The 288,358-nt window shown below is 44.4% G+C and overlaps 1 protein-coding gene across 3 annotated transcripts; it reads right to left on the bottom strand.

The window, feature by feature from the left end:
• Positions 1-61,832: 61,832 nt before the first annotated feature.
• KANK1 (KN motif and ankyrin repeat domains 1) lies at positions 61,833-261,326 on the bottom strand. 3 transcript variants are annotated; one of them, XM_040417110.1, is made up of 13 exons: positions 261,155-261,326; positions 219,035-219,081; positions 149,631-149,729; positions 96,953-99,565; positions 77,432-77,632; positions 76,250-76,358; positions 75,924-76,118; positions 73,752-73,839; positions 66,096-66,315; positions 65,589-65,731; positions 63,799-63,999; positions 63,339-63,437; positions 61,833-62,742 (listed from the first exon to the last, which is right to left on the bottom strand). In XM_040417110.1, exons 3-13 carry the CDS (start codon positions 149,665-149,667, stop codon positions 62,677-62,679), a joined length of 3,972 nt encoding a protein of 1,323 aa, XP_040273044.1. In that variant the 5' UTR covers positions 149,668-149,729; positions 219,035-219,081; positions 261,155-261,326; the 3' UTR covers positions 61,833-62,676. The 3 variants fall into 3 exon arrangements, with proteins under 3 accessions (XP_040273044.1, XP_040273046.1, XP_040273047.1); XM_040417112.1 differs by lacking the exon at positions 261,155-261,326 and adding an exon at positions 226,850-226,941; XM_040417113.1 differs by lacking the exons at positions 149,631-149,729; positions 219,035-219,081; positions 261,155-261,326 and adding an exon at positions 100,882-101,181.
• Between the last annotated feature and the right edge of the window lie 27,032 nt (positions 261,327-288,358).

Here is a 288,358-nt window from a genome sequence, read left to right as displayed (position 1 = left end):
TTTAACATTGTATTGCAACATTGCTTTTTAATATATTTTGCCAATTAAATATTGTGTATTAATACCACTACTATTGCTCTATTTCCATGCGAGTGAGTGCCAGTCTCATAATATATATATTTTCCATTACACTTTTGTTGATTTGAGTGAATCAATTTGAGACTAGAGCACCCAATCCAGAATTGCTAGGGGAGTGAGCGGTTTGTCTATATTACTTTTTCCTCTTTAAAACATATTGACTCAAATTTACCATTAACATTACGTACAATGTGTCATGAATAAACAGTCTCAAAATGGCTTGGATAAGTAAAAGCATTCCAAAGTGACATTTGAGATTTGCTAAATTAGGCTTGGTCAGAAAGGGGATAAATGGCCTGGAGATTTGTTTTCTTGTGTGCTCATTACAAGTGGGTGCCTGTTACAAAAGGTTTTGGTTGATTTTTTTCTTTTTCTAAAATGATGACCAACATTTACTAATGTCAGTAGACCCCAGACACTGTAATAAATTGCATCAAAATTGGCTCATATTTTTGGCACAATTTTGTGCATCTAGTTGAACAATCCTCTACTTGACAAAGGGGTGTGACTTACCAGAAAATGTTTGTGGTGTAATATGTGCCATTTAGCAAAAAAAATGTGCCACAATTCCGATCTGTCTCAAACTAAGCCAAACGTTGGTATAGAGTTAGACAACAGTGTCTAACCCTGGACCACATTTATCATTCAGCCTTAGACACTCTGATAAATCTGGTGGAGGTCTAAATGCTCTTAGGGGTTTATGTATGAAGATGATACTTTTTGCTCTCTTTTTTGGAGTGTCTATTATGGGTTTTGATATTTTTTTTATCAAAGACAAATTGATAGGGAACATAGATTATGAGCCCCATTGGGGACAAAATGATGATAATGTCCGTAAAGCGCTGCAGAATATAGTAATATAAGTGGCTAATAGCTATATATACATGTATATAATACCGGCGCTGGCATACAGAGAGGGTAGGGGAGAGTGATGATTATTATATGTATATACACAGGACGCTAATTATAAGATCTCTACCTGTATCTGGTGAATAGTCGTTCCGTGATGTGGTGTGATCCCGTTGTTCCAGGAAGCGCTGTATAGATCTGATGAGACGCTTCTTGCTCTAACTCTCACCTAGCACGCTGCCCCGGCCGTTAGCTAGCGCACATGTGGAGGAGCCTGCAGGGATGAGTTCATGAGCGTCTTCGTGTGACGTCACAACTTCGCTCTGGGTGCCTCCAAAGGACAAATTTCCACCCAACGCGTTTCAGAACCTACGGGTTCCTTCGTCAGGGATAGTTCATGGTACAAGTCCTGGGGGTTAAATAGGTTTTCCATTCCCATAATCTTTCCTGCAGTATCTGGTCAGGAGCCTAGGGTCACACCACTATTCATTTTACGCCATTCCAGCCCATTGTTATATGGGGTCCATGTCTCTACTTAAATGCAAATAACTCAATTTCCTGATTTAGGCCCTTTGGTGCCAGACTATTTAATCTGAATATCCACTTACTTTCACAGCGTGACATTTGTTGGATATAATTCCCACCCCTCATATCTGTTTTAACCCTTTCAAAGATTGAACCTGTGAATGAACTGCCATGATATTCTGTATAGTGTTTGGATAATGGATGTCCATCAAATTTTTTTATTTATATTCCTGATGTGCTCCTGTATTCTAATTTTCATTTGGCGTTTGGTTCTGCCAACATAGATTTTGTGACAGGGGCATTTGATGAAATATATTACCCCTTTAGTGTCGCAGGTGATATATTTTTTTATTTTGTAGGTGGTTGGATCATCTCCTATTTCCAAAATGGGGTTATATTGTCTAGTCACCCTACAATTTCTGCACATTTTACAGGGGGAGAAACCTATTTTTGTTCTGTTTTGTGTGTTATTTTTCTTTAGAATAGTTTTGACAGATGGAGCTATTAGGTATGCTAAGTTTTGCGCTTTCCTAAAGATGAAAGTGGGTGCTTTTGGGATTCTTTCACCTATCAGTTTATCCTGTTTCAGGATATCCCAATGTCTCCCAACGATCCGTTTGAGGACCCTATCTCCTTCACTGTACTTGGTTATGATTGGGATATTGAGTAAAGTGTCTCCATTTTCGTTTATATATTTATTTTTATTTTTATTATTGTTTGTATTTGTATCCTTTCCGTTCCCAATTGTTGGTACTGGGCATTCTTGTTCCCTATTCATTGGTAGAAATTTCTTTATACCAATAAAGGCATCAAAGGGGCAGAAACTAGATGAAGGGGCGAATTTCAGGCCTTTTTCAAGTAATCTTAGTTCGTCGTTTTTCAGTATATATTTGCTCAGGTTGAAGATCCCTTCTCCTGTCTTTTTATTATTATTTTTGTTGGTTTTCTTGGTTAATCCTTTCCCACGTCTTCCTCTTTGCGTTTTTTTTTTTTTGTTGGGGATTTTACCTTGAAAAAATCCTTATTGACCGTCTTCTTAGTCCTCGTACTAGTAGCTAGATGTTTCATTCCCACATGCCTTTTTCTTGTAATGTTTCTTTTGACTATGTCACTATAACTGGTATTCATGGTTTCTTCAGTGATTATTTCTTCAGCAATATAGCACACTTTGAGGAGGAAACAGCAGAGCTCAACAGAAAATTCATCGAAAAAGGTTATAGATTAACTGATCTAGAACCAATAGTAGAGGAAGTGAAAAAATTAGACCGTAGTGAACTAATAAAAAATATACCAATGAATAGGGAACAAGAATCCCCAGTACCAACAATTGGGAACGGAAAGGATACAAATACAAACAATAATAAAAATAAATATATAAACGAAAATGGAGACACTTTACTCAAAATCCCAATCATAACCAAGTACAGTGAAGGAGATAGGGTCCTCAAACGGATCGTTGGGAGACATTGGGATATCCTGAAACAGGATAAACTGATAGGTGAAAGAATCCCAAAAGCACCCACTTTCATCTTTAGGAAAGCGCAAAACTTAGCATACCTAATAGCTCCATCTGTCAAAACTATTCTAAAGAAAAATAACACACAAAACAGAACAAAAATAGGTTTCTCCCCCTGTAAAATGTGCAGAAATTGTAGGGTGACTAGACAATATAACCCCATTTTGGAAATAGGAGATGATCCAACCACCTACAAAATAAAAAATTATATCACCTGCGACACTAAAGGGGTAATATATTTCATCAAATGCCCTGCACAAAATCTATGTTGGCAGAACTAAACGCCAAATGAAAATTAGAATACAGGAGCACATCAGGAATATAAATAAAAAATTTGATGGACATCCATTATCCAAACACTATACAGAATATCATGGCAGTTCATTCACAGGTTCAATCTTTGGCGGTATTGAAAGGGTTAAAACAGATATGAGGGGTGGGAATTATATCCAACAAATGTCACGCTGTGAAAGTAAGTGGATATTCAGATTAAATAGTCTGGCACCAAAGGGCCTAAATCAGGAAATTTAGTTATTTGCATTTAAATAGAGACATGGACCCCATATAACAATGGGCTGGGATGGCGTAAAATGAATAGTGGTGTGACCCTAGGTTCCTGACCAGATACTGCAGGAAAGATGGAAAACCTATTTAACCCCCAGGACTTGTACCATGAACTATCCCTGACGAAGGAACCCGTAGGTTCTGAAACGCATTGGGTGAAAAGTTGTCCTTTGGAGGCACCCAGAGCGAAGTTGTGACGTCACACGAAGACGCTCATGAACTCATCCCTGCAGGCTCCTCCACATGTGCGCTAGCTACCGGCCGGGGCAGCGTGCTAGGTGAGAGTTAGAGCAAGAAGCGTCTCATCAGATCTATACAGCGCTTCCTGGAACAACGGGATCACACCACATCACGGAACGACTATTCACCAGATACAGGTAGAGATCTTATAATTAGCGTCCTGTGTATATACATATAATAATCCTCACTCTCCCCTACCCTCTCTGTATGCCAGCGCCGGTATTATATACATGTATATATAGCTATTAGCCCCCTATTAAAGGTGAGAACAGGTTGGACACTCACCCCAATACTAGGCAGCGGCAAACAAGGTGATAACATCAGCCTCAGAGAGATATCTAACGGCAGCGCAAGTGTCTCTGTTCATCATAAACTTAATAGTAATATAAGTGTCTGAGATTGCTCCAAAACAAGGCAAAAGAAGGCACAGACAAAATTCTGATGCAAAAGTTCCCTAAAAAAAACATACTAATAAGCCGTTGTTACCTCATGTGACCAACAGGGGCCTCCATGCTACAGAGTTAGGTGGTCGGGGTAGTAAGAGGGTTTCCAGCATGTGCTCGGGAGAAGCTCCTCGAGATTCACAATCTATATATTATCTGCACATGTTTAGCAGATCTTCCGGTACTGTCACCACTCTGTATTTCATACTGTAACATTGTAGATTTTATTGACGCATTCCTTGGGTACAGTGATATTTTTCTTTAACCCCTTAAAGACAGGGCCTATTTTCATTTTTGCTTTTTTTATTTTTCCTCCCCACGTTTATTTTTCCGCTCACAAAGCCATATGATTGCGGGAGATGATCCATTTTTAATGCCACCATTTACCATGTCTTGTACTGGAAAACGGGAAAAAATTCCGCCAAGGTTTTGACATGACGTCCGCTAAAAATGTCATGACGTTTGCTACAAATGACATGACGTCCTTATTCTGCAGCTCAATATGATTACAACGATACCAAACGTGTATAGATTTTATTTTGTTTAATTACTTAATAAAAATAAAAAAATTGTTTGCATCACCATTTTCTGACAGCCATAACTTTTTTTAGATTTCAATCTACAGAGCTGTATAAGGGCTTTTTGTTGCATAACAAACTGTAGTTTTTATCAGTACCATTTTGAAATATGTGCGACTTTTTGATCACTCTTAGGCCCCTTGCAGACGAGCGTGTCCGGATTAGGTCCGGATGCGTTCCGGGTGCATTGCTGCAAACCCGCACGAGTAGGTACGCAATTGTAGTCAGTTTTGACTGCGATTGTGTTCCGTTGTTCAGTTTTTATCGCGCGGGTTCACTGAAGTTCAGGTTTGGGTTCAAGGTTGTGTAGATGTAATTATTTTTCCTTATAACATAGTTATAAGGGAAAATAATAGCATTCTTTAATGCAGAATGCTTAGTACAAGGTCAATGTAAGAAGAGATCGGCAACTACGCGATCAAGAGGAGGAGGTGAGTTAATTATTTTATTTTTTTTAACACTCAATTGACTTTCTACTAAGCATTCTGTATTAAAGAATGCTATTATTTTCCCTTATAACCATGTTATAAGGGAAAATAATAGAGTGAATAGACTGTCATCTTAGCAACCATGCGTGAAAATCGCACCGCATCACTTCTATGGGGCCTGCGTTGCATGATAAACGCACAATATAGAGCATGCTGCGATTTTCACGCAACGCACAAGTGATGCGTGAAAATCACCGCTCATGTGCACAGACCCATAGAAATGAATGGGTCCGGATTCAGTGCGGGTGCAATGCGTTCACCTCACGCATTGCACCCGCGCGGAAAACTCGCCTGTGTGAAAGGGGCCTTATTCAATTTTATTAGGGGGACAAGATGACAAAAAAAATGCCGAATCGCATGTTTTTCTTATTTTTTTCTGTTTCGGCGTTTATCGTACAACAATTTAAAAAATATATTTTAATAGTTTAGACATTTTCGTACGCGGCAATAACTAATATGTTTATTTTTTATATATTTTAACCCCTTCCCGACCAGCGCCGTAATAGTAAAGTGCTGGCCGGGTCTTTAAAGATGGCGCCCGCTCCTGAGCGCTGCGGGCGCCATAGCCGCGTGTGGCCACCTGCTTCTTATAGCAGACACCCGCGGCTCATGTCCGCAACCCGCAGTAATGCCAATCGCGGACATTTAACCCCTCAGATGCCGTGGTCAGGATTTGAGCGCACTGAAAACCAAAAGCGCACGCTTCCGGTTATGCTCCGGCTCCCCCGTGCGGCGATCAGAGGAGCCGGAGCATGTGTGCAGCAGCCCCTGTCTTTGTGAATGACAGGAGGCTGCTGCATAGTATTTCCTATGGAGCCCTTGCCTGTAATAGGGCTCCATAGGAAAGTAGTAAAATCATCATAGATTCCAATGCAAGTGCATTGGAGTCTATGATAATAGCAATCTAATGATTGCATGTTATAGTTCCCTATGGGAACTATAAAAAAGTGTAAACAAATAAAGAGTTTTTAAAAATAAAAAAATTAAAAGAAACATAAAAATACAAATCACCCCTGTGACGGTATCATCCGTGTCACCGTCTAGTATTCCCTTCTCCCCTTGAAATAGCACAGCCAAATAATCCACAGAGCAATAAATCGCTAGTATCGCCGGTATCGCCAAATAAGTCTATACATTAGCCCAAGCTGAATGCTAGAAATACTTTACTAGAAGGCATCACATTGAAAAAATACAATTGCTTTTATCCCCTGCTCCCATGCAAGGGAGACACCCACAACAAACATACATTAACCCATAACACAAAGGTTACAACCCACATAGACACCATGGTTAACATAATCAACACAGGCAGGAGAATACACATTGCCCTCTGTCCTGAGAGACAATCGAATTACAACTCGGTTGTCTCCAGGACAGAGGACAATCGCCAATACACACAGAGAGACAATGGAACAGACATCACTTACTCAAACATACAATGTACTACCCTTTACAATACACATAGACATTTAAACATCCCAACCTGGCACGAATTAGACCAGGGTTCAAAAGTTAGTGAAAGTCTTTTAAGCAGGGAGACGAAAACATGCGAACCACCATAGAAGGGCATCCTTTACAATGGCCCCCCTTTTTCTCCCTGCTCTGGCAGACACGGTTAGACCTTTCCTGGTCTAGTAGGGGCTGGCGGTGCTTCAGGCTCAGTCAGATAGTAAGTCAGTTTGCCTTGACAGCCCGTCTGCGTTGCCGTTTTGCTTGCCAGGGCGGTAATGGATGGTGAAATCATAGGGTTGGAGGGCCAGGCTCCACCGTAATAAACGAGCATTGTCTCCAGAGACCCGGTTGAGCCAGACCAAGGGGTTGTGGTCAGTAATGAGAGTGAAGGCACAGCCATACAGATGGGGGTGAGTTTTTTGAGGGCCCAGACCAGCGCCAGGCACTCTTTCTCAATGGCCGCATAACTGACGTCTCTTGGCAACAATTTCCGACTCGGGTAGATCACCGGGTGCTCCCCTCCATCCTCACCGACCTGGCTTAATACTGCCCCCAGTCCAAACCTTGAGGCATCTGTGTGAACCATAAACCTTTTGTTAGGATCTGGGGCAGCCAACACAGGAGCATTAATTAGAGCATTTTTCAAAGCTTGGAAAGCCACCTCACACTCCGCGGACCACAGGACTTGTCGGGGTAATTTCTTTTTTGTGAGGTCAGTCAGGGGTTTGGCTAGGGTGCTGTAGTCAGGTACGAAACGTCGGTAGTAGCCGGCTGTCCCCAGGAAGGCCATGACTTGTGTCTTGGTACGGGGAGTGGGCCAATTAGCAACGGCCTCGATTTTAGCTGGTTCCGGTCGTTGCTTACCGCAACCTACTCGATGGCCCAAGTATTGTACCTCTGCCATACCGAAGTGACACTTGTCTGGCTTCAAGGTTAAACCGGCCCCCCTAATCCTATCCAATACTTCCCCTACATGTTCTAAGTGTGCCTTCCAGGTATCGCTATGGATGGCGATATCCTCCAGGTAGGCACATGCATAATCCTGGAGACCCTCTAATAGGCGATCCACCATCCGCTGGAATGTGGCCGGGGCGTTCTTCATCCCGAACGGCATAACCCGGAATTGGTATAAGCCGAACGGGGTGATGAAAGCGGATTTAGGGATCGCATCCTCCGCGAGAGGAATCTGCCAGTATCCTTTACATAGATCGATCGTGGTCAGATACCTCCCAGTGGATATGCGGTCCAGTAATTCGTCCATCCGAGGCATGGGATAAGCGTCTGTGACCGTCTTGTCATTGAGTCACCTGTAGTCTACACAGAAGCGGGTTGTACCATCCCGCTTCGGTACTAGAACTACAGGGGAGGCCCAAGGACTTTCTGAGTGCTCTATTACCCCTAGCCGGAGCATTTCTTCTATTTCTTTCCACATCCCATCTCTGACAGCTTCAGGGATGCGGTAAGGGGGTTGCCTTAGTGGCGTCTGCCCTGGAGTTTCCACCTTGTGGACAGTCAGTGGGGTGTACCCGGGTTCTTGGGAGAATGTGGCCCTTTTGGACTCGAGTAAGCGGACTGCCTGAGCTTTCTCCTGGGGTGCTAGTTGTTCCCCTAACTGGACTAACTCTATCGTTCTTGTTTCTCGGATACCCCCTAACATGTCGGGTAATGGTAGTGCCTCTGTGTCCTCGCCGGCAGGGGCGCAGATGGCAGTTACCTCTTCCGTTCTTTCCTGATATGCTTTGATGTTGGTGTGAAACGTCCGTTTCACCTCCTCATTCTCACAGCTAGCTTACAGTATAGGTTGTATCATATACCTGTCCTATAACCTTATAAGGTCCCTGCCAGGCAGCCTGAAGCTTGTCGGTACGGACAGGTCTGCAGTGCTGACGGTGTCAAGTGGAGTGCTTGGAGTCCTCTGGAAGCACTAGGAGCATCTATCGACGGAGGTACCCGGTCGGGGTGCTAGGCGTTCCGTTACAACCCCTATTTTCCCAAAATAAAAGAACTAAAAATTTTTTAAAAAATACACATCATGGGTGTCGCGATGTGCAAAAACACCCATAGCATAAAAATATATTCCCCATATGGCAAACAGCAAAACGGAAAAAAGCTGATTCGCCGTTTTTTGTCGCTTCATTTTCTACAATTTTTTTTTTATAAAAAGTGATCAAAAAGTCATACACACCCCAGAATGGTATCAATGAAAAGTTCAAATTGCCCCGCAAAAAATGAGCCCCCATATAAAAAAGTTATAGAGGTCAAAATATGGCAACAAAGAAATAAAACTGATTTTTTTTCCACTTTTTAATTTTTTTGTCACTATAAAAAAAGCAAGAAAAACTATACATATAAGGTATCGCCGGATTCATACTGACCTGTAGAATAAAAATAACTGTTCAGTTTAATCTTACATCGAACGTCGTAAATAATTTTCTGTTTTTTGTTTCAGTAGTGTTTCTGCTTCCGTTCCGTTTTGCCGTTCTGTTTTTCCGTTTGGTTTCCATTTTGGATCCGTTTTTTGCGGATCGGAAACGGAAGCAAACAATAATGTTTAAACAGTAAGTACATTAAAAAATTGGGCTGGGCATAAAATTTTCAATAGATGGTTCCGCAAAAACGGAACAGATACGGAAGACATACTGATACATTCCGTATGCATTAGTTTTTTTTTTGCGGACCCATTGACCTAAATGGAGCCACGGATTGTTATTTGCGGGCAATAATAGGCCAAGTTCTATCCTTCAGCGGAACGTAAATACGTAAACGGAATGCATACGTAGTACATTCAGTTTTTTTTGCGGAACCATTGAACTGAATAGTTCCGCATACGGAGTGCAAACGTGTGCAAGAGGCCTAATAGAGAGAAGTGATTTCACTGCAGGGGCTCTGATCGGAAGGCAGAGGTAGCTGCCTTGCCTCACAGATGTGGTGTTGAACGTGGCATCTGAGGGGTTAAATGACGGGGTTCGGCACGATCGCCATTCCCTGTCATTGTGGCCAGGTGCCTGCTGTATGATACAGATGGCACCCTCAGCGTATGGAGCAGTCTCACAGCAGCATTCCACTCCATACAATTGCGAGAGCATAATGCTGTACTTGTCCAACATTATGCATTACGGGGTTACTGAATGACTCTTGAAATGTCCTATAATGCTGCACCTGATACTGATCACATGCTATGTTACAACTTACTTCTGATTGGCTATTGCTTATGTTATTGTATTTTGAAAATGTTACTAAGGCCTCATGCACACGACCGTATTTTTTCACGGTCCGCAAAACGGGGTTCAGTTGGTCCGTGACCCGTGACCGTTTTTTCATCCGTGGGTCTTCCTTGATTTTTGGAGGATCCACGGACATGAAAAAAAAAGTCGTTTTGGTGTCCGCCTGGCCGTGCGGAGCCAAACAGATCCGTCCTGAATTACAATGCAAGTCAATGGGGACGGATCCGTTTGACGTTGACACAATATGGTGCAATTTCAAACGGATCCGTCCCCCATTGACTTTCAATGTAAAGTCAGGAGTCCCTATTATACCATCGGATCGGAGTTTTCTCCAATCCGATGGTATATTTTAACTTGAAGCGTCCCCATCACCATGGGAACGCCTCTATGTTAGAATATACTGTCTGATATGAGTTAGATCGTGAAACTCATATCCGACAGTATATTCTAACACAGAGGCGTTCCCATAGTGATGGGGACTCTTCTAGTTAGAATATACTACGAACTGTGTACATGACTGCCCCCTGCTGCCTGGCAGCACCCGATCTCTTACAGGGGGCTGTGATCCACACAATTAACCCCTCAGGTGCTGCACCTGAGGGGTTAATTGTGCATATCATAGCCCCCTGTAAGAGATCAGGGGCAGCAGGGGGCAGACCCCCCTCCCTCCCCAGTTTGAATATCATTGGTGGCCAGTGTGCGGCCCCCACCCCCGGCCCCCCCTCCCTCTATTGTATTATCATTGGTGGCCAGTGTGCGGCCTCCCCCGGCCCCCCCCTCTCTCTATTGTAATATCATTGGTGGCCAGTGTGCGGCCTCCCCCGGCCCCCCCTCCCTCCCTCTATTGTAATATCATTGGTGGCCAGTGTGCGGCCTCCCCCGGCCCCCCCTCCCTCCCTCTATTGTAATATCATTGGTGGCCAGTGTACGGTCTCCCCCGGCCCCCCCTCCCCTGGTAAGTGACAGGTCTGTGCGGCGCATTGCTTAATGATCTGTCACTTACCAGTAGGAGGAGCTCCCGGCCGGTCACAGACAGCGCAGCAGGTAAGTATGATGCTTTTAATATTGTAATATTGCTAAGTAACCATGGCAACCAGGCCTGCAGTAGCGTCCTGGTTGCCATGGTTACCGATCGGAGCCCCAGAGCGATTAAACTGGGACTCCGATCGGAACTCTCCGCTGCCACCAATGATCGGTGGGGGAGGGGAGGCCGCACACTGGCCACCAGTGATATTAATACAATAGAGGGGGGCCGCACACTGGCCACCAATGATAATACAATAGAGGGAGGGAAGGGGGGGCCGGGGGAGGCCGCACACTGGCCACCAGTGATAATACAATGGAGGGAGGGGGGGCCGCACACTGGCCACCAATGATAATACAATAAAGGGAGAGAGGGGGGGCCGGGGGAGGCCGCACACTGGCCACCAATGATATTACAATAGAGGGGGGGGGGCCGCAATGGCCACCAATGAAATTCAAACTGGGGAGGGAGGGGGGTCTGCCCCCTGCTGCCTGGCAGCACCTGATCTCTTACAGGGGGCTATGATACGCACAATTAACCCTTTAGGTGCAGCACCTGAGGGGTTAATTGTGCAGATCACAGCCCCCTGTAAGAGATCAGGTGCTGCCAGGCAGCAGGGGGCAGTCATGTACACAGTTCGTAGTATATTCTAACTAGAAGCGTCCCCATCACTATGGGAACGCCTCTGTGTTAGAATATACTGTCGGATATGAGTTTTCAAGAAGTGAAAACTCATCTCTGAAAAAGCTTTTATGCAGACGGATCTTCGGATCCGTCTGTATGAAAGTAACCTACGGCCACGGATCACGGACGCGGATGCCAATCTTGTGTGCATCCGTGTTCTTTCACGGACCCATTGACTTGAATGGGTCCGTGAACCGTTGTCCGTCAAAAAAATAGGACAGGTCCTATTTTTTGGACAGACAGGAAACACGGATCACGGATGCGGCTGCAAAACGGTGCATTTTCCGATTTTTCCACTGACCCATTGAAAGTCAATGGGTCCGCGAAGAAAAACGGAAAACGGCACAACGGCCATGGGTGCACACAACGGTCGTGTGCAGGAGGCCTAAAACAAACAAAAAAAAATCTTTAACTTTTTTTTATTTTTTTGCCTGCATGCATTTTTTGCTTGTCATATGCTTTTGTTGTGGCACCTTTTTCTTAGCACATTTGAATTGCGTTTTTTTTTCTTTTTCAGGTGTTTTTTCTTTATAGAGAAGGGAATGTAAAAATGTCTGAAAATAAGCCATTCCTTAAACAGAGTCGCAATAAAAAACTTTTTTTTTTACAAATTATGGTGTCGCAGTCATGGTAGCTTACAAGTCGCACTGCTACCCCATTCAGTTCAATGGTTGCACTGCTACACAGTGATTTTTGGTCATGTAACCAAGATCTAAATCGCTGTCTAGCTGCAGTCTAAGGCCTCATGCACATGACCGTTGTGTGCATCCGTGGCCGTTGTTCCGTTTTCTGTGATTTTCTGCGGACCCATTGACTTTCAATGGGTCCGTTGAAAACTCGGAAAATGCACCGTTGTTCATCCGCGGCCGTGATCCGTGTTTCCTGTCCGTCAAAAAAATATGACCTGTCCTATTTTTTTGACGGACAACGGTTCACGGACCCATTCAAGTCAATGGGTCCGTGAAAAAACACGGATGCACACAAGATTGGCATCCGCGTCCGTGATCCGTGGCCATAGGCTACTTTCACACAGACGGATCGCATGTGAAACTCAGATCCGACAGTATATTCTAACACAGAGGCGTTCCCATAGTGATGGGGACGCTTCAAGTTAGAATATACTAAGAACTGTGTACATGACTGCCCCCTGCTGCCTGGCAGCACCCAATCTCTTACAGGGGGCTGTGATCCGCACAATTAACCCCTCAGGTGCCGCACCATGGTTACTTAGCAATTTTTAGAAGCATTATACTTACCTGCGATGTCTGTGACCGGCCGGGCGCTCCTCCTACTGGTAAATGACAGGTCTGTGCTATAAGCAATGCGCCGCACAGACCTTTCACTTACCAGTAGGAGGAGCGCCCGGCCGGTCACAGACAGCGAAGGTAAGTATAATGCTTCTAAAATTGCTAAGTAACCATGGCAACCAGGACTGCAGTAGCGTCCTGGTTGCCATGGTTACCGATCGGAGTCCCAGCGATTAAACTGGGACTCCGATCGGAACTCTCCGCTGCCACCAATGATGGGGGGGGGATTTTAATTAGGAGGGGGAGGGAGGGGGGGCCCACTGGCCACCAATGAATGTACAGTAATACAGGGGAGGGAGGGGGGGCCCACTGGCCACCAATGAATGTACAGTAATACAGGGGAGGGAGGGGGGACCGCACTGGCCACCAATGAATTTAAAACTGGGGAGGGAGGGGGGTGTGCCCCCTCCTGCCTGGCAGCGCCTGATCTCTTACAGGGGGCTATGATACGCACAATTAACCCCTTAGGTGCGGCACCTGAGGGGTTAATTGTGCGGATCACAACCCCCTGTAAGAGATCGGGTGCTGCCAGGCAGCAGGGGGCAGTCATGTACACAGTTCGTAGTATATTCTAACTTGAAGTGTCCCCATCACTATGGGACCGCCTCTGTGTTAGAATATACTGTCGGATATGAGTTTTCACGATCTAACTCAAATCCGATGGTATATTCTAACATAGAGGCGTTCCCATGGTGATGGGGACGCTTCAAGTTAAAATATACCATCGGATTGGAGAAAACTCCGATCCGATGGTATAATAGGGACTCCTGACTTTACATTGAAAGTCAATGGGGGACGGATCTGTTTGCAATTACACCATATTGTGTCAACGTCAAACGGATCCGTCCCCATTGACTTGCATTGTAAATCAGGACGGATCCGTTTGGCTCCGCACGGCCAGGCGGACACCAAAACGACTTTTTCTTCATGTCCGTGGATCCTCCAAAAATCAAGGAAGACCCACGGAAGAAAAAACAGACACGGATCACGGACCTGCGGACCTTAAAAAACCGGTCGTGTTCATGAGGCCTAACACCTATGCTATAAGGGTCTGTTTTGGTCAGGGGCCAATACAAGCCGCATTACAGTAGTAAACCCACTGTAGTGTTAATCAAGAAAAGGCAATACCTAGCCCCGTTCCCCCGATGAATGGAGTAAATAATTCTCTCCCTGCTGCAGGGTCAGTACAGTGACCCCATCACACCTACTGAGCTGAGCTGAGCAGTACAGCGCAGAGGCCGCAAAATGATCCTTGGCCTGTTGGTTCTCCTACTTAGGGCTCGTTCACATGAACGTGTGCTGCCCATTTCCGTATTGCGGACCGTGGCCGTTCCGCATCACGGATGCGGACCCATTCATTTCAATGGGTCCACAAATCCGGAGATACGGAACACTACAGAAGCACTGCGGAGTGCTTTCTGGGGTTCCGTGCTTCCGCACCGCAAAAAGATAGAACAAGCTCTATCTTTTTGCGGAACGGAGGGATCGCGAACCCATTCAAGTGAATGGGTCCACGATCCCCATGCGGCTGCCCCACGGACGGTACCTGTGCATTGCGGACCACTATTTGCGGTCCACAGCACGGGCACGGGCTTCATACGTTCGTGTGAACGAGCCCTTAGTCTGGGAAAAACAATGATGGCATTGCCTCACGCTTGCTGCTGGGGAGAACACTGGTCAGAGAATGGTGGAGCAGCTCCCTGCTTAGCCATTGAATTGAACAGTATCTGGGTTCTTAGGATGCAGATACCATTTGCAATCAGGACATCCGCTGAAATTTCAAACAGTCTCACCGGACCTGAGAGGTGTGGCCTGGGCCGTAATGCATGATAGGCTCAGCAGCCAGACTCGGGCCTGAATTCCGGCTGCTTTGTAGTCATTCTTTATGGCCCAGACCTCGCCTTTCAGTACTCACACACACAGTAGTCATTGTGCGCTGGCAGGAGAGGCCCGGGCCTGTGGCCTATCGTCCCTGCCACTGTGGCCCCAAAGGAGCCATAGTGGTAGTTCAATCTTTGGTCTTGGTTGTACTGTTCTGTACTGATTATGTTGACATTAGCAACCCTGGCAAACATAGTTTATTTTACCTAGAACAGGCCTAAGGGGGTGGTACATGGCACACAGATTTATGTAATGTGATCTTTGAATCCCAGTGCAGAGGTGGGCTAGCCATAGACCCTACAGGGAAATTCCCTAGTGGCCCAGTGCCCAGAGGGCCGTCTGAGCACTCCTCACTGCCATTGGCCCGGTACATAATGATCTGGCTGGTGGCTACAGGTACCCTCCTGAGTTGAACTGCATCGTTGTCCTCAGGATGATGATACAGTTGGATGCTGAGCACTAGGAAAATCCGTCAGCACAAATATGTTCTTTAATGCTTCTTTATTTTCTCATATAATACAGTCAGGATGCGTTTCGGCCCAGCTTTTATCAATCGACGGTTGAAGAAGTGACTTGAGATAGACTCCTGGTCATTTCATTTTCATCAAAAGTCAAAGTATTAGTGTTATCCAACATATGTGAATCGGTGCACGTGTCAAACTGAAAATCATCAGCACATTGGATGCTGAGGCAGGACATGGGCGCCCATAGGCCACTGACCACTATATTAGTCAGTGTACAGATGGCACAGAGATGCAGGCTTCTCAGGCCAAAGGCTGGAAGAGGCCTGTTACCTTAACCAGAGATGGCGAGTTGGAACGGGACTCAGGTATTTAACTTTTTTCTCCTTTACTTGATCACTTGGGACCATTACTATTAGGGGCACTATAGGGGTCATTACTAGGGGAAGTAAAGGCAGCTTACTGAAGGTAGGGCTGGCCTGGTGCTGTGGTCCACATCTCTCCTCCTAAACCATTGCACCTAATCTTAATTAGTGACAATTGGAGGAGGATTGCAGAAGGTGGCAGCTATTGATGGTCACCACAGGAGGACAGCATGTGCTGTACTGTGCTAACCCTATTTACTTGTGTTGCTCCGCGTTCTGTCAATTTGAACCTAACTACAATCCATACAGTGCATTTCACATGCTAATGGTTTCTTTAGTTGTATAATTTTTTTCTTGAAAAAGGAAGCACTCTCACTAGAGTCTGAGGGACATTGTATGGACTTTATTTATGTTTAACTGCCAATAAATTGAATGTATGATCTACCCTACTGTTGGGTCCATCCGTTATCCAAAGAGACACGTTCCTATTGTGGAATCACAAGATGCTGCATTGGATCTCTATGCTTTTGTAGTTTGTTGTTATCTACTTCTATAGTGAAGGAAGCAAATATACAGTGTCATCTATATTAACCCCTTAAGGTCGAGGCCTATTTTCATTTATGCATTTTGGACCCCTCCCCCACACACACACTTTCCAATAACCATAATCTTTTTATTTTTCCATTCATATGCTATATGAGGCCTTTTTTTTTTTTTTTAGGGACAAGATGAATTTTTTATTGCCACCATTTAATTTACCATATCTTGTATTGGAAAATGGGAAACAAATTATTTGTGTGGCAAAATTGAAAAAAAAATAAAACCGAATACCGCCAAGGTTTTTGGGGTTTTAACATCACATCGTTCACTGTGTGCTAAAAATGACCTGGCATCCTTATTCTGTGTCTCAATATAAATGAAGCGATACCAAACTTTTATAGTTTTTTTTTTTGTTTTACTACTTTTAAAAAAATAAAAACCCTTGAAAAAAATCTAAGTTTTCTTTGCATTGCCATATTATGACAGCCATAACTTTTTTATATTTCGGTCTACAAAGCTGTATGAGGGCTTGTTTTTTGCATAACGAACTGTATTTTTATTGGTACCATTTTTTGTGGTATATACGTCTTTTTGTGGGGACAAGAAGACAAAAAAAGTCGAATCTCGTGTTTTTCCTTTTTTTTTTCGTTACGGCATTCACTGTACAGGAATTTTTAATATATATTTTAATAGTTCAGACATTTTTGGACGCGGCGATACGAAATATGTTTATTTTTTTATTGTTTATTTATTTTTATATGTAAACGTGGGAAAGGGGGTGATTTAACCCCTTAAGGACCCTGCCATTTTTCACTTTAACCACCTCAGCCCCCCTAGCTTAAACACCCTTACACTGCGTGCAGAATTATTAGGCAAATGAGTATTTTGACCACATCATCCTCTTTATGCATGTTGTCTTACTCCAAGCTGTATAGGCTTGAAAGCCTACTACCAATTAAGCATATTAGGTGATGTGCATATCTGTAATGAGAAGGGGTGTGGTCTAATGACATCAACACCCTATATTAGGTGTGCATAATTATTAGGCAACTTCCTTTCCTTTGGCAAAATGGGTCAAAAGAAGGACTTGACAGGCTCAGAAAAGTCAAAAATAGTGAGATATCTTGCAGAGGGATGCAGCACTCTTAAAATTGCAAAGCTTCTGAAGCGTGATCATCGAACAATCAAGCGTTTCATTCAAAATAGTCAACAGGGTCGCAAGAAGCGTGTGGAAAAACCAAGGCGCAAAATAACTGCCCATGAACTGAGAAAAGTCAAGCGTGCAGCTGCCAAGATGCCACTTGCCACCAGTTTGGCCATATTTCAGAGCTGCAACATCACTGGAGTGCCCAAAAGCACAAGGTGTGCAATACTCAGAGACATGGCCAAGGTAAGAAAGGCTGAAAGACGACCACCACTGAACAAGACACACAAGCTGAAACGTCAAGACTGGGCCAAGAAATATCTCAAGACTGATTTTTCTAAGGTTTTATGGACTGATGAAATGAGAGCAAGTCTTGATGGGCCAGATGGATGGGCCCGTGGCTGGATTGGTAAAGGGCAGAGAGCTCCAGTCCGACTCAAACGCCAGCAAGGTGGAGGTGGAGTACTGGTTTGGGCTGGTATCATCAAAGATGAGCTTGTGGGGCCTTTTCGGGTTGAGGATGGAGTCAAGCTCAACTCCCAGTCCTACTGCCAGTTTCTGGAAGACACCTTCTTCAAGCAGTGGTACAGGAAGAAGTCTGCATCCTTCAAGAAAAACATGATTTTCATGCAGGACAATGCTCCATCACACGCGTCCAAGTACTCCACAGCGTGGCTGGCAAGAAAGGGTATAAAAGAAGAAAATCTAATGACATGGCCTCCTTGTTCACCTGATCTGAACCCCATTGAGAACCTGTGGTCCATCATCAAATGTGAGATTTACAAGGAGGGAAAACAGTACACCTCTCTAAACAGTGTCTGGGAGGCTGTGGTTGCTGCTGCACGCAATGTTGATGGTGAACAGATCAAAACACTGACAGAATCCATGGATGGCAGGCTTTTGAGTGTCCTTGCAAAGAAAGGTGGCTATATTGGTCACTGATTTGTTTTTGTTTTGTTTTTGAATGTCAGAAATGTATATTTGTGAATGTTGAGATGTTATATTGGTTTCACTGGTAAAAATAAATAATTGAAATGGGTATATATTTGTTTTTTGTTAAGTTGCCTAATAATTATGCACAGTAATAGTCACCTGCACACACAGATATCCCCCTAAAATAGCTAAAACTAAAAACAAACTAAAAACTACTTCCAAAAATATTCAGCTTTGATATTAATGAGTTTTTTGGGTTCATTGAGAACATGGTTTTTGTTCAATAATAAAATTAATCCTCAAAAATACAACTTGCCTAATAATTCTGCACTCCCTGTAATGACCAGGCCACTTTTTACACTTCTGCACTACACTAATTTCACCGTTTATTGCTCGGTCATGCAACTTACCACCCAAATTAATTTTACCTCCTTTTCTTCTCACTAATAGAGCTTTCATTTGGTGGTATTTCATTGCTGCTGACATTTTTACTTTTTTTGTTATTAATCGAAATTTAGCGATTTTTTTTTGCAAAAAAATGAAATTTTTCACTTTCAGTTGTAAAATTTTTCAAAAAAAACGACATCCATATATAAATTTTTCTCTAAATTTATTGTTCTACATGTCTTTGATAAAAAAAAAATGTTTGGGTAAAAAAAAATGGTTTGGGTAAAAGCTATAGCGTTTACAAACTATGGTACAAAAATGTGAATTTCCGCTTTTTGAAGCAGCTCTGACTTTCTGAGCACCTGTCATGTTTCCTGAGGTTCTACAATGCCCAGACAGTAGAAAAACCCCACAAATGACCCCATTTCGGAAAGTAGACACCCTAAGGTATTCGCTGATGGGCATAGTGAGTTCATAGAACTTTTTATTTTTTGTCACAAGTTAGCGGAAAATGATGATTTTTTAATTTTTATTTTTTTCCTTACAAAGTCTCATATTCCACTAACTTGTGACAAAAAATAAAAACTTCCATGAACTCACTATGCCCATCACGAAATACCTTGGGGTGTCTTTTTTCCAAAATGGGGTCACTTGTGGGGTAGTTATACAGCCATGACAATTTAGGGGCCCTAATGTGTGGGAAGTATTTTGAAATCAAAATGTGTAAAAAATGACCTGTGAAATCCTACAAGTGACCCCATTTTGGAAAGAAGACACCCCAAGGTATTTCGTGATGGGCATAGTGAGTTCATGGAAGTTTTTATTTTTTGTCACAAGTTAGTGGAATATGAGACTTTGTAAGGAAAAAAAAAAATCAAAATTTTCCGCTAACTTGTGACAAAAAATAAAAATTCTAGGAACTCGCCATGCCCCTCATGGAATACCTTGGGGTGTCTTCTTTCCAAAATGGGGTCACTTGTGGGGTAGTTATACAGCCATGGCAATTTAGGGGCCCTAATGTGTGGGAAGTATTTTGAAATCAAAATGTGTAAAAAATGACCTGTGAAATCCTAAAGGTGCTCTTTGGAATGTGGGCCCCTTTGCCCACCTAGGCTGCAAAAAAGTGTCATACATCTGGTATCGCCGTACTCAGGAGAAGTTGGGCAATGTGTTTTGGGGTGTCATTTTACATATACCCATGCTGGTTGAGAGAAATATCTCGGTCAAATGCCAACTTTGTATAAAAAAATGGGAAAAGTTGTCTTTTGCCGAGATATTTATCTCACCCAGCATGGGTATATGTAAAATGACACCCCAAAACACATTGCCCAACTTCTCCTGAGTACGGCGATACCAGATGTGTGACACTTTTTTGCAGCCTAGGTGGGCAAAGGGGCCCACATTCCAAAGAGCACCTTTAGGATTTCACAGGTAATTTTTTACACATTTTGATTTCAAACTACTTCCCACACATTAGGGCCCCTAAATTGCCAGGGCAGTATAACTACCCCACAAGTGACCCCATTTTGGAAAGAAGACACCCCAAGGTATTTCGTGATGGGCATAGTGAGTTCATGGAAGTTTTTATTTTTTGGCACAAGTTAGTGGAATATGAGACTTTGTAAGAAAAAAAAAAATCATCATTTTCCGCTAACTTGTGACAAAAAATAAAAAATTCTAGGAACTCACCATGCCCCTCACGGAATACCTTGGGATGTCTTCTTTCCAAAATGGGGTCACTTGTGGGGTAGTTATACAGCCATGGCAATTTAGGGGCCCTAATGTGTGGGAAGTATTTTGAAATCAAAATGTGTAAAAAATGACCTGTGAAATCCTAAAGGTGCTCTTTGGAATGTGGGCCCCTTTGCCCACCTAGGCTGCAAAAAAGTGTCACACATCTGGTATCGCCGTACTCAGGAGAAGTTGGGCAATGTGTTTTGGGGTGTCATTTTACATATACCCATGCTGGGTGAGAGAAATATCTCGGTCAAATGCCAACTTTGTATAAAAAAATGGGAAAAGTTGTCTTTTGCCGAGATATTTATCTCACCCAGCATGGGTATATGTAAAATAACACCCTAAAACACATTGCCCAACTTCTCCTGAGTACGGCGGTACCAGATGTGTGTAACATTTTTGCAGCCTGGATGCGTAAAGGGGCCCAAATTCCTTTTAGGAGGGCATTTTTAGACATTCGGATTCCAGACTTCTTCTCACGCTTTAGGGCCCCTAAATTGCCAGGGCAGTATAAATACCCCACATGTGACCCCATTTTGGAAAGAAGACACCCCAAGGTATTCAATATGGGGCATGGCGAGTTCATAGAATTTTTTTTTTTTTTTTGGCACAAGTTAGCGGAAATAGTTTTTTTTTTTTTTCTCACAAAGTCTCCCTTTCCGCTAACTTGAAACAAAATTTTCAATCTTTCATGGACTCAATATGCCCCTCAGCGAATAACTTGGGGTGTCTTCTTTCCAAAATGGGGTCATTTGTGGGGTGTTTGTACTGCCCTGGCATTTGAGGGTCTCCGCAATCATTACATGTATGGCCATCATTAGGAGTTTCTGCTATTCTCCTTATATTGCGCATACGGGTAATGCGATTTTTTTTTTCCGTTCAGCCTCTGGGCTGAAAGAAAAAATGAATGGCACAGATTTCTTCATTCGCATCGATCTATGTGGATAAAAAAATCTCTGCCAAAAAAAAAAAAGGAGGGGAAAGGCGTCTGCCAGGACATAGGAGCTCCGCCCAACATCCATACCCACTTAGCCCGTATGCCCTGGCAAACCAGATTTCTCCATTCACATCAATCGATGTGAATGAATAAATCATTGCCGGGATTTTTATATATTTTTTTATATACAAATGTTTGCCAAAGTATATGAACACCGCCGCCTCCTCAGCTCATATGCCTCGGCAAACGTATCTTTTACTGCAGAGGAGAAATCTCGTCTTGCAGCGCCGCATACACCGACTTTTGTGTAATCTGACAGCAGCGCAATGCTTCTGTCAGAATGCACATGAGTGCTGCAGCTAGTCGATCGGTTGGTCCACCTGGAAGGTAAAAAAAAAATAAAAAAAAATAACCAGGCCGCAACGCAATAAATTTATTAACTTTATAATAACATTTGAACGGAACATATAAACTTTATTTACTTTTTGAACAGAACGTTAACTTTTTTGCTTACCGGTGATTTTTTTTTTTTACCTTTATAGGACAAACCTCTCCTTCCCCATTGGACAATGTGCAAAGCGCAAATCGCCCAGAGATGTGGCGAAGTACATTATGAACTTTGTCCCAGGTGAAAGGAGAGGTTTGCAGCAGCTGTGAGTGAAAGGGCCCTAATAGCCCTGTGTGCCTGTCCTGTGAGATGCAATCCCTATGCTAAGTGTACCTGTGTGTGGTACTTCCGGAAACACTCCCCAAAGCATAGGGCAGGGTGGTCAGGGCAGTCAGGACAGAAATAGCGGGTGTCACTCCTTATTCCACTCCTGCTACAGACACAACATTTTTTTCGGGGTGGCGGTCGGTTTGAGGTACCAGCAACGACACTGGGGAAATGTCGCTCGTGTAGACGGCTCACTACACTGGTGGATGGGGCCATGGAACCTCCTGGATACAGGAGGTTCGCGATGATCTCTTCCTGAAATTTGAGGAAGGATCCTGTTCTCCCAGCCTTACTGTAGAGAACAAAACTATTATATGCAGCCAATTGAATCAAATATACAGACACCTTCTTATACCAGCGTCTGGTCCTGCGGGAAAGTAGATAAGGAGCCAACATCTGGTCATTGAAGTCCACCCCTCCCATGAGCAAATTATAGTCGTGGACACAGAGGGGCTTTTCAATGACACTGGTTGCTCGTTCAATTTGGATTGTCGTGAATGGAGGAGAGCATGTAAACGTCACGCTTGTCTCTCCATTTCACCGCGAGCAGTTCTTGGTTACACAAGGCAGCCCTCTCCCCCCTTGCAAGACGGGTGGTAACGAGCCGTTGGGGGAAGCCCCGGCGACTAGGTCGCGCGGTGCCACAGCAGCCAATCTGTTCTAGGAACAAATGCCTGAAGAGGAGCACACTTGTGTAGAAATTGTCCGAATAAAGATGGTACCCCTTGCCAAATAAGGGTGACACCAAGTTGCAGACTGTCTTCCCACTGCTCCCCAGGTAGTCAGGGCAACCGACCAGCTCCAGGGTCTGATCTTTACCCTCATAGATCCGAAATTTGTGGGTATAGCCTGTGGCCCTTTCACAGAGCTTATAAAATTTGACCACATACCGGTCGCGCTTGCTTGGGATGTATTGTTTGAAGCCAAGGCGCCCGGTAAAATGTATAAGGGACTCGTCTACGCAGATGTTTTGCTCAGGGGTATACAAATCTGCAAATTTGTTGTTGAAGTGGTCTATGAGGGGCCGAATTTTGTGGAGCCGGTCAAAAGCTGGGTGGCCTCTGGGACGGGAGGTGGTGTTGTCGCTAAAGTGCAGGAAACGCAGGATGGTCTCAAATCGTGTCCTGGACATAGCAGCAGAGAACATGGGCATGTGATGAATTGGGTTTGTGGACCAATATGACCGCAATTCATGCTTTTTGGTTACACCCATGTTGAGGGGAAGGCCCAGAAAAATGTTAAATTTGGAAACTTGGACGGGTTTCCACCGGAAAGACTGGGCATAAGAGCTTCCCGGGTTGGCGGCTATAAATTGAGTGGCATACCGATTTGTTTCTGCCAGTCCAAGAGCTCCGCAGTCAAGAACAGCTCAAAAAAATCCCAGTGCCGAACCGATCTGAGCTGTCTCAACCCGAACTCCAGACTGGGCGGTGAAAGGGGGAACTAATGGTGCGGCTGAAGTTGGGGACTCCCAATCAGGGTTTGCCAGCACGTCAGGGACTCTAGGGGCTCTACGGGCCTGTCTGTGCGGTGGCTGCGACGGGGTAACTATTGCACGTGCCACCGTAACAGCTTCAACTGCCCTTCTGGTGCTCGCCACTTCACCATGTTGTACGGCAGTGCTGGTACTAGGTCCAGGATGGGCTGCGCTGCTGGTGTATGCCTCACCACGTAATCCGCCAGCCCCACTCTGCTGCCCTTGAAACGGATCCTGCGCAACCTGTGGTCTAGCAACAAGGGGCCGGGTACGCCTAGTGCTATCAGGGACCTCAACCTCCTCGTCCGAACTTTGGGTCAGACTGCCATTGCTTTCTACAGGTTCATATTCTGACCCGCTAGATTCATCAGATGAGGGTTCCCATTCCTCATCCGACTAGGTCAGAATCCTGTAGGCCTCTTCAGAAGAATACCCCCTGTTTGAAATTTGGACTACTAAATTTAGGGGTATTCCCTGAGACTACCCAAGAAAAAAAGCAAGCCTGTCTTACAAATGGGAGGCTAGCGAAGTACCGGAGGCCGCTGCGATTGATAAAAAAAATCTGTTTTGATATTTTTTATCGCCGCAGCGCTTGTAAAGTGATTGTGCAGTGATCAAAAAATAATAATTTTTTGGTCACTGCGGCGGGGCGGGCGTGGGTGAACGCACGTGTGGGCGACTGATCGGGCAAACACTGCGTTTTGGGTGGAGGGTGAACTAAGGTGACACTAATACAATTATAGATCTGACTGTGATCAGTTCTGATCACTTACAGATACTATAAAAGTACAAATGCTGATTAGCGATACGCTAATCAGCGAATAAGTGACTGCGGTGCGGTGGGCTGGGTGCTAAACGATCGCTAACTACCTAACCAAGGGGCCTAAACTATCCTAAAACCTAACAGTCAATACCAGTGAAAAAAAAAAGTGACAGTTTACACTGATCACTTTTTTCCCTTTCACTAGGTGATTGACAGGGGCGATCAAGGGGTTAATTGGAGTGATGGAGGGTGATCTGGGGGCTAAGTGTGGTGTTGGTGGGTACTCACTGTGATGTGTGCTCCTCTGCTGGGACCAACCGACAAAAAGAACCAGCAGAGGAGCACAGAAGCCATTTAAAACACATTATATTTATAAATATAGTTAGATGGCTTCTGATTCCTTTTTTTAAAAGACGAACTTGTCTTTTAAATTTTGCCGGCCCGCGATGCGCATGCCGGCTTTGCCCGAAATCTCGCGTCTCGCGAGAGGACGCACCGGCGCGTCCACCCAGAGTAACAGGACCGCCGCAAAGACGCAATCCTGCGTACGGCGGTCCTGAGGAGGTTAAAGGGGTTGGACACTACATAAGTACTTTCCACTATATAGTAGCAGGTAGGGTAAAAAAGAGTTTACTAATATACTTTATTAAAAAAATCTGAATAGTAATGTTTTTATAATGAGCTCAGCCCTGCTCTGCGTGCAGCCAGTTCGTCCATGGCTGCAAGCGACATGGAGGAGCTTTAGAGAAAGCTCGCCCATGGCTTTATTCTAACTGCACATGCGCTGCTTTTTCCTAATAAGAGCACTGGCGCACTCCCTGCTCCGACTCTGTCTCTACAACCGGCTTATTCGTCAGAGTTCGGAGCGGGAAGAAAAGTAAGAGCGTGTCGGGGATCAGACGTGCTCTTACTTTTCTTCCCGCTCCGAACCCTGACAGGAATAAGCCAGTTGTAGAGACAGAGTCGGAGCAGGGAGCGCGCCAGTGGCAGGGGCAGACTGGGCATGCGCTGCTCCTATTAGGAAAAGCAGCGCATGTGCAGTTAGAATAAAGCCATGGACGAGCTTTCTCTAAGGCCCATTTCACACGGGCGAGTATTCCGCGCGGATGCAATGCGTGAGGTGAACGCATTGCACCCGCACTGAATACCGACCCATTCATTTCTATGGGGCTGTTCAGATGAGCGGTGATTTTCACGCATCACTTATGCGTTGCGTGAAAATCGCAGCATGCTCTATATTCTGCGTTTTTCACGCAACGCAGGCCCCATAGAAGTGAATGGGGTTGCGTGAAAATCGCAAGCATCCGCAAGCAAGTGCGGATGCGGTGCGATTTTCACGCACGGTTGCTAGGAGACGATCGGGATGGAGACCCGATCATTATTATTTTCCCTTATAACATGGTTATAAGGGAAAATAATAGCATTCTGAATACAGAATGCAAAGTAAAACAGCTCTGGAGGGGTTAAAAAAAATAAAAATAATTTAACTCACCTTAATCCACTTGATCGCGTAGCCCAGCATCTCCTTGTGTCTCCTTTGTTGAATAGGAATTGGTGAGCATTAAATACAGTTACAGGACCTATGATGACGTCACTCCGGTCATCACATGGTACGTCACATGATCTTTTACCATGATGATGGATCATGTGATGACTGGAGTGACGTCATCAAAGGTCCTGTAACTGTATTTAATGCTCACCACAGGTCCTATTCAACAAAGGAGACATAAGTAGATGCCGGGCCGCGATCAAGTGGACTAAGGCAAGTTTAAAAATTTTTTAACCCCTCCAGCGCTGTTTTACTTTGCATTCTGTATTCAGAATGCTATTATTTTCCCTTATAACCATGTTATAAGGGAAAATAATACAATCTACAGAACACTGATCCCAAGCCCGAACTTCTGTGAAGAGGTTCAGGTTTGGGTACCAAACATGCACGATTTTTCTCACGCGCGTGAAAAACGCAATACAATGTTTTGCACTCGCGTGGAAAAATCGTGGGTGTTCCCGCCCAGGCCCCCACACAAATGCCTTACCAATTAAGGAACAAAGTGTAGGGGGGCACACAGGATACACCAATCAATGTAGCAAAATGCAAATCATTAACCTGTCTTCATACAACTTATCCCCTAGTGATATATCCTTGTTGAGGAAAGGTTTGTCATTTGTCCCTACAGTCTAGTATGACACGTTTGAGTGGAGTAAGGACCTAGCATTGTTTACACGTAAACTGCTCTGGTACAAACACTTCCGCCTCCAGGATCGTAAAAAAATATGAAGATCTAAACATGAATCCCAGGGAACTTGAGGCCACACTGACCCTTGTTGGTCTAATGGAGGAAGGGGAGAAAGATAGAGCAGAGGGTCCGTTTACAGAACTCAAACTAAAAAGTACCCAAATGCCACCACCTCTACCAGACTCTAGTATATCGATATTCCACAAACTAGTATCCAGGGACCTGGAACTAATCAAAACAACTAAGGAAATCTCAAACTTGAGGAAGGAAGAATATCAAGCCCTAATAAGCCTAGAAAAAGACCGGAATTTAACAATAAGGGCTCTTTCACACCTGCGTTCTTTTCTTCCGGCATAGAGTTCCATCGTTGGGGCTCTATGCCGGAAGAATCCTGATCAGTTTTATCCTAATGCATTCTGAATGGAGAGAAATCCGTTCAGGATGCATCAGGATGTCTTCAGTTCCGGAACGGAACGTTTTTTGGTCGGAGAAAATACCGCAGCATGCTGCGCTTTTTGCTCCGGCCAAAAATCCTGAAGACTTGCCGCAAGGCCGGATCCGGAATTAATGCCCATTGAAAGGCATTGATCCGGATCCGGCCTTAAGCTAAACGTCGTTTCGGTGCATTGCCGGATCCGACGTTTAGCTTTTTCTGAATGGTTACCATGGCTGCAAGGACGCTAAAGTCCTGGCAGCCATGGTAAAGTGGAGCGGGGAGCAGCATACTTACCGTCCGTGCGGCTCCCCGGGCGCTCCAGAGTGACGTCAGGGCGCCCCAAGCGCATGGATCACGTGATCGCATGGATCACGTCATCCATGCGCATGGGGCGCTCTGACGTCATTCTGGAGCGCCCCGGGAGCCGCACGAACTGTAAGTATACCGCTCCCCCGCTCCCCGCTCCTACTATGGCAACCAGGACTTTAATAGCGTCCTGGCTGCCATAGTAACACTGAACGCATTTTGAAGACGGATCCGTCTTCAAATGCTTTCAGTTCACTTGCGTTTTTCCGGATCGGGCGTGTAATTCCGGCAAGTGGAGTACACGCCGGATCCGGACAACGCAAGTGTGAAAGAGGCCTAAAACCCTCTGACAAGGGAGGAAACCTGGTCATAATGGATCAATTTGCATATAAATCCATGTGTCTAGATATCCTGAAAGACAGGGAAACTTATGAAATTTTACTAAAAGACCCTGGCCCTATATTTGCCTTAGAGGCAAATTTTACTTAAAGGATTAAACGACAAGCTAATTGACCAGTCAGAACTAGATTTCCTCCTGCCAAAATACCCGGTCACAGCCACTTTTTACTCCACACCAAAGATCCACAAAGGGACTACACCATTAAAAGGACGCCCAATAGTATCAGGTGTGGGTAGTCTAGGACAGAACATAGGCATCTACATTGATAAAATAATCAAACCCTTCGTGGAGACACTACCGTCGTACATACGTGACACCTCTGATCTCCTATTGAGACTCAGTGGTGTAAGTATGGACGATCAAACCATGCTGTTGTCGATAGACGTCGAGGCCTTATACAGCTCGATCAAACATGATCTAGGAATGAAGGCAGTAGAAAGCTACCTTAGTATGAGGGACATAAGACAGTCTCGACACAATCAATTCATACTTGACTTATTGAACTTCAGCCTCACTAGGAACTACACTGCGTGCAGAATTATTAGGCAAATGAGTATTTTGACCACATCATCCTCTTTATGCAGGTTGTCTTACTCCAAGCTGTATAGGCTCGAAAGCCTACTACCAATTAAGCATATTAGGTGATGTGCATCTCTGTAATGAGAAGGGGTGTGGTCTAATGACATCAACACCCTATATTAGGTGTGCATAATTATTAGGCAACTTCCTTTCCTTTGGCAAAATGGGTCAAAAGAAGGACTTGACAGGCTCAGAAAAGTCTAAAATAGTGAGATATCTTGCAGAGGGATGCAGCACTCTTAAAATTGCAAAGCTTCTGAAGCGTGATCATCGAACAATCAAGCGTTTCATTCAAAATAGTCAACAGGGTCGCAAGAAGCGTGTGGAAAAACCAAGGCGCAAAATAACTGCCCATGAACTGAGAAAATTCAAGCGTGCAGCTGCCAAGATGCCACTTGCCACCAATTTGGCCATATTTCAGAGCTGCAACATCACTGGAGTGCCCAAAAGCACAAGGTGTGCAATACTCAGAGACATGGCCAAGGTAAGAAAGGCTGAAAGACGACCACCACTGAACAAGACACACAAGCTGAAACGTCAAGACTGGGCCAAGAAATATCTCAAGACTGATTTTTCTAAGGTTTTATGGACTGATGAAATGAGAGTGAGTCTTGATGGGCCAGATGGATGGGCCCGTGGCTGGATTGGTAAAGGGCAGAGAGCTCCAGTCCGACTCAGACGCCAGCAAGGTGGAGGTGGAGTACTGGTTTGGGCTGGTATCATCAAAGATGAGCTTGTGGGGCCTTTTCGGGTTGAGGATGGAGTCAAGCTCAACTCCCAGTCCTACTGCCAGTTTCTGGAAGACACCTTCTTCAAGCAGTGGTACAGGAAGAAGTCTGCATCCTTCAAGAAAAACATGATTTTCATGCAGGACAATGCTCCATCACACGCGTCCAAGTACTCCACAGCGTGGCTGGCAAGAAAGGGTATAAAAGAAGAAAATCTAATGACATGGCCTCCTTGTTCACCTGATCTGAACCCCATTGAGAACCTGTGGTCCATCATCAAATGTGAGATTTACAAGGAGGGAAAACAGTACACCTCTCTGAACAGTGTCTGGGAGGCTGTGGTTGCTGCTGCACGCAATGTTGATGGTGAACAGATCAAAACACTGACAGAATCCATGGATGGCAGGCTTTTGAGTGTCCTTGCAAAGAAAGGTGGCTATATTGGTCACTGATTTGTTTTTGTTTTGTTTTTGAATGTCAGAAATGTATATTTGTGAATGTTGAGATGTTATATTGGTTTCACTGGTAACAATAAATAATTGAAATGGGTATATATTTGTTTTTTGTTAAGTTGCCTAATAATTATGCACAGTAATAGTCACCTGCACACACAGATATCCCCCTAAAATAGCTAAAACTAAAAACAAACTAAAAACTACTTCCAAAAATATTCAGCTTTGATATTAATGAGTTTTTTGGGTTCATTGAGAACATGGTTGTTGTTCAATAATAAAATTAATCCTCAAAAATACAACTTGCCTAATAATTCTGCACTCCCTGTATTTTGTCTTTAATGACCACTTTTACCACCAGCTCAGGGGCACCGCGATGGGCAGTTCATGTGCGCCGTCGTACGCAAATCTGCTCCTGGCTGGTGGGAAGCCAATGTTATCGGCTCAGAGAAGATGGAAAAGTGGCAACACAGGATAGTTCTATGGCTGAGGTTTATTGATGATGTCTTTGTAATGTGGCGAGGGACGGCAGAGGACTTTGGGGACTTTATGGAGATGATAAATGATAATACTATGGGCCTGAGATTCACATGTGAACATAGTTATGACTCTCTACCTTTTTTAGATGTGCTCATTGAAAGAGGCCCAAACAACAATATCATTACCTCGGTGTATCGTAAAAAGACAGCGACAAATAGTCTACTCCGTTGGGAAAGTGCCCATCCCTATGCCCTACGAAAAGGCATACCAAAGGTTCAGTACCTTAGACTCCGACGCAATTGCTCCACTTTTAAAAAATTCAAAGGTGAGGCAGAGGATCTAAGGTACAGATTCAGAGATAGAGGATACCCGGATGGTATACTCCGAGTGGCCTATGAGGCAGCAGCCTCAGAGAATAGGGATGGGTTACTCATTCCAAAGAAAAAAAGGACAGACTATACAGCTCCCTCTAAGACTACTCGCATTATAGGGACTTTTGACAATGCCCACCAACAAGTTAGGCAGATACTGAAGTGGATGTTATTCTCCATCTTGGGACAAACGATCTGGCTTGCAATGAGGTTTCAAAGGTGAAAGAAGCTTTTCACACACTTGGAAAGGATATACGGGAGGTTGCATCAACTGTTTCATTCTCTGCAGTTTTGCCTGTGCATAACCTTCAGCATGACAGGAAGATGCGCATTAAGGAATTCAATATATGGCTTGGTGAATGGTGTCTGAACCAAGGGTTTGGCTTTGTGTCTCATGTTAGCTCTTGTTGGAATGGAAAAGAACTGTACAAGAAAGATGGTTTGCATCTTTCTCTCAAAGGAACGAATGTCCTCGGTGAACAGTTCCAGGTATTTGCTAAGAAGCATTTCAACTAGGAAAGGGGGGCAAAAGAGTGATAATCCAGCAGTCCAACTGCCCCCCGGAGCAATGCCAGAAGAGGCCAGTAGCACAAAGGTTAAGAAATGACAAGCTCAGAGTCTTGTCTACAAATGCTCGCAGTCTAGGGAATAAGATCAATGAACTTGAGGCTATAATGGCATCTGAGAATATAGATGTAGTGGCTGTTACTGAAACGTGGTTCAAGGAGAGTAATGACTGGGATATATCAATACCAGGGTTCTCTCTATACAGGAAAGACAGAGAAGGCAAGAAGGGGGAGGGGTGGCCCTGTATGTGAAAGATAACATAAAATCTAATTTGATACAAGTTAGCGAGAACAATTTAGAGTCAGTTTGGGTTACCGTGCAGCTTGATAATCATAAGGTAACTCGTGTAGGTGTGATATATAGACCACCTAGCCAAGTCAAAGAATTAGATGATCTACTAGTTGAGGAAATGGCTAAAATGACATTGAAGGGGGAAGTTATTATTATGGGAGACTTCAATCTTCCAGATGTAAACTGGAAAACCAAAATAGCTAGTTCTGGGATTATCTCTACAGCAAGTAGTGGAGGAGCCAACCCGGAAGGAGGCCATTTTAGATTTAGTATTCACAAATGGGAATTTGGTATCTGATATTACTGTAGGGGAAAGCTTGGGATCTAGTGATCACCAGTCAGTGTGGTTTACTATAAGTACAGTGACTGAGTCACACCACACAAAAACAAAAGTTTTAGATTTTAGAAAAACAGACTTTTCTAAAATTAGATTAGTGGTATACAAGTCCCTATCAGACTGGAACAGTTTCATTGGAGTCCAGGAGAAATGGGACTACTTGAAAGTGGCACTATTGAAGGCAACAGAAAATTGCATTAGGCTTGTCAGTAAAAGCAAAAAAAGGAAGAGACCACTGTGGTACTCAGCAGAAGTGGTCAAAATAATTAAAAACAAAAAGATAGCATTTAGGAATTATAAAAAAAAACGAGGATGACAGACAAATTTATAAGATTAGGCAGAGAGAGGCCAAACAAGTTATAAGAGCTTCCAAAGCACAGGCAGAAGAGAAATTAGCTCAGTCAGGGAAAAAAGGCGAGAAGGCATTCTTCAGATACATAAATGAAAAAAGGAAACTAAAACAAGGAATTGTCGGGGATTGGGTCAGCACAACCTGTATGTAGGTGCACATCACTATGGCGAAATACATATACAAACGGAAAATGCTAATGTGATCGCACTCTACATCCAGCATTCTGCCCTGCCTCCATGCTGGATGAGACATTGGTGTACATTTTGGCCAAAGCGTAGTAAGCCACTCACCACGTCAAGGTCGCCTCATTTGAGTGGTCCCTAACACTAGTTCCTACCTGTTCATGGGCCATGACAGCCACACAAAGTCCAGGGAATGCAGGTCAGCATGCAAGCCAAGCACATTCTGCTTTTAACCTCGTCCGGTGCCATTACAGCTTTCATCGGATACTGACTTTAAAACCAGCCTCCAGGACAGATTGACTGGTCAGGTGTGCATGACTCCAAGGAGATCGCCACGCCTCCAATATATACTACAAAAAAAAAATGTGGGGGATTGGGTTAGCACAACCTGTATGTAGGTGCACATCACTATGGCGAAATACATATACAAACGGAAAATGCTAATGTGATCGCACTAGATTTAACAAGGAATTACCAAATTAAAAACAAAAGAAGGAAGGTATATGGAAGATAAAGAACTAGCTGACTGCCTCAATGAATATTTCTGTTCAGTTTTTACAAAGGAAAATGAAGGAGAAGGACCTCAGTTAGGAAAGAAGACTAATGAATCTTTTGATGCATGTGTCTTTACAGAGGAAGAGGTTCTAAGTCAGCTGTCTAAAATTAATACAAATAAGTCACAGGGGCCTGATGGGATACACCCAAAGCTATTAAAAGAGCTCAGCGGTGAACTAGCAAAACCATTAACAGATTTATTTAACCAATCACTGGCAACAGGAGTCGTCCCAGAAGATTGGAAATGAGCAAATGTTGTGCCCATTCACAAGAAAGGTAGTAGGGAGGAATCGGGCAACTATAGGCCAGTAAGCCTGACATCAATAGTGGGGAAATTAATGGAAACCATACTTAAGGAGAGGATTGTGGAACATCTAAAATCCCATGGATTGAAAGATGAAAAACAGCATGGGTTTACTTCAGGGAGATCATGTCAAACTAATCTTATAGATTTTTTTGATTGGGTGACTAAAATAATAGATGGAGGAGGTGCAGTGGACATCGCTTATCTAGACTTTAGTAAGGCTTTTGCTACTGTCCCACATAGAAAGCTTATCAATAAAGTGCAGTCTTTGGGCTTGGACCCCCATATTGTTGAATGGATTAGGCAGTGGCTAAGGGACAGGCAACAGAGGGTTGTAGTCAATGGAGTATATTCAGACCAAGGTCTTGTTACCAGTGGGGTACCTCAGGGATCTGTTCTGGGACCCATATTGTTTAATATCTTTATCAGCGACATTGCAGAAGGCCTCGATGGTAAGGTGTGTCTTTTTGCTGATGACACAAAGATTTGTAACAGGGTTGATGTTCCTGGAGGGATACACCAAATGGAAAAGGACTTAGGAAAACTAGAGGAATGGTCAAAAATATGGCAACTAAAATCTAATGTTGATAAGTGCAAGATAATGCACCTGGGACGTAAAAATCCAAGAGCAGAATATAAAATCAGTGATACAGTCCTAACCTCAGTATCTGAGGAAAGGGATTTAGGGGTCATTATTTCAGAAGACTTAAAGGTAGGCAGACAATGTCATAGAGCAGCAGGAAATGCTAGCAGAATGCTTGGGTGTATAGGGAGAGGCATTACCAGTAGAAAGAGGGAGGTGCTCATACCGCTCTACAGAACACTAGTGAGACCTCATTTGGAGTATTGTGCTCAGTACTGGAGACCATATCTCCAGAAGTATATTGATACTTTGGAGAGAGTTCAGAGAAGAGCTACTAAACTAGTACATGGATTGCAGGATAAAACTTACCAGGAAAGATTAAAGGACCTTAACATGTATAGCTTGGAAGAAAGACGAGACAGAGGGGATATGATAGAAACTTTTAAATACATAAAGGGAATCAACAAGGTAAAAGAGATGAGAATATTTAAAAGAAGAAAAACTGCTACAAGAGGACATAGTTTTAAATTAGAGGGGCAAAGGTTTAAAAGTAATATCAGGAAGTATTACTTTACTGAGAGAGTAGTGGATGCATGGAATAGCCTTTCTGCAGAAGTGGTAGCTGCAAATACAGTGGAGGAGTTTAAGCATGCATGGGATAGGCATAAGGCCATCCTTCATATAAGATAGGGCGAGGGGCTATCCATAGTATTTAGTATATTGGGCAGACTAGATGGGCCAAATGGTTCTTATCTGCCAACACATTCTATGTTTCTATACTAACAAAGTATTGGGATATACTAAAAACTGATCCTGATCTGGAGGATATAATAGGACCATACCGGCAATAACCTATAGGAAGGGTAGAAGTCTGAAAGATAGATTGGTCAACAGCCACTATCTACCCCCTACAAATTCTGACAACTGGCTATCCAGGAAACCTACAGGTACCTTCAAATGTGGTAGGTGCTTGGCCTGTAGCCAGATAAAGAAAACAAAGACATTCACGTGCTCACATACAGGGAGAGAATATACCAACCGTGATTACGTGAACTGTCTAACCATGGGGGTAGTGTATCTAGCACAGTGCTCCTGTCCCCTAGACTATGTAGGAAAGACAAAAAGAGAATTTAGGAGACGCATCAGAGACCACTATAATGATGTTCAAAATAAAAAGGACACATCAGTGGCACGGCACATCAACCAATGCCATGGAGGAAATACGGCATGCCTTCAGTTTATGGGTATCCAACATGTCCCTAAGCCCAGGAGGGGGGGCGACTGGGATAAACTAATCCTGAAGGCAGAAGCCAGATGGATCTATAGACTGAAGTCCGTTACACCAAATGGCCTCAATGAATATCTTTCCTACAAACCCTTCCTATAAATTTACACATACAGAGGGCAGTTTTGAATGACCCGTTATATGTATATAGGTATTAAATTGATAAATAAGAATGATCCTATGTATCTATACATTAAACCATCTCTAAAAACGAAATATCATTGTGACAATGATGGTGTCAATATCAACATGACAGAAACTAAAAATCGTAATATAACATTGAAGAAGAGACAAGACTTTAAAATCCATGCCCTGTGAGAGCCGTTTTTGGCTAATTTTTAACAAATCTAACCTAACCGGCAATACTTTCCAGGCAATAGTAATTTTGCTACACAGAAAGCCGGCCGGGGACGCGGTATGAGATCCCCATGACGACTAACCACTCCCAAGCACTACGTCACTTCCGTACTACAGCGGAGCATAGCAAGGCCGCCCGATGGAAGAAGCGGAACTCTTCTGCGCATGTCTCCGCTATGAAGTTGGCAGGTGAATATACAGGGGGGAGTGACAAGAGTGCGCTTGGCCCACACCAGCTGACTGGTTAACTCCATGCAGGGGAGGAGCGAGGCGCACAAAAAGAGACGCACAGCATTACAACGCCGCCACTGCCGCATGATTAATACAGGTGAGAGCCACTGCCTTCAGCGCCTGAACATCCTCTTTATTCCCTGAAGAGCCATACCTGGCGAAACGCGTCGGATGAAAAAGGAAATCAACCGTAGAGAGGTAAGAGCATAGGGACCTATAGTACAGGCCCGAGGTTCCTGAGGCTGGGGGTCATCTTTTTAAAGACGAGTGCCCCGACTACAGCCATTTAGGCTATCACACTGACTAGACTAGGTCAAGTAGGGTAAGTGCATAGGGACTTCTAGTAAAATTAACTAGGCTCTCCCCCTATATGCAATAGGCCTTTCAGATAGGAACATCACTCTAATCCAGTACTTTTTAATTAGCCCCTCTCCTCTCTCTCTAATTAACTAGCGCAGTAGTTTCACTAAACTCAGCTGTCTCATCATAATTTAAAATGATAAGAATAAAAGTTAAATCTTAAAATAAGTATAACAAGGCATACTCAGTAAACAAGAAATAGACATTTTCCCGCAACACCCGTGTGAAACCAGCCTAAAGCTCCTCCATGTCGTGTGCAGCCATGGACGAACTGGCTGCACGCAGAGCGGGGCTGAGCTCATTATAAAAACATTACCATTCGTATTTTTTTTATAATGTATATTAGGAAACTCTTTTTTACCCTACCTCCCACTATATAGTGGAAAGTACTTATATAGTGGCCAACCCCTTTAAGGACCAGGCAATGTTTTGCAAATCTGACATGTATCACTTTATGTGGTGATAACTTTAAAACGCTTTTACTTATCCAGGCCATTCTAAGATTGTTTTCTCGTCACATATTGTACTTTATGACAGTGGTAAAATTGAGTCAAAAAATTTTATTGATAAAAAAATTCTAAATTTACCAAAAATTTGGAAAAATGAACAAATTTCCAAATTTTTATTTCTCTACTTTTATAATAGATAGTAATACCTCCAAAACGAGTTATTACTTTACATTCCCCATATGTCTACTGCATGTTTGGATCATTTTGTGAATGCTATTTTATTTTTTGGGGACGTTAGAAGGCTTAGAAGTTTAGAAGCAAATCTTGAAATTTTTCAGAAAATTTCCAAAACCCACTTTTTAAGGACCAGTTCAGGTCTGAAGTCACTTTGTGAGGCTTACATAATAGAAACCACACAAAAATTACCCCATTTTAGAAACTACACCCCTCAAGGTAATCAAAACAGATTTTACAAACTTTGTTAACCCTTTAGTTGTTCCACAAGAATTAATGGAAAATAGAGATGAAATTTCAGAATTTCACTTTTTTGGCAGATTTTCCATTTTAATCAATTTTTTCCAGTTACAAAGCAAGGGTTAACAGTCAAACAAAACTCAATATTTATTCCCCCGATTCTGTAGTTTACAGAAACACCCCATATGTGGTCGTGAACTGCTGTACGGGCACATGGCAGGGCGCTGAAGGAAAGGAACGCCATATGGTTTTTGGTTGCTCTATATTACACTTTTTGTGAGATAAGGTAATAAAAAATAGCTGTTTTGGCACCGTTTTTATTTTTTGTTATTTACAACGTTCATCTGCCAGGTTAGATCATGTGCTATTTTTATAGAGCAGTTTGTTATGGACGCGACAATACAAAAAATGAGTACTTTTTTTGGTTGTTTGTTTCAGTTTTACATAATAAAGCATTTGAAAAAAAATAAAATAATTTTTAGTGTCTCCACATTCAGAAAGCCGTATTTCTTTTTTTTTGGGCAACTGTCTTGTGTAGGGGCTCATTTTTTTCAGGAAGAGATGACGGTCTGATTGGTACTATTTTAGGGTGCATATGGCTTTTTGATTACTTGCTATTACACTTTTTGTGATGTAAGGTGACAAAAATGGCTTTTTTGACACTTATTTTTATTTTTTTATTTTTTTTAACAGTGTTCACCTGAGGGGTTAGGTCATGTGATATTTTTATAGAGCAGGTTCTTACCAATGCGGCGATACCTAATATGTCTAATCTGTTTTTTTTCATTTATGTAAGTTTTACACAATATCATTTTTAAACAAAAAAATCATGTTTTAGTGTCTCCATAGTCTGAGAGCCATATATTTTTTTATTTTTTGGGCAATTGTCTTAGGTAGGGACTTATTTTTTGCGGTATGAAGTGACGGTTAGATTGGTGCTATTTTGGGGGTATACACTTTTTTGATCGCTTAGTGTTGCACTTTTAGTGATGTAAGGTGACAAAAAAATTGTTTATTTAGCACAGATTTTATTTTATTTTTTTGATGGTGTTCATCTGAGGGGTTAGGTCATGTCATATTTTTATATAGCCTGTCGATACGGATGCGGCGATACCTAATATGTCTACTTTTCATTATTTTCCCTATTTTTTACAACTTTTTTCCCTTTATTTTTGCAAAAGGACACTTGAAACTTAAAAAAAAAATTTGGGAAAACTCTGGGACTTCAACTTTTGGAGATCTACACCCCCTTACAATGCATGACAATACTTTTGTATACTGATACACTTACAGCCTGCATGCCTGTGAGATCCAGGGGGCTGGATCTCACAGGTTCTCCGGAAGGCAGCCACAATGACTAAGGAAAGCATCGGGCTGCCTTCCCTGCCATCGAGTCCCCGTAGCAGCAGCGTGGGGACCCGATGGCCACCCCGCACATGTCTGAAGTCTGCACGTGCCGCGGTCAGTGCTGACCGCGGCCGTGCAGGGGTTAATGCGCCGGCGATTTTTTTATTTACTACTTTTTACTATTAGCCCGCATAGGGGCAAAGTACATGGGATCTTTTGATCCCCTCTCCTATTGACTCTAATAGATCTCTATTAGGGTGAAAAGGATTTTCACACTGTCCATTCTGAGATATGCCTCGTTCATAGCTCAGCATGGAGAATTGCGGCACCTGAGTGTTAAATGACTGGGGCGGTGCAATCGCCCCTTCCTGTCAGTGTGGGCCGGTGCTGGCTGTATGATACAGCCAGGATCTGCCATCATAATGGGTGAAGGGGTTAAGTAATAACAGACATATTGAATGGTTTCTGAGCGCTGTTTATTTCTGTATTCTCTACTATGCTGCAATGGCTAGGATTGGCAGTAGGTTTGAGCAAATCGTTCAAATACTTTGTTTTTAATGTTGTTATTGTACAGCATTAAAATGTTTTGGCTCCGTGTAGGCAAACTTCGTATCGCCCAAAGCGGCTCAAATAACTCCCCTCTATGTTGTGATCGGTTATGCTTATCGAGTGTCATAGCAACAAAGTCTGCAAATTTACTACACATTTTATGCCATGCCAGAGAAAGGGTCTTAAAGGTTATGGACACCTTTGGATGAAATTTTATTTATTATTGTACTCATTTTGAGCTAAAAATATTTTTTTTTCAAATGGTCTTTATTAAAATTTAGATCCCATTCTTTGTATTCTCTAGTAGCAGGCTCTGTGTGTTTACTGTGTTCAGTCAGCAAGCATAGTACACTGCAATACAGATTATGTACAGTGAAGCAAAGTGCACTGGTCCTGTGTTATTCTACGCACTGCATGATGCCACTGAATTCTTATGACTAGTGTCTGTTTGCATATAGCGCATGCTGTATTTAATGTCTTTTTGGAAAAAATGCTAAAATAAAGCATTTTCATGGTAATGAACATGAAGTCACAGGCCTAGGAAGAGGCCTATGTACTCATGGAGAACTGTGGCCTCTTCCTACAGCTGATCGGCAGGGGTGCCGGGATTCAGACCCCTGCCGATCTGATATTGATAACCTATCCTTAAGATAGGCCATCAATATGAAGATCTTAACAAATGATGACAAATGCCACTTTTTATTAACAGTCCACGCTGAAAAAGTGTTTCATCAGTTGTCACTGTCCAGCAACCTAGATCCCTGAACTGGCTGTATGCTTTGCATTGGTTTTGCAGTCTTTTGACCATGGCTTTCCCTGGAGACAACAGCAAAATTTTCTAAGTGAACAACACATTGTGAACGTATGTGTTTGGTGGAGGATTTACTTCTATATCTACACATTCTGATGACCTGTCAGGAACACATCATTCCCGTAAAAGTATAATAGTTTGACTCTCCATAAAATTCCTGCCATTCGAGAAAACATATGATTAGCAGCTTCGCTGCAGCAGAGAGAACACACTGAGAGCCTCTGGCTTCAGACCAAACCTAAATAAAAGCTTCATCGTGGCATTGCAAAAATAGCTCATGCACTGATTCCGGATGAGAGTAAATAGTATATCATCCTTCCTGTGGCTGAGATTGATGGCCCAAGACAGCGGGAACATGTGTCAGCTCCTCCAGATAGTTCCAGCACACTGTCTTATTTCTGATCACTGTTTCTTGGAACTTTTTACTTGTGATATCCACTAAGTTAAGTATAAGTGTTTTACACAAAGGCATTTTTAGATACAACTGAGGTGATACGTGTTCAATGGGTGAGGGGTGACTTCAGAACCCCAAAATAACTTTTAGGTCCCTTTCACACGAGCGAAGTTTTCCACGCGGGTGCAATGCGTGACGTGAACGCATAGCACCCGCACTGAATCCTGACCCATTCATTTCAATGGGTCTGTGTACATGAGCGTTGTTTTTCGCGCATCAGTTCTGCGTTGCGTGAAAATCGCAGCATGTTCTATATTCAGCGTTTTTCACGCAGCCCTGGCACCATAGAAGTGAATGGGGCTGCGTGAAAAACGCATTGCATCCGCAAGCAAGTGCGGGTGCGATGCGTTTTTCACTAATGGTTGCTAAGAGATATTGTTTGTAAACATTCAGTTTTTTGCTCCACATGCTTGGAGTCATTATGTTTTACCTTTCTACTTAAAAAACATTACTGAACCCCTTCCCGACATATGACGTAATAGTACGCCATTGCGGCAGGTGCGTCCCTGCATTTTGACATACTATTACGTCATGGTGATCGAGCGGGCACCGAAGTGGTGCGCGACCTATCACTGCAGGGGTCCGACAGTCCCTGATAGCCGGGCCCCTGCTGTATCCGCCGGCATCACTGTACAAGCCGATGGATTAACCCCTTCTATGCCGCGATCAGCGCTGACCGCGACATAGAAGGGATTTGAGGCGGGTGAGGGAGCCCATTGAGTCCCCGCGCTGCTGTGGCGGGGACACGATGGGTGAGAAAGTAGCCTGATGCCTTGCAGAGGCTGCCCAATGCTCTGCACGGCATTGGGACCTGCCTTCTACAGGTGCCCAGTAGATCCAGCCTCAGGCTTGGTCTCCTAGGCAACCTGTTAGTGTATTACTAAGTGTAATACACTAAGAGGCAATGCATTACAATACAGATGTATTGTAATGCATTGCAGAGGGGATCAGACCCCAAAAGTAAAGTCCAAGAGTGGGACAGAAATAAAGTTTTAAAAAAAAGTCAAAAAAAGAGTTTTTAATAAAAAAAAATAACGTTTCAAGTAAAAAAATAAATAAAAAAGCCCCTTTCCCCTGATTTTATATAAAAAAATAGAGGGAAAAAAACCAGTGCCAAAAAAAACTATTTTTTGACATCTTACATCACAAAAATTGCAACACCAAGCGATCAAAAAGGCATATGCCCCCCAAAATAGTACCAATCAAACCGTCACCTCATTCCGCAAAAAATGATACCCTACCTAGGACAATCGCCCAAAAAATAAAAATAAATATTACTCTCAGACAATGGAGACACTAAAATATGATTTTTTTTTGCTTCAAAAATGCTATTTTTGTGTTAAAGTGAAATAAATAAACAAAAAGTAGACATGTTAGATATCGCCGTGTCCGTAACAACCTTCTCTATAAAAATATCACATGACGTAACTCCTCAGGTGAACACCGTAAAAAAATTAAATAAAAACAGTGCCAAAAAAGCCATTTTTTGTCACCTAAAATCATTTAAAGTGCAACACCAAGCAATCAAGGCGATTGCCCCCCAAAATAGAACCAATCAAAGAGTCATCTCATCCCGCAAAAAATGAGCCCCTAATTAAGACAATTGGTCGAAAAAATAAAAAAGCTATGGCTCTCAGACTATGGAGACACTAAAACATCATTTATTTTTGTTTTAAAAATACTATTATTGTGTAAAACTTAAATAAATAAGAAAGTATAAGTATTAGGTATTTCCACATCCATAACGACCTGCTCTATAAAAATTTCACATGATCTAACCCCTCAGGTGAACGCTGTAAAAATAAATAAATAAAAACTGCCAAAACAACCAATTTTTTTGTCACCTTGCCTCATAAAGTACCAAAAAGGGGAAAGCAGTCGGCACTCCTTGTTAAGTACATTAACAATATATGGCCCGAGTTGTGCTTTACAGTGCAGCATGACCATGACAAAATTAATTTTTTAGATACTTTGGTGATAAAGGGTCATGATGGTTGTGTACAGACTGATTTATACATCAAAAAAACGGATAAGAACAGTTTGTTGTACTACTCCAGCAACCATTCACCGGCGGTGAAAAGGTCTTTACCCTCCTCACAATTTAAGCGTATCAAGAGGATTGTGTCAGATCCATTAGTGAGGGAGGTCAGATTCAATGAAATGGCAGAAAAATTCTTGCTAAGGGGATATCCTAAACCCCTCTTAGATTCAGAGATAGAGAAATGTAAGATTGAGACATTTAAGCCCCATGTTGAAAATAAGCGGTTACCGTTTATTGTCAAATATCACCCCTGGATAAATAAGTTTCGTCATGTGGTTAATAAACACTGGGGGATTATGCGCTCAGCTTATCCAGATGTTGCCGAATTCCACGATATCCCTATGATCTGCTATAAGAGAACCAGGAACATTAGAGACACTATTGTAAAAGCGGACATAGGTGGTACTACTAGCATGCCCCGTCAACTTTTTCTTTCCACACCAAAAAGAGGCACTTTCCCTTGTCTACAGTGTGTTCACTGTTCTGCGGTAATTAAGGGCGAATCCTTTTTTCATCCGCACACTGGTAAGAAATTTCCAGTAAAAGGTTTCTTCACTTGCGATAGCAATTTTGTTGTATATCTGCTAAAATGCCCTTGTGGCTTATTGTACATTGGTGAGACATCTGTCAGAATGAAGGACAGGTTCAGTAATCACAAATCCACCATACGTAAGAAAAATTTGCTATTGCCTGTTCCCCTTCATTTTGACAGGTGTGTCTCACAATTAAGGTTTCAAATAATTGAGCAGGTACTGCCACCGCACAGAGGTGGCAACAGGTTGCTATTACTGAAAAAACGTGAAAGTTTTTGGATTCACACCCTGCAGACCATTGAACCGAAAGGTTTAAATCGAGAATATGATTTGAGTGCATTCCTGTAAGATCCAATAGGAAATTCTACTGTAATTACATTTTTAATGTACTATATATATTCTTTATTCATTCAGTCACAGAGAAAATGAAAATAATGAAGCATCTGAAAAAAGAAAAAAGAGCAGCAAGATTTAATATGTTGATATTTTGAGACAGCCAGTGGGTTATTTAGTTCTCAAATAGATGATTATTATTATCATTACATTGAATATGTTTATTGTAATTTCTAGATTTATTGTATCCCATGTCTACTATTGATTTCTCTTTTCTGTAATACTCTTAAAGATGTAATTGTATCACATATAGCATAATACCTTGTTGCAACAATGTAGAGAATTGTTGCACCTTATGATTTGTATCTCCGTTCCCATGGTGATGTGACTTCATCACGTTCGACGCCCATGTAGGCGGCCTATTTAAATGTGTTTCATGCAATAGTTCATTATGCTTGACAAAGGCTCACACCTGAGCCGAAACACGTGTCGCATCTGTGCTATTTCCTCCTATGCTGAAATAAAAGTTTGAAGATTCCACCTGTGAAGTGCCGGTCTTCTGTTCCATATTGCCTCATAAAGTGTAATAATGAATGATCAAAAAATCACATGTACCCAAAAATGGTACCAATAAAAATTTCAACTCTTCCTGCAAAAAATGAGCCCCTGTACAAAATGATTGGCAGAAAAAAATAAAATAAATGACATTCAGAAAATGGAGACAGAAAAACATTTTATATTTCAAAAATGCTTTATTATGTAAAACTGAAACAAAGAAAGTAGACATATTTGATATCACCGCATCTGTAACAACCTGCTCTATAAAAATAGTGCATATTCTAACCTGTCACAAAAAACATAATATAGAGCGATTAAAAATCATATGTACCCCAAAATAGTACCAATAAAACTGTCACCTTATCTCCTAGTTTCCAAAATGGGGTCACTTTTGGGAGTTTTTACTGTAGGGGTGCATCAGGGGGGCTTCAGATGGGACATGGTGTCTAAAAAACAGTCCAGCAAAATCAGCTTTTCAAAAACCATGCGATAGTCCTTTCCTTCTGCGCCCTTACATCAGTTTACGACCACATGTGGGGTGTTTCTGTAAACCGCAGAATCAGGGTAATAAATGTTGAGTTTTGTTTGGCTGTAAACCCTCGATGTGTTAAAGAAAAAAATGGATTAAAATGGAAAATCTGGCAAAAAAGTGAAATTTAGACATTTTATCTCCATTTTCCTTTAATTCTTGTGGAACACCTAAAGGCTTAAAAAAGTTTGTAAAATAAGTTTTGAGTAATTTGAGGGGTGTAGTTTCTAAAATGGTGTCATTTATGGGGGGTTTCTATTATGTAAGCCCCACAAAGTGACTTCAAACCTGAACTAGTCCTTAAAAAGTGTGTTTTGCCAATTTTCTTAAATTTTTTTAGAATTGCTTCTAAAATTCTAAGCCTTCTAACGTCCCCCAAAAAATAAAATGACATTTAGGCCTCATGCACACGAGCATTGCGTGTTTTGCGGTCCGCAAATTGCGGATCCGCAAAACACGGATGGCGTCCGTGTGCGTTCCGCCATTTTCGGAATGGCATGGACAGCCATTGATATAACTGCCTATTCTTGTCCGCAAAACGGACAAGAATAGGACAGGTTATATTTTTTTTGCAGACCACGGAACGGAGCAACGGATGCGGACAGCACATGGAGGGCTGTCCACATCTTTTGCGGCCCCATTGAAGTGAATGGGTCCGCATCCAAGCCGCAAAAACTGCGGCTCGGATGCGGACAAAAACAACGGTCGTGTGCATGAGGCCTTATAGGATGATGCAAACATAAACTAGACATATGGGGAATGTTAAGTAATAAATATTTTATGAGGTATCACTTTCTGTTTTAGGCCTCCTTCACACGGGCGTCATGGATTTGGGCCGGATAAGATGCGGGTGCGTCGCGGGAAAATGCACAATTTTTCTGAGCGTGTGCAAAACATTTTAATGCGTTTTGCACACGCGGGAGAAAAATCGGCATGTTTGGTACCCAAACCCGAACTTCTTCACAGAAGTTCGGGTTTGGGTTAGGTGTTGTGTAGATTGTATTATTTTCCCTTACAACATGGTTATAAGGGAAAATAATAGCATTCTTAATACAGAATGCTTAGTAAAATAGGGCTGGAGGGGTTAAAAAAAAAAAAAAAAAAAAAAATTAACTCACCTAATCCACTTGTTCGCACAGCCCGGCTTCTCTTCTTTCTTCTTTCTTCAGGACTGGGTGAATGGTGATGGAACGTGTGACGCACCATGTGATGAGCGCAGTGACGTCACCACAGGTCCTTTTCCTCCTGCACAGCAAAGAAGAAGAAAGAAGAGAAGCCGGGCTGCGCAAACAAGTGGATTATTTTTTTAACCCCTCCATCCCTATTTTTAACCCCTCCATCCCTATTTTACTAAGCATTCTGTATTAAGAATGCTATTATTTTCCCTTATAACCATGTTATAAGGGAAAATAATAATGATCGAGTCCCCATCCCGATCATCTCCTAGCAACCATGCGTGAAAATTGCACCGCATCCGCACTTGATTGCGGATGCTTGCGATTTTCACGCAGCCCCATTCACTTCTATGGGGCCTGCTGTGTGTGAAAAATGCACAAAATAGAGCATGCTGCGATTTTCACGCAATGCACAAGTGATGCGTGAAAAATCACCGCTCATGTGCACAGCCCCATAGAAATGAATGGGTCCGGATTCAGTGGGGGTGCAATGCGTTTCACCTCACGCATTGCACCCGCGCGGAAACCTCGCCAGTGTGAAAGAGGCCTTAAGAGCAGAGAAATAGAAATTTCGAAAATTGCAAATTTTTAAAAATTTGGGTAAATTTGGGATTTTTTCATAAATAAAGGTGAACTGTATTGACTCAAATTTATGACTGTCATGAAGTACAATGTGTCACGAGAAAACAATTGGATTAGTAAAAGCGTTCCAAAGTTATTACCACATAAAGTGAAACACATGTCAGATTTGCAAAAAAAGGCCGCGGCAGAAGGGTGAAAACTGGCCTGGAGTAGAAGGGGTTAAAAAGAAATTGCTTTGTATCCCCAGAATGTTTTTTATTTGCAGGCAAGCTGTTGTTTGTTTTGGTACCATGTTTTACCATGTTTTTAATAATTTCAGTTCCAATTTTTAAGGAAGCAAGATGATCAAAAAACTGCCGCTGGCGGTGATCGGAACAAGGTGCCTGCTCAAATTCTGCAGGCACCTTGGTACAATGCCCAGGGGGGTCCTGTGACCCCCCCGTGTTGACGATCACAGCAAACCGCAGGTCAATTCAGACCTGCGGTTTGCTGCGTTTCCGTGTTATTCGGCTCTCTGGTGACCCGATAACCCTGAATAGGACGGTGATCGGTGGTGTGATAATACACCACCCATAAACGTCCTTAGATCCTGAGAGGTGGCGGTTACGCCACCTTTCAGGATCGCTTCTGATTGGCTGGGTGGGCAGGTGGGCGGGCGGAGTGGCAGATTTGAATTGCCGGAGCTCCTCTCCCCGCTCATACACGTCCGTGGAGCGGGGAGAGAGAGAGGAGCCTCTGGCTGCAGAGCCCATAAAGTAGGTTTTTTGTGCCATCAGGCACAAAACAGCATATTAGGGACAGTGAGGGAGAGGTAGAATAGGCAGAGATAGTGAGGGAGAGTTAGGGAAAAAAAAAAATATATATTTTATTGCCCCTCCTCCCCCACACACACATTTTTTGAGGCACAAGTGTTTTTTTTTTTTTTGCATGCGCTGACTGTGGCCGGCACTCTTAGTGTCCAGCCACTGTTAGCGCATCGCCCACCCCACCGCTGATCAGCTTTGTACCGCTGATCAGCGCGTTTGAATAATTTTTTTTTTTCCTGTTAGGTGTAGGGCAAAGTACGCAAACACCCGTCCCCCACACACACGCACACTGAATAAAGCTTCCCATGCACGCACACACACACTTCCCTATGGCCCGTCGGATGTTCTCGGCCGAGGAGGCATACGCCCAGCTTGCCTCCGACTCTGAGAGCCCCAGTGCGGGCGAGGATGCCCCCACTTTCCTCTTGTTATCCGTGTCCTCCTCATCATCTAACAATGATGATGAGCCCCCAAGGCGGTGGAGACGCTGCCAGGCGGAGCAAAGGGATCGCCATGCCACGGACCCTGTGGCCCACACTAGTACGAGCAGCTCTGGGGCCCACCAGATAAGTCCACCTGAGCCCCCTACCGGTGAACTTGTCTGGTGTACCCCAGAGGATTTTGAGCCCGTGATTCCTTATTCAGTGGGCTTCACTGAATATGACTATTTGTCTTTTTTTTTGACCACTTTGTGAATCTGATGGTGGAGCAAACGAACTTGTACGCCCAACAGTTCATTGCTCAACACCCGGGCTCCTTTTTGGCTAGGGCGGTGGCTAAACTCTGGTCAGTGCAGCCGAGATGAGGACGTTTTGGGGCCTCGTGCTGCACATGAGCCTAGTCAAAAAAAAAACTGTGTCAGGCATTACTGGAGTGGGGACGTCCTCTACCAGACCCCACTTTACAGTACGGCCATGACACGTACCCGGTTTGAGGCCATTCGGAAATGGCTGCATTGGCTTCGGGCCAAATTTTTGGAGGCCTGGAACGGAGGTCGTTGATGAATCTCTCATTGCTTTCAAGGGGAGACTGATTTTCCGCCAGTATGTTCCCTCTAAGCGGGCGAGGTATGGCATGAAGCTTTACAAACTTTGTGAGAGTACCTCAGGGTACACTTACAAGTTTCGTGTGTACGAAGGGGCGAGATTCCCATATTGAACCCCCAGAATGTCCCCCCACTCTGGGTGTTAGCGGGAAACTTGTGTGGGACCTTATGCACCCACTGCTAGATAAGGGTTACCACCTGTACGTGGATAACTTTTATACTAGTATCCCCTTGTTCCAGTCCCTCGCGGCCAGATCCACGTCAGCTCTTGGGACCGTGCGGAAAAATTAACGCGGCCTCCCTACCTACCCCTTCCAGGTACCTATCCCCAGGGGTGAGACCCGTGCCCTTACCAGTGGAAACCTGTTGCTGGTCAGGTATAAGGACAAGAGGGATGTCCTTGTACTGTCCACAATTCACGGTAACAGCATCACCCCTGTCCCTGTGCGAGGTACCGCGCCAACGGTCCTCAAGCCCGATTGTATCGTCGACTACAATCGGTATATGGGAAGAGTTGATCTCTCTGATTAAGTCCTCAAGCCAAATAACACCATGCACAAAACCCGGGCATGGTACAAAAAAGTTGCGGTCTACTAGGGGGAAGTTGCCTTGTACAACTCTTTTGTGCTGTCCCGGAGCGCTGGCAACACAGGGAAATTCCTCCAGTTCTATGAGGCAGTCCTCAAGGCCCTGATCTTTTCTGATCGGGAAAAAGCAGGCCGGAGTACCTCGGGAACTGGAGGCGCCCGGATCGTCCCTGGCCAACACTTTCCAGGTGTGGTCCCCCATACTGGAAAGAAGGGACGGTCTCAAAAAAAGCGCAGAGTGTGTCACAGGAGGGGGATACGGAAGGACACCACTACTCAGTGTGAAACGTGTCCCGATCATCCGGGCCTCTGCATTATTGGTTGCTTCAGGGAGTACCACACTTCCATGGAGTACTAAATTTATAATCCCCTTCCCCAATTTTAATTTCATTTAGCCACTGACAATTTTTAAAAAATATTATTTTGTAAAACTAAAATAAATATAGACATATTAGGTATCGCCTTGTCTGTAAGAATCTGCTCTATAAAAATACTCCATGACCTAACCCCTCAGATGAACACGGTCAATTTTTTCCAGTAACAAAGCAAGGGTTAACAGCCAAACAAAACTTAATATTTATTACCCTGATTCTGCAGTTTACAGAAGCACCCCATATGTGGTCATAAACTGCTGTATGGTTTCTGGAAGGCAGATTTTGATGGCCTTTTTTTTGGCACCATGTCCCATTTGAAGAACCCCTAATGGATAGGGATATGAAACACCTTGTGAGAAGGGAAGAGTTAATATGCTGTAGCCACTATGTTGAATAACAAGAAAATAGATGAATGTCGACCTTCAATGAGGATATTCCTCGCACCTGCTGGACTGTGTGCTGTCCACATCCGTATGTCGATTCCATGGCCCTAGAAAAAAAGATAGAACATGCCCTATTCTTGAACGTATTAGCAGACAAGAATAGGCTTTTTTATCATGGAGAAGGATGTTCAGTTACGCAAAATGAGGAAGGCACACGGCTGGTATCCGTGTTTTGCGGATCTGCAATTTGTGGTCCGCAAAAACGGATATTGTCGTGTGAATGAGCACTAATTCTAATGGTAATGTCAGAGCACAAGGATAATGCATATTGTGATGTTAAAATATAGGGAGACTGCACACAGTGATGTCATACCACAGGGATAACATACTCATTTAGTCATAGCATATCCATCTTTAGTACCAAGCCAGAACCTGCTTTCATCACTTAACACTATTGTTTGTCATGATGGCCACATCAGAGTTCCCAAGAGGGCTGTAGAGCACATACTGCCATCATATATAATGAGGGGAGACACACAGGATCAACACCAGGTGTTGTTGTGTGGGTTACCATGCCACTCCTGTCTAATATTCATAGAGGAGACATCAACCAGCCTTTGGTATGTTCAGGACATGGTGGAACCAGTCCTACTGCCTTTTTTGACTCAGATGTGCTGTGCCCACAAGATAACCCCCGTCCACATACAGTAACATGCTCTTCAAGGTATCCAGAAACTCCCCTGGCCAGCTCTTTCCCTTAGGGCTCATGCACATGAACGTATTTTCTTTCCGTGTCTGCTCCGATTTTTTTTGTGGACTGTATGCGGAACCTTTCATTTCAATGGGTCCGCGTGCATTCCGTTTCCATATGTCCGTGTTTTTGTTCCGCAAAAAAATAGAAGATGTCCTATTATTGTCCGCATTACGGACAAGGATAGGACTGTTCTATTACGGGCCAGCTGTTCCGTTCCGCAAAATATGGAATGCACACGGACGTCATCCGTATTTTTTGTGAAACCACAAAATACATACGGTCGTGTGCATGAGCCCTTATCCAGAATGTCTGGGACTGGATAGGGTGATGGATCTCTTCAGCCATCAACCAGCTTGGCTGAACTATGGGCCCAAGTTGAAATCACTTGGAATGACACCACAGAGCATATTTAGCATCTGTAGTTTTAAAAAAAATAAACATATTGGGTATCACAGCGTCCGAAAATGTCAGAACTATTAAAATATTTTTTTAATTTTCCTGCATGGTGAACTCTGTAACGGAAAAAAAATTAAAGGCACCCGATTCACTATTTTTTTTAGTGACCTTGTCCCCTCCAAAAAAAATTATAACAGTAATTAAAAAAGTTGTACATAACACGAAAATGGTACCAATAAAAACTACAATTTCTTTCCGCAAAAAACAAGCCCTCATGCAGCATTGTAGACTGAAATGTAAAAACGTTCCAGCTGTCAGAAAATGGCTATGCAAAGAATATTTTGATTATTGAATATTATTTATTTTTTTAAGTAATAAAACAAAATAAAAACTATACAGGTTTGGCATCGCCGTAATCATATTGAGCTGCAGAATAAAGACGGCATGTCATTTTTTAGTAGAACTTGAACGCCAATGATGTCAAAACCCCAAAAACCTTGGCTGAAAAATTATTTTTTCAATTTTACCCCACAAAGAATTTTTCCCCGTTTTCCAATACAAGACACGGTAAATTAAATGGTGCCATTAAAAAATTAAAATAGTCCAGCATTGGAACAATGGCTATTGGAACGGAAACTCAAAAATGCAAAAATGAACAGGCCCAGTCTTTAAGGGGTTAATCAGCAATCATTTCAAACAAACACTTCCTATAATTTGCGGTCAGTCTTCTATCACACTCTTCTTTACTGGGCTGTTTTGCCACTATGGCAGAGAGCAGGGATGAGCAACCTTTGGCACTCCAGCTGTTGTGAAACTACAATTCCCAGCATGCTCCATTTATTTCTATGTGAATTCTTAGAAGAGCAGAGCAAGTATGAATGCTGGGAGTTGTAGTTTCACAACAGCTGGAGTGCCGGAGGTTGCCTACCCCTGCCAGAGCGTATATAATCAATGCTTATAATGCAGGCATGCTCAACCTGCGTCCCTCCAGTTGTTGCAAAACTAAAACTCCCAGCATCAGCCTACAGCAAGGCATGGTGGGAGTGGTAGTTTTACAACAGCTGGAGGGCCGCAGGTTGAGCATCCCTATTATAGTGTGTTCATATTTTGTTGGTGTGCAAGTATCTTACATCATTATTCATGACAACATAGGGTTCCAGACCAGCCCATTAGGGTGCGTGTTTGTTAGCTTTTATTTCCAAGCCTGTCACACCCAGATATCCTTTTATCTTTTGAAAAGCGTAACGTAAAGTATAGATTGAGTTATGCGAGGCACAACAACATGGCCAGATGAATCAGGTCTTAAATTGTGAATCCACAGGTTGTTGTTTTTTTTTTTAAAGTGACTATGCCGTCACGCCTTATACTGTTTGTGTAAATCGATGACTAAAGACTTAGCTGAAATGACTCGCCAAAAACACAGGAAGCATAGTAAGAAGGCACACCTGTGGCAGGTACAAACTGTTATGGAAGCATGTGTCTAAGGGCTCATGCACACGACCGTTGTTTTGCGGTCCGTTTTTCCATATCAGAGGTTTTTTTTCTCTCTGATTTAAGTCCTCTTCCGTTCCGTTATTGCACAAAACATATCTGTTTTTTGCGGATCGTATACAGAGACAGTAACTTATTAAGCACCAAACACTTGAGCAATATGGGCTGGGCATAGCATTTCTACAGTACGTATCCGCAAAATAAGGATGTGTCCTGTATTTTTGCGGACCCATAGACTTAAATGGGGCCTCGGACCGTGATTTGCAGGCAATAATAGGACATCCACTACTTTTTTGCGGAACGGCCATGCGGACAAACAGAATGCACACGGAGTAACTCCTATATTTTCTACAGCCCTATTGAAGTGAATGGTTCCGCATACGATCCGCAAAAAACCCGGAACCGAAGCGGAAATTAAAGACGTTTGTGTGCATGAGCCCTTAGGGCAAGTTCACACTTCAGTTATTTGGTCAGTTATTTCCATCAGTTAGGGCTCATTCAGACGGCCGTATGTTTTGTTCCGCATTTTTGTGGAACGGGTGCGGACCCATTCATTTCAATGGGGCCGCAAAAGATGCGGACAGCACACCGTGTGCTGTCCTCATCCGTAGTTTTGTTGCCTCGCAAAAAATATACGGCATGTCCTATTCTTGTCCGCAATTGCGGACAAGAATAGGCATTTTCTATGAGTGAAGGCCATGTGCGATCCGCAAATTGCGGAATGCATACAGGCAATTTGCGGACCACGAAACACATGCGGACGTCTAAATGAGCCCTTGTGAGCCAAAACCAGTAGTGAAGCAGACTCTGGGGATACAGTATAATGGAAAGATCTGCACCTGTTCTGTGCCATTGACATGCACCTGGTTTTGGCTCCCAATAACTGAAGTGTGAACTTGGCCTGAGGTCCCATGCACTTAACAATATCAGTTTTGTGGTCCACAAAATACGGATGCGGTATATATTTTTTTTTTTTTGCCAACCCATTGTGGTCCACAGGCATACCTGTGGACATCTTTTTGTGTAACAGACATACGGATGCAGAAAGCACACAGACGATCTATCCGTCCTGCAGAAAACAACATTGCTTACCGGTAATCGTTTTTCTCGATACCCATGACGGCACCCTGTGCGACTCAGGACCTCCCATCAGGACAGGAAACCTGAGAAGATAAAAAGGACACACCTCCACACAACACCAGTAGAAGAAATAAATTGTTCTCCGGAGAGAAGTGACAAAGGGTTAAAAACCCCCTTTTTTTTTTTTTTTTTTTTTTTTATCTATATTACGTCATATAGACCTGGCAAAAAGCCATCAACAAATATATATATATCTGCTTGGGAAGGGAAATATCGGGTGCCGTCATGGGTATCGAGAAAAACGATTACCGGTAAGCAATGTTGTTTTCCCCTCACCCATGACGGCACCCTGTGCGAGATAAACTATAAGTAGAACCTAGGGGGGGGCCACAGCCTGAAGGACTTTCTCTCCAAAGGAAGCATCAGAATGGAGCTGTAATCTGTAATGTTTAAGAAAAGTATGCGGGGAGCTCCAGGTAGCCGCCCTGCAAATCTGGGCTAACGATACATCAGCTTTCTCAGCCCACGAAGTAGACACCGCCCTCGTAGAATGGGCCCCAAAACCTGAAGGGGGGGGGGAGACCCAGGGAAATATAAGCTCTAGCTATGGCCTTCTTCACCCATCTAGCAATAACCCCTCGGGATGCTTTTTTCCCCCTATTTCCTCCTAAAAACTGAATCAGGAGGTTCTCGTCCTTTCTCCAAGGAGCCGTAACATCTAAGTAGACTAACAAGCATCTCTTGACATCCAAGCAATGAAACTTTTCCTCCAAGCTATTGGAGGGGTTAGGAAAAAAGGAAGGCAACACAATGTCTTGGCTCCTATGAAAATCGGAGACAACCTTGGGAAGAAAAGAAGGCAAGGGCCTAATAACTATCTGGTCATCCTGGATGATCGTATAGGGCGGAAATGCCGAGAAGGCCTGGATCTCCGATATCCTCCTAGCCGAGGTAATAGCCAGGAGGAAAGCCATCTTAATGGATAAGATGTCAATGGGAACCTCTAGTAAGGGTTCAAAGGGTCTATCGGTTAGGGCCGTCAAGACCCTATTTAGGTCCCAAGGAGGGGAAAGAGGTCTAACGGAAGGACAGATTCTGGCAGCGGCAGAAAGTAAACGCTTGACCCACAGGTGGTTTGCTAATTGGAAGTCAAAAAAGTAGCTCAAGGCCGACACCTGAACTTTTAAGGTGGAGGCCTTGAGCCCTTTGTCTAACCCTGCTTGTAGAAAGTCCAAAACCTTAGGGATTTCAGGAGGACTAAATGGATCAGGGCTAGAACCCAAAAAGGAAGAAAAGACATTCCACACCCTATTATACTTCCTAGCTGTTGACGCTTTTTTGCTACCTAGAAGGGTGGAAACAACTTTGCTAGAAAGCCCTCTCTTCAACCAGATGTCCCTGTCAATCTCCATACTGCCAACTGAAGAATCCCCGGATTGGGATGCCATACAGGCCCCTGGGAGAGTAGATCCTCCCTCGGAGGGATCACCCAGGGAGGGCCCCTGGCTAGACTTAAGAGGGTGGGGTACCAGATTCTCTTGGGCCACTTTGGGGCTATCATGATTATGGTGGCTCCCTCCGTCCGTACTTTTTTCAGAACCTGCGGGATTAGGGAAATAGGTGGGAAGGCATAGCCGAGTTCCTGGCTCCAATCCTGAGCCAGACTGTCTACCGCTGTAGGATTCTCTGTGTAATCTAGGGAGAAGAACCTCTTTGTCTTCCTGTTCTTCCGGGTGGCAAAGAGATCTATAGTTGGGGTCCCAAACATTGTTACAATCTGGGAAAAAACTTCCTCGTTCAGACTCCACTCTGCCTGCCTGAGTTCTACTCGACTTAGAAAATCGGCCACCGTGTTCTCTTTCCCTTTCAAGTGTATTGCGGATAAGACCAGGTTCCTGTCTTCCGCTATTTTGAAAATTTCCTGGCAGAGGAAGATTAGGGATGGTACTTTTGTCCCGCCTTGATGATTTATATAGGCCACTGTTGTTGAATTGTCCGAGTAAAATACCAACTTTCTGTTGGAGACCTCTGGAACTGCCACCTTTAGTACTCTTTCTACCGCCTTGAGCTCCTTGTAATTTGACGTGCAGACCCGGGTTTTTAAATCCCATCTTCCCTGCCAGTATTTTCCTTCTGAATGAGCTCCCCAGCCCCACGGACTGGCGTCTGTCGTTATCAGCATGGGTTCTATGAAGGACCAAGGCATTCCTATCGAGAGGTTCTTCTCGGACGTCCACCACAGAAGGGAGTACCTTGCTCTGGAGGAAAGATGAAATTTTCTCTCTAGTGTTTGTGGAAGACCATTCCAAATCTTCAAGATATCTGACTGTAACGGTCTCGTGTGGATCTGAGCGAATGGTACGGCTGGAATTGTAGCCGTCAGGTGCCCCAGTACTGCCATCGCTTCCCTGATGGAACATTGGAAGGACCGGAAAAGGAACCAAACATGCTCTATTGTCGAGGACACTTTCTTCTGAGGGAGGAATGTCTTCTGAGCCGTAGAATCTAGCTGCATTCCTAAAAAGGTGCAAACTTGAGAAGGGGTTAGACAAGATTTTTCTTGATTCATTTTCCACCCCAGATCCTTCAACAGAGAGCACACCAGGGCGAGCTCTGCTTGTAACTGCTCCCTTGTTTGGGCTATGAACAAAAAGTCGTCCAGATATGGTACTACTACTATCCCAGATGATCGAAGGAATGCCACCATCTCCGACACGACCTTGGTGAAAATTCTCGGGGCTTGAGAGACCCCAAACGGCAGTGCCCTGTATTGTAGGTGCAGAAGTTGGCCCCGTACTTGGACAGCCGTCCTTAAATACTTTTGGGAGGAAGAGTGAATTGGGACGTGATAATAGGCATCCTCTAGGTCTATACTTGCCATCCAGCAACCCTGGTATAACAGGTCTAAAGTTGTCTTTATAGTTTCCATCCGGAATTTTTTGTATCTCAGGAATTTGTTTAGACGCTTTAGGTTCAGAATCATACGAAAGGAACCATTGGGTTTCTTTATTAAAAAGAGTGGGGAGTAAAACCCCCTGCCCTCCTCCCTCCCCGGGACCTGGCAAACCACTCCTTTGTCCAACAATAACTGAACCTCTCTCTCCAGAACTGTGGATTTTAGAGGATCCTTTGGAGTTGGAGTGTGGGTGAAAAAGACTTGGGGATAGGAGCGGAACTCCAACCTGAATCCCTCCGCTATCCCCCCCAAAACCCACTTGTTTTGGGTGACGTTCGCCCAAGCCGGGAGAAAGGCAGAGAGTCTCCCCCCAACCTGGAGTCTGGCGTCATTGCTTGTCTTTTGGTTTGTTATCCTGGGATTTAAACAGGAAACCGCTAGTTTTTCTTGGAAATCTATCCCTTTCCTTCCTATCATAGGGCTTACCCCTCTGTTTTCTAAAGCCCTGCTGGGGTTTACGAAAAAAGGGGGGTTTTTGAGGGACAGGAAACCCTTTTTTCTTGTCAGATGCCTTCTCCAAGATGTCATCCAGGGAGGATCCAAACAATCTATCACCCTCACACGGAAGGGCACACAGCCTGGCCTTAGACCGCTGGTCACCCTTCCATGACCTAAGCCAAATGGCTCTTCTAGCCGCATTTGTCATAGCTGAGGACTTGGCAGCAAAGCGCATAACATCCGTAGAAGCATCCGTTAAAAAATCTGCCGCTTTAGCAAAGGTGGGAAGAGAAGCTAAGATTTCCTCCCTGGGCTTTTTTTCCCTCAGATGTTTCTCTAGCTGTTCAATCCACAATCTTAAGGACCGGGATACCCAAGTGGCTGCCACTGCGGGTCTAAGACAAGTAGCGGAAGTTTCCCATGCCCGTTTAAGGTATATATCTGCTTTCTTATCTAATGGGTCCGACAGGCAACCCAGATCATCAAAGGGGAGGGCAGATCTCTTAGCTATCTTAGCGACTGGAGCATCTACCGTAGGAGCCCTATCCCAAATGGAGGAAACTTTCTCTTCATAAGGATATTTCCTTTTCACCGAGGAGGGTAAGAAAAACTTTCTATCAGGATTCTTCCATTCTCTATTGATGATCGCTTGCATGTTATCATGAATAGGGAAGACCCGATGTTTTTTAGGGCCTAATGCCTGAAAGGCCTGGTCCGCAACTGATCTGGTCTGCTTAACTTCTTCTAATTGCATGGTTGCTCTGACCGCTTTTAATAACGGCTGCGTGTCCTCTGGGGAAAAGAAGGATCTCCCTGAATAATCTTCATCCGAGGAGTCCGAATCACTAGACAATAGTTGTCCGGATTCTCCGCCATCTTCGGAAGAGTCCAACTCAATACTGTCGTACTCTGTATCCTTTCCTGGTTTATCTGGGGACCTGGCACGGCTCTTACTGAATGCTTTAAAGGACGCCTTAATAATAGATTTCATGGATTTAGTAAGGGTCTGGGATTGCTCTGCTACCAGATTATCTATACACGCTGAGCATAACGCCTTCTGATAAGATGCAGATAGGGGCACTTTACACTCCGCACATTCCTTGTGTCTTGTCTTAGAAGATGATTTTTTTAGGTGGTTTAGGGATCTAAAAACAATCATAAGAAACACCATATTAGAATAAAAAGGAACGCTCTCACCCTGAAGCTTTTCCTTTTTTTTCCCCCATCCTCAGACCGGTACCGGACTTGCAGGCCTCAAGGGTTCCTGGGGTTCAGCGCGTCCTTCTGTAGGCTCCGACATGATTGCCCAGGATCGCTACGTGGCACATCCAAATTGTGCCCCAGCTGGCTGCCTGAACCTGCCGCCGTATTTGTATTTTAAAGGACGCGCTCCGGCCTCTACTTCCGGGTCCTGCACGGGCTAAGCCCCGCCCCCCCCGATGTCATCTCCAGGAGACGGCCCCGCGCATGCGCATAAGCGCACGGACGCGCGGGCGCCATCTTGGAACTGGGCAGAGCGAGGAAGAGCATGGGGAGCCGCCTGGACACGGCCACAGCGGCTCCCCGCAGGGCCGGAGAGAGGGCAAGCGCAGGCAGACTTATGGGGAGCGGCTTCCGGCACGGCCACAGAACTACCGCTCCCCAGGGATAGGACTTCCCACGGCACTCAGCCACAGACCTTCCCCAGCTCCGGTGTCTTGGAGGTACGTCTTCAGCAGTGCTGCTTCTCAGGATCTCCCATCCGGAGGACAGGAAACCTGAACTGGTGTTGTGTGGAGGTGTGTCCTTTTTATCTTCTCAGGTTTCCTGTCCTGATGGGAGGTCCTGAGTCGCACAGGGTGCCGTCATGGGTGAGGGGAAAGATAGCACATGTCCTATACTTGGCTGCAAAATTCAGACCATGGACCCATTGAAGTTAATGGGTCCTCAAAAAAAGGCGGAGGCAACACAGTTTCTGTATTTTGCGGATCCACAATTTGTACACGTGTGCATGATGCCTTACTTTGAAAATCTGTGAAATAGCTTGCTGCAGTTCGAGTGCCACATACATCATACATTTCGTACATGTGAATGGTGTAGTTTCTGCAAGAAAGCTGCAGAAATGTCTGCAACAAATCTGTTAATATACCGTAAAGGTGGCCATACAGATGTATGTCCATGTTTCAAAATCTTGAATCTACCCAACCAACAAAATGTACTATACCTCTGGTTCTTTTTCTTTAGGTGGAAAACATGGTAGAATACTCTGCTTCAGGATCACACTTAAAGGCAAGTACACCTTTGGGGGCAATTTTTTTAAATTATTGCTTTGTACTCATTTTGAGCAATATTTTTTTTTAAATTGGCCTTTATTAAAAATAAGGCGTCCTTTTGTCTGTACAGAGCTGACATGCTGGGAGCAGAAGGACTCCTTATCTCTGCTCTCTGACATTATAAACACTCATTATAGCTCAGCTCTCATCTTACTGATAAGAATGTGGCTTAAATAAGTGTTTATGACCTATTAGTAGTTTAGAGATGAGGGTTATTAGATGACCATCACAAAGTGAAAGTACCAGTCACACAGCTAGAAAAACAGTTAACCCTTTGTGACACAGCAACTCAATATTTTTAATAAAGGCCAATTGAAAAAAAAACGATTTTTAGCCAAAAATGAGTAACATGCAACCATAAAAAATTGCCTCCAAAAGGTCTACATAGCTTTTAAGCATGCAGAGGTATATTTAGATAGGTAAACTTCTACAAGATAACAAAATTACCACCTTATTATGGCTCCATGACACTTCCATGTGATATGGAGCTGTAACAGGTCATCTGAAAGGGGTGTTAATTATACTCCCCAAAAGATTACTTTTTAATGCGCAGACCCCTAGATTCTCTAGTGTAGACCTGGAGACCTTTACTTACACACACTCTTCAAGATTGAAATTGCAGCATCAAGAAGTAAAAGTTGCAGAATTAAGGAAATCACAGGATTGATAGACATGTTAAAGGGGTTGTCTCATCTCGCCGTTACTAAGGCAAGATGAAACACAGTCTCGACCACCAGCCTGCTGGGAAACAGCCGAACGCACCGTTTCTGTAGCCCATAGCAGTGCTCCAGAGCCACCTAAACAAACAGTGTAGCACAGCAAGCTTCCGAGTTCCGAGAGAAACTGCATAGCTTGTTCCGGAGCTCCCATGAACTGCATACACCGTTTCCTGGTGGCTGGCGGTCAGCACTGTGTTTCATCTCGCCTTAGTAACGGCAAGATGAGACAACTCCTTTAATGATCTGGTACTGCAATTCTACAAATGGGGTGGTTTTGGTCAGGATTAATGAGGTTATCAATGTTGAGAAACGCAGGCAGATACTTGTCTATCATGCAATACCATTTATTCTGCATGAGGACAACAACTATCTTCAGCGTAAAGAAGAACAAATAGTCCAGGAAGTGATGGCCCCCACAGAGCCCTGATCTTATCATTAAATCTGTCTGGGATTACATTTAGAAACAGAAGGATTTGAGCAAGTCTACATCCACAGAAGATTGGTGGTTAGTTCTTCAAAATGTTTGGAACAACCGCCCTGCTGAGGTCCTTCAAACACTGTGTGCAAGTCTACCTAGAAGAAATGATGCTGTTGAAAGCAAAGGGTGGTCACACCATTTATTGATTAGATTTTTTTATTTTATTTGCAGCATTCGTTTCCACGCCTGCCTAAGGGTACTTTCACATTTGCGGCAGAGGATTCCGGCCGGCAGATCCGGCAAACCGGACGCAAACTGATGGCATTTGTAAGACGGATCTGGATGCGGATCAGTCTGACAAATGCATTGAAATACCGGATCTGTCTCTCTGATGTCATCCAGAAAAACGGATCCGGTATTAATTATTTTTTTGCATTTTTAAAGGTCTGCGCCTGCGCAGACGGAAAAGCCGGATCCGTTTTTCCGGAACACTTAATGCCGGATCCGGCAGTAATACACTTCAATGTAAATGAATGCCGGCATTCTGGCAAGTGATCAATATTTTTGGCCGGAGAGAAAACTGCAGCACGTAAGAGGGACTGAACTGATGCATCCTGAACGGATTGCTGTACATTCAGAATGCATTAGAATAAAACTGATACATTTTTTTTCCGGTATAGAGCCCCTAGGATGGAATCAATACTGGAAAACAAAAACGCTAGCATGTAAGTACCCTAAAAGTTTTGCACAGTACTGTATATATGGTGATATGCAGATAAATATACATCAATTACTGTGACTATTGTATTACTTATCAGTCCCACATTTGCACTATTAATGTCCACTTATTCTTGTTTTAATGGCACACAATGGCATATTCTTGAATAAAAAGGTGTTATAGGTTTATACCTAACACAGAACTGCTCCAGAGCTTACTTTACCTAGTAAAGGTCATACTAGTAAAGGTCAAACAGAATGGGGCACTTGGCTCTATAAATAGGAAAATCCTCAGGGTGTATTATGTATAACCAACATAAGGATTTTATTCTTGTTATTTTACATGAAAAAGAAAGATGACATACTCATGTGAAAAAGGTTAATCTAGTTATTCTGGTTTGTTAAGAAGCAGAATAACGCAGCATTAAAAGCTTTAGAGAACAATGCATCTATTAATTATAATGAGTGACTACTGTATAATCATATTAACGCCTGATGAAGTAACACAAGGTTATGAAAAACAATTTACTTGAGAACCATTATGTTATTCTGTTCCTTAGAAGGCACCAGTACCAGTCATCGAATATCTTTTCACAAGGGGTTTTCAGCATTCTTCTTGCCCCTGGCCTGTAAGCTTCAAGACAGCCGGGGTCAAGTGACGCTGCAGCCTAGGACTGACCTCAGCAGTGATGTGGCCCCAAGTGGCAAATCACTACTGGGTCACGTGCTGCTTGGGGACATGTCTTTACATTGGCCAAACATTGGCTGGTATATTTGAGATTTGTACACTTCAATATGTTATTTTTACATTGATGGGTAAACCTCTGCTTGGATGTGAGCTTTAGGTACAAATGCATTTTTGATGCATTTTTTAAAAAATATATCCGGTTTGTCACAAAGTTAGGGCTCAAGCACACGGCCGTTGCCCGGCTGTATTACGGTCCGCATACAGAGGGTCGGCAATACACGGGCACCGGCCGTGTGCACCCCGCATCATGGATGCGGACCCATTCACTTGAATGGATCCGCAATCCGGGAGATGCAGTGCGGAAGCTTCATGAAAGCACTACGGAGTACTTCTGTGGTGTTTCTGTCCGTGCCTCTGCACCGCAAAAAAAACAGGTTAGATTTTTTTTACGGTGCGTTTGGATCACGGACTCATTTAAGTTGAATCAGTATCGATCCGTCCCGGCCGCTGCACGGATGTTGCCCGTGCATTGGGGACCGCAAATTGCGGTCCCCAATGCATGGAACGGCAGTGTACATGAGCCCTTACCTGAAGGTGGACATGGTTATCAACAGTCAGTCAAGGGAATTGCAAACAGGTTGTCTGCTTTCAAGACGTGTAGGTTTTGACGGTGCAAATCTCTGTATTTTCTAGGTTGCTACTTTTTTTTAGAATTTCCAGCTTAAAACCAGATTTTTAGTCTTCCCAGTTCTGGTGATTTTATAAAGAAATGTGCATGTAAATGTAGGCCAAAGTGGCATGTATGAACTCTGCACATGTTGAACATTTATTTCCAAGAGGTGTGGGCCATATAACTTTCTGGTGGAGTTCTACTTATCCACTAATATCCACTTTTTATGAAAAATTACTTACACAGGTGTCTGCGTGTATAAACTTCTGACTGGCATTCTGACAATTTGCCAATTCTCTACTTTCAGAAAATGAGTATGGAGGTTGGTACTATTTTTTAATTTTGCAATTTAGTTTTTTTTTTTGTACATATGAAAACTGAAAATTTTCCAAATGCCCCTGGCAGAAAAAGAGTTAAAGACCACAGCGGGCAAAGGAGAAGATATTGTACTGAATAAAAACCACATAAGGAAAGTTTATTGAGAAAATATGGCAAGAGTCTAAGGCACTTGGAACACTTAAAAACATACACATCTAAAAGAAGAAAGACAGCTTACTGGTATATAAATATGCAGAGATGAGAAGAGCTCATTTTTCTTTACTTACCAAGAGACATACATACTGAGTGACCAAGACGTGTGATTTTTATAACATTTTACAGATATTAATACATAGTACTAGACATATTTAATATACATACATAAATATATATAGAGTACATGTCCTCAGACCATGTACCGGATTCTTCTTTTACAGGTTATAAAATATGCAGCAAATACTGAGTTTCTCAACATTTTAAGATAACATTTTCTTTCATATAAAAGTAACATAACAAATAGTCGAGACTTTTACTTAGTCCATTCAGATCTACTGAGGGCTTGTACACTTGACAGCTTATAGCCAGCGAGCCAGCTCAGGCGCCACATGTGGGGACATTCCATTACTCAGTTCATAACATAGAGCAGGGTGAGGGTGTACCCAGAACAATGCAGAAGGCACTATGGCACTCGCTAACACAGCAACCACATGTTTATTGCAAGAGATATGATGACTAACTGACTGACAATACGGTTTCCCTGGAACAGTTGTGGGCTCCAGCTTCCCCACCTAAAAAGGAGTTTAGGTAACCAAAAACTCATGCTCCACATATAGCTTTCATCCAGTTAGAAGACTCCAGGATTCCATGTAAGCAGCAATGGTCTATTGCTTTAGTCTGCTGGTATAATCAGGCACATAGACAAGTACATTCAGTATCTGTCGTCAGACATAATATTGGTTAGCAGCAGCTCCAGGGTGGCAAAAACTAACTGTCAAATGGACTTCTCTGTGTAGGACTGGGTGGAAGCTTCTTGCCCAGTCTGGGTGTCCCCTACAGAAAGAAGGAAGGAATGAGTTTTTGAAATTCTCAAGTCATAAGTATGGTATTTTCAATGTTTTACTCTTAGTTTTCATTTCAAGTATTTAAGACAATGACAAAAAATTATTAATTAATTTCACCACAGACATTAGTAAAATGAGACACATGACTGATAACACATATCGCTGTGGAAAACAAGCATTAGACAAGAAAACGCCACCATCCTAAATCCTCGTTTTCCTCCTCAGTTGAGAGTTTACTAGACCTTGCACAGACATTTGTGCTATGCATATTTTCTGTCACCTGCTTGGGGTGCAATAATATGTAGTCTGATTAGTTGTTTTTTTTAGCATTCATAAAAGGAAACATGGCTTAGGCAATGTCCACATGGTCAGTATTTGCAAGCCAAAACCAGAAGTGGAACCAACTGAGAAAAAGTATAAAAGGAAAACTGTGCAATTGGGCCCACTACTAGTTTTGGCTTACAAAGACTGATGAAAAGTACTGACCGTGTGAAAGTGCCCGTATACAGATATAACACAAATGGCCAAAGGAAGATACTATGAATTAAAATGGTGATATATACTCATTTGTAGGGCTATACTTACTTGTGATGGGGCTTTCGAAAAATTGACATGAGCATAAAGAAGGACTCCTATATCCTTATGACCGGCATCTAAGGCAATGGACAAGGCTGTGCTGCCATCCTAAGAACGAAAAGCAGACAGAAATTTACACTTCAGCTGATGAACCGCATAACCACACTTCTACTGGCACACTGCCATCTTACTAGATACATTTATAAGCTGTCTTACAAACAGTTCAACCCTAAAACTGTGTCAATACAGCGAGTCAGCAGAGGTTTACTTTTACTGCATACATTATTCACATGTATATGTTGCTATACTAGCGGTGATGTTCCCATCAGGATCACCTTCTATAAGCTAAAGCTGCTCCCGTCTCTGGATGAAAGCAAACATTTACTGGAAAAATAAGTGCTCAGTGAGTTCAGTGGGCGATTCCCCCACTCGTTATTAATGAAGAGGAGCTTTGGGTGCACTAACTTACATTGTCCTCCAGTGCAGCGTTACAGCCTGGCTGGGCTAGTAGCAGCTTGACTATCTCCACATGTCCATGTTCACTTGCACACATTAGAGCTGTGGACCCCTCATCATCCTGGATATTAACATCTGCACCACAGACCAAGAGAGCTTTGACCATATCTATTCTCCCATGGCTCACTGCAAGCATTAATGCGGTCTGGCCGGCCTGAAACAGAACACATATACATAGAAACAAAGAATGATGGCACAAAAAATATATGACATGCTCCATATAATCTGTCCTAATAAATTTCCTTTTCATTTTTCATTTATTTTTCTCTAGGGCTACCTAAGTGTGGGGGAGGGGGGGGGGCGCTAGCAGGGTCGCCCCGCCAATTAGGCAAAGTGAGGCGATCGTCCCAGGTGGCGCGGCCCTGGTGACACATGGGGGGGGGGGGCAGGACACAGGGAGATGAGCTCTTACTGGCACATTATGGGGGCACATCTTAATGGCACATTATTGGGGGCACTGTGGGGGCATTTCTTACTGGCACATTATTGGTGGCACTTTGAGGGCGTCTACTGAGGCCCACAAAGAAGGGGTATTTTTTATGGGGGGCTCTGTATAAGGGCATTTTTACTGGTACATTATGGGGGGGAACTAGGAGGAAGCGGGGAGAGGAGCACTATGGGGGCACTATATAGGGGTATTTTATACTGGCACATTATGGGAGTACTATGGGCACATTAGCTCAACTGTGGGCATTAAAAGGGGGTATTATTTTTGCACTGGCACATTATAAGGAGAATTATTACTACTGGGGGGGCATTATGATGGGCTTTTATTACTACTGGGGGTCTATGGGGAACATGATTACTAGTATGGGCACTATGGGAGCATTATTACTTCTGGGGCACAGTGGGGACATGTTGGGGGCACTGTAGGAGCATTATTACTACTACCATGTGTGCTCTAGCAGAGAATTATTCCTATTGGTGGGACTTTTGAGAGCACTATTAGTGTGGGGGCACTTTGGCACAGTATCAGCTTACCACAATTATTTTTGGGGGACGTTATGTTTACACTATTAGTGTCAGGAGCACCATTTGCTGGGCACAGTTATTTTAGGGCAGTGTGTGCCAATAATTATTGAAGAGGGCATTATCTGTGTGGCACTAGTATTATGAGGGGGTTTATACGTTTCTGCAGTATAGTATTGGGGATCACAGCGGCACAGTATTGGGGGTGGTAGGATGATTTGTCCAGAAGATGGGAGGATGATGGAAAAGTAGTAAACTAAGATTTTGTTTGTCAAAAGGCAGAGACGAGAAATGGCTGAAAACTGGTGGTCTGGTCTGAAGGTCTGAAAGGAGAAGATGAGGAAAGAGAACATCTACATCAAGGGAGACGTCACTGGCTGTAAGAGGTATGTGGAGCTGTATTACCCTGTATGTTCTGTAGTGACGGGAGGGTGGATATAGAATTTGGCCCACACTGTAGCAGCCTGGCCCCAGACTTCAGGTCACACTGTGCGTGTTCTGAATTCTGGGGGCTCACACCCATCTACTACATTATCTGTACTCAGAGTTAGCACTGTGTTATCTGTGGCGTTACGTATCTACTGCATTATCTGTGGCGTGGCCACAGGTTGGTGGGGGATAGGGGGGCCGCAATACTTGGCTTGCCCAGGGTGCTGGCAACCCAAGCTACGTTGCTGGGCTTAGATACAGCACTTCCATGGACTCTCCAGGGCAACCTTTTCTCATAAGCCCAGCCATTCTAACCCAAAGGTGTTCTCCAGTGTCTGCACATACCTGGCTGGCTTTGGCATTGACATCTCCACAGCTGAAGAGTTCCTCTACCACTTGCATGTCCTTGGCTGCTTCCACAGCTGCCAGAGCAGCAAGCATGATAGGAGTGTATCCAGCCTTGTTCTGGTGGTTTACGTTACACACATCTGTAAAGAAAGGACCCATTCTTGTATGAATGAAGCCATAAGGGACAGAGGAATAACAGAAAGCTGGAATGACACAAATCAAATGAGCTAATGTTCTCTGATTGGAACAGTTGAGGTCTTATAAATCGGACAATGCGGTTCTCACATATACAAAGCGCTACAGATCCAGATTGTAAGCGTCACAGCTGAAAAAGAATAACGTTTGTATAATTCCTATCACCAATCTCGTGTAATAGGCTTACTGTCCCCACGGGTATAAATTTTGTTGTCTAACATTCTAGGCTGCCTAAATTGCTTTCCAAGTTCTATAGGTCACCTACCAGTAAATCATGTACTGAAAACCATGTAAGGTAGCATGTCTAACCTGCATCCAGCAACAGTCTGACAATCTCAAAATTGGAATGGGATACACTGTAGTGAAGTGCTGTGTTTCCATTGCCATCGGCCATGTTGATGACATAGCGAAGAAGAGCGCGGGAAACCTCGGAAAACGCTGAAATATAATCCTCTACCATAGCTGGAACAGCAGATTTTTGACTCGACACACGGAACCATTCATTTTGTATAGTGTTCAAGCACAGCCTCTGCCAAAACAGAACACAATTCAATATAACACAATGTTATCAGTGACCTCAGTAAAATACCAGACATATTATTAGCTATTATTCAATATATAATGAAGGGCAGTGCAATCTAAGGGGAAAGGTGCAATGTCTTCCCCAGTGATGGCACACATTGTGGCCTGTAACATGTGTAAGGGTCCATTCACACAACCCTAAGGGCTCCGTGCCCATATTGCGGCCCTCAAACGGCAGGTCCGCAATATAAGGGCACCGGCATAAAACTCATTGACTTCAATGGTTTTATGATCCGCAGGATACGGAAACAGATAGGACATGTCCTATCTTTGGTGGAACTGAGGCACAGATTGGAAATGCTTCCATGGGCTTTCGGGCTCATGCCTCCGCACCGCAAAAGATAGGGCATGTGTTATCTTTTGCCATATCTTGTGGTTCGCTGACCCATTTAAGTCAATGGGTCTGCATCTGAACCATGGAGGGCACACGGCTGGTGCCCGTGCATTGTAGAACGCAATTTGCAGTCCGCAGCACAGGCATGGAGCGCTTATGTTTGTGTGAATGGATCCATAATGGAGAGATTTCCTAAATGTACTTCAATCAAGTAAAAACCACTTATAACAATTAACCAATCAGCTGCAGGCACAGAGGAAAGATGGTTCCATCTAAGCCCAAGTCATTATGCAAACTTATAGAAGTTTATTAACTATTCATTGTAAATGCAAATTTTGTCCACAGACAGACATTGCATAAAATGAGGCTGGTTTCATATCTGTGTCGGAGGTTTAATAATAAGAAATTACACAAACACTCCTGACAAAAATGCTTTAGGGTGCATTTACACCAACAGATTATATCTGACCAATTACTGTCCAATCAGACAAATAGTTGGTGTGTATAACAAAAGAACTGTGTGTGTAAACGGCCATCTTCTAACCAACGATTGGTCAGATAATCTGTTGGTGTGAATGCACCCCTAAAAATAACACATACATGTAAAAACCTGTCATAAATAAAGAACATGCAGAAGTGCAAATTACCCAAAAGACATAGGGAGTAGTGCATGTGGATTCCCATAAGCCTAAAGAAAGTCCTCTGAGATGCTTCACATATTTACAGATGAAATTTTTGCCAGGGGTACTTATGTAATTTTTCCCCATTATCGTCTATTGGGGAATTTATCGGTGTGCACGTGTTGGTTTATTTTTAGGGTGAACTGCATGTTGGACAGAGTCAGGCACCTCTGTGAGGATCCCAAATCCTACAAGATTCAGGGTCAGTTTTATGCAAGGAGATGCTTTAAGCCTTTGTCCACCTGCATTTTTAGAATAAAAAAATCAAAGATATGGATGTGCTGCCATTTTGCTTATGTGTGCCTTTCTCTTGACACATTGTTACTATGTAACATATATGTAGGCATGCACTCCGATTTATTCAATTGTGCCCACTAAATTATTTGTTCGAGTATATAAATGGTAACACCAGAGTTTTTATTCCTGGGGCATGGAGTAATCGGGCATGTAACAGGACGTGTGCTCGCTCGGCTCTGTCCTGCACTCGGCAGTTTATCCTGAAAACCCCGCTGCAGAACCTCAATAAAAGCGCCCACAGTGTGCCCAGAGCCGACCTACCTACCTCCGGTGCTGCTCGTGATCCGACCGGCGAAAATGTCCAAGAGGAGAGAGGGGAGAGCGGCCGACCGCGAGCTCCAAGATGGCGCCGGCAGTGAAACCCCATGCCGCACAGACCGCCCGGCTGACCTGCACAGGGAGACTGCAGCTAAGCTGGGTAAGTTTGCCCATTCTTCTGCCCAACTAACCGCTAAAGTGGCAAGGGAAAGACATCCTCCCTCCAGGGGATCGGCCGATAAGGCTGATGAGGACGGAAGCTGCTGCACGGCCAGAAGAAAGCTCTGCTGTCCCTGAAGCTGCACAAGCCAGCGATCCCTCAGCACAGCTCACTGACACAGAAGACATAGTGGGTGAACTCACTCTTAAAGACGTCCTACACGCTATCACTAAGTGTGGTAAATCGCTGCACACTCTTAATGTTCAAGTAGGAGCCATTAAAGAAGACGTAACTATAGTCCGCCACGATCTGCGAATACTTGCGGACCGAACGACCGACCTGGAAAACCGTGTGGGCAATGTGGAGGAGTCTATTTATCCTCTTAAACGTGATGTCGCTGAATGTACCAGGCGGATGGATGTGTTGGCAGCTAAACAAGATGACTTAGAGAACCGATCACGCCGAAACAAATGTGCGTCTGGTGGGCGTACCGGAAAAAGCAGAAGGTACTAATCCTGGCTTTGAATCCTGGATGAAAAATCAATTCGGGCCAAGCAATCTGACTCCTCTGTTAGCGGTGGAAAGGGCTCACAGGGTGCCTACTCGCCCATTACCACCGGGTGCAGCCCCCAGACCGGTGATTATGAGGATTCTACACTACAGGGATAGAGACATTATTCTCCGAAGAGCCAGAGAGCTGCCAGACATGTCTATTGATGGCCGCAGAGTGTCTCTGTTCCCTGATTATTCCATTAAAGTCCAAAAAAGGAGAGCGAAGTTCCTTGATGTAAAGAGGCGACTGAGGGCTCTTGATGTCAGATACTCTATGATCTTCCCTGCAAAACTTCGTGTGGCAGAGCTGGGATCCACCATGTTCTTTGAGGATTCTAAAGAAGCCATGAAATGGTTGGACAGACATGAACAACAGCTGGGAGAGAATAGAAGGCGGGATGATTCATGACTGTCTCTTGTGGTAGTGTACACGTAATGTAGTTATTTAAAATGCAGGGAGTTCACACCTCTCATATTTGTGTGTTCATCTCTTTTTGAATCTGCATTTACTCGCTATCGCGTGCAGTCTATGGACCCTGCTATGTTATTTTGTAAGCTGCCTACATACATCTCCTTATCTCTGTTTTTACTCGTGCAACAGTGGCCAACAGGGGTCTCATGATGTGCTTATATTAAGTATAGCCGAGAGTTGCAGGAGAGCTTACACTGTCTGTAGTACTTTGTATATTTTCTAAATGTGATACATATTGTTCTCTGTTTATTCCTACAGTTATAATTACTGTTGATACCGTCCTACGTTCGGGGTAGATAGGCTGACCACTGGTGCTTGGCCTTGACGACGGGTGCTACTTTGACCCCACGGGCCTGGTAACTCGGGTGTATTTGGTGGGAACCCGCTGTTTAGGCTACAGCGCCATCTTGGTTCTAATTTTACTTTTTAGTATAGTTTAAAGAAAGGGGAGGGGTTCTTTTCCCATTTTAATAGCTAGAGTTTGTAGTGTGACCATGCTTTTCCGAAGTTCCATAATTAGAGTCCTGGAGCAAGACAAGAGGAGTATACTGTGCTTATTAGCAGTGGATCCCCTGGGCCCCATCCGTCTCAATGATGAATAGACGACTGTCATGGCGGGAATAGTTCACTTCCTCAGCTGGAACACCAGCGGAGTAAAGGAAGGTAATAAAAGAAGGGCCATTCTAGATCGTGTCAAACAGCACCACCCTGTGATATGCTGCATCCAGGAAATACACTTACTAGAAGATCAAACGAAGTTACTCAGCCCACACTGGGCTGGACACTGCTACCATGCTACGTACTCTACATATGCAAGGGGAGTCAGCATTTTAGTACACAAATCCATAGCTTTTACCTGCATCTCGTACAAGATAGATAGGGAAGGAAGATCTATTTGTCTACACTGCACACTGTATAATTCCCTGTGTGTGATAATAGGGGTTTATATCCCACCCCCTTACTCCCCACAGGTACCCAAGTCTATTTTGGTGTATTTGGCAGACGTACCGGATGTTCCAGTCATAGTTATGGGAGACTTTAACAGTACTATTGATCCTGCATTGGACAGAATGGGAGGAGGCTCTCATTCTCCTGGCTGCGGCCTCACTCCATTCGGAAGGCTTTTGCGGGAATCCCTGCTGCTGGATTTCTGGAGATTGAAAAATCCGCTGGCGAAACAATATTCGTGTGTCTCCTCTACCTATGACTCTTTATCAAGGATTGACCTCATATTGGGGAATGCCGGTATGGGGAGTTTTCTCCGGGATATCCCATATTTACCGCGTAGACTCTCGGACCACTCTCCGGTTCTGGCAATTGCTGACTTCCAGCCTACCAGAATACGGAGAAACATGGCCTGGAAATTCAATCCGCACTGGTTGAATGTGTTACCGGATCTGGGGGGCATAGGTGAAAAACTGAAGGAATAATTTGACCTTAATCTCCCGTCCGCATCTAAACTTGTGGTGTGGGATGCCATGAAAGCATATTTACGGGGGCTGATAATAGTGGCTATCAATGCTAAAAAACCCGAAACCAAATTGACGATACAAAAATTGACCACCACGGTGGGTCTCTTATAGGCAGCACATGTTGCTGCTCCAACGGCAGACACTGAGACAATGTGAAAAGAGGCACAGGAAAAATGTAATGACAAATTATTGCAAAATGCAAAGAAAACACTTTTTCCAAAAGCAGTCCTATTATGAGGAGGGAGAAAAGACGGGGAGGTTATTGGCTTTAATTTCTAGAGCTCAGCAGTCATCATATATAGCGGCACTCAGGGATCCAGAGGGAGTAATAAGAGATGATCCTGACACGATAGCCCATATTATGCAGTCCTTCTACTCCTCACTACATGAGTCCAAGATGACAGCTTCGGAGGAGGAGATTCGGGGGTTTCTACAGCAGTTACCGCTGCGTACCCTTTCGGGGGAACACAAAGATATGTTAGATGCCCCAGTAACTCTTGAGGAGTTGGAGGAGGCTCTAGGGTCCATGTCTAGTAATAAGGCGCCAGGGAGATACAGCCTACCCGCTGAACTGTATAAATGATATGCATCCATACTTTTGCCGCAGTTACTGGAGGTTTGCAAAGAGGCGAAAGAAGCGGGACGCTTGCCTGCCTCGATGAATAAAGCTATAATTGTGCTCATTCCGAAGCCTGGTAAAGATGATAAAGAAGCGGATTCTTCTAGACCAATCTCGCTCCTGCAGACGACATTAAACTACTGGCGAAAGTGATGGCAAACAGACTAAACTGGGTTATCACGACGCTTATCCACACAGATCAGGCGGGCTTCATGCCGAATGCTTCCACTGCTGTTAATGTCAGAAGACTTTTTCTAAATATCCAGGCGAGCCAGGTCCACACCTCGAATGCAGCGGTCGCATCTCTTGATGCAGCCAAAGCATTTGACAGTGTGGAATGGCGATATCTGTGGCTAGTGCTTGAAAAGATGGCCTTTGGACACCACTATATAGAATGGGTACAGCTTCTGTATGCATTCCCGAAAGCCGTATTGCAGATTAATGGGAATTTGTCAGACTCCTTTGAACTGCATAGAGGGACGCGACAGGGGTGTCCTCTGTCACCGCTTTTGTTTGCGGTGGCGGTGGAGCCTTTGGCGGAAGCTCTGAGACGAGCAACCTCAGTGCGTGGTTTTCAATATGGTGAGCTGACTGAAAAAGTTGCGCTTTATGCAGATGATCTGCTGCTGTTCATGGATGACTGGATAAACTCCCTTACGGGAGCCATGCAGATCATTAATGACTATGGTAAACTATCTGGCCTGCGCATTAATTGGGCGAAGTCTGTGGTTATGCCGTTAACTAATTGAGGCGCCCCGACTTTGGAAGACGCCATGGGTCTCAAGATCGTATCCTCCTTTAAGTACTTGGGCGTTCAAATAACCTCTGATATAAGGGATTATGAAAGTCTAAACTTAACTCCTTTGCTAGATGGGGTTCAAAGATAAAGTAAATACATGGGTTAAACTCCGCTTTCCATGATAGGGAGGACCAACCTTATTAAAATTATATTGATGCCCCAGTTACTATACCTTCTCCACAATGCACCCTGCTGGATCCCGCTGCGCTTTTTCTATTAAGTAAATGCCCTGTTTAGGGACTTAACTTGGAAAAAGGGTATCCCTCGTATTAAACTCACAACTTTGCAACGACCCAAACGAACTATTTAGCGAGCCAGCTACAACACATAAGGGGCTGGGGGGATATAGAGAAGATAAACATGGCAGGAAAGATAGTGGGATATCTTCTGGGACGGCCCTGCTTGTTGTCTGCGCTGGAGGATGGCACCTTTCACACTAAAGGGAGTCAATACGGTGTCTTACGCACCATTCACAAGGTGTGGTGGAAGGCCAGAAGCATAACAAAGGTTTCTGGTTACACAATGTATACCCCGATATGGCCTAATTTCACGTACAAGGAGTTAGACAAAATTACAGAACTACGGGTATGGAACGCACATAATCTTAATAGGATGGCTCAGCTGTACTGGGAGGGTACATTGAAAGAATACACTCAATTACAGCAAGAATTCAATATCCCTAAAAAATTCTTTTATCTGTATCTGCAACTTAGACACGCTATAAAGGCACAGGATGCATCTGAAAAAATTTCCCCTGTACCAAAACATAGTATCATAGATCTTACAGCGACAAGTGGTACCACTAACGGGGTAATATCACTTCATTATAGTGTACTTCTTGATATGCAACTCAAGAAAACACCCCTACAATTGTATGACAAGTGGTAAACCGACATATCGGCCCTAACTGAGGAACAGTGGGAAGGAGTGTTGGGAGATTGCCCGCTGTTGGCTGTTAGAGAAGCGAATAGAGTCTCACAACTGTACCTACTACATAGGGTATATAGAATGCCAGTGGTCCTTAAAAAAAATGGGATATAGGGATAATGACCTTTGCCCAAGGTGCGATATGTCCAATGCAGACTTAATTCATCTCATGTGGAACTGTCCGAGGCTGAAACTGTATTGGACAGAGGTCATAGAACTAATAAACACAGTCTTTAATGTAAGCCTAGATATTGCACCCTTAATGTGTATACTAGGATATTTTGAGGTTTTGCCGGGCATGGCAAAAATGAAGTTGGCTATTGGGTGGATCCTATATCAAGCTAGGAAAAACATTGTGTTCCACTGGATAGACAAAGCACCACCGACGATACATGAACTAGTGGCCAGAGTACACAATTTGGTTCAAATGGAGGAGTATGTTTATCACTCCATTGAAAAATTTGAGACAGTTTGGTTTTCCTGGATGCAGCATTACAGAGATATATATGGCCCTTAGGATAAGATACAAGATGTTGTGCTATTATGGTTATTGAGTTTATGAGACATGTATATGGGATGTGTGTAAATATATATTGCGTACATTAGGTGTATGATCGTGCATGTTGATCTACTGCCGGACTCACTGCTAGATGCATGGACTTTGGACTCTATTGGTCACAGGACTATGGGAAGGGGGGTGGAGGGATGGGAGGTGGGCTTTCGGGGGTTTATTGTTCTTTACATGTTATTGAAAAAGACAAATAAAAATATCTGAAGTTTTTATTCCTTTCAAAAGAGTGAGTGAGCACTTACCACATCTTTACTCGCCAACGCCCGAGGATCATCAACTGCCTCTTTCAGAACATTGCAGGCGGACAGCATCTTTTCACTTAATTCATATCTGCATAAGAGACAATCTAGATTAATGCTTGCGGAATATTAAAGGAGTTTTCCGAGACTTTTATACTGAGGACCTATCCTCTAGATAGGTCATCAGTATCTGATCGGGGTGGCACTCTGGATCCCCGCCTATCTGCTGTTTGAGAAGGCACTGGTACTCACAGTAGCCTTCTCTCAGTTGTCCAGGCACAGAGCATTACATTGTATAGTGGCTGTGTTTGGTATTGCATCTCAGCCCCATTCTCTTCAATGAGGCTGAGCTGTGCCTAGGCCATGTGACCGATGAATGTGACATTACATGGCCTAGGCTAAGCTGTGAGGAGGCCACGATGCCGCTGTGAGTGCCAATGCATTCTCAAACAGTTGATCGTGGGGGTGCTGGGAGTCAGACTCTCACCAATCAGATACTGATGGCCAACCCTATTTGTTAAGCATGCCAGTTTGTAACACATAATTCCATGAAAGGTCCTCTTTAGCTGATGCCATGCAAGGTCTTTCATTGTTGCTGTCCTCATCGAGATGGCATAAGTCAGTGGTGGCAAACCATTTAGAGACCAAGTGCCCAAACTATCGCAAAGTGCCAACACGGCAATTTAAAGGGCTCCTGTCACCCCCCAAAAGTCATTTTTCATTTTTGGGCTAATTAAAATCCTTATAGTGCGTTATTCAATATATAGTGCTCTTACCCTTATCTGTTGTCTAGTTTCTTTAAAAACCGCACTTTTATAATATGTTAATTACCTGGCTACCAGCAAGTAGGGCGGTTACTTGCTGGTAGCCGCCGCATCCTCCTTTCAAAAAAACGCCCCCCTCCTCTTGTTGATTGACAGGGCCAGCGAGCGCTCTCCTCCTCTGGCTGGCCCTGTCTGCGTTCTAAATCTCGCGCCTGCGCCGTACCGGTCTTCAGTCGGCGCAGGCGCACTGATAGGAGGACGCTCGCACGGCCGCTCCTTCCTCAGTGCGCCTGCACCGATGACGTCACATCTACACCCGGCGCAGGCGCACTGAGGAAGGAGCGGCCGAGCGAGCGTCCTCCTATCAGTGCGCCTGCGCCGACTGAAGACCGGTACAGCGCAGGCGCGAGATTTAGAACGCAGACAGGGCCAGCCAGAGGAGGAGAGCGCTCGCTGGCCCTGTCAATCAACAAGAGGAGGGGGGCGTTTTTTTGAAAGGAGGATGCGGCGGCTACCAGCAAATAGACGCCCTACTTGCTGGTAGCCAGGTAATTAACATATTATAAAAGTGCGGTTTTTAAAGAAACTAGACAACAGATAAGGGTAAGAGCACTATATATTGAATAATCGCACTATAAGGATTTTAATTAGCCCAAAAATGAAAAATGACTTTTGGGGGGTGACAGAAGCCCTTTAACCTGAATACTACAGTCCAATATAGTATATATTCCATGTACTTTATCATTTAGCTATAATAGCCTGTCTGCATTCAATGCTGTTCATAGCATGCCCTGCGTCTAAGTCATATTGGTACACCATAAACTTTTTCCAGAGTGCGGGTGCCCAGAGAGAGGGCTCAGAGTGCCACCTCTGGCACCAGTACCATAGGTTCGTCACCACTGGCATAAGTGGACTAAGACATTATCAGGATGTTTTGCTTCATAATACTGGACTCTGTGTTTTCACTTCTGTACACTCATTTTAATATCCAGAAGTACATGGACAACTGGACTATTGAACTGGCTAAACTCTGTCTGGTTTGGTACTTTAACATTTTGAGATAATGCACTCACACCTAGCTTGTGTGTTTTTCACATTTTTTTATCAATAAAAAGTTTGAGAAAGTACAACATGTCTCACAAAAAACAAGCATTCATACAGCTATATGAATGGGGGAATTTTTTTTTTTTTTTAAGTTATGGCTCCTGTAAGTCAGGGAGTAAAAATTTTTAACAAAAACTGAAAATTGCCCTGTCCTCAAGGGGTTAAAAACAACTTTGCTACTACTGTAAAATTTGATGATTATTTGCTACCCACCAATCCATAGCAGCATATCTTCAATGCATATGTCCTGTGTGGACATACCCTTATAGAATATTAACAACCGTGCTAACGCAGGACAGCATTGTACCTTTCCCGGATTTCCACTTTCTCTGTCTCTTTCTCAGCATCCCCCACTGGCTCGGGTACTTCTGTTTGCTCACTTGCCATGCCTTGTTTTAGGACTTCAGAGTCCTCATTAAACACTTCTTCCTCACATTCATCATCTGACTCTGTGGATGAACTTTCATTGGAGCTTGATTCATCGCTAGATGTGGTTTCATACCTGAAAATTACAGATATCTTGCATTACTAATTCACAGGTTTTCTTCCAAGGTTACATCTGAGACAATGAAACGGGTTACAACGGGTTACACCAGTACAGCACACGTGTCTGTCTTTTCATAACATGCTTACCCTCCATTGATGCCAACAAACTGAAGATTTTTCTTTGTGTTTGAGGATTCTTTCTTTACATCTTTTCTCTTCATGATGGACTTAAGGGTACTGTGGTTGCTTGTACTCCCTATTACAGAGGGGGTAAGACGAAAATAATGAAGCAAATAAAATATTGTACCAAGGCTTTCAAAGGTTGATGGTAAAATACACATCATATGCATCACAAATCAACACAGTGAGAAAATGTTGCCTATGTATCAGAATAGAATTTTTTTTTATCAGACGTGTTCTGATTTACTCATTCCCCTCTAGGCAACTTAAGGTACCTTTACACGAGCTGATTATAGTGTAAATTATTGTTAAATCAGGCAAAACTGCACGATTATTGAGCAGTGTAAAAGCAATGAACGATAAAACAACAACTGAGAATTGGTAGATTTCTCGTTGGTTCGCTCGTTTGTGTGGGCACAAAAATCATTGTTGGATGTTAATGATTTCATACGTGTAAACTGTAATCGTTCACTGCGCGCATGATTACAGACGATAAATTTGTCCACAACACCATGCAACAGTATGATTTACAAACAATGGAATATGCGATTGAAATGACAATTTTGTGACTGATAAATTTGGCGCGTCCAAAGGGTCATTGTTGAAATGTTCACTACACCAAAACATGACTTGTTCGTCACTCAATCGTACCAATCATCGCCTCATGTAAAGGTTTAGTAAATGTGTATTGAAACTTGTGACGAGTGAGATAGGATGTCCAGATATGTACAGATATCAGCTGATTGCCCTGGGGCCAAAAGCTGAAGACAACACCTGTCCAAATGTTCTATTATGGCCTATGGACATCAAAGAGTGGGATCCACTTAGTATGTTCAGGCAGACTAGAGCTGTTAATACTAGAAGGGGATAGCATGGCTGTCAGTGGCTCCCAAGTCAAAAATGAGATGTTTGCTTCTCCAGAAGTGGGACCCAAAGAAATCAGGGAATTCTCCTGGGGCCATTTTCTGAAAAAGATAGTGAGGAGCTCTGCATAAAAGGGGCATTCCCAAAAACTGACATTTATATTTAAACCCTGGTGTGGCCAACACTAATAAGGGGAACAGGGCATCTGTGTCTCCAGTTACTCTCCTTGACCTGTGGCAATGGAGTAGAAAAGACACTGAAGGTCTAACGCTGGGCATAGATTACCATAAAGAGAAGATGCTATGTTTTCACAGGCGAGCTTTTTTGCATTCATAGAGTTGGTTGAAGCTGACCTCACTTCGTCACCATCTTTCTCAATGTTTAGCCTCTCTAGTTTAGAGACTCCTTCTCGGTCAACAGTTGGTGCACTAGAAGAGGAACATTCTGCAGATACTTTGGCCTGACTTGTGTCACCCTCTTTAGACCCTGCGAAAATGAAGAGACAGCACTTTACTTTGTTAATGGATAACTTAGGGTAAATTTACAGAGTTCAGGTCAACAGGTTATCAAGTAACCTAGTGTCATCTGTATACAAAGCCTGAAGAAAAATAATAAAAACGCTCACCATGGAATAGTGGTGTCCAATGTGAACGTCTTATGGAGAGAGACTGTCCAGTAAGGCCTGACTTACAAGAGAGTAAGGTGGTCACGAATGCAAACATATTTTTGGTCTGCATCCAATCTGCATTTTTTGCGGGTTGGATGCAGACTAGTGTTGGGCGAGCATGCTCGTCTGAACACCATTTTGACTCTAGCACCACGGTGTTCGGCCGAACACCGCGTGTGCTCGAGCACGATGCTAGAGTCTCCTCCCCGCACTGCTACGCAGCCAATAAACGTGCGGGGGAGTACTGGCACTCACTGTAATGCCGTAGCCATGTTGGTTACTGGCATTACAGTGATTGACACGTGGTTCGGCTCAGTATTAGTCCGGAAGAGCTGCAGCAGAAGCGACAGATCGTGTAGGGACAGAAATTTTATTTTTATTTTTAGGGAGGGTTAAGTCTTGAAAGGTGTTAAAGACCCAAAAGTCCTTTTAAGGACTATTGTTTTATCTGGCTGAAATATATATTATTTGTGTACTTTAGCACTAGCATTATTCATTTCCGGTATTAAGTTCCGTCCTAGGGGCTGAATACCGGAAAAAAACAGATCAGTTTTATCCTAATGCATTCTGAATGGAAAGCAATCCGTTCAGTATGCATCAGGATGTCTTCAGTTCAGTCACTCTTACGGTATTTGGCCGGAGAAAACAATGCAGCGTGCTGCGGTATTCTCTCCGTCCAAAAATTCCGAAACACTTGCCGGAATGCCGGATCATTATTTTCCATTGAAATGCATTAATGCCAGATCCGACACCAAGTGTTCTGGAAAAACTGATCCGGTTTCCTGGTCTGTGCATACGCAGACCTTTAAAAATGTGAAAAAAGTTCATACCGGATCAGTTTTTCCGGATGACACCAGAGAGACGGATCCGGTATTGCAATGCATTTGTGAGACGGATCTGCTTCCGGATCAGTCTACAAATGCTATCTGTTTGCATACAGATTTCCGGATCCGGCAGGCAGTTCCGGCGAAGGAACTGCCTGTCGGAATCCAACAACATAAGTGTGAAAGTACCCTTAGTGCAACCTGCGCTAAATTGCGTGCAATTGTTTGGCCGCTGCTGACAGCGACATTACCTGCGCTATATCTCCTGTATAATGTTTGCACATCCTAAATATTTGTGACAGTGTAATTTGTTTGCGCATACACTTACAAAACCTGCTACTGTACGTGTGACATACTTGCAAGCATATATACCATTTAATATGCTCAAGGCGAGCAGTAAGAAACGGGGAAGTGGCCGTGCTGCTGATGGTGCACGCAAAGGCCGTGGCCCTGGGCGCGGTGAAACTGTGCCTGCTGTCAGAGCACAAGAAACACACTTATCCACGATACCTAGCTTCATCTCCCAGTTTGCAGGGTGGTGCAGGACACCACTCTCGAAGTCACATCAGGGCGACCAGTTGGATTGCAGCAGATAATGCTTCCAGTCGGTTAAGCACCACCCTGTCTTCCACAAAGTCCAGACTGAGTAGCCAAGAGTCTGGTCAACAGAATCCTCACCTGATCCTCCTTCCTCCCACCATCGAGAGTCTTGGCAAACAAGTGATCCCATCCCACACTCGGATATTCGAAGGAGCTCTTTTCATCGCTATTCCTTGATTTGGCCCTCTTGCCAAGCTCACTTGAAGAGGGACATGAGGAGATCTTGGGCACCGATTCCTAAATTCTTCAACATCCACAGTCAGAAGATGATGACGGTGGGGAACGGCAATTAGTGTTTCACGAGGTGGATGATGATGAGACACAGTTGCCAATAAGTCAACCGCAATTAGTGTCTCAAGAGGTTCATGATGAGGATGAGACACAGTTGTCAATAAGTGAGGTTCTTGTTAGGTCAACAAATCAGGAGGATGATCAGAGTGAGGAAGTGGAAGAGGAGACTGTGGACGATGAAATCACTGCCCCAACCTGGGAAGGTGGCAAGCTGAGCGAAGACAGCAGTACAGAGGAGGAGGGATCCGCAGCACCGCAACAGGATGGAAGAGGCAGTGGGATGGCAAAAGGGAGAAGGCGGGCCACACCAAACAGGCCCACAACTGTTCTCCGGAGCACCCCCTTGCATAAATCTCCCTTGCCAGGGGGTAGGTGTTCCGCAGTCGGGCGCTTTTTGGAGGAAAGTGCGTACGATAAAAGAAACTTCATTTGCAACCTGTGCGGTACCAAAATGAGTAGGGGCGTGAACACTAGCAACCTCACCACCAGCAGCATCATCCGCCACATGGCATCAAAGCACCGGTATAGGTGGGCCGAACGCCTGGGTCCACAATCAGTGTCTGCGGGTCACACCACTGCCTCCTCTTTCCCTGTGTTACATGCTGGCCAATCCCCTTTCCAAGACGCAGTCCGGGTCCGGGATGCCTCCCGCCCTGGACCTTCACAAGCACCATCAGCTAGCACATCCACTTCTGTGTCCCAGCGCAGCGTACAGATGTCCATACCCCAGGCCTTTGAACGAAAGCGCAAATACCCAGCCACCCACCCACAGGCCATAACATTAAATGCGCACCTTTCAAAATTGCTGGCCCTGTATATGTTGCCATTTAGGTTCGTGCACACTGAGGCTTTCCGCCGCCTCATGGCAACGGCGGTCCCTCGTTACTCAGTCGTCAGCCGCCACTATTTTTGCCGGTGTGCCGTCCCCGCCTTACACCAGCATGTGTCCTGTAACATCACCCGTGCCCTGACCAACGCAGTTATTGGGAAGGTCCACTTAACGACAGACACATGGACAGGTGCTTCTGGCCAGGGACGTTTCATTTCCCTGACAGCACACTGGATGTACATTGTGGAGGCCAGGAGCGAGTCGTACTCTCGGATGGCACAGGTGCTACCGATGCCAAGGATTGCAGGCCCTACTTTCATCAGGATTCCCGCCACCACCTACATTAGTGGCTGCAACCCCCCCCTTCTTCTCCTCCACCTCCTCCTCCTCTAAATTCTCACCTTGCAGCACCAATCAGCCATCAGTCAGTAGCTGGAAGCAGTGTAGCACTGCAGTGGGGAAGCGGCAACAGGCTGTGCTGAAACTAATTTGCTTAGGTGACAAACCGCACACCGCCGCAGAGCTGTGGCAGGGTATAAGGGACAAGACTGAGCTGTGGCTCTTGCCAATCAACCTACAACCAGGCATGGTTGTGTCTGATAATGGCCGTAACTTGGTGGCGGCTTTGGAGCTCAGCAAGCTCACACACATACCATGACTAGCCCAGGTGTTCAACTTAGTGGTTCAGCGGTTTCTCAAAAATTACCCCAATTTGCCTGAGCTACTGGTAAAGGTGTGCTGCGTGTGTGCCCATTTCCGAAAGTCATCTACAGCTGCTGCGGGTCTGGCAACACTGCAGCAGCGCTTGCAATTGCCAGCTCACTGACTGTTGTGCAATGTGAGCACGTGCTGGAACTCCATGTTCCACATGTTGGCCAGGCTTTGTGAGCAGCAGAGGGCAGAAGTGGAATACCATCTTCAACATGGTCATCGGCTTTCCAGTCAGCTTCCGCTCTTTACAAGCGAGGAGTCGGCATGGATGTCTGACCTCTGTGAGGTTTTACGCAACTTTGAAGAATCAAAACAGATGGTGAGCGGCGAAGGCGCTATTATCAGCGTAACCATCCCACTTCTGTGTCTACTGAAACGCTCGCTGCTCACAATGAAGGCGGACGCTTTGCATGTGGAAGAGGGGGAAATGGTGGAAGACAGTACACAGGCTGATAGCCAGACCACCCTCCATTCGTCTTCTCAGCGCGAATTGGATGATGAGGAGGAGCAGGAGACGGTTGCCTCTGCTACAGAGGGTAGTATCCACAGCAGGTTTATTCAATTTGTTCAGCGTAGATGAACAAAGAGGATGAAGAGGTTGAGGAGTTTGAGAGTCATCCTCCTGAAGAAAACAGCGAAGTCTTGTCTGTTGGGACTCTGGCACACATGGCTCACTTTATGTTATGCTGGCTATCCCGTGACCCTCGCGTTATACACATTTTGGCCAACACCGATTACTGATTGTTCACCCTTCTCGACCCCCGCTACTAAGAGAATTTCTCATCTCTCATTCCTGTGGTGGAGAGGACTAACAAAATGATGCAATACCAGAAGGTCTTTGTGGATAAATTGCTCCAAAAATTTCCAGCTGACAACACTGGCGGCAGAGTACGTAGTTCCTTGGGCAACCGAGGAGGGGAGACAAGGGGAACACACAGCAGTTCCAACAGAGGCAGGGCAACACTCTCCAAGGCCTGGGACAGTTTTAGGATACCCCGCCAGTACCCTCACCCTGATGCGCGGCCTACTGTCACAAGGAGGGAAAAGTTTTGGAAGATGGTGAAGGAGTACATATCAGACCCTGTCAGCGTCCTCAGTGATCCCTCTGTGCCTTACAACTATTGCGTGTCCAAGCTGAACAAGTGGCACGAACTGCCGCTCTACGCCTTGGAGGTGCTGGCCTGCCTTGCCGCCAGCGTTTTGTCAGAGCGGGTATTTAGTGCTGCTCGGGGCATAATAACTGATAAGTGCATCCGCCTGTCAACTGAAAATGCTGACCAGTTGACTCTTATCAAAATGAACAAGGCCTGGATTTCGCCTGACTTCTCTACTCCACCAGAGGAAAGCGGTTGAACATAAAGGCACTTTAAATGTGGCTTTTATGGTGTATTGAATACACTGTTTTCCCATGCACCCCTTCCACCACAAAAAAGGGTATATGGTTTAATCTTCCTTTTCTCGTCCTCCTCTCCATCATATCAACATGCTTATTAGGCTGCCCTAGCTACTAATGTTTTAGAGGGTCAGCTCAGCAGCAGGCCCTCGCCCCTAATGTTTTAGAAAATCACCAGCAGGCCCTTGCGCCTAATGTTTTAGAGGGTCACCAGCAGGCCAATCAATCATAATTTTTCAAGGGTGTGTATGACGCCCTCCTTTATGTGTAATAAAGGGTGTATTGGAGTGCCAGTTCCTTGTAATTTTTGGCAGCCCTTTTTACTTAGTGCATAGGCTTTATGAGTGTAGGAGTCCCACTACCTGAACAATTGTACCACAATGTGAATGAGGCCCTCCTTTATGTTATATACAGGTTGTATCGGAGTGCCTCTTCCTTGTAATTTTTGGCAGCACTTGCACTTTATATACAAGTAAATATACAGGAAAGAATGTTTCCTAACAATTTTTCTTCTAAAATCGATTTCATCTTTGGTTTGGTGCATATTATTGTCAGTCTGGAAAAGTGGCGTACTACTCGGACAACATTGTTCCCAGCAGCGACCTGGGAGTCCAAGATGCATCCAGACATCCTCCCCATGCTGGTCCCGAACCATTTCAGTGGTGTTTCCATCAATTTCTGACCTTTTCCTATGAACCAGACACCCTCCCCTCTTCAGAGCAGGGGGTGCCTGGTTTAATGGTGGGGTTCTCCCATTGACTTCCATTGTGCTCAGGTGCTCTGTAGAAATATCACACACCCTTTACAGACATTTATGTATGTTTATGGGAAACATATGTGATATCATTATATTATGCATGAGCTGTGTAAATCTTGCCACAAGGATCCTGTCATTTAGCCAAAGTACAGGCCCAAAGGCAAGCAGGCGTGGTATGTACTGTACAGTATATGTGACTGACTATGCAGAAACAATACAAATTAGTTCATATTGTCCTAATACAAGGCGTCCAGAGCTAAACAGGAACCTGTTGAGCTCATCTTAGCCAAGAATGAAAAACATTTTTTTAAAAACCTTTCTGTAAAGGATACTTGTTCTTTACCGGCACAGCCCTAGGTTATAATAACATGTGGTGTCTACAGTAAACAGATATTGAAGGAGATGCCATACCTCACTCATGGCAAGAAAGGACTGCCAGGGTAAAGATCTATATACTGCAGTACAAAGATGTATCGATTGTAAAGCAAATGTGTAAGGCTACATTCACATGACAGCCATTTTCAGAATCATTGCAATCTATGGGTCCATTCACAAGGCCATTTGTTTAATGGCCTGTAAATAACGGCCACCAAAAAATAGAAATCCAAAGTATTTACTGGATGTTTTTCAGTATAGCATCCATTAAAAAATAACCATTAAAAATGGATCATTTTGCTGTTTTCAACAGCCATTTTTTTCATAGTCATGTGAATGTAGCCTAAGGGTCCGTTTACACATCCAGGATATCAGCACAGATTCATTGCCGAAGTCCATATACAACCAACAAGCATTCTGCCTCCCATGCCTGTGAATAGGTTTTGTGCATCATCATTCACATGCTGTGGAATTGCAAGCCACTTATTCTCGTGGATTCTGCAAAGAAAAAACAGATCAGTCTGGGATTTCTTCTGCAGATTCTGTAGTAAATTCAGATCTGAAATACATTTATTGTATTATTGTAATATTAAGAAGGCAGCAAATGCTTCAAAAAAGTATCTCAACATAAAACTGAGAAGGACAAATGGTGACAAAGTATAAGGAATAGGTAAGAAAGGACCTGTTGATAAAGGCATGCTTGCCGAAACGCGTCCTGGTTGTAGGACACAACTAATATTGGAGTAAATCATATCTTCAAAGACACAGCTGCTGGGATTTCGTTTATGCTAAAGTATAAGGAATGGTCTGCTGTATGACCCTGTGAATGTACAAGTGCCAAGATGTCTGCAAAAGTTTCCTGTTTTCTGCTCCGACAAGAAAAACAACAATGAATACATGCTGCGTATCTGTCTCATACAGACCAATATGTTAAAGTGTACATCAAGCAACTACATATAGTAGCTATTGTACCTCCGCACAACAAACCCTGTCGTCCATACTGGCTCTCATGGGGCTACTATATTTCTCCAGTCACCTAAGGCAGGGATGCCCAACCTATGGCCCTCCAGCTGTTGCAAAACTACAATTCCCAGCATTCCTGCACAGCCTACAGCTATTAGGGTTTGCTGGGAGTTGCAGTTTAGCAACAGCTGGAGGGCTGCAGGTTGAGCATCCCAGGCCTAAAGGTTCCTTCCTCTAAGACTCTCGGGTCTCTCAGGCGGCTAATCGAAGTGGGAAGACCAACTTACTCCTTGTGCTGCCATATATACCTGTAAGAATATCTGTAGATTATGTCAGATATGGTATGCCTCCCCAACCTTCTGACATAGTGGTGGACAAATAGTGACCCAGGAGCCACAAGTGGCCCGACTTCCCCAATTTAAGTAAGTAATATACAGTGTGTAAAGCTCAGTGCATTCTGCTCTTATTGTCCCCTATACATACACTGCCGTCTACCCACGTATGCAGCTCTGTCCAATTTCTGGTGACTTCTAAAAAGGTCCTTCTCACTTTGCCCATCACCAATAATCAAGGAATCGACAGGATAAGAATATGACAGCGTATAACTAGGTTACAGAAGATCGTTTTACTTCCCCCAGTCACACAAATATGGGCCACCTGATAAGCAACATTATCACTTCTGACATAATACTACTGCCGACATCTGAATATAATAATCACTTTACCTCATTTATACTCTAAAACCATAAATAAAATGCAAAAAAATATTCTGCACTCCTACATATTTTTCATGAAGCGAAAGAGAAGACCACTTCATGGCTGTAAATATTTCTTGTCCAGAAGAGGAAATGAATTGGCGGTGACCTAGGGGCAGACAAGTCTGCCAAAGCAAGATTGCATACGGTTGCTCCACAGTACGGAGATACGTGTGATAATGTTACAAAGGCAGGAAATTAGACCGGGGTGTTTAGGGACAGTGAAGGGCACTCTGCTGCTGCATGGCACCTCTTGTCAAAACCTAGTACGGAAGTGTTATGGGAGTAGGCAGAGAGGGTGTGAACTGCAGCGGTCACCAGAGGAAACACTGGGTTATTCCCAACACCTCTCACTTATCCGGTGTCCATCCCACATGGATCATGCAAAACCTGGGACTTTACTGCAATCACATATGGGAGAAACAGTACTGAGTAGTTACAGGCAAACCAGACAATCCATGGTTAAAGCAGGGCAGAACAACCCACCCAGACGCAATTAACAAGAAGAATACAGGCTACATACAATTATAGGACATCTCCATCCTTAAAGTGTGTAGAACTCCTGAAAGAGCTTTATAGGAGGACAGGCAGAAGCTCAGTATAGACATCCACCATTACACTATTAACTATTCTGAAATGGTCTTCTAGATCCTCCCATAGTCCCCGTGTTCCCATTGCATAAAATATGGAGAACTAATGTAATATTTGGTACACTAATGGAGGTCAGGCCTTATCCTGATAGAAATTGGATGAGGTAATCATCCAAACAACATTTTTCAGGGTCACTGGGAAAACACCCTCTGGCTGTCAAAGCTCATCAACCATCCACAAGACCAGTATAAAAACATCACTACTGCCTACATAAAGTAATAACTGTGGTTAATATACAATGTAATGCATTCTAATCAATTTAACTCATATTGTCCCAATATGATCATGGCAGCCAGTGTATAGTCAAGACCAATGATTCTGAATTTCTTCAGTCCAGGGAACCTCAAAACAGCTAAAGACCCCACTGAGGTACATCATTTGACTGGGGCTGCAGTCACCAGTATGAAAGGTATGTCCTCAAGGAAAGTAGACACGCGGCAGGAGTCAGCATTTCAGGAATGACAAAGAATCTGTTCTGATTTCCACCCAAAATCGTCTACTAGTAGAGGAGACCGTTTTCATTAGTGATGACAGTTTTCCCAACATTAATGACATATCCTCAGGATAGGTCATCAATTTCAGATCGGTGGGGATTCCGATTACTGGCACCTCTGCCGATCAGCTGTTGGGTAGGAACCCCCGCAGATCTGGTAATTTGGTTTTTCTTACTTTGAGGTGGCCATTTATCACCTTTAATTAGCACAATAGAAGCCGATGGTAAAATGGTCAGTGATGCTGACTGCACACATCTGTCCACCATTACTGGGAATCAATTTGCAGACCAAAAGCGGATGTCACCTTACTGTGAGAACTATAACTGTCAATCAGCGTCCAGGTCTCATTTTCCTGCACAGTTTAGAGAATAAAAGCTGAACTCTGATTCACCCACCATTAGGGCAACATGGCCACTGTTCTGAGTTTCCAGGCGCGTCTCATAGATGTAAATCCCAGCGTCAAGGTCAAATCCTTCGCTATGCTGCTGAACTTTGTGCAAGTGACAAAAGTAATTATACATGGAATGAGAACTGTAAATTCCTTTCTTGATCGCTTTATTTCAGAAATTAGATTAGGCAGCGCTGCTGGTCTTCAGGGCTCTACACACCTCAAGAAAAACCAAAGAGCCAAAATACAAGATATTCCCCACAAGCGGGCTCTGATCACTGTATGTTGGCTCATAATATATTCTTATTAATGGTTTCCTGTTACACTTCATCTCTTCTGTTTGGGATACATGGTGACTCTAGATCAGTCTGCTGACTGATGGCAGTGGTGGATGTGCAGAAATCCAGCAGGATTGTCTTTCCATTGACTGTCAAGTCGCAGTACTTTGCAATGCAACCACATTCACTCATTAGGTGTGAGGCAGTAGTGCGGCATTGTGATCTTAAGGCTGGGTTCACACTTGAGCGTTTTACAGCGCGTTTGAACGCGCTGAAAAACGCCCGACGATCAAACAAGTTCTTGAGCTTCTTTGGGGCGTTTTGACGCGCGTTTGTGGCCATAGGACACTGCAGTCAATCACACAAACGCGCGTCAAACGCGCGTTTACTACTGCAAAAACGCGCATAAAAACGCGCGACAAAAACGCGCGTTAAACGCGCATATCAAATACGCTTAGGTCTGAACCCAGCCTTAGTCTCTGTGTAACCGTGTCTTCTGATAGGGGTTTTCTAATCTATATCAGATTGGTTGGGGTCTGACACCTGGCACCCCCACAGATTTGCTGGTTGGTGTGAGAGACAACACAGTGGACAGAGTTGGAAGCAGAAGGATCAGTCTATTATGTAGTGGCCACTGGTGGAGCCTTCTGCTTCCAGGTCCATCCACTGTTGCTTCCTGCGCTGTTGGCTGAGACTAGATCATCAATATCAAGAGACTGGAAAACCCCTTTAAACCATTTTAAAAGGCAATTGTAATTAGGTACAAAACAGTCTAAAATGAATGCAGCGTGTACAGACCTGTATGGAGGTGCACAGACTTAATGTGGTGTCCCGTTGGGCATGGTATTTTCCATGAAAAGTATTGCAGGAGAATAGCTACATAATACAGCAGCAGCCATGTTACAATGGCAATGTATGAGGGGGACAAAAACCTCTATGCCATGGTTGGGATCCTGCATTATGCCAGATCTCTGGATTAGTTCATGGGGTGTATCGTGAAAGCATGTTTGGTAAGGGCTGTGGGCATTCTTGTGCACTGTTAAACTCACGCCTAAGCTGTGCATGTATGCCAATCTCCTGACCAACCCACAGACAAAAGCGCACACATTGGCCAGTATAGGTCTGGATCCCATGGCGCTGAACTGCACTGAATCTCTGCTGTGGGGGCTTTTTCACTGGAGAGCAGATTCACTTTGAGGACCACCAGTCCAACCTATTTAGATCCTTTGCCAATATATGAATGATAAACATCTAAAGCTCCAGAAACCATAGTACATACATGCTGAGTATGAAGCGTCTAAGCCCATGAGCAGTCTCCTTAAATAGGACACAATGTCTCCCACTTCTACCCTCCCTATTTATTCCCCAAACAGAAATAGAAGGACATTTATTGACGGAGCAGCCATCATGTCACAGGAACGTCCGGGTTCTGTTTTCTCTGGAGAACTCCGTCACAGGTAAATGCTACTTTGCTTGGCAAATACACTGACTGCTGTAACTAGTGCATTAACTGTTGCACCGCCAAAATGTACAGCAGCACCACAATCTCTGCCGTAACAGCCTGCGGGATCCATTTAATGGAACACATGATGTAGCAGAGCAAAGGTAGTGTCTCAAATTAACTACAGGGCACAGCCAGCATTTGCCTGCAGGTGTTCAGCCACACTTGTACAGATATCACGCAAAGAAAGGTTCCATGAATACAGCAGGTAATGTGCTAGAAATGGTGAATGACCAATCGGAGGTTAGATTTACATCTATGTAAGGGTAGGTTACGTTAACCCTTTAATGCCCGGGCAATTTTCCATTTATTTCATTTGCATTGTTTACTTCCAGCCTTCCCAAAGCCATAACTTTTTTATTTTTCCATTCACATAGCTGTATGGAGCTTGTTTTTTGTGGGAAAAGTTGTACTATCTAACGGCACTATTTACGGTTGCCTACGATGTAGTGGGAAGCGGGGGGGAAAAAATTCCAAATGGGGTGGAACTATAAAACAAAAAAACACCACAGTTTTATAGTTTCTGTTTTTACAACACTTCCTATGCTGAAAAACTGTTACTTTCATGCTGTGGGCCACTACGATTACAATGATACCACATATGAATAGTTTTTCTTGTGTTTTAATATTGAAAAAAAAATAAAAAAAACTTTCCCAAATTTTTTTTTCTTTGCATCACCATATTCTTACCCTCTTAACTTCTTTATGTGTACGGAGCTGTGTCAGTGCTCATTTTTTGCAGGGCGATCTGCACTTTTTATTGATAACATTTTGGGGTGTGTATGCCTTTTGATCAATTTTTATAAAAATTTTTGTGGGAGGTGAAGCAACCAAAAAACTGCGAATCGTCCATTTTGACTTTTTTCCCCCATTTCACCATTTGCGGTAAATATTTTTATATTTCAATAGCACGGGCATGTGACGATACCACAGACAGGATCTCCATAGGAACGAATGTGCAGCAGCACTGTACCACTCCTAAGTACTGGAGCTGCCGCACACTGCATCCGGCTTTCCCGATGCTCGCCAGGAGGAGCCGGAGCACAGCTGTGAGCGCGCGCTCCCAGTTTTTATCTTCCCAGATGCCGTGGTCACATTTGAACACTGCATCTAAAAGGGTTAAAAGTCCATGATTGGTGTCATCACCGGTCATGGACATTAGCCCCAGGTGCCTGCCGTTTAAAACAGCAGACACCCAGTGGCTATGGCACGGTTCCATAAAAAGTCCCGACTGCCGACATATATATAAATATATATGTGTAAGGCAGCCGGGAACAGGTTAAACTGATAAAGCAGGGCTGTTTCTGCAAAGAACATCCTGACGTTTACTGGATCTGGCCTAGCCGCATACTGCCGTTGATTGCAAGACTCTTGACTAAAATGGATCCTACAGGAATCCGACCACTTTCTGATATAAGTAACGCTTCAGTAATTCAAATAAATAAATATGTAGGCCTAAAAAGGGCTTGTTCACACGTTTTTGAAGGCTCCGTCAGGGCTTGTGTCGCAGATTCTGCCAAAAGGACCAGACAAAAAAGCCTTGCATGCAGGACTTTGTCTGGCAAAAAGACTGGATCCCATTATAGTCTATGGAGTCTGTTCAGCTCTGTTTGGTTCCATTATGTGTCCTATCCAGCACTTCCATTATTTATCCAACAGAGCAGAACAACAGAAATAAATAGCAGTGGTGTGAACGAGCCCTAAGAAGTTGGTATTACTAGCCTAATAACATCTCTCCCCTCAGCACCCTCCAGCATGTAAATAACATGCCCCTCCCTCCAGCCCCCTCCAACATACAGTCCAATTTAAATAACACTGCCCTTCCTTCAGCCCCTACAACATACATTCCCATGTAAATAACGTCTTTCCACTCCCATCAGCCTCTCCAACATATTATTCCATGTAAAAAACATCACTCCCCTCCCTCAAGCCACTCAACATACAGTCCCAAAAAAATAACATTGCTCGCTTCCCTCCAGGACAGGGTTAATGCACAGCAGGAAATTATAGTCAAGTGATGAAGTCCAGTCCAGTATAGTGCATCTTCCCTGTACTGTATCACTTGGCTATAATAGCCTGCTGTGCATTCACTCCAGACCCCTCGGCCAACATTCACCAATCTCCACTGCCCACCAGGAGGCGGTTTTCCTTGCCAAGCGCCACTCCGTGAAGATTGGGCGCCACTGCACCAGTCTCCCTCCAGTTTCAGAGCGGTTTGTCGAAACTGGTCCGGCAGCCCGCCCACACCAAGCAATGATCAAGCTCCTTGAGGTACAGAGCTTTGTTATTGGATATTTTAGGCATCAGCAGCATCGCTGCGCTGCCTGCGCCATTCACAGCACGAACTGTGCTCATGAATAGCAGGGAGAAGTGTATTGATACTTGAGACTTTTTTTTAGGGTACATTCACACGGCCATAATGTTTTGCAGTCTGCAAATTGCGGTTCCACAAAACATGGATACCGGTCCGTTTGCCTTCTGCAATTTGCGGACTACACATGACCACCACTATCATAGAAAATGCCTATTCATGTCCGCAATTGCGGACAAGAATAGGACATGCTCTATCTTTCTTTGCGGGGAAGCAGAACGGATGCGGACATCACACTGTGGTGCTGTCTGCACCTTTTGTGGCCCCATTGAAATAAATCAGCCGTCTGAATGACCCCCTAGGGAGTAAATGGTCTGAACAGGCATTTTTGCGACCACTGGATCCAGCCAGTCTCTGCCGAAACAGCCTGCGGGATCCATTTAATGGAAGTGTGAGCCTGCCCTAGAGAAAACCCTCTTGTAGATTTAGTAAAAAAGGAGGACAACATAGCACAGCATGCTGCACTATCTTTCCGCTAAAAAGACGGACACCCGTCAGACTCCATTATAGTCAATGGTGACTGATGCCATTGGTGAAATTTTTGCTGTTCTGCTCCTTTAACCGATTAGAACCCAAATGAAAAATGCTAAGGTGAACTCAGCCTAAGGTAGCTGGAGCCAAGAGTAAAAAGCCGTGTGTCCTCACATCACACAGCTCATCTGCGTGGCAGGCTGAATACAATCTCATTGGCTGCGTTTTCACTCATCTAAATGGAGAGGTTTGGCTTCATGACAAAAATGAACAACGTTCAAGTTTATACAAGAACACTTTACCAGCAGTTCATGCCAGGGCTGTGTATTTGGGATTATTATTTCTATGCCTCCCTCCTCCTAATGTGAGAGGGCTCACCCACTCATAGCGATGCAATATGGTATCATGTAATAGGACGGCCAAGTGTGCAGGGAAGAAATCTATAGAACTTGGCTCCTGGCATTTGTATCTATACAGTGGAAATACACACATGCCAGGATACGGGGTTCTGTAGATCGTTCCTCTCTGGCGTGTACAGTCTTGATGGGTAGAAACATGTAGGCGATAGATCTGTTACACATACATAGACAAAAGGAACCGACTACTTCCTGGAGTGGGAGCAGTCACCTTAAATAGCACGCCCCCTTCACACAGGAAGCGTCACATAGTCTCACCAATGCCAATAAGTGCCCCTGTGCCATATGTTTGACAGCAGAACAAAGTCCTCTAATCTGCAACTTCCTAACACACTCAACGTTTTTAAGATCTCTGCCTGCTGCTAGCTAATGAAAACCGACTGTAAGCAGAATTGCTTTTTTTACGTTCCCACCCAGGCCTAGTATTTGCTCATGCAGCAGTTTGTTACAATGTATCAGTGCATGTCAAAGATCTGTCCACGTTTGAGTCGGAGGCTGGGAGTCGCAGAATAGTGCTGCATGAGGCTACATTCACACTACACTGAAAAACGGACATGAGACGGATGGTTTTTTTTTTAACGCTTGTCAATGTTAGTCTACGGAGTTATTCACACAGCTGTCTTCTTGAAGGCCAGTGAATAACAGGTGTCAAAAAATAGAACATGTTCCATCTTGTCTGTTTTCACAAACCGACAGCCGCCATGCAAACTGAAGGGAACCATTTTTAACGTTTTAATTAACGTTTTCTTCACGATCGTGTGAATGTAGCCTTAGTCTTCACCACGAAAGCAAAGGACACCATGCTGGAATCTGATGTACCAGATTATAAGTCAATTGACCTCCTGACGAAGCCGCTGAGGTGAAACGCGTGTCGAGGTCCTGCGCTTAGGGTCACTATCTCTCTTTGGGCTCTGTCATGTCTTCAGGTACGTCCCATATCAGGTGTGCCTATTAAGACACTACTATATACACGGTTATATAATACATCCATATTAGGCCGTATATGTACTATCATTGTGTTGTGTTATAGACTAGGCTGTGGATAGACTTTACTATGCCTGGTATATATTTGTAGTCTATGGTTACCAAGGACGCAGGCTGTGGATCTCATTGACATCCTAGGAATTCCCTTATATAATTGTATCATGTTTCATTATCCCCCATTGGGGTGTTTACATTATACACCATCTGTGGTACATATGTGGGTGTCTGAGTCATAGCATTTGACCTGGTACCCGGTAAGTGCTTACCAGCCTTGTGGGGATACATGACAGTCCAATAGAATATATGCCCTTCGCTTCTCTCTATACTTTTTTCCATCTCGCCTTTTTCTACATCTTTTAATATACAATAAAATTGATAGGGATTTGGATATATAATCTCTACTGACCTTGGATGTTATTCCAGGTGGAATGTTGTGCTGTCAATTATAGACCTACAAAAAACCTCTGTCTATAAGTGAATGAGGTCAGGCAAGCACCACCGGCACCCATCATATGACTGATATGGCACTGCTCCATGGATTCCGTTATAAACCGCTACAGAGGTGTGAATAAAGCCTAAAGGTGCATTTGTTATAGATTTTTTTGTTTGTGGAACTCCCATATTAGCAATTAAATATCAAATACAGTACAACAACCTGAGCTACCTGCAGTGTAAAAAAAACGCAGTGGATTGTGTGCGGACTGCCACATTCATATCCTCAGCTACATCCAGGTTTGGCAGATTTTGCCGCACATTTGTAAGCTAGGTCCATTTTGTCGTTTCCATGTTCTATGTAAACTCAGGACGGCAGGTAGAGGGTGGGGCAGACTTCTGGAAGTGCCCATTGCAACCAATCACAGCGCAGCTTTCCTTTTTCAAGAGCAGGACAGGACATGAAAGCTGTGCTGTGATTGGTTAGTAGGGGCCCAGAGACCGTTTCACAAGTCTGCCCTGGGGCACCCCATTTTACCACTCCAGTTCTGCTGTACGGCTGCTGTCAGGCAGAAAAAAACTACAGATAACGTTCAACTGTTCTGTTTATCAGCTAAAGCGGAACACAAGCTGCGGAAACTTCCTCTCAGCATTACAACATCTTAAAGACACAATGGTCCCTGCGAGGAATGCTGTATGTGCAGCATATGGAGAAGGGATACTGCTGTCTACCTGCCTGAGCATATAGCATCCAATCAAAGCCTAGCTGCCATTCGTATGGGAGGCAAAAAGGCCGCCGGCAGGTTTTTAACAAAATTTTGACGCGGCTGTCAGAGTCAAAATTCCCCTAAGGTTGGCTGCACAGGGCGCAGATTTACATGCAGAAAGTCCGCAAGAAATCTCCATCAAAACCGCAGTTTTTGAAGAGGATCTGATGCAAATTTTCCAAAGATATCACCCTCCCATTGGAAAAGGGTGAAATCCGCACAAAAAAAACACAATTCGCATGCTGCAGATTTTAAAATCCGCACAGGTCAGTTTCCGCACCTAAGAAAAAAAAAAAGCAAAGTGTGCATGAGATTTCTCTAATCTCATACACTTTGCTGGTACTATATGGTTATGTGGTTTTTCTACCTGAAAATATCCGCAGCAAAACCGCATGTAATCTGCAATGTGTGCAGCCACCCTTAGATCAGTAGGGGTTCTACTGCTGGGACCCCCACCAATCAGAAGAACAGGGGCCCTGTACCCTGTGGAGTCCGCCAAAATGAACGGAGCAGCTGGTCGGTAAAAACGTCAGCTTTGGATGTTAGCGAATTGTCAATGGGAAATCTAAAACGAAAGACACATTTCTGCTCCTAGAATTTTTGTCTGACTTCTTTTCAAAAATGCAGCATGCTATAGGTGTTCTCTACAGGGTAAAAAGGCCATGGAGAAAATGCTTGTGGTAAGCCACACTGAAGACAAAAAAAAAAAAGCAGAAGAAAAAAAAGGAAAAAGTTTGCTCTTACTCTGGCGTTTAAAAGTGTTTCCTGCAATTTTTATACTGATCAGTGGGGGTCCAACACCCGGGACCCCTACCGATCATCTGTTCCTGGGAGCAACGTGGTCTTTTCCATGCTGTACATTGTATAGCAGCTGTGCTTGGTATTGCAGCTCTGCTACATTCACTTCTATGGTGCCGAGCTGCGCCTAGGCCACGTGACCAATGACCGTGACATCACTCAGTTGGAACTAGAGCAACTGAACGGACTAGCTGCTCTGGATGCATTGGACAACCCCATTTAAAGACTTCTTCAGAATATCCTTAGCAACCAGTCTGTCTATAATGACATTTCAGGGATATTTCAGGATTTTACTATTAATGGCTTATCTTCAATCAGCCATCAACAGTAAAAGCTCATCTGTGGGGGTGCAGGGTGTTGGACCCCCACCAATCAGATATTGATAGGCCATTCTGAGAATTGGCTATCAATAGTAAAATCCTGGAATACCCTAGGATTTTGTGAGCCAATGCGAGATGAAATTCCCAGGGCTGATGTGCTTACCCTTTAATGTTGCCGCCTTTTCATTTTAGAGACCACTAGAGGCCAAGTGGTTGAATGTCCAGAGCAGATATCCTGGTCATACGCACTAGTCATTTGAAGGTACCTCTAAACTGGATTGGTTCATAGCATGACCTGCTTTTCCCTATAAGTCTGTGTTATTATCCAGATTTTACTAAAAATATATTCGTGTACATGGAGAACTTAAGTAAAATGCCACCTATTGATTTAGAAGGACATTGCATAATCATTCCAGGTCTCTGAACTGTGGTCTTGTGCATTACTGGGTAAGAGAATCTACTACTAGTAGGTGGCGTTTCCTATGTCCTATTTATTTGTCCAAATGCCTTCATTATTCCGGTCAGTGCTCAGTATGCCATCATCTACGTGGAGTCCTTACCAGTAGAAGTCACACACGTTTGCTCTTGGTAATGCTGCACTAAGCCTTACGTCTCATATGCATTGTGCTAATCTGACTTGCCTTAGTATTATTTCAGAATCCACGTTAATCCACGCTGGCTTTGTTGTTCTGAATTTTGAAGTGCCGACAATAAGTTTAGGTTGGCAGATTAACCCCCACAGAGAGTTATGAGCAAACTGGATAATCACCTAAACAAACCCCCATCAGCTAGCATGGCTTACAGGTGTGTAGAGATCGTAGCAAACACAAGAGGTAGCGGAGATGCCTACTCCCTGATTACTATCAGCATCGGGTTTAGTTGTAATTACTACTATTAAGAATATGTAACAATACTAATAGTGTTCTGAGACGGGCCCATTAGCAATCACTGGGGGAACCAAAAAAAAAAAAAAATCTCATCCTGACTCCAGTTACTCCATTTTAGAGTCCTGACATTGTTTTCTTTTGGCTGGGGCATGGACATAGCAACGTGTCCTACTGGGCCAATGGCTGGCTTCAGTGGTGACTTGGTTGGTTGACAGTTGGCTAACCCTTGAAGTGTCTATATTGGCCATTACAGTTGTTCAAACTGACCAATTTGCGGAACAGCACGGGCAGCCATTGATATAACTGTCTATTCTTGACGGCAAAACGGACAAGAATAGGACAGGTTATATATTTCTTGCCGACCACGGAACGGAGCAATGGATGCGGACAGGACAGAGAGTGTTGTCCGCATCTTTTGCGACCCAATTGAAGTGAGTGGGACCGCATCCAAGCCGCAAAAACTGCGGCTCAAATGCGGACCAAAGAAACGGTCGTGTGCATGAGGCCTAAGGTTGTTCATGGATTAAGGTCATTCATGGATTATTAATTATGCTGTGGATTTGCCGCACAAAAATCTGTGGTGTATCAGAACCCACTCAGTTTATTCGGGTGTTGTGACAACTAGGACGGCTCAGCAGTGAAATGATTTTTTTTTTGTCGTCGGTATTCATTGTACAGCAAGACTTTCTTTAAATTATACCAATTGTAAGAACAGTTTACATACATTCTGAGCTTTATTCTATTTATTTAGTACTGTGCACAGTATTCTGTTGTACAAGTTGAAATTCTAGTAGAGGCTAGAATAAGAAGCAGCCTCTGTTACAACCTATCCAGTATTTACTACATTTTATATTCTCTGCCTTGATATACTGACAACTCTTACCTGAAAATAAATTCAGCTCCAAGCTTTTCTTCTGTCGTCCTACACTGTTCAGCTCTTCATTGCTGCCATACTTCATGACCGAGTTAATGGAGGAGATGGTGCTGATAAGCTGGGAGTTGAGCGTTCCAATCTGGGAATACGGCTCGCCAAAGGTTTCAGCCAGCTCGGTGTAATTTTCGGCAAGCAACATCTGCTGTTCTTGCAGCAGCTTCTGTACTTGCTCAATGTAATGGTCTATAGGTGGAGAGTCGGTACTTGATACATTCACCTTTACTGCAGCGGAGGGCTCTTCACCAACTGCTACAGAAGTGGGCTCAGGCTCACAAGGTCCACAGGCTATACTACGTGACTTCACTCCAACCAGAAAGTTATCAAAGACATTTATTTGACCTACTCCAAAATCTTTGGTTTTTGGGATGGAATTAAGATGTTTAAAATCAGAATCAGACGTGCATATTCCAATAGAACGGGTTTTTGGCATGGCATCGATTTCCTTGACTTTACCATCTCCTATAGCTACTGAGCGCATTTCCAAAATTTCTGTGTTGGTATGTTTGCTGTACATAATGCAGGCTGTATTGGTACTTCCATCAACAAGACCCGGCAGCTCTGTGCTGGTGGACTGGTTGGACACCTCAAATTCTGTGTTCGTTTGCTGGTTTGTAGTGCAAGGAGAAACGTTCATGGCAGAGTCCACTTTGATAACAAGTTCTGTATTGACACCAAGTGAAATATAATCCAATAATGGTTTAACTGTAACATCCACGGAACAATCTCCACAAGCAACAGATTTCACATCTTTAACTACAGCCTTGTCTTGAGCCAGCCCATGTACATCTTCCTCTATACACAGCCCAGTTTCGCCAACAATCTGGTCCACACCAACACATTTGTCACACATCTTAAGCTCCAGCTCCACACCCATGTCGCAAGTCTCTACGCTCTCTTTTACAATCCAGTGATTCATCGGGAAGTCAGGGCCCACAGCTGCATTCTGAATGAAAGGGCTACAAGTAACACCAATGCTGCTGGTTTGTAACCCGCCGCCAACAGAACAGTCAACTACATCTAAATAGTCTCCATGGTTTTGGTCCCTGGTTTCTACAACAGCCTCAACCATCTTGCTACAAGTTAAGGGCTGAGCCATGACTGCTTTGTCTACTCCTTTCCTTGAGGATGCTGCCCGAATCTCCAATTTCAGTTTAGTCATCTCCATCTCATAGGTGGTTTCCCTCAAGTCTGTCTCAAGTCGGTAGATTTTACCTTTAAGTGCTTCAATAGTCTGTTGTTGGAGTTCCACTTCTATTTCAGCATCAGTAGTTAGCCCAAGCATTTCCTCAGTAACCCCCACTCCAGTGTTTCTGACATCTATTTCCGTACCCACAGAGATCTCTCTGGTAGGGTTTGCAGATTTGTAATACACTACCACATCATTCATGTTTTCATCAGCACCAACAGCAATGGATCGTCCACATTTTTCTTTAGATTTCCTCTCCTTAGACTGTGAAGAACAGTTAGCATCAAAACTGCTATCCTGGATTTTCTTTTCTAATGCCTGCATCTCAGCTGTCAGTTGTCTGAACTCCTTAAGAGTGTGTGTGTTTTGTTCAGGAGTATCCAGCTCATCTTCAGAATCTATATGTAACTCTCCACCAGACTTAACTGGAGTCCGTGAGGATTCAAAGCCAGCAGCATTACCGGCACTGTAAGATCTTTTACGGAAACCTGTGGCATCGTCCTGGGTACTAACTCTTTGGTTTTTAATCTCAGATAAAAGCTGTCTTTTTTCTTCTTGTAATACTGAAATCTTTACCTGAAGTATGGGAATGGTTTTTACCTGTTCCTCGAGTTCTTTCAGGCGTTTAAGAGCCACAGCCATCTGTTCCCTGATATGATGGAGGTGCATAGGACTCACATTGGTCACTGGTGTTGCTATACCTGAACTTAGTGGGCTATGGCGAATAGAGCTTCCTAAAGATGAGGCAAAGAAGGCACCATAATCACCATTAACTTGGTGTCCATTTTGAAGCGGCTGGGTAGTGTTCCCTATTGATCCAGTGAATGATGAAAGGGAACCAGTTGAACCCATTCCCCCAAAACTTGCCAGCCTGGGCCTACGTACATCATTAAATGATGAAGCTACCTGCATGACTTTTTCTTGTTCCAGCCTGCGGCGAGTTTCCATTAGTGTTTTTGTAACATGAAAATTGTGTTTGGGCAGAAGAGGGGACGGTGGTAGTAATGGTTTGTTTTCAGGGATGGCTAAAAAGTTTGGAGAGGCTTCTTGTGAAGCAGATGATCTGGCAGAAACAGAAACTGTATGTCGCCTGGCAATTAATGGAGAGCGCTTATTTTCATCACTGTTAGAGGAGGAAAGAGACTCTGTGGAGGGCCAACCAGTTCCCTGGCAGGCTCCTGCTCGGTCTTCTGAAAACTGTGACCCCAACTTGTGCTTCTTTACAATGGTTACTTTCTTTAGGGTGTTCCCCTTCTGTATGTCTTCAACATACTTCACAAAGTCCAAGTCTATCTGGTATCCATATGGCGTTTCCACAAAATATGCAGCTTTGGGATCCTTTTCATCTTCACCATTTGAGACACTTTCCTCTTTTTCTACAAGAATAAGAAATAAGCCGATTAGCTCAACAGATATGGGATAATGAAATCAAGTACATGTCAACATAATGCAAAACGAAACCCAAGGAGATCAAATGGCTGAACATTACTTTTTCTCAGATAAATGGAGGAATTTGTCATGAGGGAACTATTTGAACTCAGTTTTGCTTGAGTCTGGGTGGTAAAATGTGCACTAAACTTATCAAACATGTTTGTTAAGTTTGGCGCATCTTTAAATGCAACACTCTGGTCTAAAAATGCCACTCCAGTTTGTCTATGCCGCCCTCCTAACTGGCGTGAGTTTGCAGTTTGAACTTTTGCAACTTTTTAAGAAAGTCGGAGGGAATCAAATTAATAAACCAACTGCATCCACTTTTAAAACTTGACAGTGGTGCGAAAGAATGCTAAAAAAAAAAAAAAAAAAAAAAAAAAAAGGCAAAAGCTCTATTTTGCACCTCTTTGAAGCCAGAATTTGGTGTGATACATTTCCCTCATTGAATACACATCAACAGATACAGTTTTCCACCTTGTGTCTTCTTACAAAAAAGAAGTATTGTATATAACCCTAAGCAGTAACCGATTTTTGTATAGTATTTTAGACTGGTACAAACAAGGAAATAAACCAATCACATCTCATCATATTTAGACAACGATAAATACATAAAAGTATAAGCAAATATATACTTATTACATCGATAAAGGTATATGGTCAGAGCATAAACATGGATTGTTTATATCGATTTACAACATTTACTAATAAGCAAAAAGAAAAAAATATATATTTACTCTTTCGCTTCCAAACAATTCACTAATGGAGAAAGTTTTCGATTCACCACCCCTGACAAAAACAACATGTCCCTAGGACTCCAACCTCTATATTGCGACATGAATATGTAAATAGTCAAATATTCCTTCTCGAGCCAAGTGTTTTTCCACCTTGCATTTATGAGGAATCTAGAGGGACTAGTCATCAGCTCGCTCCATGTTAAAACATAAGGGCGCTGGCAGAGGAATCCTTTGCTTGCAGTTACATCTTTTCTCTTCGTAGAACGCTTTGAGCCCACCATGGCACATACACAAACTAAAAATATGCAGACGGACCAGTTCTGAGCTCAGTCTGACATTCCACAGCTGAAAGAGAAACTGCCCGAGCTCACATAACAGCAAAGTTAAATCTGGGTCCCCCAAACTTATGGTGGACTATTACACAACATACTGTAGACTGGTACAGGCGCCAACCTAGAAGACGTTAGAAGTAGAAAGGCAAAGCAGAGCCTGAAGAGGAAGGAAAGGGCTGAATGAAGGTAGAAGACTTACTTGTAGACACCAGAAGCTGTGCTGCATACACCAGTCAGATCCAGCCGTTGTGTGCTCACGCTGACAGTGCCTGTCATAGCTCCGTCTCCCTCTCCACACCAAGCTACTAACCTCACAGCTGCCCTTTCAAACTTTTTTTCCCTCCTTTGCCGCATAAGGAAAAACACCACATTTGTGTAAACTTAGCAGAGTGGGGCTGCCGTTCTCCTAGCACGACTTCTCTTGGACAATCTCCTTCCACCACCCTCTGAAAGCCTCAGCTGTTCACTGCAGAGTCACACTTCAAACACAGCAAAGCCACATCCTGGCTCTTAAAGGTGCAGTCACTTGTGAAACTCCCATGAACTTTGACAGCCACATGGTTGCTGGGCAAGAGCCAAGAGTTTCACAACTTGAAAAAAAAAAAAAAAAAAAAACACACACACACACACACTATATGGCAAGGGTTCAACATTGTGGTGCTGTTAATAGTTAATGACGCTAACAGCTTTACCTTCCAGATGTTGCCCCTTGTTTATGAAGGTGTCACTTTTAGGCACTATGCACACTACTGTATCCGTTTTGTGGATCTGCAAAATACGGATGGCTATTCGCGTGCAGTCTGAATTTCACTTGCAGACCCATTGTTTTCAATGGTCCACATCTTGTGGACATAGTCTGTTTCTCAAAAAGATAGATGTGGGAATGCACACGGATGATCTGTGTGCTTTCCTCATGTGCATGTCTGTTCTGCAAAAAGATGCCCTATACTTGTCCGCAAAATGTGGACCCACTAAAGTAAATGGGATCGCAAAAATGGCAGATGCAACACAGACTGCATCTGTATTTTGCAGATCCGCGATTTGTGGACCACAAAACTGTCATATGCATGGGGCCTTAGATTTGCAAAGTGTGAACTTGGCCTAAGGGGATGGCTACACTGGGCAGGATTTCCATTGTGGACTTTGCTGCAGAAATGCAGCAAACATTTGCAAAACAATCTATAGTAAAATCCATATGAAAAACATCAGTCATGGATTTGGCTATAATATTCTTTTTTTGCAGATTTCACCCTAAGTAATGCAAAGGGTGCAATCTGCTGTGGAAATCCATAGCATAAACTGACATGCTGCAGAATTGCAAATTTTTCCAATATACTACTTCTCTTTAGGCTGCACTCCTGGTTTTGACTTACTGATGCAGAATACTGACCAAATATTGAGTGTGTGAAAGGGTCCTTAGAGTCCCGATGTGCAAGTGTGGACTGTAGATCAGCCTGCAGGTTCATCTAAATGCAAACACTCCAAGGACTCCACTACGGCATACAGAACCAATATCACATGCATACAAAGGCATACTTAGAAGTTTACAGGGAAAGCAGAATCACTTGACTTTTTACTTTGTGATTATGGAACAACAAGAGGGAATGATTATATTACAGACGGTAGAAAACAGGATGCTGGGAGTTCTAGTCTCACAACAGCAGTACATGCACATTATGATGACAAATACATGACAACTGAGGCTACTTTCACATCAGCGGCACGGAGATCCAGCCGCCTGATCCGGCAGCGAATGCCAGGAATCAGACAGACACAAAGTGTGATTGTGCGATTTGTGTCCGGCCAATTCTTGGCATTTTTGCTGGAATGCGGCCGGATCCGGAATGGGTCCGGCAGGCATTCTGTTTACATCTGACAGTGGCGGATCTGGAGAATTCCAGCAGGATGTTCTCTGCTGGAACCTCCTGCTGAAATGCACCCCACTTATGTGAAAGTACGGTAATGTTCCAATAGAAAATGTAGTTGGCTACTTTCACATATGCGTTTTCCTTTCAGGTTTTGAGATCCGGCAGAGGATCTCAAAACCGGAGGAAAACGCCTCAGTACGATTTAATACAACCAGCTGCATCCTTTTCATTCGGAGGCAGTTGTATTAAATTGAAAATGAACAAAAAGGTTTATAAAAAAAAAAAAAAAAAAAAAAAAAAGATTCGGGCCCACTGACTTGCATTGTTTTTAGTGGTTCCGTTTCACAATCCAGACACAAAGGCTACATGCAGACGACCGTATGTGTTCTGCGGTCCGCAAATTGAGGATCCGCAAAAAACAAACAAAAAAAAAAACAAAAAACGGATGGCATCCATATGCCATCTGCCTAAAACGGACAAGAATAGGACATGTTCTATTTTTTTTGTGGGGCTACGGAACGGACATATGGATGCAGATAGCACATGGTGTGCTGTTCGCTGTTTTTGCGGACCCATTGAAATGAAAGGGTCCGCATCCTATCCGCCAAAAAAACGGGACACAGAAACAAAATAAGTTTGTGTGTATGAGGCCGAAACCGTAGTTTACAGTGGTTTTGTGTTTGGTCACAGAATGCAACAAACCGGACCGGAATGCATTCTGATGGACTCCATTCTGATGCGTTCAGGGGACAAAACTGAAGAGTTTTGCTCCGGTTTTGAGATACTCTGCCGGATCTCAAAACCTGAAAGGAAACTGCAGATATGAAAGTAGCCTTAAAAAGGAATGTCATGGTGACAACCTACCTGAAAGGATGCCTTATAGGAGTTGTCTCAGGAGTTCAGCAACTAGCATTTATTATGTACAGGAAGTTAATACAAGCCACTTACTAATGTATTGGGATTGTCCATATTGCCTCCTTTGCTGGCTGAATTCATTTTTCCATCACATTATACACTGCTCGTATCCAGGGATTATGGCCACCACTGGATTGTGGTAAATGCATTGTATTAGCTTTGTCTACATGATAAATGCCATTTGCTACAATGAGACAACCCCAGCACCAGATGCTACTTCACCTGCTGAATGGCACCAAAACTGTAGGTCAGGGAATGTCTGCTCACTCTGCATGCTGCAAACATGGCATCACACAGAGAGCTGTAAGGTGAATGCAATTAAGGAAAACCTCTGAATGGGGGCAGTTGTCGGTGTTTCTGTGCATCTATTGGAGCACACTCTATATGTACCCTGCCCTGAAGCGCACACCAGCTCCTTCTCTGTGTGTATTGCCTCTTGGCTTTACTGACCACTCAGCAGACACTGGGTGCTCTGTGCAGTCACAGACAGTGCCCCTTTCATGGCACTCAGCATCTAGCAGATCACTTCTACAAGCCACAACTTACAGAAGACAGACCGCGTTCTGTATGTGCTGGCCATTCTTCAGACGCTAGGAAAATATTTTTATTCCACCGCCCAACTTTTCTTCTACTATTTTTAAACCATCTTAGTGAAAAAAAGTTCTGGAAATATCAGTGAATAAAAAGCAACTTACTGAGACAGCCCCAAATCCAGCTGGAGCCGAGGTGGGATTTTAAAGGGGTTATGCGGTGGCATGATACTGATGACCTATCAATATTATGGAACTGCACAACCCCTTTAAAGGGGATATCCCATGACTAATGTAAAAAATTAAAATCAGACATCATAGTACATGACAATCTCTTTCTAAGGCCCCATTCACAAGGCCATATTTTTGTTCCATATTCGATCCGCATTTTTTGGGTCTGCAAAAACATTGTGTGCTGTCCGCATCAGTCTGTCTGTTCTGTATCCCCGCAATAAGAATAGAACATGTCTGATTATTGTCTGTTCTGTGGACAAGAATAGGTATTGTTACAATGGATCCGTGAAGAAAAATGGATGCAGCACGGACATCATCAGTATTTTTCACAGATCAGTGTTTTGTGGACCACGAAATACATATGGTCGTGTGAATGCACAAAGCTAGAACCAGCCCTGTACCTCAGATGGATCCAGAGCTAGATTTATATCAAGCTGACAGCTCAGGGGGGAGTGTCTTCTCTGCTGCAGCTCAGGGGGCGTGTCTCAGCTCTCCCGATCACAGCTCAGGGGGAGTGTCTTCTCTGCTGCAGCTCAGGGGCGTGTCTCAGCTCTCCCTATCACAGCTCAGGAGGCAGCTGAAGGATGAAACTGAGCATGTGCGGCCTTCTCAGTGAGCAGGACAAAGAAGAAAAAATACAAAGCGAAGTGTCGCTATACAGATAGATTTCAGTGAATAACCCAGTGGCTATACAACATTTTTTAATTACATGCAATTACAAAAGTATTTATATCCAGGTGCTGGTTTGAAAACTGTAGAATATTTTTTGTGTGACAACCTCGTTAAATAAAACTTCATGGCCATGAAAAGCCCACGCATTTCTTTAGGACCAGCACATTTTTAAACAGAAGCTGTATTTTTAGTGATGAGGAAAGAGTCAGAGGCAGTCCTTGGCCCTTTATATATGAAATAAGCTTTGGATTTTCATATCTGGAACACATCCACCCTAAATCAGGATTTCCATGCCCGTGTATGGACAGTGCATTATAATTCTGCACAGTAATATGTCATATAGCGAGTGACACGCAATACAGCGGCTGTACTGGAGGTTCTGATGTGGTCACTTGTGGACAGTGTAGCTCCATTGTACGGAGCGTAGCCGTCTTATGCTTGAGAGGACATGGTATTGTAGGTCTAACATGTGATCAGCTCTGAATGGACTTGTATAAAAGATGTCAGTGCACGGCTACAAGGGCTGCATTTTAATCACTAACATAAATCGGATACACAAAAACACTCATTTATAAAAAGGATTTTATTTTCTGATGACGATTTTCTGAGTTGATGATCCTAGGCCCACATACTACAGTAACATTGCCGGCATTTGTTCATATATACAAGAAAATAAACCCACTTATGTTACTATTATATAGCATCAAAATGCTCAGTTTTGCTGACAGCTGTTAGAGATTAGCTATAGCTGAATTCTGATTCATATGGACACCATTTCCTTCCCACCCCCTAGTATGAAGATCTGCAAAGTACAAAACTATTCTGTTTGAACTGTACCTTCAAAATTATGCAATACCATTGAACCCTTCTATACATAATGTTGCTGGTTCTTTTCACGGGTGCTACCTTGTCACTGCGCCCCCTGCTGTGTGTCATCTGTTACTGCGCCTAATACAGCATTTCATTGGGGACAGCTATTGTGCACCCTTATCAAGCAGAACGTGCAAAGCACAGGTCATTCACGAACCACTACCCATCAGCCCTTTTTACAGGCACTGGCACTCACAGACAAGCAAAGGTGACTTACAGTATTATGATATATCAAAATTTTGCTGACGTAATGTATACGTCAATAGCAAAAGGGACAATAGCAGAGGTGCCCGTGGCATGCCACAGGAATTTTTTTTATTATTTTTTTTTTACACGCCATGACTCTAATCTCTCTTAATGCCTACCTATGCATGCCCAATCCCACCCAGTGCCCTTATTGCCCCCACATGGTAATTATTGCCCCTTTGTTTCCCACACATTTGTTATACCCCCCCCCTTAGTGCCCCCACATGGTAATTATAACCCCATAGTGTCCCCACATAGTAATTATACCCCCTTAGGGGCCCCACACAGTAGACAGTCCCCCTTTGTGCCCCTACACATTAGTTATAACTCTGTACTGTTAACAAAAATAAAACAGTAACACTCACCTATTCCCCTTCCCCCGATGAACACAGCAACATTATGTTCTGGAACAGTTGGGAGGTATGTGTATATTATATGGGTACTAACACAGGCACTATTAGGGTGGTTGCACACTACATTTTTTGTTAAACACTTTTGTTATTGAGCCTTTTTTTGGAGCATGAAATGCCACTGCAAGATGTTAAACACTGGCTGATAGGAAATTATAAAACATCCTATAAACACTTTCTTGGCATTTTATGTTGGTGTCCGTGTGTTTTTTGTTCTGTCCCCACATGAAGGCGATTGAAGGTGTAACTGATAATGACTTTGTGACTGGCCTACCTTCGTATCCAAGCAGTGGAGCAGACCGGACCGGCAGATGCTCAGGTTAGATGGATCCAGACGTAGACATGAGGATGCAATCAAACGTGGGTTTATTTGATCCAGAGCAGTGACATACGGTGATGCAATACAGGAATACAGTAGATGCTGTCATGTGGATGTCTTTTCTGAGGCTAACTGCTGAGGCAACTGCTGGTCAAAAACTGATGCCTTCACAAGCCGAGGTGTGTGTCTCCAGTCACAAAGGAATGCAGCACTGAAAAAGGCTACAGGAAGTGACCAGGCCCAAGGCTGCTAAAACCACGCCCAGACGTAAAACTTTATAGACAACGAACGAAGCGTGCAGCATACAAATTCCGGCCAGCAGATGGCAGCAGAGAACAATAGATTTAAACAACATAGGTAAAACAAGAAATAATACAGTGCAGAAATTCAATATGAAAGGAACAGCACACTCCCCGTCTGAAATTCACTTTGGGGATTTCACTATGACGAATGTCCATAAAATATAAACAACCTGTAAAAGAAAACATGTTAGAATGCAAACATAGATTAGTCCTGTTTTCCAACTTGGAATGGAGAAGATCTGCGAAGCTTGATACAGTCCTGTTCACCCATCAGGGACGTTCTCGATGGGTCTCATCCAACTGGAGAAACGTTCAAAGCGCTGACAACTGAAGCTGGCGGTTTGCTTTGTTCCAGTGACTAATGCACTAACTTCAGCGCGGATTTCTGGATCATTATCCGGATCCTGGATGCTGAAAACTTCCTGTACACATTCGTCCGCCTCTCCAAGCAGAAACTCTGGACGAAAGACGAATCCAACGTGATTTTGGTTGTTGGGTTCTGTGACTTTCAGATAGGCAACCGCTGCGATGGCCTCAGTGGAGGCATCCGAGAACACGTGGAGTTCTTTCTTTATGCTAGAGGAAAGTGAGGTTTTAATATAGCATCTCGGGATGTGGATCTCATCCAAGGCACACAAAGATCGCTTCCAGGCTTCCCATTTTTGCTCTTTCTCGGAGGGAAGTGGGGTATCCCAATCCTTGACTGTTTCAGAAAACTGTCTCAGTAGAGATTTACCTTGTATGGTGATGGGCGCTACAAATCCCAGCGGATCAAATAGGCTGTTTACCACTGATAGGACGCCTCGTTTTGTGAATGGCTTGTCTGCACAACTTATCTGAAAACCGAAGGAGTCAGCCGAGAGATCCCATCTGAGGCCCAAGCTCCTCTGCACAGGTGGACTGTCCAGTCCCAAGTTAATGTCCTTGAATCCTGGTGCATGATCGCCTGATTCGAAGGCCCTCATAACGGCCAGGCTGTTTGAAGCAATTTTGTGTAGTCTAAGTTTAGCTTGGTACAACATACTTTGAGTCCTTTTGAGCAGATCGATAGCCGCTTCTTCAGTGGGTAGTGATTTGAGTCCATCGTCTACGTAGAAGTCCTTTTCTACAAAGTCTCTGGCGTCTTTACCGTACTCGGATTCTCCCTCTAATGCAGTGCGCCGAAGGCCGTAAGTTGCCACGGCAGGTGAAGGGCTGTTTCCAAATACGTGTACCCTCATACGATATTCTGCCATCTCTGCGTTGGTGTCGTTATTCTTGTACCACAGAAACCTGAGGAAATTCCGGTGGTCCTCTCTGACTACGAAACAGTGGAACATCTGTTCAATGTCGGCGGTGATGGCAACGAGCTCTTTTCTGAACCTCATCAGCACTCCAACTAGGTTATTCGTCAGATTAGGACCTGTGAGAAGGACATCATTAAGAGATACACCTTGATGTTTGGCACTTGAGTCGAAAACAACCCTAATTTGATTAGGTTTCCGTGGGTGATACACTCCAAATGAAGGCAAGTACCAGCACTCGTCATTCTTCCCTAAGGATGGAGCTGGTTCTGCATGGTTGTTGCGGAATATTTTGTCGATAAAGGCAACGATGTGTTCTCTCATCTCAGGCTTACTGTTCATGGTACGCTGAAGAGAGTTAAATCTAGACAGAGCTTGTTCCCTATTGTTCGGGAGTCTCACCCTGGTAGCTCGGAAGGGTAATGGAGAAACCCATTGATTGGTTTCATCTTTAAGGAACTCATTGTCCATTATCTTGATAAATTCTCTGTCCTCTACTGACAAAGCTACTTTATCATCGTCCTTGCTTGTGTGAAAGACTAATCTTCCCAAGTTGTCAGCAAAGGGAGGAATGTCGTCAGGTGGTTGTATGAGGTCTGGAGGCTTCTCTTTCACCTCATAGTGATGAGGGCAAGGCTTAATGCAAGTCGTGCGTCCATCTCCACGCACATACGTTTTGAATGAGCGGATTTTTGGTTGATCCAAGCATACATTTCCTATGACTACCCATCCCAAGTCCAGTCTCTGGGCATATGGTGCATAGTCGGGACCATTACACTGTTGACGCACCTTGTGTACCCTTAGATTGTCTCTGCCAAGCAGGAGTAGAATCTCGGCGTTGTTGTCCATAGGTGGGATAACGTTGGCTAGGTGCCTTAGGTGTGGATGGTGAAATGCAGCTTCCGGGGTAGGAATTTCATCCCTATGGTTGGGTATTTGATCGCATTCGATCAGAGTCGGTAGAGGTATTTCCGTATTTCCACTGACGGAACAAGCGATGAATCCTTGTGCCCTCCTGCCGCTAGTCTCTATGCGGCCCGAGCAGGTGTTTAAGATGTAGGGTTCTGACGGTCCCTTTATACCAAAGGCTTCAAAGAATTTAGGTCCTGCTAGGGAGCGGTTGCTTTGGTCGTCAATGATGGCATACATTTTTACTGCCTTTTCTGGTAGCCCCTCCGGGTAGACCTTGATTAGGCATATGCGGGCACAACATTTCTCACTCTGGCCCTCCCCACATACGTCCAAGCATGAGCAGGAAACAGCAGTGGCTGTGTTAGCGTGGTTCTGGGGCTCCCCGCCATGACTTGGAGCAGGACTGGTGGTGACGGCAGCAGGTGAATCCCTTGTGAGTGGAGTTGGGTGCATAGCTGAGGCATGTCTATCACTATGACACTCCTCACACTTGATAATGGATTTGCAGTCCTTAGCCATGTGCTCCAATGAAGCGCAGCACTTGAAACATACCCCAAGCTCGGTCAGGACTTTCCTGCGCTCCTGTATTGTTTTGGATCTAAATCCTCTGCATTTGTTCAGTGAGTGTGGTTTTTTATGAATGGGACATTCACGATTGAAGGCCTTGTCTCCTGATGAGGTAGTGTACTGTCTACCAGTGGGTACTGCAGATGATGGTAGGTTAGTCTTTCTAACATTCACGCTGCTCTTAAAGTCTCTGTGTTTATGTACAATACTTTCATACCTTGATGATGGTGTCACTGAGGCTGTAGTATTGAACTCCAGGAAGTCGAGGCTGGGGTCATTCCTCATCTGGGACTGTTCATCGATGAATCTGCAGAAATGAATAAATGGGGGAAAAGTGACGTCATGCACTCTTTTGTACCTTGAGACTGATGCCGCCCACTTCTCTTGCAGGCTGTATGGTAACTTCACGACAATTGGGTTCACCCCATGGGCTGTATCCAGGTAGCACAGCCCGGACAGACGAGGGTCTCTTTTGGCAAGCTCCAGTTCCATGAGCAAATCACTTAAATCCTGAAGCTTATGGACATCCTTGAGACTGATCTTGGGGACGTTCTGCAGTCTCCTGAATAGTGCCTTCTCTATTGCTTCTGCGCTGCCAAAGGTGCGTTCGAGTCTCTGCCAGGCTGCAGCGAGACCTGCTTCTGCTTGTCCCACATAGACAGTTCTAAGGCTCTTGATGCGATTTGTGGAGCCTGGGCCCAGCCAGTTGATCAAGAGGTCGAGCTCCTGCTCTGCAGTTAGGTTGAGGTTGGCGATGGCGGCTTTGAAGGTTGCCTTCCAGGCTCTATAGCTCTCCGCACGGTCATCAAATTTTGAGAGACTGGTGTTAATTAGCTCTCTGCTCACCATAAACCTGGCAAACTCAGACATATCTGATTTCTCACTGCTTGTTGCCATGACAACTTGTGATGCCCCTGGGGCGTATAGGCTGCGTGGCGTGAAAGGGTGAGATGCTTCCGGGTAGAATGATGTTGCTGCAGGGTTGAGCTGTGGTCTAGCCTCTGTAGACTCTGATGACTGCTGCTTGAGCTGTGGAGGTAGGCCAGGAAACACCTGGTAGCCATCTTGCTGTAATAACTGTCCTTGAGAGAGCGCGTCTGGGCGACTGTTATTGGATTGCTCGGGTGCTGTGGGTGTCACTGGCACTGCAGGTAGAGCTGACTTGGAGGTTTCAGTGTTGTTGGCTTGGACAGTACTGCACGCTGGGGGTGGTGCAGGTAACTGTTTCAGTACGTAGTCGCTGGTGCGATCAGCTGGATCGTCTATCTCCTCTGGTGGTAAGCAGACTGAATCAGGGCCTTGGCTCAATGCTTGCTCAAGTAGTCTTACTCTTGCTAATGCGATTTCCTCTTCCCTCTCTGATTCAAGGATCTTTATTCGAGCCTCTGCTTCTGCTTCTGCCCTCTTGGCTTTTGCCTCCGCTTCTGCTTCTGCCCTCTTGGCTTTTGCCTCCGCTTCTGCCCTCTTGGCTTCTGCCTCCGCTTCTGCCCTCTTGGCTTCTGCCTCCGCTTCTGCCCTCTTGGCTTCTGCTTCAGCCCTCGCAAGGACTTCTTTTTCGGTGAAGGAACGCCTCACTTTGGATTGCTCTGCATTTATGCGGGCCTCTAGTAATCTGTCGCTCAGGGTGGAGCTTCTAGAGCATGATGATCTGTAGGACCGCGAGGAATGTTTGGATGAATGCGATCTGTGTGATCTAGTTTCTTGCAAATGAGAGATACGGAGTTCCACTTTATCTTTAGCGTCCAGCACCATGGCGTCTCTTTGTCTGTCTATTGATTCTGCCTTGCACAACTCTGACGGGGCTTCTTCAATATTAGAGTCTTTTAGAAAGGTTATATACCTTGTGGACAGTCTCTTGTATCTTTCATGGGCTGCGTTCAGCCGCCCGACGGCAACTTGTAAACTGGTGGCATCGCCTGAGGAGGACTTAAGTCCTGATATGAGGGAGGAAACTCGCTCCCATAGATCTTCCAGGTCGTCACATAGCTCATCTTTCCTGGTGTGATAATTTTCTGTGATCTTTATTGTTGGTTTGAGAGAGCGCCTTGGTCGCGTGACTTGGTCTGCTGGAAGTGTGGTTTCTACCTCGAGCTCTTCATAATGATCAGTATCAGGTAGCATTTGTTTTGTTTCATCACTGGGGAACTGTACGAGGTCCTTTTCGGCCATTTTTATTTAAGGTGCGCTGTCTCTTTAAGAAAATGAACTTTTGAATTGGGGGCTGAAAATTGCTGTGCGGCTCAGATGAGGCACCCCGATGAGTTTCCCAAGGTGTTTTAAGTGGATAGCAGGGTTTTGGTTTGAGGGAGGCCCCGCGTGTGTGAACAGTCCTTATATCATGCGAGCAAGGGTTAATATAGGATGTAGAAAGTGGCTTGGCGAGTAGTGGAGGACTTCCAGGCGAGAGTATATCTACTGCGGACACGCCGTGCTTCCCCTTAGGCTTATGGGACATGCACTGTTGCTGGGTAGATTTGCTGCGAGTGGGCCTGTTGCAGGGGAGGTTCCTGAGTGTGGCACTGGGCTCTGAGGGAACCTGTAGCCGGCATTGGACATTCAGACGGGTATTTACTGGGGTATAAGGCTTTAAGGCAGTTTTTGACTGTTCTGTCCCCACATGAAGGCGATTGAAGGTGTAACTGATAATGACTTTGTGACTGGCCTACCTTCGTATCCAAGCAGTGGAGCAGACCGGACCGGCAGATGCTCAGGTTAGATGGATCCAGACGTAGACATGAGGATGCAATCAAACGTGGGTTTATTTGATCCAGAGCAGTGACATACGGTGATGCAATACAGGAATACAGTAGATGCTGTCATGTGGATGTCTTTTCTGAGGCTAACTGCTGAGGCAACTGCTGGTCAAAAACTGATGCCTTCACAAGCCGAGGTGTGTGTCTCCAGTCACAAAGGAATGCAGCACTGAAAAAGGCTACAGGAAGTGACCAGGCCCAAGGCTGCTAAAACCACGCCCAGACGTAAAACTTTATAGACAACGAACGAAGCGTGCAGCATACAAATTCCGGCCAGCAGATGGCAGCAGAGAACAATAGATTTAAACAACATAGGTAAAACAAGAAATAATACAGTGCAGAAATTCAATATGAAAGGAACAGCACATTTTTTGCTCCCTCTGTTTATTTTTTAAAATCGCACCCTGCTCTGGGTGTGCTGCTGTTTTTACCATAGTCTTCTGTATAGGGGGAAAAAAAAGGTGTAAGTAAACAGCAAACAAACCACACAAAAAAAAGTGTGTAATAAAATAACATAAAAAAATGCAACCATTTAATTATTTTTTTTTTGTTTAGTTTTTTTTACAGGCAAAAAAAATAAATTAAAAAAAAACAAAAAAAAACCCGCTAAGAATAAGTAAATGCAGTGGGGCAGCATCCAAACAGGGGCACTGGTGCTAGCACTATTATAGGGGCACAGCAGCGGACACTATTTTATGTGTAATAAGGAGGGCTCTATGATATGCCAGTTTAACAGGAAACATGAAGGAGCTCAAAACTGGAGTTCCCATACTTCAGTCTAGATTCCCTGTACGCTGGAGCGAAATGCGCCTAATTTATTAAGAGGCAGACAGTTTTTTTTTGTCCCCTGATGAGCCCCAAGACTGAGCCGGGCGAAACCCGTTGGGACTGGGATATCAAATTGAGTTATCTTACCACTATACTTCTTTGATAATTGTGCCGCGTTGATATGCTCTATTTATTTATCATTTGATAAGTTACGTTTTTCTATATCATTTTGGATATTATTTTGTTATTTTTGGTACTTATGGTAGGTTACTATAAACACAGTTTGAGGCCATCTTATAATAGCTGGCCAAGTATCCCCAATCAGGGCCATCCCAGGGTATGCAGGAGGTTCCTGATACGGGATAGCCCCTATCGGGGCGACTATTCTGTTTTATAGGCAGGGTTTACAGCTTAGGGTTAGAATTAGGGATACTTTCCCATTTACTAATCCACCCATACCCATAAAACTGCCCATATACCATCATTGATTTTCTCACTATATTTATCTATCATTTTGGGTTATTTTTAATTGATATTAAAAGGCTACGTTTTAAAGGGTGGTAGTCTGAGTTATGAGTTGGTTATGTACTACCTATACTAACTGGACTCTCTGATGGGTTAGTGTCTTAGCTGTGAAATAATACAGATTTTAAAAGGCATGCTGCAGGTCAATTTCCTCGTGTACATCAGATTTAGAAAATCTCATTCACTTTGCTAGTACCAAAGTGCTGAAGATTGGTCCCACCAGAGGAAATTATACCAAGGACCACCCTCCATCTATACAGAAATTGGGCATGCTCAGTTTTGATAGCATACTAAACTGTGCTGTTACGGCTACGTGCACATACATCAGTTGTGTCCAGCCAGTTTTTTTGTTTTTTTTTGCGGAGCCACACACAACTCATACTGTATATATGCGCTTGGACAGATTCAGTGTCTATAAACTGATATCACCAGACAGAAAAATGTAGCAGTGTGTTTCTGTTCTGTCCAGCACTATTTTACATCTGGCATCATAATTTATGTGCCGGATGTATGTGAATGACCCCACAGAAAACTATGGGATCAGTTCTGGCTTCAGTTTCCCTCTGGAGTTTTCTGCACCTTGTCGTAGGGAAAGTGAACTCCATGGGCGGACTGGCCATACACCATACAGGGAAATTTCCCAGTGAGCCAATGCCCTGAAGGCCACCCAAGCCTTCCTCATGGCTGCCAGCCAGGTACATAAAGATCTGATGCTCTCAGCACTAATTAATGTAGGGGCATCATGTACTTACAGTGAGGAACAGAAGTTTTTGAACACCCTGCGATTTTGCAAGTTCTCCCACTTAGAAATCATGGAGGGGTCTGAAATTCACATTGTAGGTGCATTCCCACTCAGACAGCATAAAAATAAATTTAAAAATAAATCAGGAAATCACATTGTATGATTTTTAAATAATCTATTTGTCTTGCACTGCTAAACATAAGTATTTGAACACCTGAGAAACAGCAAGAATTCTGGCTCTTAAAGACCTGTTACTGTGCCTTTAAAAAGTCCACCTCTACTCCACTCAATCTAAATTAGTAGCACCTGTCTGAGCCCTTTAAAGACACCTGTCCACCCCACAGTCAGACGCCAACTACTACCATGGGCAAGACCAAAGGGCTGTCAAAAGACACCAGAGACAAAATTGTGGACCTCCACAAGGCTGGAAAGGGGCTAAAGATGACTGTCAGTCTCCCTCAGACTGGGGCTCCATGCAAGATCTCACCTCGTGGGGTATCACTGATGATAGGAAAGGTGAGGAATCAGCCCAGAACTACAAGGGAGGAGCTGGTCAATGATATGTAGAGAGCTAGGACCACAGTTTCTAAGGTCACTGTCGGTAGAACACTACGCCGTCATGGTTTCAAATCATGCATTGCACGGAAGGTTCCCCTGCTCAAGTCATAACATGTCCAGGCCCGTCTGAAGTTTGCCAATGACCATCTGGATGATCCAGAGGAGGCATTGGAGAAAGTCATGTGGTCAGATGAGACCAAAGTAGAACTTTTTGGTCTAAACTTCACTCGTCGTGTTTGAAGGAAAAAAAAAAAAAAAGGAGGCGTTGCATTCCAAGAACACCATCCCTACTGTGAAGCATGGGGATGGTAACATCATGCTTTGGGGGTGCTTTTCTGCAAAGGGGACAGGACAACTGCACTATATTAAGGAGAGGATAAATGGGGCCATTTATTGTGAGATTTAGAGCAACAACGTCCTTCCCTCAGTCAGAGCATTGAAGATGGGTCGTGGCTGGGTCTTCCAACATGACAATGACCCGAAGTACACAGGATAACCAAGGAGTGGCTCCGTAAGAAGCATATCAAGGTTCTGGAGTGGCCTAGCCAGTATCCAGACCTAAATCCAATAGAACATCTTTGGAGTGAGCTGAAACTCTGTTTCTCAGCGACAGCCCCGAAACCTGACAGATCTAGAGGAGATCTGTGTGGAGGAGTGGGCCAAAATCCCTGCTACAGTGTGTGCAAACCTGGTCCAGAACTACAGAAAACGTTTGACCTCTGTAATTGCAAACAAAGGCTTCTGTACCAAATATTAACACTGATTTTCTCAGGTGTTCAAATACTTATGTTCAGCAGTGCAAGACAAATAAATTCTTTAAAAATCATACAATGTGATTTCCAGATTTTTTTATTTTATTCTGTCTCTGAGTGGGAATGCACCTACAATGTGAATTTCAGACCCCTCCATGATTTCTAAGTGGGAGAACTTGCAAAATCGCAGGGTGTTCAAATACTTCTGTTCCTCACTGTAAGTACCTGATGCCCCTACAGTATGCGCCTGGTCAGTGGCCCCAGGTGCCCTCCTGAATTCAACTGTGTTGCATTCTTGACGATAATACCGTTTTTTGTGCTGCACTGTGGTATTTGCTGTTGCAGAGGCAATATTTGAGAACCCACCTACTTTTGTTGTCCTTCCTTCTGTTAATTTGGACCAGTCTACAACATGGGGCCACTTAGTTTTTTTCCAAGGCTACTTTAGGTTCCTAGTCCAACCCTGCTGAACTGTTTAACCAGATGCATGTTAAACTGGGCTAACACTGTCGCAGCACAATTCGCGTGACTTTTTGCAATTACATATTTGCACCACAATTCGTGACTTACCTCTTCTCGCCACTTTTCTAAAGGGTGGGGCTTAGTGGGAGGGGATGGGCTTCCACTGCCTACCAGATTTACTATAATTTACATGACAACTGTTACGGCAAAAAATAGTCATGTAGAGGTAGCCTTATTGTAATAGATCCTGACACCCCTGGATGATTTTCCTGGTACTCTGGTTGGCCAGTCTGACCCTAAATACCTTCTTCTGAAAACTAGACAGATTTCCATGGAAAGGTACAGAAGGTGTCATTTGGGCTGCATGTTAATACAGTATGTGCTTTATCCTCCAACATCTTGGCAGCCGCAACATACAACAAGCAAACCTCTGCTAGACTAAATTGAATATTACAGCCATGACGCCAGTTTCCATTTGGCGATATCCTATGAAAAACAGACCTACTGAATGTGTAAGCCCGAGAGACAATATACCTGGCCAAAATGATAGAAGCATAGCATCAATAAAGGGGAAATGCCATGACTGATCAGACACCATATAGTGCATGATAATCTCTTTCTAACAAAGCTAGAACCAGCCCTGTACCTCACATGTGTCCAGAGATCTCCACATTCAATGCTCTGCTAGATTTCGTTTAGCCTGGCAGCTCAGGGGCCGTGTCCTTTCTGCTGCAGCTCTCTCCCTGTGACTGTCACAGCTTCTAACAGAACATATGGCTGGTGACAGGTGAAGACTTAAACTGAGCATGTTCGACCAGCTCAGCAAGACAGAGAAAAAAAATAAGGAAAATAATAAGCAGCAGGTGGCGCTATACAGATCTATTTTTATCGAATAATTCAGTGACTATACAAAATTTTTAATTACATGCAATTATAAAAGTATTCAGACCCAAGTACTGGTTTGAAAATTGTAGTATATGATTTGTGACAACCCCTTTAACCACTACAGGACCGCCGTACGCAGGATTGCGTCTTTGCGGCGGCCCTGTTATTCTGGGTGGACGTGCCGGCGCGTCCTCTCGCGAGACGCGAGATTTCCTGTGAACGCGCGCACACAGGCGCGCGCGTTCACAGGAATCGGAGGTAAACTAGCTGATCTACAGCCTGCCAGCGGCAATCGTTCGCTGGCAGGCTGTAGATGCGATTTTTTTTAACCCCTAAAAGGTATATTAGATGCTGTTTTGATAACAGCGTCTAATATACCTGCTACCTGGTCCTCTGGTGGTCCCTTTTGCTTGGATCGACCACCAGAGGACACAGGCAGCTCTGTAATAAGTAGCACCAAACACCACTACACTACACCCCCCCTGTCACTTATTAACCCCTTATTAACCCCTGATCACCCCATATTAGACTCCCTGATCACCCCCGTCATTGATCACCCCCATGTAAGGCTGGCTCCATTCAGAGGTCCGTATGTGTTTTGCGGATCCACGGATCGGATCCGCAAAACACATACGGACGTCTGAATGGAGCCTTACAGGGGGGGTGATCACCCCATATAGACTCCCTGATCACCCCCCTGTCATTGATCACCCCCCTGTAAGGCTCCAGTCAGACATTTGGCACAAGTTAGCGGAAATTGATTTTTTTTTTTTGTTTGTTTTTTCTTACAAAGTCTCATATTCCACTAACTTGTGACAAAAAATAAAATCTCACATGAACTCACCATACCCCTCACAGAATCAAAATGCGTAAAAAAAAATTGACATTTATATTCCAGACTTCTTCTCACGCTTTATGGCCCCTAAAATGCCAGGGCAGTATAAATACCCCACATGTGACCCCATTTTGGAAAGAAGACACCTCAAGGTATTTTGTGAGGGGCATGGGGAGTTCATGTAAAACTATTTTTTGTCACAAGTTAGCGGAAAGGGAGACTTTGTGAGAAAAAATAAAATAAAAATCAATTTCCGCTAACTTGTGCCAAAAAAAAACAAAAAACTTCTAAACTCGCCATGCCCCTCACGGAATACCTTGGGGTGTCTTCTTTCCAAAATGGGGTCACATGTGGGGTATTTATACTGCCCTGGCATTTTAGGGGCCCTAAAGCGTGAGAAGTAGTCTGGAATCCAAATGCCCTCCTAAAAGATACTCATTGGAATTTGGTCCCCTTTGCGCACCTAGGCTGCAAAAAAGTGTCACACATGTGGCATCGCTGTACTCAGGAGAAGTTGGGCAATGTGTTTTGGGGTGTCTTTTTACATGCTGGGTGAGAGAAATATCTCTCTATAATGACAACTTTGTATAAGAAATTGGGAAAAGTTGACTTTTAGAGAGATATTTCACTCACCCAGCATGGGTATATGTAAAAATACACCCCAAAACACATTGCCCTACTTCTCTTGAGTATGGCGATACCACATGTGTGACACTTTTTTGCAGCCTAGGTGCACAAAGGGGCCCAAATTCCAATGAGTACTTTTAGGATTTTACAGGGCATTTTTTACACATTTGGATTCCAGACTTTTTCTCACGCATTAGGGCCCCTAAAATGCCAGGGCAGTATAACTACCCCACAAGTGACCCCATTTAACTGTGAAAGTAGTGTAGTGCAGAAGTGTAAAAAGTGGACTGGTCATTAAGGGTGTTTAAGCTAGGGGGGCTGAGGTGGTTAAAGAGTTTTACATATAATTTAGAAATCATGGATGGCACATGTACATAACTCTCTAAGGGGTGCCTAGTTGAAGGCCACTAAATCAGTCGTCGGGGAAGAAGTACATCACAAAGTTAGGCATCATTTATGTAAACATGCACGCTAGGTTTGAACCATGACATTGCTGAGGGCATCGGCTTCTGTATTACCACAGAGGTTCAGTTAACATGCCCTATGTGACACGACAGGAGAAACAAGCTCTTCATACCTCCCTATAAAATAAATATAGTAAAGCCACATGCATACAAACCATTCCTCAACATGTTCTCTTTCTGGTAACTAGCTGGGCCCATTATAGGACAGACAAGAAAAGAACAAGCAAACACACTTGTCCTGTCAAGTTGTCGTGAGGCTCCATCCTGGATCAGTGACTTGTTTACTCTACATGGGATATAGGCGCCATGACACGGAAAGCGGGTGAACACAATGCGTTTTTCTACCATAGTACATTACCTTCATCATAAGGCATTACATACCGGAAACAAATATACAGGTCCTTACTAAGGTGAAATAATGAATTAGGGAACCCCATAAAACAAACTACGATAAAATATAATGACTAACTACAGGACCATTGTAATATTAAAAACCTGCAGGAACAGCACATCGCCCTGCTGTCACCAGATACAGATTGTTTTACTACAGGCCATAGCATAGCAGGGCGTCTTCCATGTATCATCAGCAGATGACACCCATGCCAAAGGGACATACAGACAACTATCCGTGTCAGTAGCGGCTAATATGCACCCAGTATCAGCCACCGAGTCTCCAGTCACCCTTCTGCTGCAAGAAGAAATTTTCTTCCTGTTCCTGTGCCGAGCTGCATAGGAGAAGGTCTCCCTGGATCTGTGCCAAACACTGCTGCCAGGATGGAAGAGTTGTGCCCTAAGAAAGTCTGTCTTGCTGATTCTGGGATGTTTGGGAGGCATGCCACGCCGCATGAAGAGCTGGAGGGTACCTTCCATGGAGGCTCATCTTACACTGGCCTATATGGTGTAGCAATCATTAACATGCTACAAGGGGGCACAAAAGGCACAATGTAAAACTCTACTATACTGTATAGTGTAATACTATAAAATATAAACTGTCATGTATGCAGTAACCCCATTTATAAAGAGTGGCTAGCAGCCAGTGGCTCCAGAAGCATATAGAAGTGCAGTGTTGGCAGATAATATAAAAGGCTGATCACTGGTGATCTCAGTGCTGGATGGCTGTGCCTAAGGCTACTTTCACACCAGCGGTTTCCCTTTCCGCTATTGAGATCCGTCATAGGGTCTCAATAGCGGAGGAAAATCCTTCAGTTTTGTCCCCATTCATTGTCAATGGGGACAAAACTGAACTGAAGGGAACGGAATGCACCAGAATGCATTCCGTTCCATTTCATTGCGTCCCCATGACACAAACAAAAGCTCTGCAAGCAGCGTTTTTGAGTGTGTCTTAGGATGCGGAGCAAGACGGATCCATCATGACTCACAAAGTCAGTCAATAGTGACGGATCAGTTTTCTCTGACACAAAAGAAAACGGATCAGTCCCCCATTGACTTTCAATGGAGTTCATGACGGATCCGTCTTGGCAATGTTAAAGATAATACAACTGGATCCGTTCATAACTGATGCAGGCGGTTGTATTATCAGTAACGGAAGCATTTTTGCTGAACCCTGCCGGATCCAGCAAAAACGATAGTGTGAAAGTAGCCTAACATGGGTGGACTTTGTGAGAAACACCTTCGAGCTTTATAGCATTTGCATGTAATGGGATATATTCTCAGCCTTTGTTATGATTGTGAACCATCTGCCTAGAAATCACCATGTGTTGTGTACCTAGCACTAGAACAGTGTTCAGGATTGAGGATTTGTAACATGTTCTGAAAATGCACACCATGACAAAGACCCTTTCACAGCAACAGAGTCCTCCAAACAAGACCCATCGTACCATGAAAGACTCCTGAGGTCTGTGAAGAGCATTATTTTAGACAGAAGTCTACATTCTCGTGTTCTAAAACTGCATTTTTTCACGTCCCCATAGCACGGTGCCCGGTAAAGTACTGGAGAGGGAGTATATCTCACCCAGATTGCTCAGATGGACGAGGTAAAACAATCCAGGAAAGCTGGGTGGTTTCAGCAAAGTGTAGTTTGCTGAAGCACTTTTCTTTAAAGTGTTTTATGGGCTTGGATTTTTATGGAATGGAGTGTAGGTGTTGGTAGTGGGACGTGCCATTCTCTCCCCACTCCAGTACAACACTTTCCCCCAGCAAGGGGGGGGGAGGGATAAATACAGGGCTGAAATGCTCAGTGTCAGAAGCCTGAAAGCTGCATGACCTGTTGGCTGTGTAAAGCCAAAATCTCCCGTGTTAGGGCTCATGCACACAAACTTGTTTTTGGTCTGTATCCGATCCGCATTTGTTGTCTATGTTCTGTTTTAGTGCTGTGGATTCACTAAAGTTACTGTATAACTTGGATGGAAAATAAACAGTATTGAACTTTTATACTTCTGAATCCTGTGAAAATCAGTCATCGATGGCCCCCATTCACACACAGATCCCAACACCCCATATTTCAGAAACCATAGCGTAAATTCTGGAAAATACAAGGACTGCATTTACTAAACTGGCCATAGACTTACAATTTTAACTTGTTACCTGAACTTGATAAAGCTGACTACTAGCCCAAAACTTCAACAGACTAGACAACTGTCCCACTAGGGAAAGTCCTGTATTCCCATACAGTTGTCATAGCCTGGGAAATCTGCTGCTTGGAGAATTAACCAGCTGCAAAGAACAGTTCCTACTCTAGTGACCATATATATTAGAATGGGCGCCATACTAAGCTACATTTTCCCTGCAGGCGCCTCTCAAGACTCTTGGTGCCCACAAACAATAAAACCACAACATTTCTTTTAAGTGGCGTCTAAACCTATAAATATAAAATGGAAAGCGCAATGTCCTGGATATTTTTACAACTCAACCTCTGCAACCCATCTGTTCATCATTATGCAGGGACATGAAAAACCACAGATAACACACACAGCAAGTCCAAGTATATGGTGTGTAACAAAGTTGGAGAAAATTTGTGGACAAAGCAATCCACCATTTATTATATATCCAGCGAGAGCACTAAAAACCTCCTTCAGGCTCTTGTGTACTCTGCCGCAGCGTCCGGTCATGTTACCAGATGGAGCTGACTGGCAGGTTTAGACAAATACACCATACAGATTAACTAAGTAAGAAGGCCAGCGAGGGCAAATGGGACTTGTATCAGACCTCGTCAGCTGCTTTGAGGATGCAGTACACTGAAAAATTCCTGAAAGGAATTTCACAGTACTCCAGAGGAATGCAGCAGTTAACTAGAAATTTACCTAGGAAAGTGTATGCCAATAATCCCTATAGTTAATTTCCAATCTATAAGTTTTTAGTTATTCTCACTGCTTTACGGGGATAGTCACCAAATAGATCAGTTCTTGTACCAAAATGGTACTCACAATCTAACTCCCCTATACCAGACACATGCACACGACCGTATGCATTTTGCGGAAAAAAATACAGATGACGTTCGTGTGCATTCCGTATTTTGGGGAACGGAACAGCCGGCCTTTTATAGAACAGTCCTATCCTTGTCCGTAACGCGGGCAATAATAGGACTTGCTCTATTTTTTTGCGGAACCGAAATACAGACAGACATACGGAAAGCGCACAGAGTAACTTCCATTTTTTGGGGGACCCATTAAAATGAATGGTTCTGCATAATAAGTAGTCCGTAAGTAGTCTGTAAACCAACAGTATGTTTTTTGGAGTGGAGACAGCCCATAGGAAACTCACGTAAATGCATGGTTGGTGGCTTGATCCAAGCCCAAGACCCTCGCACAGCAAGACAACAGGTGCTAATCTCTCAGCCACCAGAGTGTAAAAACTTTAATAAAAAGTGGTGTGTGATTTTCGAGACTTGGCCAAATCGATCATGTTCCTAGACTCGCCTACATTGGAGAGCATTCAGGTGTCAGAAAGACTAGCTGTTGCCTTAACAGCTACGTATGTAAAGACGCTTTCTCGCAGTCAGTGTGATTGCCAGTGAGCCAAAACCAGGTGTGGAGGCTACATCGAGATAAGGTACAATGGAAAGATTTCCTCCTGTTCTGTGTTTTTTACCAAAATTACTGATGAAAAATCACTGACCAAAGGGCTCATGCACACGAATGTATTTTCTGTGTGTCCGTTAAGTTTTTTTTGCGGACCGTATGTGTAACCATTCAATTCAAAGGGTCCGCAAAAAAAACTGATGTCACTCCGTGTGCATTCCGTATGTCCGTATTTCTGTTCCACAAACAAACAGAACATGTCCTATTATTGCCCGCATTACAGACATGGATAGTACTGTTCTATTAGGGGCCAGCTGTTCCGTTCCACAAAATACGGAATGCACACAGACGTCATCCTTGTTTTTTGCAGACCGCAAGATATATACGGTCATGTGCATGAGCCCAAAAACTGCGGCCTAGTTCAGACGTCAGCGATTTTGACAGTGATGTCCACCACTGATTGCGAGTTAAAACCAGAAGTGGAGCCTCCACAGAGATAAGGTATAAGGGATATATCTGCACCTGTTCTGTGTTTTTGACCCGCACCTGGTTTTGGCTCACAATCACTGATGGAAACTCAGAAGTGTGAACTAGGCCTATGGTGTACGACCTACTTAGCTACAGCAGTGAAGTTGCTTCTGATCTCACTGTGAATCATCAATATGTGTTTTCATAAAGCCATCTATATGTACTGGTTCCCTGCACCCCAAAAAGATATTCATAAAAAGATCCATGTAAAATACTTGGCCCTAGTGCCTTACCAGGGCCTTGATTATAAAAAAAAATTCAGTGTATATTTTCATATTATATTATCCATTTTTTTGAGTGTATTTTTATATTATCCATATTTATTTTTCTCCACTGTATATTTTATTATTCATATTTTATTTTTTCCAGGATATATTTTCTCAAGCATTAGCAACAGTTGGGTGTATTCTGGACCCACAATAATACTGACAAAATGGTAGGGTGTAGGTCAGGAACACATAAAATGCTAATCCCGTCTAACAAGTTTTCATTGCGTCTGTAGCTCTAAATGGCTAATGAGCACTTTGTATGTTAATTAGATTTCAGATCTGTAAATCCATGTTTCATTCTGTGGGAAAATAACATGCAAGAAAAGCAGTGTTTTATCCTGCGCTACACAAAACAATATATAAAGCACGCCTCTCAAACAGATTTATTGCTAAATTAACAGCAACGTTGTTCAATCTTGTAAAACTCACCACCTTTTTCCTTAAAGGGGTTCTCCAAGAATTAAAAAAAATGAAAATACTTAAATATTATTTTATAATAAATATATTTACAAATACCTTTCATTACTTAGAATGGTTCGTTTTGTCTATGGAGCAACTAGGAGAAATAAAATGGCTTCCATGCTATCAGTACAGACAAAACCTCTCCTAATCACACAGAAGGACAAGTTACTTCACCACAATGAGCCATAGTGCTACCTCATCCTTCTCTCTGCTCTGCTTGTCAGGAATCATGATCCTGAATGAATACAGGTGAATCTCTGTTGGAATGGAGCTGATGAGGAGACATGAGAGGGTGAGGTGAGGCCAATGAGCAGCAGCAGCACTTGTATGCAGCCTCCATTACCACACCCTCACATTACCACGTCCTGTCCGTACTTCATGTCTCCTTATGAACTAAATTCCCCAGAGATTCAGCTAAAGTTCTTATCAGCTGTATTCAGAACCCTAATCCCTGACAAGTAGAGCAGAGAGGAGGATGAGGCGGCTCTTTACCTCAGTGTTGTAAAGTAACTTGTCCTCATGTGTGATCAGGACAGGTTTTGTGTGAGACAGCAGACATTTTGTTTCTCTTGATGATTGCTCCCCAGACAAAACAAGCCATTATAACCAATGAATGGTATTTGAGAATATATTTATAATAAAGTAATTAAGTATTTTAATTTTCTTAATTCCCGAAGAACCCCTTTAAAGTCTGCCTCCCTTTTTAACGAGTTATCTTTAAGAAACAGAGCTTAAAAGGAGTATTTCAGGATTTTACTAAATAAAAAAGTATTAATTGCTTGGTGTTCTGTTTGCTCCCCATGGAGCACAGATTTCCTGATCCCTCAATAGCAGTTACCCACAACATGCTTAACCAAAGCGAGATCCTAGCGGGCTGACCCAATAGAGCCCTAAGCCGGCCACATACATTGTCGTCCGAACCCGCTGAGAATGTCGGGTTTGGCCGACACTATAATGTGTGTGGGGAGCTTCTGACTCTCCCATGACAGATGATGGAGGAGGCAAGGATCAGGCGAAATTTATATTTTCGCTGAATCCCTTTGTTTTCCTGGGAGTAAAGCCGCTGCCAGTGGCTTTCTATATTCTCCTCATAGAATACAAGCAAGTTCGGCTGAGCTGAACATGTATGTGGAAGACAGGAGGGAGCTGGGAAAGATAGCCATCGGCCGAACAAGGGCAGCCATACACATTCAATAGCTATCGGCTGGCCGAATATGTATGTGTATTCTTTAGGGAGAGCAGAGAAAGCCACTGCCAGACACTTCTGGAGACAGCTTATCTCCCGGAAAAACAGAACGATCAAGAGAAAATATTTTTAAAAAAAATGCTTTACATGGTACAGACATAGACCAAGGCTTTGGTAGAATAGTGCAGGAAGTTTGAGAGAAACTTATTTTCCTGCCACCCAAATAATGGACATAAAACCAATAGATGGAAATTAGGAGTATAAATTCTTATTCTTGGGTGCACTTGGCAGCTGAAGGCATCTGCGTTGGTACCAATTTCATATGTGCCCGTATTGTAGAGAAAAATGAAGTTTTAATATATGCAAATGAGCCTCTAGGAGCAAAGGAGGCGTCAGCATTACACCTAGAACACTATTGCCTACTCTGCTAACTAACCACTCTTGTCCCAGACTAATAAAACATAACTTTTACTTATTCATGTTAAAAAGCAAAAAATAAATTGTGAGCTACCTATAGGGTTAAAAACACTGTACCCCATGAGGCTTACTGTATATAAAGGGTCACTTAGGTGTATGAGTTGGCGGGAGTGCACTAACACCGCTCAGTCATACATCATAATCCCAATTGTATAAAACAGATTCAAGAAAGTGCCTGATAACTGCTTGGCCCCCATGTCTGGGGAATACACACCAAGCTTAGATAGGCTTAAAAGGTACCATATATTGTGGTATCGGGCACACAGAACACTGTAAGGGCTCAGTTGGGTCAGCAAGTTAAAAACCTAAGTTCCGCCCCCCTACTGAGCCCTTACAGTGTTCTGTGTGCCCGATACCACAATATATGGTACCTTTTAAGCCTATCTAACCTTGGTGTGTATTCCCCAGACATGGGGGCCAAGCAGTTATCAGGCACTTTCTTGAATCTGTTTATACAATTGGGATTATGATGTATGACTGAGCGGTGTTAGTGCACTCCCGCCAACTCATACACCTAAGTGACCCTTTATATACAGTAATCCTCATGGGGTACAGTGTTTTTAACCCTATAGGTAGCTCACAATTTTTTTTTTGATTTTTAACATGAATAAGTAAAAGTTATGTTTTATTAGTCTGGGACAAGAGTGGTTAGTTAGCAGAGTAGGCAATAGTGTTCAAGCGATAAATAAACCCTTCCCAGATAGGGTCCTTTATAGTAAGTAGCATTACACCTAGAGGCTCTGCTCTCTCTGCATCTGCCACACCCTCTTCACTTTGACAAGACCAGGAAGTAAAAACATCATAACACCTGCCCCTGTCAAAGTAGAGAGGGGGTGCGGCAGTTGCAGAGAGAGCAGAGCCTCTAGGATCATTTGCATATATAAAAACTTCATTTTTCTCAGCAACGTGGGCACATATGAACATGGGACCAACACAGATGCCTTCAGCTGCCAAGTGCACATTGAACAGGTCAGCCAGTGTCATAGGTACAAGTCTGCTGACAGATGCCCTTTAAAGTAATTTTTTCTAGCTACTTCTGGGATATGTTAGCCTGTTATTTAGTAAAAGGCTTACTTTCCACATAGATAAATACCTGTGGGTATGTTACAGTATATGCCTTTATACTCTATCTTATTTTTTATTTTTTTTTGCAAACGTGTTGTGAACAGAACACTAGGCTGCCCGATAAACAGGCTGATACAACCAATGGACAGTCGTTCACATCTGGAATGTAGAGAACCAAATCATACATGGGCCACACGTTGGGAAAGTCGTTCTGATGTTTGGAAGACTGAATAACGGCCCATAGGTAAATAGGGAATCCATGAATAAAGTAAATAAAGAATAAACAAAATGGTTCTGGTTAAAACAGGACTTGTCTCCTCTCCTGACATGTTTGTTTTAGTAACTACTTGCATTTTCCATGTAATAAATCTGGAGCCTCTGTTCTTATGACTCTGTGTTGTGGCATTCCTTTATTATTCCTGCTAGAAGTTATGAATAAAAAAAGCCAGCAGTTTGCAATGAAGGTCCAGATGAGAGTTACAAGTTGGGGGAGGGGGGGGGGGGGGGGGGTTTGTCCCTTCACAGTCTGAGGCTATCCATTCAGTGCCATCAGTGTCACTGTGTAGGGACACTCCTCCAACTGGTAATACCCAGTTGGACTATTGGCGTGTCATTAACCTCTCGAGTGATTAATAGAGGAATGGAACAGAGTAAGGCCTCTTTCACACGACCGTATAGCTTTTTGAGTGTTTTGCGGTCCGTTTTTTGTTTCCATCGTGTTTCCGTTTCTGTTCCGTTTTTCCATATGGCATATACAATATACAGTAATTACATAGAAAAAATTGGGCTGGGCATAAAATTTTCAATAGATGGTTCCGCAAAAACGGAACGGATACGGAAGACATACAGATGCATTTCCATATGTGTTCCGTTTTTTTTGCAGACCCATTGACTTGAATGGAGCCACGGAACGTGATTTGTGGGCAATAATAGGACATGTTTATCTTTCAACGGAACGGAAAAACAGAAATACGGAAACGGAATGCATACGGAGTACATTGAATCACTTGAATTGTTCCGTATACGGAATGCAAAAAACGTCCCGCAAACGGGAAAAAACGGTCGTGTGAAAGAGGCCTTGCCCACGAACTTAAGGGCTCCGTGCCCGTGCTGTGGACTGCAAATTGCGGTCCGCAATGCACGGGCACCGACGCTGGGGCAGCCGCATGCAGATCGCGGACCCATTCACTTGAATGGGATCCGCATCCGACAGTCCACACCGCAAAAAAGTAGTGCCTTCGTGATGCGGAATGCACACGGCTGGTGACCTGTGTATTGCGGAACCGCACTGAGCCCTTACGTTCGTTGGCATGAGCTCTTAGGCTACTTTCACACCGTTGTGCTGTCCGGTTTTGAGATCAGTCACAGGCTCTCAAAACCGCAGCACAATACTTTCGTTTTGTCCCCATTCATTGTCAATGGGGACAAAACTGAACAAACCAGAATGCATTCCATTCCGGTTTGTTGCGTTCCCATGCCAGACACAAAATCGCCATAAGTAGTGTTTGTGTGCACCATGTGAAAGTGAAGAAGCCAGATCCAGTACCAAAAACCATGTAAGGCATTTTTGTTGGATCAGTCATGTCTCAGCAAAAACTCTACCGTTACTGATAATACAGCCGTCTGCATCTGTTATGAATGAATCCGGTTGTATTATCTTTAACATAGCCAAGACGGATCTGTCATGAACACCATTGAAAGTCAATGGAGGACGGATCAGTTTTCTATTGTGTCAGAGAAAACGGATCAGTCTTCATTGACTTACATTGTGAGTCAGGACGGGTCAGTCTTGCTCTGCACGACATCGCAGACAGAAAAATGCTGCTTGCAGTGTTTTTCTGTCCGCGATAGGGACGCAACCAAAAGGAACGGAATTCATTCTGGTGCATTCCGTTTCGTTCAGTTTTGTCCCCATTGACAATGAATGTGGACAAAACGGAAGCGTTTTCCCCCACTATTGAGATCCTAGGACAGATCTCAATAGCGGAAAGGGAAAGAGCAGATGTGAAAGTAGCCTAAGTCAATGATGCTGGTTTCGGACACGCGTCTGTTGACTTACAATGGTTTTAGTGCCAATCCGGTTTCTTCATTTTCAATATAATACAACAGGATCCATTCTGAACGGATGCAGCTGGTTGTATTATTAGAACAGAAGCATTTGCTGTGGTTTTGAGATTCCCTGCAAAAATGCAGACCTGAAAGTAGCCTTAGATAAAAGTAGTTACTAAAACTAAATAGACATGTCAGGAAAGGTTACAGGTCCTATTTAACATCCCCAACCCCAGGACAAGCTCTTTTAGGAGCCATCAGTAGCATTCATATTCAGCTCTACAAAACTAAACTCTGAAACATCTGTCACAGATAATAGGCCATCTTAGGTTTCAGCATGGATCGTAATCACATTTAGAACACGTGTCATACTGTATGGTCTCATTTACATTACATACATTAGAGCACAACCTGCAGCCTAGAGGCCACTCTGTACGGCCCCCAACCATCTGATAACAGACAAATTTGTCTACGTCTTGTGGCTTTTCACATATGTTCCCATTAGATGGGAGTCCTGGAAGTGTAACCAGACATTTATGGTATATACACTATATGCCATAAATACAGTATTTTAGTTGGTAACATCCCTTTAAGTTTTATTTTTGGCCCTTGGGTTTGGTTCAGGCTGACAATGTAGCTCCCAACCAGAAAAGAGGTAGAGGGCTGGATCTGTGTGATCCAGGAATTTATTCCTACGCTATATAGCCATATTTGTCATTTACTAAGGGTAAAAATTCCTCCCCAATTTCACCCACCATATAGGGCTTTGTCGTTGCTTTGCTCAACATTTTTAATAAAATAAAAGGTTTATCTTGATTTTTTTTTTTTAGATCTTTACCCAGGCTGTATTCTGGAACGTCCGAACAGCCTTTGTAATTCTCCCAACGCAGTACCAAAACTCTGAAGGGAAACTTATGCCAGAGCGGATCCCTTAGTCTTTGTTGTATGGGATTGCTCACAGCATCGGGTGCATCAGTTCTGACGCACAGGAAAGAATATTGCAGCAGGTAGCGTTAGTTTTTTAGTTTTTTTTTTCTGCCCAGCACTGTCGGGCTGTGGATGCCATATCATGCACTAAAGTGAACATACACCAGTTGTGTCTGGCTATAGCAAAAAACTGTTCGTTGGACACAACTGATTCTGTGTAATTATATATACACACATACATACAATAAGAAAAATAGGCAGCACTACTCCCAAATGAATAAAACAAGCCAAGGTGCCAGCGGAAGGAACCTTGATCCAAGCAATATATCAGGAAATCCACAGCACTCCTCAAGATAGAGAAAGCCTGAGAAAGGTCCTGTGATAAGAAATATAATTCCTAGGATAGAAATAAACTTGCAGGCTTGGAAAGCACAATCATTCCAAATATTGTATGACAATCTCTTAACCTACATGAAAACTTAGAACTTCGACCACGAGCTGTCATTGGGTCACAAATTCAAGTAGGGCTGAAATGATTACTCGATCGAATAGAGTAATTCGACAAAAAAAAAAATCTGATTTGTTTGTGTCATGTGACCACAGAGTGGGAGTGAAGTGCTTACTATTACTCACCGCTCCATGGTCACCCGCCGGCCCGCACCGCGCTGCACTATATCCCGACACATCGTTAGGTCATAGCGTGCACTATGACCCGACGCTGTGTGACGTCAGGACTACAGTGCAGCGCGCGGCGAAGACGACGGAGGAGCTGTGGAGCGGCGCCACCTACAGGAAAGTTAAGTACTGGAGCTGGGGATATGGCTAGGAGGGGGAGCTGGTGGCACTGGGAGGCAAGCTGCTGGCACCGGGTGGGAAGCTGATGGCAATGAGGGAGCAGCTGATGAGTGTTTATAAAGAAAAACTTTCTTTGAATCAGTTTTTTGTTATTAGAGCACTCTATTAATTGTTAGATTAATCGATAGAATACTCAATTACAAAAATAGTCAATAGCTTCAAGGCACAAGCCGTCCCACACCCAGTGGCAGAAAATGAGTCTTGGGAATGACCAAGGTCATGTGCAATGTCTAAGATACACAAACAAGGAGCTCATAAACTCAGCAGTAAAAAAAAATAAAAGGGGGGGGGGGGGGGGGGGAGCATTGGACAACAGACCAAAAATCTCCAGGACAGCTTGCCCAGATTCAGAAGATACTTACGCGATAAGGAATCTGTCCTGCAGACAAGGATCTTGAATCATATCCAGACCATGCAGGTTCCTTTCACCACAAAAATCGAGATATCCAGGAGGTAGAGTGGAGGAAATTACAAGGCAGACTCCATCATGCACTCACTCATTTTCTTTCTTGCTGAGCCAAGCTTAAAGCTTCTTCAAAGTATTTAAAGTATTTCTAAGCTTAGCCTCCCTCTGCAGACTGGAGCCATCCTATTTTGAAGAGTGTTGTGTTAGACTGTCTTATTCCTCTAAAATAAACCCTTTACAACCTGGCACACACCCCTATGGCTTTTCTCTTAAGTCCTCGCTTGTTGAAAGCTGTGAAATCACGTGAAAGCAGACTACAGGTACAGGGCTAAACGGTCTCCTCAGCAGCATGTCTCGTCCTGGCCAAGAAGCGCTCCTTGCTGTGCAGTAATAATAATGCAGTCAGCGGCTGCGTGTTACAACAGAGACTGCCGAGCCTGTTGAGAAGGCAAGTTCTGACACTGACAGGTGTGTGCCCGTTCTCTCCCCTACTAACTTACTGTCTGCCTATGAGGAATCAATAGCTAAAGAGTAGCCCCCCCCCCCTAAAATAGGAAACCCCTTCCAAATGAATGACAATTATGTAGGCCAGAAGTAACCCCTGTGCAAGCTGTCTTCGAACACAGGTGTCCTCCACTAAATAAGTATAGAAGCAACACGGATTTGATCATAACTGAGCCTAGATGATCATCCAGGAGAAGACAGAAGTGGCTGGAGACTGAGAAAGTCTGTGATGGATTTGACTGTGAATGCCATTCTGCAACTTGCTAGGTACTATGATACATATAAGCCGCAGGAGCCAAGCTGTTGGAAATTTTTAATAAAACCCAATTTTAAAAACAATTTGATGCCAATAATGTATGCGTTTCAGTAAAAAAAAAAAAAAAAAAAAAAAGGAATTGCGCTTGGCTATTTTCGTAATTCCCATAGAAGTGAAAGAGCTGCACAAGCCACCTCTTTGCTCCCGGCAGCGGGACAGGACTCGCACCTTTGGAACGTTTGTGGGATATCCTTGTTTGACTATTTTACACTAAATGCGTACTTTTTTTTTATTTTTTACTTTAAATAATTCTATAATGGGGTTTTAGTAAGCATTTTTAACACTCCTACTGATCCATGCATCACAATACATAGCAAGCTGTAGGATGCAGTCCAAAGAGTGCTGAAAATGTGTTGCATTACAACTGACATATACTTATGCTAATTTGGTCATTTTTATGTAAAATATAGGATATAAGAATGTACTCAAAATTTTTTAGTGGGGTTGTCTCATCCGAGACATTGGCGGCATATTGCTAGGAAATGCTACCAATGTCAGAAAAGCGCAGGTCCCAGAGGTGGGATACCCCAGAACGGGACCTCTGAAGTGAGCGTTGTTCAGATCTAGCCATACACACATCGGTGTTATTGAATTCCGTTATAGGTTGCATTATAACAGAATTATAACGGAATTCTAGGACGGAATGCAAAACAGAAGCCTTTAAGAGGCATTTCGCTTTGCCCCGTCCTAATACATGTCTATGGGGGCACATAACGGTTCCATTTGTTTCTGTTACATATGACGGAAAAAATAGTCCTGTGAACCCGCCCTAACTTCTATTTATATGAGACCAATAAACCATTTAATACCAAGCCAAAATGTTAACGTGGGCCAAGCTAGGCACCTCTGCACTAATGGGGTCAGTTATCAAACTGGTGTAAAGTAGAACTGGCTTAGTTGCCCATAGCAACCAATCAGATTCCACCTTTTATTTGCTAAAGGAGCTGCAAAAATAAAAGGAGGAATCTGATTGGTTTCCTATGAGCAACTAAGCCAGATCTACTTTACACTAGTTTGATAAATGAAACATGGAAGAATATGTTGCATTATCAATGAGTAACCAGACATCTATGTGCGCCAATGTTCTTCTACAGTACAGGTCTGTGTTGCTTAAAGGGATTGTACCGGAAGGGGGTTGGCAAACCCCCACATTTCTCCAGAAATGTAAAGAAAAAAGATGACTTAGATCTCATGCACACAACCGTTGTTCTAGTCCGCATCTGAGCCGCAGTTTTTGTGGCTCGGGTGCTGACCCATTCACTTCAATGGGGCCGCAAAAGATGCGGACAGCACTCCGTGTGCTGTTCGCATCCGTTGCTCCGTTCCGTAGCCCTGCAAAAAAAACAACAAAAAAAAAAACAAAGTCCTATTCTTGTCCGTTTTGCGGACAAGAATAGGCATTTCTACAATGGTCTGCCCATTCCGTAAATTGCGGAAGGCACATGGGCGGCTTCCGTGTTTTGCGGATCGCAAAAAACGGAACGGTCGTGTGCATGAGGCCTTAACATGACATTGTCACTTGAAAGTGATTGGCTGCAGCGATGTCAAACTGGATGTTGATATTGAGGCAGCTCATAGGAGCACTGCAGGCCTGCAAGAGAAGGAGTGGTGTGCCGGAGAGCAGGTAAGTCATCTTTTCTTTACAGGTCCATTCTTGCACAACCCCTTTAAGGCCTGGTTCATACGTCAGTCTTTTTATCAGGGATTTTGAGCCAAAACCAGGATTGGAGCCTCCACAGAGATTGTGCATAACGGAAAGATCTGCACATGTTCTGTGTTTTTGACCAGAACCTGGTTTTGATTCGCAATCACTGATGGAAATCACTGACCAAATAACTGAAGTGTAAACATACCTCCCAACTCTTGAAAATCGCAAAGAGGGACAGTTTTTGTGGAGAGTATCACAGCAGTTTTTTCATGCTAGGCCACGCCTCTAACTCCGCGCAAAGCATAATTGCTGACTCTGTCACATCTGAAGCAGCTGGGGATCGGTTAGGTCCGTTTAAGTCCCTCTATTTATTTACAGCATGTGGAGCCCCTAAAACAATTTTTTATTTTTTTTGCAATTCAATATCCATTTAAATATTAGCATATAAAATCAGATTATAGATATTTTAAGGTCGAAATTGCACCAAATAATGAAGTTCTGGTATAATTTACAGGTAGAAACCACACAGATAGTTTAGGAAGGGAGCAATTTAGTACATTTATTAATACACATTTATGGATTCATTTCCCAGGTCAGAGGGACTTGGGCCAAAAAGAGAGACTGTTTATCCAAAAGTAGAACACTTGGGAGGCATGTGTGAACTAGGCCTAAGTTAAGAAAACGCTGTACGACATCAGTTCATTGTACAGCATGGGCAGGAAGAAGCAGTGCGGTGAGTCCTAGATCTGGAGCACCATCCAGAGAAAGTGAGGAAAGTTTATTTTATTACCATCTGATCATCTTCGGTCTGATGGGGGTCCGATCTGAGGCTGATGGGAAGCTGATGGAGGCTGGGAGGTCAGATTAGGGGCTGATGAAGCTTATGTAGGCTGGGGGTGTGATCCGAATCTTATGGAGGCTGGGGAGTCTGAGCGAGGTTGGGGGTCTGATGCGGATCGATGAAGAATGGGGAATCTGCTCTAATGTCGGATAGAAAATATTTTTTTCTTATTTTCCCTCCTCCAAATCCAAGTTGCATCTTATAGTCCAAAAAATACGGTACCTGTTGAATTTTTAGATTACTTACATGTACAGTCCTGATCAAAAGTTTAAGACCACTTGAAAAATGGCAAGAAATCATATTTAGCATGGCTGGATCTTAACAAGGTTCCAAGTAGAGCTTCAACATGCAACAAGAAGAAATGGGAGGAGTGAGACAAAACATTTTTTGAGCATTCAATTTAATGAAAACAATGAATAAACTGAAACAGGCTGTTTTTCAGCTGATCAAAAGTTTAGGACCACACCTAAAAAAAAAAAACGAAACCCCCCCAAAACAGAAATCCAACTTCCAAACATGAACTCAGTAATGAGTAGCTCTGCCGTTATGGTTTATCACTTCAAAAATTTGTTTCGGCATGCTTGATGCAAGCGTTTCCATGAGGTGAGTGGGAATATTTCTCCAAGTGGTGAAGACGGCCGCACGAGGGCCATCTACTGTCTGAAACGGTTGTCCATTTTTGTAAACTTCCCTTGCCATCTATCCCCAAAGGTTCTCAATTGGATTTAGATCAGGGGAACATGCAGGATGGGCCAAAAGAGTGATGTTATTCTCCTGGAAGAAGTCCCTTGTCCTGCGGGCATTGTGTACTGTAGCGTTGTCCTGTTGAAAAACCCAGTCGTTACCACACAGACGAGGGCCCTCAGTCATGAGGAATGCTCTCTGCAACATCTGGACATAGCCAGCGGCCCTTTGACGCCCCTGCACTTCCTGAAGCTCCATTGTTCCACTGAAGGAAAAAGCACCCCAGACCATTATGGCGCCCCCTCCACTGTGGCGCGTAGAAAACATCTCAGGTGGGATCTGCTTGTCATGCCAGTAACATTGGAAACCATCAGGACCATCAAGGTAAAAAAAATTCTCATCAGAGAATAAAACTCTTTCTTCCACCTTTGAATGTCCCATGTTTGGTGCTCTCTTGCAAAGACCAAACTAGCAGTTCTGTGGCGTTCAAGGAGACGAGGTCTTTGAAGACGTTTTTTGTTTTTGAAGCCCTTCAGTCTCAGATGCCGTCAGATGGTTATGGGGCTGTAGTCAGCACCAGTAAGGGCCTTAATTTGGGTCGAGGATCGTCCTGTGTCTTGACGGACAGCCAATTAGATCCTCCGGCTCAGTGCTGATGACATTTTTTTGGGTCTTCCTCTTGACTTTTTTGTTCCATAACCCTCAGGATCATTTAAGAAATTCCAAATGACTGTCTTACTGCGTCCCACCTCAGCAGCGATGGCACGCTGTGAGAGACCCTGCTTATGCAGTTCAACAACCAGACCACGTTCAAAAAGGGAGTTTTTTTGCCTTTGCCATCACAACGTGTGACTACCTGACAGAAAATGACAATGAATCCACATCTTTGCACAGAATTTGCAAGATTTAGATCAGCTGAAAAACAGCCCGTTTCAGTTTAATAGTTATTTTCAATTAATTGAATGCTCAAAAAAATGTTTTGTCTCACTCTCATTTCTTCGTGTTGCATGTTGAAGCTCTATTTGGAACCTTGTTAAGATCCAAAAATGTAAAATATGATTTTTTGCCATTTTTCAAGTGGTCTTAAACTTTTGATCAGGACTGTATTATAAAATGATTAAGGGCTCTTTCACACTTGCGTTGTTGGGATCCGGCGTGCACTTCGGTTGCCAGAGGTGCCCGCCGGATCTGGAAAAACGCAAGTGTACTGAAAGCATTTGAAGACGGAACCGTCTTCCAAATGCTTTCAGCGTTACTATGGCACCCAGGACGCTATTAAAGTCCTGGCTGTCATAGTAGTAGTGGGGAGCGGGGGAGCAGTATACTTACAGTCCGTGCGGCTCCAGGGGCGCTCCAGAATGACGTCAGAGCGCCCCATGCGCATGGATGACGTGATCCATGTGATCACGTGATCCATGCGCTTGGGGCGCCCTGACGTCACTCTGGAGCGCCCGGGGAGCCGCACAGACGGTAAGTATACTGCTCCTCCGCTCCCCACTACACTTTACCATGGCTGCCAGGACTTTAGCGTCCCGGCAGCCATGGTAACCATTCAGAAAAAGCTAAATGTCGGCTCCGGCAATGCGCCGAAACGACGTTTAGCTTAAGGCCGGATCCGGATCAATGCCTTCCAATGGGCATTAATTCCGGATCCGGCCTTGCGGCAAGTGTTTCGGATTTTTGGCCGGAGCAAAAAGCGCAGCATGCTGCGGTATTTTCTCCGGCCAAAAAACGTTCCGTTCTGGAACTGAAGACATCCTGAACGGATTTCTCGCCATTCAGAATGCATTAGGATAATCCTGATCAGGATTCTTCCGGCATAGAGCCCCGACGACGGAACTCTATGCCGGAAGACAAGAACGCAAGTGTGAAAGAGCCCTTACACAAATCTGCAAGCAGCGTTACTGCCAGACCTCGATAAATCGTTGTGTCAATTACCATCAGCCATGACTGTTAGGAGTGTAAACAGTTTTGCTGAGGCATGTTCTGTTCTTCCCACACACACACAGATGGCATGGGACTTGTGAAACACATGCATTCCATTAACTAAAGACTCCTACATGTACAAATACAAGTATCTGGTAGCATCAACTCATGTCCTTCATGGCAGCAAATGAGAGAGAGGGGAAAAAAAAAATATATTTTTTTTGTAATTTGTTATTTCGCAATATACGGTACATTTTGCAGCGTTCACTGTGTGGCATAAATAAGTTGATACCTTTATTCAGCAGGTGAGAATAACTACAGCAATTCCAATTCTATACAGTTATTTTTAGGTTTTACTACCTCAATAAAAAAAACAAAAAAAAAAAAACACATTTGTTTTTGTGTCACCATATTCCAAGAGCTACATTTTAAATTTTCCATCGATGGAGCTGTGGGAGGGCTTGTTTTGTGCAGGACAAGCTGTAGTTTTCATTGGTACCATTTTGAGGTATAGAAGGTAGGAGGGACATACAAAATAAGCAATTCTGCATTAGCCTGCTGTATGACTGACATGTTTACAATGCAGGGCGAAATGATCATGGAGATACCAAATTTCCATAGCTTTTTCAAATGTTTTACCACTTTTGTACCAATATAATTTTTATTTCTATTCTGTAATCATTCTAAAAGCCATAACTTATTGTGAGAAAGGGACAACCTCTCTCGTAAATTGTATTATGTGTATATGGTTTTATGTCAATGTTGTGCGATTTTATATAATTTTTGTGCCTTTTAATACTTTAATACTGTTCGTACGATGCCATGTAGTCTGGACCTGTAAGGGAGAATACACCTTTTGACATGATTCAAATTAGGATCCTCCTGCTAACAAAGCAGTGGTAATGAGGTTTCCTGGACAGAACACCAGAGCCTCATGGTAATGCTCGACACGTCAGACACATTGGCACCGATGCACAGCAGACATCTAGGTGCTTTTCAACTGGAGTACCAGAAGATGAAGAAAATATGTAATAAGCGATAACTCATCTCTGGTGCAACTAACAATTATTGTAATAATTGCAGTCCGTATAAAATGTGGGCATCGTAGGGAGTCCAAACGTTCCCCCACTCCCCTGACAGCCAGCATTCCCGCGTAATGAGAATCTCTCCTCCACCGGTCATATTTGGTATTAGAATGATTGGCCTGATGAAATATACATTATTAAAACATGTTAGGGCCTGAATATCCATTAATGTGGATGGGAAACCATGTTTTTTTTTAAAATATTTTATGTTTGCCAGCCAAGGGATGGAGGCAGAGCATGTACCCATAATGAAGGCCTTCCCCTTGGCCAAGAATGGGGGGGGGGGGGGGGGGGGGAGATGAGGAGTTATAAACCTCTCATTCACACAATTTGGGGATCCGATCAACATAGGGTTGTGTTCCACGTTCTCCTGTCCCCGGAACCAGAACGGACTCTGATTACACAATTTGAGATTGCATTACCGTGTATTTGCTTTAAAGCGGTTGTAAGAGTTATGAAAAAAAATATATATATTATTATATATATATTATTATTATATATATACTTCTATACAGCATGAGTTAGGGCTGTCAGTTGTGAAATCCGCTTTGGTCAACTCTGACTTTACTACTGTGGCACAAACTTTTTTGGCTTTGCTACGCATGATTTTATACAATAATTATTTCCATTTTGGAGATGACTATTATATGCAAATCAGAGGGACGGCCATGGGGACGAATGTGGCCTCCACTTACACCAACATGGTCGTCTCCTATTTGGAGGAACAGTACGTCTATATGTCCCACAACTTCAGCCATGTGCTGAGGTGGTGGAGATACATAGACGATATTTTTGTCATTTGGACTGGTACTGCCTCAGAACTGCACTTGTTCCACCACTATCTTAATAGCCTGGTTCCTGAAATACAGTTTACTTTGGAATTTTCTACTAGCACTTTACATTTTCTGGACGTAAATGTCCGATGTATGGGAGGTGTGTTGAGCACTGAGGTCTATACTAAACCTACTGACCGCAACACCGTCCTGAGGTTTGACAGTGCTCATCCTCGGACGATGGTGCGGTCATTACCGTATAGCCAGTTTAGCAGAGCTAAACGTATAGTCAGTGATACTTCAGTATTGAATAAAACTCTGGAAACCATGACACAAAGCTTTAGACAGAGACAATACCCAGCTTCTATATTACAGCAACAACTAAAACGTATTAAATCAAAAAGAAAGGAGGGAATTGTCCCAAGGCACAAAACGGGATCAATTCCAGAGAATATCTTTTGTTTCCACTTATTGTGAAGCAAGCTCACGTTAGTAAAATTCTCAATAAGCATTGGTCAATTCTCAAAACTGAACATAAAAATATTCCCGAGTTTTGCAGTAGACCGTTAATATCTTACAAAAGAGCCCGCAATTTAAAAGATAAGTTGGTCAAAAATGATATCGGCTCACAGAAAAGTGTACGCCAATCATTTCTGGCCCCAAAAAATAGTGGGAGTTATCCGTGCCTTCACTGTGTAAATTGCAAATACATGGTGAAGGGACGTGAATTTATCCATCCAAACACAGGGATCTCCTACCCTCTCAAATTTTATTTGACTTGTGACTCGAGTTTTGTGATTTATGTTTTATGGTGCCCCTGTAAATTACTATATGTGGGCGAAACCACATGCGACTTCAAGTCCCGCTTTAACCAGCATCGTTTTCCATACGGAAAAAACTAAAAGATTTGCCTGTTTCACACCACTTCGCGAAGATGGACCATGTTGAAGGAGATCTCAAGTTTATGATCCTTGATCATGTTCCGTTACCGCGGACTGGTGGTGACCGCATAATAATGCTTAAAAAACGTGAGTCCGAATGGATCTTTAGGCTACAAACTATTAGACCAATGGGCTTGAATGTAGAATATAGGCCATGGCTTTTCATATGATTCCCCCAGTTCTGTCCCTGACGATATAAGTGTTGAAGAATTTGTTCTTTTGTTTTTAATGAATATATTTGGATAATATATTTTTTATTGTTTCACTTACAGGACCATCATTTGGAAAGGCTTTGCTCAACGGAAGGCGGGATGCTCTTTTGGACAAATGCGGCTCATCCCTTGATCACTGTGTACTCAATCACACATACTAATCACTGTTATATGCGCATTTGTATAGTTACTATGGTGAATTTCCACCCGACAAGGGTTAAATTGCGACGAGCGAAGTGGGAGGGGGATGGCCGCCGCTGTCCCCTCCCCCTTGTTGCCCGCACATGCCGGAGGACAGTGCATCATAAGATAGCACGTCATCCGACTCGATACCCTGGGTGTTCTTTCCTTAAATTACTTTTTCATTTTCAGAATTTCTGTTACGGCGCATGTACTTGTACATTCTTTCTTTGGTGACGTGTTATGCTGCGTGTCAGGTGATGCCTCACAGAGGGATCACGTGTGTCCTTTTGTGTGACGTCACGGACATGCGCAATTTGCAGTTCCGGGACGCCGTATCCATGCGGTGTAAGTCGCAACATTGTATCCTCCCACCATTGAGCAAGCCTGACTCCACGTTCGGTCCTGTTACGTCCACACATTTGCAGGTGATGATGATTCACTGTTAATTATCACTTATGTAACTTACTGTAATATCACTGAATGAATACATCTGTAAGTTTTGAATATACCGCTTTATGGTTCTGACTTTGGTCATCTTCCAGGCTTGTCACTTATATCTTTATGAGATGTATTAAGATACTGTTTTTATATGTTTGGTTAATTGTCACTTATGTATGCTGATTTGTCATGACCTCATAAATACTCACAATTTTTGTAATGCTGTATTGCTTGAGAATGGTCCCAGTAAGCGGACCGAAACGTCGCACAGGTGAATAAAGGATTCCACTCTTTCTTCACCAAACGGATGTGCCGCGGTGTTATTTCTTTATTATATATATATATATATATATATATATATATATATATATATATATATATATATATATAAATATAATCACTGTAAATCTGATGGGCAGCAATATATAACTGAGCTAAGCAAGTTTTAGGTATAAAATAATAATATTTCCTAATTTCCCTGGTTCTCTTCTGGCCCTTTGTTTACCTGCAATAACAATCTCTGCCCCTCCCCCTGCACTGCTAAGGGAGTGAATAAGTTAGTCCTGAGTGAAATGTCTGCCTGCTGGGATACTCAGCAGCATGTTGTATGTGTAGGACTACAAGCTCCAGCTGTACAATGACACTGCTGATACACACAGGATCTTCCCCCTACCTGTTCTTGTGCAATGCTCTGCAGAACTCCTGTGCTCAGCATTTGTCTCCTCACTGCCTGCAGCTAATCATAATGCCTTCAGCCGCAAGTCTGTGCAGCTGAAGGGGTTAAATGTTTTTCCTCAAAAATCCAGGGAGAGAGCAATCAGCAGCTGGCATTGCAGGGGGGTATGGCCAGCACAGTGACTTCTTGTGTACAGACACAGATCTGATCTCTCAGGCTTGTGCACAAAACATCATCAGATTAGGGAGAGAAGCTGACATTACAGGTCATGTGACCCTCAGTGAAATCTGAGAAAGCAGCAACTGTAAGCAATCAGCAGCAAGTAAGTGAATTGTAAAGTCCTTACATTTGCCTAGTTAGAAACATACAAAGAACAAAAAAATAACTCAGGCAACCCCTTTAAGGCTACTTTCACACTAGCGCTCGGGTGTCCGCTCGTGCGCACCGTTTGAAGGGGCTCACGAGCGGCCCCGAACGCATCCGTCTGGCCCCAATGCATTCTCAGTGGAGGCGGATCCACTGAGAATGCATCCGCCTGCCAGCGTTCAGCCTCCGCTCCGCTCAGTGAGCGGACACCTGAACGCTGCTTGCAGCGTTCGGGTGTCCGCCTGGCCGTGCGGAGGCGAGCGGATCCGTCCAGACTTACAATGTAAGTCAATGGGGGCGGATCCGCTTGAAGATGACACCATATGGCTCAATCTTCAAGCGGATCCGTTCCCTATTGACTTACAATGTAAAGTCTGAACGGATCCGCTCAGACAACTTTCACACTTAGAAAATTTTCTAAGTTTTAATGCAGACGCATCCGTTCTGAACGGATGCGAACGTCTGCATTATCGGAGCGGATCAGTCTGATGAAACATCAGACGGATCCGCTCCGAACGCTAGTGTGAAAGTAGCCTTAGTCTGGCTAGTGCTACTGTGAACCTGCTTGCGAGTGGGGTGCTGTGGGGTTTACTATGAGCCCCTAATTGGTATATTAATTTAAATGTCAACGATGGTGGCAGCGTGTTGGGGTGCATGAAAGGCTGTGTTGGAGTGTGATCTACAGTCAGGTCCATAAATATTGGGACATCAACACAATTCGAACATTTTTGGCTCTATACACAACCACAATGGATTTGGTTGCAAATCCTTTGCAGTCAATTACAGCCTGAAGTCTGGAATGCATAGACATCACCAGACGCTGGGTTTCATCCCTGGTGATGCTCTGCCAGGCCTCTACTGCAACTGTCTTCAGTTCCTGCTTGTTCTTGAGGTGTTTTCCCTTCAGTTTTGTCTTCAGCAAGTGAAATGCATGCTCAATCGGATTCAGGTCAGGTGATTGACTTGGCCATTGCATAACATTCCACTTCTTTCCCTTAAAAAAAACTCTTTGCTTGCTTTTGCAGTGTGCTTTGGGTCATTGTCCATCTGCACTGTGAAGCGCCGTCCAATGAGTTCTGAAGCATTTGGCTGAAAATGAGCAGATAATATTGCCAGAAACACTTCAGAATTCATCCTGCTGCTTTTGTCAGCAGTCACATCATCAATAAATACAAGAGAACCAGTTCCATTGGCAGCCATACATGCCCACGCCATGACACCACCACCACCATGCTTCACTGATGAGGTGGTATGCTTAGGATCATGAACAGTTCCTTTCCTTCTCCATACTCTTCTCTTCCCATCACTTTGGTACAAGTTGATCTTGGTCTCATCTGTCCATAGGATGTTGTTCCAGAACTGTGAAGGCTTTTTTAGATGTCGTTTGGCAAACTATAATCTGGCCTTCCTGTTTTTGAGGCTCACCAATGGTTTACATCTTGTGGTGAACCCTCTGTATTCCCTCTGGTGAAGTCTTCGCTTGATTGTTGACTTTGACACACATACACCTACCTCCTGGAGTGTGTTCTTGATCTGGCCAACTGTTGTGAAGGATATTTTCTTCACCAGGGAAAGAAGTCTTCGGTTATCCACCACAGTTGTTTTCCGTGGTCTTCCGAGTCTTTTGGTGTTGCTGAGCTCACCGATGCGTTCCTTCTTTTTAAGGATGTTCCAAACAGTTGTTTTGGCCACGTCTAATGTTTTTGCTATCTCTCTGATGGGATTGCTTTGTTTTTTCAGCCTAATGATGGCTTGCTTGACTGATAGTGACAGCTCTTTGGATCTCATCTTGAGAGTTGACAGCAACAGATTCCAAATGCAAATAGCACACTTGAAATTACCCTGGACCTTTTATCTGCTCATTGCAATTGGGATAATGAGGGAACAACACACACCTGGTCATGGAACAGCTGAGAAGCCAATTGTCCCATTACTTTTGGTCCCCTAAAAAGTGGGAGGCACATATGCAAACGGTTGTAATTCCTACACCGTTCTTCTGATTTGGATGTGAATACCCTCAAATTAAAGCAGACAGTCTGCAGTTAAAGCATATCTTGTTTGTTTCATTTCAAATCCATTGTGGTGGTGTATAGAGCCAAAAATGTTAGAATTGTGTCGACGTCCCAATATTTATGGACCTGACTGTACGTTCACGTTGCACCCGGGTTACGTGAAAAGGCAGTTCCCATATGCGATGCTTATTTTTAAACAGAGAGCTGTTTATGGGCTTGTTTTTGCATGATGACCTGTAGATTTTATTGGTGCGATTTTGGGGTATATACAACTTTTTGATCACTTTTCAGTCTATTTTTATGAGCCAGGATGACAAAAAAAATAAAAATCAATCTTTGCAAATTATTATTTTTTCAATGGAGTTCACTGTGCGGGTTAAATTACATGAAAAGTTATAGGATGGGTCACTATGGATGAGACAGCACCAAATTTGTATAGGTTGTTTTTTTCCCCCATAATAAAGACTTTTACGCTTAAAGGGGTTTTCCAGGCATTTCAGTTGTTCAGCCACAGTCTTTGTCACTGCAGTGGAGATAGCAACACTGGCGGAGTAAGGGCTCATGCACACAAACGTATTTTCTTTCCGCGTCCGTTCCTTTTTTTTTTGCGCAAAAAAACCTGAAGTTACTCCGTGTGCATTCCGTCTGTCTGCATTTCCGTTCCGCAAAAAAATAGAACATGTCCTATTATTGTCCGTATTAAGGGGCCAGCTGTTCCGTTCCACAAAATACGAAATGCACACGGAAGTCATCCATATTTTTTTCATGAGCCCTAAGGGACGGCTAAGAACTATCTACAAGTAAATGACAACATGTACAGGATTTAATGAAGCAGGCTGCTGCGCTGAGCCTGTTCCATACATGGCGGGTGCTGGCTGTATAATACAGCAGGCACCTGGCTGCAATGACGCTGAACCCGGTCATTTCACACCAGAGATGTCATGGCCAATAATAATTGTGGCATCTGTATAGTTAAGCAGAGTGAGGGGGCTACATCTGCTTTCCGGTCGGAGCCCCAGCGGTAAAATTGCGGTGCTCCGATCAGTTACCATGACAGCCTGGGATCTGCTGAAGGTTCCCAGGCCTGTCATGGTTAACTGCTTGTAAAGCAGTGTGCAAGACACGGCTCAGCAGGCAGAGCATTATAATCTCAATAGTTCTCCATTATGGTCTATGGGACAAGCGATCAGAATGTCTCAGGTTCCAAAAGTTATGTAAAAGATAAAAAAATAAAGTTTAAAAATAAATAAATCCCCTTTCCCAATTTTACATATAAAAAAAAAAAAAAAAAACTGAACTATTGAAATAATATTTTTTTTCCTGTGTGGTAAATGCCTTTACAGACAAAAAACAAACATGCGATTTGCCAGTGATCAAAAATTGTACATACCCCAATGGTGGTACCAATAAAAACTACAGTTCATTCTGCCAAAAACTACCCTCACACAGCAATGTGGACAGAAATGTAAAAAAATGTTATGGCTGTCAGAACATGGTGAAGAAAGCAAGTCCGGCTGCCTCTCGCTGTGTGCTGCCGTCGGAACTCCGCTCCTGCCCCCATTATAGTCAATGGGAACGAAGCGGCAGTCCGGGGGCAAACGTGAACTAGCGGCAGGACGGATCCGACAGGCTGGTCACCCGCAGGAACACCCTGCTGGACTCCCCTGCCGCTAATGTGAAAGTACCCTTAGCGTACAGTGAATGCTATAATATCAAAACCTCAAAAATTGTGGATTTTCCAATACTAGACATGGTAAATTAAATTGTGGCAATAAAAATACAACTTGTTCCACAAAAAATAAGCCCCATATGGCTGTGTGAATGGAAAATGTAAAAAAATTATGGCCGTTGGAATGTGGGAAGGAAAAAACTAAAATAGGCTTCGTTTTGAAGGGGTTAAAATCAGGTTACATTTTTTATAGTATTTATTAGTCCCACAAGGGGACGTTTGACTACATACATAATAGACTGTACTACATATGTCCGATTATGTCTGCTAGTCAGTATACCACTGACAGGCAGCCTATTAGACCCTGCCTCTATGGTCTAATAAGCATATGTACCTGGCAGACCTGGAAGCCATTGTTACCCTCTTGGCTGTCATAAGCACAAATTGTACCCTGCAAATGCATCATGGGGCTGAGCACAATACAAAGCACGGCTACAACACAATGTACGACGCTGCGCTTGGTAAGCTGCAAGAAGGCCGTAGCGCTCACAGGAGTGCCGATGCATTCTCAAACAGCTGATCCTGATCAGCAGGGGTCCTGGGTGTCGGTCCCCCAAGATCAGAAACTGATGATCTATCCTGAAGATAGTCCTAAGTATCAAAGTCTCGGAAAACCCCTTTAAGGCCTCTTTCACACGGGCGTTGCGGGAAAATGTGCGGGTGCGTTGCGGGAACACCCGCGATTTTTCCGCGCGAGTGCAGAACATTGTAATGCGTTTTGCACTTGCGTGAGAAAAATCACGCATGTTTGGTACCCAAACCCGAACTTCTTCACAGAAGTTCGGGCTTGGGTTAGGTGTTGTGTAGATGTTATTATTTTCCCTTATAACATAGTTATAAGGGAAAATAATAGCATTCTGAATACAGAATGCTTAGTAGGTGATCAATTGAGGGTTAAAAAAAATTAAAAAAAATTAACTCACCTTCTCCTCTTGTTCGCGTAGTTCCCGGTCTCTTTACTTCTTTAATGATGAGCTGTGGGCTAAAGGACCTTTGGTGACGTCAGATCACATGCTCCAATCACATGGTCCATCACCGTGGTGATGGACCATGTGATTGGAGCATGTGATCTGACGTCACCACAGGTCCTAGCCGGTAGTTCATCATTAAAGAAGTAAAGAAGAGACCAGGAACTACGCGAACAAGAGGAGAAGGTGAATTAATTTTTTTATTTTTTTTAACCCCTCCAGCGTTATTGTACTATGCATTCTGTATTCAGAATGCTATTATTTTCCCTTATAACCATGTTATAAAGGGAAAATAATACAGTGAATAGACAGTCACCTAGCAACCATGCGTGAAAATCGCACCGCATCCGCACTTGCTTGCGATTTTCACGCAACCCCATTCACTTCAATGGGGCCTGCGTTGCGTGAAAAACGCTGAATATAGAGCATGCTGCGATTTTCACGCAACGCACAAGTGATGCGTGAAAATCACAGCTCATGTGAACAGCCACATAGAAATGAATGGGTCGGTATTCAGTGCGGGTGCAATGCGTTCACCTCACGCATCGCATCCGCGCGGAATACTCGCCCGTGTGAAAGGGGCCTAAGAGTTTAGTAAACTTCTAGAATTGCTAGACAATTTGCTAACTAAATAAGTTATGAAGAGGTTCCATTGAACTTATGCCATAAAAATCATGTGGCTCATGTTTTGTACGTCAAGAGACATGTGATAGTTGGGCTACTTACACACTTGCGGCAGGACGGATCCGACAGGCTGTTCACCCTGCCGGATCCATCCTTCCGCTATTTCGCCGTGCCGCAGGACCGCCGCTCCATGCCCATTGACTATAATGGGGACGGGGGCGGAGCTCAGGCGCAGCACGGCGGTGCTCTGCGAAAGGCCGCCGGACTAAAAGTCCTGCATGTCCAACTTTTTAATCCGGCGGCCTCTCACCGCGAACTGCGCCGGAGCTCCGCCCCCGTCCCCATTATAGTCAATGGGGACGGAGCGGCGGTCCGGCGAAATAGCGGAAGGACGGATCCGATAGGGTGAACAGCCTGTCGAGTCCGTCCTGCCGCAAGTGTGAAAGTACCCTTACCTGTGTATAACGGCAAAGATACATTTGTATATTGTCAAATGCACCCAGCATAATGATATTCCACATTCATCAATGCCTTAACCGCCAATGACTCCCTGTATGAGCATTTTTAAGCATTAAACACAGTCTGTGTGACTGCTGTATTTTCCGACCATGGCTTGTCTGACCTGAGCTCACTGTATCAGTGATTTATTTTACTGAGAGTTCCTACTCCCCCAGGTGGACTGGAACTGATCGCATCATAAATCACTACGATGTAGTCATCTCAGGGCAGAGTCAGATGAGCAATGGTTGGTCCAGGAAATGCAGCCATCACACGGACTGTTTCATGGACTGTCTGAAAGCAGCTAAAATGGGTTGGTGACTTTGCAATGTTTGTATGTTACTCACTGCTACTGTTTGCATTATCCCCTTCAAGAACCTGCAATATCCTGTCTTTGTTTTTTACTCCCTGCCTTCTCAGAACCATAACTTTTTTAATTTTCCATTTACATAGCTGCATGAAGACAAGTTGTACTTTCTATATTGCATACAACGTGGTAGGAATTTTGAAAAAAGAATTCCAAATGGGATCAGACGCAATTTCGTCATAGTTTTATGGGTTCCGGTTTTAAGATGTTCCCTATGCGGTAAAATCGACCTGTTATCGTCATTCACCAGGTCAGTATGATTACAGCGATACCCCATTCTTATAGTTTTTTTTGTTATTTAAGAATAATAAAAACTTTGAAATTTTTTTTTTTTTCTTTGCATCGCCATAGTCTGACCCCCATAACTTTTTTATAGTTGCATTTAGGGAGCTGAGTGACGGCGCATTTTTGTGGGGCGACCTGTAGTTTTCATCGATACCATGTTTGAGTGTGTATGCCCTTTAATTATCAATTTTCATTAAAAAATAATAATCGTTACAGGATAACCATAACTACATTTATATTTTAATAGTATATGTGTTTTTGGATAAGATGGTGCAAATAATTGTAGTTTTTTATTTTTATTATGGAGAAAGGGGTGATTTCTATATATTTTTTTTGTATTTAAAAAAAATAAATAAAATGCTACACTTAAGAAAATGTTACACAAGTCCCCCTACAGAACTTGAACATGTCAATAGATTGCTTGCCCCCCATGAAATACTATTGCAGCCTATGGAAATTTCATTAGCACTATTGGTGTGGTAGTCTTGGATTACTGACCTTATTTTTTTTTTCCCCAGACATCCCCTTTAGGCCTCATGCACACGCCGGTGCCGGCCGTGGCCCGTATTGCGGCCCGCAAACAGAGGGTCCGCAGTATGCAGGCACCGGCCCAGTGGTCCCCGCATCACGGATGCGGACCCATTCACTTGAATGGATTCACAATCCGGAGTTGCGGTGCGGAATGGAGGAACGGAACCCCACGGAAGCACTACGGAGTGCTTCCGTGGTGTTTCTCTCTGTGCCCCTGCACCGCAAAAAAATAGAACTTGTTCTATTTTTTTACGGTGCGGCCGGATCACGGACCCATTCAAGTTGACGAGCAAACACATTGATTTCTGCAAGCCTTACTGCCACACTCCACCAGGTACCAACCCTAAGTTACACAGACATGGATAAAAATGGTGTTTGAAGAGGAAAAGTTAGTGTGACAAAATTTCATCTCCAATCTGAACATTCAGGTTTCATTGCCCTTGGTGATGCCAGCTGGAGAAGAGCTGCTGGCTGATGTGCCACATGGACCTCCAACCCAGCAGCATGATGGAAGAGATGAACTGTAATTTTTGTGCACTAAACCAGATTCAGATAATACAAAATCCACAAAATAAGCTACCCGTACCAAAGTAAAACCTGCAAGGTAATGTAGATGAAATAAAAAGTGGTACACTACCATAAAGATTTCCATTCACATTGTCCGTATTCTCCATGTCAGACTTCAGTATGGCGTGCAAGAAAGCGGCTATTCATTCAGTCAAAATTTACTTGCAACCTGGAAGACAAAAGAGATATGAGTACTTGATCCCCCAAAAAATATAACAGACTGATCATGAGTCTAATAATTACTACTTCATTCGCACTATACCAATAAAAATTGGCCTGATACTGCAACAAAATCAGCAATTCTGTCTAACTAGACACATGCCTATGGAATAAATCAACTATAGAACCTATAAAGACTGCATGAAAATATGACAATTTATTAAAGGGAACCTGTCACCGGGATTTTGTGTATAGAGCTGAGGACATGGGTTGCTAGATGGCCGCTAGCACATCTACAATATCCAGTCCCCATAGCTCTGTGTGCTTTTTTTGTGTCAAAAAACGATTTGATACATATGGATATTAACCTGAGATGAGTCCTGTATGTGAGACGAGTCAGGTACAGGACACATCTCAGGATAATTTCCATATGTATCATATCGTTTTTTTTTACACAATAAAAGCACACAGAGCTATGGGGACTGGGTATTGCGGATGTGCCAGCGGCCATCTAGCAACCCATGTCCTCAGCTCTATACACAAAATCCCGGTGACAGGTTCCCTTTAAGCTGGATTCAAAGGGCAATACATAATAAAACAAGCAAAACAAGTGCAGGGACAAGGCGACATCACCAGAGGAGAGCTCACTGGCAACAATTCCTACTGCTCCACATAATAATAACAAAATAAAGTGCAAATGTAATTGTGTCAATATGATAGATCATCAAGGCAGAATATATTACCCATGCTGTGCCTCCTCCGGGATGGCGCCAATCCTGACGCGCGTTTCGGCAAACCTTAGGCTGGGGGTTTTGTTGTTATTATGTGGAGCAGTAGGAATTGTTGCCAGTGAGCTCTCCTCTGGTGATGTCGCCTTGTCCCTGCACTTGTTTTATTATGTATTGCCCTTTGAATCATGCTTAATAAATTGTCATTATATTTTCATGCAGTCTGGTAGCTTCTTTATTCATTCGCACTAGTATTACATTTTTTATAATTTTCTTCTCAATAAAAAGGCACCAAAATTCTGTCTGTCCAGCATCCACACCCTCATCACCGCAGGAGATGCCAATCCAGAGCTTGCTATTTATGAATAACCCTTTTTGAGATGAAACCTTATCTCCAACAGTATGAGATGATTAATCACACCTACCAACTCCTGCATATTCGAGGAAGTAGGCAGAATCCAGTACAAAATTTTTGCTATCGCCAGCTTTTGACCCTTTGCAAGCGGCAATTCTTGCACAAGACGACCAACCAGACGGGTTCTGGTAATCACAATACCATACAATTTGTCCAGGAGCTCGTACCTAATAAACTTTAAAGGGAGTCTGTCACCTCTTTTTCACCAATATAACTAAGAATATTGCAGACATATTCCAAGCATACCTGTGTGCACTTTGTGTCTTTATTCCATGTCCAGGAAAAGCACTTTTAGGGTCCATTCACACGTCCGTAAGTGTTTTGCGGATCCGCACATCACAGACACTATAATAGAAAATGCCTTTTCTGGTCCGCAATTGCGGACAAGAATAGGACATGTTCTATTTTTTCCAGGAACAAAATTGCGGATCCTGAAAAAACAGATCCCGAAAAAACGGATGCGGATCCCGGAAATGTGGATTTGCATCCGTTCCAGCCCCATTGAAAGTGAATGGGTCCGCAAATTGCGGAATGAATGCAGACCCAAATTACGGACGTGTGAATGGACCCTTATTCTGCTGGAAAACAGCTCCAAAGTGCCCAGCTCTGCTGCTCCAAGTGCCCAAAGCAAACCAGACTGAAAGGAAAAGAAGGGGGGGGGGGGGCTGCTTTAGCTGCTCATATCTTAGGATTGGTACCAGCTAGAAATATTACCTGGCCTTGTTTAAAAGCTGGCATTCCAATCTTTCAAACTATACCAGAACCACAGCATTATATCCACTATACCAGAAGATATAGCCTTTAGAAATCAAGTCTGGAGTGAAAGCAGTTTTTACTTTCACTTTCAGCTGAGCACTTGGTAACTGTTTTCCAGCAGGATAAGGCCTCATGCACACGACCGTTGTTTTGGTCCGCATCAGAGCCGCAGTTTTTGCGGTTTGGATGCGGACCCAGCCACTTCAATGGGGCCGCAAAAGATGCGGACAGCAAAAAAATATTATATATAACCTGTTCTATTCTTGTCTGTTTTGCGGACAAGAATAGGCAGTTATATCAATGGCTGTCCGTGCTGTTCCGCAAACGGACGCCATCCGTGTTTTGCGGATCCGCAATTTGCAGACTGCAAAACACACAACGGTCAAGTGCATGAGGCCTAAAAGTTCTTTTCCTGGACATGGAATACAGACACATAGTACACACAGGCATGCTTGGAAAGCAATTGCAATCTTCTATGGGGCAGTGGCTGTTAGTTATATTGGTGAAAATTAGGTGACAGACTGCCTTTAGTAGCAGCAGACACTGGCCAGCAATAGATGTACTTACACGATCTAGAGCTGCTGGAGCTGGACACATTCCAGACTAACATTAGCTATAATGGTGGGCTACAATGTCAGAGTATACAATCCTTCAGATATCACATGCTTCTGTTACATGAGTGCCAACCATGTCAGAACCCAAACACTGACAAATTCCCATGGGAACAGTAAAGCTAAAGATGTATACTACGTGTCCCTCAAAGAATTCATGACCAGTAGTCATCTCAGTTGAAAGTATGTCCATGCAGTCCTTTCTGGGGGTTTGTCATATTCTGCTCTGGATAAATCTAAAAATCCAGAGTCCGGAAGGAACAAACAGTTTTACATGCACTTGCTCGTCTCTTCCATTATTGTTGTACAGTGACACCAAGTGGATAGCACAATAATGGGACCTTTTCAGGAGCGTTCACCTCGTCATCGGGTAAAAAGGATAACTGTATGAACACAAAGACTCCGCAAGACAGTAAACGCTGCCTGTTTGATAAACCACATAATCTGTGAAATTACTTTACAACTTTTAGGATTTAAAATTTGTATACATAATAATCTGGATAACAACCCCACCACTAAAACCAACTTTCTATAGCTATGGGATCTGCCACGGTTTGTGCGCTGATTCTATACCTTTTCCCATTTCAGTGGTCCACTGAGTGACACTGCACGATGGCTATGTTGTACCACTTTATGTTCTTTTTTTCTGTATTATTGAAAATCTGTACGTTATTTACTAATAAAAATCTACAAATGAATTGAAATACCAGATCAGTCTCTCAGTTGTCATCTGGAAAAAACGGATCTGGTATTTATTTATTTGCATTTTTAAAGGTCTGCGCATGCGCAGACCGAAAAACCGGATCCGTTTTGCCGGAACACTTAATGCCGGATCCAGTACTAATACATTTCAATGGAAATTAATGCCGGATCCGCCATTCCAGCAAGTGTTCAGGATTTTTGGCCGGAGAGAGAACTGCAGCATGCTGCAGTATTTTCTCCGGCCAAAAAACGTAAGAGGGACTGAACTGATGCGTCCTGAACAGAATGCTCTCCATTCAGAATGCATTAGGATAAGGTCGAATGCACACGGCCGTGGAACACTGACGTGAGCGGTCCGTGGTATCCCGGTATAGATCATACGAGTGTATTACTGTAGTGCAGCGGCGGCATGAAGCGCACAGCGTCATAGCAACCAATGACACCGTGCGCGCCTGATACAGATGCGGTGTGCTGTCCGCATTTTTTGCAGACCCATTGAAATGAATGGGTCTGCATCCTATCCAGAAAAAAAACGGAACGGACATGGAAACAAAATACGTTCGTGTGGATATAGCCTAAAGCACAGTTTAGACTTTAAGGGAAAAATCTGTCATTGCCAACCCTACTGAGAGTACAGATCCCGACTATATATAATGAAATATGTAGGAAAACCAGAAGAAAAAAAAAAAAGACAGGTCGTGTCGCTACATGTAATAAGGAATCATGACATTCACATCTATCAGGAGCCTGGCTTGCAAATACACACACTATGACAGAAGATATGTGCACTTGGACAGGCTGGTAATAGGATTCCTGTGTAGGGGCGGATTCCGGTATTGGGACTCATAGTCCAACTCCCTCTGCCGCTCTCTGTCATTACACGCTAGTGTCATACCTGCATGTTAATATTGCCTGGAGGCTAAATGCACAGCAAGCAGGGACTGGCTCAATATCGTCAAAGCTCCCTCCAACTATTTTACAGGTAGAAGTGCACGGGACATCTGAATGCAGCAGCACAGTACTGATATATAGGAGAAGCAGATTTAGATTTCATTCCACATTGGGCTATATAGAGGTATATAGAATGTAAATGAGCTATATAATGTAAGTTATGACTATAAGCCTCATCTAAATGCATAAGGTGCCCGTACAAAGTATGGTGCAGCCACGTGACCTGCATGAGGATTAACGCTAATTGCTGTGCTGCGCCTATATGTCAGATGGAACTGTGTACAGATACCCGAAAACAGTCAGTAGGAGGCAAATGTCCTGACGTAATGTTCAGATGATACTCATTCTGGGGTCCATTTCCAGTCTACAACTTTCTACTTTAATATGCACTAAAAAGCCATACCTCCCAATATTTGAAAAGCCCAAAAAGGGACAATAGCAGCTGTGTGCTAAGTGGAATTTTTTTAAATACTAAGCCAAGCCTTTAACTTTAGCCAATACCTATCTATACACACCCAATCCCGCCCACAGTAGTTATGCCCCCTTAGTGCCCCTACATAGTAGTTATGCCCACATTGTGCCAGCAGACACAATACAGTGACACAGAGCACCCGCTAGGCTGTGTAGGGGTAGCGCACAGGGAGATTCCCTGGCGTGCATGCTCCTCCTCCTACTTAGCCTAGCAGGCACAATGTGTCAACATATCATTCCTGCTGGGGAGCACCGGCAGTTAAAGGGGTTGTCCATGTTCAGGGCTGAACCCGGACATATCCCCATTTTCACCAAAACATTTCGTTCTCTGATGCGCTCCTTTGCCCTGTGCTGTAGCGCAGGACAAAGGCATTGCTTGGAGATATGGTGACGTATTGGGCTCTCCATGGAGAAAGCTAGGCGAAGGCTTCTGCCTAGCAGTTAGCCCGGTGATGTCACTGGCACTAATGGACAGGCTTTAGCATTTTACATAGTAACATCGTACATAAGGCCGAAAAAAGACATTTGTCCATCCAGTTCAGCCTGTCATCCTGCAAGTTTGATAAAGATGACGCACTCCTGTAAGCACTGCGGCCTCTTCAACCAGCTGACCGGTGGGTGGCCTGGAAGTCCGATCTGATATTGATGGCCTGTGCTAGGGGTAGGTCATCAATACCCTGACACTGTATAACCCCTTTAAAACATGTAAGCTTGGACACATTCCAATTATGCTGGGGTTATACATCGATCTTGGCTGCAACAACCATCGCATGACCAAAGATCATTATGTAGCTACTGAACTGAATAGGGTCGCAGTGCAACTTGTAAGTGGTCATGACAGTGACCCCAGAATCACAGAAAAACCCAGCAGTGTTAGATGTTGGAATTCTGGGATCAAAGCAACCTGCATTCAGTTCAGTGGCTGCAAAGTGGTCATTGGGTGCTCGATTTTGCAGACCGCAAAAAAACGGCACGGTCGTATGCATGAGGCCTTAAAGCGGATTTCCAGTGTAGGATTACTGAACGTTTTCTGCATTTTGCCTTCTTCAGAGAACTGGATGAGCCGCACTAGGAGATAGAAAAAGGGCTGAAGCCCAGAAGAAAAAAGTTGCAGAAGGGTGACCACCCCTTATTGCATGTTGTGTGTGGGCACTATGGTCATATATGGTTGGGCGCAGTATGCGATTTGGGCTATTACCCTATAGGAATGGCGCCATAAGGGGTGGCAAATTGCCGAAAAATGTTCAGTAATCCTAAACTGGGAATCCGCTTGATTAATAAACATAACACTTAAAGCAATCCCGTGGCGTACAGGAGATTTTGTTTTAACTATTGTTACTCGGCCTGGAGTGTCACCTAACCTTCTATAAAATGACATACAACTGAATGAGCTGCAGCACCTGTGTGAAGCTATCCACTGTATAGTTTCTAGCACTGGCAGGTGCCCAGAACAGATCAGTAGGGTTCCAGGTGTCGTCCCCCACTGATCCTAGAAAACGGCTTTAAATGGGTTGTCCCATGACAATTTATTCCCTATCCAAAGGATATGGGATAAGTGTCTGATCAGCAGGAGTCTGACCGCTGGGGTCCCCTCTGATGACTTGAACAGGAGACCATATCCCCCCATTTAAACAGAATGGAAAACACCCATGTGTACCCCACAGAGGTCAGACCCTCACCAATCAGACATCCCCTATCCTGTGGATAGGAGATAAGTTGATGACATGGGACAACCCTTTAAATTCTTTTAAATTTGGCATTTTGCTTCCTGTATAAAAGGTTCCACATATAATCCAGTTTGGTTTACTACTCAGACATGTGTATGTAAAGTGGATTTTCTCCTATAGTACATTATGGCATGTTTTAAGCAAATGTACAGTCGTTTTCCGGATCAACACAGAAATTTCAACTTCTGTATGTAGACACTCCATTCCACGACAGATGCAGTCGGGAAAGAAATCTGAAAATTACAAGATAAATTATTATCTGGTTAGGGTTGTTTGTTTCATTTCACAACAAGGCCTGCAGCAATAAAAGCGGTTACACCGACATTCCAGTAATCACGCGCTCCTGCTATGAGCGTTGCTAGGCAGTGACAAGCTAAATCACAGGTGTACGTATGGCGGGAGTGCTCTTTGCATTCCTCACCTATCCAAAGGTCACATGGGTACAGCCCGTGATCAGTGGCGGCTTGTATCTGCTGGACCTCTTCTTAAAGGGGTTCTTGGGGAATGATTAACAATGGCCGTCAGCAACCTGTCCTAGAATGAGAGCAGGACTGCTTGGCTCCATCTGCAGAGATGCCCAGGAAGGAAGGGGCCTCATACACTACACTCTGACACTTGGCCATACTACATATTGGTGAGTTTTTCTGTCACGCTGCTCAGCCATGATTGCATATCGTAGGCAGGATCACATGATAACCATCTATTGTAAAGCACTGTAGTGAGGCCTCACCGCCTAGGTAGCTCTGCAAGTGGAGGTGACCAGTCCTTCTCAGATTTTAGGGCAGGTTGCTGGCGGCCATTTTGACTAATTCCCGGACAAGCCTTTTAACTACTGAAGCTGGGACCCAAATCCTCTTCACAGCACGACCAAGCTGATGAGTTTAAAACAAGTGGTGGTCGAGTATGTGCGGTGTGTTTCAATCAATATCTATAAGACTAATGGGAAGGGCCCAACATGCATGCTGCCATTCCTTCCAAAACCAAGGGGACTGACTGAGGTAGCCGAGCACTGAACTGTTATCCCATCAGTCCCATAGACTCTGAATGCAGCAGTAGCTCGCATGCTTGACCAAAGCTCCACTCAAGAAGTAGGGGACACAGGACTCCTATTCTCATGATTGGTGGGCCCCCCAGTGATCTTGAGACAACCCCTGTAAATACAGCCCGGACTCCAGACTGACCGGCATGGATACACTGGAGTAGAAGAGAAACAAATGACCTGCCTTAAACCTCTGTTCCTAAATTAGGCTAACCCCATTGTTTGTTTTTTGGTTACGTGATGAGTGTTATGTAAAATAAGTCATACTATACTATATAAAAGGAAGGTGTGAACACACAATTACCATAGAAACATCACTGACGGAAACATGACAGGTCGTTTTATATAACTCCCAGCTAGCAGAAAAGGCAAACTAAACCAAAACAACATTTTTTACTATTTCTCTTGCGTTATTAAATTCAGCAGACCTTACAAATGCAGTCCATGTATGCTATGCTTTTTTTTCTGCCAGCAGAGGGCAGAACACCCTCACTAAAAAGTATAGCTAAAACACGGAATCCAGTTTACAGCCGAAAAGATGTAAATGCAATTGTTATACAACTGGTAACCTGCAGCAAAAAGCGGCAGTGATGCAGAAGGCCATTCTGTAGGATAGCAATATGAGAGGTAATACAATGATAGACTAATTGGTTACTTCATCTGTTATCATAGGGTCTGTCTAGGTAGGACGTGGGTGTATAGTACATTAGAGAAAACATATGCACACACCCTACATTGTATAAAATATGTACCTGTTCCACGCTGGCAGCTTAGGACTTGTAGACGGCACCTTACACTTGGTTGAGTAACGTGCGCTCTTAAGAAAGCCGGTCTTGTCCACACATCTAATATGGGATATTGTACCCAAAAGTCGGGAGTCTGACTATCATATTTGCAAATTTCATGTAAATTACTCAAAATAATAAAACCCTCCATGTAAAATCAGAGGCAGAGAAAAACTGTCCAAAGATCCTAAAAAATCTAAGGTATACCATAACACCATACTGTACTCTTAAAGGGTTTGTTTCTTGAAGAATATCCGACATATTTCAAACAAGAATCTGGATATCTTCGTGACTGGATGCAAATTAAAGTTTAGTATACCACAGAGCTACTCAGAATGTATCTATAGAGCGCCACCTGCTGTTTGTTCTCTTTCTTATTTCTCCATCCACCTTGCTTGGGTGGTTGCACATGCTGGGTTTCATCCTTCAGCTGCCACCATCCTTATCTTCTGTTAGAAGCTGTGACAGTTATGCCTCATTCACACGTTAGTGTTTTTGATCCCAAACTCTTTCCCTTATACCTTATGTCTGTGGAGGCTCAAATCCTGGTTTTGGCCCACAATCACTGATGGACATCACTGAGCAAAACACGGACGTGTGACTGAGGCATTACAGGGAGAGAGCTGCAGCAGAAAGGACATGACCCCCAAAAGGGGAGAAAAAAGAGAAAAAAAAAAAAAGGAGAGAAAAAGAGAACCAGGTCAAACCGACAAAGTCTACCTTCTCTGCCAGCAGGAGGAGTGAGGGACTCCTGCCTAGGCCCCTGGAACTGCTGGGGGATGCCCCCATCAAGTTCTCTCCCATCGGTTATGTGCTTTAAAATCGCAAGTCCCTTAACCATGGGGAGAAAGGCCGGGGGACTCCTGCCCCAGCCGCTGGAACTGTTGGCGGGATGCGCCCCTTGACTCCATACCCTGGTCCTCATGGTCCTCCCTCTCTCTCTCTCTCTCAAAAAAATGACAAAGTCCATGCTTCTCTGTGCCAGCGGGAGGAGTTGGGGACTCCTGCCCAGGCCCCTGGAACTGCTGGTGGGATGTGATCACCCAGTTCACCCCCTGGAGCCTCTCTACCTTCTTCCGCAAGGTGTGGGAAATGGGGCTCCCATGGCGTGTCACACCACCTCTGACCGGTGTGAGGCCCCTCATCCTGTCCAGCCTTTGGAACTGCCGGTGGGCTGCGACAGCCAGATTCATTTGAATTCCTGGTACTCTCTCTCAAAATAGAAACCCCCATGGAAGTCCTGTCCAGCGGCCCCCTTCGGGGCTAGGAAGCCCAGGCTTTCAGGGATTGTAGACGGGGTCTAGGGCTCCAAGAGGAGCCCTCAAGCTAGTCTGTGCCACCTTCCCTCCGGGAATGGCAGCGGGTCAAAGTCGGACTTTGTTACCCGATTTCACATCCATCACCCCTGGGTACATTTTTCACAAGGTCACTCTCCTCCATGGAAGTCGCCTCCAGCTGCTTCCCTCGGAGCTAGGAGGCCAAGACTTGCAGGGCTTGTAGAGGGGGACTTGTGCTCCAAGCTAGTCTGTGCCACCTTCCCTCCGTGAATGGCAGAGGGTCAAAGTCGGATTATGTTACCCGATTTCACATCCATAATGCCTGGGTACATTTTTTACAAAGTCCCCCTCCTTTATGGATGTCACCTCCAGCAGCTTCCCTTGGAGCTAGGAAGCCGAGACTTGCAGGGCTTGTAGAGGGGGACTTGTGCTCCAAGATGAGCCCTCAAGCTAGCCTGTGCCACCTTCCCTCCGGGAATGGCAAGGGGTGAAAGTCAGAAATTCTTCCCCGCCTATACTGCTCCTTTCCTGGGTAGAAATTTCCCAAATCGGCCCCCTCCATGGAAGTCCCCTCCAGCGGCCCCCTTCGGGGCTAGGAAGTCCTGGAACTGCTGGTGGGATAAGAACACCCAGTTCACCACCTACGGTCTCTCTACCCTCTTCCGTGAGGTGTTGGAAAGGGGGCCCCCCGTCACGTCACGCCACCTTTGTGACCGGGGTGAGGCAACCCAACCTGCCCAGGCCCTGGAACTGCTGGTCGGGTGCGAAATCCAGATACGTTCTCATTCCTGGTTCTCTATCTCAAAATGGAAACCCCCATGGAAGTCCTGTCCAGCGGCCCCCTTCGGGGCTAGGAAGCAGAGACTTGCAGGGCTTGTAGAGTGGGTCTACTCTAGGGCATCAAGATGAGCCCTCAAGCTAGTCTGTGACACCTTCCCTCCGTGAATGGCAGAGGGTCAAAGTCGGATTATGTTACCCGATTAGACTTCCATAACCCCTGGATACATTTTTTACAAAGTCCCCCTCCTCTATGGAAGTCACCTCCAACGGCTTCCCTCGGAGCTAGGAGGCCAAGACTTGCAGGGCTTGTAGTCTGGGGCACCTTCCCTCCGTGAATGGCAGAGGGTCAAAGTCGGATTATGTTACCCGATTACACTTCCATGGCACAGGGGCGTGTCACGCCAGCTTTGTGACTGGGGTGAGGCGACCCAACCTGCCTAGGCCCTGGAACTGCTGGTTGGGTGCGAAATCCAGATTCGTTCTCATTCCTGGTTCTCCATCTCAAAATGGAAACCCCCATGGAAGTCACCTCCAGCAGCTTGCCTCGGAGCTAGGAGGCAGAGACTTGCAGGGCTTGTAGAGGGGGACTTGTGCTCCAAGATGAGCCCTCAAGCTAGTCTGGGGCACCTTCCCTCCGTGAATGGCAGAGGGTCAAAGTCGGATTATGTTACCCGATTACACTTCCATGGCACAGGGGGACTTTGTGAAAAATGTACCCAGGCGTGATGGAAGTCACCTCCAACGGCTTCCCTCGGAGCTAGGAGGCCGAGACTTGCAGGGCTTGTAGAGGGGGTCTAGGGCTCCTCTTGGATTCCCCAGGACCCAGGATAGGTTATCAATATCAAATCGGTAGGGGTCTGACACCCCGCCGATCAGCTGATTGAAGAGAAGCCTACACTCTGTTCCGAGCGCTGCCTTCCCTTCATTGTTTACCCAGCATTGAGCAGGTATAATTACAAGAAGCCGTTCCATTCACTTCAATGGGGTGGTTCTGTAGCTTTCAAGTGTATAGGAACAAGCCGTCCGATTGAAGTGAATGGGAGGGCTTATAATTGGAAGGCTGGCCATATTCTACAGATTTTGGATGGCCTAAAAAGTTGGCCACTGGTTTGGCGAGCCTCTATGGAAAAGTTAGAGGTTTTCTGGGATTTTAGTATTGATGACCTATCCTCAGAATAGGTCATTGGTATCGGGTCCCCCACATATCAGCTGGTTGAAGAGAAGGCCGTGCTCCGTGCAAGCGCAGCCTTCCCTTCATTGTTTACCTGCTTGCCGTCAAAGTTGCAGCGGCGAGCAGCTGTAATTATACAATATTGTGTAAATACTAAAAATGTGCACTAAACTGCAAAGCCCGCTAGTCTGCCATCATGCCAGCCCTTTGGGTGCCAGACAGGTAGAATCCATCTATAAAGATTTTAGCAGACCCCTATAGTATCACTAGTCCGTAAAGAATGGGTTATGCTGGATCAGAAACAAACGATACTACGAACACTCATTCCCGATACTCTGTATGTTAGTATTTTGAGATTTAATATACTGCATCCTGGAAGTGACAGCTTCTCTATATGGGGGCGATATTTGTGAGCAAGAGACAATCCGCAAGACAAGTCCCCATGAGCACTCCCTCTTGTGTATCAGCCTTCTGTTAAGTCTTGGCATACAGTTCATGAACCAAAGAGACCATGATGAACAGGACTATAGCTCCAACCAAAACAGGTATGAGATGACAGATGATAACTGGAATTTAATTGGCTAAATTATTTATTTCCCACGAAGCAACTGTCACGTGTAAAGATAGCGGCATCCACTGCTGCAGTCTGCTGAGGCCTCCGGTAACATGGTATACATGTAAAAGTCAATGACCCCTTTTACAACCTCTGAGGCAAGCAAGTTGTTCATGTGTATAACACAGGGGGGAAATTAACTAATGTGCCAGATGCTGGATGATGAATCTGGCATCTCTTTAGACTGCTCAGTTATGAGTTGGCTAAAATTTATAACACAATTTTGCGCCAAAAAGCTGGCACAGTTGTGGCATAAATTAAGTCACACCCACTATGCCATACCTACTTATCCAACACAGCACAAAAAGTGTCTAAGGCACAATAAATGTGGCACAGAGCAGGTGTGCGTAAGTCTGGGAGGCTGGACGAGTTCTCTGGTCACATCTCTGTCTGGACGGGACAGAAAGGTGGGCAAGCAAGCAGGCATGAGAAATATATGCATTTTTTGAAGTTGTGACCAGTTTTATATATAAGCGGCATCATTAAGATACATTGGTTTACATCAGCAATAAAGTGGCCATCCCCTTCAAGTTGCCCATACACAAGCAGAAAATTAGCCAAACCCATGAATTGTGGGACTGTCCGACTATTATGTGCCGAGTGTCTGTGTGTGGTAGGCGGAGGGTGTCGACTCTACCCAACCAGATGATCTCAGGGAAAAGAAGGGTTGGACATGTTGAATTTAGACATGCCCACTAGACATATAAGCCACCACCAGAGGCCTCAGGCAGCGGCTTATCCCCCTCTCCCCATTGAGAACACATGCCCTCTCCGGCCAACCAAGTGAGCACGTGTATGAGGGAGTCAGGATGAATAGTGGTCGGCTGAATGAGGGTTTGGCCCACAGCTATTACCTTTAGATAGAGCGGCAGGGAGGGGGAGGAAGTGATAAACTGTAGACCACACACAGACATCACATCCCGCATGTTTTTAATTGGAGGAACATGTGCATATAGGAAAAGTCTGAAACTAGGAGCATGTTGGAAACGGAATATCAGGCGTCTGAATGGAGACTGTAACCTCAAAGTCAGTGCAAAGGTTTTTTATTTAATAACCATTAGGGAAAAGCCGGCACAAATGCCGTGGATATCCCGCAACGGAAAAGCACCCGGAAAAATCGTATATACCATGACACACGGTGCAGACATGTCACTATATTGCCGATATCTACCATAGATTTCACCCTTTGCAATGCATGTAAATCTGCAGTGTCTCTGCACTGAAATTCAAAGGATTTGGAGCAGATTTGGTCTCTGTGGATTGGGGTCCGATATGCTATGGAATTTCCATTGCAAGCTCCAAAAATCTACGCTGCGGTTTTTAGTCATGAATAGAGACTACGACACGTTGCTGGATCTGTTGCATGATGGACACCAGCAGTGACCAACGGACCTCTCTGAGCGATAATGTTGTGAAGAATAGCATTACACATGTAAAAAAATAAAAAATAAATCACCTTTTCCAGGTCAAAGGTGTCCATAAGCCTTTTAATCTACTGCTCGCTCTTATCTAGACACGTTCCCCTGAGAGATAAAGTATGAACAGGAACTTCCACGTGTGTAGAGAACGTGGTCTACAGCACATAGTGCATTCACTGAAGACACGCATCCTCTATTCCTCTGTTCTTACAGTATGAAGCAGACATCCATATCCCATCAGTCATCTACTTGTGAAATAGTATCCCCTTTTAATCTTAAAATATAAAAAAATATATCAATGCATATAAATAAAGTAAAAACATTCAGGTCTCTGCATGCAGTTTTGGAAGCCAAAACCAGGAGTGAATTAGAGGAGACACTGTATCTGCCCTCTATATTTTCCCTCCTTTTATGATCTACTCCTGAGTTTGGCTTCCAAATCTGCATCAAGAAACCTGACCGTGTGACCATAGTCTTATGTGTAGAGACATGCACAATCACTGCCAATTATCAGGAGAACATATACCTCCTCTCAATACTTTTTAAGATGTAGCAGTGCCGAGGTTGACAAATGTACTTGTTACCTGGTACCAGTTCTTCGATCGCCACGTTATTTACTCTTTTACATGGGACTGCAGGTATACCTACTCCAGTGATTCCTCTCAGCAGTGCTATATGCTTGGCAAGAGACTTTTCCTATTCCTGCATTTTTACTATAAAAGTCATACTGTTGACACCATGTTAGACATTACAAACAACCTACCCCCTCATCTACACCGTACACAAACTTATCCCAAAATTCATGCAACTCTAAACTAACTTTTCTACAGTGAATCCAACCTCTTACCTGAGAGACAGCGCTTATTGGAGATGGGTAAGAAATGGAGCATTACCAGGAAGGTGCAACATGACTCCAAGTAAGGCCACCACTGAAGATCCTAAATACACTAGCCTGCTACTAAGTTTAGCCCAGAGGCATCTCGCATCCAAAACTTTGCAGGTCTCTGCTCAGATGATGACAGACACAGGGAAGCAATGCTTACCCCTCCAGATTGACCCCCGCCAGATCTCTCAGGAGGACAGTGCGCAGGTGACTTCCTTTTTGGCTCAGGCAGCAGGGTTTAGAAAACAGCTGGTGGAAATGCAGGACATTCCTGTACAGCAGCTCCTTGCCTTTGGCGGAGAACATGCCATTACAGTGTCACAAATCAGTCACACTCCCTAGCTATTCATTAACCGCAGAGTGCGGCATGTGAGCCACAGGCAGCGATTAAACCCCTTTTACGTGCAGAGGAGCGCGCGGGACACTGACTGCATACCTACACCTTCCTGTTCTTAAGATCACTTGTCATTGACACTTGGCTTTCTGAAGCTGCTGACAAGAGCAGAGCTGGATAGGGTCACACTATCGTGTCAGTAAAGCGTGGATTAAATCTGAGAAGGATGTGATCACACACCCCTACATGAGGTACAAACACCTCCTGCCATGAGGATGGCAGGCACCCTGAAGGCTATACAGTTCAAATGTGTAAAAAGATGCCACTCATGACCATCTCCAGTGATCTGGGCATTCCAAAAACATTCTGTGTATATGACAGGGGCGCATGACTGCCTTTCCTAGGATAGAGATCAGGCAGAAGTACTCCATGTCCGATCTGGAAGCACACAGACCCATTCATTTCTATGGGTCTGCACAAATAAAACAAAAATGGACAGCACACAGGTATCATCCGCCTGTTCCCCAAATTATAGTTACTTGAAAATTATAATACTTGTTCGTATTGTGGACAAGAATAGTTATTTCCATACAGAAGACTTCATATTTTGTAGATCCGTGGTCTACAGACCGCATTACGGACACTGTTGTGTGCATGAAGCCTAATAGAGAAAAGAGGGGCTGTCCTATTTAGCAGCAAGGAAGCAGCAGGGGGCGCCGCGGCTGCTACAGTTATGTAAAAGGGGCTCTCATTTGCAGGTAAAATGTTGGGGAAAAGTTTCTACTATAGCATGCCCCCCATTGTAAGGCAATGGGATCTGTTGGGCACAGCTGGTGCTGATCACATTACTGATCCAGCGCTCCCTTATTTCTGCTCCTCTGAAATGTGAACAGGGTCTAAGGCTGTTCCCCTGCCGGACAATTCTAACGTCAGTGTGAAAGAAGCCTTAGTCACTCCCATCCCAATCAAACATCTTGCTTCAAAAGGACCAACAATGAAGTAAAAGATTAATACATTTTAGACTGTTTTTTACCCTTTGGGTGGTGACATGGGGCAGACATTGGACCTGGACAGGGTGAAGGAAGAGAAATATATGGCAAGTTAAGCCAACTATACACAGTAGCTCAATGTCCAATAATCCTGCTGATTTCAGCAGGACCAGCTGAATCTGTCAGCTCCAAAACCATCCCCCCAAACTACAGTTAGAGGTGTTTAGTGTAAATGCATTGAGAGGACTCCTGAGCTCACGCACATAATGGAGAGGACTCCTCTGAATGCATGTTACTGCTGGTTTGTGGGGGCACAGCGTCAGAATGCAACTGGGTATGAAGATATAAATTACATAATTGGACTCAGCGTCATTGACACTATACACCACTTACTGTACTTTATTTGGAGGGGTGTTTCGGAGCGGGCAGATTTCCTTTTTAGTGTGTATGGGGGCCCCCTGACTCTCCGCTGACAGAAGAGGTCAGTGGGAAGACAGATTGGACAGTAAGATTTCAACATGCCCAATCCTTTTGTCCTCATGTATGAAAAGCCACCACTCGAGGAATCTGGCAGCCGTTTATAATCTATTGCCGAATGTTCACGTATGGACAGCTCTAGTAGCCAATGTTTGGGTCGTGTACTGGAGTCTGACCTGAAGTGAATATGATGAATGTGATTCAATTTGTATGCTTCCATATCCACATTTATCTCAGGATTACCAGCACTAGCTTTTACGTGATATTTTGGAATACATAGTGTGATCGATATGATGAGTAATGCTGAGCTAGGCACCTTCTAGAAGAATGCTTTCATTTATGGATTTGCCTTTCTTGGACTTACAAAAATACTTTATGCCACAGCAAAGAAGTACAACGACAGGTTATCCAGGAGTACGTTATGAGATCTAACAAACCTATGACTAAACATACAGTACGCACCTAGCTGGCTTATACTGTATAGGGAGCAGCCAGGGGATAAAAGACGACTCTTCAAAGTTCAATCCCAATGAGCAGCTAACAGGTTGGCGAGTGCGGCCAACTGCTTGACTCCTTAGGACTCATCTCTAGACTACAGCCTCTATCTAGATCTACAGAGAAGCCTTTATATACACAACATGGGCAGATTTACTAATCCTAGATGTAAACTGGGCCATCTAGACCTGCACCAGATGTATCACAGGGGCCCAGGCTGGATGATGAATGTGGTGAAGTGATAGACACTATTGGTTGCCTTACCCAGAGACAGATTTTAATATGCCAGAACTGGGGAGTAATTTTGATTCAAAATGTAACATATTAGGCCAGGCCCTTTGACATGAAGCCACAGCCTTTCCCGGTAAGCCGGATAATTTCCCTGAGCCTAGATGTGCCAAACTGCACATTTTAGCACAATGTTCAGAAAACTCCAGGTCATGTGTGCACCACCTTTTCAGGTTGGGGACTACATTGTCAGAATGAACCAAATCTCAAGGACCGGAAATTAAACCTTAACTGGTATTACCAACGAAATACTGTATTTATGTCATATTGAACATATTGTGTATATACCATAAATATCTGGTTACACTTCCAGGACTCCCATCTAATGGCACAATACATGAAAAATACATATGATAAGCTACAAGACATGGACATACATGTTTGTTACCAGATGGTTGGGAGCCTCACAGAATGGTATCAAGGGCCACATGTGGCCCCGGGACGACAGGTGTATTAGTATATGTGGGACACTGTTCATAGTATGCTTGAGAATCATGTTGAAAAGCTCCATTCCCTTTTTAAGTCAAAAAGATCGCTGCCGCTAGTGTGCAAAAAGTCTAAGCCAATATGCGCCACATTTTAGAAAGATTCTAGGTGGACACGGACATAGTTGATTGGGAGATACATGTTGAACATACCGACAATTGTTCTAGAACTTACAAAGGCTTAATGACTACACAATTTTTCTTAGTGGAGTTTAGCAGATAATAGCAGAAGAATGGAAAGAAATTCAGTACAAAAAAAAATAAAAAATCAGGGAAAAGCAATCTCCATGCCCAAAGGACAAAACAGCCTGCCTTTATACACGACTTCAACTCTCAGCTTATTATCATTTTCCCACAGTAATCATGCTTTTCCCAACATCACTTCAGGCAAAATACAGCAATGCTAATGATGGAGACCTGTACTGAAGATGTTCACAGGCTACACAGAATGGGAACACCTGAAACCGTGCCCATCTATTTCAAGTATATGGATGCTTATACGCAGCCAACTCTCCAGCCAAGAATGCCACCCTGGAGCCCTTCACTCTCTAGAGCAATGGTGGTCTCCAGAGGTTGGACCTCTTCCTTCTACTTTGACAAGTCAGAAAATGAAAATTAAAGGGCTCTTGTGAAATTACACGATAATATTTTAACAGTGGAAAGAAGTCTTTAAGACATTTCCGGTTTTGGACAAAGCCTACTTTATAGAAGGGTCACTTGACAACAAGCTGATCACAATGAGTCCCCCTAGTGGGTTCCCCACTCTAATCTGCGGGGAAATCTGACAAAAGTGATCAGTATCCCTGCAGCACCACCAAAAGGAGAAGATGAGCATTAGGCCTCATGCACACGACCGTTGTGTGCATCCGTGGCCGTTGTGCCGTTTTCATTTTTTTTTCGCGGACCCATTGACTTTCAATGGGTCCGTGGAAAAAAAAAAAAAATAGGAAAATGCACCGTTTTGCAGCCGCAACCGTGATCCGTGTTTCCTGTCCGTCAAAAAAATAGGACCTGTCCTATTTTTTTGACGGACAACGGTTCCCGGACCCATTCAAGTCAATGGGTCCGTGAAAGAACACGGATGCACACAAGATTGGCATCCGCGTCCTTGATCCGTGGCCGTAGGTTACTTTCATACAGACGGATCCGAAGATCCGTCTGTATGAAAGCTTTTTCAGAGCTGAGTTTTCACTTCGTGAAAACTCAAATCCGACAGTATATTCTAACACAGAGGCGTTCCCATAGTGATGGGGAAGCTTCTAGTTAGAATATACTGAGAACTGTGTACATGACTGCCCCCTGCTGCCTGGCAGCACCCGATTTCTTACAGGGGGCTGTGATATGCACAATTAACCCCTCAGGTGCTGCACCTGAAGGGGTTAATTGTGCATATCATAGCCCCCTATAAGAGATCAGGGGCTGCCAGGCAGCAGACCCCCCTCCCTCCCCAATTTTAATTTCATTGGTGGCCAGTGCGGCCCCCCTCCCCCCCTCCCTTGTATTATTTTCATTGGTGGCACAGTGTGCGCCCCCCCCTCCCTCCCTCTATTGTATTATCATTGGTGGCCAGTGTGCGCCCCCCCTCTATTGTATTAATATCATTGGTGGCCAGTGTGCGCCCTCCCCTCTCTCCCCCCCCCCCCATCCCCCCGATCATTGGTGGCAGCGGAGAGTTAGAAGCATCATACTTACCTGCTGCGATGTCTGTGACCGGCCGGGAGCTCCTCCTACTGGTAAGTGACAGGTCTGTGCGGCGCATTGCTTAATGATCTGTCACTTACCAGTAGGAGGAGCTCCCGGAATTTGATTTCAAACTCCTTACCACACATTTGGGCCCCTAGAATGCCAGGGCAGTATAACTACCCCACAAGTGACACCATTTTGGAAAGAAGACACCCCAAGGTATTCGCTGATGGGCATAGTGAGTTCATGGAAGTTTTTATTTTTTGTCACAAGTTAGTGGAATATGAGACTTTGTAAGAAAAAAAAAGAAATCATCATTTTCCACTAACTTGTGACAAAAAATAAAAAATTCTAGGAACTCGCCATGTCCCTCACGGAATACCTTGGGGTGTCTTCTTTCCAAAATGGGGTCACTTGTGGGGTAGTTATACTGCCCTGGCATTCTAGGGGCCCAAATGTGTGGTAAGGAGTTTGAAATCAAATTCTGTAAAAAATGGCCAGTGAAATCCGAAAGGTGCTCTTTGGAATGTGGGCCCCTTTGCCCACCTAGGCTGCAAAAAAGTGTCACACATCTGGTATCTCCGTATTCAGGAGAAGTTGGGGAATGTGTTTTGGGGTGTCATTTTACATATACCCATGCTGGGTGAGAGAAATATCTTGGTCAAATGCCAAATTTGTATAAAAAAAAATGGGAAAAGTTGTCTTTTGCCAAGATATTTCTCTCACCCAGCATGGGTATATGTAAAATGACACCCAAAAACACATTCCCTGAGTACGGAGATACCACATGTGTGACACTTTTTTGCAGCCTAGGTGGGCAAAGGTGCCCATATTCCAAAGAGCACCTTTCGGATTTCACCGGTCATTTTTTACACATTTTGATTTCAAACTTCTTACCACACATTTGGGCCCCTAGAATGCCAGGGCAGTATAACTACCCCACAAGTGACCCCATTTTGGAAAGAAGACACCCCAAGGTATTTAATGAGGGGCATGGCGAGTTCATAGAATTTTTTTTTTTTTTGGCACAAGTTAGCGGAAATTGATTTTATTTATTTTTTTCTCACAAAGTCTCCCTTTCCGCTAACTTGGGACAAAAATTTCAATCTTTCATGGACTCAATATGCCCCTCACGGAATACCTGGGGGTGTCTTCTTTCCGAAATGGGGTCACATGTGGGGTATTTATACTGCCCTGGCATTCTAGGGGCCCTAAAGCGTGAGAAGAAGTCTGGAATATAAATGTCTAAAAAAATTTACGCATTTGGATTCCGTGAGGGGTATGAGGAGTTCATGTGAGATTTAATTTTTTGACACAAGTTAGTGGAATATGAGACTTATAATAATTTCCGCTAACTTGGGCCAAAAAAAAATGTCTGAATGGAGCCTTACAGAGGGGTGATCAATGACAGGGGGGTGATCAGGGAGTCTATATGGGGTGATCACCCCCCTGTCAGGCTCCATTCAGATGTCCGTATGTGTTTTGCGGATCCGATCCATGTATCCGTAAAAATCATACGGACATCTGAATGCAGCCTGACAGGGGGGGTGATCAATGACAGGGGGGTGATCAGGGAGTCTATATGGGGTGATCACCCCCCCGGAAGGCTCCAGGGAGACGCCTGTATGTGTTTTGCGGATCCGATCCATCTATCAGTGGATCCGTAAAAATCATGCAGACATCTGAATGGAGCTTTACAGGGGGGTGATCAATGACAGGGGGGTAATCAATGACAGGGGGGTAATCAATGACAGGGGGGTAATCAATGACAGGGGGGTAATCAATGACAGGGGGGTAATCAATGACAGGGGGGTAATCAATGACAGGGGGGTGATCAATGACAGGGGGGGTGATCAATGACAGGGGGGGTGATCAATGACAGGGGGGGTGATCAATGACAGGGGGGGTGATCAATGACAGGGGGGGTGATCAATGACAGGGGGGGTGATCAATGACAGGGGGGTGATCAATGACAGGGGGGTGATCAATGACAGGGGGGTGATCAATGACAGGGGGGTGATCAGGGAGTCTATATGGGGCAATCAATGACAGGGGGGTGATCAAGGGGTTAATAAGTGACAGGGGGGGGGGGGGGGTGTAGTGTAGTGGTGCTTGGTGCAACATATTACTGAGCTGCCTGTGTCCTCTGGTGGTCGATCCAAACAAAGGGGACCACCAGAGGACCAGGTAGCAGGTATATTAGACGCTGTTAACAAAACAGCGTCTAATATACCTGTTAGGGGTTAAAAAAAAATCACATCTCCAGCCTGCCAGCGAACGATCGCCGCTGGCAGGCTGGAGATCCACTCTCTTACCTTCCGTTCCTGTGAGCGCGCGCGCCTGTGTGCGCGCGTTCACAGGAAATCTCGGCCATCGCGAGATGACGCGTATATGCGTCGCTGAGCGCAGGGCTGCCACCTCCGGAACGCGAATCTGCGCTAGGCGGTCCGGAGGTGGTTAAGGCTATTCCCCCTTCCCCCCTCCTACTATGCTACCCTCACTGAGCATTTCTAAATGTTTATTGTGTTACCCTAAACGTATAAATTACACTTTTAATTTCATTTGCAGACGAATTCAATAAGTATTATGCATTTTTGTACTTCCCGCCTTTTATGCAAATTAACATGTGCTAGCGGTGATCTAGCAACCCATGTCCTCAGCTCTATACCCAAAATCACAGTGACAGGTTCCCTTTAAGAGCTCATTTGCATCCCTTTCTTCCCAGAATTCTAGGCGCACATATGGCCTATAAGTTTCCTCACGCTGACTAAGGCACTCTCTCCCCAAGGAGAGATATTACCCCCCAAATGCATACCCTAACTCAGAAGTCCCTAATAGGATAAAAATGGTTATTCTAAACTAGGCGACCACTTTAACCACCTCCGGACCGCCTAACGCAGGATCGCGTTCCGGAGGTGGCAGCCCTGCGCAGAGTCACGCATATATGCGTCATCTCGCGATGGGCGAGATTTCCTGTGAACGCGCGCACACAGGCGCGCGCGCTCACAGGAACGGAAGGTAAGAGAGTTGATCTCCAGCCTGCCAGCGGCGATCGTTCGCTGGCAGGCTGGAGATGTGTTTTTTTTTAACCCCTAACAGGTATATTAGACGCTGTTTTGATAACAGCGTCTAATATACCTGCTACCTGGTCCTCTGGTGGTCCCATTTGTTTGGATCGACCACCAGAGGACACAGGTAGCTCAGTAAAGTCCCACCAAGCACCACTACACTACACTACACCCCCCCCCCCCGTCACTTATTAACCCCTTATTAGCCCCTGATCACCCCATATAGACTCCCTGATCACCCCCCTGTCATTGATCACCCCCCTGTCATTGATTACCCCCCTGTAAAGCTCCATTCAGATGTCCGCATGATTTTTACGGATCCACTGATAGATGGATCGGATCCGCAAAACGCATCCGGACGTCTGAATGAAGCCTTACAGGGGCGTGATCAATGACTGTGGTGATCACCCCATATAGACTCCCTGATCACCCCCCTGTAAAGCTCCATTCAGATGTCCGCATGATTTTTACGGATGCACTGATAGATGGATCCGATCCGCAAAATGCATCCGGACGTCTGAATGAAGCCTTACAGGGGCATGATCAATGACTGTGGTGATCACCCCATATAGACTCCCTGATCACCCCCCTGTCATTGATCACCCCCCTGTAAAGCTCCATTCAGATGTCCGCATGATTTTTACGGATGCACTGATAGATGGATCCGATCCGCAAAACGCATCCGGACGTCTGAATGAAGCCTTACAGGGGCATGATCAATGACTGTGGTGATCACCCCATATAGACTCCCTGATCACCCCCCTGTCATTGATTACACCCCTGTCATTGATCACCCCCCTGTAAAGCTCCATTCAGATGTCCGCATGATTTTTACGGATCCACTGATAGATGGATCGGATCCGCAAAACGCATCCGGACGTCTGAATGAAGCCTTACAGGGGCGTGATCAATGACTGTGGTGATCACCCCATATAGACTCCCTGATCACCCCCCTGTCATTGATTACCCCCCTGTAAAGCTCCATTCAGATGTCCGCATGATTTTTACGGATCCACTGATAGATGGATCGGATCCGCAAAACGCATCCGGACGTCTGAATGAAGCCTTACAGGGGCGTGATCAATGACTGTGGTGATCACCCCATATAGACTCCCTGATCAACCCCCCTGTCATTGATCAACCCCCCTGTCATTGATCACCCCTCTGTAAGGCTCCATTCAGATATTTTTTTGGCCCAAGTTAGCAGAATTTTTTTTTTTTTTTCTTACAAAGTCTCATATTCCACTAACTTGTGTCAAAAAATAAAATCTCACATGAACTCACCATACCCCTCACGGAATCCAAATGCGTAAAATTTTTTAGACATTTATATTCCAGACTTCTTCTCACGCTTTAGGGCCCCTAGAATGCCAGGGCAGTATAAATACCCCACATGTGACCCCATTTCGGAAAGAAGACACCCCCAGGTATTCCGTGAGGGGCATATTGAGTCCATGAAAGATTGAAATTTTTGTCCCAAGTTAGCGGAACGGGAGACTTTGTGAGAAAAAAATTAAAAATATCAATTTCCGCTAACTTGTGCCAAAAAAAAAAAATTTCTATGAACTCGCCATGCCCCTCATTGAATACCTTGGGGTGTCTTCTTTCCAAAATGGGGTCACATGTGGGGTATTTATACTGCTCTGGCATTCTAGGGGCCCCAAAGCGTGAGAAGAAGTCTGGTATCCAAATGTCTAAAAATGCCCTCCTAAAAGGAATTTGGGCACCTTTGCGCATCTAGGCTGCAAAAAAGTGTCACACATCTGGTATCGCCGTACTCAGGAGAAGTTGGGGAATGTGTTTTGGGGTGTCATTTTACATATACCCATGCTGGGTGAGAGAAATATCTTGGTCAAATGCCAACTTTGTATAAAAAAATGGGAAAAGTTGTCTTTTGCCAAGATATTTCTCTCACCCAGCATGGGTATATGTAAAATGACACCCCAAAACACATTCCCCAACTTCTCCTGAATACGGCGATACCACATGTGTGACACTTTTTTGCAGCCTAGGTGGGCAAAGGGGCCCATATTCCAAAGAGCACCTTTAGGATTTCACAGGTCATTTACCTACTTACCACACATTAGGGCCCCTGGAAAATGCCAGGGCAGTATAACTACCCCACAAGTGACCCCATTTTGGAAAGAAGACACCCCAAGGTATTCCGTGAGGGGCATGGCGAGTTCCTAGAATTTTTTATTTTTTGTCACAAGTTAGTGGAAAATGATGATTTTTTTTTTTATTTTTTTTTTCATACAAAGTCTCATATTCCACTAACTTGTGACAAAAAATAAAAAGTTCCATGAACTCACTATGCCCATCAGCGAATACCTTGGGGTCTCTTCTTTCCAAAATGGGGTCACTTGTGGGGTAGTTATACTGCCCTGGCATTCTAGGGGCCCAAATGTGTGGTAAGGAGTTTGAAATCAAATTCTGTAAAAAATGACCTGTGAAATCCGAAAGGTGCTCTTTTGAATATGGGCCCCTTTGCCCACCTAGGCTGCAAAAAAGTGTCACACATCTGGTATCTCCGTAATCGGGAGAAGTTGGGGAATGTGTTTTGGGGTGTCATTTTACATATACCCATGCTGGGTGAGAGAAATATCTTGGCAAAAGACAACTTTTCCCATTTTTTTATACAAAGTTGGCATTTGACCAAGATATTTATCTCACCCAGCATGGGTATATGTAAAAAGACACCCCAAAACACATTCATCAACTTCTCCTGAATACAGAGATACCAGATGTGTGACACTTTTTTGCAGCCTAGGTGGGCAAAGGGGCCCACATTCCAAAGAGCACCTTTCGGATTTCACAGGTCATTTACCTACTTACCACACATTTGGGCCCCTAGAATGCCAGGGCAGTATAACTACCCCACAAGTGACCCCATTTTGGAAAGAAGAGACCCCAAGGTATTCGCTGATGGGCATAGTGAGTTCATGGAAGTTTTTATTTTTTGTCACAAGTTTGTGGAATATGAGACTTTGTATGAAAAAAAAAATAAAAAAAAAAATCATCATTTTCCACTAACTTGTGACAAAAAATAAAAAATTCTAGGAACTCGCCATGCCCCTCACGGAATACCTTGGGGTGTCTTCTTTCCAAAATGGGGTCACATGTGGGGTATTTATACTGCTCTGGCATTCTAGGGGCCCCAAAGCGTGAGAAGAAGTCTGGTATCCAAATGTCTAAAAATGCCCTCCTAAAAGGAATTTGGGCACCTTTGCGCATCTAGGCTGCAAAAAAGTGTCACACATCTGGTATCGCCGTACTCAGGAGAAGTTGGGGAATGTGTTTTGGGGTGTCATTTTACATATACCCATGCTGGGTGAGAGAAATATCTTGGTCAAATGCCAACTTTGTATAAAAAAATGGGAAAAGTTGTCTTTTGCCAAGATATTTCTCTCACCCAGCATGGGTATATGTAAAATGACACCCCAAAACACATTCCCCAACTTCTCCTGAATACGGCGATACCACATGTGTGACACTTTTTTGCAGCCTAGGTGGGCAAAGGGGCCCATATTCCAAAGAGCACCTTTAGGATTTCACAGGTCATTTACCTACTTACCACACATTAGGGCCCCTGGAAAATGCCAGGGCAGTATAACTACCCCACAAGTGACCCCATTTTGGAAAGAAGACACCCCAAGGTATTCCGTGAGGGGCATGGCGAGTTCCTAGAATTTTTTATTTTTTGTCACAAGTTAGTGGAAAATGATGATTTTTTTTTTTATTTTTTTTTTCATACAAAGTCTCATATTCCACTAACTTGTGACAAAAAATAAAAAGTTCCATGAACTCACTATGCCCATCAGCGAATACCTTGGGGTCTCTTCTTTCCAAAATGGGGTCACTTGTGGGGTAGTTATACTGCCCTGGCATTCTAGGGGCCCAAATGTGTGGTAAGGAGTTTGAAATCAAATTCTGTAAAAAATGACCTGTGAAATCCGAAAGGTGCTCTTTTGAATATGGGCCCCTTTGCCCACCTAGGCTGCAAAAAAGTGTCACACATCTGGTATCTCCGTAATCGGGAGAAGTTGGGGAATGTGTTTTGGGGTGTCATTTTACATATACCCATGCTGGGTGAGAGAAATATCTTGGCAAAAGACAACTTTTCCCATTTTTTTATACAAAGTTGGCATTTGACCAAGATATTTATCTCACCCAGCATGGGTATATGTAAAAAGACACCCCAAAACACATTCATCAACTTCTCCTGAATACAGAGATACCAGATGTGTGACACTTTTTTGCAGCCTAGGTGGGCAAAGGGGCCCACATTCCAAAGAGCACCTTTCGGATTTCACAGGTCATTTACCTACTTACCACACATTTGGGCCCCTAGAATGCCAGGGCAGTATAACTACCCCACAAGTGACCCCATTTTGGAAAGAAGAGACCCCAAGGTATTCGCTGATGGGCATAGTGAGTTCATGGAAGTTTTTATTTTTTGTCACAAGTTTGTGGAATATGAGACTTTGTATGAAAAAAAAAATAAAAAAAAAAATCATCATTTTCCACTAACTTGTGACAAAAAATAAAAAATTCTAGGAACTCGCCATGCCCCTCACGGAATACCTTGGGGTGTCTTCTTTCCAAAATGGGGTCACTTGTGGGGTAGTTATACTGCCCTGGTATTCTAGGGGCCCAAATGTGTGGTAAGGAGTTTGAAATCAAATTCAGGAAAAAATGAGGAGTGAAATCCGAAAGGTGCTCTTTGGAATATGGGCCCCTTTGCCCACCTAGGCTGCAAAAAAGTGTCACACATCTGGTATCCCCGTACTCAGGAGAAGTTGAGGAATGTGTTTTGGGGTGTCTTTTTACATATACCCATGCTGGGTGAGATAAATATCTTGGTCAAATGACAACTTTGTATAAAAAAATGGGAAAAGTTGTCTTTTGCCAAGATATTTCTCTCACCCAGCATGGGTATATATAAAATGACACCCCAAAACACATTCCCCACCTTCTCCTGAGTACGGAGATACCAGATGTGTGACACTTTTTTGCAGCCTAGGTGGGCAAAGGGGCCCATATTCCAAAGAGCACCTTTCGGATTTCACTGGTCATTTTTTACAGAATTTGATTTCAAACTCCTTACCACACATTTGGGCCCCTAGAATGCCAGGGCAGTATAACTTCCCCACAAGTGACCCCATTTTGGAAAGAAGAGACCCCAAGGTATTCGCTGATGGGCATAGTGAGTTCATAGAACTTTTTATTTTTTGTCACAAGTTAGTGGAATATGAGACTTTGTAAGAAAAAAAAAAAAAAAAATCATAATTTTCCGCTAACTTGTGACAAAAAATAAAAAGTTCTATGAACTCACTATGCCCATCAGCGAATACCTTAGGGTGTGTACTTTCAGAAATGGGGTCATTTGTGGGGTGTTTGTACTGTCTGGGCATTGTAGAACCTCAGGAAACATGACAGGTGCTCAGAAAGTCAGAGCTGCTTCAAAAAGCGGAAATTCACATTTTTGTACCATAGTTTGTAAACGCTATAACTTTTACCCAAACCATTTTTTTTTTTACCCAAACATTTTTTTTTTTATCAAAGACATGTAGAACTATAAATTTAGAGCAAAATTTCTATATGGATGTCGTTTTTTTTGCAAAATTTTACAACTGAAAGTGAAAAATGTCATTTTTTTGCAAAAAAATCGTTAAATTTCGATTAATAACAAAAAAAGTAAAAATGTCAGCAGCAATGAAATACCACCAAATGAAAGCTCTATTAGTGAGAAGAAAAGGAGGTAAAATTCATTTGGGTGGTAAGTTGCATGACCGAGCAATAAACGGTGAAAGTAGTGTAGGTCAGAAGTGTAAAAAGTGGCCTGGTCTTTCAGGGTGTTTAAGCACTGGGGGCTGAAGTGGTTAAAAAAGACAAAATGTTAGGGTACGACCCAAGGACGCGTTTGCGATGCAGACTTTCTGCAATAGAGTCACGCAGCTGTACGAGCCGCAGAAGGCTCTTATTAAACTACTTAGGACCATACTATTTAGTTGGTCTGCATTGTTGATGGCCAAAAAAGGCTTGGCATATAGGTAGGTATCCTCCCCTAAAAGCATTCCTCCATACAAGTGGAGTCTGGCAGAACCTGTATAGCTCTCTACTAAGGAGCTATATAGGTCTTTTACTGTGTGCAGAAACCCTTAGGCCTCTTTCACACGGGCGTTGCGGGAAAAGGTGCGGGTGCGTTGCGGGAACATGCACGATTTTTCCGCGCGAGTGCAAAACATTGTATTGCGTTTTGCACTCGCGTGAGAAAAATCACGCATGTTTGGTACCCGAACTTCTTCACAGAAGTTCGGGCTTCGGATCGGTGTTCTGTAGATTGTATTATTTTCCCTTATAACATAGTTATAAGGGAAAATAATAGCACTCTCAATACAGAATGCATGGTAAAATAGGGCTGGAGGGGATAAAAATAAAAAATTAAACTCACCTTAATCCACTTGCTCGCGCAGCCCGGCTTCTCTTCTGTCTCCTCCTTTGCTGATTGCAGGAAAAGGACCTGTGGTGACGTCACTCAGGTCATCACATGGTCCATCACATGATCCATCACCATGGTAAAAGATCAGGTGACAGACCATGTGATGACCGGAGTGACGTCACCACAGGTCCTTTTCCTGCAATCAGCAAAGAAGGAGACAGAAGAGAAGCCAGGCTGCGCAAGCAAGTGGATTAAGGTGAGTTAAATTTTTTTTTTTTTTTTTTTAACCCCTCCAGCCCTATTTTACTATGCATTCTGTATTCAGAATGCTATTATTTTCCCTTATAACCATGTTATAAAGGGAAAAAAATAATGATCGGGTCCCCATCCCGATCGTCTCCTAGCAACAGTGCGTGAAAATCGCACCACATCCACACTTGCTTGCGGATGCTTGCGATTTTCACGCAACCCCATTCATTTCTATGGGGCCTGCGTTACGTGAAAAACGCACAAAGAGGAGCATGCTGCGATTTTCACGCAACGCACAAGTTATGCGTGAAAATCACCGCTCGTGTGCACAGCCCCATAGAAATGAATGGGTCGGGATTCAGTGCGGGTGCAATGCGTTCAACTCACGCATCGCATCCGCGCGGAATACTCACCCGTGTGAAAGGGGCCTTACATCTGCAACATCTTCCTTGATCCCTTCAACAAATCAGGTGGAGATCCTAAAATTACTCCATCCTAATAAAATCACATCCAAGACAGGAAAGGGATATAAAAGGAAGATCCTGCTTAACCTGGACTAAACCAAAGATATTAGCAGTCTAGAAGTCTACGTCCCTGACCGGCTGACTGTCTGCAACCCATTTAGAGTGAACTATGAAAATAGGCCAAGTGCTGACCTGTCAGTACCACTGCTACTTCCAGAAATGTTCTGCACACGCAAGGCTCCAAATAGCTTCGCATTTACAAATCAGATTTTAAACAGATTGAGATTTCTCAAGTGTTGTAGGATGCAAAGATGCATGGAAGAGCTGGAAAACTGCTCCAGATCTGTCACAATGGAGTGTGTGACAAATTTGCATGGTAAGCATGTTACGCTATTGTCAGACCCCCCCCCCATGCCAAATTTCTTAACCTTACCCTTTGCCACAATGAAAGCGCTCATTGCCCATGGCCCTTCCGCTGCCCCCCTCTTGTCCCTACCTGGTGCTGCCTAAGGCCTCACCTGGCCTCATTGGTGGTGCACCCCTGCTTGCTCCCATTGAAAAGCAAAAAAAGGCACACATGCGCGGCCACCTATCCATTCACAGAGGTCATAAAAAACATTGGTGGTATGTCTGGATAGGTCATAAATGTCTAAGTGTAGGAAAACTCACGGTTCTCCGGAATTCAGATATTGATGGCCTATCTTTAGGCTAGATCATCAATATCAGATCAGATTACCATTTAAAGTGTAAAGTAAGTTAATAGTCAATAAATGCTTGAAATAAGCCCTCATGCACACGACCGTTGTTTTATTCCGTGTCCGTTACGCCGTTTTATCGTGATCTTCTGCAGACCCATTGATTTTCAATGGGTCCGTTGAAAACTCAGCTAATGCACAGTTTGCCATCCGCGTCCGTGATCCGTGGTTCCAGTCCGTCAAAAAATATAACCTGTCCTATTATTTTCGCGGAAAACGTTTCGCGGACCCATTCAAGTCAATGGGACCGCTAAAAAACGCGGAGGCACACAAGATTGTCATCCGCGTCAGTTTTTTTTCCTATCATTTGCATGGCAAATCTGTCTTAGACCTTTTTTTACATTCCTTTATGTCTGGTGGTCCTCCAAAAATAAAGGAAGACACACGGAAACAAAAACGGATCACGGAACAACGGAACCCCATTTTGCGGAATGGAACACAACAACGGTCATGTGCATGAGGCCTAAGAAGTAGGATATTTGGCCTAGGTAGACACACTGATAAAAGGTAAAATAACAATAAACTGGCTTTGCTCAAATGGTTCACCACCTTTCACACACTGGAGATTTTATATTCTGACACTTTGGCAGCCACACCTATACATCTATCCACACGTGTAGATACACCCAGGGTGTTATGAGCCATCCATACGGTACATGTACACAGCCACGTTACGGAATATTCTATTTCTGCTTCATTTTCCAATCACTTGGTGAAAGATCAGAGGAGTCCTCCATAACAAAGTTCTTTGGCTGTAAACATGAACTACTCCTAAAAAGAAGTTAAATTAAAAAAAAAAGTGCACATAAGGCCTCAGGCACACAACCGTATCCGTTTTGTGGTCCGCAAACTGCAGATCCACAAAACAGATACTATCTGTGTGCAATCTGCATTTTTCTCAGTTCCATTAATAGAAATGGCTATTCTTGTCCATAAAATGGGACATGTTCTATTTATGGGATGGACAGCACATGGATGATATCATTGCACTGTCCGATTTGTTGGCGGACCCCTAGGAATGAATGGGTCTGAGTGTGAGCCGCAAAAAAATGCAGATAGGGCGCAGGTCCAAAATACGGTTATGTGCAAGAGCCCTTAAAGAGTTGCTGCCTCCACTTCTGACATACCAGTTTTAGAAAATACTTGCACTCCCCCCCAATCCAGCCAAAAAAATAAAATAAATAACATTCTTATTGACCACGTCAGCACACTTCACAGTGTAAAGGTCCATGCACACGTCCGTATGAATGGGTCCGCAACCGTTTTGCAATTTTACAGAACGGGTTCGGACCTATTCATTTCAATGGGGCCGCAAAAGATGCGGACAGCACACCGTGTGCTGTCCGCATCCGTAGTTCCGTTCCACGGCCATTAACACTAGGCTGCTTATTCATACATTTCCAGTAGGAATAACAGAGGGATGGCACAATGCAGAGTTAAGAAATGACACAGATTTTTTATTTTATGGGGAATGTACGGGGTTACTAAAACAGACGTAACATGAGAGGGGACAGGTCCTCTTCAAGGCTACAGTCACACAACCGTATGCGTTTTGCGGTCAAAAAAAGGATAACGTTCCGTATGGCATCTGTTTTTTTGGCGGATCCATTGTAACAATGCCTATCCTAGACAGCAAAACAGACAAGAATAGGACACGTTCTATCTTTTTTGTGGGGCTACGGAATGGACATACGGATGCAAATAGCACACAGTGTGCTGTCCTAATTTTTTGAGGACCCATTGAAATGAATGGGTCCGCATCCTATCCGCAAAAAAAACTGAATGGAAACAAAATACGTTCGTGTGAATGTAGCCTAAGAGAGATAATCCTTCCTCCATAATGAGGAGCCCTCCGAGGCAACCGATTATTGTAGCAGCGTCAACTCAGTCCACTGCACCAAAAATTAACAGCTTAATATAAAGACCTGGTCTCATTCTTTCGCAATGGAATTATTTCCTCTGCCCGTTCGGCAGTGCGTGGCGAGAGGCCGCCGGACTAAAAAGTACTGCATGTCCGACTTTTTAGTCTGGCGGCCTCTCACCGCGCACTGCGCCGGAGCTCCACCCCCGTCCCCATTATAGTCAGGACGGATCTGGTGAACAGCCTGTCGGATCCGTCCTGCCGCTAGTGTGAAAGTACCCTTAGTAGAAAGGTAAAGATCTTAACAGGAAAGGGCAGGGCCTATGATCTACTATTTTGCATGACAAATTGCACCACAAACCTGGCGTAAAATTCTGTCCCAAAGTAAGCCAACCAATGGTTGGTACAGAGTCAGAGGTCTATCGCTGCACCAGATTTATCATCCAGCCTGAGCTCCTGTGATAAATGTGGTGCAGGTCTGGACAAGTTGTCGAACTTTATGCAATCCATAAGATTAGTAAATCTTGGCTCCTATATACAAAATCCTCTAATTTTGTCAGTCATTAGACGTCAAGAAGTAAAATGAAATGAGAAAACGAGGTGATAAAAAGATCTCTTGAACAAATGTTGAACTGTTACAGGCCATGTCAGAGAGGAACTGAAACCAACTCTTAGGCCCCTTTCACACGAGCGAGTATTCTGCACGGGTACAATGCGTGAAGTGAACGCATTGCACCCGCACTGAATCCGGACCCATTCATTTCAATGGGTCTGTGTACATGAGCGTTGGTTAGGAACATATCCGGACCTAAATCGGCTCACGCTCATCTGCAAGGGGCCTTAGCCGACATTCTAAGAGCTCCTCATAATACTTAACTGTATACCATCATCTAATAATCGTTTGGCACTGCAAATGAAAGTTTTGGCAAATTTGTGGTGCTGATTGAGAGCACATCCTCCTCCACATTTCCTGAGTTTCAAAGCAAATATAAAGTTTAAAGAGGACTTTATATTTGCTGTAGTGCTGGCCAATCGCAGCGCTCAGCTCATAGCCTGAGAGAAAAAAACAACTCACAGGCTATGAGCTGAGCGCTGCGATTGGCCAGCGCTACAACCTGGGAGAAGGAGACGCCGGCAGGCTCCACCCAGTTGAGCCGAACATATGAAGATACCGGAGGCTATACCGGGAGAACGGAGCGGCGCCCAGGGATAATAGTAAGTGCAGGGAGATCCCTGGGCCCCGCTTTCCATGTCTGTATGCTTAGTTTAGATTTTTTATTCTAGTGAAAGGTCCTCTAAGAACAGAGCCCATATAGAGTGAGACAAAGGAGTAATGTCTTGCTAGGAAGATGAAACGAGTCCCGCATGAAAAGGTCCCATAGTCTCCAAGTTCAAGTGTCCTCTGCTTGTAATTGCCCATGCCAAAGAACGTATTTTCTTTCCATGTCCGTTCCGGTTTTTTTGCAGACCATATGGAAAGCCATTCATTTCAATGGGTCGGCAAAAAACAAAAGTGAATCTGTGTGCATTCCGTGTTCGTATGTCAGTTCCGGAAAGAAATAGAACATTTCTATTATTGTCCATATTATGGACAAGTATAGGACTGGTCTATTAGGGGCCAACTGTTCAGTTCCGCAAAATACGGAATGCACACGGATGTCATCAGTTTTGTGTTTTTTTTTCTTATCCGTTTTTTGCGGATCGCAAAATACATACGGTCGTGTGCATGAGCCCTAAAGGAGACCATTCCATCAGCAGCATTAGAGTAGGGAAGCACCAGTCAGGCCGCTCTGTAACATTTTGGTATCCGGTTGATGATGTTAATTTTACATGATAACCATCTTGAAAACCATCCTGGCAAGATCATGAAAAGGCATGCCAAATGCTGCACTTAAAAACACGCGACTATTATACTGCAGCAAGTTCTTCAGAAAAGATTCAATGCAGCAGACTTACGAGCAGTCCTGTAGAAATCGTGCAGGGAACACCGGTTAATCTCCTTTTGATATCTTCCATTTTCATCTGGGAAATGGCTGAGAGGTTGTCCTACTGCAGCCAAGGCAGAGGTGGGAGGCTCTTGCTGCAGCCAGCTGTCTTACAGCTCCACACAAGACAGTGAGGAGCAGCAGTGGGAATGACTGGTTCCCAGGGACACACACAGAAGATTTCTTTAAATGTTTCAGAGTTTTTATTACAATATAAAGACAAAAACAGGATCAAAAGGAAATAAGAATAATGCATGAATTGCTTGAGTATTGCTCTATGTGCATATTCTATTTTTAGGGTTCCTTTAAAGAGGACCTTTCACTGATTCTTACCCTATGAACTAAGTATACATACATGTGGAGCGGCGCCCGGGGATCTCACTGCACTTACTATTATCCCTGGGCGCCGCTCCGTTCTCCTGCTATGCCCTCCGGTATCTCCGTTCCCTAAGTTATAGTAGGCGGAGTCTGCCCTAGCGCTGGCCAATTGCATTGCAGAGCTCACAGCCTGGGAGAAAATAACCTCCCAGGCTGTGAGCTCTGCGCTGCGATTGGCCAGCGCTAGGGCAGACTCCGCCTACCATAACTTAGGGACTGGTATCTCCGCCTACTATAACTTAGTGAGCGGAGATACCGGAGGGCATAGCAGGAGAACGGAGCGGCGCCCAGGGATAATAGTAAGTGCAGTGAGATCCCCGGGCGCCGCTCCACATGTCTGTATAGTTAGTTCATAGGGTAAGAATCGGTGAAAGGTCCTCTTTAAGTACTGAAACAAATCACTCGCCCTATTAGGGACCCTCGGGATGTAGTAATCAATGTAACATGCAGTCAAAAGACCAAAAAAATCCCTTTAGGGGTCTCTAACTAATGCTAAAATATATATATTTCTTCATTCATTACTAAAATCGTGATACATTAATTCTATAAGGAACATCTAGTGTTAAAACTTTCAGAATACAGTGAGATGTTGAACATATTTTAACTTCTCATATATTTAACTATCCACTGTTGCTTATTATTGGCAACAAGGGGTGCCATAGTGTAGCTTCATGTTTTAGGCAGAATACAGTGAGTGAACCAGCAGGAGAAATAGGACCAGCTTTAGACCAGATCGTCAAATGGCACATTGTCAATATCCAAGAAGCTGAGGCACAGCTGACTAGTAATATGAGGCATAGCTAAGAGTGAATTGAATATAAGAGATCTCTAAAGGGATTTTTTTGGTCTTTTGACCGCATGTTACCTTTAAGTACTGCCAACAAATGCTACCCAAACCCAATACTTAAAACGGGTTTTCCAGGAGTAATTAACGATCAACTGAAGGCACCTAGCCTGTATTGCCTATTGAGCGAGTCATACTTCGCTCTAGCCTCTAGGAGCACCGGGGGCGTTGCCATTACACCTAGAAACTCAGCTCTCTCTGCAAATTCTGCTCCCTTTCCACTTTGACAGAGCCAGGCATTATGAGGTTTTCGTTGCCTCGTCCTGTCAATTGAAGTGTAGACGGCGGGGAAGTTAAAGAGAGAGCTGTGCTTCTAGGAGTAACGAGAACGCCCCTATTGCTCCTAGAGGCTCATTTGCATATATTAAAACTTCATTTTTCGCAGCAATGTGGGCACATACAAACATGGGACCAATACAGGCGCCTTCAAGCGCACATGCAGCAGGTAGGCCAGTTTCATAGGTACAAATCTAACAGGTGCCCTTTAAAAGGGTTGTCTGGTGGTTTCATCAACTAAATGGGACATGGGCTGAGAAATGGCGTAAAATAAGAGTTTTTTTGTTTTTTGATTTTTTATTCTCCTTGCTAATACTGAAAACCTGGCGCATTTCAGTCCCATGTGGACATACTGTAAAGAGTTAAAGTAATAATTTGTAAGCCAGGTTACCTCTTCATGCCGAGTGGATGTTTTGATAAATGCGGATTCTATAAAGGTATCGGTGTTTCACAAGTCAACCCTTCAGAAGTTCCCGAGTTGGTAACCTTGCCGTTATCTACATGTCCCTTCTACACAAGGACCTAGCTGGAGCCAGCCTCTATTAGCACCACTTGATTGAAGGGGGTAAGAACGTGGGTCCGGAATTAATCACTAGAGATAAGGAGGGCACTGGCAACAGATAAAGTGCAGGCGAGAAGTCTGCGACACACGTCTATTAGGTCAGAGCCAACCACAATAAAGGGTTGCAGGCGCTAAAATCACTGCTTGTGTTTACTAAGGTGACAGGCTTTTCCTCTTCAAGAAGTGAAAAGTCTGTAAGGAAATGGAGTCACCCCCATCAAGAGACATGAAATACAGAGGTCAGAAACTGAATAGAAGGAAACTGAAATAAAAGCAGATATGAGCCTAAGTGCATCTGATAATGGAAGCAGGCCTCATTTTTATGGGAGTGTGTCATTGAAATGTCTACTTGACAAGTGCCTGTAAGAACGTATGGACATGCATCAAGACAGGCACATGTCTGGTACACATACTACAGAAGCGTGCCTTCTGAGGAACTAGAAGGAGGGGGGAAAGGACACACCTCAATAAATAAATGCAATTGATAAATAAATAAATAAATAAAATACAAAAAATAAATACCACCATGTGGTAGAGTAGTACACTACCAGCAAAGTGTATGGGATTACGCAAATCTCTATGTACACTTTGCAGATTTTCTTCTGTGTGGAAATTGACCTGCCGTGCAGATTTCCAAATCTGCAGCATGTCAGTTATGTTTGCGGTTTTAGCTGCGGATTTCATCCTTTTCCAATGAAGGGTGAGATCTGCGGCAAAACCACATTAAATCCGCACTGTTAAAAATTGAGGATTTTGATGTGGATATGGTGCAGAAACGCACATCAATCTGCATGGAAATTTGTGCGGATCTTATGTGTTCACCCTCACTCGCGTGCAGGTACCCTAGCGAGGACCCGTCGCATCTCCCGATATGTCTGTTTTAGCAACTACTTGCATTCCCCATGTAAAAACAATTCTGGAGCATCTATTCTTATGGCTCTGTGTTGTGTCATTCCTGTATCACTTCTGCTAGAAGTTATGAATGAGGTGCCAGCAGTTCGCAGTGAAGGTCCAAATGGGTGTCACCAGTTGGGTGGTGTCCCTGCACAGTCCGACACTGGCAGCACCGATTGGATAGTGTCATTACTTCTAGAAGTAATAATAAAGGAATGTCACAAAACAGAATCATAAGAATAGATGCCCCAGAATCGTTATTACATGGAGAATGCAAGTCCTAAAACTGATTTGTCAGGAAAGGTGACAAGTTCTCAAGGGAAGAAAGTTTTGAACACCAGAAGCTGAAAATGTTCTTGGAAGCTGGCTTACCAAGCTGTATCATCGTAGAATCATTATCAGCTCTGATTGGCAACAAGACTGCTAGGGAAAAAAAAAAAAAGAGAAGACCAGCAGGGATCTAACAGTAAACCCAAGATGTTTTCACTGAATGTGAAACATATCCCGCTATCTCTACCAGTCTCTAGTATGGTTCAAGTAAGGTGAAGACAACAGCTTACAGCAGACCTAAGGGGCGTACACAACGTGCCAGCACTTCTAGGTCGACAACGACTCTCTACTTGACTCTAGTCTGGCTAATCGAGTAGGACTTTGGTGGAGCAATGCACAACAAGGTCTATATGCGCCAAAAAGACATAGCAAAATAGACAACCCTTTTTGATGTGTTTTCAGACTGTGGGCTTTTTTTCATGAGAAGAGATCGATGATTAGGTAGTAGATCGCCACTCTTACCTTCGTTTTCAAAAAGGAATAACTAGGCGGGGGTTGAAGGAATGATCATTCATTCATTATCTCCTCTTAGAATTATAGGACATACAATGATTTTAAAGGGGTTTTCTTACTTCTACTGATGATCTATCTTCAGGGTGTGGGTCCCAGCTGTATGGGAAGGCACCAGTCTTGCAGTAGCGTTGCAGCCTTCTCTCAGCTTAGCCTAGGACATGTTCATCGGCCATGTGGTCTGACTAGGAGCAGCTCAGCCCCATTGAAGTGAAGGGACTGAGCTGCCATACCAAGCACAGCACTCTGGCTTGGTAAGCTGAGAGAAGGTCTTAGAGCTACTGCGAGCACCAATGCCTTCGCAGACAGTTGATCGGATGGGATACCAATAAGATACTTATGACCTATCCATATACAAAAAAAAAACAAAAAACAATAATGCTCACAAAAAGATTCAATTACCGAAAAACAAGCATATTTAGATGGGCCAGTGATCAGGAAAGAACTTAGTTTGGCCAATCATCAGCCTATGTAAAGAGGCCTTATGGTGGGGAGACCACAACAGAGTGTGAGCCAAGTCATGCTACACCCATTCCATTGACATAAATCCATTTCTAACATGAATTTCTCAGATATAAGGCCTCATGCGCACGACCATGATTTGGGGGCTCTTCTGAGCCACATTTTTTGCGAGTCTGATGCAAATCCATTCACCTCAAATGGGGCTGCAAATGACGCATACAGCTGCACGTCTGTTCCATGGCCCCACAAAAAAAAATAAAAAAAAAATGTCCTATTCTTGACAAGGATAGGACAGCTCTATTGAGGGCAGACGTTCCATTAGGCAAAATGCGGACCGCACACGGTCAGCATCCGTGTTTTGTGGATTCGCTATTTGCGGACCGCAAAACAGACACGGTTGTGTGCATGAGGCCTAACCCTAATACCATACACATAGACAAGCAAAATGTATATTTGTACCCCATTAACCACCAATAGAAAAGTCAAAGAAGCCAAAAATGCATTTTCTTAACGTTCTCTTGAAGGCAAGCACATTACTGTCAGCCTGGAGACAGCCGATAGGAAGCCACAACAGTGACGCAGGGAACATGATACCTCACAATAGCCGCTATTGGTATCAGGTTCAGAGAACACTCCTGTACACCACATTTCATGGAAGACGACCATCAGACAAAAGTTTCTTTCTGTAAAACCTTTAAAATAACGTAAGGCGTGCACAGCTTGGAAATGGCCTATTTTTAACTTCTGGGTCACAATAGAAAAGTGTGTTCTTTTAATGTGAAACAATAGTACTAAAGGTCTGTGTTTATGGGCTGCTAATATTATACTTTAAAACAGGGAGGGCCACCCCCCTTCCCCCCGTCCCTTGTAGATTGTAAGCCCTCGTGAGTATCACTCGTTTCATCATGCTTATTGTCTCCTGGTATGGACCGAAACCCTTCTCATATATGTTCAGTGCTTTACATTAATAATAAAAATAACCAAAAAGCCACAGATTTCAAATGATTTTCTCTATGTTGTGTACATTTGCTATATTTCACATGCAAGTCTTATTAAAATCATATCCATCTGGCATTGAGCAGTTATATAAAACTGGAGCACTAATATTTCAGCTAAACTAATGCCAAGTTTGCCCATGCCAATGAGGATCCATGGTCATGTAGGCTGTATTGAGTGGATGCGGCTCTGAGCAACATCTGCAGTAATTCCCTTGCATCTTCCTGCCCCTTGGGATCTGACCCTCCCAATTGGAGTACTCCAATGTTAATCCTATTACTGGAGGATGCAATGATGATCCCAGTGCTCTGTAGACCTTGTGGATACGTTTTGGGATCAGGTATACCCCCAATCGGTCAGTGATAACGTTTTGTGTTGTGTGCTGAGGACTGCAACTTCCTGTATGCAGCCTTCATTCGTGGTCAAGGGCCCCCTCCCCTTAGGGTCAGGTTCTCTTGGTGTTGCACACAGTAATGTAATGGGGATTGTCTCAACCTTCCCTCAAGAAGCCAACTCCCATAATAATATGGTCATGCCTACAGGGCCTATCAGTGTACAATGTATCGGCCCGACGTCCTGGATGATTAGCTCACAGAGGATTTCTGAGGCTGGATACAAGTGTATTTGCATGTATGTACAGGTTTCCAGCCATTGGATAGTACCAATAAAGTTTCCATTCACTGCCCACAAACAGAGCTCTTTAAAAGCAAATTAGAAAGCAGCATTTTCTTTACACAGTAACTTCGTTTCATGTCTGAAAATTTTTTGAAAAGTCCTTTAAGAATCAAATCAACAAACTTCTAAACGTGCTGGATATCAGATCAAGGATAGCAACCGAATCTTCACATTCAGGCAACCTAGTGACAAAGTAGTTTAGGAAGAAAACAGGAACAGGGTCAAGTAGCCAAGTTCCACTTTACGCCATGAATGTCATCAGAGATGGTAGCTGCCTGTACGGGGGAGCAGCATTACTGCGGATGACCCTCCTCCCAAACACAATACCGCACGCTACCTTATCACCCTTCCAACACTGCACACAGACTTACCTTCACATGTCTCCTAACAAGTTGAGGACATCTGAACGGTGCTACCCAGAAGTTACACTGGGCTTCAATGAATCCTATGACAAGTTAATGCAGTAAATGACTGACCAGCACAGCCTAGGGGAATGTTGGCATACTGAGCTCAAGGTCATCTCAGTTACCTAGCTATTTCTTATCAAAGACAGAACACAAAACACCAGGAACATGCACACAAGGATCTTAACCCACCATTTCTTTCAATGTACAGGACTTTGTAAAATATAGAAAATATACTGCCACTGACACCATGTAAAAATAGTAAAAAAAAAAAAGGCACTTTTCACCAGAATGCCTCCATTCACTGTCAGGAAAGAGAATGTGAAAAACGATTGGAAGTGTAACAAAACCGTGAACATCTCATGAGTGGGGGCGCGGCATGTCAGATCCTCACCGATCAGATATTGAGGAACTATCCTGAGAATAGGTCATCAACAGGAGCCTGGAAAACCCCTTTAATGTAGTCCTTACAGTATAGTACAACAGGAATCCGCTGTATCATAAATTGCTATACTATGATGCAGTCAGTTTAGGTCAGAGGAGCCGCCGCCAGTCCAGAAGGTGTGGAGGACACACAGGGTGGTTTTTACCTGACCAAGCAAGGTCTTGTGCTGGAGTCCTAAACCTCAAATAAACAGCACCACAAACCGCATGTGTCATTCTAGCCAAAGTCTCATGATATCCAACAGGAGTCTGGAAGGACACATGCAGTTTTGAAGCCAAGGTCAGGAATGGAAACATTAGACAGAAGTATCAGTCTTTCCTTTTTACTTTTCTGGATTTGGCTAAAAAAAAAATAATAAATTTTTAAAAAGTACTTGTATGATTCCAGCCTATGAAGATTTATTCTGCCTTCATTATTAGATACAAACTGGCAGCAAGAATAAACTGGACATATAAGAAACATGTCGAGGACTTTGCCAAAATCCACTGTGGAATCAGCAGAGACCCTCTGGTTTCTGCCTTTTTTTATATGAATGCGGTAGCCACGCTTGCAAGTGGACATCTGCCGTGGCTTCCAGTGGTAACTGGGCAACTTGGCGAAGTCAATAAAGTAAAACGCGGGGGGCCGCAGGAACCATAGAACCACCACACCAGTTTCTAGATTTTACAGGCAGTGACCGAACACACTGCAATACAGAAGTATCGCAGTGCGCTATATAAGCAATCAGTAGATTGCCTGTTCAAGTCCCCTTTAAAAGTGAAGAAAAAAAAAAGTTTCTTTAAGTAAAAATAAATTACGGTATACATAATTTAAGACTGTTATATACTTTATAACTTTTTTTATACTGTATGGTGATTTAGCGCTGTCTCTGTATACACAGTCAGAGGGAAGGCTGTCAATCACTGATAGGACCGCCTCCTGGACTTCAAAAGAAAATAATGAGCACAGATATAAATATATAAAGTACAATTTTTACAGAATTTTTTCCCATAAAAATATATCAATCTGCTCAGCTCCTTCTCTATAAGATGCTGCCTTCAGCTCAGACACCATGTTATACACGACAGGTTTCCTTTTAAGTACCAAAACTAAACTGCACCCTTAGGCTGGTTTCACACACATGTTGCGGGAAAAGGTGCGGGTGCGTTGCGGGAACATGCGCGATTTTTCCGTGCGAGTGCAAAACATTGTAATGCGTTTTGCACACGCGTGAGAAAAATCGGCATGTTTGGTACCCAAACCCGAACTTCTTCACAGAAGTTCGGGTTTGGGTTCGGTGTTGTGTAGATTGTATTATTTTCCCTTATAACATGGTTAGAAGGGAAAATAATAGCATTCTTAATACAGAATGCATAGTACAATAGCACTGGAGGGGTTAAAAAAATAATAATTTAACGCACCTTAATCCACTTGCTCGCGCAGCCCGGCTTCTCTTCTGTCTTCTTTGCTGTGTACAGGAAAAAGGACCTGTGGTGACGTCACGCCGGTCATCACATGGTCCATCACCATGGTAAAAGATCATGTGATGGACCATGTGATGACCGGAGTGACGTCACCACAGGTCCTTTTCCTGTACACAGCAAAGAAGAAAACAGAAGAGAAGCCGGGCTGCGCGAGCAAGTGGATTAAGGAGAGTTAAATTATTTATTTTAACCCCTCCAGCGCTATTGTACTATGCATTCTGTATTAAGAATGCTATTATTTTCCCTTATAACCAGGTTATAAGGGAAAATAAGAATGATCGGGTCTCCATCCCGATAGTCTCCTAGCAACCGTGCATGAAAATCGCACCGCATCCACACTTGCTTGCGATTTTCACGCAGCCCCATTCACTTCTATGGGGCCTGCGTTGCGTGATAAACGCACAATATAGAGCATGCTGCGATTTTCACGCAACGCATAAGTGATGCGTGAAAATCACCGCTCATGTGCACAGCCCCTCAGAAATGAATGGGTCCGGATTCAGTACGGGTGCAATGCGTTCACCTCACGCATTGCACACGCGCGGAAAACTCGCCCGTGTGAAAGGGGCCTTAGTAACGGACGGAGCTGGTAACTGCAGCACTGCTCCCATTCACTTCAATGGGAGCAGTGCTGCAGTAACCAGCTTATTTAGTCACTAAAGAAAGAAGGAGCTGTATAGTTCTTTCAAATTTATTTTTATTTAAAAAAGGCATAGATAAGTACGATATGGCTGCCCCAGAACAGCAGGCAATATAAAAGTACATTTTTGCCTCCTTATGTAATATGGGACATAGCATACGAGTAACCGAAATAGACGCTAAATTGGTAACATAACTAGTCACTTATGACCTATTTTAACAATTCTACCAAGCATAATGACAAAGTATGCAAGAATTGCAGACAATTTCAGAAGCCTTAACCAGGGGGAAAAAAAAAGGGGAAGGATTATAGGGGAAGGGGATGATAGGTAGAGGGGGGGGGGGGGGGGAGGTAGGAGAGTGGGAGTAAGGAGAGGTAGAGTGCTACCCTAATCTACTATCAAACACAGTATCCCAATTGTCTGAGTAGATCAATCACGTAAAAGGAATGTGGGTTGGTATGGTTTATACCCTTGGATGGACCACATCCAACGTATGACAGTTTCTCTCTTTTTTTTTTTTTAATAGTGTTTATTTAACATTTTTGCATTTAATACAACACTCCCTGAGGGAGAACAAAGAAGAAACAATCTTCCATGAAACATGCACTCACATCAGCAAGTCCATCATTAACATGTATCTTGACCATAAAAGACATATAAATGACTATAATACAAGGTATCACTGTTGTCACTAAGTTGCTTCTAGAGCTCACTCATACACAAACACTCACACAAACATACAATGGGTGATACATTCGCCATCGTCAATGACTTCAAGTCGTACCCTCCGCCCGGACCCAAAGGCCCCAGATATTATCAAATCGATCAGTCAATCCCCTTGCCTCGTATGTCAATTTATACATTTGCAGGTCATTATTTATAAGGATTACCCATTGGCTCACTGTAGGACACTTGGGCGGTTTCCAGTTCAAAAGTATATTCTTCCTCCCATAGAACATCAACAATCTTAACAGTATTCTATTATATTTGGAAGGAGTAACTTCAGAAACTAAACCTAGTAAGCATATTACTGGATTACAGATCCCTGGGAGCCCCAACTTAACATTAATAAAGTTACAAATTCCTTTCCAATATGTCTTCATCACCGGGCAGAGCCACACCATATGGAAGAAAGAGCCCCTCACCTCCCCACATCTATCACATCCTGGATTCGGCAACTGCCGCATCTGATAGAGACGCAGTGGGGTCAAGTACACTCTGTGCATCCATTTCGCTTGAATGAGCTGATCTCTCGCACTTATAACCGACGTCCTCCATCTCAGACGCCACTCCTCCAAATGAGAATCTTCCAACTCGGGAATATCCTCAGCCCATTTAACAAAGGATCGTCTAATAGGAGATTCTTGCATTTTAACAATTTCAGCATAAAAGGAAGAAATAGGTTTACATGGGACTTTCCTCCTGGCTACTGACTCTAGTGGGCCGCACTCTAAATTTAAGGATAGGGCTTTAAATTGTTTCTCACAGGCATGTCTCAGTTGGAGGAAGCGGTAAAAGCTCGTCTGGGGCAGCTGGAACTCCGCTCGCAGGCTCTCAAAGGAGCGGAAGCTCCCTTCATGAAACAATTGTGTCAGATATTTAAGGCCCTTCCTACGCCAGAATTCAAAATCGGAAAGGTGCAAGAGCTCTGGAAGGAGCTTGTTACGCCATAGTGGAATATAAGGGGACCAGGTATCCCCTTCCAAACCCTCCGTATGTATCTCCACAAACCTCACCCAAGCCTCGCTAACTGTCATCATAGAGTCCGTATAAATCCCAGGACCTATGGGTCTTCCCCTCCTGTATACCAGATTAGTTAAAGCTTCATATGATCCAACCAGCGCCGCCTCTAATACCACCGCGGGGTTATTGGCATCTGCCCTAATCCACCAAGATGCATACATTAGGCGCGTAGCTATGTAATAAATATACATATCTGGAAGCTGCAAACCCCCCTGTACATAGGAGGCCTTCAGCGTCTTTCTCGCCAGTCTAGGGGACCGATGGAGCCACAGGAAACGGGACAAGGTTCTATCCAAAATATCAAAGTGGGACTTAGGGATCCTTACTGGCGCCGCTCTATAAATATACAGAAGTTTGGGTAGCAACACCATCTTAACAATGTTAATTCTTCCCACCAGGGTCAGCGGAAGATTTTCCCAGGCCTCCAGCTTACGCGTGACATATTCCATGGTAGGCCTCAAGTTCAATTGACAAAACTGTCTATGGTCCCTATGAATATGTATCCCTAGGTAAAGAAAGCTATCCACTACTCTCAGGGGGGATACCGGGGAAATATCTACAGCTTCATCTACATCTATTATACATAAGCTAGACTTCGCCCAGTTTACCCGTAATCCCGAGTACCTCCCATAACCATTCACCACATCCAGCAGAGTTTCTAGGGAGGGGCCAGGGTCGGCCAAATAGACTAACAGGTCATCCGCGTATAGTGATACTTTCTCCTGAATCCCTGCCACCGTCCACCCCTCTATCAGAGAGCTGTTATTGATCAGTTGTGTCAACGGTTCCATTATCAGGGCGAACAACAATGGGGATAAAGGACACCCTTGTCTAGTGCCTCTATACAACCTGAAGGGCCGGGATATAACTCCATTCACTCTAATCCGTGCTATAGGTGTCTGATATAACAATTGGACCCACTTGATAAAGGAGGAAGGGAAGCCCAGACAGAACATTGTCTCCCAAATAAAATGCCACTCCACCGAGTCAAAGGCCTTCTCATTATCCAGGGACGCCAAGGCTCTTGAACCCGCATTATCGTGCCTGACCTGTAAATTAGTAAATAATCTCCTTAGATTTATATCGGTCGTCTTCCCGGGCATAAAACCAGATTGATCTGGGTCAATAATGGACAGTATCACCCCGTTAAGACGCCTAGCCAGGACTTTGGCTAAGATTTTCGCGTCCGTGTTTAGAAGGGAAATCGGCCTGTATGATGCACACTGATCCGGAGGCTTCCCGACTTTGTGAATTACTACGATGGTCGCCTCCCCAAAGGAAGAAGGCAACATCCCGGAATCACATGCATAGTCAAAAAGCCTGAGTAAACGTGCAGAATGCAAATTAACGTCTAACCTGTACCATTCAATCGGGAAGCCGTCCGGACCAGGTGACTTCCCAGGTGCCATGTCCTCGATTGCTGCCCTGACCTCCCCATCATCAATAGGTCTCCCTAGATATCTACTATCAGCCGCAGCCAAAGGAGTAAGTGGGATGGATTGAAGGAATGAACGGATCCCATCTGGGGAGGAGGTGGATTTAGAACTGTACAGGTCAGTATAGAACTGAACAAACTGTTCACAAATATCCGCCGGCCGATATACCTTCAAGCCATCCCCACAGGTAATGTGCGGAACTACCGTCTGCGGTGCCTCAGTCCTAGCCAGGAAAGCCAAGGCACTCCCATTTTTGTCACCATCTGCAAAGACCAGGCGCCTCTGGAACAGCAACCTCTTCTGTGTATACTCCGTGAGATGCAGGGTAAGATTCCTCTGTGCCTCATCCCATAAACCACGGTTCACATCATTGGGGTCTGAGATGAAAGCCTGTTCCTTTCCCACTACCTCATCTTCTAGTTTAGTTCTGGTGGCACTCAGCTCCTTCCTGTAAGATGCAATTGCCTGAATCAACGTACCACGCAGGACAACTTTAAAAGCCTCCCACTCCACCAGAGGGTTAGTAGAACCCTCATTAAGTTCCCAATAATCTTTCATCCCCTGTTGCGCAGCCCAAGCCACCGGTAGCACCTCAAGCCATTTACTATTTAGTCTCCATTGCCTTTCGGCAGGTGCAAGCGGTTGTCTCAGAACCACCAACAGGGGGGCATGGTCAGAAATGCCTCTCGGCAAGTATTCCGTGGCCACTAGTGAGGGCAGCAGTTCCTTACTGAGAAACACTAAATCTATCCGGGAGAGCGCTGCATATGAAGCCGAATAGCAAGAGTATTGCCGAATATCAGGGTGCATATATCTCCATCCCTCTGTAAGAGCAAATACCTCTGCCCAGGAGTTCAACGCTTCAGTATGTGACCCCCCAGGGCGAAGCCTATCCATTGACCGGTCCAACACCGCATTATAATCCCCAAGCACAATCAGAGGCGCCGGAGGCAACGTTGCAACTCGTTTCATAATTTCATCCAACACATCCCTCTGAAAAGGGGGGGGGGGGGGGGGGACATATACTCCTATCACAAGATAATCGATGCCTCTGATTGCAGCGTGTAGGATCACAAAACGTCCCATCATGTCAATCTGAACAGAGTAGGAACGGAAGGGGAGGGACCTCGCCACCAGAATTGACACACCTCTCGCTCTGGAACTATACACCGAATGATAAGCTGCTCCCACCCAAGGCTTCTTCAACGCTAGCAGCTTCCGCCCCTGCAGATGTGTCTCCTGCAATATCAACATATCAGGGTTATGCTTCTTTATAAAATTGAAGACAAGAGATCTTTTAATTTTATCATTTAGTCCCCTGACATTCCAGGAGACAAACCGACAGATAGCCATTACGGCGGAGTGTCAAAATTATACCATACGAGGAAAATGCACCACCCAAGCCATACATACACACAGTCATACCCATACATCAAGAATGCAGTAAAAACATCCCAAGCTGCCCAGAACAGCGGGCAAAACCCCCCACCCTGCCCAGATAACCCCAACCTATCCAAGCTTAAATAACCCATGAACAATCTCCTCTCTAGTAGATCAGGACGGGGAGGCCCGTGCTGCCACCCACCCCTCTAGGTAAACCCAAAAACTGAACCTAGGCAGTAGGGCAGCACAATTTTAGCACATTCAGCTCCCACATATAAAGTGACCATCCTGAACATAAAATAAGACTCTCAGTACACAAGTCCCATTATACTCAGCCCCTGCGGTCGAGCCAGTCGGACGCCTCCTCTGGGGTGGCAAAAAATTTCACCACTTCTCCATCCTGGACTCTGAGACGTGCTGGATACATCATGGCGTAGACAAGGCCTTTCTCCCTCAACCGAACTCTCACTGCTGTGAATTGCCTGCGTTGTTTCTGCACCTCTGTAGAGAAGTCCGGGTAGAAGGAAATCCGGACGTTATCAAAATGAATGTCCTTCATACGACGGGCCGTAGCCAGAATAGCGTCCCGATCCCTATAATTTAGCACTTTAAAGATAAAAGGACGTGGCGGGGCTCCAGGGGGCAAAGGACGAGTAGGGATCCTGTGCGCCCGCTCCACTGCAAAAGTCCCCAATAAGGTGATTGGGTTCAGGATTTGTTTGATAAGGCGCTCCGTAAATTCCTCAGGGGACGGACCCTCTGCCCTCTCCGGTAAGCCCATAATCCTAATATTATTTCTCCTGTTTCGATTTTCAGCGTCTTCCACTTTTGCCGCTAGGGTTTTAACTTGATTCTGCAAGGCACGGACCACCGAATCTTCACGTTGAACCGTATCTTCCACCTCTCCCAGCCTTCTCTCCACCTCAGTTGTTCTCTCACGGATCTTATCGATATCATGCCTGAGGAGAGTTAGGTCGGCCTGTACATGGTCAATTTTGACCGGGAGTGTCGTTTGGCAGTTAGTAATGGCCGCCATGACTTTTGCAAGATCCACCTCCGGACGTTCAGAAGAAGCCCCAGCATCGCGGCTATCTGTTTGGCTCATATTGTCGAGCATCAGCTTAGGAGGGATAGCAGGCCCTGAGGTGCCCGTTTTGCGGCCCATAAAATCTTCAGTACACCCCTCGCTTTGATATTATAAAAAAGGGGGGGGGGAGAAGGAAGCAGCACTCCAGCAAACAGCGCCTGTGGCCTAGTATAAAGGATGTACCTCTCAGCGCTGAGGATAGCGTAGGCCCAGTGACCCCAACCGGCGTCACACCGCCCCAGGTAAGTCTCTATGGTGGTACAGGAGCAGCGAAGATTCTCTACCTGGAACGCTGGCTACAGAGGGAGAGGTGTCGCCTTCTTCAGCGCTGCGGCCAAGATGGCGCCCGCCGCGCCAAACGTGCAGGATACGCCGTGTCACCGTCCAGCCAGGGAAGAAGCCAAGGAACCCACCAGATTAAGCCTCCCGGCTCCTCTCGACCTCCGGAGCAGATAAGTATGGCAGGGAATCCCTTTTCACCAGGTCCTCCACCGATAGATCCGGCCAGCAGGCAGGGAAGCCGTCCGGTAAGTAGGCCCGGCCCCAGGGTATTGTCCGGCAGCCGCCGCAGGTCACAGGGTCGGACAAAACTTAGGGGGGACAGTCACAGAGACTCACTGAGGGTCCTTAGATAAAAAAAACAGGGTCCACCAGAGCGGATGGTCAGGATATGAGCAGGATAAAGCCGGAGCTGAAGCGACCTGCGTCTTCACTCCATGCCGGTCAGGCCACGCCCCCGACAGTTTCTCTCTTGGTGTGTATAACATTTCTACTTAAGAAGGTCACAGGTAGTTGTTGTAGTGTTGGTCACCTCTCAAAGGTCCCTGGATCTATAGTATTTCCATTTACCCCATATTTTAAGGAATTTGTTATGGTCTCCGTTTTTCCAGCTTGCCAGTTCCTCCAGGCGGCAAATCTGATCAACTTTGTCTTTCCATTGATCTATTGTGGGAGCTTCTTGGTTTAGCCATTTCAGCAGGATTAAAATTCTCGCTGCTTGAATTAGGTAAGTGGTCAAATCTCTTTTTGATGGTTGCCAATCTGTCGTAGGCAGCCAGAGGAGAGCACTCTCAGGGTGTAAAACTATGGAACGAAATGTTATACTATTGATGACTCTTGAGATCCCATCCCAATAAGGTCTTATCTTGGGGCAGAACCAAAAGATATGACTCAGTGTGCCCACAGCGGTGTCACATCAACAACTATCCAAGCTTTGAAGACCTCTAATGTACATCTGTCTAGTGGTTTTATACCATTGTGTCATCACCTTGTAAGAGTGCTACTGTAGCCGACCGAGTGCATCATGAGAACCCATGGGAGTGAGTGGATGCGGAGTATATCAGTTTCTGTAAAGTCTCTACCTAATTCTTTGGCCCATTCATTAATACACTGCTCAAAAATATAAAGGGAACACTTAAACAACACAGTGTAACTCCAAGTCAATCACACTTCTGTGAAATCAAACTGTCCACTTGGGAAGCAACACTGAGTGACAATCAATTTCACATAATGTTGTGCAAATGGGATGGACAACAGGTGGAAATTATAGGCAATTAGCAAGAAACTCCCAATAAAGTAGTGGTTCTGCAGGTGGTGACCCTAGACCACTTCTCAGTTCCTATGCTTCCTGGCTGATGTTTTGGTCACTTTTGAATGCTGGCGGTGCTTTCACTCTAGTGGTAGCATGAGACGGAGTCTACAACCCACACAAGTGGCTCAGGTAGTGCAGCTTATCCAGGATGGCACATCAATGCGATCTGTGGCAAGAAGGTTTGCTGTGTCTGTCAGCGTAGTGTCCAGAGCATGAAGGCGCTACCAGGAGACAGGCCAGTACATCAGGAGACATGAAGGAGGCCGTAGGAGGGCAACAACCCAGCAGCAGGACCGCTACCTCCGCCTTTGTGCAAGGAGGAACAGGAGGAGCACTGCCAGAGCCCTGCAAAATGACCTCCAGCAGGCCACAAATGTGCATGTGTCTGCTCAAACGGTCAGAAACAGACTCCATGAGGGCCCGACGTCCACAGGTGGGGGTTGTGCTTACAGCCCAACACCGTGCAGGACGTTTGGCATTTGCCAGAGAACACCAAGATTGGCAAATTCGCCACTGGCGCCCTGTGCTCTTCACAGATGAAAGCAGGTTCACACTGAGCACATGTGACAGACGTGACAGAGTCTGGAGACGCCGTGGAGAAGGTTCTGCTGCCTGCAACATCCTCCAGCATGACCGGTTTGGCATTGGGTCAGTAATGGTGTGGGGTGGCATTTCTTTGGAGGGCCGCACAGCCCTCCATGTGCTCGCCCCAGGTAGCCTGACTGCCATTAGGTACCTAGATGAGATCCTCAGACCCATTGTGAGACCATATGCTGGTGCGGTTGGCCCTGGGTTCACCCTAATGCAAGACAATGCTAGACCTCATGTGGCTGGAGTGTGTCAGCAGTTCCTGCAAGACGAAGGCATTGATGCTATGGACTGGCCCGCCCGTTCCCCAGACCTGAATCCAATTGAGCACATCATGTCTCGCTCTATCCACCAACGTCACGTTGCATCACAGACTGTCCAGGAGATGGCAGATGCTTTAGTCCAGATCTGGGAGGAGATCCCTCAGGAGACCGTCCGCCACCTCATCAGGAGCATGCACAGGCGTTGTAGGGAGGTCATACAGGCACGTGGAGGCTACACACACTACTGAGCCTCATTTTGACTTGTTTTAAGGACATTACATCAAAGTTGGATCAGCCTGTAGTGTGTTTTTCCACTTTAATTTTGAGTGTGACTCCAAATCCAGACCTCCATGGGTTGAAAAATTTGATTTCCATTTTTAAATTTTTGTGTGATTGTTCTTTACATAGCTGAATGTGCTGACAACAAAGTATTTCAGAAGAATATTTAATTAACTCATATCTAGGATGTGTTATTTTTTTGGAGCAGTGTATATTGGGGTATACTTTTATCTTTAGGAGCTAGCAGAAAGAGGTAAAGTTGTGATATTAACTTTTTTGGTATGGTCTCATTAAGCATAAGCTATAGTAACTTCCTAGAGATGTCGAGTTAATCATGATCCATAAAGTTGCTTCGCTTGAGGGGGAAGTAAGTTAGCAAGCGAGCTATCTTTTGTGTTCAGAGGGTCCGCCAGAAAGGCATCTACTGCGAGCTTTCTAAAACTATCCTAAATTGGTGCTACATCAGAGAGATACCCGCTCATATCGCAAAGGGTCCTGTTTACTCAAATTTTAGCACTAGGTTCACTGTAAAGGGACATTATTGCTTGTAGGAAATTTCCAGGAATTCCAAACTTTAATAGTGCCTTCTGCATAAAATCCCATTTGACCCTGTCAAAGGCCTTCTCTGCATCAAGACCTAGTAGCACCAGGGATTGGCCTGTCCTTTTAGCTTCTTGAATTGCTGTAATGAGTCTACAGGAGTTTAGATTCCCTTCTCTACCCGGGACAAAGCTCGCCTGTTCCGGGTGAATGAGTTTGGGTAAGAGGGGGTTTAATCCTGTAGCTAATAAACTTCGCCCATATTTTTATAGCGACATTAAGAAGGGAAATGGGCCAAAAGCTCCCACATAGCGAAGAATCCTTTCCCTCTTTCGGGAGTATGGTGACTATCGCCTCCAGCGATTGCTTATGAAGGGGGTTGCCTGACATAAGGGAATTGCACCAGTTTGTCATCTGTGGTAGCAAAACATGCAAGAACTTTTTAAAATAACAGACCGGAAAACTGTCGGGTCCGGGGCTTTTCCCTAGCGGCATGGAGTTGATAATTTTCCTCACTTTCTCTTCCGAAATAGGTCTAATCAAGGTTTCTATTTCGTCTTTATGCATGGTAGGTGCAGTTTGCTTAAGAATCTATCTATCTATATCGTCTCTTATATCTAATGTCTGTGGTGGACTTGAGTCACTGAGTCCATAAAAAGATCTTTACAGAACTCCCGGAACTCTTCCGCAATCTCTTTGGTCTTTGTGACCATAGCGCCCTGTTTGGATTTGATTGTGTTGATGAATGGGCTGTCCTTCCTTTTTCTTTTTTTTTTTTATAAGTCTGGACATTAATTTGGTCCCTTTATCACCATGTGTGCAAAAACGATATTTAGAGTATTGATATGTTTTTTTTGCGTGGCATGCATTAAGGTGATCCTTCAGCTCTCTTCTCAGACGAGTTAACTCAGAGTGCGCTTGTACTGCTTTTGTCTTTTTGTGTATAGATTCTATAGTCGCTATCTGGGAGATAAGGGAGTGTAGGAGTTTCTGCCTATTCTTTTTGATTTTGCTACCTAATGCAATTAATTCTCCCCTAATTACTAACTCATGTGTTTCCCAAACGGTTATCATTGGAGGTATCTGCCGGGTCATTTTCTTAAAAGTAAAATTGTAGTTTTCCTTGCAGCGATTTCAAGTCTTGCTCCCTATCTAATAAAGTCTCATTTAATCTCCACACCCATTGTTTTTTAGGTAGATTACTGAAGGACACCGAAGCCAACACTGGGGCATGGTCTGAGACCGTGATAGAATCACTACAACAAGCTAACATTGACCCCAAGTGCTTATCCGAGATTAAGATATAATCTATTCTAGACGCTGGAAAGAGTTGTGTGGAACTGAGAAGAAAGTATAGGCACGTTCAGTAGGGTTCAGTGTCCTCCAAGCATCCACCAAGTGTGCATCAGAGAGAGCTTTATTAATGCAACCCAATGAGGCTTGTGAGAGGGCTGAATAACCCCCTGAGCTGTCCAGTGCGGGTGATAGGGCCACATTAAGGTCTGCTCCTACTAGTCTAATACCTTCCGCAAACACCTCGAGGTTCTTCAAAGTGTTCATTAACCATTTGGGTTAGTCTCTATTTGGACCGTATAAGCTGGCCAGTGTGACCGTTTCTCCCCCTATCTTCCCTTTCACAAATATATAGCGTCCTTCAGGATCTGTCTGTGTAAGCACATGTGTAAATGGCACATGCCTGGCTATGGCTATGCTCATGCCGCGTGCTGCTTTCATATATGAACCATGGTACCAGGAATGGAAGTGTGTACGAGGCATGGTAAGTATTTTACCCACTTTAAAATGCGTCTCCTGGAGAAAACAGATGTCAGCCTGGATCTTCTTCAAGAGGCACATTACCAGAGACCTTTTCTGAGGGGTATTTAAGCCCCTAACATTGAACGAAACACATCTGATTGAAGCAATCTAGGTATTCTGTGGTGGGTATTGAACTTACATGCATTCTGGAGTATGTCCCCAGAGGGTAGCTGGAAAGGGTTGTGGGGGAAGGGAGAGAAGAAACATAGGGAACAACTCAAGTACAGTAAAAACAACAACTTAAGCATTTTTACAACACTAGGATTAGCTGACCATGAGGGGTTAGGTGTCAGCTGGGTAAGATATATCCACATCTGTTGGTACTGATGTGGGACCCTCGTCTTATGGGGAGGGGTATTGTAAAAGTGAACCAAATGGCCTGACATGTAATGGCAGACTCTGCAGGTGTCTAAGCATTGACGCAAGGTGACCAGAACAATACAACGGCCCATTCAAGTCCTTGGTCAGGTTGCTAAACTCCTAGGACATATAGACGATAGTAAAAATATTCGACCTAACCAAAGAATAACTATTAGAGATACATGCATTGAACTGTAAACCAACACTAGGACTTTTCCCAGTGGAGTTCAAGACCGTGGAGACCAACCAGTGTCCGGAGTCATAGAGTCCCTCTGGCTTCAATACGGAGTTAACCATCTCTATTTAGGTATCTACTGGGAAGTTGGCGACTTATGGTGCGGTCTCTTCTTCTGCGACGCTTTGTTCCAGTGGCCAGCATCTGGTAAATCTGGGAGAGGCATATGGAGGGCCGCGATTATCATCCACGAGGGGATCTATATCGGTTTGGCCTGGAGGAGAGACCATGCAGCAGTTAAGTCTCCAGGGGTGCGGATTGTGCATCTTCTTCCTTTATGAGTAAAAGGTGAGGCCAAAGGGAAAGAGCCACTTGAAAGGAATGCGGCTTGATTTCAGAAGATCTGTTAGAGGATGAAGCGCCCTCCGCTTATTCAGGGTTATAGGCGCTAGATCCTGGAACAATAAAATGTTTGCTCCATCAAGCAGCACTTCTCCCCTCGCTCTGGCTGCTCTGAGGAGGGCTGCGGTGTCCGGGTAGCTTAAAAGACCGCATATAACGTCCCTCGGTTGTTCGCCCTCCCGGGGTTTGGGCTTGAGTGCCTACAAATCCGTTCTATTGCGATTTTAGAAGCTCTCTCCATACCCAGGAGCTCGGTGAAAATGGTGCCGGCCACTGCAGGTAAGGACTCGTGTGAGGTGCTTTCTGGTATGCCTCTTAACCTTATGTTCTTGCGCTGGCTCCAGTTCTCCTGATCTTCTATTAAAGTAAATGCTGAATTCAGCACTTCCATGTGAGCGGTGCAGTTTTCACTTAAGGCTTTACTATGCAAGAGGATGGCAGTTTGGTTGTCTTTTAGCATTTCAACTCTGTGCCCGATTTGCCTTATGTCAGTTTTAATCTCAGCAAGTTCTTGCAGCACTGGGGCAAGCGCTTTTGACAGAGAATCGGATAGGGTTCGCTGTAAAAACTGACGGGATATCAGATTTAGGTGATCTGAGGTTGACTCCAAGTCAGAGGCATGACCTTCCAAGGCAGCTGCCTCCGGTAGCAGTTCCCGCGCCAAACAGTCCCCCTGCGCCATCTTATTTCTTCCCGCCGGCGCTATGGAATTTTTCCTGTGGAGAAACTTCTCCATTTCTGCAGGGTTCCTAGAGCGTCTAGTCGAGTCGGGATTGTCTTTAGAAGAGCCTTTGCCTATTTTAACCATCGCTGTGTCGTTGTGAAGCAAAATAAACCGGCCTGCAGAGATGTGTTCCGAGGAGCTCACCGACACACGTCCACCATGCAGAGCAGTCAGGCTCCGACCCCCCCGGAGCTGTATAGTTCTGGTGCTACTTCTGACCAGCTAAATCAGCAGGGGTGCGTGTTGTTGAAACCCTGCCAGATATTGATGGCCTATCCCGAGTATAACGCCAACAATATAAAAATCCAGGGCAACCAATTTAAGGGGTTAAAAACCATTTTCAAATCTGCTGTACTTTCATCTGAATGGAACTGAGCTGCAGTACTATGCGCAGCCACAACCATATGTACAGCGCTATTCCTAGGTAAAAATACCGAAGAGAATGCAGCCATCAATACACAAGTCAAGGAAATCCGCTTTAAAGTTTGACCAAGTTGTCTACTCCCTAAAAATGATGCTTCTTCTGTTATACTCAAATATAAACATAAATATGTAGTATTTTGTCTATAATCTAGGAGTACCACACTAAAGGTCCTTTTACACAGACCGATGATCAGGCAGATTATTGGGAATGAATCCGACATCTTCAGCAGAGATGTGAGCTGCAGTCACAAGCAGCAATCGCCTGCTCTGTATGGGGACAAAAGATTGATATAGAACAGCACTTTTCCTGGGCGTCAGATCGCAGTTTGGACAGTATGACCTGCTGCATAGGAACAATGATTTTTGAGACCAGCAGAATGACACGATCCGAGAGTTTGGATGATTGCCGACACCTTTTACACAGGCCTATTATCAGGAATAAGTGTTTATAAAAACGGATTAAAGGTCCGTGTAAAAAGGACCTTTTGGCCTCATGCACACGATGTATGTATTTTGCAGTCCACAAAAAACAAAGATGATGTCCGTGTGCATTCCGTAATTTGCGGAACAGCTGGCCCCTAATAGAACAGTACTATCCTTGTCCGTAATACGGACAATAATAGCACATGTTCTATTTTTTTGCGGAATGGCATTATGGACATACAGAAACTGAGTGCACATGGAGTACCTTCTGTGGTTTTTTTTGCGGACCCATTGAAATGAATGGTTCTGCATACGGTCCACACAAAAAAAAAAAAAAAAACAACCGGACATGGAAAGAAAATACGTTTGTGTGCATGAGCCCTTCGGCTGGGTTCACATCTACACTATTCTCTGTCATTCGGTTTCATTACAGGAACAGAACGACAAAAAAATAACATGATTGTCACTTATGGCATCGGATGGACCCTACTGACTGTAACAGGGTCTGTAACAGATCATTTTAATCAGAAAATAAATAATGGGCTACACCAACACAGATGTGAGTGCAGCTTTAGTTTTTCATTTAATATCCAAATCAAAATTGTATTAGGAGCCCAATTCATTTTGTCACAACAACTTCATTCATTTGTGGTGAACATTATTGTGCCCCAGAATACCATGTAAAATATCTTCTGCTATATAAACTCATATGTCTCATACAGAAAAGCACAAGACCTAAAAATAACAAAATAAAAATCTGGTGGGAAAAGGATGCAAAATTAAAACAATACCAGGACCCAATTATGCAGCGACATTTGTTGCGGGACTTCTTGTCGTAGGAAAGTCGCGTGACATTTCTTTAGAATGATAGTCAATGGTGTCGCACTGACATGCTGCAAAAAATCCATTCAAGTTGGATGGTCGCAATGTAGTTGTACCCCTTTTTGTCAGCTTAATGGCACCCTTTATCAGATCAACCTGTGATTAGGAATTAGACTCATCGGTCCATAAGTTGTCAGTCCTCACCTTCGCCTTTGAATGGTGGCTTTGATGTTCAAAAGGACAAGTTCTATTCCCTGTTTCTTATTCACAATGGTAAAGACAAGCTATCCAAGCAGAATACAAATGCTACCACTACCAAGAACAAGCAGTCCAAGGCGGAGTTCACACGGGCGAGATTTCCGCACGGGTGCAATGCGTGAGGTGAACACATTGCACCCGCACTGAATCCGGACCTATTCACTTCTATGGGGCTGTGTACATGAGCGGGGATTTTCACGCATCACTTGTGCGTTGTGTGAAAATCGCAGCAAGCTCTATATTGTGCGTTTATCACGCAACGCAGGCCCCATAGAAGTGAATGGGGCTGCGTGAAAATCGCAAGCATTCGCAAGCAAGTGCGGATGTGGTGCGATTTTCACGCATGGTTGCTAAGATGACAGTCTATTCACTGTATTATTTTCCCTTATAACATGGTTATAACGGAAAAGAATAGCATTCTTTAATACAGAATGCTTAGTAGGAGGTCAATTGAGAGTTAAAAAATAAAAACACCTCCTCCTCTTGATCGCGTAGTTGCCGATCTCTTCTTACTTCTTTCATCATGAGCTGCTGGCTAAAGGACCTGTGGTGACATCACATGACATTGTCCAATCACATGGTCCATCACCATGGTGATTGACCATGTGATGAGCTCAGTGACGTCACCACAGTTCCTTTGACAGGTCCTAAAGAAAGAACAGGAGACCGGCGGCTATGCGATCAATTGGAGGAGGAGAGTTAATTTTTTTTTCTTTTTTAACCCTCAATTGACCTTGTACTAAGCATTTTGTATTAAAGAATGCTATTATTTTCCCTTATAACCATGTTATAAGGGAAAATAATTACATCTACACAACACCGAACCCAAACCTGAACTTCAGTGAAGAAGTTCAGGTCTGGGTACCACAGTCAGTTTTTTATCACGCGCATGCAAAACGCATTGCACCCACGCGATAAAAACTGAACGGAACGCAATCGCAGTCAAAACTGACTGCAATTGGGTACCTACTCGTGCGGGTTTGCCGCAATACACCCGGGACGCATCCTGAACAAATCAGTCACGCCCGTGTGAACCCAGCCTAAAGGGTACAAGATAATCTCCGAAAGACCTTCCAGGACATGGTGGAAAGAGGATACTTGATGAGATCCCCACAAAAGTTGGTTCAAAACGTGGCAAAGAAACCACATACAGTACAACAGCCTAAGAACTTAAGGCTAACCTGAGACATTTGGAGTGATGGTTTTAAACCAAACCAAAAAGACCAGGGCTTTTTTTTTTTAACTGCCAAAAGAAAGGCATTTAAAAAAAAAGAAAAGAAAAAAAAAAAAAAAAAAGCTAAAAAAGTTACCCAGACAAACTACAATCCTTCTGGGAAAATGTCTTAAGGACAGATGATGAAGCCAAATTGGAGCTCTCTGGCAACCAATGCATATCAGCGTTCTGTTTATAGATGACGAAGTGAAGCATATAAAGAAAAGTGCACCCTACCTACAGTGAAACATGGTGCGGGGTGCATAATATTGTGTAGCTGGTGTGCTACTTCTGAAACCTTTAACATAAAATCAGAATGTTATGAGAGTATTTTAAAGTGAAATGTGCCCCCAATGTAAGAAAACTAGGTTTAAGTTGGACAAAATGGGTCTTAAAGGGAACCTGTCACCTGGATTTTGTGTATAGAGCTGAGAACATGGGTTGCTAGATGGCCGCTAGCACATCCACAATACCCAGTCCCCATAGCTCTGTGTGCTTTTATTGTGCAAAGAAAATGATTTGATACATATGCAAATTAGCCTGAGATGAGTCCTGTATGAGATGAGCCAGGTACAGGACACATCTCAGGATAATTTGCATATGTATCAAATAGTTTTTTTTACACAATAAAAGCACACAGAGCTATGGGGACTGGGTATTGCGGATGTGCTAGCGGCCATCTAGCAACCCATGTTCTCAGCTCTATACACAAAATCCCAGTGACAGGTTCCCTTTTAGCAGGATAATGAATGAAAAAACAAATTGAAAAGTATGGTTAAGGCCTATTGCACACGACCGTATGGCTTTTTCAGTGTTTTGCGGTCCGTTTTTCACGGATCCGTTGTTCCGTTTTTTGTTTCCGTTTCTGTTCCGTTTTTCCGTATGGCATATACAGTATACAGTAATTACATAGATAAAATTGGGCTTGGCATAACATTTTCAATAGATGGTTCAGCAAAAAAACGGAACGGAAACGGAAGAAATACGGATGCATTTCCGTATGTGTTCCGTTTTTTTTGTGGACCCATTGACTTGAATGGAGTCACGGAACGTGATTTGCAGGCAATAATAGGACATGTTCTATGTTAAAACGGAACGGAAAAACGGAAATACGGAAACAGAATGCATACGGAGTACATTCCGTTTTTTTTGCGGAACCATTGAAATGAATGGTTCCGTATACAGAACGCAAAAAACGGCCAGTAAAACGGGGAAAAAAAAACGGCCGTGTGCAGGAGGCCTAAGGCTACATGCACACGACCATATGTGTTTTGCGGTCTGCAAAAAAATAAATAAACGGATGCAATTAGTTTTTTTTGCGGATCCATTGTAACAATGCGTAAAACGGACAAGAATAGGATATGTTCTATTTTTTTTGCGGGGCTACGGAACAGACATATTGATGGGGACAGCACACGGTGTGGACCCATTGAAATGAATGGGTCCGCATCCTATCCGCAAAAAAAAAAAAAAAAGGAACAGACACGGAAACAAACAACGTTCGTGTGCATGTAGCCTAAGAATGAAAAATCTGGACGGTTTTAAACTGCTCAACTATCAGACCTGATCTCAAAGCAATCATTGGAGAGAGCTGAAATCAGCTATGGGGAAAAGGAACCCTGCAGTGGATGAAGCTACCAGCAGACAGGTGCAAGAAGCTCACAGATGGCTCCAAAATTGTTTGGAGGCAGTCACCGTCACCAGGGGTTGTTCAACCAAGTATGAAGGAACACGTCCTTTAATCCTGTCCGTACTATAGTTACCCTTTATTATTTTTTTAAATGACTGCATGTACGGGGATTAGTCAAATTTTTTGTTCAATGCGTTTGTACGTTATTAAAATATTCTACTGACACAAAGTAGATATCCACTTATTTCTGAACATATTGGGTACCATGTATCAAAGATCAGCATTTTATGTCGGTCTTTGATAGCCCCTGCACTGCTGGAGGATGCGCCTTGTGACGTGGTGCAGGCCACAACTGTATAACTATTACTCACGAAGACAACTGCTTAGCCCCTTGCTTCTGCTGCCGATTGTCCACCACATACAGGTCTTCCCCTCAGCATAAACTTGAGTAGGTTTTCTTCATGTTCTTGTATGATGGCGAGTTTATAGAACATGATTCATAATTAACGTTCACTTTGTTAGATTTGTGATGAGAATAAAGCAACTACTGAACAATCAATGATCTTTCAAGGAGGACCTGACTAAGTACTCTACTCCTCTATATTATTTCCTATACCTCATAATGTGGAGCATGGACATGGCATACAAATCATATTTCTCTTACGACCCAGTCTATATTAAACATGGTTCATTGTGGCATCTCCGTGCATTCGTCTAATGTCCATGGACAGGTTCACATGAAAGGGTCTACGCAACCCATTAATCCAGTTTGCTCTTATAAAGAAGGCTCAGTATGTGAATCATTACAGACAAAGCCCTGAATGACATTTTACCATGGGGCCTGCAGAAGTGATCTTAGCACTCACCATTTCTTCACCGGACTGCATCATCCCTTTCTTAACGCTTCAATCACTCCCATGAATTTGGTAATACTTGTCACACATAGGCCAGAATAAAAGAAGACTGACCCAAGAAGGAATGAAAATCACAAGCACAACTGATTTTCGTCCAAGCCTTTTCCAATGGTCGTGTCAGAGCAGAAGGAAATAACAGATTGTGCGTGCGAACAAAAGCTTCTGAAGCTTGATGCATGGAGTCAGTAAGAGCAGCCCTCAAGCGCTTGCCCTCCAATTGTTTGCGCCCAAGTTCTTTGTGTGACATTGTTTTAACCTCTCGGCAGCGGCAAAAGTCACCATAACCGCAGAGCAAACACCCAGGTTACTTGTACAAGTGATCAACTTTCTTTCAACCAAGCAATGTACACAGTGAGAAGGGACGAGGCCATGACAACTCATTTGTAAGGCACAGACAGCCGGCTTGGTCTGAGAAGTCTCAACTGACCACAGCTTTCATGTTCTGAAGTATATTACCCTTCCAGAACTTGAGAGAAGCACCGATGACAGACATATCTAGCATGGAAAGAACTGAATCTGTGCCCGGGTTAAAGAAAGCCTCATCCCTGACCTCATGTACTAATCTTAGAAGAAACTAAGGACACAACATACTCAAAATTAAAAAGGGAAGGAAAAACCAAGAGGCTGGAGGGTTATTCCCCATTTATGGCATATCCACAGGGACCCACACCTATCTCGAGAACTGCGGCTAAGGTGAAGGAAGAGTTGGCAGCACATGCGTCCATTCCCTTCCATAGTAGTTCTAAAAACAGTCGAGTAAGTGTGCGCAGAAGAAGTCAATGGTGTGAGCTGCGCATGTGCAGCTACTTCTCCACACAGGCCACAAGATGGGGTCCATGTCTCAAGTTGAGTGAAGGTCCCAGAGGAGGGACCCACACCTACTGAAAAGTTATCACATATCCCGTGTAACCCCTCCTTTAAAGCCATGTTCATACATTCAGGATTCTGACAGCAAAGCATGTCCATTCTGCTGTGCCATGAAAACAATCAGTGTGAATAATGAACTAGCAGCATATCTTCAAATCCAAAGTCCATACTGGAAAGCCGCGGAGTAGTGAGCCAATGTGCGGCAGATGGCAGAGTTTAGTTACAGACAAAGTTTACCAAGAATTTACACATGGTCAATCTGTGCCGTGTGAACAAGCCCTCGGAATGGCGTCACACACAGGTGAAACTCGAAAAATTTGAATATTGTGCAAAGTTCATTTATTTCAGTAATGCAACTTAAAGGTGAAACTAACATATGAGATAGACTCATTACATGCAAAGCGAGATATTTCAAGCCTTTATTTGTTATAATTTGGATAATTATGGCTTACAGCTTATGAAACCCCAAAGTCACAATTTTGAGGTACCCTTTGCTCGGGGGGTATGGGTTAATTACTGACTAGAGTGTGACACTTTGAGCCTAGAATATTGGACCTTTTCACAAAATTCGAATTTTAAGCTGCATTAATGCAATTCTTTTTACTTTGCATTACTGAAATAAATGGACTTTTGCACGATATTCTAAGGCTGCTTTTACACTCGCGTTTTGTGCGGATCAGTCATGGACGGATCCGTTTAGATAATACAACCGCATGCATCCGTTCAGAGCGGATCCGTTTGTATTACCTTTAACACAGCCAAGACGGATCCGTCTTGAACACCATTGAAAGTCAATGGAGGACGGATCCGTTTTCTATTGTGCCAGATTGCGTCAGTGAAAAGGGATCCGTCCCCATTGACTTACATTGTGTGCCAGGACGTATCCGTTTGGCTCAGTTTCATCAGACGGACACCAAAACGCTGCAAGCAGAGTTTGTGTCTGTCTCCAAAGCGGAATGGAAACTGAACTGATACATTCTGAGCGGATCCTTTTCCATTCAGAATGCATTAGGGCAAAACTGATCCGTTCTGAACGGATCTCACAAACCGAAAGGCAAAAACGCCAGTGTGAAAGTAGACTAATTATTCGAGTTTCACCTGTAGCTTTATGTGACCACAGAAGTGATCCGGCAGGAAGGCAGAGTAAGGCCCCTTTCACACGGGCGCGATGCGTGAGGTGAACGCATTGCACCCGCACTGAATCCGGACCCATTCATTTCTATGGGGCTGTGCACATGAGCGGTGATTTTCACTCATCACTTGTGCGTCGCGTGAAAATCGCAGCATGCTCCTCTTTGTGCGTTTTCCACACAACGCAGGCCCCATAGAAGTGAATGGGGCTGCGTGAAAATCACAAGCATCCGCAAGCAAGTGCGGATGCGGTCCGATTTTCACGCACGGTTGCTACGAGACGATCGGGATGGGGACCCGATCATTATATTATTTTCCCTTATAACATGGTTATAAGGGAAAATAATAGCATTCTTAATACAGAATGCATAGTACAATAGGGCTGGAGGGGTTAAAAAAAAAAAAACTCACCTTAATCCACTTGATCGCGCAGCCGGCATCTCTTCTGTCTTCATCTTTGCTGTGCACAGGAAAAGGACCTGTGGTGACGTCACTGCGCTCATCACATGGTCCGTCACATGATTCATCACCATGCCATGCACCCTGTATACACTGTGCTGTACCCCATATACCTGTATACTATGACCATGCACCCTGTATACACTGTGCTGTACCCCATATACCTGTATACTATGACCCTGTATACACTGTGCTGTACCCCATATACCTGTATACTATGACCCTGTATACACTGTGCTGTATCCCATATACCTGTATACTATGACCCTGTATACACTGTGCTGTACCCCATATACCTGTATACTATGACCCTGTATACACTGTGCTGTACCCCATATACCTGTATACTATGACCCTGTATACACTGTGCTGTACCCCATATACCTGTATACTATGACCCTGTATACACTGTGCTGTATCCCATATACCTGTATACTATGACCCTGTATACACTGTGCTGTACCCCATATACCTGTATACTATGACCCTGTATACACTGTGCTGTACCCCATATACCTGTATACTATAACCCTGTATACACTGTGCTGTACCCCATATACCTGTATACTATGACCATGCACCCTGTATACACTGTGCTGTACCCCATATACCTGTATACTATGACCATGCACCCCGTATACACTGTGCTGTACCCCATATACCTGTATACACTGACCCTGCACCCCATATACCTGTATACACTGACCCTGCACCCCATATACCTGTATACACTGACCCTGCACCCCATATACACTGTGCTGTACCCCATATACCTGTATACACTGACCTGCACTCCGTATACACTGTGCTGTACCCCATATATCTGTATACACTGACCCTGCACTCCGTATACACTGTGCTGTACCCCATATATCTGTATACACTGACCCTGCACCCCATATACACTGTGCTGTACCCCATATATTTGTATACACTGACCCTGCACCCCATATACACTGTGCTGTACCCCATATATCTGTATACATTGACCCTGCACCCCATATACACTGTGCTGTACCCCATATATTTGTATACACTGACCCTGCACCCCATATACACTGTGCTGTACCCCATATATTTGTATACACTGACCCTGCACCCCATATACACTGTGCTGTACCCCATATATTTGTATACACTGACCCTGCACCCCATATACACTGTGCTGTACCCCATATATCTGTATACACTGACGCTGCACCCTGTATACAGTGTGCTAGATGCTGGTGAGTGAAAGCCCTGTTCACTGCTCATTGCCACACTTCATTACATGGTGTGGGACAGTGGGGCCACAAGGAGATATTATACTATATAAGTCACATACAGTATAACGTTTCCTTGTTGCCCCCATACTATGACATTACTGCAAACTGAATGGGGGCAAAAAGGAGACATTATACTGTATGTGGGCTACAACTTGTAGCCCCCATACAGTATATCATGTCCCTGTTGACCCCATACAGTATAATGTCTCTTTGTACCCTTTAAAAGGACAGCAAGCCTGGGCTGCCCGAGGACCAGACAGGACAGTGGATGGAGTCCATCACCAAATTCCCTGCATGTTTTTTCATCTAAATTGGCATTTATCACGCTATAATGTTATTGCGATAAATTTCGTAGTATGGTTATCGTGGGAATATTTTTTATATCGCCCAACCCTAATCAGAGGTCTATGAAGGTCATTAGCAGAGTGACAATACGCAGCTCACTAATCTTTGTTTTACTATGATGTGTCATCCCGTCAGCGCTGTCTGGACTCCGTCCAAATGAAGTCATGTGAAAGTACAAGAAAAAGCAGGGTGGTTTTGTTGGATACATTTCCATCATCACTGATGTGAAGGCAGCACTAGCTGCCCTGAACCTCAGCAGTCGTGCCTAAGAGAGCACCTCCATCCAAAAAGGCAGAACTGGACTCCTGAGGTCCTACAGTAGTTGTGCAGATAGCTCAGGTGACTAGGTCTTTTTTCTTCTGAATATTAGTACTGTGGCCTCCGGGATCCCTCTGGCAGTCATCACAGTGACCGATTACTACCCCTCCCACTGTGAAGAAGCATGCCATGGTTCTTTTCTTTCTCATTTGTATGTGTATTGGAATAGTATTTTATGTTTATTTGTATGTATAGTAGTTACTGAACTTTACAAAATGTATGCACTCCTGTAGTTACCAGACGCGGCCACTACACTTTGAATTGAGCTGGGCAACTAGTTCCATTCACAGTGTTCGTTCCTGCTGATAGGCAAGGGTCCGACACCCTACTCCCTCACCAATTGTATATTAAAGGCTAAGCCAGTTCTACTTTACACCAGTTTGGATAAATCCCCTCCAAAGTAACAATACTTTACGACACTAGGGCAGGTTTGCAGTGGAACACCCGCATTTATAGCATTGAGCTGCAGCAATCTGTATCCAAACCTGTTCAAAATAATTTGTATTCTCACCTGGCCTTAAAGGGGTTCCTCTGGATAGGTCCTCAGGATCTGATCAGTGGGGCTCCGACACTCAGGACACACACCTATATGAGAAGGGACAGGAGTTCTGAGGCTTGTCTCTGCTTACTCTAGGTCAGTGACATCAGGATCATCCATCACGTGGCCTCGGGTGCATCTCAGCGCCATTGATTCTCTGCTGCAGCCAATGACTGGCTAAAAAAGAGACATCACGGCTGAAGCCAGTTATTGGCTGCAGCGGAGCAGATGATTATGCCCATGCCAGGGACAAATTAAACAAGCCGCGGACCAGAAGATGGATACTCAGGAGCCGGCATGCAGGGCTAGAGCAGAGGGGACGAGTAGGATTCTTTCCATAGCAGAGGCAGGCTTCGGGCACTAGCTTTGACTCAAATGGATTGTTCAGCATTAATAAGGCAGTACTTTATGGCTGTCTGAACAGTGCCACTTTACTTGTAACCGCACAAAATGAGGCAAGGGTAGATTGCAGTCTGTTGCCATGGGGTATTAGGTAGAATTTAAAAATCCTAGGTGGCAAGTAGTCACCATATAACAAAGGAAGGCTCAATGAACCAACACCTGCATGTCCATATTGGCTATTCGGGCACTTGGATGCCATACATGCAATCCAGGTTTACATTGAAAATCAGGATAAGCTTCATGCAAACACTGAAATAAGGAATGTTGGGAGATTTCAGCTCTGAAGCAAGCAAATTTGTGTATGCAGCTGTGGGCTACAAAATTAGTACAAGATTAGGGTTCTCTTTCACAGGTATATTCCAATCCAATAATAAGGGGCAATCAATGATATACATGTCGATCTGCACTTGTTTAAAGTGCCTTTTGAAAGCAGATGTGCTGCCAACAAACAATTTAAGGGTACTTTCACACTAGCGTTATTCTTTTCCGGCGCTGAGTTCCGTCCTAGGGGCTCAATACCGGAAAAGAACTGATCAGTTTTATCCTAATGCATTCTGAATGGAGAGCAATCCGTTCAGGATGCATCAGGATGTCTTCAGTTCAGTCTTTTTGACTTTTCAGGACGGAGACAATACTGCATGCTGCCGTTTTATCTCCGTCCAAAATTCCGGAACACCGAGTCCAGCATTTTTTCCCATTGATATGCATTAATGCCGGATCCGGCCCCGAGTGTTCCGGCAAAACTGATCCGAATGTGAAAAAAATAAAATGTCGGATCCGTTTTTTCCGGATGACACCGGAGAGACGGATCCGGCATTTCAATGCATTTGTCAGACGGATCAGGATCCTGATCAGTCTGACAAATGCTATCAGTTTGCATACGTTTTGACGGATCCGGCAGGCAGTTCAGGCGACGGAACTGCCTGTCGGAATCCTCTGCCGCAAGTGTGAAAGAACCCTAAGGTGTTGCTTGAAGATGCGATCACCTTACAAGGAAGGCATTTCCCATAGGATATGCCATAAATGTTTGAGGTAAGACAACCCATCTGGGACAGCCCTGTATGCAGCGGTCAGGGGTGTTTGGAACTATGGAAGAGCCCTATGCCTTTTCCACAGCTCCTATACAAGTGGATGGCAGTGAGGGAAACCGTATGGGACAGAGAGCCATGTAGTTTCTTTAAGTTGTGATGTGAGCTCCTGCTGTGCTATGCCATTTCTCTAACTCCCACTCACTTTTATGGGAGCTATGAAAACTGCATGGCACAGCCTGCTCAGCTCTTTATGTAGTCCTGTCCGCCTCTGGCCACCATATCCAGCTGGGAGAAGGTTGGGGCTGCTGAAATGTCAATACCCTTTTAAAATGGGTTTTCTGGGCTTCAGATATCCTATGGAGATATGTCATTAATATCTGGTCAGCCGTTTCGGGCTTACACAGCACCAGATTCTAGAAGTGTAGAAAGTGGACGCAGAAGGCTGTATCTACTGGGCAGTTTCCACCACCAGCAGACTGAAGCTCAGCTCCCATTCGCTTGAATGGGAGCTGGGCTGCAGTACCCTGCACTGACCACTACACAGCATATGGTGCTGTCTGCCTCCAGCTCCATAAGACTATATGGTTTCCTTGCCCACAGCAGTCCATAACAGCTGATCATGGGGGTGCTGGGTGTCAGACCCTCACGATCTGATATTGATGACCTCTCTGGAGGAGAAGGCATCAATACCTGCAGCCCGGAGTGCCTCTAATTTTTATTTTTTTTTACCCGATTTTGCAGATTATATTCTACAATTAAAATACCAACTGGTGCTCATAAATGATACTTTAAAATATATACAGAAGTATATAAAAAAAAAAAAAAAAAACAATTGTCAGAAAAAATGATTTTAGTGGCCTCCATAAACATAAAAAAAACAGGCAGGGAAACAGAACTAATGATACAGCTAGCAGCTGCTGCTCACAGCATACATAACCAGATGGCCTCAGCTTATCAATAATGTATGGATGTGTAGAGATAACAGCCACAGATATGACGTGACTACGGGTGCTCAGAACAGTCCTCCCACACACTATTCATCTAGTCCAGGCATACCAAATGGCAAATGATCAGAAGTTCCCAAATACACTCCGAGATATTCTAGTATTTGCAGATTAGGGCATTAAATCGTTGCATACTGGTCTCGAATTTCCCTTCGGTGATGGTATATTAGAAATTACTGACAACGTAAACTTTTGCTTTTAAAAAGACATCATAAGGTGGGTCCACCCCTCGGGATCCCAACTCTCTGAGCCATAGTAAAGAGTTGTGAATGGTCCGGTCCTGGCAGACTGAAGCCATCCCTGTATTACACAAACAGCCATTGCTTTTAATGGCCGCCACAGAAGGCTACATTCACACAAGCGTATCCATTTTGCGGTTTGCAAATGGCTGATGCACAAAATACGGATGTGGTCTGTGGGCATTCCACACTTTTTGCGGGCCCCACTGTCAAAATGCCTATTCTTGTCCACAAAAAATGCGGATCAGATGCAGACCGAAAATACAGGAGACTTAAACACTACACTTCCCGGGAACGATGAGGAGACTATGACAACCCCTCTAGAGATAGGGGTCAAGGAGGCTAAAATAGCAAAACCTCTTATCTGATCTGGAAGGGCTGAATTCTGGACACTCACAGCGCATAGCAGTTAAACCCTTTTAATAGGAGTCTTGTTGAATGCATTTCCATTCCATTACCATGTTACGTGGCAGCTACATCACACTGACCCCTTTAATACCGAGAGTAAATCTCAGTGTCGCCCTGCTTCATAAGGGGAAGCCCCTGGGTAAAATAAGGTCTAGGTCAACTGTCAGTAAGTGGTGACTACACAATACATGCTGCAACATGACGCTAGAGGTCAAGAACATCTAAGCTGCTATTATAACATGTTAAAGCTTGTTCTAGCAATATACATTTTACAAATGTCAGACACCAGCACATACGGCCCACCATAATGATAGCGAACGTCACAATAAATACAGTCAAACCTCTCCAAAAGACCACCTCTTGAAGAGAATTTCCTTTGATTTTCAGTTCCACCAGAAGTTCCAGAATTTTACTCGGAATTAGATCAAATAATGACAATAAAAAGTAAGAGACTTACCTGATGTAATACGGGGTTATTGGTACATGAATGTAGATTTATTCATCCTGCATGAGAAAGGGGAAACCTATCACAATCCGTATTTGTGAACACGTTGATGACTCTACAGTACTGTATGTCAAGTCCTAAACATGCAAGAAGCACCACGGTTTAAAGGGGTTGTCTCATTTCCACCTTTGATGGCATATCGCTAGAATATGCCATCAAAAGACATGTGTGTTCTTGAGGTGGCACCTGCACCTATCTGTAGAACTGGCCCCTGAAGGGAAGGCGAGCACAGCGCGCATGTGCAGGTACTCTCCATTCACGGATATGGGAGTTCCAAGAAATTCTAAAGTCCCAAAACAATGAATGGAGAGCGCATCGCGCATGCATGGCCACCTCCCCATTTATCTGTATGGACTGCTGGAAATATCAGAGTCAGCTACTTTCTGAAATTCCATAGCGGTGAATAGAGTGTGGCCATGCTTGTGCAATGTGTTCTCCTTCACTTTGGGGGCCTGTTCTGGACATAGGTACTGGTCCCACCTATTGTATCCCACACTTATTTGACTAACCTAGCAATATGCCATCAAAGTCTGATATGAGACAACCCCTTTAACTAATACAGGATTATTTACATACAGTGTGTGGGAATGGAAACCGCATTATACTGTAAGCTCTGTAGTGCAGGGACCAATACATCTGCCTTATATTGTACATCCAATTATAAACAACCTTCCATAACTCAACAATACCAATGACTAAACCTGAAAAATATATAGGAGGAAAATGCTTCTTTCTCCACTTATCAGAGTCCTCTCCTACACTGTATGTTCTGCTTTCGCGAAGTACACAGGAGGCAAAGAGGAGATGGAGGTTCGGATCACTGGGGTTACAGGTGCTGCTCCAAGATGTCTATGAAGAGTGGGAGCTGCTGAAGAGACACAGGCACAGAAACTCACAAATGATGCTTCTAGTACGTTTTCTATCTCATCCATGGGCTGGATTCCCAACTACACTGCTCAGCACAGCTGTACAATGTCACTCATGCTTCTGAGGATGTGTTACAGGGGCAGGATCTCCTCTTCTCCAGGTGTGCTGTGTATAAGCCACCAGCTCAGAGAAAGCTGCAAATCCACAGCAATTTACATTACCATATTGAGAATAAATATTGCACAAAAAGCATTAGAATTTTCAGATTTTCATCACGTAATTCACCCTTTGCAATTAGGCAAGATGATATCAGTGGTAAATCCACAAGTGACACAAACAGACCTTGCTGTGGATTTGCATCTGGTGTTGGCAGTTATCCACCACGTGTGAACTTAGTCTTAGGGGTAACTTTTCCGTACTTATAAACTCCGAACTTCAGCTGTGGTATGCAGGTTCTCTCACATGGTTCTAATGCGGGTTTGTAAGGAGACTGCCATGAAATATACAGCATAATGATGGAGCGGTGACCTTCAAAAGGGCAAGGACTTAAACAAGCAAAGTCCATGGGGAAGAATGAACACAATCCAGAGGGCTGCTAAGCTGATCCTATACTTACCCCTAAAAGGTTTAACATTGAAAATTAAAGAAAAGCCTCTTTTTATAGTGTAAGGGATTACGCCTTTGCGGCACAGGAAACTCAGACTACATATTCCTTTCTTTCCCTGCTGATTTATGTGGTCTTCTTTGTGACCATGCAAACAAAGACAATTCATCTCGATTCATTAATTGCCAGGAGGACTACGCTGGCATCTCCTTGTAGTACAGTACCAGGCTTAGTGCCAAAGGTCTTTAAAGAAAAAATAATGCAGGGGGAAGGCATTGATGATTATTTAGTAGTCAACGTAAGAGCAGCATACTTTATGTGAATGGCGAGAACTGCTCACAAAAAAAGGCAAAGCACCATTCTTGAATGAAAAAGTGCTGCGAAAAAGTATTTCCAAAGAAAACCTAAATAAGTCATAGTCTTTTCTTCCTATAAAGTTTTTAAAAATCCCATTCAGCAGATTTAGTATTTGCTCAATTTGTTTCCCAATTGTAACAGAAAAGAGAAACCACCAGAGTCCATACACGGGTGGTTGTCAGTTTCTGCTAAAATCCAGAACAACTAATCTGTCAAGAAACTCAGTGGCACATGAAATTGGCGGGGTTCCAACTCCCGGCACCCTCTCTGATCGGTAGAGAAAGACGCGGCACTCACCAAAGCGCTGATGAGCACCACGGCCTGCTCACAGCTAACCAAGCACAGTGCTGTCCGTTTCATAGCTGCTGTGCTTGGTATTGCAGCTCATCCCTGTTCACTTTAATGGGACTGAACCGCACCCAGGCCAAGTTACAGATGAACGTCATGTCACATGGCCTAGGGAGAGGCTTAAAGGGGTGGTCTCACTTCAGCAAATAGCATTTATTAGGTAGAGAAAATAAATACAAGTCACTTACTAATGTATTGCGATTATCCATATTACTTCCTTTGCTGGCTGGATTCATTTTTCCATTACATTGTACACCGCTCGTTTCCATGTTTACGACCACCCTGCAATCCATCAGTGGTGGTTGTGCTTGCACACTTTAGGAAAAAGCGTAGGCCTTTCTGGAGGTCGTAAAGATAGAAAAAGAGACCCCCCTGCGCTCCTATTGTATTGGTACGTGTAAGGCTACTTTCACACTAGCGTTCTGCTGTCCGCTCGTGAGCTCCGTTTGAAGGGGCTCACGAGCGGAGCAGAACGCTTCCGTCCAGCCCTGATGCAGTCTGAATGGATGCGGATCCGCTCAGACTGCATCAGTCTGGCGGCGTTCAGCCTCCGCTCCGCTCGCCTCCGCACGGCCAGGCGGACAGCTGAACGCTGCTTGCAGCGTTCGGGTGTCCGCCTGGCCGTGCGGATCCGTCCAGACTTACAATGTAAGTCAATGGGAACGGATCCGCTTGAAGATGACACCATATGGCTCAATCTTCAAGCGGATCCGTCCCCCATTGACTTTACATTGAAAGTCTGAACGGATCCGCTCAGGCTACTTTCGCACTTAGAAATTTTTCTAAGTTATTAATGCAGACGGATCCGTACTGAACGGAGCCTCCGTCTGCATTAATATGATCGGATCCGTTCAGAACGGATCCGATCAAGCGCAAGTGTGAAAGTAGCCTAAGTCTGCCTGTGTGGGGAGATCCTGCTGCTTAGTGTCTGAAAAGGAGCTATTGTTCTCCTTGGTAAATGTATAGAGAGTAAATATATCACCCGTAGGTGATAGAGACACAAGCGCTGGTACACAGTAACAATCGGCTGGTCCTTAAAGTTTGCACTCTACCTATAGCTAGTCTGAATGACCAGGTAATGTGCTGCCAGAATAAGTGGTGTCGGAATGCAAGTCAATATCGGGATCAGACCATGTAATCAGTTGTAGGAGAAGAACACATGGTTTAATATATACAGATATTGGCACTAGGAAATAGTGTCAGGATGCAAATCAGTATCTGAATCAGACCATATAATAGATTATTGGGGAAGAGTACATGGTTAGATATATGAATATTGGCACTAGGAATAGGGTGGTAGGGGAGTGGTTAATGCTGATGTAACCACCACCCTCAGTACCTTGTTTGTTTTTTTCTCCAAAGTAATCCTTCTGTCGATGCTCCACTATGCTGGTTTCTTCTGGGTTCCTTTTGTGAGGATATTGATGTCCTTTCTGATCGCGGCATTCTTCTTGCTCTTCTAGCTCACCTGTCAGCAGCAGCAGCGTGGCCCCGGCCGGAAGCACGCGCGGCGCGAGGGAGCTTGGTCTGTTACCCGGGAAACCTGTTTGCGGTGACGTCACCTTGTACGAGTATGGTAGCCTCCGTAGGACAAAAGACTAACCTACGCGTTTCAGAGCCAAAGCGGGCTCCTTCGTCAGGGTTAGTCTACGCATTGTTCATTGGAGGTTTAAATAGCTCGTCTGGTTTCCTATGGTAACGGATAAACACTGTTCTTGAGGAGAAAAAGGTGCCGGTATGTCAGTCTTTAGTGGACATGTTAAGTGGAGGTCGTGACTGTGGGAGCGCTCATAGGCTCGTGCTTTTCCTATAGTGTGCAAGCATGGCCACCACTGAGGGATCGCAGGGTGGTCGTAACCATGGAAACAAGCCGTGTATAATGTGATGGAAAAATGAATCAAGCCAGCAAAGGAGGCAATATGGGGAATCACTATACATTAGTAAATGCCTTGTATTAACTTTTTCTACATAATAAATGCCATTTGTTGAGACAACCCCTTGAAGCATTAAGGACCACGCATTCTACACGTCTCTCCCCCTTTTGTGCATTTCATATGCAGGTAAGCCAACCATTTGCCCTGCACAGAACTACATTCGGCTGTTCAAATAAAATCCCAAACTTATCTAAAACATCTGAAGAATCTTACTCAGGTAAGAAGCACTCACTGATGCATTTCTCTCATTCACCTTGCTCTCCAATGTGGTAGTAACCCAATACAAGGCAGAGCCGCGATATGGAGTTACCGCCAGCCGTAACCATGACAATGGGGTGCCTTTAGAGAAAGGAAACTGGATACATGAGAGAGAGGAAAAAAAAATAAAAAGTTGGGTTCTTGTACCACGAAGGGGCACAAAGCATCTCCTAAGCTACAGTAAAATTTCCTAGTGAGAAATGATGGAAATCTGAGTCTAGATCTGCAAAAATATCTATTATCAGAAGAAATACATTCCTTTAAGGCTACATGCACATGAATGTTTGTTTCCGTTCCAGTTTTTTTGCAGATAGGATGCGGACCCATTTTTCCAGTTTGCGGACAAGGATAGGCATTATTACAATGGATCTACAAAAAATAAATAAAGAGACCATACGGAACGTCAAAAAACATCAATTTGCGGACCGCAAAACACATACGGTCGTGTGCATGTAGCCTAAGGCCTCATGCACACTACCATTGTTCGGGTCTGCATCCGAGCCGCAGTTTTTGCGGCTCAGGTGCGGACCCATTCACTTCAATGGCCCCGCTAAAAAAATATAACATGTCCTATTCTTGTCCGCGCTTTGCGGACAAGAATAGGCATTTATATTGCCGGCGCTGCCGTTACGTAAATTGCAGAAGTCAACACGGGCGCCTTCCGTTTTTTGCGCATCCGCGGCTTGCGGACCGCAAAAAACGGCACGGTCGTGTGCATGAGGCCTTATATTGAGCATACGGGTAATGAGAGTTTTTTTTTTCGTTCAGCCTCTGGGCACAGATTTCTTCATTCGCATCGATCAATTTTACGGTGTTTTTGCACTGATCAGAAAAAAAATTATATTCTGTCACTGCGGTGGGGCGGACTGAACGCAAGTGTGCGCACAAGATCAGGCCTGATCGAGCGAACACTGTGTTTTTGTAGAGCCTAAGGTGACCCCAATGTACTGATATAGATCTAATTTGCGATCAGTCTTGATCACTTACAGATACTATATAGTACTAGTGCTGATTAGCGACAGCGATGACGCTAATCCGCAAAAATATAGAACATGTCCTATCCTTGTCCGCAATTGCGGACAAGAAAAGGCATTTTCTATATAGCTGGCAATGTGCGGATCCGCAAAATGCAGAAAGCACATTGCCGTTGTCAGTGTTTTGCGGAACCGCAAAACACATAAAGATGTCTGAATGGAGCCTTACAGGGGGGTGATCAATGACAGGGGGGTGATCAGGGAGTCTATATGGGGTGATCAGGGGTTAATTAGTGACGGGGGGGTAGTGTAGTGTGGTGCTAATTACAGAGCTGCCTGTGTCCTCTGGTGGTCGATCCAAGCAAAAGGGACCACCAGAGGACCAGGTAGCAGGTATATCAGACGCTGTTAACAAAACAGCGTCTAATATACCTTTCTGATGTTAAAAAAAAAATGCATCTACAGCCTGCCAGAGAATGATCGCCACTGGCAGGCTGGAGATCAACTCATTTACCTTGCGATCCTGTGAATGCGCGCTCACAGGAAATCTCGTGTCTCGCGAGATGACGCACCGATGCGTTCAGGAGGAATAACCCGGCCGCCCGCAGGACGCATCCCTGCGTTAGGCGGTCGGGAGGTGGTTAAGATTATTATTTTTTATATTCTATGTTATTTTAAGTTATTTCCTAATCCACATTTGTTTGCAGGGCAATTGTTCTGCTCTTACCCCCTTTTTGCTTCCTTTCGCAGCTCTCTAGCCCACGACCATTTTACAGCACCAAAGTCCGGGTCCCCATTTACTTCTATGGGGTTTAAAGGTCGAGTTAGTGTACCTGAATCTAACTCTGAACTAAAGTTCAGCCGAACACGAACATCCACGGGTCCGCTCATCCCTACCCATAACGCCTTACAGGCATCTAAAAGCATCACACAAAATTCTTTCTTCAGTACATAAAAACATCCAGAAGATATAAAATCATCATTGTAAACCTGTCCCAATAACGGACAACATGTCGGTGGCAGTTTGTGGGATCTAAATCCAGATGACGTGCTCCCCTAGCCAAGTGATGGCATAGACCTTACATTTGCTTGACTGCAAGATACAAAGATTTATTTCGCGATGATAAACAGTGATCTTGGAGCTGGAAAACGAGAATCATGAAGGGGAGAAATGTTCCATCAGAAATGAGAAAATGCAGTACGGTGCCCAGCCCCCACTTCGATGAATGGCCTCATTGAAGACTTGTGTGCGACAGGTCTCAGTGAATCCTATTCACCAGCTCTGAACAATGCAGATCATGCAGCAGAATGCTAGGAAGTTGGCACAAAAGTACTCGGAAGCAGACCCAGCGGCAGTAGAGAGGACTCAGTGTTCACACGTATGAGGAGTACGTGCATATGCTAATTCTTCTATTTAAAGCCCCCTACAACTTGATCTTGCTGGGTGTCTTATCAATGTAAATCAGTGTGCAGGACAGCGAGTGTCTAGGTTCCCTTTTTTAAATCAGATCATTTTTATTGTATAACTGTACAACAATAAAGCATTGTTACAAAAATAAACATGTTGTATCACATAATTTGACATACATCGTCAATTCCACTGGACAATATGATACAGCAACAAATGTCTATGTGGACTATAAAACTACCGCAACATACCCTTCCCACCCAACTCCCACTTCAGCACTTTGTGGACTATCGAGTTTACTTTTCTTCTGAATTCCTCAATGACTGGAGGACATGACTGAATCCAATGTAGGGCTATAAGTTTCCTTGCCACATATAATAATCGGCCAGCTACAATCCTATCTGTCTCCTCCTTTCCAATATCTGACACATAACCCAGAACACATACTTTTGGGTCTCGAGGTATCTGCACTGCCAATACTTCCGACCAGAAGCCATCTAAATGCGAACACTGCCACAGGTTCTCCTTCTTAATGGGGTTTGTCCACTAATAAACGCCAAGGCTTCCTTCACACTTGCATTTTTGCCTCATCTGGCAAGGATCAGCAAAAACGCCGATATGAGTGGTAATAGCACCGCGGGCGGCCCGATCTGCACGGCATCATTGTAATCTATGATGCGGTGTGCTCACAATCAATGCCGGCTCTGGGACATATGGCCTGCTCACGGACTGTATATCTCGGAGGACATACGGTCGTGGGCAAGTGGCCCAAGTCATTTTCCAAGCCAAAAACTGGCGTGGAAAATGATAAATGAAACGGCCCGCCCTCTTTTCTCAGCACTCAGAAAAAAGTTGCGTGAGGGGCCGCAAAAAAACATTGTGACAAAATTAGTGACATTAATACACCAAAAAATTACGTAACATTCATAATAAATGTCTCCCATAGTTTGCAGATTAAGAACTGGATTTCTAAAAAAGGGTTATGGCCCTGTTCACATCACATATGGCTATCCTTACAAAACATCCATTTGATCTTCCTATCAGATTTGGTAACAGATCAATAAGTTTTGAACTGGACTTTCTCATGGCCCATCTGAAAAGTTTCTGCCTGGTTCAGTTTTTCCAAGAGGACACACAAAACGGAGACTGTCGAATTTTTCTGTCCAGCCAAATGTGTTTTTTTTTTGTAATGTGCAAATGTATGGCAACAAAATATTACTAGATAGAGGTTTCGTACTTACAAAAAATAAAAATAAAAAGGGGGGGAGATTAAATAAAATGTAGTCTGAGCCTAGCCTACATGTCTGCAGTTCTACCTTATCACACCAGACTAGTTAAGCCCCCATGATGACAGGGAGCAGTTACTGAGTCAATGATTGTTCTAATGGAATGGTATGTGCTACAGTCGTCCCCAATATCAGAGGCATGAAAAGCCTACGTCACAGATGTAAATATTAGCTTTAGCAAGGGGGTCAGTGCCAGAGGGCTTCTCTGGGTCAATGGAGCTCTTCAGCTGCTTACACAAAGCATTCCTTTCCATATGAGATACAAGTGAAAGGAGACTAATTGCCCTCTGTGGAGACATATCTATAAAATGGCTAGCGTCATCATAGACAAGGAAACACTGCCTAGAAGGAGCATTTAAAGGGCATCTGTCAGCAGATTATCTATGACACTGGCTGACCTGTTGGCAGCTGAAGGCATCTGTGTTGGTCCCATGATCATATGTGTCCACATTGCTGAGAAACTGGAGGTTTTAATATATGTGAATGAGCCTCTAGAAGCAAGAGGGGCGTTACCATTACACCTAGAGGCTCTGCTCTCTCTGCAACTGCTGTGCCTTCTCCACTTTGATAAACAGGACTAGGAAGTAAAAAAAACAACAACCACACCTGGCCCTGTCAAAGTGGAGAAGGCGCAGCAGTTGCAGAGAGAGCCGAGCCTCTAGGAGTAATGGCAACGCCCCTGGCCCTATATGCAAATTAGCATATATTAAAACATCATTTTTCTCAGCAATCTGTGCACATATGAACATGGGACCAACACAGATGCCTTCAGCTGCCAGGTGTACATGTAACAGGTCAGACAGTTTCATAGGTACAAATCTTTTAACCACCTCCGGACCGCTGTACGCACAGACGCGTCCTGGAGGTGGTTGATTCATTCCTCCTGGACGCGCCGGCGCGTCCTCTCGCGAGACGCGAGATTTCCTGTGAACGCGCGCACACAGGCGCGCGCGCTCACAGGAACGGAAGGTAAGAGAGTTGATCTCCAGCCTGCCAGCGGCGATCGTTCGCTGGCAGGCTGGAGATGTGTTTTTTTTAACCCCTAACAGGTATATTAGACGCTGTTTTGATAACAGCGTCTAATATACCTGCTACCTGGTCCTCTGGTGGTCCCCTTTGTTTGGATCGACCACCAGAGGACACAGGTAGCTCAGTAAAGTAGCACCAAGCACCACTACACTACACTACACCCCCCCCCCCCCGTCACTTATTAACCCCTTATTAGCCCCTGATCACCCCATATAGACTCCCTGATTACCCCCCTGTCATTGATTACCCCCCTGTCATTGATCACCCCCCTGTAAAGCTCCATTCAGACGTCCGCATGATTTTTACGGATCCACTGATAGATGGATCGGATCCGCAAAACGCATCCGGACGTCTGAATGAAGCCTTACAGGGGCGTGATCAATGACTGTGGTGATCACCCCATATAGACTCCCTGATCACCCCCCTGTCATTGATTACCCCCCTGTCAAGCTCCATTCAGACGTCCGCATGATTTTTACGGATCCACTGATAGATGGATCGGATCCGCAAAACGCATCCGGACGTCTGAATGAAGCCTTACAGGGGCATGATCAATGACTGTGGTGATCACCCCATATAGACTCCCTGATCACCCCCCTGTAAAGCTCCATTCACATGTCCGCATGATTTTTACGGATGCACTGATAGATGGATCGGATCCGCAAAACGCATCCGGACGTCTGAATGAAGCCTTACAGGGGCATGATCAATGACTGTGGTGATCACCCCATATAGACTCCCTGATCACCCCCCTGTCATTGATTACACCCCTGTCATTGATCAACCCCCTGTAAAGCTCCATTCAGATGTCCGCATGATTTTTACGGATGCACTGATAGATGGATCGGATCCGCAAAACGCATACGGACGTCTGAATGAAGCCTTACAGGGGCATGATCAATGACTGTGGTTATCACCCCATATAGACTCCCTGATCACCCCCCTGTCATTGATTACACCCCTGTCATTGATCAACCCCCTGTAAAGCTCCATTCAGATGTCCGCATGATTTTTACGGATGCACTGATAGATGGATCGGATCCGCAAAACGCATCCGGACGTCTGAATGAAGCCTTACACGGGCGTGATCAATGACTGTGGTTATCACCCCATATAGACTCCCTGATCACCCCCCTGTCATTGATTACCCCCCTGTAAAGCTCCATTCAGATGTCCGCGTGATTTTTACGGATGCACTGATAGATGGATCGGATCCGCAAAACGCATCCGGACGTCTGAATGAAGCCTTACAGGGGCATGATCAATGACTGTGGTTATCACCCCATATAGACTCCCTGATCACCCCCCCCCGTCATTGATCACCCCCCCCGTCATTGATCACCCCCCCCGTCATTGATCACCCCCCCCGTCATTGATCACCCCCCCCCGTCATTGATCACCCCCCCCGTCATTGATCACCCCCCCCGTCATTGATCACCCCCCCCCCCCGTCATTGATCACCCCCCCCCCCGTCATTGATCACCCCCCCCGTCATTGATCACCCCCCCCGTCATTGATCACCCCCCTATAAGGCTCCATTCAGACATTTTTTTGGCCCAAGTTAGCGGAATTATTTTTTTTTTTTCTTACAAAGTCTCATATTCCACTAACTTGTGTCAAAAAATAAAATCTCACATGAACTCACCATACCCCTCACGGAATCCAAATGCGTAAAATTTTTTAGACATTTATATTCCAGACTTCTTCTCACGCTTTAGGGCCCCTAGAATGCCAGGGCAGTATAAATACCCCACATGTGACCCCATTTCGGAAAGAAGACACCCCCAGGTATTCCGTGAGGGGCATATTGAGTCCATGAAAGATTGAAATTTTTGTCCCAAGTTAGCGGAACGGGAGACTTTGTGAGAAAAAAATTTAAAATATCAATTTCCGCTAACTTGTGCCAAAAAAAAAAAAAAAATTCTATGAACTCGCCATGCCCCTCATTGAATACCTTGGGGTGTCTTCTTTCCAAAATGGGGTCACATGTGGGGTATTTATACTGCCCTGGCATTCTAGGGGCCCCAAAGCGTGAGAAGAAGTCTGGTATCCAAATGTCTAAAAATGCCCTCCTAAAAGGAATTTGGGCACCTTTGCGCATCTAGGCTGCAAAAAAGTGTCACACATGTGGTATCGCCGTACTCAGGAGAAGTTGGGGAATGTGTTTTGGGGTGTCATTTTACATATACCCATGCTGGGTGAGAGAAATATCTTGGTCAAATGCCAACTTTGTATAAAAAAAATGGGAAAAGTTGTCTTTTGTCAAGATATTTCTCTCACCCAGCAAGGGTATATGTAAAATGACACCCCAAAACACATTCCCCAACTTCTCCTGAATACGGCGATACCACATGTGTGACACTTTTTTGCAGCCTAGGTGGGCAAAGGGGCCCATATTCCAAAGAGCACCTTTAGGATTTCACAGGTCATTTACCTACTTACCACACATTTGGGCCCCTAGAATGCCAGGGCAGTATAACTACCCCACAAGTGACCCCATTTTGGAAAGAAGACACCCCAAGGTATTCCGTGAGGGGCATGGCGAGTTCCTAGAATTTTTTATTTTTTGTCACAAGTTAGTGGAAAAAGCTGCTTTTTTTTTTTTTTTTTTTTTTTTTTTTTTTTCATACAAAGTCTCATATTCCACTAACTTGTGACAAAAAATAAAAACTTCTATGAACTCACTATGCCCATCAGCGAATACCTTGGGGTCTCTTCTTTCCAAAATGGGGTCACTTGTGGGGTAGTTATACTGCCCTGGCATTCTAGAGGCCGAAATGTGTGGTAAGGAGTTTGAAATCAAATTCTGTAAAAAATGACCTGTGAAATCCGAAAGGTGCTCTTTGGAATATGGGCCCCTTTGCCCACCTAGGCTGCAAAAAAGTGTCACACATCTGGTATCTCCGTACTCAGGAGAAGTTGGGGAATGTGTTTTGGGGTGTCATTTTACATATACCCATGCTGGGTGAGAGAAATATCTTGGCAAAAGACAACTTTTCCCATTTTTTTATACAAAGTTGGCATTTGACCAAGATATTTCTCTCACCCAGCATGGGTATATATAAAATGACACCCCAAAACACATTCCCCACCTTCTCCTGAGTACGGAGATACCAGATGTGTGACACTTTTTTGCAGCCTAGGTGGGCAAAGGGGCCCATATTCCAAAGAGCACCTTTCGGATTTCACAGGTCATTTTTTACAGAATTTGATTTCAAACTCCTTACCACACATTTGGGCCCCTAGAATGCCAGGGCAGTATAACCACCCCACAAGTGACCCCATTTTGGAAAGAAGAGACCCCAAGGTATTTCGTGATGGGCATAGTGAGTTCATAGAAGTTTTTATTTTTTGTCACAAGTTAGTGGAATATAAGACTTTGTAAGAAAAGAAAAAAAAAAAAAACATAATTTTCCACTAACTTGTGACAAAAAATAAAAAGTTCTATGAACTCACTATGCCCATCAGCGAATACCTTAGGGTGTGTACTTTCCAAAATGGGGTCATTTGTGGGGTGTTTGTACTGTCAGGCCATTGTAGAACCTCAGGAAACATGACAGGTGCTCAGAAAGTCAGATCTGCTTCAAAAAGCGGAAATTCACATTTTTGTACCATAGTTTGTAAACGCTATAACTTTTATCCAAACCATTTTTTTTTTTACCCAAACATTTTTTTGTTATCAAAGACATGTAGAACAATAAATTTAGAGCAAAATTTATATATGGATCTCGTTTTTTTTGCAAAATTTTACAACTGAAAGTGAAAAATGTCATTTTTTTGCAAAAAAAATCGTTAAATTTCGATTAATAACAAAAAAAGTAAAAATGTCAGCAGCAATGAAATACCACCAAATGAAAGCTCTATTAGTGAGAAGAAAAGGAGGTAAAATTCATTTGGGTGGTAAGTTGCATGACCGAGCAATAAATGGTGAAATTAGTGTAGGTCAGAAGTGTAAAAAGTGGCCTGGTCTTTCAGGGTGTTTAAGCACTGGGGGCTGAGGTGGTTAAAGTGGACCTCCTATTCCAGGGGAAAAATGCCCCTGCGTCTTATGGGGCGAATGCTGACATTTTTACATCGCAGGCTGCGATGTATGAGCGAGCGGGGAGGGACTGGGAGGAGGAGCTGGGGGCCGGCAATTGCGGCGGGGCGGTGCAGTCACTGTAGTCCGGCCCCGCCGCTCCAGTGTTGCACTATACAAATATAAAATGTCTCATTCAATTAAAAGTAGGGGTGCACCGAAATGAAAATTCTGGTCCGAAAACGAAAATTCAGGATGCCCTTGACCGAAACTGCCTTTTTGCCCAAATACTTTTAAAATACTTTTTTTTTAATGATTTTATTAATAATTCTTTTTCATGAATGAAATTCATCTGTGGGTGGCGCTGTTATGGAGAGGGGGATCTGTGGATGGCGCTGTTATGGAGAGGGGGATCTGTGGGTGGCGCTGTTATGGAGAGGGGGATCTGTGGGTGGCGCTGTTATGGAGAGGGGGATCTGTGGGTGGCGCTGTTATGGAGAGGGGGATCTGTGGGTGGCGCTGTTATGGAGAGGGGGATCTGTGGGTGGCGCTGTTATGGAGAGGGGGATCTGTGGGTGGCGCTGTTATGGAGAGGGGGATATGTGCACTGTTATGGGGAAGGGGATATGTGCACTGTTATGGGGAAGGGGATATGTGCACTGTTATGGGGAAGGGGATATGTGCACTGTTATGGGCATAACAGTGCACAGATCCCTTTCCCCATAACAGTGCACAGATCCCCCCTCCCCATAGCAGTGCCATAGACCGATCCCCCTACCCATAACAGCCCCGGCCCTGCTGCTCACAGCAGACTAATCACTCACTGAATCTTTATTTTACCTTACAATCGTGACACTCCAGTAACAACTCTGCAGGCAGAGCGGAGGGCGGCGTAACGTCACTTACTCACGTGACGCACCTGCTCCGCCCACTTTATGAATGAAGGAGGCGGAGCAGGCGCGTCACGTGAGTAAGTGACGTTACGCCACCCTCCGCTCTGCCTGCAGAGTTGTTACTGGAGCGTCACGATTGTAAGGTAAAATAAAGATGCAGTGACTTAAAGTAAACCGCCCGCCCAGCGCGGGTGACAAATCCCAAACCCCATATTTTCTGCCGATATGTACCAATATCGGCCGAAATGGATTAGGCCCATTTTCGGCCGATATTTTCGGTGCACCCCTAATTAAAAGTGATTAAACATGCCCCCGCCCCACTTTTAATATTACCGTACACCCTAACAGCTTCTGTAGAATGCAGGCAGGCAGGCTGGGCGGCAGCGTAACTCCCTGATGTCACGTGCCTGCGCCGCCTACTTTATGTATAAAGCAGGCGGCGCAGGCACGTGACGTCAGTGAGTGACGAGAAAAAGAGAGAGAAAAAAAAAAAAAAGAGAGAGTCTAAATTTGCTTTCCAAAGGGAAACATACGCTCATTTCAGAGAAAACGCTCTCTCAACAAAGCAACAAATAGGGGTACCATGAGTCGGACCCCCACTGATCTGATATTGATATAAAAAAAAGAACAGCACAAGCCGAGGTCAGGTGGAGAGATCCTTCTCCCAAACCAGCTGAACCTCTTCTGGTTACTTACACACAGAAAAAAGATGAAGCGCTGCACTCTGCTATTTTCAGGATCCCCATAGAAATTAATTGGAGCGCACCGCGCTTGCACAGCCACCGCTTCCATTCACTTCTATGGTCTGATGGAAATAGCAAGCTCGGCTATTTTGGCCAGCCCCATAGAAATGAATGGAGGGCAGCCGCGCATGTCCACTGCACCCTCTTCACTTTGTAGGCTGGGTTTACGAGATAGGTGTGAATACCGCCTTTGGGACCTGCACCCATCAGACATTGGGGGCATATCCTAGCGCTATGTCCCCATTGTCTGAGATGGGAAAACCTGTGTAAGTCCATTGGTGTGTCAGTGATAGGGGTGTGTCTATGTAAGTAGCTGGTGGGAGGAGCTATAAACTAGCTGGGTGTTAGGGGCAGTAATAATAAAATGTATTTATATAGCGCCACCATATTCTGCAGCGCTTTACAAATTCATAGGGTTCATGTACGAAACAAAAGTAACTGGCTAATATGCAACTGAAACACTAGGAGTCAGGTCCCTGCTCGCAAGAGCTTACAATCTATGAGGAATTGGGGGTGACACAAAGGTAGTTGATTGTGATAAGTAGGATTTGAGCCATTATTGAACTGACAGGAGTGGTGCCAGCCGATCTGCTTTGGGTTTGGGACTACTAGAGGATCGAGTTCAGGCCAGAGGAGTTGGTGGGGGAGAGGTTTAGTCGGGGAATAGTCAGTTTCGGTAGCTTGATAAGCCTGCCTGAAAAGATGTGTTTTTAACCGCCTCCGGACTGCCTAATGCAGGATCGCGTTCCGGAGGCGGCAGTCTCAGGCAGAGTCAAGCATATACGTGTCATCTCGTGAGACGCGAGATTTCCTGTGAACGCGCGCGTTCACAGGAACTGTAGGTAAGCGAGTGGATCTCCAGCCTGCCAGCGGCGATCGTTCGCTGGCAGGCTGTAGATGCGATTTTTTTTTAACCCCTAACAGGTATATTAGACGCTGTTTTGATAACAGCGTCTAATATACCTGCTACCTGGTCCTCTGGTGGTCCCTTTTGCTTGGATCGACCACCAGAGGACACAGGCAGCTTTGTAATAAGTAGCACCAAGCACTACACTACACTACACCCCCCCTGTCACTTATTAACCCCTTATTAACCCCTGATCACCCCATATAGACTCCCTGATCACCCCCCTGTCATTAATCACCCCCCTGTAAGGCTCCATTCAGGTGTCCGTATGTGTTTTACGGATCCACGGATCGGATCCGCAAAACACGTACGGACGTCTGAATGGAGCCTTACAGGGGGGTGATCAATGACAGGGGGGTGATCACCCCCATATAGACTCCCTGATCACCCCCCTGTAAGGCTCCATTCAGACATTTTTTTGTCACAAGTTAGTGGAAATTGATTTTTATTTTTTTTTCTTACAAAGTCTCATATTCCACTAACTTGTGACAAAAACTAAAATCTCACATGAACTCACCATACCCCTCACGGAATCCAAATGCGTAAAAATTTTTAGACATTTATATTCCAGACTTCTTCTCACGGTTTAGGGCCCCTAAAATGCCAGAGCAGTATAAATACCCCACATGTGACCCCATTTCGGAAAGAAGACACCCCAAGGTATTCGCTGAGGGGCATATTGAGTCCATGAAAGATTGAACTTTTTGTCCCAAGTTAGCGGAATACCTTGGGGTGTATTCTTTCCAAAATGGGGTCACATGTGGGGTATTTATACTGCCCTGGCATTTTAGGGGTCCTAAAGCATGAGAAGAAGTCTGGGATCCAAATGTCTAAAAATGCCCTCCTAAAAGGAATTTGGGCCCCTTTGCGCATCTAGGCTGCAAAAAAGTGTCACACATGTGGTATCGCCGTACTCAGGAGAAGTTGGGCAATGTGTTTTGGGGTGTCATTTTACATATACCCATGCTGGGTGAGATAAATATCTCGGTCAAATGCCAACTTTGTATAAAACAAATGGGAAAAGTTGTCTTTTGCCGAGATATTTCTCTCACCCAGCATGGGTATATGTAAAAAGACACCCCAAAACACATTGCCCTACTTCTTCTGAGTACGGCGATACCACGTGTGACACTTTTTTGCAGCCTAGGTGGGCAAAGAGGCCCACATTCCAAAGAGCACCTTTCGGATTTCACAGGGCATTTTTTACACATTTTGATTTCAAACTACTTCTCACGCATTAGGGCCCCTAAAATGCCAGGGCAGTATAACTACCCCACAAGTGACCCCATTTTGGAAAGAAGACACCCCAAGGTATTTCGTGATGGGCATAGTGAGTTCATGAAAGTTTTTATTTTTTGTCACAAGTTAGTGGAATATGAGACTTTGTAAGAAAAAAAAAACAAAAAAAAAAAACACATCATTTTCCGCTAACTTTAAAAAGTTCTATGAACTCACTATGCCCATCAGCGAATACCTTAGGGTGTCTACTTTCCGAAATGGGGTTATTTGTGGGGTTTTTCTACTGTCTGGGCATTGTAGAACCTCAGGAAACATGACAGGTGCTCAGAAAGTCAGAGCTGCTTCAAAAAGCGGAAATTCACATTTTTGGACCATAGTTTGTAAACGCTATAACTTTTACCCAAACCATTTTTTTTTTTACCCAAACATTTATTTTTATTTTTTTATCAAAGACATGTAGAATAAGTTTAGAGAAAAATTTATATATAGATGTTTTTTTTAAAAATAAAATTACAACTGAAAGTGAAAAAAGTCATTTTTTTGCAAAAATTTCGTTAAATTTCAATTAATAACAAAAAAAGTAAAAATGTCAGCAGCAATGAAATGGGTGGGAGAAGCTATAAACTAGCTAGTCATTGTTAGTGGCAGTGATAGGGGAGTGTCTATGTAACTAGCTGATGGGAGGAGCCATAAACCAGCTGGGTGTTAGACACTCCTTTATCACTGCCCCCAACACCCAGCTAGTTTATAGCTCCTCCCACCAGCTAGTTACATAGACACTCCCCTATCACTGCCCCTATGTAACTAGCTGGTGGGAGGAGCTATAAACTAGCTGGGTGTTAGGGGAGTGTCTATGTAACTAACTGGTGGGAGGAGCTATAAACTAGCTGGGTGTTAGGGGCAGTGATAGGGGAGTGTCTATGTAACTAGCTGGTCGGAGGAGCTATAAACTAGCTGGGTGATGTTAGGGGCAGTGATAGGGGAGTGTCTATGTAACTGGTTAGTGGGAGGAGCTATAAACTAGCTGGGTGATGTTAGGGGCAGTGATAGGGGAGTGTCTATGTAACTAGCTGGGTGTCAGGGGCAGTGATAGGGGAGTGCCTATATGTAACTAGCTGGTGGGAGGAGCTATAAACTAGCTGGGTGTTAGACACTCCCCTATCACTGCCTCTAACACCCAGCTAATTTATAACTCCCCCCACCAGCTAGTTACATAGACACTCCCCTATCACTGCCTCTATGTAACTAGCTGGGTGTCAGGGGCAGTGATAGGGGAGTGTCTATGTAACTAGCTGGTGGGGGGAGTTATAAATTAGCTGGGTGTTAGAGGCAGTGATAAGGGAGTGTCTATGTAATTAGCTGGTGGGAGGAGCTATAAACTAGCTGAGTGTTAGAGGCATTGATAAGGGAGTGTATGTAACTAGCTGGGTGTCAGGGGCAGTGATAGGGGAGTGTCTATGTAACTAGCTGGTGGGAGGAGCTATAAACTAGCTGGGTGTTGTTAGGAGCAGTGATAGGGGAGTGTATGTAACTATCTGGTGGGAGGAGCTATAAACTAGCTGGGTGTTATTAGAAGCAGTGATAGGGGAGTGTCTATGTAACTAGCTGGTGGGAGGAGCTATAAACTAGCTGGGTGTTGTTAGGAGCAGTAATAGGGGAGTGTATGTAACTAGCTGGTGGGAGGAGCTATAAACTAGCTGGGTGTTAGGGGCAGTGCTGGAGTTGTGGCAGAAAAAGAAGTTCATCATGGGTTTGGGTGGATACAGAGCAGGAAGTGCTACATACAGGATGGAAACCAACCAGAGGGATTTGTTTACATGGCGACAATGGGTCAAAAAGAGTCCAAATTTTTCTCCACATTAAATCACCATCTATATTCTGGTATGAAACAACAATACTATGCAACCAAATCCATGATGCCTCAGCATTATTATTACTGTATCTCAGTAAGCCATAGGTTTCATATGGATTTTTTTCTGTCAGACTCCTTACATGGGTACCACGAAAAATATTGTACATTTTTCAAACCAGCACCTGGATCTGAATCAGGGTTGTCACGAAATCAACATTTTTATTCGATTTCGATACCATACAAAAGTATTGCGACACTCGATAAAATAAAACACCAAAAAAGCCGCGTGCATTCTGCATTTTATGGAACATCCGGCCCATATCAGTCCTATCCTATTTTTAAAAAAACTGATCACAACTCCCTGTCAGAGGTCGGGTGAAAGCTATGCAATTCTGCAGCCGGCACCTGCCTCCTGTATTTGTATCAATAGTTTAGTTATCTTCATTGGTGGCACAGAGGCCACAGCCCCTCCCCTCTCATTGGTGGCGGTGGCAGCGGCACGGGGGGGGGGGGGGGTGGTTTGGGGTGGAAGAGACTGCTTCCCACTCCCCTGTGCTGCTGAGGGAACATGGCGCATGCTGATAGCAGCGTGCGCCATGTTCTGTGATACTAGGCTGTGCAGTAGTGTAGCCTAGTATCAGTAAAGGGCAAATCCCAGTATCGAATCGATACCGGTACAAAAGTATCGATTGGGTATCGACAATTCGATACAACCCTAATCTGAATACTATTGTAATTGCATGCAATGAAAAATTTTGTACAGCCAGTGAGTTATTCAGTGAAATATATCTGTATAGCGCCACCTGCGGTTTGCTCTCTTTCAAAATTCTTTGCCCAGCTCACTGAGATGGAAGCACATGCTCAGTTCCATCCTTTAACTGAAACCAGCTACAGCAGAGAGGACATACACCCTGAGCTGCCAGCTTGAAATAAATCTAGCAGAGCAATTGGAGCAATTAATGGAGAGATCTCTGGATTAATGTGCAGTACATGGCTGGTTCTAGCTTTCTTAGGCTACTTTCACACTAGCGTTAATATTTTCCGGTATCTAGATCCATCATAGGGTCTCAATACCGGAAAAAAAAACGCTTCAGTTTTGTCGCCATTCATTGTCAATGGGGACAAAACGTAACTGAACAGAACGCTCCAAAATGCATTCCATTCCCATACCGGAGAGCAAACCGCAGCATGCTCCAGTTTGTTTTCTATCCTGGGATGCGGAGCAAGACGGATCCGGCATGACCCACAATGCAAGTCAATGGGGACTGATCCGTTTTCTCCGACACAATAGAAAACGGATCCGTCCCCCATCGACTTTCATTGTAGTTCATGACGGATCCGTCTTGGGCATGTTAAAGATAATACAGCCGGATCCGTTCATAACGGTTGTATTATCAGTAATGGAAGTGTTTTTACTGAGCCCTGACGGATCCAGCAAAAACGCTAGTGTGAAAGTAGCCTTAGAAAGAGATTGTTATGTACTATATGAGGTCTGATTTTCAGTTTTTACATTAGTCATGGGATAACCTCTATGATTTTGACAGAAAAAAAATAATGAGGCATGCTCCTTTGGAGACATCAGCTCAGTACTTCTAACAGCTTTAACCCAATTTAGCGCTCTACTTATCTTGCCTCCCCTTTTCCCAGTAAAGAATTTTAAATATGTGCCAAGTACAGGCACCGATTGGGACTGGTTCTGGCTTTTTTAACAGGAAGGGATTTGTTGCGTGGATTAAAGTCTCAACACATAATTCACATTCTTGTGCATTACATTTAGAAGAGAGATCCAAGGGTTCTCCTGACAGATCATGCAAAAAGCCACAGAGCAGGTGCAGGAGTGACTGGACCATCTCCAGTGTCAAACTACTAAACAAACATTAAAATGCTGCATTTCAGTACGTTTTCTAGTTTCCATGAGCCTTGGATCGAAAAGGAGTCATCTGGGCTACAGATTAGGATAGATCATCAAAATCAGATCAGTGGTGGTCTGACTCCCATTACCAGTCAGTTGTTTGAATGGGCCATGCTGCTTTTGTGGGTGCTGTGTCCTCTTCAGTGTTTGCCTGTCCCTTGTAATGCGATGCAGGGTAATTACAATGTTCAACCCCTTCAAGTGAACGGAGAGGAAGCTGTAATTACCCTGCACCGCCGCTACATGGGAGACGGTGTGCAGGCAAACATTAAAGAGGACAGGGCTACAGCCTCCTTCCAACAGTTGATAGGAAGAGATGCCAGGAGTAAGACCGCCACAGATCTGATATTTTTTATTTGCTAGTTTATTAGAGCTAGGCATGTATACCTGAGTTAGTCTGTCAATGATTGCCAAAGGATCTGTAATTACCTTATAAAAATAGCTTTTATTAATGTCCTCTGTCCCTTTCAAGACCGTTGCTATAGCTCATCTGTCTCCGGCTAGGAAGACAGAGGGGCGGTCCTTCACACTGTATGCCTGGATTAGGCTTCAGAGTGAGGAGGCGTGTCTCAGTAATCCAATCTGATTGGCTGGCAGGGGAGGGAATGCAGTTTTGGCCTCAGAGAACTGGCAGAGGAGCCATCTTGAGAAGATCCTCATAATGTAGGATTTAAAACAGCCGTAACTAAGGGGAAAACTCAAGGAAAACAGTGGTATGTGAAGAAACTAAAGATTGCGTTATGCATAATGCTACTGCAGCAGTAACATATGCTAAAATGGATTTTTTTTTATGAAAATATGACAGTTATCCTTTAAACATACAAATTCAAAGCCACAAATTCAAAGACTATTTAAAGCAGACAAACATTTCTAATATGTAAAAGGCTTCCCCAGATTGTTAGGTGAGCCAAAGATTGCGGTCATCTTCCATTGCCGTCAGCTGTGAATAGGTGCTAAAGTTCATACAGGAGTTTTCCTCTGGATAGGTCATCAGTATCGGATTAGTGGGGGTGCAACAGCTGGGACCCTCGCCGATCAGCTGGTTTAGAAGGCAGTGGCAGGCGGCCTTCTGTCTGCTTTTCCTAGGCCACCAACGTCACGGTCATCGAGCACGTGGCCTAGGCACAGTTCAGCCCCAGTTCAGCATCTTGCTTGGTAAGCTGCGAGAAGGCTGCAGCGGTACTGCGAGCGCCAGTGCCTTCTCAAACAGCTGATTGGTGGGACTCTTGGGTGTCAGACCCCCACCAATCAGATACTGATGACCTATCCAGTATCTGATTGGTGGGGCAGAGATATGCGGCTTCCTCTGCCTTCTGATCAGAGCCCCCCAGAGTGAAATCGCAGGGCTCCAATCAGTTACCATGGCAGGCTGGACGCTGCTAAAGCCTTCCAGGACTGCCATGGTAAGTTCCCTGCTGCTCTGTGCACCAGGCACAGCACAGACGAGACAGTAAAAAAATCCTATTCACCCTAAAACATATCTATTAGCGTGAAGAGGACAAGGGATCTAAAGATCCTAGGTTCTAGCCCCCTTAGGGGGCTAATGGTTATTAAAAAGTTAAAAAACACTAAATATAAAAAGTTTTAAATCACCCCCTTTTCCCAATTTTACATATAAAAATATATCAATTTAAAAAATATATTATATATACACATTAGGTATCACCGTGTTCGAAATTTCCTGTGCGGTGAACGCCGTAATTATGGGAAAATAAAATAATAATGAACACACGATTAGCCATTTTTTTGTCATTTTGTTCCCCCAAAAAAATTGAACAAACAGTGATCAAAAAGTTGTACAAAAATGGTACCAAAATATAAAAAGGTTATAGCTGTCAGAATATGGCGATACAAAAGAAAATGTTGATGTTTTCAAACATTTATTTATTTTTAAACAAAATGTGAAAAGTATACAAGTTTGGTATTGCCACAATCATTTTGAGCCACACAATAAGGACATCATATTATTTTTAGCACACAGTGTCAAAACCCCAGAAACCTTGGTGGAATTTTAACCCATGATTTTTTTTTTTCCTGTTTTCTCATTCCAGACGTGATAAATTAAACGGCGGCAATAAAAAAAATGCATCTTGTCCCACAAAAAATAAGCCCCCATATGGCTATGTGAACAGGAAAAAAAAAAAAAAAGTTATGGCTATCGGAACGTGGGAAGGAAAAATAAAACATGTAAAAATTAAAATAGGCCTGGTCTTTAAAGGGTTAATGGACGATTGCCTTTCTGACAAATGGACGTTAAAAGTGTTCCCCTTCAATTGTATGGGGCTGTTGGTCAGTGCAAACGGACAAGCTAGAACATGTTTTTTTTTTTTTAGGTCCGTTATTCACTGGCCGTCCAAAAAAAAAAAAAACTTCTGTGTAAATAACCCCATAGACTACCATTGTTCTTAAAACGTCACATAACCGTTTTTCACTATTGTGTGAATGAAGCTTCATGAAGGTAGCACGCTTCCATAAACGGTCTATATTCAAAATCACAAAAAGCATATATTAGCAATGTTTCAGCCCATATGTACAGCTGAGGTCTAACTAGTTATGGGGGGGGGCGGGAACATTGCTAATATGCTGCGAGTGCTTTAGATAGAGAAGACTCTTTATGGAAAGAGCGCAGTGCCCCCATGTACTTGTGAGGTTAGGTCATCAATATTTTACTTACGAAAAAGCCCTTTAAAAGGGGTTGTTCAGTTATAATCAACATCCTTTAAAATTTTTGAAGCCATTTATGAAGGGAGCTGTATTTCTGTAATGTATTTCTTGTATCTTCCGTTCTGGGCTGTAGTGACATGTCCATGCAGCTCTTATTTCCAGTGATTTTATGTTACTGGGGGTGTCAAAGCAGCCACAGAGGAGTGTATGTAAATAGCAGGTGGGAGGAGCTATAAGTTAGTTGGGCGTTCGGGGCGGTGCTAGAGCTGTGACTGAGAAAGGAGAAGTGCATCATGGGTTTGGTTGGATAGACAGTAGTGCCATATACAGGATGCAAACCAACCAGAGTGAATGCTTTACATGATGAAAATGCATCAGAAGGGTCCAAATTGCAACTGCCTGCTTGTCAATAATGGCTACTGTTATCGCTCGTCCACATACAAATTCATTGTTTCTGGGCAGAAGATCACTGTTCACACAGCACGACCTGTGACCCAGAAACAATGATAAACGTGTCTACATGAAAGATCATTTCAAAAACACTCGTTCACTGGGTGATCTGCAGCACCATTACATAAGCAGGTTATCGGGAACGAACGGGCAGTGTACATGTGCTTTAAAGGGGTTCTGCACTTTCATTTAACTTATCTATCCAGAGGATAGATCATCAGCTTCTGATCGGCGGGGGTCCAATCACCGCCAATCAGCTGTTTGAGAAGGCAGCGGCGCTCCAGCAGCTCCGCGGCCTTCTCACTGTTTACAGCCGGCCGAGTGACGTCACGACTAGTATCAACTAGCGTGGGCGTGGCTAAGCTCTGTTCACTTGAATGGAGCTTAGCCCCGCCCACGCTAGTTGATACTAGTCGTGACGTCACTCGGCTGGCGGTAAACAGTGAGAAGGCCACGGCGCTGCTGGAGCGCCGCTGCCTTCTCAAACAGCTGATCGGCGGGGGTCCCGGGTGTCAGACCCCCGCCGATCAGAAGCTGATGCTCTATCCAGAGGATAGATCATCAGTTAAATGAAAGTGCAGAACCCCTTTAAGAGGCTGCCAGACACCTTATCTTTTGTTCCTCCTAACATATGCCAAACAATGTTAGGTCAGCTCCACATACAGTATATTAGTTTTGTCCGGCCAGATATTTTTGGCAGGGAGCAGTACACAACTAATATGGGTGCACAGCACTTCAGGGCTCAGATCCAGCCTGTATACTGATAGCGCCAGACAGAAAAACTGAGCATGCAGCGTTATTTCTGTCTGCTGCTATTTGACATCCGGCATCCCAACTGATGCGCCGAATGTGCGATAACGATCTGAGCCGGACAGCCTTAGCCCCCTATACGTTAGATGGCAAGTCTTTGTGTATGACCACTTAGGTTTTCAGAGCTTGGAAGAAAAAAAAAAAAAATTATAATAATAATAATAATTTGACTAAAGGGGGAATGACAGGTTCCAATCCTCACCTGATAAATCCTCCACCGTTGCAGTGCTGCCGTTTTGGTGGTCCATGTCAGCCTCTGTTTACTTGGCTGCAGCGATGACCTGCTCATATACAATGTACTGCTGCAGCAAAATAAAGGTCAATGGGGACCACCAGAGCTGGAACAGCAGGTGATTTACTGGTTACTGGCCATTTTTTTTGTGAACTCTGAAACTTTTCTTCCAGTCCTACAAGAGTCTGAATTATCTATGACAGTAACAAGAACTAGACTGTGCCAAATTAGAGGAATTTGCTTTCTGTATACTGTAATAGCCTCACAAAAAAAATAAAAATCACAACAAAGTATTCAGGGAGAGGAGGAATCCACACAGGGCTGTGACAGCTGGCTAATGGTCAAAGTCCTTCTCTGGTGTCCTAATTTGTATGAGGAAATGATTAGTCAGGAGATCAAAGCTCGGCTGGGGTGAATGGATATTTGGCCAGTACCCAGGCTTTGCTTTTAGGTAAATACTGGGGCTCCTTTGTATATTAGCTAACTTTCTATGACCTTTGGCGTTCCTTGATGTTGTCCAAAGCTTTTCTAAAGCACAGAGGGTTACACTTATACTCAAAAATATTGAATATTATATTACAAGATGTTTAATAAAAAAATCTAAACGCAAATAGAACATGATCGCAAAAAAAATGGTGTTACTATATTAAACTTCTAAAATTAAAGAGGTCTTAAAGAAAAAAAAAAACACTGAATTTAACTAGTGTCAAGTCTACAGTGCTTGTTTCAGGAGTTACTGATGGCACATGCTATCAGAATAGGATATACATCAGTGTGAGGGTCTGACTGCTAAGGTCACTTGCACAAAGTGACAATAGTGCTAAAAAAAAAAAAAAAAAAAAAAAAAAAAAAAAAAAACACACCACACACTGCACCACTTCATCTACACCAGGCTTTCTTGAGAGGTTGTATGGCTGGCATATTACCCTGCGACAACCCCGTCATATTCTCTTCTTGCATTGGATGCAGTTGCCTGGTGATCGGTACTATAGTGCCCACAAAAGCAGTGCCACACATCTTTGTTCTGTTCTTTTGCTCTACTTGTGATTGGAGTAGAGAACACAATACTATACATTTAGTTTTGGATGAAATAAATAAGCAATTATCACTGTACCTCTGACTATAATCTGTGGGAGAAGGACCCAGAACTAAATACTGTATTTTCTGCACTATAAGACGCATTCAAGGTACTACTTATTAAACTTTCCATGGTGGTTTAATAAAGTGGAGGGTCCAATATCAGTAAAATACACACTCTGCTGCATACACACCTGACCAACACGCCTATACTACACAACCGACCAGGCTGAAAGAAAGTTCCAGAATTGAGGCACACTGGATTGGTGACGACGTTAAACCATCACTCAATCAGCCTGGGCAGCTCCGTGATCACGATTTAAGTGTCTTCTGGCATCCTGAAGTATGGGCAGGCTTGGGGGCAGAGACCATACAGCATCTCCACCCCTTGGGCTAGAACTCTCAGCCAGGTAGACAGGAGCACTGATGCAGGCTTCAGTTCCCGTGTATGCAAACAATCAAGTAGAGGGAAGAGGTAGCACGAGTCGTTGCAGAAGCAGTCACAGGGTCTGGCACTGTTGGACCACCCTGACTGCGGATTATGAGACTCAGGCACTTTTTAGCAAGTTTTTTTCTTGCTAAAAAAGTGCGTCTTATAGTCTGCAAGAAAAATATAAATAGGTTTCTAGATTAATATTTTTTTTTCTCCCCAAATATGTGGTTAGTTAGGATGGTAATCCAGAGGAGCTTTCTACTAAATGCTTTTTCTTTAGTTACAGAAGATAAAAATACATAAGGCATTACATGATTGGTCTAGAGTGGCACACACAATTTGCCATATAGGTCTTCCTATCCTTTTAGTATGCAAACTTTATTTTACATGAGCATTTTGTTATGTCAGCATTTTCTTCTTCCAAAAACACTCTGAGAGGATAAACCAATAAGAATGGCTAGTCCAACTTTTTATTTTGTGGCAGGGGGAAAATTTAAACCCCAGCAGCCTGGCCAACAAAAATTCATGGTACGGGTCAATTACACTGTGAATAAAAGAGGTTCCCATACATACAATAGCACAGCAAACCTCAAGTATGATCTAAGCATCCTAAAGTGCCCTCCACTCTTATTCACTTACAGAGAGGTGGGCAGGACATGGAGATTACATAAACCAGTCCCATTAGGCAGCTCAAAAGCTGGTCCCTGGAAGATGAAACACTTGGGTTCATTCAGTTCTCATGAATTCATTCCACCCCGCAGTGGCATCATTTGAACCGCCAGTAACATTTGCACACATCTGACAATTCAATTCAGCTTCAGATAGTGAATCTATTGTTAGTGCTCCAGATCCTAAACATCCTGCTCTATCACCATGTTAATCAAATAATAGCCAAAACGCCTCATCCCTGACCATTAAAAGATCAATAATGCCCTCCTGGAGATACTTACATTACAGCCTTCTGATTGAGGAAATTGGATAAGACTGAAATAAAATGATATAGGAGAATGGTCTACAGCCATGGTCTTCTTAGACTTTATTAGAATTTCCTTGAACCCATTTTATGCACGAGTCCTCTGTGCTACAACACTGAAGCCTTCAACCTGGCAACGGTCCAAGGCTTTCTGTGCCCCTCCACATTCCTAGAAGAAGTGACATTATGGATGTCACGATTATCTGACAATAAAATCTGGAAAGCCCTGACCATTAACAGCAAAATCCAGAGGGGGGGTTGACAGAAAACGCATTTTTTATTCAATAGAAGTGGCTCAATTGTAAATTACTATAAGAGCAAAATCATAATTACCGTACGCCAACTCCACATCAAACATAGAAATTGATATGAATTGTACAGTATAAGGCTCCATTCACACATCCGTAATAATGGGTCCGCATCCGTTCCGTAAAAATGCGGAACAGGTGCGGACCCATTCATTCTCTATGGCGAAGGAATGGATGCGGAGAGGACACCATGTGCTCTCCGCATCCGCATTTCCGGAGCGGGCCCCCGATCTTCCGGTCCACGGCTCCCGGAAAAAAAATAGAACATGTTCTATTCTTGTCCGCAATTGCGGACAAGAATAGACATTTCTATGGGGGTGCCGGCTGAGTGTATTGCGGATCCGTAATGCACTACGGATGTGTGAATGCACCCTAAACAGAGATTGTCTGATCTATTGTTATTAGCCAAACCAGTGCCACCGATAGCCCCTGTACCAATACAGATTATTACCACCATATGATTTCCCAGTCACTTACTAAGGCCTCATGCACACGACAGTATTTTTTCACGGTCCGCAAAACGGGGTTCTGTTGTTCCGTGATCAGTGTCCGTTTTTTTTTTCCCGTGTGCGTTTGCCCTGAAAATGATAGGAAAAAAATGGACACGGATCACGGACGTGGATGACATTCTTGTGTGCCTCAGTGTTTTTTCACGGACCCATTGACTTGAATGGGTCCGCGAACAGTTGTCCGTGAAAAAAAATAGGACAGGTCATATTTTTTTGACGGACAGGAAACACGGATCACGGACGACAAACGGTACATTTCCAAAGTTTTCAACGCCGCAGAAAATCACGGAAAACGGAACAACGGACACGGAACCCAACAACGGTCGTGTGCATGAGGTCTAAGGCTACTTTCACACTAGCGTTGTTTGAATCCGGAGTTCAATTCCGACACCGTAACTGCCCGCCGGATCCGGAAAAACGTGTGAAAACGGATTACATTTGAATCCTGATCAGGATTTTGATCACAATGAAAAAATGCATTGGAAAAAACGGATCCGCCATTTATGGACTAACTTTTTTTCACATTTTTCGGGTTTAACATGCAAAAGCCGGATCTGTTTTGACGGAACACACGGCGCCGGATACGGCATTAATGCAAGTCAATGGGAAAAAGGCCGGATCCGGCGTTCAGTCAAAGTGTTCCGGATTTTTGGCCGGAGGTAAAAATACAACATGCTACGGTTTTCTAAAGAGACTGAACTGAAGACATCCTGATGCATCCTGAACGGATTACTCTTCATTCAGAATGCATGGGATAAAACTGATCAGTTCTTTTCCGGATTTGAGCCCCTAGGACGGAACTCAGCGCCGGAAAAGAAAAAACACTAGCGTGAAAGTACCCTAAGGCTCCATTCACACGTCCGCAAATGGGTCCACATCCGTTCCGCAATTTTTCGGAACGGGTGCGGACCCATTCATTTTCTATGGGGACGGAATGGATGTAGACAGCACACAGCGTACTGTCAGCATCCGCATTTGTGGAGCGCGGCCCTGATCTTCGGGTCCACAGCTCCGCAAAAGATAGAACATGTCCTATTCTTGTCCGCAGCTTGTGGACAAGAATAGGCATTTCTATAGGGATGCCTGGCGGGTGTGTTGCGGGTCCGCAACCACACCACTGACGTGTGAATGGAGCCTAAAGGTGGCCACAAGTAGCCACTTGTCTCCTGTATACTGAAACATGTATGCTTGGGCAAGTCGAACATACACTATATGGACAAAAGTAATGGGACACCTACAGGAGCTTTTATGATATCCCATTCTAAATCCATAGGCTTAATATGGAGTTTGTTCCCCGTTTGCAGCTAAAACAGCTTCCACTGTAAGAAGGCCTTCTACAAGATTGTGGACTGTGTCTGTGGAAAATTTTGCACATTCATCCAGAAGAACATTTGTGAGGTCAGACACTGATGTTGGAGGAGAGGGCCTGGCTTGTGATCCTTTTCCTAGTTCATCCCAAAGGTGTCCGATGAGGTTGAGGTCAGGACTGTGTGGGACGGTCAAGATCTTCCACACAAACTCACCCAACCATGCCTTTATGGACCTTGCTTTTACACTGGGGCACCGTCATGCTAGAAAAGGGCCTTCCCCAAACCGCTCCCAAAAATTGGAAGTGTATAATTGTCCAAAATGTCTTGGTATGCTGAACCATGAACAGTTCCCTTGGCTGGAACTACGGGGCCTAGGCCAACCCCTGAAGAACAACCCTATAGCATTAGCCCTCCTCCACCAAAGCAATGCGGTCAGACAAGTAATGTGCTCTTGGTATTCGCCAAACCAAGACTTATTCATCAGACTACAAGATAGAGAAGCGCAATTGGTCACTTCACATAAAATGTTTCCACTGCTCCACAGTCTAGCGGCGGCGGTTTTTACACCGCTTCATCTGACATCAGACTTGGCTCCAAGGCTCCTGGACTGACTTCACTGGATGTACGGTCGCAGCCCTTTAACTCCCACATGGATGCAGTCAATGACAGGCCTCAGCACCAACAAGTCAGCAAGCAGCTTGAGCCTGGACAACCCCTTTAAGATTTGTCATCACCTAACATGGCCCAAAACGTGACCATTACTAGGACAATAAGAGTCTGTTCCACATCTCCAGCTGTTGCAGTATCATTTAGCAGTGATAATTCATTATACATTGGATCCAGTTTACAAACAAGTCACTAGATTGAAGCCAACAACAAGCTCTCATGATTCATCGGCAGCAGATGCAGAAAAGGCGCCCACACCCAGTAGGTAGCAACGATTTGTACAATCGCTTGGCCAACACATGTGAAAAATAATATATAAATATATAATAAACTGGGAGTAATGCTAGACCAGGGTGAGCAACCTCCAGCTGCTGTGAAAAGACAAATTCCAGCATGTTACCTTCATTATTGCTGTTCTGAGAAATGATACCTGCTGGGAGTTGCTAACCCCAGTGCTAGACAAAGGGTACCGACCTGGAGGACATGGAGATCTACAGCTATGAGACGCAAGTTACTTGAGAACTGCAGTCATGAAAATGGTTCTGCTTATGGGTCACAAAGTGTCCGACTGCATTACTGGAAAGATATTAATGGGTTGTCCCATGAAAAATATTCTAGAGCTTTCAAACCAGCACCTGGATATGAATACTTTTGTAATTACACATACTCAATGTCAACCTTTAACTGCCTCCTGAGCGGTGATTGAAGCAGAAAAGGACACGCCCCTGAGCTGCAGTAGAAAGGGCACACCCTTGAGCTGCCAGCTTGACATAAATCTAGTCTGGGAGTCTGTCACCAAGTCTTCATGTTTTGGACTGCTTATATAGCGTTCTTGCACACACGCACATGATTATAACAGTACCTTTGTTGTTTTTGTCCCATCTAGTAAGGCTGAAAAAAGTGATAAAGTTATGTAAATGAGGGAAAACATGTGCCCAGACATTACCAGTGAGCCATGGCATTAACCAGTGCATGCGTACGCCACATGTCTGTCTCTCTGCCCATAGCAGGGAGAGCACCGCGCATGCCTGGGCCCGGCGTTGAAGTGTGCTGGCAAGACCTGAAGAGGATGACGCTAGATCATTACAGGGCGGTACAGAGGATACATTGAGGAGTGGTTAGGCTACTTTCACGCTCACGTTTTGTGCGGATCAGTCATGGACGGATCCGTTCAGATAATACAACCATCTGCATCTGTTCAGAGTGGATCCGTTTGTATCATCTTTAACATAGCCAAGACGGATCAGTCTTGAACACCATTGAAAGTCAATGGAGGACGGATCATTTTTCTATGGTGTCATATTGTGTCCGTGAAAACGGATCCGTCCCCATTGACTTACATTGTGTGTCAGAAAGGATCCATTTGGCTCAGTTTCATCAGACGGACAACAAAACGCTGCAAGCAGCGTTTTGGTGTCAGTCTCCAAAGCGGAATGGAGACTGAACTGATACATTCTGAGCGGATCCTTTTCCATTCAAAATGCATTAGGGCAAAACTGATCCGTTTTGGATCACTTGTGAGAGCCCTGAACGGATCTCACAAACGGAAAGCCAAAACGCCAGTGTGACTTAGATGTGCAGATCACTGAAGGACCTGGGCACTTGCAGCCTGAAAGCCACCCCTAGGCACATGTGTGCCCTCATTTGCATAACTTCATAAACTTTTTTTTCAACCTTACTAGATGGGACAAAAAAACAACAAGGTACTGTTATAATCGTGTGTGTGTGTGCGCAAGAACGCTACATAAGCAGTCAAAAACATGAAAACTTGGTGACAGACTCCTTTTAAGGTTAAATCAAACACTGATCGAAAAGTCTAGACAAAAAAAATAAATAATATTGCAATACATTAAAAAATATGCATTAGGCCTCCTGCACACGACCGTTGTGTGCACCCGTGGCCGTTGTGCCGTTTTCCAATGGGTCCGTGGAAAAAACGGAAAATGCACCGTTTTGCAGCCGCATCCGTGATCCGTGTTTCATGGCCGTGAAAAAAATATGACCTGTCCTATTTTTTTCACGGCCAACGGTTCACGGACCCATTCAAGTCAATGGGTCCGTGAAAGAACACGGATGCACACAAGATTGGCATCCGTGTCCGTGATCCGTGGCCGTAGGTTACTTTTTATACAGACGGATCCGAAGATCCGTCTGCATAAAGCTTATCATTGATGGCCAGTGCGGCCCCCCCCCCTCTATTGTAATTATTCGTTGGTGGCACAGTGTGCGCCCCCCCCTCCCTCCCTCTATTGTAATAATTCGTTGGTGGCACAGTGTGCGCCCCCCATCGGCCCCCCCCCCCTCCCTCTATAGCATTAACAACATTGGTGGCCAGTGTGCGGCCTCCCATCTCCCCCCCCCCCCCATCATCATTGGTGGCAGCGGAGTTCCGATCGGAGTCCCAGTTTAATCGCTGGGGCTCCGATCGGTAACCATGGCAACCAGGACGCTACTACAGTCCTGGTTGCCATGGTTACATAGCAATAGTACAGTAGTAGAAGATTCATACTTACCGGCTGCTGCGATGTTAGTGTCCGGCCGGGAGCTCCACCTACTGGTAAGTGACAGCCTCAGGTCTGTGCGGCGCATTGCTAAATAAACTGTCACTTACCAGTAGGAGGAGCTCCCGGCCGGACACGAACATCGCAGATCCCAGGTAAGTATGAATCTTTGCTAGTGACCCGCTGCCACCAATGATCGGGGGGGGAGATGGGAGGCCGCACACTGGCCACCAATGTTGTTAATGCTATAGAGGGAGGGGGGGGGGCGATGGGGGGCGCACACTGTGCCACCAACGATTTATTACAATAAAGGGAGGAAGGGGGGGGGCGCACACTGTGCCACCAACGATTTATTACAATAGAGGGAGGAAGGGGGGGGGGGGGCGGGGGGGCGCACACTGGCCACCAATGTTGTTAATGCTATAGAGGGAGGGGGGGGGGGGCGATGGGGGGCGCACACTGTGCCACCAACGATTTATTACAATAAAGGGAGGAAGGGGGGGGGGCGCACACTGTGCCACCAACGATTTATTACAATAGATATTCAAACTGGGGAGGGGGGGGGGGGGGGTCTGCCCCCTGCTGCCTGGCAGCCCTGATCTCTTACAGGGGGATATGATAGTACAATTAACCCCTTCAGGTGCGGCACTTGAGGGGTTAATTGTGCTGATCACGGCCCCCTGTAAGAGATCGGATGCTGCTAGGCAGCAGGGGGCAGTCATGTACACAGTTTGTAGTATATTCTAACTAGAAGCGTCCCCATCACCATGGGAACGCCTCTGTGTTAGAATATACTGTCGGAAATGAGGTTTCACGATCTAACTCATATCCGACAGTATATTCTAACATAGGGGCGTTCCCATGGTGATGGGGACGCTTCAAGTTAAAATATACCATCGGATTGGAGAAAACTCCGATCCGATGGTATAAAAGGGACTCCTGACTTTACATTGAAAGTCAATGGGGGACGGATCACGGAAAAACGGGACCCGTTTTTGCGGACCGCAAAAAAATACGTTCGTGTGCAGGAGGCCTTAAGAAGGTAATAAAATCCTTTAAAAAAAAAGAGGATTAAAGATCACCAGGATCAACCTTATTAAACTAGACATACTGCCTGGTAGGGCTCAACATGCAGATTAAAACTATACCTTTCTTTTGTCTGTATGCTAAATAGCTGCGTTTTAATTCATATGCAAATAAGCAATTAGAGCCGCAGGAGGCGGGGCTGAATCATCTGAGCACTGCTTTGTAACGCCCCCCGCACTGTCTAGCCCTGTCAATCAATGGGATGAGGGAGTGTGCAGTCTGAGGGCAGAGCTGTGTCCAGGCTTATACATATCTACTGTATATAGGTGTATTATACACATTGAGCAGATGGCAATCTACATATTACTGCTTTATTCACAGACACAATATAGGATTAGAAAGGCACCAATAATTTGGGATTGCTTATAAGCATAGAAAAAAAATATTATATCTATGTGGTAATACTATAGCTTAGTGGTATACAGTGGTCTACCCTGTATGTTAGAGATCCCAGGTTCAAGTTCAAGGAGAGATGTACATTTTCTGTTATTTAATTTTTAAGAATAATAAGAATAATAAGAAGGCCTTACTATATTTAGGATAGGCCATCAGTATTTAAGTCTCGGAAAATCCCTATTACTATTCCTTGTACTGCTTATATCCTAGCAAGGCACCAAAATACACTCCCTTCAAAAGAAAAAAAAAAAAAAACACCCATCTCTTTTACCACTTTCAGATGCCTCATAGTGGGCCTCCAGCTCCATGACCTGCCTTATCTCTGCGGCCCTGCTGCGTGAGGCCGGGCCCCCGATTCATCATTCCGCTTACCTCACCAGTGCATAATACAGTAAGTAGCATCACAGCAATAGTCAATTCTACTCAGTCTGTCTGAAAAACTTCTACAGCAAGAAAAACTATTGACAGCAAGAATAGAGAAACTCAGTGGAAGCACAATAGAAAGGAGTCCTTCAGTTCCACTGTACTATTAAACCACCACAGAGCCCTGGTTGCCGTTATAACTGGAAGCCATAGCACAGATTGGCCATACACAAATGTATATTGTTTGAGTTTGCTGATTCTGGGGGGGAATTTCACAACCATTTTATCTATATGGACCCCATCTACCTCTCCCCAATGGCAATTGGATTGCAACATGCCTGATCCTTTTATTCTTGGAGAGATAGCCACTGTCAGGCTCTTCTGGCTGTGGTTTTTCTCCCCTCTCCCCTCTCAGAACTGACATGTGTAAGGTGGGGTCAGGAGATCTAGCAGTGACCCAAACAAGCTTTTCTCATGTGTATGGTCAGACTTATGCTGGATTTACACGACCTCACCTGGCAAGCAATTATCTGGAGAAAATTGATCCTTCCTGATAATTGCCTGCTTGTCAGTGGAGGTGAAGAGCTGCATTTACATGCAGTGATCACCTCTGCTGCACGGGCTCAAGTGATGGCTACGGCTGTTATTCATACTGCACAATCTGCTACCCAGAAACAAATTAATGTGCTGCAAGAAAGAACACACATTCAACGATAGCACATTTACATGGGTAGATAATTGGAAACTGGTGGTCATAGTAACATTTGTTCCCAACAAGCGGCCCAAGAACGGGACGATGTAAATCGACCAGAAGTTCCCTGAAATAAGTAAAAGGTCCCTTTACATGGGACGATATTACAGCAGATTGTCTGGAAGGAAGCAGCAATCAACCCACAATGTGGTGTATCCCCATAAATAATTCCATGTATTAAGGTATACAGACCCGGATGGATGGCACCTCCACAACATGTGTTTCGCGTCAGCTTCCTCAGGAAAGACTCCCCTGAGGAAGCTGACTTGAAACACGTGTCGGGGTGTTGTGGAGGTGCCATCCATCCAGATCTGTATAGCTTAAAGGGCTTCTGTCCAAACAAACATTATTTGTGTGGGGATGCATACACCATCATATGTGGGCATTCCCTTAAGGGGTTGTCTGCAGTTTATGATTTTTGTCCTTCTGGAGAAGTAAAAAAGGCGGAAAAAGAGCCAGAAAACAAACACCACCACTTCACATCAAAGTGTAAAAGTGGAGTGGGGTTGAAAGATTTGACAACCTGTACTTAGACAGAAATGTGAAGAATCTGCATCCTGAGATGGGAAGGGTTTATGCCAAAAAAACTAGAGACTCTTGACAGATATTTCGTAGCAAGCAGACAAAGAAACTTATCTTGCAAGTTCAGATTAAATCCCATCACTCTGCCTGGTCCTTCTCTCGCACAATTCCCTTGCCCCAACAAGCTGTGAGGATGCAGAACTGGGGATTGAGATAACCCCTTTAAGACATGAACTTGATAGGTATAGGTCTTTTAAAGGATTGCTAGGTCATATTTGCCAGCCCTAAAAGGTGTATTCCAATCTGGGATTTGGACATGCCATAAATGTCCGATAGGTGCGAGTTCAACGCATCTCAAAAATAAGTGGTCCTAACCACCGTCACGTGGCTGCTTTAAATGGAGAGATGGCAGTGGATGCTTGGCTCTCTCCATTGACTTCTATGACAATTTCTAAAACAGCATTGAAAAATGGTAGCCCTTGGATTATAAATTCTACCCAGGGGATAAGTCTCTGATCAGCAGAGGTCCGAACACTGGGACCCACGGTGGTCATGAGAATGGGGACCCATACTTCCCATCTGCATGGGCAGGAGGTCACACATGTGCGCTGCCTCTCTATTTAGCTATATGGCGCTGCAAGAGATAGCCGTGCACTTGTATTCTGTCATCGGTGGCAGTCCCATAGTGAAAGATGGAACGGCACATACGCACGTGTGTCTGCTGCTCAATTCGAACGCAGAGCACGGGCCACTGTGGTCAGACCTCCGCCAATCACACACCCAATGGGATGACTTATCCCATGCTTAAAAGGCAAATGTTCAAATAATGCCACAACACTTCAAAAATCCCCCCCCCCCCCACACACACACAGAAAAATACACCACAGAATCCCCCCAAAAAAAAAAAAAAAACGCACACACACACAACTAAAACCTGAACGGACATAGGGGAACATTTATCAAGACCAGAGTTTTCATCGCCTGACTTGATTCCTCCTGTACAGCTGGAGGATGCACCAAATTTAGGCAACTTTCACATCTGCTGCACTACGATCTGGCCACCAGAGCATGCTGAGAACCAGCCAGACACAAACTGCAGCGGTTTGTGCCTGGCCGATAATCAGCATATTTTCCGGATCTCCGTCGGACCCCATTATAGTTAATGGAGCCAGACGGGCATTACGGTTGCATCGGGCAGTGTCGGATCCAGAGAGTTCTCTGCCTGCTGGAATCCATGCCTTAGGGCTCACGCGCACGAATGTGTGCCGGCTGTGCCCATATTACAGCCACAAACACTTCAATGGGTCTTCTATCCGAAAGATACGGAGCGGAGGCATGGTGCAAAACGGATGCATTGAAGCACTACGGGGCGCTCCCGCGGCATTTCGGTCTGTGCCTCAGCACCACAAAAAATAATAATAGAACATGCTCTATTTTTCTGCGGTGTGGATGGATCGCTGACCCATTCAAGTTGAATGGGTCTGCATCTGCCAGAGCAGGCCACAGGGATGGTGCCCGTGCATTAGGGACCGCATGGACGGTGAACAGAGGCTTACGCCACAGAAAAGCAAAAACAATAATTGACTTTATTCACATTTACTAGAAACTTTGCCTCTCAGGCAGAACGTGGTTAATGGAAAATCAATAAATGTCTGGAATTTGAAGCTCTGCCAAATGTATGAAGATATCAATCCATTGAATTGCAAGGGTCAACAAAGGACACAAAAGCAAAATATCTCGCATTATACGGAAAAATGGCCTGAGATGTCACCTACCTGCAGGGAATCAGTCACACAAGTTTATGCCGCCCCAGCTGCTAAGTCCTAACAGCTTAAAGGGATTTTCTGGTAAAATAATTATTTTTACTCAAGAGCTCACAGCCTGTCCCCTGAAACAGAAGATCCATACTTACCTGCTCTCTGTTGCTCCAGTCCTCTGCGCTGTTAACATCCAGCTGGCTGTGGACATGGTCACATGCACGGGTCCAGCCAATGACTGGCTTTAGAAGTGATGTGACCACAAGCAGCACGTCAGTGATGAAGCCAGTCATGTGACCATGTTCACAGCCAGCGGGATATAAACCGTGCAGGTACCGGATGATGGAGACAGCGCGGACCAGGTAAGTATGAATCTTCTGTTTCAGTGGGTCATGCTGCAGGAACACATTAAAAAATAAGGGGAGATTTATCCAACTGGTGTAAAGTATAATTGGCTTAGTTGCCCATAGCAACCAATCAGAATTCACATTTTATTTTCCAGAATTGTCAAAGATGAAAGGTGGAATCTGATTGGTTGCTATGGGCAACTAACCCAGCTCTACTTTACATCAGTTTCATAAATCTCCCCCATCATTTTTACTGGAAAAACCCTTTAAGTGCCCGCTGACGAGTCCCGGCTTTCCCTGCCCTGGTTAGGCTACTTTCACACTTGCGGCAGAGAGATCCGGCAAGCAGTTCCGTCGCCGGAACTGCCTGCCGGATCAGGCAAAATGTATGCTAACTGATGGCATTAGTAAGACTGATCAGGATCCTGATCAGTCTTAAAAATGCCTGATCAGTCGAAAAAATGCATTGAAATGCCGGATCCGTCTTTCCGGTGTCATCCGGCAAAAACGGATCCGGCATTTATTTTTTCACCTTTTTTTCAGTCTGCGCATGCGCATACCGGAAGGACGGATCCGGCATTCTGAATGCCGGATCCGGCACTAATACATTCCTATGGGAAAAAATGCCTGATCCGGCATTCAGGCAAGTCTTCAGTTTTTTTAGCCGGAGATAAAACCGTAGCATGCTACGGTTTTCTCTTTTGCCTGATCAGTCAAAACGACTGAACTGAAGACATACTGATGCAAACTGAACGGATTACTCTCCATTCAGAATGCATGGGGACATACCTGATCAGTTCTTTTCTGGTATAGAGCCCCTGTGACGGAACTCTATGCCGGAAAAGAACAACGCAAGTGTGAAAGTAGCCTTAACAGTCTTTTTTTCCAATTGACACCAGCAGCAGGGAGTGAGAAGAGCCGCAAGCTCATGAATATCAGAACTCATCGGCATGCGCTGGCGATGTTCAATACCGAATTTTAGCACAACAGTTGGAGCAATTTAAAGAAAAAAAAAAAAGAAAAAGGGGACCTGTCACTAGTTTACATGAAGCTACAGGCTGTGTTCACATGAAGTTTTTGTCCCATGCTGACATATACGTTAAACGGTTGCCTCAGACAGATGACATACTGTGGCATCCAGCACCATAGGGTTACACTGTAATAAAAATGAATCCGTTAACGTATAATTCTTTTTTTTTCTACATATGGCTTGTTTTTGCGGGACAAAATGCACTTTTTAATGGCACCATTTCTGGTTTTATAAAAGGTGGTGGGAAGCGGGCAAAAAAATATTTACACCACAGTTTTATGGGAGGGGGGGTTTGTACACCATTTCCTATGCGGTAAAACTGATCTGTTACTTTTATCCTCTAGGTCAGTACAATTACGTCGATACCACATATGTATAGTTTTTCTTGAGTTTTAAATACTGAAAAAAATTTAAATTATGAAAAAAAAAAAAAAAAAGTAGCTCAGGAAGGGGTAATGCGATACCACGAAACGCATCTAGCTTAGACAGGACCCCAAATTTTGGACCACTTGGGAAGCTGGAGGATTGCACTGGATAGTCGCAAAGAGAAACCGCCACACGAATGGTATATTCGACAAGTAACTTGTAAGACCTGATTCCAAGGTGAAGGTCTGACTACATGTGACAAACAGCTGCCAGTGTGTGAATTTAGGACGAATATGATACGTATGCTATTGGTCTACACATCCAGAGGACCATAGTACAAAACAACTTTGTCGACCTATCAAGTGAGACGGTAAGGGCTCTTTCACACCTGCGTTCTTTTCTTCCGGCATAGAGTTCCGTCGTCGGGGCTCTTTGCCGGAAGAATCCTGATCAGTTTTATCCTAATGCATTCTGAATGGAGAGAAATCAGGATGTCTTCAGTTCCGGACCGGAACGTTTTTTGGCAGGAGAAAATACCGCAGCATGCTGCGCTTTTTGCTCCGGCCAAAAATCCTGAAGACTTGCCGCAAGGCCGGATTTGGAATTAATGCCCATTGAAAGGCATTAATCCGGACTTAAGCTAAACGTCGTTTCGGCGCATTACCGGATCCGACGTTTAGCTTTTTCTGAATGGTTACCATGGCTGCCGGGACGCTAAAGTCCTGGCAGCCATGGTAAAGTGTAGTGGGGAGCGGGGGAGAAGTATACTTACCGTCCGTGCGGCTCCCGGGACGCTTCAGAGTGACGTCAGGGCGCCCCACGCGCATGGATGACATGATCACGTCATCCATGCGCATGGGGTGCTCTGACGTCACTCTGAAGCGTCCCGGGAGCCGCACGGACTGTAAGTATACTGCTCCCCCGCTCCCCACTACTACTATGGCAGCCAGGACTTTAATAGCGTCCTGGGTGCCATAGTAACACTGAACGCATTTTGAAGACGGATCCGTCTTCAAATGCTTTCAGTTCACTTGCATTTTTCCGGATCCGGCGGGCACCTCCGGCAAATGGAGTACACGACGGATCCGGACAACGCAAGTGTGAAGAGCCCTAAGACCGTTTTATTTTATCCAGCTATATTCCAAAACATTCGTTGCCAATATTCCAGTGGGACGCCGCTGGTGCATGCAAAATAGCGGGACGCCGCTTTGCTTTGTTCACTGATTGTGCATTGGGACATTAGAAACTTTCGGATACCTTTGTCAATATATCAAATTGAATGCTGTTTTTATCGCGACCTATAAATTTTAGACTTTTCCCATACGAACAGTTATACGAATATTTATACGATTTTCTTCATATTATTTATGTGAATCGATTATTCCATTTTTTTTCCTCGAAATTTTTGATATTTTACCTTATTGTATTCCATTGTTTTATGAGATTTAATACATGTTGGGAATTTTGGGTATGTTGTTTAGGTATTTATTTTAATTATATGTGAAAACTTACCGCCGTTGAATTATTGCCACCTACTATATCTATTGATACTATCTGCAAATAAAATTTCAAATAGTTCAGATATCCTGAGTGCCCAGTTATCATTGTTTACTTGGTAAAGGGTTAAAGTGGTTGTTTCATCTGGGACTGTCGCCAGGATGGGGGAATCAGCAACCTACAGCACTCCAGCTGTTCTGAAACTACAACTCCTCTTCACTTCTATTAGAGTTACAAGAACAGCCAAGTAAAGTGTGCAGTGTGCATGCTGGGAGTTGTAGTTTGGCAGCAGCTGGAGTGCCGAAGGTTGCCGATCCCTGTGCCAAGATATGCCATCAAAGTCAGATAGGTGCAGGTCCCACTTTGGGGATCTCTAAAACTCACCAGGCATGCGCATAGTGCTCTCCATTAATTTCTATGGGAGTTGACTATTTTCAGCATAGAAATGAATTGAGAGCGAAATGCGCAGGCGCCGCTCTATTCACTTCTATGGGAATCCTGGAGATAGCCAAGCAATTTTCGCCAGTCCCATAGAAATAAACGGAGGGTGGCCGCACATGCACACTTTGGGGGTGGTGTTCTGGTGATAGGACCCACACCTGACACTAGTGGCATAGCCTAGCGCTATGCCACCAAGGTCTTAAACTGGTGATGTGAACAGCCCCTAAAACCAGTGGGAGATTCCCTCTAACTACTGACATTTAGTGGTAAGGCTCTGTTCACACCTCCACTTGCGATATCTGCTGTCGGCTCAGTCATCGGAGCAGAACAATGAAATTCAGAGAAAGGTCAGATCCAGGAAAGGACAGTAACCACTGCCTAGAATCCATGTCTTGTTGGTCATTTCCAAGTTCTGCCCGGGCTTCTAACAGAATCTGACGCCTCATCTACCCCTGAGTGGAAGTGTGAACACAGCCCAACTCAGAAATGATGGATACCAGTTATGTCCACGTGACCTCGTGGTATACATACGCTATATAGACGCTCAGTCCATCCACTGGGAAAGCTGGGTGACCACCAGTATGGTGGACATGAGGGAGTGCTCCAGAGTTCCTAGACATGCATCCTCAGACCTGATATCAAGAAGAAGTGGGGTGCTCAGGGGCCCCAAATATCGCCACAGCTGTCATCGTCCACACCATCTATAGGAATACACTCATTTAATGCCTTTGACCAGACTTTTACAACCCGATTCTCATTCTCCTGTGACCAGAGTCGGGCAAATAGCGGGTAACACTGTCTGCAGGTGTCCAAACAGACAGAGGTCCGGAGCAAACAACTCCCAGCACTACCCCCCATGTGCCGGTGACCTGCTGCTGCCCCGTCCACCCGGCAATCCCAAGCTGCTCTCCAGCCTCCATCAGGTGGAGCTCCGGCCGCAGACAGACTACTCACCTCAGCTCTAGTTATCCCATACGAAGTAGAGGTAAACTCCCAGGTAAGTACTGAAAGCCACTCCGCGTGCCCAGAAATCCAACCAGCAGCAGAGAGGAGCGAGGTCAGCCGTTACCGACAGCACGGCATCCTGCTCACCGCCCGGCGCGCACCTCTCTCCGGTTATCAGTCTTTGTAGCAGGAGCCACTCACTGCACATGCGCACTGGAGAGTCAACAAGCCTCCCTGCTGGCCGCAGGTTCACACGCTGGATGTGTGGGGGAGACAAGGGGAGGAAGACTATGGATAGTGCTAAAGGGCAAAAGCAGTCCTGAACTGAGGTCAGTATAATCACATACAAAGCAGTCCTGCACTGAGGTCAGTATAGTCACAGGTAAAGCAGTCCTGCACTGAAGTCAGTATAATCACAGATAAAGCAGCACTGCACTGAGGTCAGTATAATCACATACAAAGCAGTCCTGAACTGAGGTCAGTATAATCACATACAAAGCAGTCCTGAACTGAGGTCAGTGTAGTCACATACAAAGCAGTCCTGCACTGAGGTCAGTATAGTCACAGGTAAAGCAGTCCTGCACTGAAGTCAGTATAATCACAGATAAAGCAGCACTGCACTGAGGTCAGTATAATCACATACAAAGCAGTCCTGTACTGAGGTCAGTATAGTCACAGGTAAAGCAGTCCTGCACTGAGGTCAGTATAGTCACAGGTAAAGCAGTCCTGCACCGAGGGCAGTATAGTCACAGGTAAAGCAGTCCTGCACTGAGGGCAGGATAGTCACAGATAAAGCAGTCCTGCACTGAGGGCAGTATAGTCACAGATAAAGCAGTCCTGCACTGAGGGCAGTATAGTCACAGGTAAAGCAGTCCTGCACTGAGGTCAGTATAGTCACAGATAAAGCAGTCCTGCACTGAGGTCAGTATAGTCACAGATAAAGCAGTCCTGCACTGAGGGCAGTATAGTCACAGATAAAGCAGTCCTGCACTGAGGGCAGTATAGTCCCAGATAAAGCAGTCCTGAACTGAGGTCAGTATAATCACATACAAAGCAGTCCTGTACTGAGGTCAGTATAGTCACAGGTAAAGCAGTCCTGCACTGAGGGCAGTATAGTCACAGATAAAGCAGTCCTGCACTGAGGGCAGTATAGTCACAGATAAAGCAGTCCTGCACTGAGGGCAGTATAGTCACAGATATAGCAGTCCTGCACTGAGGGCAGTATAGTCACAGATAAAGCAGTCCTGCACTGAGGGCAGTATAGTCACAGGTAAAGCAGTCCTGCACTGAGGTCAGTATAGTCACAGATAAAGCAGTCCTGCACTGAGGTCAGTATAGTCACAGATAAAGCAGTCCTGCACTGAGGGCAGTATAGTCACAGATAAAGCAGTCCTGCACTGAGGGCAGTATAGTCCCAGATAAAGCAGTCCTGAACTGAGGTCAGTATAATCACATACAAAGCAGTCCTGTACTGAGGTCAGTATAGTCACAGGTAAAGCAGTCCTGCACTGAGGGCAGTATAGTCACAGATAAAGCAGTCCTGCACTGAGGGCAGTATAGTCACAGATAAAGCAGTCCTGCACTGAGGGCAGTATTGTCACAGATAAAGCAGCACTGTACTGAGGTCAGTATAGTCACATACAAAGCAGTCCTGCACTGAGGTCAGTATAGTGACAGATAAAGCAGCACTGTACTGAGGGCAGTATAGTCACAGATAAAGCAGTCCTGCACTGAGGTCAGTATAGTCACAGGTAAAGCAGTCCTGCACTGAAGTCAGTATAGTCACAGGTAAAGCAGTCCTGAACTGAGGGCAGTATAGTCACAGATAAAGCAGCACTGTACTGAGGGCAGTATAGTCACAGATAAAGCAGTCCTGAACTGAGGGCAGTATAGTCTTAGATAAAGCAGTCCTGCACTGAGGGCAGTATAGTCACAGGTAAAGCAGTCCTGCACTGAGGGCAGTATAGTCACAGATAAAGCAGTCCTGCACTGAGGTCAGTATAGTCACAGATAAAGCAGTCCTGCACTGAGGTCAGTATAGTCACAGATAAAGCAGTCCTGCACTGAGGGCAGTATAGTCACAGATAAAGCAGTCCTGAACTGAGGTCAGTATAGTTACAGATAAAGCAGTCCTTCACTGAGGGCAGTATAGTCACAGATAAAGCAGTCCTGCACTGAGGGCAGTATAGTCACAGATAAAGCAGTCCTGAACTGAGGTCAGTATAGTCACAGATAAAGCAGTCCTGCACTGAGGTCAGTATAGTCACAGATAAAGCAGTCCTGCACTGAGGGCAGTATAGTCACAGATAAAGCAGTCCTGCACTGAGGTCAGTATAGTTACAGATAAAGCAGTCCTGCACTGAGATCAGCATAGTCACAGGTAAAGCAGTCCTGCACTGAGTTCAGTATAGTCACAGATAAAGCAGCACTGCACTGAGGTCAGTATAGTCACAGATAAAGCAGTCCTGCACTAGGTCAGTATAGTCACAGATAAAGCAGCACTGCACTGAGGTCAGTATAGTCACAGGTAAAGCAGTCCTGCACTGAGGTCAGTATAGTCACAGATAAAGCAGTCCTGCACTTGAGGTCAGTATAGTCACAGATAAAGCAGCACTGCACTGAGGTCAGTATAGTCACAGGTAAAGCAGTCCTGCACTGAGGTCAGTATAGTCACAGGTAAAGCAGTCCTGCACTGAGGTCAGTATAGTCACAGATAAAGCAGCACTGCACTGAGGTCAGTATAGTCACAGATAAAGCAGTCCTGCACTGAGGTCAGTATAGTCACAGATAAAGCAGTCCTGCACTGAGGTCAGTATAGTCACAGATAAAGCAGTCCTGCACTGAAATCAGTATAGTCACATACAAAGCAGTCCTGCACTGAGGTCAGTATAGTCACATACAAAGCAGTCATTCAACCAACAAACGTATAGGTCCCTCAGGAGGTTGCAACGCTATATTTAATATATTGTAAGGTTCAAAGGTCTCTAGGACCTAAGCGTAGCATTTGCAAACCTCTCTGACTAGTATTAAATAAAAAACAAAATTCTTTATTATGTACTCTTAAAATCACATAGAACTCTTTGGGAACTGGTTAAAATTCCTCAGGAATAGACAGGTGGGAATTTGTATCTTTATACATTGTGGTTGTATCCTTTATTCAGATACACCATATCCCGGTGGAGTGCCTGATTGTTTCTCAGGTCTCTCACCCTTAGGCCTCATGCACACGACCGTTGTGTGCATCCGTGTCCGTTGTTCCGTTTTCCGTGATTTTCTGCGGACCCATTGACTTTCAATGGGTCCGTTGAAAACTCGGGAAATGCACCGTTGTTCATCCGCGTCCGTGATCCGTGTTTCCTGTCCGTCAAAAAAATAAGACCTGTTCTATTTTTTTGACGGACAATGGTTCACGGACCCATTCAAGTCAATGGGTCCGTGAAAAAACACGGATGCACACAAGATTGTCATCCGCGTCCGTGATCCGTGTCCATAGGCTACTTTCACACAGACGGATCCGCAGATCCGTCTGCATAAAAGCTTTTTCAGATCTGAGTTTTCACTTCGTGAAAACTCAGATCCGACAGTATATTCTAACACAGAGGCGTTCCCATAGCCGGCCACAGACAGCGAAGGTAAGTATAATGCTTCTAAAATTGCTAAGTAACCATGGCAGCCAGGACTGCAGTAGCGTCCTGGTTGCCATGGTTACCGGTCGGAGCCCCAGCGATTAAACTGGGACTCCGATCGGAACTCTCCGCTGCCACCAATGATAAGGGGGGGGGGGAATTTTAATTAGATGGGGGGGGGGGAGAGGGGAGGCCGCACTGGCCACCAATGAATGTAATACAGGGGAGTGAGGGAGGGGGGGCCGCACTGGCCACCAATGAATGTAATACAGGGGAGGGAGGGAGGGAGGGGGGGCCACACTGGCCACCAATGAATGTAATACAGGGGAGGGAGGGGGTGCCGCACTGGCCACCAATGAATTTAAAACTGGGGAGGGAGGGGGGTCTCCCAGCGCCCAGCGCGTCCCTCCAGCCCGCCCATCTCCTCCGGAATACGATCCTCCCTGTGAGCGTATGTATTCGGCGCATGCGCAGTGAATGTCTGACCGCTTCCCTGCTCAGACATCTCCACTGCGCCTGTTCCTCGGAGCACTATGATGTCATCACGCAGGCGCTGTGGAGATGTCTGAGCAGGGAAGCGGTCAGACATTCACTGCGCATGCGCCGAATACATACGCTCACAGGGAGGATCGCATTCCGGAGGAGATGGGCGGGCTGGAGGGACGCGCTGGGTGGCGGCAGTTTGTGAAGGTAGACGGAGCCTCTAGGTGCTAATGACGCCCCCATAGCACCTACAGGCTCATTAGCATATCAATATAAGTTCTTTTTTTAGCAAAACGGCTGCCCCAAAAGCAATTATATTAGGATGGTTCGGTAGAGCAGACACTAGCGGATCACTAGTGTCTGAAAGCTAATTATGTGAAAACGAAGTGGTAGAAACCCTTTAACATAGAGGCGTTCCCATGGTGATGGGGACGCTTCAAGTTAAAATATACCATCGGATTGGAGAATACTCTGATCCGATGGTATATTAATAGGGGACTCCTGACTTTACATTGAAAGTCAATGGGGGACGGATCCGTTTGCAATTGCACCATATTGTGTCAACGTCAAACGGATCCGTCCCCATTGACTTGCATTGTAAGTCAGGACGGATCCGTTTGGCTCCGCACGGCCAGGCGGACTTTCCTTCATGTCTGTTGATCCTCCAAAAATCACGGAAGACACGCGGAAACAAAAATGGATCACGGAACAACGGAACCCCGTTTTGCGGACCGTGAAAAAATACTGTCGTGTGCATGAGGCCTTACTCATTTATTCTATCTAGATAGTTACAGATAGAATAAATGAGTAAGGGTGAGAGACCTGAGAAACAATCAGGCACTCCACCGGGATATGGTGTATCTGAATAAAGGATACAACCACAATGTATAAAGATACAAATTCCCACCTGTCTATTCCTGAGGAATTTTAACCAGTTCCCAAAGAGTTCTATGTGATTTTAAGAGTACATAATAAAGAATTTTGTTTTTTATTTAATACTAGTCAGAGAGGTTTGCAAATGCTACAATTAGGTCCTAGAGACCTTGGAACCTTACAATATACAAAGCAGTCCTGCACTGAAATCAATATAGTCACATACAAAGCAGCACTGCACTGAGGTCATTATAGTCACAGATAAAGCAGCACTGCACTGAGGTCAGTATAGTCACAGATAAAGCAGTCCTGCACTGAAATCAGTATAGTCACATACAAAGCAGCACTGCACTGAGGTCATTATAGTCACAGATAAAGCAGCACTGCACTGAGGTCAGTATAGTCACAGATAAAGCAGTCCTGCACTGAGGTCAGTATAGTCACAGGTAAAGCAGTCCTGCACTGAGGTCAGTATAGTCACAGGTAAAGCAGTCCTGCACTGAGGTCAGTATAGTCACATACAAAGCAGCACTGCACTGAGGTCATTATAGTCACAGATAAAGCAGCACTGCACTGAGGTCAGTATAGTCACAGATAGGAATCACGGGCTCGTATCGCTCTGGGCTATACCAGACTAGTTCACCGGCAGGGTGCTCCGATGGATTTAACTGGTGGGCCGGGAAACCAGTACGAGCCCCAGAGCTGCTCGTACTAGGCTGGGCCACAGGGTCCCTAACATGGCGGTCCCCTTGCTACGCCTGGCGGCGTCTCCGCCGCCTTGGGGGCTCATCATCATCGCTAGATGAAGAGGAGGATGCGGATGACAACAGGAATGTGGGGTCATCCTCGTCCTCACTGGGACTCTCAGAGTCGGAGGCAAGCTGGGCGTATGCCTCCTCGGCCGAGAACGTCCGGCGGGCCATAGGGGAGTGTGTGTCTGCGTGTGTATGTGCGTGTGTGTAAATCTTTATTTGGTGTGCGTGTGTGTGGGGGCACGGGTGTTCGCGAACTCACCCTAAAACTAACAGAAAAAATAAATAAAAAATAACTAAAAAAAAGGGTAAAAAATGTGAAAAAATACATTCAAAACCGCTGATCAACCGTCCGAAGTTGATCAGCGGTGGGGTGTGCGATTCGCTAACAGTGGCCGGATGCTAAGAGTGCCGGCCACAGTCAGCCTACACAAAAAAATTAAAATAAATCCTGCACCCCAAAAAAGTTGGGGGGGGGGGGGTGCAGGGGGGGGCAAGCGGCAGCACCCCTGGGGGGTCTAGGGTCACACAGCTGTGCTGTGGACCCCAGACACCCTAACTTAGGGTGATGCAATCAAAGTTTTCAAACTAACCTTCCCTTTATTTTCCCTGCCTAACCCAAACTTTCCCTATGCTTTCCCTATGTACCTGCGGTATAGATGGGGGGTGCTGGGGCACAGATCGGGTCCTGGGGGGCACAGATGGGGTGATGCTGGCACCGATGAACACGACGTGCAGGCAGCTCCTCTCTCCTCCGGCTCCGGAACACAAAAGGAGGAGGAGAGGAGCACTTGCATCTTTTGAATCTCCCGCCGGCCCGCCCACCAACCAATCAGAGGCGATCCTGAGAGGTGATGTCACCATCACCTCTCAGGATCGCAGGATGGTGATTGGTGGGGTAACTGGTGATCGGAACCATACATGACGTACCTGTACGTCATGTGTCCTTAAGTATCAGGACATCATGACGTACAGGTACGTCATGTGTCCTTAAGAGGTTAAAGCAAACTCAGCAAGGGACAAAAAAGTATACCAATCCTCCTGATTCTCCGCCACAAAACAGCGCAGATATGTCTCCAGATTCTGATTGACGCGTTCGGTCTGACCATTCAACTGCAGGTGAAAAGCATAAGAGAACGACAACCGAACCCCCAAGCGAGAACAGAAGGCCTTCCAGAATCTGGAAACATATTGCGTGCCCCTATCAGAAACGATGTCTGAAGGAATGCCATGCAAGTTAAAAATATGATCAACAAACGCTTGCGCCAGCGTCTTAGCATTGGGTAACCCAGGAAAGGGAATGAAATGTGCCATTTTGCTAAAACGGTCCACTACCACCAGAATCACAGTCTTCCCCGAGGAATAAGGCAGGTCTGTAATAAAGTACATGGACAAATGCGTCCAAGGACGGGAAGGAATGGGTAACGGGAGGAGAGAACCCGATGGCCGTGAATGAGGGACCTTGGCACGAGCGCAGGTCTCACAGGCTGCCACAAAACCCTCAACCGTCTTACGAAGAGCCGGCCACCAGAATCTCCGAGCAATGAGATCCAATGTGGCTCTACTCCCCGGGTGCCCAGCAAGGACAGTATCGTGGTGCTCCTTAAAAACTTTGTGTCATGAATCAGAAAAATTCTGGCAGATATTGGGAGATGGTCGTCCTTGCCACTATCCTTGGGAGGGAGGTGTCAACTTTTAAAAATGATAAGTATAGCCCAACTCCTGTACCCCATACAAACAATACCTATCCTACTTAAACATAAGGATGTAGAAACCCTGGAAAAGGCATTTAGGTCATTTCTGTGGAGGGGGAAAAAATGTCGCATCTCACTGGCAAAACTGCAATTGCCAAAAATTTTGGGGGGTCTTAACTTTCCGGACATAAGAGCGTACAATTTAGCTAGTCTCCTAAGACACAGCATAGACTGGATTTATGGAACACAATTTTACACGAACATCAAGTTAGAGGAACAGTTGGTGGCACCTTGGTCACTGACAGCGTTGCTACACACTAGATATGGGGCCATGCCTCCTGAGGCAAAAGGAAGTCTTCTGATAAAGGATACGGTGGCGTGCTGGAAGGCGATACGCAAATTATTTTCACTGCCTTTCAGTTTGTCTAAGCATATGAGCATCTGGGGTCATCCAGAATTCCCAGCAGGAAGTGAAGCTAAACATTTTCAGAATTGGAGAGAATTGGGGATAGGTAAGGTAAGGGATCTTTGGGATGCACAGACAGGAAGTTACCTTAAATACGAGGAATTCATTGTGAGGTTTCCTGCATTACGCAACCAACATTCACTAGCATTTTCACAAATCAAAGATTTTTTAACTAAACGGGTAATAAACCTAACCAGAGAAATGGGGCTGAAAGATTTCGACTTACTTACAGGTCAGGGACTCAGGAAGAAGTCACTTTCAGAGTTATACGGGGGCTTGAGGGAGAAGAAGCAAAGGCAGATAGCAGAAAGCCTATTCTCTAAATGGAAGAAAGAATTCCCACTTATAGATATACAACAAATTATACTGAAAGGTTGGGGGACAGTTAGAAAGGTGACACCAAACGAAGGTTGGAGAGAGACATACTTCAGGATGATGCACAGGGCTATCTATGGCTTTCACTTTGCCCCTCGGTTGCTCCAAACGGATAGAATCATTAAGTGCCCAAAATGTCAAGAGACAGGTACGGACCTATATCATGGGATATGGTCATGTCCGGAGACGGAGAGGTTCTGGAAACAGATAATTTTTCAAATTAAGAACCACTTGATGTGGAAATTTCGCTTCTTCCGGAGCTTTTGATATTCCAGGTAGCTTCCGAGGGACAAAGGGTAACCCCGTTAGTACATTTACTGCTGCTAGCTGCCAAGAGATGCATATTCAGGGAGTGGCTTCAACCTAAAACACCCTCAATGGACGAAGTTTTCTTACATACTAAGTCATGCTTTCTGCTGGAAAGAGCAGAGGCAGAACAATTTAAAGGAAAGAGGGTTAATGTCTTCTTTAGCAGATGGGAGCCCTTCATAAAGGTAGCCCTAACCAACACTGAATTGCTGGAGACTATGCAACCATTCATAGGTTCAGAGTGGTATTTGAAAAGGAGATTAGCAAATACCTTAGGGAAGTTGCAGGTAGACTGAAGAATAGAAAATAACCGAGTTTTTAAATAGGAGTGAAGGTATCGAACCATATAGTAGACCTGTGGTGAAAGGGGGGGAGAGAGGAAGGGTCAGTTGGGGTTTGTTGTAATAAAGTTTGGGGTCAAAAATATATAGAAAATAAAAGTAGATAGTCATGAAACCAAAAAAAAAAAAAAAGGAAAAAGTTTTGGCATAACGAGGTGAATCATGAGGTCATAAGACAACTGTACTATGAAGGATAAATAGTATGTATATCACTACATAAATATCCAGGACTTCAAAATGTATACAGATTGCATTGTAATAAATATGAAATTTTGTTTATTGCTGGATTGCTGTCATTGTAACTGTATATGCGATATGATATCACTATGCAGTAACTGAATCTGACTTATCTGCTTCAATAAAAAGGATATTTGAAAAAAAAAAAAACAACTTTGTGTCGTAAAGCGAGAGGCACAAACAACCTCCCAGGAGGACAAAGATCAGGAGCCTCTGCCTGGGCTGCCTGAACCTCTGCCTCTAAATCAGGATAAAGAGCAGAGATGACCACCCCTTCAGCCAAAATGGGACCCGGGTCTTCAAAGTTCCCCCCTCCTGGAAAACAACGTGACAGGGCATCCGCCTTCACATTTTTAACCCCAGGGCGGAACTTAACAACAAAAACCTAGAAAAGAACAAAGACCATCTGGCCTGTCTCGGGTTCAGACGCTTGGCCGATTCCAAGTAGGCCAGATTCTTAGGGTCGGTAAACACGGTAATAGGGTGTTCGGCTCCCTCTAACCAATGGCGCCATTCCTCAAAAGATAATTTGATGGCCAACAACTCCCTATCTCCCACATCGTAATTTCTCTCTGCAGAGGAGAGTTTCCTTGAGAAAAAAGCACATGGTCGCCATTTGGCAGGAGAGGGACCCTGAGATGAGACCGCACACCCACCTCAGAAGCATCCACCTCAACAATAAAAGGTAGAGAGACATCAGGTTGTACCAAAATGGGAGCCGAAGCAAAACTCTCTTTAATACTAGAAAAGGCTTTAAGCGCATGTACCGACCACGAGGAAAAATCCACCCCTTTTTTAGTCATATCAGTGAGTGGCTTAGCAACAGAGGAATAATTCAAAATGAACTTTCTGTAATTATTGGCAAAACCCAAAAATCACATCAGCGCCTTCTGATTCTCGGGAAGCTCCCAATCAAGCACAGCGCGGACCTTCTCAGGGTCCATCCGAAAACCAGAAGCGGAGAGAAGAAAACCAATAAATGTAATCTCCGGAACCGGAAACACACATTTCTCCAGTTTAGCATACAATTTATTTTCCCGCAGAATCAGCAAGACCTGACATAGGTGGTCCCGATGAGTCTTGAAATCAGGAGAAAAAATCAAAATGTCATCTAGATACACCAGTACAAATTTCCCCATTAAATTATAAAAAATGCTGTTCACAAAATGTTGGAAGACGGCCGGAGCATTCATCAAACCAAAGGGCATAACCAAATTCTCGAAATGACCCTCAGGGGTATTGAAGGCTGTCTTCCATTCGTCCCTAGGTTGTATGCCCCTCTTAAATCCAACTTAGAAAAAACTTTAGCCCCAACAATCTGGTTAAACAGGTCCGGGATCAGAGGAAGCTGATATGGGTCACGAATCGTGATACGGTTCAGCTCCCTGAAATCCAGACAAGGTCTTAAAGAAGCATCTTTTTTCTTAACAAAAAAAAAAATTGCAGCAACAGGTGACTTCGAGGGTCGGATGTGTCCCTTTCTCAGGCTCTCAGAGATATAAGTACGCATAGCGTCTCTTTCAGGTTGGGAGAGATTGTATAGTCGTGATTTTGGCAGCTTGGCGCCTGGGATGAGATTAATAGGGCAGTCGTACTCCCAGTGAAAGAGGCAACTCCTGGACACCACTCTCGGAAAACACATCCGAAAATTCAGAGAGAAAAGATGGCACAGTCTTGGTAGAAACCTCTGAAAGAGACGCCGTGAGGCAATTCTCTGTGCAAAACTCACTCCAACCATTTATTTGCCTTGCTTGCCAATCAATGGTGGGGATATGTTTAGTGAGCCAGGGTAGCCCCAACACTAGAGGAGTAGGTAATCCGCTTAAGACGAAACATGACATATCCTCAACATGAGCGTCACCCACAGTCAAACGGATATTGTGAACTATGCCCTTTAACGATCTTTGAGAAAGTGGAGCGGAATCGATAGCAAAAACAGGTATATCCTTTTCCAAAGTGCATACCTGGAAACCATGCGTTGTTGCAAATTGATTATCAATGAGATTGACAGCTGCTCCACTATCTACAAAAATCTCACAAACAATGTTCTTGCTGTCTAGCGCCACCCTGGCAGGTAGGAGAAAACGGGAACTACAAGCAAACGGCAAACCTTCAATTTCCGCATCAACCTTGCCAATAGTAGCAAATGGAAAGTTTTTAGAGGGTTTTTTTTTGTTTTGTTTTGTTTTTATTACCCTTAGAAAACGCCATAAATCTCTTAGAGGGGCAAACATTAGCCAAATGATTTATACCCCCACAACAGAAACAAACCCTCCTCTGAGAGCTGAATCCTCTACTATCAGAGGCAAGCAAACCCAGCTGCATGGCCTCCTCCTCAGAGAGGATTGAGACAGACTGAGACCCCTGCGCACTGAATGAGACAGCCCCACTGTCCTTGGGCTGAATATGACAGGAAAGAGTAGTCTCCTCTCTCTCTAAGACGCCTGTCAATACGAACAGCTAGAGACATGGCTGACTCTAACGACGCTGGTCTCTTATGAAAAGCGAATGCATCTTTCAATCTTTCCGAAAGACCATGGCAAAATTGTCTTCGGAGTGCAGCATCATTCCAACCAGTATCAGCTGCCCATCTCCGAAATTCAGAGCAATATATCTCTGCGGACTGTTTACCCTGGCATAAAAGACGCAGTTTAGATTCAGCCAGAGCAATATGATCCGGGTCATCATATATCTGCCCCAGGGCTACAAAAAATTCATCCACCGATTGGAGGGGCCATGCCCCCACCGGCAGCGAAAAGGCCCAAGACTGAGCGTTATCCCTGAGCAGCGAGATGATGATCCCCACCCTCTGCTCCTCATCACCAGAGGAATGGGGAAGTAGGCAAAAATGGAGTTTGCAAGCCTCTCTAAAGCAAACAAAATTCTCACTACTCCCGGAGAACGTATCTGGGAGCGAGATCTTAGGCTCGGAACAAACTCCATGAACGCCAGCAGAACCGGTCACCTAAAACTGAGACACAGTTTTGCTGAGATCTGCTACCTCCAGCGAAAGACCTTGCATGCGGTCAATCAAGACTGAAACCGGATCCATGCTTAAGACGGTTATGGTGGTTTATAATGTCACGGATGAAGTTAGCAGATAGCTGGAACATATAAATAAACGAGCGACTGGCTTGATCCCAAACTAAGGAGCTTATAGGTGAGCCCTATAAAACCCTAAGAGCTCTCCCTGACTGCTATGCATATGCAAGGGTCTGTATGGTAGACGATTGCATGCCCGCGTACCTAATACTGTGTGACAACTGAAAACCCTATAATAGTGAGGGGACACGACCACCGGCTCCCTGCACTTAATACAGACTGAGTCAGGGTCACCTAGAATCAAGCCAGCAAGGAAACACAATAAAGTAAATGACTTCTCTGAACAAACAGCAGAAGCAGCCTCCAGCAGTGAACACCTCATCCAGAAAGTAGTATAAACCACAAAGTGAGGCGGTATGGGAGGGATTATAAAGGAGGACAATTATTCGAAATAAGTGACACCAGGCAGAAGGAAAGGAGATGAAAAAAGTGAAACCAAAACAAAGAACATCATACAAGAGGGGGAGAAGAACGTCTGCCAGATCTTCTCACAGAACTGGCGGTGACAGTTGGCTGAGTCCTTGCCATTTTGGCTATTCTTCTATCCATTCGAATGGTAGTTTTTCGCTTTCTTTCACATCTTTCAGGTTTTGGTTGCAATTTTAAAGCATTTGCGATCATTTTAGCTGAGCAGCCTATCATTTTCGGCACTTCTTTATATGTTTTCCCCTCTTCAATTAACTTTTTAATCAAGGTACGCTGTTCTACTGAACAATGTCTGGAACGACCCATTTTCCTCAAAATTTCAGAGGGAAATGCATTGTAACCAGCATGTACAACATTTTCTGCCTTCCTTCCTTAAATAAGGGCAATAATTGCCACCTGTTTTTCAAAGAATGAATGACCTCACTCATTGAACTCCACACTGCTATTATTTTGAATATGGCCCTTTCAATAAGTGATTGAATTACAGAGAATCAGCAGCATGCATGTCATGACTGTTGGGTTTCCATTACTCTACTACACCTGCTCAGCTGATTGTTGGCTGAGTCCGTGCCATTTTGGCTATTCTTCTATCCATTTGAATGGTAATTTTTCGCTTTCTTCCACATCTTTCAGGTTTTGGTTGCCATTTTAAAGCATTTACGATCATTTTAGCTGAGCAGCCTATCATTTTCGGCACTTCTTTATATGTTTTCCCCTCTTCAATCAACTTTTTAATCAAGGTACATTATACTTCTGAACAATGTCTGGAACGACCCATTTTCCTCAGAATTTCAGAGATAAATGCACTGTAACCACCATGTACAACATTTGCTGCCCTCCTTTCTTAAATAAGGGCAATAATTGCCACCTGTTTTTCAAAGAATGAAAGACCTCACTCATTGAACTCCACACTGCTATTATTTTGAACATGGCCCTTTCAATAAGTGATTGAATTACAGAGAATCAGCAGTATGCATGCCATGACTGTTGGGTCTGTTGGGTTTCTATTACTCTACTACACCTGCTAGTAAATTATTTGCCATGTAGAAATATAATTTCTACCAAAAACAGTGATTGATCAGGTTAGTGATGTCTGACTGTTATTATTTTGAACACAACTGTATATATAGAGAAATAAAACATATCTCTCACAAATCCCTTCTTTTGCAGAAAATAAACCAAAGGTGAACAGGCAAAGTGAGATACTCTCCCAACGCCCTAAACAGCGACGAGCTGGACTTTCCTTATTGCTTCACCAGGTCCCCTCAACTCCCTTTCGGGTTTGCCTTCACCTTGTCCTATTTACCCCGCAACCATCAACAAGGTTTTATTTACTTCAGGATGGAATAATCTTTGTCTTTGACAGGGGCACAGCACATATACATAGTGTGGGCATGAATGTATTAAACATTATAAAAAAAAAATCCTAAAACTGAGAACTATATAACAGTCTGTTAAAGCCAAATGCTAAAAACACTGTAGTCACTGAACCAGTTCCCAAAACATTATTCTGGCCATGATGTGATTAATTTCAGAATTTTCCCATCAATTCATTTGATAAAGTCCATCAGTTTCTTCAGATCCTTGGTGATCCTTCCATCAGGGGCAGTGTTGTCCGGAATGTAAATGCAGCAGGAGCTTCCAATGATCTTGTTTACCCCTCCTTTTTCTGCTGTCAAGGACCAGTCGGTTCTGTAGAGTCATCACCGAAAAAGAGCTCAGTTGTTCTACCATTCCCTTTGCAGCATCACATGTGTAATTCTCAAATCTCTGTTGATGACAATAGAGATGTTAATCCAATCTACTTTTTTTTTTCCTTCTGATCGTGGGAATTAATGACTCAAATCCTGCAGGTATCTGACTTTTAGCTTTAAATTCGTCAGAAACTCTTCTGCAGACACCTATGACATCTATGTATACATGTGAGTCAAAGGATGTAGGGAGTGACCTCCTTAGTCATGACCGGACATTGTTTTGCTTACTGATTTGATCTCACTCTAGAGGTGGAAATAGAACAAATGGCATCGGTACTTGATCAGGGTACATTGACCACTTCATTCTACCTGCATCCTCAGTTGGAGTTTCAAATCTCCACACAATCACCAGATATCTGCATTTTTATAATTTTGGTTGATAAACCAACTGTCAGGAACTATCAGAGTCACTATTTGTCTTATTCAGATGAATTATGTAAGAATAATATCGTGGAGGGAAAACACCAAAGGGCTTTCCTGCATAAAATCCTGTCTCCAGTTTGTCTTCATATTTTTAAATTGGCCAAATATTTAATGCCTATTATAGGTAAGAATGTAGGAGCCACAGATGCAACTGAACTTTGAGGTTTTTCCCTTACCAACATTCTAAATTCGCCTAGGGGATCTTTGTCGCTTACACATGCTCTTAAAACATACAGGTGAAACTCGAAAAATTAGAATATCATGCAAAGTTCATTTAGTTCAGTAATGCAACTTAAAAGGAGAAACTAACATATTGTCACGGCCGCTATCCCAGCAGCAGTCGTGTCGCCCCAGACGGAGGGGAAGGGGGACCCTTATCTACGGATGGGAAATAGAATGGCCACCCCTGATTAACCCTAAGCTGGCACCTGTCTGCCCTGATACCCTAGACAGGGTGTGAACCCGTGCGGCAAGCAGGATGCCAAAACCCTCAGTCACCCTAACAAGACTAGACTGGGGAAAGGCCGATGGGAGCACTAGTCACCATCACTCACGTCTAGGAGAACAACAGGGGAAGACAGCAACAAACAAACAATCAACAGCAGTGATAGACTTATCCAGTCACGAGCAGAGAAGGCGATCCCAAACACGACAGTCCACGCCGGACAAGAGCTCCACAGCAACACCGTCAAACGATCTCCTTCAAAGGTCAGAATAGCACTGGAAATAAGGACTATATCTGGCAATGACTGCAAGTGAAACTGAAACTAATATAGTATCTGGGAGTGGCAGACAGGACTCACCTGAGAAGGATGCCTACAAACTCCCAGTCAGGACAAAAAGGTTCACAAGGCAAAACTCGGATGACATACCCTGAACCACGGAGCAAACTCACAAGCTATCGCGAGTAGCAAGTCGCTGTGACCTTCTCCTCCCAGACCTGTCTGGATCAGTCACAGTCGTGACACATATGAGATAGACTCATTACATGCAAAGCGAGATATTTCAGGCCTTTATTTGTTATAATTTGGATGATTATGGCTTACAGCTTATGAAACCCCAAAGTCTCGATTTTGAGGTACCCTTTGCTCAGGGGGTATGGGTTATTTAGTTGACTAGAGTGTGACACTTTAAGCCTAAAATATTGAACCTTTTCACAAAACTCTAATTTTAAGCTGCATTAATGTAATTCCTTTTAATTTGCATTAATGAAATAAATTTACTTTTGCACGATATTTAAATTTTTCGAGTTTCACCTGTATATCCTCAGCACTTGAGACTAGTACTCCATTCTGTTATTCTCCAATTTCCACAGTTGGTATGGTCTTCTCTAAACACAATTACCATAGACTGGGTTGGTTCCAGTCACAGAGATGTAATTATCAGACCAAAACCAAGTGTCCTATCTGTCATCTGTCTTACAGTCCACTATACTGCAAAAGTCAACTTGTTGACTCATCTTGTTCCTGACTCATCTTGATAATATAACACCATTGGAATTTGATTTTACTGTGATTTCCCTCTTGTACAATATGAAACAAACAATACGATATGCAAAAATATTATGGCTCTTATAGTCCTGGCACTTGATTGCAATATGACCCTTAGATCCAATCAGGCTCTCCTTCCAATTCGACGGCAGTGGCGGTGGTTATCAGGACTTGATGTAGATCTTCAAACCGTAGCTCTAGGACTTTCCGCACGTCTCTCATTTCACCACTGCCCAATCTCCTGATTGTAAAGAATGAATGGCTTCTATACAGTCTGGATTATAGAAAAGGACTTAGGCCTATCCTCCTGTTAGGCTGGAGAAAAGCCCCAGGGGTAGGTACTCTCCCCTCAGTCAGTATCTTTTATCTGTAGCCTTTGCTACAGGCCAAATCTACGAACCTTTGTTCTGAATGTAGTCAATCCGCAGTCTCTGAAATGGGTAAGATGACCTTGGCATATGCCTTCCTGGAACTTCCATAGTTCTCCAATCATTATTACAGCATTCACCTTCAACTAATCTAGTGACAGCATTGTTGATCCCAGGAGCCATCCACCACAGAACCCAATCACACCTCTCTCTTTATTTGCCCATGTTCTAAATCCATCCTCTTTAGGTAGAGTGCCCTTTGAAGGAAGAGTTTCTTACCAACCCTCCAGAGTTCATTCTCAATCATCACTTATACCTTTATCCTTTGATGTTTCCTTTCAGCCTCTGTAGCCTGTATCTGAAAAAGACAAACTTTTGGAAGTCTACTGGACCTAAGCCATCCTGTATCACACAGACTTCCACTTAGCGTAGACTTCAGGTAATAGTTTAGCATTTACCTTCTCAGGCAGCATCAGGGAATCAAACATCTTTAATACACTCAGCATTCATTATTGATGGGCTTACCCATGGATCAAACAAAATATCTGCTTCACCAGATTAGTGTCACGGATGGTGTTGCAGGAAACAATAAGTAACAGATAAAGATCCGACTGACTTGATCCCAAACTAAGGAACATAAGGATGAGCCCTGTGAAAGCCCTAGCGCTCTCCCTGACTGCTCAGCCCATGCAAAGATCTGTATGATAGATAATTGCATGCCCTCGTGCCTCGACTGTATGACACCTGAACACCCTATAATAGTGAGGGGACACGACCACCGGCTCCCTACACTTAATACGGAGGGAGTCAGGGTCACCTAGGATCAAGCCAACAGGAAAACACAAATAAATGAACAGACTTATCTGTAGAGGCAGCAGTTGCAACATCTAGCATGAGGACAATCCAAGAAGTTGTATAAACCGCAAAGTGATGCAGTATGGGAGGGGATTTAAAGGGATGCAATCAGTGCAACTAGATGACAGCTGAGAGAGGGAAACGAGATGACAAAACGAAAGCAAAACAAAAGAACCTCAAGCAAGAGGTACTGAAGAACGTCTGTCAGAGCTTCTCAGATATCTGGCGGTGACAGTACCCCTCCTTCTACGAGTGGACTCCGGACACTCAGAGCCCACCTTCTCAGGATGGGACCTATGGAAAGCCCTGATGAGACAAGTGGCCTTAATGTCCGTCACTGGGACCCACATCCTCTCCTCAGGGCCATAACCCTCCCAATGAATGAGGTCCACAATCCTAGAGACCTGAAATTCAAGATTAGCATCAACCACAATCGGAGGAGGAGGCAAAGAGGAGGGTACAGTGGGTTGGACATAAGGTTTTAATAGGGACTTGTGAAAAACATTATGGATCTTCCAAGTCTGAGGAAGATCAAGACGGTAGGCAACGGGATTGATGACGGACAAGATTTTGTAAGGCCCGATAAACTTAGGACCCAACTTCCAGAAGGGAACCTCCAATTTGATATTCTTAGTAGACAACCACACCAGATCACCAACATTCAGGTCCGGACCAGGCACACGTCTCTTATTTACCACACGCTTATATCTCTCACTCATGCTCTTTAGATTATCCTGAATCTTTTGCCAAATAGATGACAAAGACGAGGAGAATCTCTCCTCATCAGGTAAACCAGAAGCCCCCTCTCCAGAGAATGTCCCAAACTGTGGATGAAACCCATATGCACCAAAAAATGGTGACTTATCAGAGGACTCCTGACGACGGTTATTTAACCACCTCAGCCCCCAGTGCTTAAACACCCTGAAAGACCAGGCCACTTTTTACACTTCTGACCTACACTACTTTCACCGTTTATTGCTCGGTCATGCAACTTACCACCCAAATGAATTTTACCTCCTTTTCTTCTCACTAATAGAGCTTTCATTTGGTGGTATTTCATTGCTGCTGACATTTTTACTTTTTTTGTTATTAATCGAAATTTAACGATTTTTTTGCAAAAAAATGACATTTTTCACTTTCAGTTGTAAAATTTTGCAAAAAAAAACGACATCCATATATAAATTTTGCTCTAAATTTATTGTTCTACATGTCTTTGATAAAAAAAAAATGTTTGGGTAAAAAAAAAAATGGTTTGGGTAAAAGTTATAGCGTTTATAAACTATGGTACAAAAATGTGAATTTCCGCTTTTTGAAGCAGCTCTGACTTTCTGAGCACCTGTCATGTTTCCTGAGGTTCTACAATGGCCAGACAGTACAAACACCCCACAAATGACCCCATTTCGGAAAGTACACACCCTAAGGTATTCGCTGATGGGCATAGTGAGTTCATAGAACTTTTTATTTTTTGTCACAAGTTAGTGGAAAATGATGATTTTTTTTATTTTTTTTATTTTCTTACAAAGTCTCATATTCCACTAACTTGTGACAAAAAATAAAAACTTCTATGAACTCACTATGCACATCACGAAATACCTTGGGGTCTCTTCTTTCCAAAATGGGGTCACTTGTGGGGTGGTTATACTGCCCTGGCATTCTAGGGGCCCAAATGTGTGGTAAGGAGTTTGAAATCAAATTCTGTAAAAAATGACCTGTGAAATCCGAAAGGTGCTCTTTGGAATATGGGCCCCTTTGCCCACCTAGGCTGCAAAAAAGTGTCACACATCTGGTATCTCCGTACTCAGGAGAAGGTGGGGAATGTGTTTTGGGGTGTCATTTTATATATACCCATGCTGGGTGAGAGAAATATCTTGGTCAAATGCCAACTTAGTATAAAAAAATGGGAAAAGTTGTCTTTTGCCAAGATATTTCTCTCACCCAGCATGGGTATATGTAAAATGACACCCCAAAACACATTCCCCAACTTCTCCTGAGTACGGAGATACCAGATGTGTGACACTTTTTTGCAGCCTAGGTGGGCAAAGGGGCCCATATTCCAAAGAGCACCTTTCGGATTTCACAGGTCATTTTTTACAGAATTTGATTTCAAACTCCTTACCACACATTTGGGCCCCTAGAATGCCAGGGCAGTATAACTACCCCACAAGTGACCCCATTTTGGAAAGAAGACACCCCAAGGTATTCCGTGAGGGGCATGGCAAGTTCCTAGAATTTTTTATTTTTTGTCACAAGTTAGTGGAAAATGATGATTTTTTTTTAATTTATTTTTTTCATACAAAGTCTCATATTCCACTAACTTGTGACAAAAAATAAAAACTTCCATGAACTCACTATGCCCATCAGCGAATACCTTGGGGTCTCTTCTTTCCAAAATGGGGTCACTTGTGGGGTAGTTATACTGCCCTGGCATTCTAGGGGCCCAAATGTGTGGTAAGGAGTTTGAAATCAAATTCTCTAAAAAATGACCTGTGAAATCCGAAAGGTGCTCTTTGGAATATGGGCCCCTTTGCCCACCTAGGCTGCAAAAAAGTGTCACACATCTGGTATCTCCGTACTCAGGAGAAGTTGAGGAATGTGTTTTGGGGTGTCTTTTTACATATACCCATGCTGGGTGAGATAAATATCTTGGTCAAATGCCAACTTTGTATAAAAAAATGGGAAAAGTTGTCTTTTGCCAAGATATTTCTCTCACCCAGCATGGGTATATGTAAAAAGACACCCCAAAACACATTCCCCAACTTCTCCTGAGTACGGAGATACCAGATGTGTGACACTTTTTTGCAGCCTAGGTGGGCAAAGGGGCCCATATTCCAAAGAGCACCTTTCGGATTTCACAGGTCATTTTTTACAGAATTTGATTTCAAACTCCTTACCACACATTTGGGCCCCTAGAATGCCAGGGCAGTATAACTACCCCACAAGTGACCCCATTTTGGAAAGAAGAGACCCCAAGGTATTCGCTGATGGGCATAGTGAGTTTATGGAAGTTTTTATTTTTTGTCACAAGTTAGTGGAATATGAGACTTTGTATGAAAAAAAAAAAAAAATCATCATTTTCCACTAACTTGTGACAAAAAATAAAAAATTCTAGGAACTCGCCATGCCCCTCACGGAATACCTTGGGGTGTCTTCTTTCCAAAATGGGGTCACTTGTGGGGTAGTTATACTGCCCTGGCATTTTCCAGGGGCCCTAATGTGTGGTAAGTAGGTAAATGACCTGTGAAATCCTAAAGGTGCTCTTTGGAATATGGGCCCCTTTGCCCACCTAGGCTGCAAAAAAGTGTCACACATGTGGTATCGCCGTATTCAGGAGAATGTGGGGAATGTGTTTTGGGGTGTCATTTTACATATACCCTTGCTGGGTGAAAGAAATATCTTGACAAAAGACAACTTTTCCCATTTTTTTATACAAAGTTGGCATTTGACCAAGATATTTCTCTCACCCAGCATGGGTATATGTAAAATGACACCCCAAAACACATTCCCCAACTTCTCCTGAGTACGGCGATACCAGATGTGTGACACTTTTTTGCAGCCTAGATGCGCAAAGGTGCCCAAATTCCTTTTAGGAGGGCATTTTTAGACATTTGGATACCAGACTTCTTCTCACGCTTTGGGGCCCCTAGAATGCCAGGGCAGTATAAATACCCCACATGTGACCCCATTTTGGAAAGAAGACACCCCAAGGTATTCAATGAGGGGCATGGTGAGTTCATAGAAAAATTTTTTCGCACAAGTTAGCGGAAATTGATATTTTTAATTTTTTTCTCACAAAGTCTCCCGTTCCGCTAACTTGGGACAAAAATTTCAATCTTTCATGGACTCAATATGCCCCTCACGGAATACCTGGGGGTGTCTTCTTTCCGAAATGGGGTCACATGTGGGGTATTTATACTGCCCTGGCATTCTAGGGGCCCTAAAGCGTGAGAAGAAGTCTGGAATATAAATGTCTAAAAAATTTTACGCATTTGGATTCCGTGAGGGGCATGGTGAGTTCATGTGAGATTTTATTTTTTGACACAAGTTAGTGGAATATGAGACTTTGTAAGAAAAAAAAAAAATAATTCCGCTAACTTGGGCCAAAAAAATGTCTGAATGGAGCCTTACAGAGGGGTGATCAATGACAGGGGGGGGTGATCAATGACAGGGGGGGGTGATCAATGACAGGGGGGGTGATCAATGACAGAGGGGTGATCAATGACAGGGGGGTGATCAATGACAGGGGGGTGATCAATGACAGGGGGGTGATCAGGGAGTCTATATGGGGTGATAACCACAGTCATTGATCGTGCCCCTGTAAGGCTTCATTCAGACGTCCGGATGCGTTTTGCGGATCCGATCCATCTATCAGTGCATCCGTAAAAATCATGCGGACATCTGAATGGAGCTTTACAGGGGGGTAATCAATGACAGGGGGGTGATCAGGGAGTCTATATGGGGTGATAATCAGTCATTGATCACGCCCGTGTAAGGCTTCATTCAGACGTCCGGATGCGTTTTGCGGATCCGATCCATCTATCAGTGGATCCGTAAAAATAATGCGGACGTCTGAATGGAGCTTTACAGGGGGGTAATCAATGACAGGGGGGTAATCAATGACAGGGGGGTGATCAGGGAGTCTATATGGGGTGATCACCACAGTCATTGATCACGCCCCTGTAAGGCTTCATTCAGACGTCCGGATGCGTTTTGCGGATCCGATCCATCTATCAGTGCATCCGTAAAAATCATGCGGACATCTGAATGGAGCTTTACAGGGGGGTAATCAATGACAGGGGGGTGATCAGGGAGTCTATATGGGGTGATCACCACAGTCATTGATCATGCCCCTGTAAGGCTTCATTCAGACGTCCGGATGCGTTTTGCGGATCCGATCCATCTATCAGTGGATCCGTAAAAATCATGCGGACGTCTGAATGGAGCTTTACAGGGGGGTAATCAATGACAGGGGGGTGATCAGGGAGTCTATATGGGGTGATCACCACAGTCATTGATCACGCCCCTGTAAGGCTTCATTCAGACGTCCGGATGCGTTTTGCGGATCCGATCCATCTATCAGTGCATCCGTAAAAATCATGCGGACATCTGAATGGAGCTTTACAGGGGGGTGATCAATGACAGGGGTGTAATCAATGACAGGGGGGTGATCAGGGAGTCTATATGGGGTGATAACCACAGTCATTGATCATGCCCCTGTAAGGCTTCATTCAGACGTCCGTATGCGTTTTGCGGATCCGATCCATCTATCAGTGCATCCGTAAAAATCATGCGGACATCTGAATGGAGCTTTACAGGGGGGTGATCAGGGAGTCTATATGGGGTGATCACCACAGTCATTGATCATGCCCCTGTAAGGCTTCATTCAGACGGCCGGATGCGTTTTGCGGATCCGATCCATCTATCAGTGGATCCGTAAAAATCATGCGGACGTCTGAATGGAGCTTTACAGGGGGGTGATCAATGACAGGGGGGTAATCAATGACAGGGGGGTGATCAGGGAGTCTATATGGGGTGATCACCACAGTCATTGATCACGCCCCTGTAAGGCTTCATTCAGACGTCCGGATGCGTTTTGCGGATCCGATCCATCTATCAGTGCATCCGTAAAAATCATGCGGACATCTGAATGGAGCTTTACAGGGGGGTGATCAGGGAGTCTATATGGGGTGATCACCACAGTCATTGATCATGCCCCTGTAAGGCTTCATTCAGACGTCCGGATGCGTTTTGCGGATCCGATCCATCTATCAGTGGATCCGTAAAAATCATGCGGACGTCTGAATGGAGCTTTACAGGGGGGTGATCAATGACAGGGGGGTAATCAATGACAGGGGGGTGATCAGGGAGTCTATATGGGGTGATCACCACAGTCATTGATCACGCCCCTGTAAGGCTTCATTCAGACGTCCGGATGCGTTTTGCGGATCCGATCCATCTATCAGTGGATCCGTAAAAATCATGCGGACGTCTGAATGGAGCTTTACAGGGGGGTGATCAATCACGGGGGGGTGATCAATGACAGGGGGATAATCAATGACAGGGGGGTGATCAGGGAGTCTATATGGGGTGATCAGGGGCTAATAAGGGGTTAATAAGTGACGGGGGGGGGGGTGTAGTGTAGTGTAGTGGTGCTTGGTGCTACTTTACTGAGCTACCTGTGTCCTCTGGTGGTCGATCCAAACAAAGGGGACCACCAGAGGACCAGGTAGCAGGTATATTAGACGCTGTTATCAAAACAGCGTCTAATATACCTGTTAGGGGTTAAAAAAAACACATCTCCAGCCTGCCAGCGAACGATCGCCGCTGGCAGGCTGGAGATCAACTCTCTTACCTTCCGTTCCTGTGAGCGCGCGCGCCTGTGTGCGCGCGTTCACAGGAAATCTCGCGTCTCGCGAGAGGACGCGCCGGCGCGTCCAGGAGGAATGAATCAACCACCTCCAGGACGCGTCTGTGCGTACAGCGGTCCGGAGGTGGTTAAAGCAAACTAAGCAAGGGAGAGAAAAGAACACCAATCCTCCTGATTCTCCGCCACAAAACAGCGCAGATATGTCTCCAGATTCTGATTGACGCGCTCTGTCTGGCCATTCGACTGCGGGTGGAAAGCAGAAGAGAATGACAACCGAACCCCCAAGCGAGAACAGAAAGCCTTCCAGAATCTGGAAACAAACTGCGTGCCCCTATCAGAGACTATGTCTGAAGTAATACCATGCAATTTGACAATGTGATCAATAAATGTCTGTGCCAGCGTTTTAGCATTGGGCAACCCAGGAAAAGGAATAAAATGCGCCATTTTGCTAAAACGGTCCACCACCACCAGAATCACAGTCTTCCCTGAGGAACGAGGCAGGTCCGTAATGAAATCCATGGACAGATGTGTCCAAGGACGGGAAGGAATGGGTAACGGAAGGAGAGAACCTGATGGCCGTGAATGAGAGACTTTGGCACGAGCGCAGGTCTCGCAGGCTGCCACAAAACCCTCAACCGACTTACGAAGAGCCGGCCACCAGAATCTCCGAGCAATGAGATCCACTGTGGTTCTACCCCCTGGGTGCCCAGCAAGGACAGTATCGTGGTGCTCCTTAAAAACCTTGTGTCGTAAAGCGAGTGGCACAAACAACCTCCCAGGAGGACAAAGATCTGGAGCCTCTGCCTGGGCTGCCTGAACCTCTGCCTCCAATTCAGGATAAAGAGCAGACACAACCACCCCTTCAGCCAAAATGGGACCCGGGTCTTCAAAGTTCCCCCCTCCCAGAAAACAACGTGACAGGGCATCGGCCTTCACATTTTTAACCCCGGGGCGGAACGTGACCACAAAATTAAACCTGGAAAAGAATAAAGACCATCTGGCCTGTCTCGGGTTCAGACGCTTGGCAGACTCCAAGTAGGCCAGATTCTTATGGTCGGTAAACACGGTAATAGGGTTTCTGGCTCCCTCTAGCCAATGGCGCCATTCCTCAAAAGCTAACTTGATGGCCAACAACTCCCTATCTCCCACATCTTAATTTCTCTCTGCGGAGGAGAGTTTCTTCGAGAAAAAGGCACACGGTCGCCATTTGGCAGGAGAGGGACCCTGAGACAAGACCGCACCCACACCCACCTCAGAAGCGTCTACCTCAACAATGAAGGGCAGAGAGATATCAGGTTGTACCAAGATGGGAGCGGAAGCAAAACTCTCTTTGATACTAGAAAAGGCCTTATGCGCCTCTACCGACCAGGAGGAAAAATCTACCCCCTTTCTAGTCATATCAGTCAGTGGCTTAACAATAGAGGAATAATTCAAAATGAACTTCCTGTAATAATTGGCAAAACCTAAAAAGCGCATCAGCGCCATCTGATTCTCAGGAAGCTCCCAATCAAGCACAGCGCGGACCTTCTCGGGGTCCATGCGAAAACCAGAAGCGGAGAGAAGAAAACCCAGAAATTGAATTTCTGGAACCGCAAACACACATTTCTCCAGTTTAGCGTACAATTTATTCTCCCGCAGAAAGACCTGACGTAGGTGGTCCCTATGTGTTTTGAAATCAGGAGAAAAAAATCAAAATGTCATCTAGATACACTAGTACAAATTTCCCAGGGGTCAAGTCCTGGGAAAAAAAGTGTGGGAACTCACCCAAGATCCAGTGCCTCCTCGTGAAGTCACGGCACGCGGCGTACGCAAAGGGCAGGGAAGGTCGGGAGGAGGAGGAGCAAGCAAGTGCCTTATTTTTCAATCCCTCCCTCCCTTGTCACTCTCTTTCTCCCCCCTCCCTTGTCACTCTCTTTCTCCCTCCTCCCTTGTCACTCTCTTTCTCCCCCCTCCCTTGTCACTCTCTTTCTCCCCCCTCCCTCCCTTGTCACTTTCTCTTTCTCCCCCCTCCCTCCCTTGTCACTCTCTCTTTCTCCCCCCTCCCTCCCTTGTCACTCTCTCTTTCTCCCCCCTCCCTCCCTTGTCACTCTCTTTCTCCCCCCTTCCTTGTCACTCTCTCTTTCTCCCCCCTCCCTTGTCACTCTCACTTTCTCCCCCCTCTCTCCCTTCCTTGTCACTCTCTCTTTCTCCCTCCCTCCCTTGTCACTCTCTCTTTCTCCCCCCTCCCTCCCTTGTCACTCTCTCTTTCTCCCCCCTCCCTCCCTTGTCACTCTCTCTTTCTCCCCCCTCCCTCCCTTGTCACTCTCTCTTTCTCCCCCCTCCCTCCCTTGTCACTCTCTCTTTCTCCCCCCTCCCTCCCTTGTCACTCTTTCTCCCCCCTCCCTCCCTTGTCACTCTTTCTCCCCCCTCCCTCCCTTGTCACTCTCTTTCTCCCCCCTCCCTCCCTTGTCACTCTCTCTTTCTTCCCCCTCCCTCCCTTGTCACTCTCTCTTTCTCCCCCCTCCCTCCCTTGTCACTCTCTCTTTCTCCCCCCTCCCTCCCTCCCTTGTCACTCTCTCTTTCTCCCCCCTCCCTCCCTCCCTTGTCACTCTCTCTTTCTTCCCCCTCCCTCCCTTGTCACTCTCTCTTTCTTCCCCCTCCCTCCCTTGTCACTCTCTCTTTCTCCCCCCTCCCTCCCTTGTCACTCTCTCTTTCTCCCCCCTCCCTCCCTTGTCACTCTCTCTTTCTCCCCCTCCCTCCCTTGTCACTCTCTCTTTCTCCCCCCTCCCTCCCTTGTCACTCTCTCTTTCTCCCCCCTCCCTCCCTTGTCACTCTCTCTTTCTCCCCACCCACCTCAGGTGTAGCGTGGCCGAGCTCTGTCCGGTCCGTGGTACAGGAGCATTTGTTTTCTGTACCCGGCCAGACTGAAAGGAAGTGCACACTAAGTGAGCACTTCCTATCAGTCCGGCCGGGTACAGGAAACAAAAGCTCCTGTACCACGGACCGGACAGAGCTCGGCCACGCTACACTTGAGGCGCTTCCCTCCTGTCAGTGCCTCTCTTCATGCTGCGCCAGAGCGGGGCGCCGACAGTGTTGAGGGGCACAATGCGCTGCCCTGCTGAAAGGGAACGGCGTTCCTGCTAAGAAAAAAGTGCAGGAACGCCGTTCCCACGCGTTCCCGCAGGACTCGAGCCCTGAAATTTCCCAATTAAATGATAAAAAATGCTGTTCACAAAATGTTGGAAGATGGCTAGAGCATTCATCAAACCAAAAGGCATAACCAAATTCTCAAAATG

The sequence above is a fragment of the Bufo bufo genome, chromosome 2, assembly GCF_905171765.1.
Source record: "Bufo bufo chromosome 2, aBufBuf1.1, whole genome shotgun sequence".
Classification (NCBI taxonomy): Eukaryota; Metazoa; Chordata; class Amphibia; order Anura; family Bufonidae; genus Bufo; species Bufo bufo.
This window is presented reverse-complemented; position numbering and strand designations above follow the sequence as displayed.

What these genes read in the sequence shown, in the direction of transcription:
- KANK1 (XM_040417110.1), bottom strand. Translation starts at nt 149,667, where the DNA reads ATGGAGAATACGGACAATGTGAATGGAAATCTTTATG. An exon ending in GGAGCTGAATTTATTTTCAG is followed by an intron (nt 77,633 to 96,952) that starts GTAAGAGTTGTC and finishes TCATTTTCGCAG; the next exon opens with GGTCTAAAGAGGGTGACACA. An exon ending in CATAGCATCTTCTCTTTATG is followed by an intron (nt 76,359 to 77,431) that starts GTAATCTATGCC and finishes CCTCTGTAATAG; the next exon opens with GGAGTACAAGCAACCACAGT.